The sequence below is a fragment of the Anser brachyrhynchus genome (genome assembly GCF_964034855.1).
Source record: "Anser brachyrhynchus genome assembly, chromosome: 6".
Lineage (NCBI taxonomy): Eukaryota > Metazoa > Chordata > Aves > Anseriformes > Anatidae > Anser > Anser brachyrhynchus.
In genome coordinates, this window is record NC_137700.1 from 13,468,587 (window position 1) to 13,677,532 (window position 208,946).

The 208,946-nt window shown below is 39.2% G+C and overlaps 1 protein-coding gene across 4 annotated transcripts; it reads left to right on the top strand.

Annotated features, from left to right (window-relative positions):
* The first annotated feature begins 1,989 nt into the window (after window positions 1–1,989).
* Window positions 1,990–172,251, top strand: LOC308197434 (uncharacterized protein). Of its 4 annotated transcripts, XM_080597879.1 has the most exons (6): window positions 71,538–72,060; window positions 104,275–104,421; window positions 169,082–169,146; window positions 170,111–170,158; window positions 170,510–170,591; window positions 170,949–172,251. In XM_080597879.1, exons 1-6 carry the CDS (start codon window positions 72,045–72,047, stop codon window positions 171,074–171,076), a joined length of 486 nt encoding a protein of 161 aa, XP_080454005.1. In that variant the 5' UTR covers window positions 71,538–72,044; the 3' UTR covers window positions 171,077–172,251. The 4 variants fall into 4 exon arrangements, 1 of the variants encoding a protein (XP_080454005.1); XR_013952931.1 differs by lacking the exons at window positions 71,538–72,060; window positions 169,082–169,146; window positions 170,111–170,158; window positions 170,510–170,591; window positions 170,949–172,251 and adding exons at window positions 1,990–2,480; window positions 112,253–112,432; window positions 153,688–156,739; XR_013952932.1 differs by lacking the exons at window positions 71,538–72,060; window positions 104,275–104,421; window positions 169,082–169,146; ... (1 more) ...; window positions 170,510–170,591; window positions 170,949–172,251 and adding exons at window positions 1,990–2,480; window positions 9,036–13,516.
* Window positions 172,252–208,946: the final 36,695 nt, after the last annotated feature.

The window sequence follows — 208,946 nt, forward strand, 5'->3', positions numbered from 1 at the left end:
CATATGAGTGAGCAAAGCTGAACAGCATCATTTTCCCACTTAGTGTCACAAATGAGTTCTATTGTGTGTGTTATTGAATTCAGCCCTTTTTTCTTACCAAAGCAGTGTTCTCCTACCATCACCAGTGATCACTTCTCTCCAAGCAGAATTTTTGCTTGAAAGAAAAGCCACAAAGAGGGACAAGACTAATCTGTCTGAAAATGAAAGCTTTCCTCACCTCAGCCTCGATGCTGGGAGGACTGGCTGGGATTTGCTGGAGTTGGAGACAGGGAGGCGCAAGGGTCTCTCACATGTGAGCACCCACAGGGCACATGCATGAAAAGCTCAGGTCTTCTGCTATTTAAGTCAATTTTTCCAGTCTCACCTACAAGCCTCTCAGTTTTAGGCACTCAGACTGAAGCAGGTAGAATGGCTGAAGTATCAAAACAACACATTGACAAGGGGAATCACCTGAGAAAGGAGGCAGAGACAGCAATCCCTTTAGTTCTGGACTGTGAGGGGAAAAAAAAGCATAAATTCTTTGCTAAATGACTTCCCATCTTAACACAATGAAACAGATCTAGGCAACGTCACTAATGTTTCTTACAGGAAAAAGAAAAGAGGGAGAACTTTAAAGCAACTTACATTTCAAAAGCAGAAGGTGAAGATCTCCAGCCAGGTCTGCAGAAGAGCAGCAGGAGTGGAACCACAAACTGTTCATCCCTCCTTGGTCAGCCAGCGCCTGGGACTCCAGGTTCAAACCTCCAGAAACTTCCCAAAATGGTGGCCAGCACTGTCCCCCTGGCTGAGGCATGCGGTGTCCCCACGGTGGCCATGGGGATGTGGCAAAATGTCAGTGTCACCCATCAAACCCAGATGGGTTACCATGCTGTGGTGGGTGGCACCTCCTGGGGTTCCATGTTTTGTGGACAGCTGCGTTTTGGGGTGGCATTTTCACACACAGCCCTGGCGGTATGGGCTGGACTGCTTGGTGCCAAGCATATTAACTGTCCAAAACCCAAAGGAACTTCATGACTTCCTCCAAAAACATCCCTCTGATAGCCCCAGGGCAAAGCCTGGAGCTGCCTTGATCCCTGCAGCTGCTGGCTCCCCTCACAATGCACTGAACACCCAAAATCCCACTGAGAGCCCATAGGAATCACAGAATCAGCAGGGTTGGAAGGGACCTCTGAAGATCATCGCGCTGAGCAAGATCACCTAGAGCACGTTGCGCAGGATGGCATCCAGGCAGGTTTTGAATATCTCCAGAGGAGACTGCACAACCTCTGGGTAACCTGTTCCAGTGCTCTGTCACCCTCACAGTAAAGAAGTGCCCTCTCATATAGAGCCAGAACCTCCTGTGCTTCAGTTTGTGCCCCTTGCCTCATCCTGTCACTGGGCACAACTGAAAAGAGACCAACTCCATCCCCTCAACACCCTCCCCTCAGATATTTATACATATTGATGAGGTCTCCCCTCAGTCTCCTCTTTTCCAGGCTAAACAGGCCCAGCTCTCTCAGCCTGTCCTTGTACAACAGGTGCTCCAGTCCTCTCATCATCTTTGTAGCCCTCCTCTGAGCTTGCTCCAGGATCTCCATGTCCCTCTTGTACTGGGGAGCCCAGAACTGGTCACAGTACTCCAGGCGTGGCCTCACCAGGGCTGAGTAGAGGGGCAGTTGAACTTCATGAGGTTCCTCTCGGCCTAGCCCTCCAGCCTGTCGAGGTCCCTCAGAATGGCAGCACAGCCCTCTGAGGTATCAGCCTCCCCTCCCAGCTTTGTGTCGTCAGAAGGGAGGGCCCAGGGTTGGGGACAGCGCACTGCAGGCCCGCCTGCCAGGGGGACACCAGGCCCCGTCACAGTTCTCTGCCACTCAGGCTTTCTTCGTGCCCCACTGCATAGCTCCCAGCCACTGCCTTGAAGAGCCCTGCTTTCCTAGCTAGCTCTTAGGCTTTTCCTTTTTTTAAAAAAATGTGTCTCAGTGTATCTGTCTGAATCTGTCACTTGGCCTCTTCTAATGCATGTTTTTTGCTTGAAATCTGTATTTAAGGGTGTTGGTTCAAGTGCTTTTGAACACACCAACTTACAAAACGGCAGGAAAATGCTCTGCTTGCAAAGTCCCATTTCCACAAGCAGAGGTGCTCTGAAGAGCATGATGTTGTAACCCATTGGTCTAATAACACTTTTTTCCTATGTCAGAGGGCTAAGGAGAGGGTTGGGGTGGGAAAATAACACTGCCCAAGGTAAAGATCCTACCCCAACACACATGCTTGGCCTGACAGAGAGGATAACTGTCACAGACAACCAATACCCTTCAGTAAGATGAAGCTGTTCACCTGGTTGTGCTGTCACAGCTGATGTCACTAAGGACACCCTTTATCTTCCCACCAGCAGCTACAAGTTCAGGTTTTTCCTTGTGTGCCTGTGTTGTAAGGTCTGTTTGCTGTGGCAGAGAGGGGCAGCTCTAAAGGTATCTTCTGGTGGCAGAAGGCTTGTTTCTGAAGTGAGTAATTTCTGATGTTTTTTGTTAGGAAAAAAAAACTTGTGGTTTTTATCTTTTTTTCCTCCCTTCAGTGAGTCCGGTTATCTTCCCTCTTTCTTTACAACCTTTTTTTTTTTCTTCCTACTCCTCCTTCTGTACTGGATATTTTCTCTAATAGTTATTTTACATGTTCTGTAGCATAGTAACTAGATTTATTACACTGAGCAGGGATTAAGGTGTTAGAGAACAACGGTCTTATAGCTTTATCTCTCACTATTCAGAGTGAAAGCCTTAGCTGATCATTTCAGAAATGTACCTACTTGGTAAGAGAGTCTCCTTTGTTTTCCTTTCACCCAAGGGTAAATTGCAAGTTTCTTGTCTGCTGCTTTCTAAAATTGAAAAATCTGAGGCTTATTTAGAGTATATGCCACAATAGGCACTGCAAGCAGTCAGGCCATCCAATAAAGCAGTCTACATCCAGAGAGTCTATACTAACTTTCAAGGGTGTAACTTAAATTGTAAGAAATATAAATGTAATAGGAGTGGCTCATAAAATTCCCATTAAGAGTCATGCATGATACTTGCTTAAAATTTCATATGATTATGGAATTCCATTTGCAGATGTTAAAGATGCATTAATTATGACTGCTTTCTGAAGCAAGGCTACAGCAAGTACTACACAGCTTCAGAAACTTCCCATGGCAATCTGCATCCTAATAATTCACACCACTCTACTTAGGTAGTCATCTGCAGAACAACAGCATTCTTCAAACAATTTTAAATCCTTTAATTCATACTCTTTGCAGATCCATAGCAAGCTGGTAAAAATGATGGCAATTACTTCTCAAGCGATGTTTACAGTTATAGCTACTGCTAATGTTAAACACTGCAGTTACTTGCCAGCAAAATGCTTCTAGAAACATCATTGGTACCATGTAAAATAAGAATGTTTTATTGTAAGTATCTTTTTCTGCCAGGACTTGGTAAGAGTATGCACACAGACCTCAAGTGAAGTGCTTGGTTACTTGAAAAATATGTCGTTGTTCCCCCCAACACAACTGTGGAAGCAAGGATAATTGTGAGCCTCCTTTGTTTCAGAGGTGGCACTTCTCCTTAAAATGAAGGTGTACTTACTTAGTAATATTTAAAATATCGTGTTTATGTCTCTGGATGCTTTCCTTGAGTGGAAGAGTTTGTCTTTCAGTGCATTGAGACAAATTATAGGTGGGCAGGCAGCAGCAGAACAACCAGTCATGAAACTCTGATTTTACTCTTTTCTGGTGAGCTCGTGGCTTTTTTGTCTTTCACTGTTGTTCACAAGCACTGTTACAGCGGGATTTACGCAGGCACAAAGACATGAGAAGGGCTGATGATTCAGGGGGCTCTCGCTGTTCACAGCAAAGGAACAGCAGAGGATGCCAAGGCCTGAGGGAAGTGCAGGCCTCACCTAAGCACACGACAGGCCTCAGGAGATCTGTGGGATGGGAATTAATAAGAACTTAAAGAGTAAACTCCTGGTAAACCCCCTACAGTATTCAGATGGAAATAAGCCAGTTAGATCCAGGTCAGTATGGGAGAATTGCTTGGAAAATGAGGTGAGGGAAATCTACTCTGAAAATAGGACTTTGTTTTCCTTCTTGGCAATCATCTGCCAGGGAAAACGTTGGCTATAAATAGAAACTTTGTGCAGCGTAATTACATGAAAACAAAAACAGAGAGGGGTTTGCAGAAAGAGCTGTGATGTGCAGGTCAGAACAGCTGGGCACCAAATGTGTAGCTCCTCACTAATCGGCCTGATGAGTGGTTTGGGCTAGGTGTGGTGGATTAAGTAGATTGACTACTCCATTTTAAATGTGGTGTTCTCCAGGAGAGCTGATTGCTTTGTAAGGAACCAGAGTGCCTAGAAGAGTTGTGAGGTTTGAGAGCTTTTAGCTGTCCTATTTTTTTCAGAAATCAGACTGGAGAAAGGTAAAGTGGGGTTAACAGTGAAAACCTAAAACTTTTTAGAACTAGTTTCCTACCGCCTGGTATGGTGGATAACCATGCCAATTAGATTTGGTATCACAGACGTGCATGTGCCTGTTTTGCTCTGATCCCTCTTGCTTGTAATGGTCTCTTCTGACTATTTCTCTTTTCATTCAGAAAATTCTCTGATACAGTGGACTTGGAGTGGGGCAGGAGGGGGGGTTGAGGGTAGAAGGAATAAAGCTTCTCTCCAGCAGCTAATATAACACCCTACTACTATTTCCCCATGCTTCCCTTTGGTATCTTATATAAAATCTCCAGCTGACCTTCTCAGAGTTTCTTCTGCCTCATGCTGTAGTTTTCTGTGTCACACTTGATAGCAGCAAACTATTCTTCTAAAAATAGTGTTGCTATTCTAGACTGTGACTTACACCAGGGATAACAAAAATGAGTTATTTAACACTCTTGTTTAAAAAAAAAAATAATGTTATGGTGTTGGCCAAGTCTCCAGGAACTGTGGAGAGCCTGAAGTTGGCCCTGCTCACGAGAAGACTGTGCTGTGTGGAGGTGTCTCTGCAGGGGTGACAGGAGCTTTGCAGGGACCTTCCACCTTCCTGGGAGATGCCAGGGCATGGGGACTTGCCTGCTGACTTTGTGAAGGCACTTGTTTGACCTTCAACAATAGGAACACTTTCTCCTTGAGCCGCTACTATTCAGGGAGCTGATGTTGTAGTAGTAATATACTAAGGGAAAATTTTATGGCAAACTGCAGTTTATGGATGTCAGTTGTCCTGCTTACAACCAGCAGTGTAAAGAATATGAAGCTGATGAAGAGCACAACAACTGACCAAGGTGGATGGGAACAGACTGGTTCAGGTGCCATACAAGCACTACATCTAGTGAGAAATGAGGGGAAGGAAGATCTTGCCTCTGTTTGATCTGTGCTTGCTCAGTGCTTTTTTTGAAAGCACTGCAGAGAGTAAGTGCTTTTTGGTTGCTGCTTTAAGTCTGTATTTTACCCATTGGGTATAACAGTTTCTTGACTGAACCTCCACAGGGTATGCCTTGCTTTGGGAGATTTCTATGTTTGAATTGAAGAGCATTTACGGATTTATTAGCGGTAACTTACATCTTTGGCTGGTCTACATTTACAGTAACTTTATTTCAAATCAAACGAACCTTTTATTCCTATCTAGTTAATTGAGCCAATATAGATTAAGTTCTCTAACACAGCTTTTCCCCTCTATGAATTTGATGAATTAGAAAGCTATCACTAATTATTATTACTATACTGGACTATTAATTTTGTTTCCTCAAGAAGTTACTATTTTTATGTGGCTACAATAGCCTGAAGTAATTACAACCTTAGTGTTACTTGAGGCCATGTGGTTTAATGCTCTACTGCTGAAATTTACTACTACTACTAATGTCTTCAAAATACTGGGAAGGAATAACAGTGTAGAAAGGCAATCTCAATAAGCACAATCAGGACAATAGCTGAGGATACCCTAATGCACCAGTATTTTTAACCTATATAATAACACCAAGGTAATTGCATGCCTATTGAAGAAGAAGAAGAAAGGGGTATGGTATAGGTTTCTTTCGATGCCAAAGATGATAAGCCATTTGCTTTATCTGGTTGATGAAAGAAAAATTAGATGATGGATGACTTAGTACAATTTTGAAATTAGTGGGACTGCCCAGAGTCCAAAATTCACAAAGTCGAAGGCTGACTTTTTCTTATTCCTATTAGAATGATAAGATGTTGAATCGCTATTGTGCGTAAGAAGTGGTGTTAGTGAAGGATGAGAACGGTCACAGAAATACTTGCCTATAGTCTAATAACTTAGGTGGATAAAAGTCTACCTCATGCCACATGAGTGGGGGAAATAGAAATCCCTTTCTCGGTTCTTCCTATCTGGGGAAGAAGATGCCATACCTGAAGCATTTTTTCATGAAAGATTATGGCATGAAGCCAAACAATAGAGAACTTCATGATTTATGGGTTAAATATCACTTTAATCAAGGAGATGCCTTAAGTAGCCAGTTTAATCATTGTCATCAACTTCATCAGGGTGATTGAAATCATCATTACTTTAGCAACTGATTATCGAGAGCTGGATGTGGTCTTTCCTCTAATGCTGAAACTGCTCATTAGAAAAGTGTCAGAGGTCTCTGACAGTACCTGTGCATAATCTGCCCTGGCATTTTTGCCAAGTTCTGCTGGAGCATGTGGATTTTTTCTTCGATCAAACTTTGCTTAGTGTAGTTCAAATTAATTATTATTTTGTATTACAAATACCTATCTATATATGCACAGAACTTCTGATAGAAGTATAGAAATCTGATTTCTTCTCAGGCTTTGTAACTGGTGGCAAAAACATTATTTAAACACAGTTGAAATACATGTTTATTTCACTTGTCTCCAGGGCAAGTCTCAAGCTGTAGTGGTGTTGAGAGTAAAAGGAGGTGGAAGATCAGGCCACTTGCTTTCCTTGTGTTTGTCTCTGAGTACAGAGTCTCACTTCCACTTGCAGATACTCAAATTTTGAGTAAAAGCTTGAAATCTTGCCCAAGAAGACCAAACTTTCTGTTGAAATTATCGGATTTTGAGGGACTGCTGCTTAACTGAAGTTCTTCTGGTAGAGGCAGCAAAGCACAGAACCCAAAATGCAGTAAGTGGCAAAGCTGAAAAACCTGTGTGCTTTCAGGAATGCAAAGATGCTGATTATAGTTTGGCAACTACACGATATCCTAGATTTAAAACAGATTTAAAAGGAAGAGATGGAAATTCCTGAATGAGAACAAAAACAAGACTTAAATCTAAACAAAGCCACATCCCAAAGCAATATATGCCTGAGTGGACAGGCTGATGATCGTTTGTGGTCAGACAGCAAACCAGTGTGCCATGAGATCAACAAAATGATGGTCAATGTGGAAGTTGTGTGTGAAGTTCCCCATCTGGTATAAGAAGATAAATTGATTAACATGATATACTGCTGGGTTATTTGAGGCAGATAACCGAAAGCTTCCTATTTTTTCGCCAAAGTAACTTGGAATGGACCATCAGATACAAATAAGAGCAGAGTTATAAGAAGATTTGAGAAGCATAAAAATGGGTTTGAGGAGCAACTAAGATAACCATAACCTATATAGCAAGTTAGCTGTAAAGATGATGAATCCAGACAGCCAGGGGCATTGGGGAGCTAGGGTTTCTGTAGAATGAAAGATACACAATTATGCCTGGTTAAGTGAAAAGGCTTCTCTTGCTCTGGCTTCATCTATTTTTTTTAAATATATGAAAAGTTCTGGGAGTCCTATTTTGGTTAACTTTAGGGTATGAACAAAGAATTGATGAAAGATGCAGGTACTGGAAGCCAGACTGGTAAACTGAAAGTCTGCTGAATCATCCAGGTTTTGCTTTGGGTTTTTGATGGAATTAGCTGTTCTGCCAAGAAAAACAAAACCCAAACAAGAATTGTCCGAAAATTTGCACGCGTAGAGGGAAATCAAGCAAAGCAGAACTTAGCTGTCTGTGAGAGAGGTTTGAAGATCTGTAATCCAAGCATGGTGACTTCTGGCACAAGTGATAAGCCTCGTCTGTCTTCAGATGGAGACTGGGGAAAGGAAGCCAAGGATGTTTTTGTCATTTTGTAGCAACCACCATGGGAAAGGCAATCGCTCCAGGCGGGAGCCTTCCCAAAGAAGAAGCAAATACAACTAATGAGAAGGGCCCCTAGCAATGCAGAAATAGTTACGCAGAGGGACCAGGGTTTTTAATTTAGTTTCAGAATGTATGGAGAAACATGAGTTTGAAACTAAAGAAAACATTTAATTATCTTTATGGTTTGCAAAGTGAATTTAATGTGTTGGACTGAGGAAAAATTGACACAGAAGAATTGACAAATGTGAGAGAAGCAAGGATAAAGGATTTAGAAGGGTTCCTGGACTAGGGAAAAAGAAATGTCTCCCTGCTTTACTTAACATACTGGAAAACATGTTTTGTTGTCTTTAAATACATGAGAGACTGCTTGGGACTTTAAGTGACGTGTACTGATTTAACAGCCTTAATCTCTTCTCATTTGGGGGTAGGAATATTGATGTCACTCCTGCTTTGCAAAGGATGCATGCAATGTGCTTTCTAAGGTTTGTGGTGCAAGCATTTCTCCTTGCCCTTCTTTATCCCTGCAAGATCACCCTGTAATGCTCCCCCTGCCCCATCCCTGCAAAGAGGGGGAAAAACAAAAACCACAAAATCCCCAAGGCTGTGTTGCAATGCCTGCTAGCACCCCTGTGAGGCTGTGCTGTGTGTACCTTGTACTTTGGTCCCAGGGTGACCCTGCTGCTACAACAGCTGCTTCTATGGCTGCCAGCAGCGCTGCTCTTGCAGTACACTACTGTGAATCAGGTTTCTTACTGCTCATGTGTAAGAGAGCTTGAACCAAGCTTCCATTTCATTCTTTGGGCAGATGATCTTCAGTGTAAGTGTTCCTGCTCTAGCTGCTCTTTAAAAATGCATGCTGAAATCTTATTTTTATTTTTCTGTATTAGCAACTGTGGTTTGTGGTGTTTTTTTTTTTTAAGACTTTACCTTTGCTTCTTACCCTGCAGGTGGTCTTCCTAACAGACACCTCCTTCCTTTCCCCTGTGATGTAGCTGCCTGTGCTGCTTAGAAGGAGCAAGTATCAAACCACCATGAGAGCGCAGACTGGGAGTGCCAAAAGTGGCAATGAAACATCTGACTGCTGCTGGTGGCATGTCAGCAGTTAATAATCCGGTGTGTGTTCTAATGGTCACTGCCAGCTCTGGCAGCGTGAGCTCTGCTACCACCCATGGTGGTGGTTGTGCGGCCATAGGATCAACACAGTGGTCATCCTAGATGATGTGGATGGGTACCCATGTCCTCCATGCATGTGCATTGCTGAAACAGGGACAACAAGGGATTTTACTATAGGTCTAAGAGGTTCACAGCTCTTAATTCTCTTTCAATTAGTAATATTACAATATGTTCCCAAATTAGTGGTCATGGACAGAATTGAGCAAGACAAATACAGGACAGGTCAGCTCACTTTTAAGTATGATATACAGCTTTCTAAGCAGACTGTGTGGGTACAAAAATACTACCTGTGCTTGTTCACATTTTCACAACACATTTCCTTCTAGACATCTTATTACTATTATCTGTTTTAGTTGATCTAATTTTGTGGTCAAAATGAGCCAGATGGAAAGGGATGTGCTATTCCCTAGCATGTTCTAAACTGCATCAGTCCAGTGTTAGTGTCAGCACAAATAGCTAAAGCTGGAATCATAAACACTTGCTGTATCTAACACAAATAGTACAGCTCAGCCTATTAATGGAGTGGGCACGTATTAACCTCCCACCAACATGGCAGAGTTTCAGAAAGTTCATGCATATGCTGCCTTGCTGACACTTTAAAATTAAGAGTATATACTTCTCTAGGTTGCTGCAGAAAGAAATGGTGCATTTTTTAAAATATTGTAGATGTTGATGACTGAAATGTCTGTACAGCAAAGATACTATTAATATGAATATTGTATTTATCTCCTCCTTCCTCCCAAAGAATTGGGGGTCCTGAAGGACCACATGAACAAACCTTACAACAAACATTGAAGTGATTAATTAAGCAACTGCTAAGATACAGAAGGCTAGGAAATGATCTGATTTTGGTCTTTTTTTTAACATCATTCATACTAAGTGGTTCCATCTTAGATGTGTAAATACCTTTTAAAATAAATTATGCTTTTCTCTAAGGAAAAGATAAGTCTATCCAGGAGTTTCAGAAAACAGGTATGAGAGGGGCAACCAGGAAGCCATAGTAACAACAACTCTTCTGTCACTTTGAATGGGTATTAAACTTTTCTTTAAAGCTCGTGTAATTTCCCCTGGGCAGCCTCTTCCATTCACTTCAAATTCTAATCCTGTCCTGCACTGCTGCAAGCGAAGAAAATTACTTCATTTGGTTTCTTCACTGTTAGCATGCAGAGTAGAGTGCTCTTTCCCGCTTTGCCTGCAGCTCTGTGAGTGTTTGAAGGCTTCTCCAAGTCTCATCTCTGCCCCCTCAGTCTGGGATGCCTCCATCTCCCCAGAGGTGTTGCTCTGGAGCTGTCTCATGGCTCCCTTTGGTCAAGGAAGACTTCTATGGTGACAGTCCTGTGTGTATCTTAAGAGCATATTGCCATAGATACCCAACAAAAGTTATTACAAACTACTCTATGTGGAATTCATATTTTCAATTAATGTCTCCTGTGGGAGTTTCAGTTCAGAAATGGTGGTATTCACCCCGTTTTTAATGTGGTCATTGCTGGTCAGCTTGTTCACGCTGATCAATTTGTTAGACATTTAAAATGCTTAAGGGTCTTCACAATCTTAGTATGATAAAATGGAGTTCTGAGAAACAATTATTCATCTCAGGTTACTTAATGTGTACTATAGGTTGAAGAAGACCTAGTAAATGCAAAAAACAAGGTTTTCTAGCTAAAGTAGCCTTAGGGAAAATCAGGAACAGCAACCATGACCATGAAAGACTTACAATTGACTTAGGAATAGTCTAAGCAGGCTTATGGTTCACCAGTGACATGTTATATATTTGAGATGTTACTCAATACATATATGTGCTTCCCTACTGGCAATTGGAAAGAAGACTGCTCATATTGTGACCACACCATGAATGGATATGAACATGCTAGCCTCCTTTGCCTCAGCAGGAAATCAATGAGTCATGCTGCTGAAAATCTTATGTCCAGTTAATGGTCAAAACAACAAAGGTAGTGTGCCCATCTGACACAAACTCTGCTGAAAAACTGAGACAAGCTTTGGGTTACTTATCCCAGCTGACACTGAAGTTTTCAATTTTCTCTGCAGTAGTTAATAGAAAGTTAACAGTTGCTAGTGGATTGTTCAAGGCTTTTAAATATCATCTTTTGGTCTCCACACAGAGCTGAGCACTTGTACGGCCTCAAATAGTTTGAGGTTTTTTCAAAGCATGAGCATATCATAGTGTCAGGGATGTTTTTACCCCATTAAATGTGTTAAATTTCTTGTCAGATATATACTGCTTTTGCTTCCCATTTTTATGTAGTTTGGTTGTATAGGTCTCTCCTGATTTCCTCTAAACACTTGCAGTAACCAAAAACTGATGAAGATGTTACTTTTTCCCAAGAAATACAAACCAGTGTTAGCTTTGCAGAATATATGGACTTCTCATAGGACTGCGAGGAGACATCATGCAGTGAAATACTGCAGCTCAGGTATAGAAGCAAACAAGTTATGTCTCAGACTGCAGGGGAGTTTTGCAGACAGAGTGATGAAGTTACTAAAACTGCCAGAGATCTACAGCTTTGGTTTGCACAGCTCAAGTTCCTCCCACCCCCATCTCTCCTTTTAGGAAGCTCTCTATCCAGAGGGTAGTGGTTAGTGCCTGCTGGGAAAATTGCACAAGAGGAGCTTGGATTGAAGAGAAGTAAAATCACGGGGGAGAAAAAGGGACATGGGGGGGAAAAAGAAGAGAGTAAACATCCATGCAAAAGTTTATACGCAGAAGAAAAAGTAGTCTATTTTCTGCAATAGTGAACTCATTTCAGCAGTTTGGCAGATGATAGTCACAAGTTTTCTTAGAGAATGTAGTAGGAAAGGGGTATTAGGAGTGGTTAGTAATGTTATAATTCTTAACTAAACCTTACTGCATTCTATTTCACTTTCAAATTTTCATCTCTTTAAGGGTGATTTGCCATTCAGACTTACTATTCATGCTTAAGTTGTCACTTATGCATATAATTTATATGGTTACTAACAGAAATTGAACTTGGAGACGATGTCATTATTTTTAAGAAAGCCCTGGTAAAAGGGTTTTTTGTTTTTTTTTTTTACATTCTCAAATACTGTTGACTGGGGTCAGAATTCAAGCTGGAATATCAGGTGTATTAGATAAAATTTTAGAGCCAAGCTCTTCTTTGGTGATTACAACGCTGTCAAGATACAGATATCTTGGTTGGTGTTTTTCCTCTGGACTGAAAGCTGAAGAAAACAAAAGGGGTAAATGGACTGCTAGATGTGCTTAAAGTCTTTTACATACCTGTGCGTAGTTATTTAGAGTCATTAATTAAACAGGGATATGTGAGAAGTGGACTAAATTCAAGCACAGTTTATTTCACTTCTATTTAGCTGTTGGTCATCACTCTTCTAAATATGAGTCTCTGCCTTTTGTCCTCATAGTGCTGAGATAAAATCTACAGCATTTTCTTTGGGGAGGGGAGGAATAGGAAATCAAATGTACGATTGTTAATTTTTGACATTCTAATATTTAATACTGGCAGGCTTCCACATGAAAGCAAGCTATAGGTTGAAGGGGTGTTTGTTTTTCAGTTTTAAGAAGTTTCTTAATTATCTTGCCAGCCCACCACTAGAATTTGTGCTTGACTGTAGCTTTCTGGTATGACTGCGTTTTCCTGTACCCATTCTTAACTAGGTTTTGCAAATCTACTACACTTGGAAGTACTTGGAAAGGTTTGATGCAATGTGCCCGAACACTGCTACAATTAGCCCAGTGTGTCCAGTTAAGCCAGAGTAAATAGAGCAAAACATTTTAGCTATGAATGATAAGGTGGGTGGGAAATTGGTTGGACTATTGAGCTTGAAGGGCCATGATCAGTGGCAGAAATTATTATACAAGTGGAAAAACAACTTTGATTTTGCTGGCTCAAAAAGAATGACCTGTATCACTCCAAGCGAGAGAATTGCTGTCAGTAGTGTAAGGCAAATGACAGATGAACAGTCTGAGCCTAGCCAGCCCGCGGTGGGGTGCCTGTACTGCCACTAGCTGTTGGTATGGATGTTGGTATAAAGCAGAGTTAAAAAGGATATCCTGAGAGAAGCTACTTAAGACAGCTGAAGGTATTTCATAATAGAGGCAAAGTATAGGGAACATCATATTTAAACTCTTATTTGCAACTGGATTAGCATAGTCTGAGTAATCTGCTGTGTCTAGGACTAAAGCAGACATGTACAAGAAAGGATGAATTGAAATGATACTCAGGTGGCCTCTTAGGCAAAGCTAATTCCATGTGATTTTTTTTCTGACTAATTCAGAACTGTGGACTTGAACGTGCTTCCCTCTGCCTTCAGTAATGTTTTTACAAAAAATGTATGTTGCAGTGTACTCCACAGAACTAAATCTAGAGGCAGTGAGACAGATCTGTTCAGTCAGTTCTGCATTGCTTTCTAATCACTGCACAAAGTTACACTTATAGGGAAAAACATTTTAAGGATTAAAGAACTTTGTTCTTTAGAGCTTTCTCCTCTGCACTGTCTCAGGAAATGCAGGATGCTGTTACTGTCCTACATCGTAATGCACTTCCCCAACAAGGTTTTCTGCTAAGCCATTATAAATATTTTGCGGAGCAGTTGACTTCACTGTCTCTTCTTTCCCCTGTGTATGTTTGTGTTTTATGGATTGTGTATAAATATGAGAAAGCATTAATAGTATTCTTCCTTTTTAAATTATATCTAACTTTGAAGACCAGTATTGTCTTTCAAACACTGCAGTAACAAAAATGCTGCTACTGGAGTTCCTGGCTAAACTGTGGCCGGCTGAGTTGGGGTGAAACAGTAAGGTGAGAATCGGGGGTTCTGCCTGCACACCACGCCATTGGAAGTGTACAATTTGGTGGAGTGAGAGCTCACAGCTTGACGAGTTGTCTCAAGGGGTCATAGATATATCTTACTGGCTGAACACAGCTAACCCTAGCGGCTTATGAATCTCTGAATCAGCGTTGTACACCAGTGTGGTGACAAACTTCCCCATTGATTTGCATACCGATAATAAGCGATATGCCTTGCCAGCTATCTCAGTGCAACTGGACTTCAATATACAGAATGATGTTTATTATGTTTACATTAATGGCTTGCTAAAAAAACAACTAAAACTATACTAGTGCCTCTCAGGGCTGATATTTTTCTGACTTTTTTTTTGTGAAAACAATGTTGTTTGGTATATATCAACTAAATGGAGAGGAAAAATCATCTGGGGAAACCTTGTCAGACTCTGGCTAGAGGCCAATTTCAAACATTTTATGAGTGCAAATTTGCTGCAGAGAATCAAAGAAACAGGAGGCAGAACATCCAGAAGCATAATAAATTAACCTATCTGAAATTCCATCAGGAGTGTCTGTATAGCAGGGGAAACAAAAAGACCAAGTTTGCTTTCCCTTAAAGCTTTTCTAGAGCATATCTTTCATGATGGGTAGCTGCAACTTCTGTACGTTCACTATGATCTTGAAAGATTCAGGATTTTGAAGGAGGAGAAGATTTTGCTAAACAAAACTAAGATCAGGGTGCTACTTGCACTGACAGTTGTCAGTAAATACTCCACTGGGACACAAATTAAAGCACTACTTAGTGTGAGTGACAAAGCTAGCATTGGAAAGTGGGGAAGAAAAATGATGCTTGTTCTCTGACTATGTAAAAAAAAAAAAAAAGTGCCAGACAGGGGAAAGGCAGAGTCCTTCCTCTCACAGCAAGCAGGGTGCCTGCACAGCAAATGCCGGGCTTAAAACACTTGCGTTTATAGAGAGAGGCTCTTAGGTTATATATATAATATATTTATGCAAGAAAAATGAATAGCTTGGTAAAAGCTCCCTTTTTTTTTCCCTCCTTGTAGCAAATGTGTTTAGCAATAGGCTGATTTTGACTTCTAAAGGAATTTCTGTCAAATAAAACTATCAGGGAATATTACAAGTGAGCAGGTATCAAAGCTGTGTTTGTAGAAATTGGGCTTCAGAGTACTTGAGGAGGGAAGATGTTTAGTTGAGTTTCTTTACGTGTCATTTCATGTTTCTTTTCTTTATGAATCTTCCAGCTGTGGTACTTGCTGTCTGTTTAAAAACAAGAATACTCCAGCAGTTTCTTTTCTAAAGAAGTCTATGGCAGCTGCATTGTACTTACTTTGTTTGCTTTTGTCTCTGGTTGAAAAGAAAGGCAGGAAAGTGAAACAAAGCACAGAAATGAATGTCTGTCAAACTGAAAACCTCTTAACATAATAAACTTTATTGACTAGATAATTCTCTTTGATACCCTTGCTTTTCATATTTGTAACTGTTCTCGCTTAAGACTGTTACCTAAATATGAGGAAATTTTGTCTTGATATTGTTAAACTGAAAGAACCATTACATTTGTGTTGACAATTGGGTTTGAAAGCATGTCAAAAATATTTTGAATGCAGTTAGAAAGCAAATGCATTTCTTTCAAGTGTCTGTAGACTTTAATTTCATGAATATTCAGGATAAGGCTGGGATGGCATCAAGAAATGCATGTTAATTTTCCTCTTTTTGCTTGGCATGTGTATCATGTTGAAGGTAGCCTTTCTGTTTATGACTTTGAGGACTTTGGTGTTATCTGTGGATCAAGTACTGACACTATTGCAGACAAGAATGTATTCTTACCTACACATGAACCATCACAATGATAACCTGAGCATTATTTTAAGTACAGGGAGGAAAAGATATGAAATAAATCCATTGCATCTCTTTGGCCTGCTCAGTAGCTCACAATTCAAACATGCACCACATAATCTAAAGAGAATTAAATGTCGTTGCTTGAATTCAAGAGGAGTGATCCACTGAATTCAAATTAATGAGGAACCCTGAAGAGCTTTCAGCTGTCCTCACAGGTGGTCACCATTCTTAATGATAAGTCAAGTGTACAGGTAGGTTGGCAGAGTGTGAGCAGAGAAGTGGATTGCATTTGCAGGAGATGAGGTGTTAATTGACAAAGGTACTTAATATCTTGTATGGAGATGTTCTGGCTGTGGCTCCAAAACATCTCCATTGTTGTCAGTGAAGTGCTGTTCAGATGATTTCAGGGAAGCCACATTGCCTTTACTTTAAGGCTGGAAGCTATGGAAGCAGGAGCTATGAGCTATTTGCGTTACTCTTCTATATGAAATTTCCCAGTGGAACAGCAAGTCACGCTGCTGTCATACCCCTACTGAGGTCTCTTAGGGACCTGCAGTGATGCCAGCAGGATCTGGCCGGGGTTGTGAGTGTGCAGAGGAAGGAGATGGACCTCCTCAGTGCAGGAGTGTCCTGGAAGCTCTCCATTACCAAAGCAGAGAGCAGAAGATTTCTCCAGTGATAACTTTTTATACTGAATTAATGTAAGACTTGCACAGAAAAGCTAAAAACCTTCAGTTGTATTCAACAGTTTATGAATTCTTTTTCTTTGGAGGGGGGGGAAAAAAAATCTCTGACCCTAAATGTCTGCATGCATCAAATCCTGTTGTACTCTAAAATTTAAGTGAGACTTGCTGAGGTTCAAAGCTGCAGCGGGATGACTCATTCCTCCACCAAGCAGAAATACCACTGTGTATTTCGTGGTGTCAGTACAGTGATGTAGTTGAAGAGGATACATGACAGAGCAGGAGGCAGGATCTATTGCTCACACTTCAAGATGTAAATCAGTCAAAGATAACTTCAGGTAAGAAAGAAACCTCTTCTCTGTGTATTTAATGCCTAGCTATAAATTTATGAGGACTCTAACTCTCTCTCATACAGCAATACTGTCTAATGTGTCTTTCCTATCTACAAGTGGGCATTTATCAGTTTCCTCTGCCCACAGTACACACATTCACCATCTTCATCACAGGCGAGGACTTCCCTGTCCTAAGATTTTTTCCAAGCATGGATTCACTTTAAAGGTTTCCAGAGGATGACAGAGCTGTGAAAACAGCTCTACTATATGGTGCCCCAGGCTACCACGGAGCAGTGTTTTTTGGAATCCAAAGTTATAGATTATTTCTTAAGAAAAACAAAATGTTTTTTTTTTTCCTGTCTCCTGACAGGTCATTATCATAGTTAATGTGATGAGGACTAATTTATAGTTAGAGCTGAGTTCAGGTCACTTCACTTCCTATGTAGTGCAACTGCTTTAAAAAAAAAAAAAATCCTGCTTATTTTTTAGGCTGTGAAGGAATGCTGTTCTGGAGGCCATGTAAACTATATGCAAAAGCTTGCGTGTTTCTTGAAAGGATCTGCTGTTTTAAGAGGGTGAGAAACTTTAGAAACCTCTAATTATAGCAGTGCAAATTACCAGTGCTTTTATATGGTACTGTACTAAAATATATTTTGTATTGGTTCACTCTCAAGGCAAGATAACCTCACAGGAAACTGGGCTTTTACATCAATTAATTTATGATTGATATGGCTCCACTGCAGCCTTGATAAGGAGGAATTCACCCCTCCTGCTTCCAGGCACTCAGTAAAACCTACCGTAGTAAGCAGAGGAAAGGCCAAATATCAGTCATCCTTGATGCCCTGCTGTTGTTCCTGCAGGTAGCTTGTAAAGAATACAAAGGCGATTTAATTTTGGTGTCTTGTAATAACTTTATAATAAGCTATCTGCTTCTGCAATAATTTACTGTTTTAATTCTATTAGCGTGTTCAGATACAAAAATCTTGCAGGCTTATTTCTCTTCGCATTTAGTATTTAGTTCTTCCAGGTCTGAAGGAACAGGGCAGGAGAGACACAAAAGTAATTACTGAACTAAAACCCATTGTCTGGCCTGAACTATGTGCCCAGAGGTGGGGAACTGGTGCAGCCACTATTTCTGAGCTCCTGTGCAAGACATGGAGTTAGACTCAAAGCCAAGGCAAGGTTGGTTAAAACTCAGGGGTGGGGGTCATATATGTTTTGCTTTTTCTCTGTGGGATTGGCCTTAACTGTGAAACAGTGAGAAACAGGTTCTCTGGGAAAAACATTGAGTTTCACAAATTCACATCCCTTTAACACCAAAATGCCTGATGTCCACCACAAGCACTAGGTTTGGAGCTTGGAATATTGAGGCGTGATTGTCTACCCACAGGTACAAAGCACCAGCAAATGCAGACCAAAGTGAGTTAAATATTAGGCACCACACATGGTACAAAAAATAACTTCCTACCATGTGTGGAAATTCTTACAGCACAAAGTGAAACAGTGATGTGAACTCTTGGTAGCAGGCTCTGGGAATGGGCTTTACTGTTCTGCAGCTGTAGCTTGGTAAGAAGCAGCGCTGTGGTTCAGGTCCCTCAGGGTGCGATGGGAGCAGGATGGCACTGTGCTAAGGATTAATGTACTGTTTGTTTTCTCAGCATATGGTTTTCTTGTGGACATCTGAGTCCTCATGCTCCTCCCAGTTTATCTGTGGGTGAAGTCGACAAGTGTGCAGTCTGGAGTGATGTGGCTCCTCCTGAAAGGCTTCATCCCTTCTGGGATGCAGCAGGATTTCTGAAAGCTACTGAACTCTCCTGCTGTTTATCCACAATCCATAAACTGTGAATTCATGATGGGGTGTTTGCTCACAGCATAGTAGAGCTGTAGGGAGAAAGTCGGTAATGAAAGAACATGCTACTTAGTTCACTGGTACAGCAGATTTAAAAAAAAGAAGCTAAGAAAGGATTCAGCTCTGACTGTAGAATTTACTGATTAACATATTGGTTAATCTCCAAATGCCTCGTACCTGACTTAAGTTATTTTTGTCCACCTGCTTCTTGCATGTCTAACTCGCAGAAATAAAGGCAAATTTTAATGAATTGGCAAGCCCTGGCAACATGCTGCTTCTTTGGCTAATGTACCTCTCTTCTAAAAGTGTAAAGATGACGGGGGCAAGGTCTAAGCAAATATGTGGAGTTATTCAGTAACAGGTACTGAAGTTGGGAAAGTCTCTGCTGACTGACCACACAAGATGTTTCCTTTGGAAACTGTTTTTGGAGAAATTCAAAGATAGCATTAAAGATAGCTTATTTGTAACTTTGCAGTAAGGGATTCATGTTCTCTCCAGTAAAAATATCCAAATCCTGCTTAACTCTTTGGTTGATGGAACTTCTGCATGTGCACAGCACTCGCTCATGCGGTCGAGTGGCTTCCCTGTGCTGGAGATGGCCCAAGCACGTCAGAACTTGGGAATTGTTCCCCGTGTCATTGGTTTCCTCTCCAAGAGCACGGGCCCTTCCAACAGGACCAGGTTTTGTTTGTGGATGGACTGGGGAGCACAAAGGTACAAGTGCTACCAGATCACAGAGCTGCTGAGTATTGTGGTAAGAAACTTAAGGAAGAAAAGATAATGAGATTAGGGTATTTGAAGTCAGGCCTCCTCTCTGAGGCTCTGTGAGAGAGAGGGCTCACAAGTGAACATCAAGCAGAGTAGAGCTGTAAGAGCTCCTTCTCCTTCAGGCCTCGGGTTCAGTGGCTCTTCTTGCTGACTTCTGCCCTGCCTGGGCCGGGCTGGGCCCTGCCTGGCAGTGCCTGCGTCCAGCCTCAGGCTGTCAAAGGCTGTTGCGACCTGAGGGGGAATCCAGCACAGCCAGTCAAAAGATTTGTACCAACTGTAGGAAGCACTTGATTATACTGTTAATTAGTCTACTGCTCTGGTTTGGGTCCATTTTGTTTTGGTCCTTCCCTTGTTCAATTCCTGTTGACTATGGGCCTTAGTAGGACCGTGAGCACAAATGTAGGAGACCATAATAAACCTGGGGCTCCACAGCATGTTTTTGCAACGGAAGCAACAATAAATGCTTATTTTCTTTCCAAGTAGCTCATTTGGGCTTATAGCTGTTGGAGAGATCGTGGGTGGGACAGCAAGGGCCCTGTTTCACAACAGGGCAGGGACGGGGTGGCTGGAGGGAGGAGACAGCTGATCAGCTGGGCCACAGCTATGGCACCAGGCCCTGCTGCATGTTCCCTAATAATTCCTCCTGCGTGTGCACCCCAGGTGCCTTCTCCGCTATGGCATAAACTGTTTATCAAGTTTTTGGAGCTTTCTTTTCAAGTTTATTGCTGTTTAGTCCCTGAGTGTGGGGGTATTGCAGAGGAGCCTGCTGCCTCGGCACAGAGCTCCGTCACCACAGGCTGGTCTGGTAGCAAAGCTCACAGCAGTGGGGAGGCCAAGGGTCACTATATTAGAGCCGAATGTAATAATGCATTTGGTCGGCAGGCTATTGTGATTTCCGTATAAATGCAGAGAATTGCGTTAGACTGGGCATATTTCAGGCATGTGAAATATTAATGGTAAAGTTACTTGTATGTAACAGTGTGTTTTGATTTAGCTATTTAACACATGGAATTCTTGCTATACCAATGTTGGAACAGAAATGATTTTCATTGTAACTAATGACTCAATAATACTTGTACAGGTCCTTGGATTTACATACTGGCAAGCTAGATCTTCTGACCCTGAGTTCATAACACATCAGATTTTTAAAATGTCCTCTATTGCAAGCTACTATGAATCTGCTTTAAGGTATAAAGGGTCTAACTTTTCTAATATATCCTCGGATTGGCCCACAGTTATACATTATGCCACTAAAATGACCTCTAACAAAAGTGATTTTGTTGGTGAGAATGTGCTGTCTGAGCCTGCTTTTTTTTTCAGTTTCTGAACTCCTTTTGCTCCTGGTGATCGCACAGACACCATCCAGGCTTTAGTTCTGGCAAGCTTTATCATAAAGATGATAAACTTCTGCTTTTCTTTTAAAAATTCTTACATTTGGTCATGTGTTATTAATGAGTATGGAGTGATGTCCTGGAAGATGGCATATTTACTATCTTACCATGTTCTTATTCCTTATAAGTGAGAAAGGAGTGTAGATCACTGGTTGCTGTGCACAGACATATGAACTACAACTCAGAAGGAAAACTCACGAGCTGTTGTGACTGCTCCTTCACAAGAGCATGGCTGCGATGGCAGGAGGCACTCAGGCCTCCACTGACCCCATCAGAGGAGGTGCAAGACCATGCACAGCACATGCCATGGGCAGTGCTTCTGTTGCAGCTGTGCATACTTATCACCAGCTGTTTTCTTAGTACAAATATAACTTGCAGGGAAAATGCACAGGAAGGCTTGCTTGTCAAGATGTGTGTCATCTGGTGTGTAAAGCAGTACCTTTCCCAGCTGACCATGTTGGCAGGACAGGGCTGCAAAGGCAGTGCTCAGCCTTAAATGATTTCCCACTACTGGTTCTTATCTCATGTTAGTGTCTTCTATTATCCTGTGTTTCTCCTCTGTATCAGAAGCAGCTGACTTTCCATAGATAGCACTGATGTGGGTAATGCATCTGCAGATGGGAGGTGCCTATGCTCTGAATGTCAAGCAGTCATTCCCCCTCCAGTGGAATGAAAGATGCAGCTTCATTGGGATGCTGTTTTGTGCGCTTGTCCCTATGCAGAAGAGCTGTCAAGGCAAGATTTATAGCTAGTGGGAAGTTTGCAGAAAATAAGCAAATCTCACCCTACCCTCTCTTTCCAGAGCATAAAGACTTCCAGGATATGTTCACTTGAGGAATATCAGCAAACAGTTTCCGAAATGAAATATGCTCCCAAGGCTCCAGAGCTGTGGAATTGAGCTTGCTGCCAGCTTCCCTGCTTTTCAAACTTACTTTTAATTTCATCAGTCCTGGTTCAGTTTATAGTTTTCTTTAAGCCAAAAGTCATATACACAGCATAACATTTTTTCTTATCGCTAAAATTCTTTCCCTACTAGCTTTTTCCAAGAAGACACTGCTGCTGTTGTGACTGCTAAATATACAGAATAGCCGTAGAGTTCAAATATGACTCGTGGTATGTTAACCTACTGATACAGTGAGCCTAAAAGTGAAGGAAAGAAAGATGATAGTTTTAATAGTGTTTTCAAATCGTTTGAAGTTGAATAATGCAAGCAACACACAGTTATAAATACATTAAAACTGGTTTTAATCAGAAAGCTACCTGCAACAAGGGAATCCAAACTTTTTAACAAACTTTTGCCATCACCTTTTCTGCTCCGTTCTGCCCAACTCTTTATTACTGAATTTGCAGTAGTTGGAATATCTATAATGGTTTAACAACCTTGATGGTTTCTAATTTAAACGGAAATTCAGCTTGTGCTATAGGAAAATGTTTTTCTCTTATGAGACTTACAAAATTTTTTTAAGAATATGAAAGCACTTCATTTTCTTGTAAAGAACATAAAGGGAGATACAAAATGGTGAAAAGGACACACTGAATTCCCAGTGCAAGTCCTGCTAGCATTAGCACCTGCCTTTATCACAGTATCGCTGTTGCAGACAATGAGATCCTGCCTCTAAGCAGTGAAAGGAGTTTTTGTTAGTTTTCAGTGTATGGATTCTTTTATTAAAAAAAAAAAAATTCTGCACATGTGAAAATATCATATAGTGTGCCTAGTCCTCTGCTCATTACCTGTATATGATTTTTGTAGCTGCCAGCCTCTTGTCTGCTGGATTTTTTTCCTAGGGATGTTTCAATGGCTCTTTTCATTTGCAGTGTGTCACTGGATAAAACTTACATTCGGTGGCTTCTTTCATCATTTCCAACTCCATAAGGCCCACTAGAAATGTGTGTGAGAATCATTAGAGGGATCATCTAGGACTATTCAGACAGAAGGATAAATCACACTAGGTCTTTTCCGGTTTTCAGCTCTATCAAGCATCAGCATCCTTCCCTTGGCTCCTTGTTAAGGGAGGTGGGCAGACCTGGTATGTTTGGCACCGTTCTACTGCTCTGGCTCATCTTTCCTAACGTCTTCTTGAATCGCTACTTGTCTTGCAAATAATAGAATTGCTTATATGAAAGGGTATATTTTCACATGAATACACCTACACTTGGACTGCTCAACAATGGTTCTGTGGCATTTTACACACTTTGCTTTCCGGTCAGAAGTTCAGGATGTTCCATTTCTAAATCTGATTTCCAGCTAAAATATAAATGCTTCTTGTTGGTATCCTTGAAAGCTTATATGCTTTTAAAGATGTGAATGATTAATGCTTCTGCTCTGCTTGACTATGAACCATTATATGATGCCCTGATTTTTCTTGCTAAATCTCTGTGGCTGTAGCAAATAAGGTGTTTGAGTGAGAGGGTAGGAGAAAGGGTAGAATATGACCTTGTTATTCGTTGCCTTTCTGATGGAATAATATTCCTGCAAGGACGTGTTTGTTTGCATTTATTCCTACCTTTCAAACTTTGACAAAGTACAGACCTATCACCTGCAGGCTTCTGTGAGCAAATGCAAACAAAAACCGTGAGTGATGCAACAGAGCAAGCTGTCAAGGTGTAGGTTTCAATACAATCCTAAAGTAGCTTCAGTATTTCTTCTCAAATTGGATAAAACGTTTTGGATGTATCCAAAAATCAGATAATGCACTGGGAAACGTGTTTATCCATTTCAGGTGTCCAATATCATTTAAAGAACTCCTGAACCTCTGTGGTCTCTTTCTCCATGGTGCACGGAGGTTCCTACCATAGGGACCCAAATCCTGTGCAGCCCTGGCACTTACTCTCTTCCAGGCATTTTCAGGGCATATGGTAATGTAATGTTTTAATGTAAGTTTCTCTTGTAAGTATCTCTGGTAGACTTCCCAGAGTAACAAAGGTTGTGAAGGACTGCAGTGAAGTCTACCAACAGGTATCTCAGTGTTGTGTTTTCTTTTCAACATACTGTGACCTTACATTGCTGCTCATTGCCACAGTCATGACATAGCATATGACCAGCTGTCAGTAATTGGTAGCTGTTCTCTTTATAAAATGATGAAATGCAAAACTTTGATAGTAACTCTGTACCTTGTTTCTTACTTTCTATACCTTATCTTGCAAGTATTTTATATCCAGATGGACTGTCTCTCTTTTTATAGTAGTGTTTTCCTCTCTCATTAGAGTTCAGTTCTTTATGATTTTACAGAACACTGCATAAGAAATATAATTGCTATAGGTATGTTTAAAAGTCATTTATGCACTTAGAGTAAAGTGTTTTATGGACAGCCTAGGTAATAAATTATTGATTGGTTAATCAAATTCTTTTTGTGTTCAGTTACTAACTGATACATTCTGGAAATGCATTGTTAAAGATAACTGGTTGTTCTGACATGTTCTTTTCCTAATAAACTGAGAACGGTGTTTTCAGTCACGTTCACCTATTTCCAGTTTGCATGCTTTCTCCCCACTTCCCATCTTTTTTGTTTTTGTAGACTAAACCTAGTAGGGTACCTACCTTTACTCAAAAATGTTTTACATGAGTGGAGTCATCAGGGTTTTTAGAGTGTCTGTTTTGAAACCACAGACATCAGTCAGATACTGACCACCAGGTATTTTGTTTTAAGCTGTTACATGGTGCTTAGCATATGTTTCTTATTGACCTTATTGAGTTCCCATGTCATTTTCTTGGCGTGCTAACCCCCGTTGCTTATTTCAGCTAAATAGAAGCGATCACATTTCCTAAGACTTTTATATTTTGTTCAGCTGTATGAAGATTAAAAATTTGGCAGTTGTCTTCCTTCTTGATTCAGACTTTTTTCCTTGAAATCTGAAATGTCAATTTGTTTCACATGAACTCCTAAAAACTTGGCCAAGCAGCTGGATTTGAAAATCTTGAGCTTGTCTTGTGTTGATGCAAAGTCCGAGAAGAGCTTGCACGCTTCTAGTACTACTTTGGGGACTAATTGCACACAGTAATTACTGAACCCTTCTCTCTCACAATGGTTGTTTTATAAATAATTCCCTGATTTAAAAGTTGAGCACATACACTTCCTTAAACAATTGTGCAGAGCAAATAATTTTCTAAAAGTCTCTTTCTGTCGCATGCTCCAGAAAGCAGAAGCTGTGGGCTGGTGTCCAGCAGCTGAGGAGCAGCATCCCCCAGGAGAGGCGGGCTGGCCCCGTGCACCATCCCATGGAGTACTGCTGTCTTGTCGATGGAGTGTGTTTTGGATGAAATTTGTTTGGGTGAAGGGGTTCTCGTCCATTTTAAAGCATGAATTGTGGAGTGACATGCCATTGCAGAGCTCTGATGCTCAGCAAACCTTCAATCTGCAGGTTCACTCTGGATGAAGGGGGGAAGCTGGGTTTCCGAAGGAAGGTGATAGAGCTGAAGAGATGTGTGCATGGCTCCATTAAGAATCCTTGCCTCAGGCTTTTTTTTGTGTCAGAAATTCAAAAGGATAAAGCAATCTGTTGGCTGTAAAGGGAACTACACAGGTAACTGCACAGATGTGGGGGAATGAGAATTTAAAACAGGCCATGTCCAATGGTTGTGTAAATGATAAAGTACGGATTGTGTTTTGCTAAATATATTAGCAAGATAGATGAAGCAGGCTTGACAGTGTTGTTAAAACCAACAATGGAGCAGTTGTATGGTGCAATCAATATCTCTCCTTGCTGCAGTTCCCTGTGTCAGCTGAAGAAAATGTTTTAATAGAAATTCAGTATGTCTCTGAGGTAGTAGAGGTATTTTGTATTTCGTACGGTTACAAATGTAATTTTCTCTTTGAAAGTATGTGTCAGGCGAATTTTTGCTTCTCCGTAGGAAATGGAAAGCTGACTGTAATAGTGGGAAGACCAGAGGGGTGGTAGGGCAGTTGTAAGTGAATCGGACACGAAGTGCAGCTGATTCCCTGGGGCAGGCGGGTGGCTGCCCTGCAGGCTGCGAAAATGTGAGCAGCTGGAAATGGGAGTGGCTTGGGTGGAGTAAGTGAGACATGGTGTTATAACCTGCCCACGGTGATTCATAATCTACCTACCTCCGACTACAGAGGGCAGAACTATTCTCGATTATGGTTCTGAAAGCTAGGACATCTTGTTTGTAAGTAAATATGTTCTAGCAAGCTGCATTTAAATATAGAGATGGAAGGCAGGACTGTTGATGGCTCTAACTAATGGTAGTTGCGACCATGATCTAATCACAAAAGAACAGGACCCTCTCCCCAGCCCAAAACTAAATATGGCTTTATTTAACCTCTAACTTTTGCATTTACTTTTACTTCAAAACACTTTCTAAAGTAATCTGAAAGGCCAAATTAATTAATGAAAGCTCAAAGCGGCTCATATTTTTCATGTCTATGTAGAAATAGCATGCCCTTGCTTGCAGACAGGGCTTTGTCTCACCACCCCAGACAGCACTGCCCGTCAGCTCCTCGCATTGGGCAGGCGATCCTGTCTCCAGAGAGCTCTGCAGGAGAAGTTGAGGCTTTTGCTTGAAGCTGCATTGATCCAACAGTGCCAAGCACATGAGAGAAATTATGGCAAATTCCTTCCCCAGACAGAACAATGCCATTTACTACAAGATGTGATCTTCAGAAATCAATCAATTTTATACTTTTCAGTAAATTCATGCTGCTTCAAATTAAATTGGAAAAGCTGACTGGCATGAAAGTAATTCTTCTAAGTAAATTTCTGCCTAGATCCCTGCGATAATATCAATGTAGATTTCATGAATATGTTTCATTAAAAGGATTTTCATTAGGAACGAGTGTCAAAATTTGCTAATATGTCAGACTCTGAGGACACCCTTAATTGCATGTGCAGCATTTGTAGATCTATCCTTTTTTCCTCTCTCTCTGCCTCTATTAATAAGCATTTCTAAACTGCCTCTTAGTGTACTAGTCTGGCACACTTTACATATTACAAAACCAATTTTGTTTTCTTTGTTTGTTCAGTCCCTTAATCTTCTTTTTCATTACTTCTAAGCATATTATCCTTCTGCTTTTTATAATAAAGGAGTGGGGTGAAGATGAAAGTCTAGCCACAGATGGTATCTAGATTTTGGACCCCAGCCATGGGATCTGCTGTGGTTTTGTTGTGCCACGCAGCATTTTTTGAGTGTTTTTACCTCTATTTTTTCATCCCGATTGCTGGTGGTCACCTGGCTGCCCCGTGGTCGTATAAAACCCAACCTGAGCTGTCACATCTGCTACTATGCCATATCATAACTCATCTTCAGACAAATGTGCCACAAGAAGTGTACATGTCTAGATCCCCATGCTGGAAGGACTCCCGAATTTTGTAGAAGGCAACTTTCCTGCAAGGGATCAGGGAGTTTGAAAGTGGTTGGTGGATAAATCTATTTAAGAGGAGGATTACACTGATGTTTAGTAGCTGCTGTAAACATTGGTGACGGAAATCGTTGATTTGTCTTGAGTGTCTTCCTGGGTTGTGTTACACTTTGTATGCTGGTCGGTTGCAGCCACTCTGTTGACTAAAAAGAAGGACCTCTGAGGCAGCAAGAGAAAGGAAAATGTGAAATTGTGGAAGTTTGAAAGTTGTTCTGGTGATGAAGAGAATTCTGAGAGAACCTGACCTAGGGTTAATGAGTGTATTTCTTGCCTTTAGGCTACTGCTTATTCTGGTTTTTGGCTCAAAACTGTGCACTAATGAACTAGTAAATATTCCAAGAAAAACCTTGGGTTTTGATGATTCTTTTCCATTTTCTCTTTACTGCCTAGTGCAGTCATTGTGTTCTTGTTTTTCTGAACTTCATGAGCTTGTTTGCCAGAGATGATCTTAACTAAGTTGTTGCCACTGAAAATGTTTATCTCCTGCTTAATAGCTATGGGCTAGGGAAGTCAAAGGGGGAATTAAGAACTAGTTATGGAGGGTTTATTTTCTTTTAAGGAAAATGGTAAAACTAGTTTAATTACATTTCTGGAATCACTTGTGCAGCTGTAACAGGTTGCTTTGTGGTGAAAAGAAAGGTATAAGTAGAGGTTCAATTCTTGTGGCCTAGGTAACCCAAGAATTGAAATGACATCCCTAGGAGTGCTAGAACATCTTCAGCTCTTCTAGAAGGTCTTGATGCTGCTCTTTGCAGATCGCTGTCTTTACAGTTTTCAGTCAGTGATGAGCACAGGTTGTGTTAATGTTTGCTCTGTCCTATATTACCTAAAATAAGACTGTATTGTATCAAAATAGAATTTGAGCTTGAATTACAGGTTTTGAAAAATAGGATCTGTAGAGGAGTGAAGAGGATAAATTTATATCCAAGAAGATATTTTTAAAGCCACTCTTCCTGTCACTTTCTTTGACGAAGCAAAGCATTTACCAGGTTTCCTTTAATCACTTTGATTGAGAATAAATGAGTAACATGAGCACAAGTCATGCATGTCTGAAAACAGACAAGAAATATCTCCTTAAATTAAAAGAAGGAAAACGTTTTATAAATAGAGGCTTGATGCAGGATATACTGTAATTTGCTCGTATTCATGTTCCATTTCATTGCAGAACAGTTTAAAAAAAAAAACACCTTGGTTATCAGTTCTGAATAAACTTCAGTCTTTGGGAAATAAAGTTAGAAAAATGTTTAAATGTGGAACTGAAACCTTGGACACATCTCTAATGTATCAATGCTTTACCTGGAGTGAGGTTTGGTTGCCTGATAAATAGTTTTTTTATGAACTAAAATATCACCTAACGCTTCATCCTGTGGAATGCAATACATATTAACACGAGCCCTAAATATTTTTCTTTATCAACTGTTTTGTTGGACATCTTCTTCTTTTGTTACTGCTTCTATGCAAACCTCATAAGGTATTTACCATTGTTTAACGTTTCCCATTTTTAGTTGGAAATGTAAATGACTTAAGAATTGTTCTGATAATTCTTTTGCATTTTCTTCTGGCTTCTTATCTTTTTTTTCTTTAACAGGAATTTGAAATCATTGTTTGAATTCTTGATTTCTGAAATGTTCTGCTTTTTACTTCTGCAGCATTTCTATCTCACTTTTAGTTTCAACTTAATTTTGCCCTTTGTCGTTTTCTGACCAAAGGAGTCAGTATTTAGGATTAAGGTAGATAAACGAGACTAACTCTGCATTTCTTTCTCCTGTTTTTGTGGTACGCTACTGTGGTAAAACTACAGATGAGTACTGCTTACAAATTTAATTTTCTGTCCATGGTGATCACAGTGATGATGGCTTTAGACTTTCACTCAAATAGACCAGTATCAGGACATTTTTTTTACCAAGATGTGAGACCTAGTTAAATTTTGATAGAAGCTTTGATAGAAAGGTAATATAAAAATGAGAAATAAAAGTAAAGTCTACAAAGTACAATTGAGGAATATTACTTCTGCTTAGCATTGGTTATTGAAAATGAGCCCTGTTTCACTTTACATAAGAATCCTCTACTGCTCTTTTATGGATCAGACTTAAGAACAATAGTGAATTTCAGCGCCACAATAAGGCGTTTAGATTGAAACTGAATGTTTACCTACACTTTAATTACACAAAACAGTTGTAATTAAATGCATTTCAAACAGTAGGCAACAATGAAATAAATTCCTCCTTATAGTAACATTTAAATAAATAGACAATATTCTTCTGTTTTCTCAGGGCCAGATAACAATGAACCAATTATTCTTTACGGCTTTCCAAGAGAGCTTCTCATCGTACAGAGAGGCTTAACATCTGGATCAATGCTTGCATGGTTTATAATGAAGTCCTTTAGCTCTTAGAAATTATTGAAAAAGCATCTCCTGTGGAAAACAAAGATTAGTTTAGCTGGATGCCATGCTGAGCAACGGATGTTTTTCTTGGCTGGCTCACCACAAAACTGCTTCCATTCTCCGTATCAAGTAAGGATCTGCAGGCTTTAGCCCAGTAAACAAATATTATTTTCTTGTAATTCAGTACACACTTGTAGCTTGTTGGTCATCTTTAAGAATGAGTAAATTAGGCCAAATTCTGGCTGTTGTAATTGCACTACTTCCATATAGAAGACAAACGTTCTCCTGGAGAAATCCCCCCCATATGTATGGCACAGAATTAACTAAGCAATCCTACATCTCTGTCCTGGAAACCGCCATGCATTAAGATTTGCCAGTATAAGGGTTAAGCTGTGTGAGAGGGCTGTTGGCAAAGCGCCAAAAGCATGTGCCTAAGTGCAAAGAACAGCAGTAAAGGCTGCCCTAGGGCATGGACCCACAGCGTTTTCCAAAATTACTGATGGGTACGCACTCATCCCAAAATTGAAAAGAGGGGGAAAGGTGTAGCTTTAAAAGTTTGAGATATTTTTGTGTTTCTCCCTTTGCTCCCTGCACTGCTCCTGGCAGAAGGCAGTTTGTGTGGCCAGCATCGGTGCTCATCCTCCGAGGGAGAGGCTGAGCTCCCGACACAGCCCCCAGGAGTGCCGCATGCAGGAGTGGTCGCAGCAGCATTTGCCGCATGCATCAGGCATGCGGCTACTTGGACAGTGCCCTCCATTACTCAAAAAACGTACCCAATATGGCTCCAAATGACCTTGTCAAATCATCTTGCAAACCCAGAAGAGCAACTTCTTGTTCCTCAGTAGAAAGCACGTGAGCAACCTGGCAATCTCAGATTTTATTCCCAAATCACTTTAGTTTGCTCAAGACTTTGGGAAGTCTTGGTGCTTTTGTCTACCCAGTGGTTGGCCACAGAGGCATCTATCTATACAAGGGTTTTCTGTGCTGTTGAGAGTGCTTGCTCCAACAATGGTCAGGCTCAATAAATCTGTCTGTGGATAACTTTGCTTTTATTTGAAAGGCTAAATGATATGAGAAAAGCAATCAATGCAATGTATTGTTCTGGGACAGTGAATCAATGCATGCTTAAATATGTCCCATTCTGGGACCTATATTTAATGGGATAACCCAGCGTATACAACAAGTGTTAAGCAATGAAATCTTTGCTTTCCCTCTGAATATGAGCAAGAGTTCTATGTCTGAATGATTTTTTTGTAACACTCTCATTTTAAATTAGTACATGTAAGTGGAGGTATACTGAAACAGGAACATTGGCTAATGGCTTCCTAGCAGTTATACCAATACTGACGAACAGCATGGCTCTGTGCTTCCTAATGGAGTTGCTGGGGAAGTGAAATTTCAACTAACAGGTTCATTTCTACATTACTATGGTTCTTGGCTAAAGAGGAAGTTTATTAAAAAGAGAAAAAAAAAAAACTAGGATATGAGGAGTTGTAGGTGTGTTTCTATGCTGGCATCCTGGCATTAATCTAATCTTGCCATTGATTACAAGAATATAAAAGAATTCTGTACCACCTCAATCTGTGTTTATAAACAAAAGCATTGATGTAATAGAATTGTTTGTGTTTATGAATTCATATGTTGAGTTGAGTGCAGCTGGGAAGTGATGGAAGAGAAAATATTTAGAAAGAAGCACCTGAGATGGTGTGCTTAAGTTGGTAAATCATTGGAATAAATACAGGTGCTCTGGAGAAAAAATGTTGGGCTAGTAAAGCATTAAGGTGTGATTATTCTCTACAGAAATGTAAATGTTTCTGACAGGCAAGTATGTGGAGGCAGACAGATGTGCATACAAGGACAAAAGCATCTACCTCGTATGGATGAGTAAGTTTAGAAGTATTGGGAGGGGTGGGAAGCACAGGTGATAAATGAAATATTCCACCTTAGTTTTGGTGTCCATCCTATTAGTTTTTCTGGTCAGTACTTTATAAGAATAGCTCTGAGGTTGTGGCATGGCTATCAGTTTTGTTAATTAGCCAAATTGACAAGGCGTATTGACTACTTAAGACATGAATTAGGACTTGCAGTGCAAATGCAGTTTGCATTATCTGTACTGTAATATTAAGTGTATGTGTCAAAATTCTGTCTCTATGTTTAGGGTGTAACTGAACTCAATACAAACATCTCTGTGTAAGAAATTCTGATCAGTTAAAAGATACTGTAAAAAAAAAATTACTAGCACATTGAAAAAGGATGAAGCTGCGGAAACAACAAAACAAGGGATCCATCACAATTAATAATCCAAATGTTTTTCTCTCTCAAACTACAAGGCCAGTCAATCTTTTAAATTACCTTTTCTGTTTTTTAGAGTTAGTCCTGTAGCAAGTATCTAAATGGAACTTGTTAATATTTCATGGACTGCACGTCTTCTAATCTGTTTTTATTTCATTTTTATGAAAATTACCCTTCAAATTAGTTTTCTTCACCAAGGAAGACCCATATCTTCTGCATTATAATTTTTTAATTATCTTGATTTATGTACAGCTATGACTAGAGAGAATTCCAGCTTGGATTTCCAAAACAGCTAGTGTGACATATCTGGGATCTAAATGATGCTCCATCTTTCAAAAAGCATTTGTGATGGTCTCTTGAAATGTTCTCAATAGGCAACTTGAAGATGATTTCAGTTTTTTTTCCAAATTAGCTCTAATTCTGCAGGAATAGTGGTTGCAAACAGTTAATGTTAATTGCCGCAGTGCCCTCCTCTCCTTTCCTTTGCCATTCCTGACCTCTTTCTCCAGAGCTCGTGTTTTCCTCAGGAAAACAAGTGGAATGGTTTCCTTTCATGGGGAAACTTGAGAAATGAGGCATGTGACACTGATTCATGGCGGGAAGTGGTGGAGACTTAAACACCTTTATTAAACATTTGTACAGAGTTTTGCTTCAAGCTGTGTCCCTGCAATGTTTTGACATCTAGCCATGGAGTCAGGCTACGGAGGCCAGCCTAAGGCTCTCCAGACCTGGCAGCCTTTTCTTACCACTTGTTTTAACGCTGGCCATTTTTCAATGATAGGGCTCAGGAAAGCAGATAAGGCTCCTCTGATTTCACGCTGTTGGAACCGTTATTGTAAGGGAACTGGAGATAGCCACGTTGGCTGTGATAGCTCAGACTGAGAAACCAGGGAAACCTCCAGACTGCAAGCAGGCACTTATTTATCATGAACTACTTGACAGTCTAACTGATAACAGCTAAAAAAAAAAAAGTGAGCACTAATCAAACAGCTTAGTCAAGTGACAATACTGAGCCTCTGGTGCTGTATTTCTGTCTCTAGTGGCTTCAGTCTTCGGTATTTCCCAGCCTCCAAGGTCAAGGCAGCCACTCTTGAGACTCCTTTGATGCGAAAAGCCAGGAGCAAGGTGGGAGCCTTCTGTCCTCCCCAGGCTGTGCTGTCTGTCGCTGGTGCTTCTATACCCTTTTCTGTTGGTCATCCCCATCTGGTGGAAGGACTTGGTACCTCTTCACAGGGGTCAGAGCCGTCTGTCCAGGTAGCCCAGGTGGTGTGAGTCCTCCCTTCTGTGTCCAGCTGAGCGTGGCCTGCCAGATCCTGGCTGTCCGACTGCTTCTAAGCACTGCAGACTGGAAGAGCTACCAGAATAAAATACCTCTATTTTTATGCATCCATGCCAAACAACACCAAGCATTTTGCTTTCTACCTTAATTTTAGCAGTCCTGTGGTATGCCTGGGGTGCAGGACAAGCAGGGTGTGTTTCACAGGGATTCGTGCTGTCAGTCTCAAAGGAGCCTCCAGTTTCTAGTCCTGATTATGTCCATCAAACAGGAAAGCTTGTACACATGCAGTTTGCAAACTAAATTACCCAGAGGGATGAAATCTGGAGCAAGAGTGAACCCTTGCACAGACCTGAGAGCTTCTCATGTAAGGGTAGGAGTACCAAGGCATGGGAAACAACATGGGGAGCTGAAGGTGAAGGCGGGTACCCCAGAAACGTAGGCTGACTCTCTCTCTCTCTCTCTAACAACGCTGACTGTAGCTGCTTTCTGCAGCTTTTGTCGTGTTTTGTCCAAATATGTCTTTCTCTGGGAGAAAGCTTTTTATACCTCTTCTAGCACGCATCAGTATGTGTTTTCTTAGTCTTATCTCCACTTGATTGAGACAATACTTTCCCCTGACTAGTCTTGCTCCTTCTGGTTCAGTTAGATGCTTCATTTCCCACACTGTGGCTCTGAATTATTTGAATTTTTTGTGTGCTCTGGAAACCTTGCAAAATCAGAGACTTTCAGATCAGGCATTCAGTTCCACCCAGGAGCTGGAAATATTCTGAATCTATTTGACAACTTTTAGTACTTTTTTCCTTCATCAACAACTTAGAAATACAGGGCTCTGTGAAAATGACTGAAAAGCTCTCCTTATGTAAAGCTGGTAGAGCTTTGCAGCACATTCAGGTCATGTTTGGAGCACAGATTAACATGAAGATGAGGTTTTCTTATTCTTCATCCCTCCTGCTCTTCCCTGTAATGGATTTTGATTTATTTGATGATGGGACCAGACTTTTCTCATCTGTATCTTCATCAGGAACCTCCACATGTGTTTCACTGAGGAAGGGGAGGGAATGGTAAGATTTGCATTATGTTTATTTGTGATTTTACTTCTGTTACAACTGAGACTTGAGAGTTGATGGCAAGAAGAATATTGTGCTTTTTTCTACATAAAGGTCCATAAACCAATGAGAATGTATAAATATGTATAAATGTACAGATAATTCTTATATAATGTGTTGTTAGTAGCTGGAGGTAACGCAAATTATTTTCTGTGTAAGAATATAAATGAGGCGAATTTTCCTAGCTGAGAAAGTTTCTACTATGCATTTTTGTTATTGTGTCCTTCTTGTCAGGAAAAAAGCTGCCAAGAATTTCAACGCACCCTGTATTCATTAGTAGTTGGTAATGAATCTGATTCTACAAAGTGCCTGCGAAACCCCCACAATCTCCGTATATATTTGTCTATTTTAATACTTCTTCCTATAGCTATCCTAGGTCAAATGCGTATTCATCACACATCTGTCTTTACTTCTTGCCATACTGAGCTAATAATATACGTGTTAGTCTGTGTTGTACTGAAGTTTTGGATGTGTGCAAGTATGTATGTATATTTCCCATTAAAAGGGGAAAAACACTTAAGCTTACAATAGCTCTTTCTAGTTAGCTTACTTATTTTTATTCTGCATGTATTTCATTACTAACAGTCTTTTATCAATGTTACCATGGAAATAGAAAATGCCAATTCCTGCAGCCATGCCAAAATGCATCTTCTATCCTAGCTACTTGCCCTGCTGCAAACACAACGCTTGCTAGGTATTGGTGAACAGTTCAGATCAGCTCCATTATTTGACCTGTTCATTTTTGTGTACATTATCCTTGTCTTTGAGCAAAACATTTCACATACTTTTGTGGAAGTTACTCTTGGGAAAGTAAGCTGAATTCTAAAGGCAAAAGCATCAATGAATTTCCAGAGGAGGGAAAATAATCCATGAATTTAAAGAAAAGAAAGGATGGGGGCCTAAAATTACCTTCACACACTGAGTAGTTCTTTTCTTTTGAATTTTTTTTTCTTACTAATCCATAAGCTGTGTTTCTCCAAACTGGTACATGTATGTTTTAGCAGAGCTCGGTAATCATTAGGCAGAAAGCATGTGCTGGGATACCTTTTAATGTTTCTCCTGAGAGCTCAGACTATCAATAGAACTTAAGACAATGCAGCTCTATCAGCTATAGCCATCTAGAACCTCACTAAGTCTCTTTACCATATCATTACAATTTATTTAATTTCAAAATTGTAATTAACTGGTAGAGGGGGGAGGGAATTCTAGCTTCACTTAACTACATTTGCAATGCAGAGATTAGTTAGAAAATTAACTCTGTTAATAATATATCAGCTTTCTATAATTCATATAGTTAGAGGACTCCTCAATGAATCTTGCGAGTTTGGAAATCATAATTAAAACAATGTTCTTTAATGTACTAGTTGAATCCAGTTAAAAATCAACATGTTCCTTCTGCTTTGTGTATCATTATCAGCTACTGCAAATGTCCAAGCATCAGAGCTCACCAGGTAAGTTTATGTAGCAGAAACTAGGAAACAACACAATTTAGTCGTCTACAGCAGTATTGACTGTTGTGCTGACAACCCTGTTCCTGCTTTATGGTACTGTATAATTGGAAAGAGACAAGCAAATCAGATGTGCAGTGGGGAAAAAAGTACAGATTTATTTAACCCCAAACATGCACGTTATGGCCATGAATAGGAGGAGTGAAGAATAAGAAAGGAAGAAATGGTTATTGAAAAGAGGGGTTCTGAATCTATCTCTTGGCATTTTGAACCAGAGGACTGATTTTTATAATGTAGTTAACACTGGGTGTTTTCCTCTAGTCAGTGTTTTCAGGATTGCTTACCTATCTTTTAATCACTTACCTCCTTAAAGACTGCTTAGTTCAAAAATCATCTCTGTAATAGTCTTTTGGCCTTAGATAGACCTTTTGCTTTCTTGTATGGCATATGCTGTAGATAGCAACAGTATCTAAGAGTGGAACATTAGCATGATATAGGTGGCAAATAACTGGTTTTGCTTCTACAATGAACTTCACAACTGACACATTTCTCCAAGAGAACTAAATCCAGTGTTTTTACATAAACAGAATGTAAAACTCAATTTGTAATAGCACCATCTGGAGACACAGTGATGCTACAGCCTCTAAATCTACACCACATGTTTGAGCATACAACCCGCGTAGTCCATTATTCAGTTGCAGGTCTTGTAGTAGTTACCTACATTATGTCCATAGTTCTGTACAGAGTTTGCATATGAAAAGCTGTCCCTAATGTCTTTTGTTACTTCTACCTCTGAACTTCATATACATCTCAGAGTATTAACCTTTCTTAAGACTACCTATCCTACAAAAAAATCTCATTGTGACAGTTCATCTTTAAACATCATGACTTGGGGGCTTCAGATATTTTCAGTTTTTCAAACCATTCTTGCCATGTAGTGTGTGGCTGCCTGTCTGTCCATGCAGCCTGCAGATGCTTACTTCAGTCAGCCCTGGCACTGGCGCTGCTGACTTTTTTCCTGTTGCAAAGAAAGATTTCTCATAAGCATAGTGTGAAGGCGGGTGAAGCCAGCAATCTGCATGATAACCATCCTGCAGCTGGGGTAAACAGGCACTGCCTCTAGAGTCAGGATATTTCAGCTGTGGTTTCCCTCTCCACTTGAAAAGGTTTTGATTTAAGGATGCCTGTTTAAAAAAAAAAAAAAAATCCTACTCCTCAGTACATGTATTGGTATTAAATCTTCCTCTTTATTCATGCTGTCTCTTCATAGGTCCTTCACTAAATTAAACAGGCAACTCAAACCAAAGTTTCAACTGAAAGCAAAACTCTTGATGCTCGTGAAATTGCAGTAAGATTGTTTTAATGCATATTGCTATTATTTCTCATGTACTAGTCATGGCTGCGTCACTTGCAAAATATTTTGAAAATGCATGTCAATCAAGGATTTAAGATGCATACCATAGATTTGACTGCCTTCATAGTGTCACTTATAAAATTGTTGGTATTGGCACAGTCCAGTATGTGCGTGTTCACACATGTACAGCTTTACACAGAAAGCTGCTGTCCCCTGGCAGTAACGTTGTTGTCTTTGAAACATAACAGCAGATGGGCTGGAGATTTAGCACCATTTGCAATGTTAGTCCACACAGTGACGGCTGGTATACCATGCTTGTCTCTGAACTCTGCTTCTAAGAACGGAATGGACTGGAGGTCTCTGTATCACTGATTTCTTGATTAATCTCACTTCACTACACCATGTCAATGCCAGGTAGCCATTGCCTGCTGAAAGTAGCCTATCTTCAGGTTTTTCACTCCTCTGCAATTTGCAGTGAGTAACTCTGGCTCTCCCTCCTTCCCCTTGGGGTGTTTATTGTCATTTTCCTCTCCTGTGGAGCACTGTATTCTTTTACTTCATTGACCTCCCACCAGATTTAGAGAAATGCACAGTCTGATGGGTCCCCACAGCTCTGCCCTTGCAGAATAACAGCCGATCGCTCTGCGTGGAGAATCCCTCTGCGCTCCTCCAGGAAACGTCGGAGCGCAAGCAACGGGCTGTATGAATGGATGATAAATTCTGGTGCACCTAGGGAGGGGGAAAGTGTTAATTGCTTTGTCTGCAGAAATGGACCACAGGGATTAGGATGCCTCAGTTTTTCTTCTTTTGTTTCTACACCAGTGCCAATTTTTAATCTCTATCTTTAGTGCTGTCTGTGAAGTGTTATCCTCTTGAAAGTGTGTGCATTTACTGGAATAATCACACTTTCTCTTCCTCTGTCACCTATTAATAGTGATAAATTTTAATTGCATATGTAAATAAAAACACTGTGTACTCATTAGTTTAAATATGTTTTTCATTAGGCAAATGAAATGCTCATTGCATATGATGCAAAGCTAAAAGCAGGAGAATGTTAACAGCATTGAGCAGTTTGGAAAGTACATTGACTCTTGATTTATTTATTATTAATGATAAAAATAAACCTTGTTTTTAGGAATTATTATGGGCAATGTTTTCAGTACTAGCATCTAGATTTTGGAACTGGAAAAGCCAAAATAAAGTGACAGAAACATAGGTATGGTGTCAAGGCCAATGCATTAAAACCTCTACTAAAGAGAGATGACAAATGTTTGTTACTACTTATAGCATTGGTTATTTTGGAGATGGTAACTGCAAAGTGGGGTAGATGTTTTCAGTTTCTGTATAGGAAAATCCTGACATCTCTCAAGTTTTGATAACTTGAAACATATTAGCCCTGAACTACATTGCTTCTTTATCATTAATTTTCAAACTCTTTGAACCCACCACTCCAAATACACTTTTTGCTATTTTTAGGGGCTATGCAATTATAGTCAAGATGATATAATTTTTCAGTTCAGTAATCCATACTTTCAAGGTTGGAGTATATTTATCTACCCACTAGGTCATAACTTGCTTCCTTTCTATCAACAACATACCCAGGATTTTGTAACTAGTTACTTGTAAAGTGTCTCCGCTATCTCTTTCCACTGTTCTGCTCACTGGAAAATGATAATCTTACTGGAGGCATTTAGTAAATCAATAGAATTTTATACGAAATCCTGGCTTCTTAACAATTCAGTCTTGCTGGAAAGATGCTCTGAAGGTGTGACTTTGTAAAGTTATGGTTCAAAATAGGTTAATGATAATCTGTTTTGGCATTGGAAAAGATCGCATTGCCAGTGCGGTTATCCACTAGGATCAGTTGTCATTATGAAGTAGATGTATATCAAAATATCCAAACATAATGTTTCCTGATTAATATGAGGATATAAAATATCTTTCCCTCCAAAGTTTACAAGAACAAACATGCTTTCTTCTCAATTACTTCCATAAGAGAGCTAAGATAAAAGCTATTTTTATTTTATAAAGATAAGCTTGACTATCTTTGTCTTGCCTGTACTTCCTCAGTTCAAATTCTATTAAACTTTTATATCAGAGCACAGTAAAATATTTATGTAGAAGATGAACTGAAAGAAATTAAAAGGCTGGCTAGAGGGCGGTCTCGGAATTAACACAGAGCCAAAGCCTCAGCAGGAAATTTTAAAAAAGTAATATATCAGTTTTCTAGTTTCTTCATTTGCCAAACTAAAATGTTGCTTGCAGGATCCATTGCTGAGAAAATAATGGCAGTTACCATTTTGTATGAAAAGCTATTGCACGTGTGCTGAAAACAGATTCATGGATTGTAGGCCAAGAGGGACTACTATGATACCAAATTGGACTTTACATGCAAGAGATACCAGAGGATTTCAGCTGCCAATGGCCTGATTAAGTTCATGGATTCTGGCTGATTTGGAGCAAAACTTTGAGGAACACTTTGAATCTGTTCCTGGTTGAAAGAGTTCAAGAAACAAAGAATCTCTTGCATGTTTGGCATCTTCTTGAAGCAAATATCCTAGGTGTTCTTAAACTTCTGTTTTTTTCTGGTCTGCTATGTTATAGACAGTATAGTGTATAAGTAATGTTCACTGGTGTTCATGTTTATGTGAAGTTAGTGATCCATTGCAATGCTAGCTCATTTTGGATCCATGCCCCAATGGACCTGTGCACTCTTTTCTCAAAGAACTTGAGTATAGCAGCCCCACATTTCCATTGTATACAGACTGGTGAGTCAGAAAGCAAGTACATCCTGACCTTCATTCTTGCTTTAAATATTGTCTTTACTATTCAGAGCAGTTCTTGTTCATCTATAATCCATGTGGTATTTCTCCAAAGTTGTCAGTATTCACAGAAAGTGGTTAGCTTTTATAAATGATTGCTCTGAGCTCCAGACCGACTTCTTTGATTCTCATCCATCATCAGATCCTCTTTAGTGATTTCTCATGAGGTTCCCCTCCCTCTTGCCACAGAATTTTTCTATGCAGGAGGAGATGCACTTCAAAGATGCATTGAGTCTTGTACATTGGTTTCTGTACATGCTGACCCAATTCACTGTAGCATTTGACAGCTCCTTCTTCAGGTTCTTCAAGAAACTTATGGCAGAGGTGAGAAATTGGAGGCTATATAATGCTTTAATCTGTAGTACGCTCTCAAATATTTAAATCGTAGATACACCCAGACTTGGAATGGTGAAACTTAACATGTTTAAGCTAGATGAGAAAACACAATTTCTGTATAACTTATCTAGAACTAGCATATCAAATTTTATCTACACACAAATTTCTTATCTGATGAAACTCAGAAACTCAGCTCTGTAGGAAATGGTAACATGTCCAGGAGACAACTAATATCAACGTGTTCCCTCTGCCTTTTTTCCTTTTATTTCTGTGCTTTTCAGTTCTGCTGTAACAGTGAAACTATTGACTGACTTCTCTCATAGTGTTGATTTGCTGAGGTCTTGAATGCTACTGGGATTTCTGGATTTGAATGGGATGAGCAGTGGAAACCTCTCTTCATTCATCAGTGTATCGTAGAGATCTGGATGGCCACTTCTGCGTCCTTTTTGGATTACTTTATCCAAACTGCAGATCCTTCTAAGCCTAAATGTTACAGAATGGTCCATTTTGTACAATGTGCAACATCAAAAGAAATATGCTTTTGAAGTACAGTCAGCTTTCCAAAATCAAATTTGCAACGAGGCAATTGGAGTGTTTTATAATAGGGAGAGTTAGAAACATAATTATAAGCTGCAGTAGACACTAAGGAATGGAGAGGGTGAGAGAGGTCTGTGATGCATACATTTGCATAACTGATAACTATCAGTTATAAAAAAAAAAGCCACCGTCACAAACTCTAGCACATTAGACAGTGCTATTTTACCTTTTCCCATTGTCAGCCTTAACGTCCTCACAAGGCACTAGTAGAAAGGCTACAAAGTGATTCTTAGGTGAGCTATGCAAAATGTAAAGTCTACATGAAGTTTGAAAATGGATTGCCTTTTGGCAAAAATGATAGCGACTCTGTTTTGCTTTTTGTTTTGTTTTCCAAGATTCCCAGTTACAATGTAAGTCTCTCACAAAGTGGTCTGGCTGATTTTTGCCTCTGTTGCCGGATAAATCAAACAATTTCAGGGTAATTTGCCTGCCTCCATTTTCTCTTCAAGTAAGTGATTATCTGTCATGCAACTGTTAGTATAAATTTCAAGCTATGAGGGGTCATTCACCAATAAATATAGAGAGTTGTGGGAGGTGAAACAGGAAAAAAGTAGGTTTCTGTGTGCAGACTGTTCCCTTAGCACAGTCTAAGACAAGCAACCAAATGATGTGATTTAGGATTTTGTGTTATGTAGTTAAAACAGTATCTTACCACATGTTCTACTGATCTGCATCACTTTTGACTTAAATTATCTATATTTTAATACCCCATATTGGCAGCAGTTGTAGTTCAAGTTCGAGTATACTCAGTCTACCATGAAAGAAACACTTATTTATATGGGTAACTGAGCAGCATGAAAATTGGGATGGTGGACTAACTTGAAGTTGGTAGCATCCACTGCAGAGGCCATTAATTAAAAAAAAAAAAAGTCTATCAAATCAGGCCTCAGTCTTGTTCCTGTGCTCCTCCCCTGCTTATGACAGATAAAGGAATTTGTCATGAAAATCAATGTGTGAGACAGAATTCCCCAGAGGGGGGGGAATCAATCCCAACACTTTGAGGTCAATGTCCTTCATGTTTTGGGAACTTCTATTGCCTTGGAGGAAACCTATCCATATGGACATAAAATCTGCCTTCCTGGGTGAGCCTGTTATCTATTTAGCCCAATATATGTGTGATTGCTAGACATGTGAATATAAATCTATGTCTGTAGAAATACAAACAACAAATTACCGAGCAACTTGTGCAAGATGCATGGTGATCTGTTGTCAGTTTTATGAACTCAATCTCAATTTGTTTTGAGCTCCATCTGGGATGAGCACAGCAGATATATGTAAGCCATGATTCAAAGCATATAGAATATTGCACGTGGATCATTAATGAATTTTTGAAGAGGCACTCTATGCTTTGCTTAACTGGGAGCGTACTGTGGTGCTGGTGAGATCTGACAAACCACTGAAGTGTTTTGCTGTGCCCTTGTGTTCAGGTCTTGACAAATTCAAGCAATGCACTGGCTCTGGCAGCCTTTTCTAGCGCTGTTGAAATACAGATTCATACAAAATGAAATGCAACGCAACTATGTCCACATAACCATTGAAGGGTTGGAATTTGGGGTTTTATAATCTTCTCATTCCATAATTTTACACTGGATATTTTTACTTTGGAGGTAAAGGAGCTCCCCAAAGCACCTATGGTTTGGGGGTTGAGGGGAAGGAAATGCAAACAGCAGAAATAAAATACCTTGCTACAGCTGTGGAGGGTACAGGTGCCACATGAGGTGGGGCAAACAGTAACTAGCAAATGGAGGACTTACTTGACTCCTTCATATCTAGCTCCAGTTATTAACTTATGAACACAATGCAATAATATACTGTGACTGGTGATGCGATTGGAAATGAAGACAAGTTATGAAAATAAGCATGTACACAGCACATCATTTCTGGCGCATTTCATTGTATTTAAGTGTAAAAATCTGATGTAAGGCTGATCTCAATTTGCAGAATGGCTGTTCAACATATTGAAAATCCTAGACGCTAGAAGACAGATTGCAAAATGGCCTCTAAGATGTACAGGTTTAGGTATCAAGGCAAATATTTACTGTAGGGAACTCTGTTTAAGAGAGCATCTCCAGGTAGTGCTGTGCAAAAGCAAACCACCTCTCCACCATGGCACTGTTAGTGCCATGATTTCTCCCACCCAGACTTTGATGCAGCAGAACTCTTAAGTAGCTGGTTATGTTTATTCCTAGCTGTGAATTTTTAACATTTAGTGATCCTTTGATTTCTGAGATCCATCATTATTGTTAAAAACATGTTTAAACACTAGATTACTAGGGTTTTCCTCCAAGGTCCACAGACCTTAGCAGGAAAAGTGGATTGCTTTGAGTGATTCTAAACAACGTGTATCACATTAAATGATGGCTGGGCATTTTTACTTGGAGTTATAGTTTGCAATCTAGTACTTCACAATAATGCATTCCTACTTAGGAAAGCATTTAAGCATGTTTATAATTCCTGTTGAACTTGATAATCTTGGAGCATATGTTTGAACTGATGCATTTTGGATAGGGAGGGATATACAGTACAGATCTGATGAATGCCTTTTTGAGTCTGTGCCCAAAGCGTATCATGAATGCTTCTATTTCCTCTGGATTGCTTCATTTTCTATATAGGTTGCCAGATCACATAGAGGAGAAACTTGCTAGCAAGCCTCATATATATTAGCCATTCATAATTAAAGTGCAGGAAAACCTTTGCAGTGCAGATACAGAACATCCATTGACCAATAGTGAAGCATGAAGACTGCTGCAATAACGTCCCAGCTATTTCCTTAGCCCATTTTGTGGGCAGAGGCATGCTAGAAGTACATTGTGTGTATGCACATAAAATGAAAACTCTCTGCTTACAAAACTTCTATAAACCTACTGTATTAAATAGTCAAGAGCTACCTTTTCACAAATCACACAGCAAATCTGGGGAAAAAAGAATCTGCTTATCTGTATGCTTTTTTGAACCAGCTTGCTTCCATTTTGTTAACGAACTTCTAACTTGAACTTTCCTAAACTTATTTGTCTCAGGTAAAACACTTAAGGACTTGTTGTACCTACAGAATAAGAAAACTGAGCTTTTATCCCAACCAATGGTATGTTATGACATCATCTACATCAAAATACTTAATGTCCTTAGAGAGCTTCTGTTGTTAAAGTCCTCTGAAATCTGATGAGCAGGAGCTTTTAACAATGGCTTTTACGCTAATTAATGTACAACAAGCCTGTCTTCAATCTACTTTTATTAAACAGAGCAAACAATCTGTGTTGCGCAATTTTATCAGCTCTTATAGTTGTATAGGTATCTCTGGAGAATCATTGCCATTAAAAATGATACCATTTCCTCTTCTAACTTTCTTAATAAGAGCATTTTGTTGCAAAACCTTTATAATCAGATTTGTCATTGCACAGCTGTATGCTCAATTCTTAATGAAAAACAGAAGTTAGAATTCCGGAATTGTGGTACCAAGTTAACAGAATATGATCCAAGAATTGTTTCCTATTGTGCTTAACTTAACTAGCCTTTTCTTGCTTTCTTCTAAATTGCTGGAGAATATAATCCAAATAAATTGGCTATAGTGCCTGGTGATGCATAATTTAATTATTTTAAAGTAGGTTATTGAAAGAGTATTATTAATATGTAAATTACCTGCAAAGGATGCATCCAAAGACCAGCTTGGATTCAACATAAAGGATAACTGAAGCCCACCTGGGTGAAGGTCAGAGATCCAGTTGGGAGTGCAAATCAGCCAACCAAAGATAAAATCTAAAAATGCCAAGTGCAAACATGTTGAGACAAGGGGTACAGTATCTTGACCTTACTACAAGAATGTGATACCTCAATGAATATTGACCAGAGGAAAATCTCAATAAAAATTGATGAAGTATCTTAGCAACAACAAAAGCGTAAGCAAATTTAAAAGGTAAAACATTCTACTAGCAGATTTTTAAGACAAATCTGATCCATGTTTGATTTATAAATGTGATATGGCCTGTGATATGGCTCAGGAATCAGCCTGCCTGAGTGTAAGCGTCTCAGTTTTCAAGGATGTCTCAGACTTTGTAGGACAAGAACTCTATATAAATATAGTATTTATGAATATAAGCCTTTTAAAGTGTGCTTTTTTGTTCCTGTGATTGGGACAGAAAATGCACTGGGAAAGGTAAATACACGTTTGACTCATTGTACAGCATAAAATGAAGTTAGGCAGCAGGCTTTGGGGCTTTTTTGCTTAGCTTCACTGGACTTTGTCTTTGCCTATTGGCTTCGCTTTAAAGTGCTAGCCAGCCTCTTCCTAAGAGTTCATCAAATTTAGTGGAGAAATAGTATCTGCTATCAGATCAACTGTTACAGGTGGGAAAACAAGCAGGCTTTTGGGCTTGGTGTTCCTTGCTGACCCCTTTTATTTTCCTTATATCCTTAGACTGTGTCACTGTTATGAGAACATAATACCTACTACTACAGGAAGAGGCTTTTTTATTGGATACTTTCTGCCTATACAAGTTACATTATCAAATCAGAAGATGTGATGCTCTATGAAATACGTGAACCAGTACACAGACTCGTGCCTGTTTTTTATACTGGATGTGAATGTATTTCAGTGGTCAGTTCATAGTACAGGACAAATCCAAAATAATTTATTATCAGAAAGAGCAAGAACTTTGCACGGACATGATATTGAGAGTAAAGAGAGTATCTCATACCATAAAAAAGGTAGTTTATACAATGCTTATAGACTCTGCCTTTCCATCAGTAATGCTCTATGATATGAACACTAGATCTTAGAAGTTAAACCACGCATTTCAAAACAAGACACCATTAAAACATTCATGAAAATTCACTCACCTGTGTAAGTACTTTTGAATATTACCAGTGTCAGTATGTGTGTGGTTTCGGGTAATGAGAAGTAAATTAACAGTCCAGCCTAGAAATGATTACAAAGTTTTGTTAATTATTAAATATGTGAGGATTAGAGAACTGCAAAAGTAGAAAGGAAAAAATAGAAAGAAAAAGAAAACGTGCTTCAGTGATCACAAACGCAAGCTGAGATGTTTGACAACAAATAATTTATTTTACAGCATCTTTAATGTCTAAATGCCTTCTTTGTTACAACGTGAATGTGCTTTCAGAAATGTCAAAGGGAAATGCCTGTGTATTTGTCTAAATTTGACCAGTTTAAATGAAGACACAAAAACTAGGTTTAAACCAGGAGTTTTGCCTTACAGCAATGGGCTCCAGCCTTAGGACATCTGGACTCTAAGAGCTAGTTTCTTTTGTCTCTGCCCCTGGTTACCACTTCTGAAAAAGCACTCTTTTTTTTTTGTTTGCTGTAGAAAATCCACAGCGTACTTCTGCAAGAATCCAAAGGTATAGCTTTTTCTCCTTGTGTTCAGGGTATAATTCATGGATGTTTAAGATGTCTCCTCTCCAGACAGAAGCAATGAATGTACAGAATTGTTTCAAATCCAGGCATACACCTAAGGTTTATAATCCTTTCCTCTCTTCCTCCTCTATTTCTCTACCACTCACATCACCCAAGAAACAAAGATGTATGCCAGGCAGACATTATAACTATCTTTGCTAACATCTGTTACAGGCCAATTTCAATGCTATTGCTACTTCCCTTCTCATTCTGTATGTATGAGTTGGTATTAATATCTCCAAGGAAAGTAAATGCATGAATCAATGTGCCTGAATTAAATAGGGCTGAACGGATGAAGCATATGTATGAAAGGACGCGCGTTGTGTTTGTACATTAAGGCTTTGTGCAGAGCACGGCAGGTGGTGTGGTTGCAGAACAGGTTGGCAGGGGAAGGTGGACTGGTCAGAGGAGATAGGGAGTCCTGCCTGTGGGTGACCACTGTCTCCCTTAAAAATAAAGCCAGGGGGAGACCCTGGGTGGGAGGCTTGTCATGCTCTGCTGCTATGCAGGTACTGGGGGGAAAGGACTGGGAAATGGCTGCCCTGTCAAGACAGAGCCCCTCAGGAGAAAAGCAGGAGGAGATAGAGGCCAGAGCTTGCTGGAGCATCAAAGACCTGAAGCTGCGGTGGCTGTGAGGTCGGTGTCCAGGGAAGGGACCGTTCCCCGAGTGAAGTCTCTTCAGAAGATGGAGGGCATCTGTCCTGTGAAGAAAACTGGGGGGAGAGAGTAGGTACTTCCAGAAGCCCTTTCTGAAAACTGCAGCTCATAGACATTGTTTATGTTGCAGCTGCCTTTTTAGCTGCCCACGTTTTTCTTGCAATAGCCCTTGCACAAGAGGTGTATGGCAGTGATGTCTCTTCCCTACTGCTGGGAGTGGGTGGGCAGATTCACCTGATGGTTGACTTGTGGTCAGCTTGCTTGGAGAAGCTTCCAGCTCTGTGTTTGTTCTGGCATGGGAGCGCCTACTGAGAAGACAGTGTTTATCCTCCGGCCCTCCCAGCCTGATTAACCCCTGCACCTTTAGAGCAGCCTGCCCTGTGTCAGTGAGTAGCAATCGCGGTCAAGGCTGCATCAGCACCTCCTGCAGCCCCAGCAGGGGCTCTCTGTTTGTCTGTCTTCTCGTAGTGCAAGTCAGACACTTCATGGTCAACCGCCTCCTGCTCTTCTGTCCTAGCAGGCACAGTCCATTAGGAGGTTTTTTTTGCAAAAAAAATCAGGGGAGATAGACACCCCATAGCTGGCTTGTAAGAGAAAAGGGTGCTTTGGCTGGCATGGGTGCAGACGATAGATACCTTTTTGTACTGCTCAGACTTGCATGTTGCACTGTAGTGCGTAGTGGTGGTTGAAAACTTTCTATCCATTCTTACTATCTTATTCCTTATATACATTTGCTGAGCACAAAAAGCGTATGGCCCAGTAGCTGGGTCTGCTTCATGCTATATAATGTTCTGAAGACTGGCGTCATTGATATTTTGCTTTGTGATAGCAATAGGCATTTTTGCAAGAGAAAAATATGTACAGGAAGCTCTCCAAGGTCAATATAACAGTGTAAATAGCCAGATGCTATTTCCATGTGAATTACAAGGTTGAGCAGCCAAACATCTCTTAGTCATGTAAATTATGAAAATTCTGAGAACTGCAGTGCAGACAAGAAAGCTATGGCTGCTGAATCATTTTCTCTGGTTCAAAAATGATCATATCCTTTTGTTCCAGATTTTATTTGCATCGAACGATTGTGTTTCTTCCTGTCAGATATAGGGATGGAGCTAAGATCTTAGCTCTAGGATATTGTTCTTTTATTATCAAAAAGGCGTTCAGCAGACTTGGAGAGATTCTTTTCAAGATGTGGGAAAAATAATACAAAACCGGTATTGAGCTATTTCTCTTAAACTATCTGCAGTTAAAGTGATTATTAAACCCCAGGACAGGTTTAAGGGTAATCCAGATGAATATTGTTTTCATCAGAGCAATAGGTCTTTGGTGAAGTCATCTGCTTTTTCACTGTTGCCTTAGGACTGACTTTAGAAAGGCATACCATCAAGTGAAATTGGAATTATTTTGCTCCAATTCCTTTAAAGTTCAATTTTTATCAGTTACTGCTTGTAGGTATCTGATGTAAGAAAGACTACTTGCTTTCTGAATAGTGTCACTGATAGCTTTTTCCAACTTGCACTTGGAAAGTTAGAAATACACTGTCTTCGTAGTGGAAAAAAGAAAACACAAGATGAAAATGCACTGTTTTTTCTAGTAGAATAAATAAGCGCCATGTACAAAACAACGTGACTTATTTGAAAAATGAGTGACAAAAATACTGTGAATGCTGAACGAATATGGGAATATCAGCGTGTGCTAATGTTACAGGCTTCAGCTTCTAAGAAATACGGAGAAATGTTTGTCATTGGCTACTTCTGGCCATCACTGATAGATACCAGGGCACAATTTAAGCATTGAGAATATAACAATTATTTTTAACTATGTCAGAAACACTGTCACTTGAGAAGCTCTGCTTCATCAAAGATAAAGTCAAATGACAGCAGACAGAGAAAGAGGTAGAGGGCAATATAGGGCATAACATTTCATGAAACAATTTATAATATCAGATCGTTCATGTCAGGACAAAATGAGTGGAAAATGGAACAAAATTAGAATAATTAGGGTTAATGTATCCTTTGCACTGGCATGAAAAATTATTTAATCCACAGGTCAGAATCAGTCTCTTTAGGTTCTTCTGCTATTTTTATACTTAACAAGTGTAAGAGGATAATAGCAGAAACAAACAGCACTGCATCTGTAGGAGTTCGTTGTCTAGAGAGACTTAATCATTTAAGCTAATTCTGCTCCATTCACACCGTTCTTTCAGCTTGGTGTCTGTTACATTGATCAGCCTATCTGCTTTCCTAGTGGAGACAGCGTTCCTATTTTTTCTACTTTTTCTGTTAATCATCTTTCTCGCTCTTACATGGCTTCCCTCAGTGATGCTGTCAGCAAGATGACGCCTAGTCCCAATTAGAAATTCAATCAATATTCACATAATGAGGGTTCTAGCAAAACCATGTCATTTAGTTCAAAGACATGGATATATTACTGTAGCTATTCAGGATTTGAGTAATTTAGGGCACCTCAGTGGGGGAAAAAAAAAAAGATAAAGCTGAAAGGCTTAGAGGTAGTTAATTGTTACTATGGCAACTTCCTAAATAAGCTTTAGATTCTAGTCGTTATTCAGTTTATTTGGAGGCAGAATAGATTCATTAAAGATAAAATTTAGTTAAAGCTCAAAACAGTTCAGGGAGCATATAGTTTCCTGCTGGTCCTTATAGAGTTACTTAAAGTTTGTCCGTTTCAGCTTTGAACTGTGTCCAAGAGCAAGATGCAGCCTGCACAGATTAAAAAATGGCAGCATGTTACATAGCAACGATCTAATTTTAATAACTTTGAAAATTGCATTTTTACATTTTTATATCCCAGTAGAACCCTTTTCAATGTATTGTGTGGGAAAGAAGTGGTCCTCAGTGAATAATGCTCTCATCTGTCCATAAAATGAAGTGATTAAGTTCTGGTATTCAAATCAGGCTCTGACTGTGAGCAAACCTCTGTCATGTCCCAACACCGGGTGCAGTCCCCCCAGAACCTTTCGGGAACTTGGCCCCTTTCACATGCTGGCTCTCAACATCGCTGTCACGTGAGGAATTTCAAATATGGATCTATGGAGTGTCATTAAGCTAACTGTAGCTTCCTTCCATGAAAATGCCATGTGCAGAAGAGCAGGGATAGGCTTTAGCGTGGTCCCTAGCCAGTACTGTAACAAATGTGATAATTAGGAGACGAGAGGAAGGTTGCCATATCAAAATCCTGCCATGCTGATTGTGTCCATTTGTATTCTAAATGAAAACGGGAGTGAACATATTCGGCCTGTGGAGCTGCCTCACTGGGGTGGATTTAAATAGCCTTGCTTCAACAAGCAGAGATAGGGACAGCAAGCTGTACAGACACAACAGAGCTGAGTAACTCTCAGCTGCTGCACCTTTGTTAGCTGAAGATCCCTAACAGTGTAAACCTTTTGCGTTTTCTCAGCAGCTGTAGCTCCCTTCCTTAACTGCTCCATAGTACATGATAAATCTGAAGAGATATTAAATAAAATGGAGTCTCCATAGGAGGCACTCCAAGGCTTCTCACAGAAGTCAATTCCTAGCTCAGACCAACTTTACCCCTATGTAGGCTGGAAACTTCTGAAGTCACTGCATGATAACTGACAAGTTGTTAGGGAATGATGCCTTAAAAGTGAAGATACCCCAGAGGTGAATGTATAAGCAGCACAGACTGAATTAACTATTTCTTCCCCAGAAAACAAGACCAGTTATCTAGCTGTAAGCTTGGTGTTCCTAACGGCAGCTGGTATGTACGCATCTCTAAAACTGCTCAAGCAGCTTAACTGTGCAGGAAAACTGGTATGTAGAAAACTGGTATGTAGGTGTCTCTAAAAAGGGCATAAAAGAAGCCTAGAAGAGCGATAGGCTGTTCTGTATTTGGCCAGGAGTCAATATGGCATTGTCATGAAATAACCACCTTCCCCACCACTCACAAGCCTGGCTAATGTCTGTCTTCCATGAGCTCATGGTTCTGGATGTGGGGAACCACACATCTTGCCTGGTTTGACAGCCTCAGGGTGACTGTAGACTTCCCCAATAGTTGGTGTAGGGAAACAGGTGTGCTACAAAGACACAATTCGTATCTAGTCCTAGGTATTAAATTGAAAGAGATCAGGGGAATTAGCCTGATTCTCTTCCCAGAGCTTAAATTTTGAAACAGAAGTCTTAAAGTTATCTTTCTTTCTTCTTCCAAATGAAATAGCCATGGTCTTATTTCAAAACAACTTTATTTTGAAATATAAGTTAAATAATGTAACTTCATGATATAAAGTAGTCATAATGGAAGCAAAGAGGTTCAGACTGGTTCAGGATACTTCAGATTTAATTCTGTTCATCTTTTTCCCCTTTTTTTTGCTCAGAGAACTCATCCATACTGCTGCCTTTTCTGTCTGTCTGTTTTAGCTGATATTTTAAAGAATATTTTTACTGTTCTATCTACATGATGAAAAAGGGATGTACAATAGAAACACTTATTTTCTCTCATATGAGTAGACCATACAAGGTGTAGGAATTCTGAATTACTTCTTACTTGCAGCATTCCTTTTCTATGGAAATCCAGTCTCCAGAGTTATAATGCAGAGAATTGTAAGGATTACATTTGTTTAATTTATAAGAGGAGGGGAAAAAAAAACCTTCTGAGGAAAAAACAAAGGAGAATATGGTCTGATCTCTCACTGTGTTGTTAAATCGGTCTGAGTATTATTTATTGTACTTTATTTTCTTCACTGTTATACAACCACTGCACCCATCTGTTTGCTGTATTGTAAAGGTAGCGTTTTCAAGGTTAGCACAGGAGTAATCAAACACTCAACGGTGGCATGAATATTCATATCAAGACACATTATGAGCAAGTAGATAGAGGCAAATACACAATTTAAATATAGACTGCAGCAGGAAATGGGACATGAAACAGTAATTAGATAGTGAAAATTACATGTTATTTACATAGGTAAATACACTGCAGGGGTTATACATGTGATCTTTTCTATTAGCATTTGTTTGTGATTTAACCCTGATTTAAAAAGAGGGTTTTTCAAAACATGAAAATGGGAAATGAGGAATGCTTGCTTTGTGCTAGAAAACGTGTATGTCTTGCAGGATCACTGATTTTGGTGCAAGCTAGGTTTCACAGCTAATGTAGATCAGAACAGGCCTGTACTGCAGAAATTAGAGGTGCTAGTTCTCTAGAAGACAAACTTTTCCCCAGCTTTGCTGATGCAATTCATGCCTGTTTGGACTACTGGAAGTCTGTGGATGCTGGCCATGAATGCCCAAGCTCCCACTACACAGATCAGGTGGAAACTGTAGTACGCTTTTGAATTTCTTCACATAAAGGGTAGCTAAAAGAGGACAAAAACATTGTTTTTCATTATCCAGGAAACCTCTAGATCTAGCTTAAGTTTCCTGCTTTTACTTTCAGAAATACAAATGTGGTTGTAGACTACTTAGATCAGCACTAGGGTGCCTTGTGAGCCTCCATGGCCATGATACCAGAGGCTGCAATACTCATAGTTCGGCTCTGAACCACCTCAAATGGCTGGATGCCCTCCACACATCACGTCCTCTTTCATTTCGTGCTTTCACCTACTTGTGGCCTTCTCCTTTCGGCAAGAGAAAGGCAAGAGACAAGGCTCAACTAGTGCCCCTCCTTTCCTCCCTTTGGCCAGCAGTATTCCTCCCTTTCCATGGCCAGCTGCCGTGGACATAGTTAGATGGTAGTTTGGGCTTCCCAGAGAAAGAGATTAGGGAAGAGGTAAAGACAGATGGAGACAGATATTCCTCTCCCAAAGACTCATTAATTCCTTGGCCTTCCTTCCTTGGGTCATTTTTGTTTGGGCACCTTTACTGTGCTCAAGAGTGTAAGCAAGAGAAATAACTTGAGTACATAGTGTTTGTTTATTGGTGCAGATGTGCAGTGGATAACTAGAACTACCAAGCTGCAGGGCTATGTGAATGTTCTCATGACTCAAGATGAGTCTGCCAAACAGGCAGTCATCAGACAGGTGAGGAAGGCTCTGCCTCTTGCACTTTGGTGCAGGCTGATCCTTTGATGTTGCTGATTTGCTGTCTTCCTTTTATTTGCTTTTCTCTTCCTAGGCTTTTCTCTTCTCATTTCAGTATTTTCCTCTTGAAACCCTGAGCTTTAACTAGCCCCACCTCAATAAACACTGAGTCTATTCTTTTGATTTCCTCCCCCTGCATGGATTTAGCTCATGGACTTTCTCATACCTTAACAAAGGTTTTCTATACAATGCTCTCACAGTGACGTAATTGTGTTGCACAAAACCAGGCCAGGGCTCATAGACAGCTGAACCCCTTAGCCAAAGGGTACAAGGAGTCACATTATCAAAACCAATTGAGAATAGCTGCCTCAATGGCATAAAGAATTGCAACGTAAATTTCAAAGAAAAAAAAATGTGAGACGAGTGAATGACAACACAGTACAGCAGTATTTTTGGGAAGTTTGTGTGTGTAGGCTCCTGAACTGGTACTTAGCAAATACCCAGAATCAAGAGAGAAGGTTCTGCACTGCTGGATGTGCTGTGCTTCACCAGAGAGAGAAATTAAGACTTCCAGCAGTGACTGGGTGGTTTCCCAAAGGGCGAGTGTCTCAAACATGGTATTCTGTGCAAATTCTAAGCTGGTCAATTGTGCTCTGACTATTTTAAAGTTCAGCTGACAGTGCAAGATATGGATTAATCTCTGTTCTTTCTAAAATCCAATTAAGACTTCAGTTTAGAAATCAGGATAATATAATTTGTGTCCTTTGTTATCTTTTGGTTCCTGTTTACTTTTCATTAGCAGACAAGTGCTTGTGGATTTAAAGAAAAAGCCTGAGAACTCTTCCTATCTTTTGTGCAGGATTTAATATGCAAAGAGTCTGTGTGTGTGTGTGTGTGTATATCTGTGCTCTGCAGAGTAGCTGTGTATTGCTAAGGATTTGCCACTTCTCCTTGTGGAGGTGGCAGCACATTGGTCCTTATGCTTCATAGAAAGTTTATTACTTTTCATGAAGTACCTTGAGACTTTGTGGAATAAAAGTGTGTGAGATAAAGAATATTTATTATTCATCACTCCAAATACATTTGTTCATACATTTTAAAGCTGGGAACGCTGTGTGATAAGAGACAGCTGTGTAGCTAAGACACTTACCACAAGCATGCAAATTATTTTTCAGATCTGAAAAGAGGTGGTGAGACCAAGTGTGTATTTTTTTCCCCAACCACGTCAGATGGCTAACGAAAGCTATTGCTTCTCTCCATAAAGCATAACACAGCAAGACCCTGCCCCCCAAAATGAATTAAAGCTGTTGATGGGGATCACACTATATATATAAATAGCACAAGCATATAAAAAAGAATGCAGAAGTGTCATAAAAAATCACCACAAAAATCACTGAATCTTTTGTGTGAGGAAGACCCCCTGCAAATGGGGCTACTGTAAGTACTCCTTATCGCGGTGTACTCAGCTCCTCCCATGAAAGTTACTTCAGGCAGCAAGAGGTAATTCAGCCAAAGAAATAAAAGCAAAAGTAGTCGTCTTGCAGAAACTAGACTTTTTCTAAAACCAAAGGGAGCAGAGAGAAGAGTAGATGTCTGTGATTGAAACAACCATGACAAGACAATCTCTTAGTATGTCAGAAGGAAGAAGTAACCACAGACTTTGCTGTGGAAACCTGATTGAAACTCATTCATATCAAGCCTCTGGGTTTTCTCAGGGAACGGAAATTAAGCTTGCAGTAACTCTTCTACACCTGTTCAAATACATTCCAGTTCTCCTTTTTTCCCCCCGTTAAGGAGGCAGAGGTGATTGAACATCTTTCTTTGCTTTTGGATCCAGTTTGGAATTGCTGAATATTTCACAGGAAGCAATTTTTAGGGGGAATAATGCCTCCAACTTGGGCTGAAATCGTTATCAGTGCCTGTGGCATTTGAGAACCAAAGAAGGCCAGGGTCCTACACAGCAAGCCACATTTACTGCAGTTGCTTGTATGGACTTTGAAACAAAAATATTTTATTCCACCTTACTGTTTGGAAGTTAATAGGAGCCTTTGGGGAAGGGAAAAGGTAATTTCTTTTTTTCCTGCTAACAGATTTTCCTCTGAAGTAGTCAGTTCTGTTCAGGATGAATTCCAAAGGATTATTTTCCTCCCTTTTCCCAGAATCTGAATCTCCATTCAGGATGGGAATTGTCAGAACAGCTGACTGGAAGGACTTATTTTTATATTAAGGATGTCTAAAAATGTCATCGATGGCTTGTCTCTGAAAACTGTAGGTGACTTTGAATAACAAACATAAACAAGACAAAACAGATCTGTTCGGTACCTTGCTGTGCTCAGCAATATGCAGTAGTTTGGTGGAGTCCATTTTCAATGAATGACTCCTAGGAAAGAAACAAAGCCTGAAGTGTCATGTGAAGAAATGAAGCTATTTTAGATAAAACATACGGGTAAATTTCAGATGCTTCTGAATTCAGGAGCAGACACTCATATATACTGTCTGTGACTACGAAATGCTCTTCAAAAGAGAGTGAAAAACCCCTTTCATGGTAAATAGGCATCAAATCAAATTTCCAAATTTAACAAACTTCATCACTCTACTGAAATCTAGCCATTCATTAATGTCATTGGCCAACTTCATCTTTAAGCATCCAAATACCTTAAAAAAAAAAAAAAATCATCTTTACTCCTTCCCTGACTAAATTCTAGCTTTCTTTTGCCTCTATGTTAAAACCTAAGACATTTGTACAAAAAGGCATAGAAGAGACTGTTGTAGTCTGTTATTTCTCAGCTCATTTTCTCTTACTTAAGATGTTCCATTTCCTTTCATTGATGATTTTTAGCTTTCAATAGTGACTAGCTATTTTCTTATATCAAGTAGCTTGTTTCCAGCCTGGATTAACCTCAGTGCAAAGGCTTCCACTCTATAAGGCATTCTCATGGCAGATATTGTAGTAAAAAAAAATCTTAAAATCCTTGGTGTGGCCAACTGATTTTACCATTTCTCTGCATGCTGCCCAGGATAGGTGCAGTGACTGTCTATAACTCCTGAATGCTCTTTCAAATGATTAATTCATGAGTCACACAAACGAACACACCAAATATCGTGATGAACCTTTGCCTACAGGAAAACAATATCTCTAGGTATTTGTGTTCAAGATTTGATTTATATAAATGACATTTCGTATGTACATATACAGCCAGACATTTCACTGCCTGCCAAGAGGCATTCAAGCTAAACACAGTGAAGCTCCACTTGATCTAAAATGTCACGTTCTCATGTGCACCTAGTGCAAAGGTTATCGTATGCATTAGAAAGTAAACAAAAATTATTTGGCAAATAATTAGTGCCTCACCAAATTCATGCCTTTTTCTTCCTGTGGTTAAAATAATTTATGCCAAGGAATCTGACTCCCCAGGAAGCGTCCATCAATGTTGGGTGCCTGACTTGAGGTGTTATGAAATTAATAATCCCCTCCTCTTCATCCCAAGCTCCCCTGGGAGTCAAGGCGTGCTCTGAGAATGTTAGTCCCTGGCTTAAAGGCTTCCAGGTAGTCCTGCCTGTATGGCTTCCTTGGGGTTTTATGAAGACCCAAGCACCTCACAGTCTCTTTTGAGTCTAGACTTGCACTCAGAGCCCTGTGTAGGTAAATAATTTCAACTGGAGATCGCTCTGGCTGAATGTATGTTGAGACCTGTGTTTCTTCAGGAAAAGCACGAGTAGAAAACATTACGGAGTCCCTCGTTTTCTTCCTCTGTTCAAATGAAGGATTCAGAACGTAGCCAGGCTTCTGATCTACAACTGGCAGATCTGATCTGTTATTTCAGTACGTGTCTACTGAATGTCTCTGATGTGTCCAGTCCACAATCGCAGAACTTCCCCAGGCCGCGGGGTGTTTCCCCAGTACTGAGACCGCAGAAGTAGCACCTCAGGCATTCCTCTTGGTATAGGCAATGAGTATCTCCTTACTGATTTGACAAGTTGTAGGTAAGCCTAGGGGGAATATGAATCCCTAGCTCTGAAAGAGAAATCTGAATCATGGTAATGCCTCCATTTGCAGAAGCCTGCAGTCACTGCCTCTGTTGCTGGGCAAAATTATTTCTTGTTCTGCTATATAGACGCAGACAATTCTCCGAATTTCAGTTAGATTTTTCACCTTTTTTTCTTCTTCTCTATTTAAATAATCGAAGTCTGAGTTATCGATCCCTCCTCTAGGAAAGCAACCCTGAGATCTGTATTTTGTCATGGGTGGAGAGAGAAACCACTGTCATGCAACAGCTATCCTACAGCGACATTGTCTTCAATTCAGAAGACGCTTGGTTTTCCTTCCTATATTGCCGAATGGGAAGCCAAAATGGGGCTTGCATCGTTTTAGCCTCTCTAATGTCAGATACTATGTGTGTAAATTATGTTTTGCTGTGTAAGAAATAAAGCAAAACACTGCAGCCTTCTAATGACATGCCCAAATTTCCAGCTGAGACCTCAGTCAAGGTTTCTTTTTCTTTACACATGCTATGCACAATGAGTCAAAGAAAAAGAAGACTGCAGTTTGTCTGAGGAAACTTATTTTTTTTGTCACTTTAAAACCTAGCAAGAAGAAAGGACTAAAATGCAGGGTTTGATTCTATGATTCCTTTTTTTTCCCTAGTACGTTGAACCTTTTTTTTTTTCTAAAATATCATAACAAAAAGGATGTAAAAGCAACATAAAAAGGAAATGATCTTTCATTTTCAATCACAACAAAATTGATGGTACATTTAACTGCAAGCGCAAAATTTCTTCTGCTTTAGACTCTGAAGGAAATTTTTCCAAAACCAAATAGCACATATATCTGCCATAAATTAGGGGGAGCTATAGAGCCGGCTATTGTTCAAACTGTGTCACTTTATTTTTCCATTGAGGTGCCTAAGCATCACTCTTCCTCTGTCCTTGAGTCCTGCCTGCGAGCTAAGTACCAACAACAGTACTTTATTTTCCCTCAGATATTTACTTCTAAGGCAAGGGCCCAGTGCTTATAAAAGGTAACCTCTCTGAGTAATATCTAAATGAAAATGGTCTTACGGTTTGAGCATACAGGAACATAACATAAGCTGTAGCCTAATGGCCTAAAAAGCTGAAGTTTTTCCCTTGAGCACAGATGCAAACCTCACATGAGTACACTCCATACACCACCAGCAAAGTGCCCAGAGAGGTCTGAGTGACCTACAATGTAGGGAAGGTGGCACAGGCATAGACAAAGAAGGGCAGCAGCTTGCAAACTACAGGAAACCAGCTATTTGATCCTGAAGAGCTGCGCAAGCCCCTAAATTGCTCCTGTGATGGATGCTGACAAGGCTGTCAGCTCTCACAGGTGGTGGCCCTTCCCAGGATTAGAGGAGTCCTCTGATATTTTGACCAGACCCAACCCCACTTCTTTCCTACTCCTGTTTCTCCTTGGGGAAGGAGACCCACAAGACTGGTGTCATCCCTACCAGGAGCAAAGAGAATGAGGTAGAAAATGCTGTAGCAGAGGAACATTTGTTTGGGATGAAGAAGGAGAGAAGGAATGGTAATCTCTTACAAAGGGTGAGTCAAATCTTAGAGCAGAAGAATCAGTCAGCTGCCTGCTTTGGTCCTTTAACCAAAGCCGCCTTCTAAATCTGAATGTTCCTCCCCTCCCTGACTTCCTTTCTTCCCTGTTCTGCCACCGCTGTGTAACCTAGCACCTGTAGGTTGGCGTTGGTCTCCAGGTTTGAAACAGGAAAGGTAGTGTGTAAAACTTCAATAGATGTTGCTGTCCCGCAAGTGTAAGTTAACGCTGCCCTTTTCAAGGGCTGCAGATGTATTGCTTCCTGGGATGCTGGCAGATACACAAGAAGAGTTCAGAGCCAAATCACCACTCGTGCTTATCACTCACCCTATGCATGGTAACCCCTGGCTTAAAACCAAGTTTGTGGCACTTGACTGTAGAAATGATGATGAGCTAAATTGCTTCCTGAGTGGCACCCACAAATAAATATTAGCACTGATCAAACAAAACCCAAGACTCTGAAGTAAGAGCAAAAACAGCAATTAGTTCAAATTTGTCATTGAAAACATGATTTTTTGGAAGCTGAAAATAGTTCAGTTACAGCGTTTTGCTGAAAGCCAAAAGAGGCTATGTAAGCTCTTTTCCAGAATCTAGCAAGGGAAGAGAAGATAAAACAGTGGAGGCCAGGAAATCATCAGTTCGTTAACTTGTGCACCCCAGGCCTCTGTTTTTGCTCTAGTCCCATCTTCCACCAGAACAGCAACAACACTTCAGCTTTCTGGATGATGTGGCATGAAAGAGCTGATGAGAGGCTGATCCCACCTGTTGGGATGTTCATTAGCTTCAGCTTCATCCTAAGGTACTTTCCCTCCCACAAGAACCAGGAACAGGGAGCAAGACCACGCTTGCAGACCAAACACTGTGGTCACCACCTCTACAAGAGCAGGGATGTCTTTGTCTCTAAGAGATGCTGCATTGAGTGAATGACTGTATGTAGGTGGCAAAAGCACAGAAAACTCATTGATATAGACAGGCGGGCTCTCTGGAGATGACGGCAAAGTGTACATTAAGCCCACTCATCTTTTGAGCTCTTATCTGTGATGAGAACTAGAATCAACTTTTTCATAGATGTTGTTGAGAGCATTTATGTAAACCTGGTATACTTGTGTTAAAATTTACATGCTTGGTTTTATGTACTTCCAGGCACGTTATGTGCTTGTGAGGCTGAGCTATGGACTGTATTTTGAGTGCAGGTACTTCAAATTGCTAACTGGTGCCAGGTCTTCTGAGCTCGCGCTTCCTAGTTCTTTCCTTGGATTTGTAGCTTCCCCCAGGATTATCCAGGAGAGATTCAGATTACCTGAGAGTAAACTGTTTTCTCTTTTAAGGGCCTCTATCCAGTTTTCCATACATCCCTAAGGGAATACAAATGCTAACCCGCTGTCTGTCAATGCTTTCGATCACCTGAGTCTGTGGAATTAAAGTTTTGCAATGTTCAAATACATTGCATCAAGTAACATACACAGAATACATTTCCATAAGTGAAACATGAGAGACTATGGACTTTGAACAATTATGCTCTCAGAATCAACTACTGAGTTGAGCTACCTCTTATTTTAACAGCATAGTTAGTGGTTTTCACATAATATTTAGGTGTGAAATCATTACCATGAATAATTCATCTGTGGTTTTGTAGCTTGTGTTCCCCCTCCTTCCCCCCAAGTCACACTCTCCATTAACAAAGAAAACCTGGTGAGTGGAGTGCTGCAAGAATACTAAATTCATGTGTTGATAAAATATATATGCTGAAGCATTTCTAAGAGGGATTTATTATTCTTGAAGTACAATATAATTACAGCATTTGTTGATTCTAACTTTGTTATTACACTTTCTTTGACCTATTTGTTAAAAACTGCTTGCATGAAATGTGTTTCTTGTACAAAGCAAATCTGTGTAACTCCTTCAGAAAATAGTACTGCGTATTATGATATAGCAGAGAAAAATAATATAAAGTTGAGTTTGTTCGGAAGCTAGGAAGTATCAAAATTGTCACTGTGTCCACTTAACTCACTGTTTAATTCATTTAGCTTTATTTTTCCACCAGATTTCTGCATCATTCCCTGCTCTTGGCTCATGACCTCTTTTCTGAATTCCTTCACTCACTGGCTGGCTAGCTGTTTAAAACTTTTTTTTTTTTTTTAATATATATAGATAGATATCTTTCTCATTCATTTTGCAGCCTTCTCAGTACCTTATTTACTGCACCATTCTGACTCTCTGTGGATGGAAGATTTACTAATGTCCTCAGAGGGTTTTATTTGTATTTTTTACAACAGGATGTGAGCACTTAACATACATTGATGTCTGTATCTTCACAATGCCTCTGTGAGGCATTCTTCTTCTTCTTCCCATTTTACATGTGAAGAATTTAAGCATAAGATAAAGATGAAACGCTAAAAGGTGCCAAGGTTTGTTTTTATTTTTATATTCAATTTATGAGACGTAAGTTAGCCATTTATACTAATGTGTATATGCAGTGAAGAGTTCTGAGTAGCTCTTTTGCAAGTAGCCTTTCTGCAAACCAGGCCCAGACACCTCTCGTACAAAGAATGAAATGCACTTTAATGATCACCTCTGAAAAGCACTGGTTTTCATTAATTGTCCAACAATGCACGTGGGTTTTCTGGCAGAGTTAAAATTCAGCTCTCCAGAGCAGCTGCTCTCCTTTTAAAGCACGAAACCATCTTCTCTTTTCTGCAGCTGTTTGTCTCAGTTTAAACGCTGACAATTTTTGCAGCAAATGCAACCTTAGTGATACAGATGCCATTACACCACTCTGACAACAATCCACAGTTCATGTGAACAAAATATGAGCAGGAAATGAAATAGTATCTCAAGGAACTCACAACAGGTCAGAACCAGAGGTGATATCAGGCTTGTTTTCATGTGTAAACAGCTTCCCTATCCTATAATGGGTCACAGAAATTTTAAGTCCATTTGCCAGACTACAGAGGTATTAAATTTCTCAATTAAAAAGATTTAAGATATTCTTTTTTCCAGATTAACCTATGAATTTTTCCCTCAATATTTTTCTTGTAAATACATAGGATTATTTTTTTTTTCCGAATTTATCTAAGCTTATGGGAAATTTGACTCTAAAATATAGCAAGGCCATAATTTACTGATAAATGGGTTTCCATAGCAGACAGTGATAGAGAATATCACCAGAATCCTGCTGGCTTCAGAGGTTCAAGTTAAGCAATAAACCCCAGGTAGAAAAAAAATAACCTTGGCATTGGAAATTTCCTAGTATATCCATCTTTGAAATATCCTTCCAAGATATGACAGATGATTTGAAGACTAGATGATTTAATCACGCAGGCCAATCTCTATATTTCTATCAGTTAGTCTATGTTTGGTTTTTTTTCCTGTGTGAAAGTTTAACGTTTAATTGTGCTTAAGTAAACTTGGAACTCAAACCTTTCTCATGATTTCATGCTGATTTAAAAACAAAAACACTACAGAGGGGCTTTTTCTTTCATAAATGTGATTATCAGCTGAGTATCGGCTTAAAAGTGAGGTGAAAAAATCCCCATTATTTATTTAGCTAATTTCATTCAGTTGCAAAGTACCACTTAACGTGCTTTTGAAAATATAACGACAAAGCCAATATTACAGTAACATTAGTTGGTGCAAACTAATTTTCTGTTTAATTAACGGGAGTAACTGTTTACAGCAAAAGGGGCATTCAGAAGTAGATTTAAAAAGAAAAATCATTTAAAAACCCTGATAAAATCTAGTAAAATGCCAGGCCTTCTCCTTCTGGGTGGTTAAATGTGTGTAAGCACTGCATCAACTGTGACTAGGGCAAACGTTTTGTTCTTTAAAAAATAAAAGTAAAAAATGAAAATTAGCAAGTCAGCTTTGTTTATGATCTTACATGGGTTTATGGTGTTTCATAACTGTTGCACTTAACACTTTCAAGGCTTGGGGTCCATACAGAGCTGGCTCATTTATGGAACTGGCAGGGTGCGAAGGTTTACCTTTGTTTCATGGCTGTTTTGCTAAGCGTAGTGCAAGTCTGTTGTATGCTATTTGTCTACTGCCTTCAACAAATGAAGGGCTTTTACTGTTGTTTCATCACTGTGCTGGAAAGGAATACGTCTGGTCTATTTTTAAGAGCTTCATGTCAGAGAAAGAGGTATCTGCTTTTCAAGGCTTTTCAAAATAGAGAGACCTTTGAAACGTACTTCGCTTTATCAGCTCACAGTGCTCACGCAAACAGAAACGAGACAAGGAAGAACAGGAAGGTCAAACTCGCATAAACACACTGTTGCACATGTTAACTGCCAGGAGAAAGAGCAACATGCATCTGAACTGAATACATTATGCAGAGAAGACAGGAGATGCTATTCTGCCAAAGTCAAATTTCTCTTTGGTGCAGGCTCCCATGTGATAAAACTTAGAAGTACTGTTTCCTTATAGTAATGTAAGAAGCATAAGTTAAAATGGATTATTATGAATCTGCCGTGCCGTGTTTAACAACAAAGGCAGAAGGAGCTTCACTATTTTTTGTTTGTTTTACCTTACAGCTTAATGAAATTAAACATTTTTTTCTACTTTTATCAGCAAATAAATAAATTTCCTATCACTATCATTCCAATAAAGCACAACTTCTTTTCAAGAATCCCATTTGCTACTGCTGACAGGAAATCCACCAGAACTTGACCTCTTTTTTTTCTTTTTCATAGGTAGTGAGTATCTAAATCTGACACTAAATGATTTTAGAAAGAAAAATTTCAAGTCAACCCATTTTCTTTGAAAAAGCTATTTGAAACCTCTGTGGGGGACAGATATTTTTAATGGGGTAAATATAGAAATGCAATTTTAAATTCCCTTTATATCCCCCAAATGATTGGGATTCATTTCAATAAATCCAGTATTTGGTACACATGAAAGATCTCTTTCTCTCTTAACACAAGCCCTGGACACTTCAGTCCATTCTTTGATTGTGCTGCTTCCTGTATCAGTGCTCCCTAATTCTCCTTGTGTAATTCAATTTCATGAAGGTAAAAACAAACTGGAGTGCTTCTTCATTTATGCAGATTAAGACTACTGTATACCTGTGGGAGAATTGCAATGAAGCAGCACCCCACAGCCCCATCTCAGGTTTCATCACTGATGTGTAATCTCAGCTTTGTTTGCAGGACTTCTCCATCTCTGCACTGACAATAGTCAAGGTCTGGGGGAGAAGTTATGCCGTCTGGCCCTATCTCTAGTGGAAAGAAGCATTTGCATTTGCAATGGAAAGAAGGCATGATTTTAGAACCTGATCTCTTTGACATCAAAGGTTGAAGAAGATTAGAAATGCTTAGATTTGCAGTTCATTAAAAAAAAAAAATCACCCTCTATTTCACCCTGTAAAAGAATTAGTTTTCTCAAAGTGTGTGCCTTGTTTCTCTTTTTAGTGTATATTTACATTTGTATCTTAGTGCATTTTGGTAGTTCTATGAACTATTTTTTTTTCCAATTAGTCCCTCTGGGACTATTCTATTAAAGTCTTTTTGGCAGTTAAAATATATAGATGATATCATTAATCTGATTAAAGCGTAGGTACAAGTTTATAAGATGAAATGTGATAACGTAGCACAAGATACAATTCCTAATCTAATTATTTTCATTATAAATACAATTACATTTTCAGTTGTTGCTCGTTTAACCTTTCTAAATTTTTCCCATCTCTGAGACAAATAGGTTTTTCATTAGATGTGATCTACTGTTGCAAGAGGCAGTTTTCTTTTTCTTTAGGAGTAATAAGTTATTGATGAATGAGGTGGACAGAGTTATTAGCAGAGAGATACATGCCTTTTACCTCTCTATGACTTGTCTGAATTCCAACAGGTAAAGACAGCTCAGTTAGTAGAGCTGTTCATTTTCCCAGGGGAATGAGCAGTTGAGGTCTCAGTTTATTTTCCAGTGGACAATAGTTTTACTGAAAAATCATGATAATCTATAGTGTTGTAAATGGTGCCAGGAAAAGGAGCCATGAAATACTATTTCATTGCTAGAAGAGCCGCAGGAATGATTTTAAAGACCTGCTCTGTTCTGCTTTACTGCCAGGCTACCATCACTGGCATCTTGTGACTACGCTAGAGTGGCTTTTGCATGGGAGCACAATGGGCAAAGAAATAAGCTGATGCCTTAAGAATTGCAAAGTGAAAATATTAAAAATAACGATGAGGAAGTGATTCAGGACAGGAATTCAGGGTGAAGAAAAGAGGTTTATTTTTGAGGGGAAAACAACAGCCTCCTGGGATTTTACATAGGCTCATTCTAGTCTGGTACAGTTCTCCAGGGAAGCTATTGTGTTTTGAATAGTAATTGGGCTGTATGTGATACCACTTCTCCTCTTGTCCACCCTGAGCGAGTGAGCATGGAGATATTGTGAGCTGCTGGAGACAGAACATAAGGGAAATGCTGGCTTTGAAACTCACTACCCCCCAGGAGTTCCTGTACCTCTGCTATGGCTGCGAATAATCAATAGATGATGGTTTTTCTCTGCATTTTCATGTTGCTTCCCAGACACCACTGACCTGAACTAATGCAAGCAGATGTAAATCTAGATCCCTCAGGGTAGTAATTCAAAGTAATTCAAAGTTGAATGTATTGACATAAATTAAGAAAGACTTCATTCATATGGCTTGTATCTGTACAAAGATTTGTACATATCTAACCCAGGGATTTCTTGATCTCTTGGTTGGAGGAGTGGGTCTGGAAACTAAAATTCTGCTCTTTCTAACACTGTCTGAGCACAATGTGTGTTGTTTTCCTTTGTGTTTGGTTCTAATAATTTACTTTCAGATCACTTTTAGATGCACTTTTATTTATTCTTCTTCAAAAACTCAACCCTACAGGCTAACTGGTTGAAAGGCTGAGATACAACACAGTATTAGATAAGCAATGTGGAAAAACATAGGGAACAATTTAAAGGTAATGATTAAAAGTTTGGCCTTCTTTTTTTTTCCCCTAAAAGAGCAGTAAAAAAAAAAAAAACACTCAGTATTAGAAAAGAGGACCATAGGGAATATCAGATTACAGCTGTGATATGAGTCCCGATCCAGCATTCAATGCTTATGCTGGGTAAAACCTCAGTGACTAATTTTGTAAAGATTAATAGATGGTATTAATTCTTCTAATGCTTAGGAAGCAACTTGAATGAGCCCCCCTCCTGCACAAAGCACTTATCCCAGAATAGTTGGCAAGATCTACAATTCAATCCTGACAAGACAATAGTTAGTGCATCACTGGGAGTTTTCTTTCTGGCATGCAGGACAATCACTGGCATCTGCTACTTCATGGGTTCCCTTGAGTACTGCTACTGTAGTGGACCCTGATTTTATTTTTTTATTTTTTTTCTCCTTCCTGAGCAAAAGGAGCATCTGCCAACGTATGCATACTTTCTGAACCTGGGGGCCCCTTTAGCTTGTCCATGGAGTGGCAATGGATAGATATGAAGCACCTAGAATGAAAGATGAGACACTGGCAGATATCCCTTTAGTTTTATAACTTGAAAGGTGTCTAATTAGGAAGAAAAATACAAAACAGAAGGAAGAATGAAGAGTTAACAATAATGAGAAGGGTGGAAAAAAGAAGCAGGTGTTCAGTGTCTCCTATGAAGAATAGAAATATGAAAGCAACCGTTCAGGAATAGTCAAACTCTTTTGCACCTTTTTTCACTGCCAGTATGCTATTGTAAATAGCTGAAGGGAAGGCTTTCTGAAAGAAACAAGTATGGAGTACAAGAGAACAAGAAGCAATATTCATGAAGCATTTAACGATAAAAATGATCAACAGGCTTCCTAACGAAATGTCTCATCCTAAATACTAGAAGTTGTTTGAAGTCTGATGGCTTCTGTTCTCTCTCTTCTTGCTCACTAAAAATGTGGTTGTCTAAAGATAGCACCTTATCCAACAGGAGTGAACTTCAAAAACTTTCAAATGTTTCCAGAGAGAGTTTGTTTTCTTTCAAGTTATGCCAATTAGTTTTGCTATTATAATTATTTTAAAAAGGGTCTATAGGTCCAAAATTACATCTTAGATTTTGTTGTGGTTCACAATATTTAGATCCTCAAATGTGGAGGAGTAAGGAATAGAAATTTATATGAGATGACACTGATATCAATCATCCTCTAGAAATACTAAAAATAAATAAATAAATCATTAGAAGTAATCCCTGACTATTAACTCGAGTAAAACATCTGTTAAATAATCTCATCCTGTGCACTGATTCATTCAGTTGTCAATCTGAGGTCATTCCTTATTAGTAGAAGGTGTAGTAGCTGAATGTTCTGAATACTTTGACCAAGCCCAAACTCAGAACACTGAAGTTTGAACACAATCTGCTAGAAGACGACACTATTTCCAGATAAAGAAATCTTAAGAAGTCTCAGCACGAATGCTGATAAACTCCATATATATATTAGAAATGTTTATTTATGTTTAGAAATATTTCAAAAGCTCTTGAAACAGCAGCCCTTCTTTCTAGATGAGAAATGTATGCTAAATAATAATCCTACCACAGAAAAAATTGTCACCCCAGGCTTTCAAGGCTAACTCCCTGGGTGCTTTCCTAAGCTGTGGTCAGACAAAAAAGTAGAGCAGCAAAAGTTTGGGTTTAAGCACTCTTCATGCTCAGTATTTCCGAAGATTGGTGCTTGTGTAAGGGTACAAGAAGACTTCAGGGCCAGTCTCCTTTACTGTGAGGGAGGTCAGGCTGGCTGTGCTACTAGACAGACTGGACCATGCTCAGAACTTCTTGAGGTATGATGATCCCAAAGATAGACTGATGCTTTTTATTTAGAGAGATGGCTTCCAGATAATTAAATAATGGCATCTGATTCCAACAGATACTTACAATTAAAACTAATTAATTTGAAAGATACAGAGTTAGTTCAAAGTAAAAATATGGAAGGGGTAGCACAAGAGTAAAGTTAGCAGTTTTTTCATGTAAACTTTGCCTTGTTCAAGAAAATCCATGTCATTATAGTCTTTCCTACTAATTTTTAGGTTTCTGCTGTGCTGACATATCTACAGAACCACGGTAAAAGGCTGAATCATAGTTTGTTTGCACAGTGTTAATCTCAGGCCTCCAGGTTTCTTCTGAGGTTCTCGTGAGAGACTGGGAAGAATTTTATTTTTTTGATCTTGATATACTGTATGGCTTTGGGGGTATTATTCCTACTATCCTCTGCAGCACTAGGATTTGGCTTCAGCTACAGGTAGGATTTTGGCAAGGTACACCATAATCTGCACTTGATGTATTATGTTTTCCACACAAGAGAAAATCTGACTTCTGTGGAGAACATGAGTTAGTAAGCTGACAGAAAGAGCAAAGAGCATGAAATTCAGATGTGTTTTGTTGGTGTTTTGCTAATCCACTTAGCATTAAAACCAGGCACAGATATGGAGCCAGGTGGGAATTTTCTCTGCATCAGATCATGAGCAGGTATTAAGGTTTGTTTTCTACCCTACTCTACAGAGAGAGTCATGATCCTTTAGCAGGCTCATGTGAGAGCTTTACTGAGGAAAGCTGCTGCTGTTATAGGGATGTTAGCCCCACTATTATTACCTTGCTATCTATCTGTGTGAAATGGCAGCATGTCTGAGTAAGCCTTTCTAATGGGCACCAGGATGTATTTTGTCTCTTCAGCTGTGTGACAGTGCCTGGCCCTGCCTACAACAGCCCTCGCTGGCATTTTTAACAAGTGGCTGGAGCCAGGATGCCACAGGCCACAGGCCCCATGCTCCTGCAGCAGCACAGGCCGCACACCTCTGAGCGCACCCAGCAGGCGCATGGGGCAGGCCGAAGCCTTTGCCTTGAGGCTGGCAGAGTTTCTGTGTGTAAAACAGACACTGAGTAGATCTTTGCCAACACATGCCTGGTGGCTGAGTGTACCAAGCAGCAAAACACAAAAGCCTGTGTGGTGTTGTGTGGAAACTTAGGAAGGAGCAAGACTACACAGGGAGAGTTGTGACAGAATGTTGACAGTAATGGCTGAATATAGAAAGGCCATAAAGGGGAACTCCTCCTGCACACAGCCTTAAGTGTTGTCCTCATAATACCAAGTATGTGCCATATGTTTTTGTTGTGAATGATTTATACTTTCATTTGAGAGAAGCAGTAAAGGAGGGAAGGACCGCACAGTCAGTGACAGTGAGCCCATTGTGCTCAGGCTGCCACCAGAATATAGGCTCAGGGACTGCATGGAGGCGAACTGTCTGCTTTCCAAGATAAAGCTCAACGTTGGATATGTCAGCTTTCACAGTCAGGTGCTTATTAATCACCACTCCTTCTCCAAGCTTTGCTTAATCTTTAGGTTGGCCATGTCAGCAAGACCCCTTTGGCTTCCAAAGGGCTTTGCCAGAGCGGCTCCGGTTCCTCTCCTTGGCACAAGCCAGTTCTACCAGCAGCTCGGCGATCAGGCTGCTGCCGCAGTAGGGCACATGGCACGGGCAGGCCATTTAAACCTGGCTGCGGCCACCCAAGCCTCTCCCTCAGCCAGGGGAGAGCAACCGAGTCATGCTGGGCTGCTACAGCCTCACGGTTTCACAGTGGTTTCATCTTGGAAACTCCAATGCATGAGGCCTCTTGGGAAGGGCTGGCAGTTCACAGAATTGTAGGGGATGGAAGGGACCTCTGGAGATCATCGAGGCTAACCCCTCTGCTAAAAGTAGGTTTCCCACAGTAGGTTAGGCAGGAAAGTGTCCAGGAAGGTCTTGAATATCTCCAGAGAGGGAGACTGGGCAGCTTGTTCCAGTGCTTTGTGACCCTCACTGTAAAGGAATTCCTACAGGAAATTCCACACAAACGTGTGTTCCAGTTTTTGGTCACTGCTTCTTGTCCTATCGCTGCACACCACTGAAAAGAGCCTGGCCACTTGCTTCCTGTACTTTAGTTATTTATAACCATTGATCAGATCACTTCTCAGTCTTCTCCAGGCTGAACAGACCCAGGTCGCTCAGCCTTTCCTCATATGGGAGATGCTCCAGGCCCTTAATCATCCTTGTGAGCCTCCTCTGGACTCTCCCTAGAAGATCCCTGTTGGAGTGGTGTGACTGGATTTAAGAAGCTGTCGCGTTTGGTGGCAGTAGGGCCCAGTTGTGGGCACCGCAGGCTGCTGGTGCTTTCAGCAGCGTTGTAAGGCTTTTGTTGCACCCTGCTCGTGTCTGAGGTGCTGCTGCTGCGAGTTGGCCTGTGCCAGTCAGTTAAATTAAAACCATTTTGATACTGAGGGTTTATTTTTCCTCCCGGATGTCTTGTCTGGGACTCCTCAAAGAATTGCTTATTGGGTCTTTTGCTGGTGTATTGCTTGTGCTGCACTGTCTAATCTGTCATAAAGGCCAAGCACGCTGGTAAAGCCCCTAAGCCTGACTGATCTGCTCCTCAGGCTTGGCTGCAACTATGGCCTTTGGCCTTTTCTTTGCTTGAGGCTGCTGTGTGTGTTTCACTGGCATTGTACGCAGTGGTGTCAGACGAAGAGTCTGGATGCTGCTGTGGAGTGGGACACAGATGAGGGCCAGAAATGGGAGAGCAGAGACTGCAGTACCTGGGCAGCCCCTTTGCATCCTCTGCTTCCTCAGTACAACTCAGTCTGCAGTCACAACTAGCTTCAGACACTCTAGCCAGCAAGATTCTTCCGTACTGCATAATTTCATTGTAAATGTTGCCCAGCATAAATTCCAAATACGGACTTCTTTGTTTTGTCAGGTGGTAGAAGGGATTTTTCTTTTTTTCCCCCTTTTTTTTTTCTGGCTTTATTTTGTGAGCTTTTATCTTAATGTGGGTCTACTTCAAAAAAGTCCTCAGATTTTGAATATGAAAGTAACATCTGGTTTGTTTTCAATTCTGTTGCAAGCAGCAAATGCAAATAAAGTTTTGTATTTTGACAAAGGACTCTTGGATTGTCATTCTAATGAAAGTTGCCTACATCCCAATTATCCTGATGTCAGGGATTTGCTGGATCTTGTTTCAGCTGAATAAAAAAAAAAAAAAAAAGGCAGAAAATTTGCTAAACATTTCAGCCTGAAACTTATCCCTCCATTTTTAGTAGCACTAGCTAATCTGCAACTTGCAGTTTCTTCACTTACATATTTAAAGTCTCCAGACAATGTATAAAATCTCTTTATAGGTCTCCAGCATAGATTGTATCAGACATGGACTATTACTGATATACTGACACCAACCTCTTCACATGTATGCTGAAAGGTTAATGAAAAGCTCTGAGGAAAAGTGGCATGAAAAGGAGCTGCTGACCTAAAGGTGCTAGAAGAATCTATGATGAGATCTATGGTGAGAAAATGGAGAACAAAGTTTTGGGATTTTGTTGTTGTTGTTGTTATGTCCCTTTATTTTAACTTTAGCAAATAATAAGGTTTTGATAGAGTTGTCTTCCTTAATTTGCGTGTGGCTTTGAGAATTCTACCTAGAAATTAGTCCTAGAAAAATACCTTTGTGGGAAGAGGTGCCGTTTTCTGAAGCAGATACAGAACTTCACAGAGAGATTTACTTATTGAGTTCCCGTATGCACAATTTTTCCCCAGTATTTTTAAGCAAAAATCTGAGATAAATAGTTCAATATGTAGGATAAGATCTGTTTCACAAATAAGTGATAACTCCCAATTGGAGTGGGATGTCTGAATAGCAATACATGATAGAACATGGCAGCAAGGCCAGACAGAGCTCCTGCTTTAAAATCTTGGAGGAGACTCGCTGTTTGGTTGAAAATGCTGACTAGAGCTGTTCAGAACTTCATTTTTCAACATTTTTCTCTGAGCTTTTTAATGGGGTAACTTTCTTGTGTTATCAAAGTGTCTATCATGTAGATTACCTGACATAAAAACAAAGCTGCCTTCACTGTAAAACTCTTATCTAAATGTGTCCATCTATGTGTTTATGAAAAGCTTCCCTTTTTTCCGTTGTATGGACAAAAGATTTTGTTCTTCAGAGATCAAATTTACTTTTTCTCCTTTACATTTATTTGCATTTTGAATCCTCTGGAGAAGAACAGCAAAAGTAAATGTGAGAAGGGTGATGGAATTGCCCAATGTCAGATGTGTTAATTCATTATACTATGATTCTATTATTCTATTTTAGGGTGTTTTGTGTCATTGCAGTATTGCTTTAAGAAATGTGATGACCATAAGTGTTGTAGTACTCAGGGGTGATGTAACAGATGCACTGCTATCAGCTTACTTTTTCTTTTGAATGACCTGACATGATATCATTTCTCTTTCCTGAATGAATAATTCTCCTAAAGAACCTAGTAAGAACTGTGAAAAGGGGCTTCACTGAAAAACATTAAAGGGAAGTACTCATGGGCTGCAACTGGCAAACAAGCAAGGGCAGAGGATCAATTTGCTGTAGCATTGGTGATTGCTTTCTTTCCATATTATGTTCCCTACAGCTGACACAAATTGATTAATATTTAATTTCTATATAAATACCACCTTTACAAATCAAGTTGAATGTGCTATAGCTATTGAAGTAGAGTGCAATGAACTGGTTAAATAATGAAAAGCTTTCCAGGTCAGTACAAAAAACAGGATGTTGTGATCTGATATCTGTGAACATGCTTGAAGGCGGTATAAATGACGTTCTCCACACATGGTCCTGACTACTTGGGAATCCGAGAGAAGGGATTACCATCCTGTTGCACGTAGAAGAGGTCTGCCTCTTTACACAGTTGGTCAGACAAAGCTTCTTACACTCATTATTTAATCATTTTGCTTATAAACAATGCTTACTATTTCTTACCCATGTGGTATCTGCAAACAAGCTGGGCTGTAGAGTTTTCCATAGCTTCCAGTTTTCTGAGTGCATTTGGTTGTGTGGATCCACGTGACACTTGTACGGGTTGTGTTTAGATTGTGAAGAACCAGAGCAATCAAAGCAAACACCCACTGAATTGTTGGTGTTACAGGACTAGTTACAGGATGGGGTGGGGGCTCAATATAGCCTGATATGGTTGGTCCATCCTGTTAATTTTCTTAAAGTCAAATTCTCTGTCTGTTTTACTTCATTTTTAAGTGTAATGCTTATGCTTTATATAGAAAATTTACCAAAAATGTCATTTTGGTCAAGGAAGTACAGAGTTATACAGTACAGTAAAAGAAGTACAGTAAAATATTTTGTACATTCAAATAAATGATGTGTTGCCCTTTAGCAATTGTTGCCACTACAAGTCAACATAATAGGAAGATTGGCTGATGAAAAAGTTTCATTGCAGTGGCATAAGAATTGTTCTTGGCCTCTGCTGCAAGAGATATAGCTATTTTAGCCAGAGAGCTCAAGCAAAAGACGTTGGCATGCACTTATGCCTGAAGCTCCACAAAGCCTTTTAAGAGATCTTGCTATTTTCAGTGATAGTCCTATAGTCTCTTCTCTACACAGCTCTGTCAGAAGTGTCTGTGTAGACAAGGGCAGTTAAAAGCCTGTCCAGCAGCATGCTTAAATGCATGAAGAACATGACTTAGGTTATGTTGTGCTAATTTAGCTGTCTGTCTTTTAACAGTGTGCCAAGTGAAACAATAAGAGGTAACTGGACCTAAAAAAGTACAGAGTTTGTTTGCTTTCTTCTCTAATAATCCAGCCAAACACTACAGTTGTGTTAAAGAGGACTTACCTAGAGCAATGCCCAGCATTGTTAACAGATGTTTGGCAGGCATGTGAGTTCTTCCAGCTTCCTTTTTCTTGCAATTTTCATATTGCTGTTGGACCACTCAGAAGTACTCTTTTTAATACTTTAAGGTTGATGGGAAAATACTGTTCATAAGCCTTTTTTTTTTTCTTCCTATTGTGTCAAAATATGAGATAGGCAACCCTCTTTTGCTGAATAATCATGAAAATACATTTGAATCTGAAAAACGGGGTTTGGAGATGAGCAAGAATAGCACCATCAAATGTCTATTTAGTGCATTTCATTTCTTTCCGAAAACTTTAATCCTGCATATTCCATTTTTCCCATATTAGTGAGTAATTCTGTATCCTTTTAATGCATCTTTCCAGAAATTCTAAGCTCTTTGGTTGTGCTCAGACACATTTGGTAAGACATGGGGAAGAATGACAGTAGGATGGATAGGTGTTGATGGAGCATAGCTGTGGCAGAGAAGGGCAGGTTTTACTGTTAGAATGAGAACAAAATACTTCGAAGCTCTTTGAAAATACTGACAAACATTCCACTAGTTGTGGAAGCCCAGGGTGAGAACAAAATTCACAGCCAAGTGTATAATATAAAATTTGAAGGTTTTTTTGCTACAAAATTTCGTATTGTTCTATGTAGCTCGTGGCCATACAGTGAACTTGCTGGAGGAGAATAATCTCTGCCATCATACAGCAAAGTCAATAACTCAGAATTGGCAGATGACATCAAAACAAAGGTGCTGTGCTCTTACTGAGTGCAAACAAGTTGTCTGGCTGACATTTGGGACACTTTTTTGCTGCTTTGAAGGACACAACAGAATTTCAGGTATGGAGTGGAATGACAGGTGTCAAGTGAGCTTTTCTTTCACTTAAAATATAAATATACCATCTGCACAGTGGTCTCCAGAGAGTTAGGCTCCAAAGGCTCTAGATTGATTTAGCTTTTGTGTGCTCACAGAGTAAGCTGAGCAGGCTTGAACGGTATACTTAGCAAGCTGCAGAAAGCCGACAGTATTTAGCTTCCACCCAGACTAAATCACCTCATGCCTGGAATTGTTCTGTACGTCCTCACTCCTGTCTACTAACCTGTCCTTTTAGCTTTCCTCCTTTTGCTCAACAACTTAAGGGTAATGCAGCTCAGCAGGAATGACCATTATCTTTGCTTAGCCCCATACCTTCACAGGGTGTTTTCTTATGGTAAATAGCTAATATCTGAAAGCAATCCCTGAACTCTTTAGTCAGACTTTTATTTCCTATGGTGCACTGTGCTGGCTTTCTTAGCAAGATCTGTTATCTTCTACGTAGCAAGAGTCTTTAATATGTGGCATACATGTATTTTAAAAATTCTGTTTACCTGTACACTCACCAGGATTTTGGGCTCCTTTTTGGTGATTTGAGATGTGCAGGCAGTAGACCTCAGCCTTATAGTAAGTGTGGTTTATAACAAATTGTGATCAGAAAAAAAAAAAAAAGTCTCTAGGCTGTATACCCTTGTCTTGGTTGTCCTGACCATGGAGCTCCATCTGCAAAAGAAGCAGGTGGGAAAATGGCAACCCTGAACCAGGAAACTGCAGCAAGTCAGTTATCTTTTCATGGTTCAGACACTAAAAATATACTGAACACCAGCTGCTTGCCTCCTGTAAATAGAGGCAAAAGATGAGATTAAAACTGGCCATCAATTCTAGTAAAGAAATATCGAAGCATCTGTCAAATATTTGACTCTTATGGAATCAAACTTTGTTCACTCTGGCGCTGCTGGAAGAGCATCTGGTAAAACAGAGCAGAGCCTGGAACAGCGTCAAGCAAAGCCTTGCTCCTGGAAGGGATCTGCTATGGCTGGCAACTGGCCCCCCGCAGCCTCACTCGGATCAATGCTCCTCTCCGTTAGACCAGCCAAAAGAGCAGCACGCAAGCCTGCAGCTCATGCAGACTCCCAGAGCAAGTTTAGTATTTACAGCAGTGAAGATATTCTGCTATTTTTTTCAGGTGGCTTACAAATCATTATATTCTTAGAAATTAGGTGTGTAGTACTAGAATGACTAAGGAGCACAGCTGTAAGCTGCGTGGCAGCTTCCATGGAAGTTGTCACTTTGGGAGTGAGTATTGTGATGAATACGTGGGAAACTTCGGTGGTTGTTTATTTCTGCTGTGTGAAAGGCCCAAACGTAGCCTAAGATTTGCATCATGATGTGAAAGTGTAAAATGGGGAGCCAATCAATCTTTTTATTTTCTGTTTTATTTATCTTACAAATTATAACACTTTTAGCATAGTCACATATTAAATCCTACCTCGTTGTATTGGCAGAAGATGAAAGCAGGAGTATACTCTTGTATTCACGGCTGGCTGAGCTCTAATCTTACTTCCAACAATGATGTTTCATGGGAGTATTGTTCACCTTCCCTGATGCACCTCCTCTTGTCTTTAAAAGGGAGATCAAATTTTTTGTCCCATAAAGTTGTACTGAAAATTAATTGCTTAATGTGCTATGTATGCACTGCTTTGAAAATAATGGCTTATAGGTGATGAACATTATTACCAGCTAAGTATTATTAATGTAATGAGTTCTAATTAAGGGAACTATGGGGAGACAAAAAGATGTAGTGTGTGATCCTCCATTTTGGTGGCATAAATGCTGCAGTCATAAACCTGAAATAGTATGGTGAAGAAGCAGCTGTAGGAATTGCTGGGTTTGTTGTTTCATGTGAGTTGTTTTGTTTTGTTTTTTAATGGTATCCCTTTCATCACTATAACCTAACGGTAAGCTGAGTAAATTTTAGCATCAACTCTGAGGGAGTTATACCTGTAAATAGAGCCAGACAGGCAGAGTTTGACATAAACAGAAATGAAGTAAGGATCATACACATCTCTGCACAGTGGTGTCAGGCAGCATTGTGAGCTGTATTCTGTGACCACAGAGGTAAATGGTGCTGAATTCTGTAGTGGTGTCTTTTGTCACAAACATGTCACAAATGTTTAACATGTTAAATTAATGGAATTTATTTAAAGATAAATATCTTGGTAACTGTGAATATGTGTGAACAGGTCCCTGTTTTAGGGTAGGAAATGCTCCGGCTGACGATCATATTCATATTCAGAGTTAGTACCCAGCCTGGCGATGAATGTTGTGATTTATGAAAGATGATGCTGTAAGACTAAATTTCTGTGGAATTGGAGAAGTTCTGTGAATTCACAATCTCAAAACTAGAGTAGCAGAATTGCTCAATCTGGGCATAAAAAAAAAGTGTGAGTGTTGAAAAGTTGGCTCGAACATCTGCCTTCCTCAAAGCTTTGCACTGAGTTTTCATTTGCTAAAAATTTCCTCCTCAGGAAACTGCAACCTGTTGTGCTGGGTTGCAGTCTGAAACTCTTCCAGAAATTTAAGACAGACCATCCTCTAAGCCATAAACATAGAAAATCTCATTTGCTGAAGCATTTTTGTCCTGGTGCCACGTTTTTAGTACTGTCTTTGACATGACACTTGGTGAAGACTACACTGAATATCACAGCCAGCTCCTGTAGTATTCAGTGATCAATGCAGTTTTTGCATTTATTGTAAATGACGTGTTGATAGCTCTATGGTACCTTGCTATTAAATTACCTCAATCCTCTTTTACTTTAGTGAAGTTCTGTTTTAAAACTCTGCATTGCTAAACTGAACTTCAGTGAAGTACATTCGTTGTCTGACTTCAGTTTGCGCAGCTCATGTTTTAATTGACTTTAAGCTTTCTTAGCATTGTTGGCTTTCTGGTGCACTGTGTGATTAATTTAGGGGTTTGTCTTGGAAGACGAGATGTGGATTAAAATTTTCTCAGCCAGAGGAGCAAATTTTGTTTGCCCAGTTTTCCTGCAAATGTGGTAGCTGAATTCAGTGTCTAACCTAGTCCTTTTGGCATGTGTAGGTATGCTCAGATAACAGTGATTCAAAAGAGTCCTTGGTCCTTAAACATACGAACTCTTGGTTTATGGATCTTAACAGAGCTTAGCTATCATGCTGCTCAGTCCGGCCAGCAGGTCTGGGCATCTCTACAGGCGTGGGGGCCTTTAAAGTAAGGAGGTATTTGATCTGAGGGAGTTCAGGTTAGAGACTGCCTGATTCGGGGAGGGTTGCCTAAATTTCAGATAAGACATTTTTAGATCTAGCCCAGAGAGACATGACTTCACTTAACTTCCCATAAATGTGGCTTGTTTCCATCATACTTATTGATATTGAGGTTGGAGGACTTATTGATCCGTAGTTCCCTGTTTTGCTGAAATAGTTTTTAACATGTCAGGGCAAGATTTTCTCTTCATCCACTCTTACCTACCACAAATAACTTAAACTACATTTGTTTCTTGAAACAAGACAGTGATTTGTGTTCTTTCATATCTCTAAAGAAAATCAATGATCTGTATACCATTTTTCATATCACCTGTATTTCTTCCGTTTATGAATACTCGAGGTCTGATTTTGTTGCTTGCCTTTGTGGTCCAACCTAGGCTGCTACATAGGACACAGGGATTCCTTTAGAATGAGAGGCTCTGGATCTTGTTCTAGCTTGCATCAATTGTTTTAAGTCTAAAACATTTTATACCTGCTCTTAAGTACTTCTGTGAGCTTTTTTCTTATTCATGGTCTGAATTCATAGTTACTTTTTGCTCTGCTAGCAGTAATGTTTTGGCCACGCTTTTGGTAAGAAGTGTCTTACATGCAGTTTCATGTAATTGAGGCTTCTTTGTTCAAAGAAGCTTTTACCAGAGTAGTCCAAATTTCATCAATCAATAAAGACCATGTGGTACAGCAGCAATTCCAAGTAGTATTCATTTTATAAACTATGATCTGCTATAAATGTTCCCTCAGTACTATGCCATTGAATGTTTTCCTGCAAATGTAGCACCGAGCTTTTCTCTGACATTACTGGATGTTTTGTTCAGGCTCTGAAATGCAGTATCGTGTGTCCATTGCAGTGATTGTAAGGGAGTACAAATTCTTTTGTTGCTTGTCTACTTTTAGCATGAAACTGTTGGATTCATACAAGGGAAAGAATAAAGCATAGTGAAATTATGTGAATGTAAGTGCATTTATATAATACCTATGAGGTCTGTCATGGTTATCAGCTAAACTGTTTTGATGAGTAACAGAACACTGAGTTTTAAAATACTTTTAAATAAACTTTTCTATCACAGTTAAGAAGTGGTCGTGGGTTACACGTGACTTCCATGAAACTTTTTTATTATTGTCACATCTTGATTAATTATAGCAATGCACTTTTTTCTGTCATGTTTTTCATATCAGGAATATTTAGCAGTTAGCTATTTTGTAATTCCTTCCCAGATCAATTACTGAAGCCTGGGGATCGAACAGAAAATTTAGAGATAATAAAGGCCTCAAGCATTGATATTTCTCAACTCTAACAGATTCTTTTTCTCTGGCAGAGATTTTTCTCTGAATAAAGCTTTTGTCTTGCAATGGTTGTATAAAGAGTGCTGTTCCTGATGACAGTGCTTGCGGTGTTATCCCTGACTAATTCAGGATTTATGTACTGATTTTTAAGGTTGTCTAAGTACAGTTCCTCCCGCAAGGGAATGAAATAGGCCAATGAGAGATTTCCTGACCTTAGCCCTTTCCTTCATATTTGTTATCAAGCAGCATTTCTAACCTGGAAGAATTTTCCACAGCATTTGAAAGCCAGGGATGAGTACACTTTGGAGCTCTGTGTAGGTGAATTGCTAGTGTTTTGACAACATGACTTATGTGCTCAGAAGAGATCTAATCAGTGTGCTCTTAAAGGCAAGCTGGAAGCTCACAAAAAACGTGTCTGGTATCACCATTGCTCTGGGACTTGACGTTCATTGGTAGTAAGAAACAGTTAAAATTATCTGCTGTGGATTGGGTGATTTAGTAATGTACTACAGTGCAGTTACATCTGCGAGACCATGAATTAACAGCTCCTTCAACCTGAATAGCGCTGCAATTAAGAAATAATGATAGCCTGTAAATACTGCGTCTGAGTGTCTTACCTAGTATGTGCCTACTGTCACAACAGCTAATGAAGAATTTGGTAATTCCATCTCTGGTTTTTGGGAATGTAATCAAATCCAAATCCCATGAGATGGAGGATTTAGGGGGACTGATGCATTAGGCCTTGTTGTTCACATCAAAAGACACCTTATAACACTGGTGGGTGTCAGGATACTGAAAAACAAGTGAGTAATTTTTTATTACCACCTCACACTCTATAAAGGAATCTGCAAATAGAAGGCAACTATTAAATGGCAATCTCAGAAGAGCTGAATGTGTGATGTGTCTCGCTGCTGTAAAAAGGGGCTGTGGAATCATGTCCCATGCTTCAGGGTAGCTCTAATTCATCACTGATCCGTCACTGTTTTCATGGTAAAATTGTGAGGCTATGATGCCCAGAGCTGAAATATTCTCATGAGCTCAGTGGAGTAATGAATATTGTTAAATATTCATTTATTGCACTGATTCTTGAATGATCTTGTAAGTGATCACACTAACCTAACAAAGTGATTAGATTCTTTTGGTAGGTTTGTGTTAGCCAATTATTTTGAAACAGCTTACTAAAAGATCTCATTTAACATGCAAGTTATTATATTTTATCACTTGATAAATGACAGCTTTCCTTCAAACAGCAGTTCTGTTCTTTCATCAGGTAGCTCATTATAAAGGTCTAATATTGAGCACAATATTTGCAAAAATGTTCTTTAGGATAACATTTACATGAAATTTATTCATATAGCCAAGCTATTTTGGCTGATTTCCATCTGAAACATTATCATACAAGTCACTTTTCTGTGATCACTCGCAAAATTCTTTTTTAATGGAATAATTTAAACTCGGTTTAATTTTATACATTTTTCATTCAGCATTTTTTGCAATATTTAGTTTCCTACCAATGTATTCTTTGACCACTGACAGTAGACAGCTGCATATTAGCTTAGACAGCAAGCTAAGAAGTCTGGGGTTTGGATATCAGATATCAAAATTTTGTCCAGTATTTTGGGGACTTTGTGCTCTATTTCTGTATGGCAGTTTAGTATTATCTTTAGTTAGTATTTAGCCCTAGTATTCATTCAGTTTGTTTATTTTTTTCTAGCTTCCAACGTTAAAGATATAACTGGCTTATGGAGTAGGCTGCAGGTACAAGCTGGACCTAGAAAAGGTACCTGATGAGAAAGACTTTAAAGAAAACCTTGGTCTTACTGAGATCCCACATAGGCTTTATCTTCCCTGTCTTATTATGTCAGACTGTGATAACATTTGAAATATAGGTGTATATCGAAGGACGATGATTCAAAAATGCCTTGTTTACATAATTCAGTACAGTAAAACATTGATAAAGGTCTGTATTTTCCCTTTTCTAATGCTCACTTTGGGAGTGACAGTTCCTTGTTAAATGATTGTATTTGTGGAAGGCAGATGCAGAAAAATCTGACAATGATAGTTGTTAACTTCTTGCTCTGTTTTGCTAAGCTTTACCAGGCCTAAAGCAGGCTTTAAAACACAAATGTAAGTGCCTGGGAACACTTCTTCCTTTGGCTTTCAATCTTACTTTCTAGGGATCTAGTTTCATAACAGATTGCAAAGAAGGACACAGCAAGACAACAAGGGACTAGCCAGCCTTGCCATTTCTGAGTATTTTCATTGGCTGCATCAAGTATTTACAATACGTGGTTACAAATCTTTGAAAGAGAATTTGACTCAGAAGTTTACTATGTCTGAAGACCTATTTCGTACTGCCATTGTTGACATGGGTCTCTGCTCTTTTATTCTTCCTTCGTGTTGCCTTTCTGCAGTTCTGTGGCCTCTTATTCTTTACTACGTGCAAGCTTCAAAAAAAAAGTTAATATTTAGTCTTTTGATTCAATATTGTGTTTAGGAAATACAAACAGCACGTTTGTAGATTGTATACAAATGCAATATAAATTTTCTTACAGTAGCCTGTAGAGGTCCCGACCAAGAGATGAAGTCTTTCTCTTGCAAGTCTTTTGCAAAGGATTGGTGCCTAATGTCCTACTAATCTAACCAAACAGTATGACTGTAATGATGCAGTGCAGTGATGGGGAAACACATTGGTTAGGGGACAAAGTTACAGCCAATGGAGGACAAATAATAATACTGTAGTAGAATGTCTCTTCCTTTCTGTGCCCTCTTACGTTGAATTGTGGAAGAAACTAAAAGGAACATGGGGAAAACGGCCATCAGCTGCTAGAGACCTTTCTGAAAGCTGAGTTGGATGTGACACGTTCTTTTCCATGGAGATATGATTATGGAATACATAAATAATTAGATATGGACTGTGAAGTCAGCATGCCTCAAAAGAAGTTTGGTATGTTTTCTCATGGATAAGACACCTTTGAAATCTTTTTGTTTCTCTTTCCATGTTACTTGGGGAAAAAAAATGCTGAAGAGCATTCGTAACGAAAATAAATTGTGGAGAAAGTGGGAACAGGACCAAGACCTAGTTTCAGACTGTTTTGACCTGAAAAGAATTACTCCTTGAAAATAGCTCAGTGAGAGCACTGTGAAAGTTTTAACTTAATTTTGTATTCATTTCCTAGACAACAAGAGAGGTGTTCAAGCCGTTCAGCTTATGCAGAACACGGGAACAATTCAAATTCCTCTTCAGCTGTGTCAGTCATCTCCAAAGTCGACACCTGCAGCTGTGTTAAATTATAAAGGAGCTCCGAAAATGAGAGGGGATGGACTTATCATTAATATCGTGCAGATTGTAAGACATAAATTTTATTGATTCACTAGTTCTATTTCTAATGGCAAACTGCCCAAAGCCAAAAATGTACTGATAAAAACTTTCTGTAATTCACTGAAACGCCAGCAGCCTGAGAGGACGTGCTGATCTGTACTGCGTAGTTCTGCTCCTGTTCAGTGCCATCTGCCAGGATGACCTCCTGTCTCCGATACGCTGGTCCTTCAGGACACGTGTGTCTTGTTGGACTCTAAAGCAAATGCAGATCTCACAATTTTGCAAAACTGTACTGAAAGTCAGGCATATAATACAAAAGTATTATTGCTTTAAAGGTAAGTTTAACTAAGCATCAAATTCCTGAAGTTCCAGGGCTCCCTCAAAGGGACATTTTAATTATGTTCTTGCTGAAGGAAGCTAGTAAAATTACATACTCTTAAATATCTTGTTTGCATTCTAGATAGTTATACCTAGTACTAAATTATTGTACCACATAAATGTGGCAGAACAATGTTGGCACTGGCATGGACCTGCTACTTGTGAGTTGTAGTTGTTGTAAGCTACAAATTGTCAAACATACTGGCACCACACACTTTCAGATAGGAAGGTGGCTGTCGGTGTGCTGCTGGAGCAGAGCCCCCAAAGCTGACACGGGGAGCTATTAGTCACTAGGAGTCATCTGCTTTTTCTCTAGGTTGTCCTTCAGAAAGTTACTGTTGTGTAAGCCTTCTTGCCAAGAGCTGCTGTGAACTGGTTAAAAACCAAAGTCTTAGCTCCTTAGCTTATGTAAATCAAAGGTGCTTTCAGAGTCATGTGGGATGGGTCCTTCCTGATGTTTTTAATGAAATAACAGCTCATCTAAAATCCTGCTCCCTGCTGCTTTGTAACGGCTGACTAATCTTTGATCTCACAGAAGCCACTATTCTTTTGCAGTTCCTCCAGTCCTATATGACTAAGAATTCAGAGATTCCTCTCCGTAACATTTCTAAGAAATAAAGGGTCTAGACTCCTGGACTTTTCCTCTCTGCAAAGAACAGTGTTCTTACTCCTCCATAGTCTTTCCCTCCTTTTTCTAGTAGATATGCCACTCCGTTATCCCTCTTGCTGGTCTCACCTGCTTTTCTGTCACTCTCACCTCTACCATTTCAGTAGTATTAAGCTGCCTCCCACATCTGGCCTGAAAAATACTTTTTACTCCATCTCGCTCACTATTTTATTCCTATTCTATTCATACTCATTATCATACCTGGACAGATTCTTCCAATTAGTTAAATTCTGTTTGCATAGTTGTTTTTTGTTTGTTTCTAAAAGAAATAAAATAGTCCTTTCTCATTCTCACTGGAAAGGGCTAATTCCCATGCCCTTTTATCCTTTGTTGTCCTAGGTTGTCATCTTCATCTTGAAGATGAATTGTCACTGCCTGCATGGCATCCTGCCAAGCAGATGATGATGCAGGTGGGATTAGCCACAAGTTTACTCACTGTGTGCTGGAACATGCACATGATACTCCAGGCAGGGTGGCTTATGATTGGAACGTTTTTACCCGATGAAGAGTCTGGGTGCTAAAGAGGTCTAAAGAGGTGTATGTATTCATTGTGATACATTTGTTCTGTGGAGTTGCACACAGATGAAAGCTTCAGAATCTCTGGTTGTTCTAGATAGGCTTAATAGGTGACACCAGTAGATTCATGTGTTTTCCAGACTAATGTTTAGGAGAAGTACTTTCAAGTGCTACACAATTGAAGAACAATTCAAGAGCTCCTAATGCTTTTGGGAGATAGACCTCCTTGTTCCTCAGAGCTTTCCACTACAGTATCAATATATCATAACTCAGGAAAAATGAGTCTCAAATATTTCTTTTACCTCAACTTGCTCAGCAGTTTAAGGGACTCGAAAGAAGATATTAAAAATGAAACAGTTTTGTAAGAAGGATTTCACATCACACAACCTGGGTGTTATATTAAAACATAAAACAAAACAACTGATGCGCAGAATGTGTAGTAGAAATACCTGCGTAGAAAATAAAGGGTTGTTAGTATAATCCTAAAAAAACAACCTCACACTCACTGAATAGATACCATTGCCTGTATTTTGAATCAAATGCTCAAGAAATGATATTATAGGAACATGCCTGTCATGGATTTTCTAAAGTAGCATGTGAATATAGCAAAAAAAAAAAATACTGTAGTGAAAACTGTTCTTTTTTTCTTGTTCTTTTTTTCTTTTTCTTTTTCTTCTTTTCTTATGTTTGTTTTTCTTTTCTTTCCTTGTGTTGGGGATGTTTTAACTTTGGAGAAGTGTCTGCTAATTATGTTGCTGTTATTTTTCAAGGTGAGGATAGAGGAAAGTTGTCTAGTAAGGAATGATTGTCAGCTAAGGATGTTATCTGTGAACCCTGTTCCTGTTGTGTTGGAATCATTCTTGCTCCAGAGGACCTGTGTTTACCAGAAAATAAAACTTTTAGGATGCAGAAAACATTGCAGTCTAGACAAATTCTGCTAGGTTATTCCTGATCAATTCTTCTGACCTGCTACTTGTCATGAGAACACATCAAAGTAGAGCTTCTTTCTGTTTGATGTAAACATTAAATGTAGTTGATAGTGGAAAATTTGTTAGTGCATGAGAAATAAAGCTGAGAAGAAACATGAAGGAAAGCAGTTCCTAAAATGAATGCAGAGCATCTTTCTGGGTCATCAGTCTGTTCTAGACAACAAAGTGACACAGTTTTAATTTTTGCGCTTCAGTACAAATTCACCAACATAATTTAAAGAAAATGCTCAAAAAGACTATTGGAAGACTAACAAAAGCTGTAAACAACATTATATTTTAAGAGAAATCTTGCTGCCTTCTGTTAATGTGAGCATTTAAAGCAAAATCTTCCATTATTTCATAGATTTTTATGAATGAAAGGCATCTGTTAACCTCTAGCTATCCTTTTGTAGGATATTGTCGATTATTGCACCATTGGCTCTGGTGCTCTGAAAGAGTTGCTGGTATAAACTCACTCTTGTGTTGCTTCTCATAAGCCATTTCAGGACAAGATGATGCTAAAAAGTGAGATCACATTTGTGTCCTAAGAGCTTCTTAATATCAGTATTCGTATCAAGAAACCAGTCACCAAGATGAGACTTTTAGTGAATTGAGTTTTAGTCAAGTCTGTACTCAATCACTCAGTGTACTGGGAACCGGGAGGCCACCTGTTACTCATTTCCTGAAACCCTGTGTGTCACTATTAATAGAGAGCAAATATGTAGGTGCTTCAAGAGAAGATACTGTTAGTGGAAAGAGTTTTGAAACTAACCATCAGACTATATATGATGAAGCCTCAGTGAATTTTTGCTAACTTCACAGTTAACACGTACTGCACTGTTTTCCCAGCTGTGTTAGCTCACTGCTTGGTAGGAACAAAAAAGCCACACTGCCAATGCTCTTTATACACTAGTGAGAGCTTCCCAAAGCCTCCTTGCTAGCATCTGAAAAAGGCATAGCATGTTAATTTAGTCTTCGGCCTCTGCAATGCAAAAGTACTTTTACACAGATGGTCTCAGAAGACATCTACAGAGGCAATACATTAGAACGCCATCGGTAATATACCTGTAGAACTATTCCGATATATTATTCTATTTTAAGAATTTGGAACTTGTGTTTGGGAAAATAAGGTTCACTGGTTTTGCTAAAAAATACATTGTTGGAACCTGTAAGGGCCATCAATCAGTGTCTATTGAATTATACTATGCTTTCATTAATTCTCTGGAAGTAGCATTGACTTCAGCAACATACTGGCTATTTAATATTTTTTAGAGAGGGAGATGTTAGTTAGAATAGCACCTACCTATCCATTATCAATAGCTATCCATTGTGATTAGGACATACTTGGCTTTTGCTATTTGAATAGACATTTTGTCACATTTGTCACAAAATAACTTCTATGGTTTATTTTATATTTTAGAGTATTTTATACTCTAATTAGATACACAGTTAAACAGAAATTATTGGATCTAACTAAACTTCAGAAGACTGCATTAAGGATGAAAAAGGTAAAGTGATAAGTGGATATTTTATGGAAAACTCTAAACAGAAGCACCTCTTCCTGGGGTGAAAAGATCAAAAATGACTTGAAACAGTCCATAAAAGCTATAAAGTCATGTAGAACATGTGGGAAGACAAGCTTATCAAGGTCTTGTCAGCCCTTTATCATAAAGTATACTCAATTTCAGTAAATGTAGGAACAATACTTCTTTTCAGAAGTCTTACATTGTAGATTACATATCCTAGAAGTTGCTACAGGATGATGTGCAAGCACTTTTCTGATTGGTATGCAGCAGTAGTACCTGGCAGTTTCAGAATGAAAGACATCAGAACCCAAATCAAAGTCAGTCTCTGGATCTTAGCTTCAGAATTGCCACGCTTGTAAATGCATTAGATCTGTTGAAATTTAACTAAGAACAGCTAAAAGGTTTTGCTACAAGATCTGTCATGAATGCAGAGAATGAATTCTAACATTCCTTTTTTTTTTCAAAATTTAAAAGAGTACCCTAATTCCTTATTGCCTGCAACTTCTGTATGTCAAAATATTACTCCCCCCCCAAAAAATCAAACATCCATATTAAGCTTGTACGAGTAGTCTATTGTCTTCTGTGAGGTTTACATATCTGTCAGTTCTGTACTGTTTAGACAAATTAAGAAAACTGAGCAAAACTGTTTTATTTTGTTAATACCCTCAAAGACAGAGTTGGGCACAGCCACCCAAAGATGTCTGTCCTAACACAATGCTGTCCTAGAGAAAAGAGTATGTGGCAAAGCTAGTGTCCTTCCTCTGTGAGGTTTTGACTTTCAGATGGTGCTGGCAAATAGAAAGTGCACTGAGCTCTGAACTAGGTGGTCAGGTCAGCTGCGTACAGATATGAAGAGCTCTCTGGGTACTCATCTTTACCCTGGATAAGTAACCTAATTTTGATATTCCTTCCCTTTTGCCATCTGTAGTATTTTCAAACTTTTTAATATAGGGGTGTTTCTTTGTTTTAAGATTTTGCAGCTATATATATATTTATTTTTATTTTTTATTCATTTTACTGTTAACATGGTTCTTGCTAAATGGTAATTCTGGAGTTTGCTTGGAAATAGTTTGGTTCCCATGGATGTGGTCAACCGTGAAGCCAGGATAGTTGAGCATAGCAGTTGTGCCCACAATCCCTGTGCAATTCTTTGGCTGTCTAACAATATTTGCTAAATTTATACTTGTCTGCACAGGCTACCCTGAGGATTTGTAGTGCAGTATCACTGGAGGAAGGGATTCCTTTGGGTTGGCTTCAGGCAGTAGGATAATGGATTGAGGACCTGAATTCCAGCTGTCCTTAAGCAGCTTGTAAGGAAGATATATGGAATCACCAGCTGCATCATGGAAAAAGAGGCTTAGAGCATGTGCTTCTGTTGAGAGAGCGCATTATTGGCAAAATTAATATTTGTGTTCTCACAAATTTTGGTCTGTTTTTAATAAAATCTCTTAAGCACTGTTAGAAGACAATAACTGATGGTACTGCAAAAGCACGCTGAAAATAAAACGTGCTGATAAGTATGATGGGGAGAAGCTGAGCCTACAGATATCCCCATGTAATTAAGGTCACCATAGCATTGCCATCAAGCTTATTTTAGAAGTTAGTAAAAACCTGTAGTATACTGCCATTGGTTTTTCTTTCTAATAAAACCTGTATTTGTTCTTGTAATATGTCTTCCATTTAGCATTGTCAGCAAAAAGTACTGTACGCAGTACAGTGGGAGTGCTGCCTTATCACTGGGTGAGGAGATAGTAAACAGGAATGATTAAGTGTTGTAGTGTTTTATTTTTTATCATTGGCATTTTCTTCAGTGGCTTTGTAGGGAACATCTACTGGATAGAGCTAGTACATAAAGACAGCAAGGAGCGAGAGAGCTTGTATATAGTGCCTTACTCAGCTCAGTGTTCAGGGACAGTCCAGTGGGTTAGCAAGCTGTATTCATTTTGGGGCTAACAAAAGTGTAAGAGAATGGAAACAGACTAAAACCTGTAACAACTTTGACCAGAGCCAATTCAGAATCTCTGGTAGATATTTAGCTCCTTCTTGCTCATACTTCAAAATGAATCCTACTGCTGAATGTACCAATGATTTGCTCCTTATTGGTACTTAGCAGACGTGCTGGCAGAGTTTCTTGATCTCGTAACAAGAAATAGCAAAGTATCCTGAAACAAATGATTGTCAGTAGAGCAATATCTGTTCTAAAAATTGATTTCATGGAGTTTTAGTAATCCTAAAGTTTGTGTAGTCTCATTTTTTCAATCCCTTGTAACTATATTTGCAATTCAGTAGTCCTAAGGCCTTTACAGCTTCACAGTTTGAGGTCAGCAGTTCTGTACTAGTTAATCTGTTTTATTTGATAGCACCTATATAAAACAATCTTAATAATTCTTCCTGGGTTTTGGTAGTCTTGTTCCATTTAATCTGTGATTGCTTTAAAGAATTGCTTGGAACCAGCAAGACACGTGTTGATAGTTTTTAGCTTTGTTTTTCAGAACCGATCAGTGTATCTGCCTTCTGCTGAGTTCTAGCCTCAAGGTGGTTGGGCTACTGGCTGTTTACATTTTAAAAACAAAGACAATCAAAAAAAAAAAAAAAAACACTTCATAACATGCATTAGGAAAACATGAAAAAGAATTACTTATTTCTGTTGCCTCTCAAGCGAAAAGGAATGGTTTAGCTTTCAATGTATCCCAAAAGAAAAATGTAAGTAATTATTCTGCAACTTTGTTTTTCTTGGAGGAAAACCTTACTGCTGAAGCTGAGAGATCTCACTGAACGTAATTAATTCAGAATGAGAAAAATGAACAAAGCAATCAGGGAAAAAATCCCAAACACACAGGCTGCTATGGCTGGATCTGGACTGAAACCAATCTCTGGTTTTCATGTCATAACTTACAGTACCTGTCCAGAAAACTTTGCAGTGAACTGCAGCTAAAGGACTTTGTGAAATGCAACTGCAGAGTTGCTTTCTGGCAGAAGAATGAAATAATCTGAAAGATGGATATGTTAAAAACAAGGCATATATACATAATAGAAATGATTATAAGCAATAAAAATATGTGAGCTATTCTAGCATCCATGTGGGAATGGTGAAGATGGCAAGAAGAGTGAAGTTGGATGTTTGAAAACATCAGAGCTTTGCTCCCTAATAGGTCACTCGGTATTTGGTTGACTTTGCTCCTCAAGGATTCCATTTTTCAAGGCTTAGGCCTGTTGGTGATGTCATTTTTTTTCTGTAGTTGTTCATTTAAATAAAGTGTTCACTCTGTCTTTAATTATCTGGATTTTTCAGGCCGAGAGGTACTAGTACTAGATGTGAATTTTATTGCTCTACTAAGTGATTATTAGGTGGTAGTGATAGATTCAAAAGCTAATTAATGACTTGAATTTAATTACTCTGGGATTCATTTGAATTTAGAAAATCCCTTTTTGACTGGGAAAAAATGGAGAAAAAATTTGGACAGTTATTTCTAGGACAGCGTCTTTGTTTTCTTTTGTTTTAATTAGTGTTGTGCTTAGTATTTCCCAGTGGGTTTCTTTGACGAGATCTGGAATATGTGGTTTTTTTGAAAGATAGGGATCTGAACGTGTTCTAAACTTTGAGAAGGTACCATCTGTCTCTAAGGGACTAATTATGAGCTTTGCTCTGTACATAAGCTAATACTGTCATGGAGAGAAGGGACATCAGTCAGGTAGGCTAGTGAAATTTCTCTCCATTGTGAGCTTGCATTTGAGTTCTTTTGACCTTTAGAAGACCAAATTGGTCTTGCATGTGCCATTGCTTACAACACTGCCCATTTTCTGTGGTTGTCACCCATTGTGTATTGCACAATACCGATAGTATAGTTTGTAGAGGAAGGACTGGTATAAAATTATACAAAACAGGGAATTGTCTGTCCAAGTGTGTTTCACATTCTCTTTGCTATTTATTTTTCACCCTCATTGGCAAAAGTGTTTTTTTCTGTAAGAGTGTACTAATTCAACCTGAAAGGAAGGTTTTGATAAAGAATGATCTAAACAAAGGGTTCCCTTCCTCCCCATATTTTTACCTGAAAAAATCTCTCACTCTGTGCCTCTTAAGTTGATATGAAAGCGCCTTTTGGATGCAGCTACAGGGGGAAACAGCCAAAATGTAGTAGGTCTTTGAATGTTGGATAAAGATTAAAGGGAAAGGGAAAAGCAGTTGTTCCTTTTTTTTTTTTTTTTTTTTCCTCCTTTCCAGAAGGAAGTCAATACTCTTCTGTTGGGGAAAGGTGAGACTAAATGAACTGGGAAAACAGACAACAGCTGTGTTTCTTCTTTCACTACTGGATAGCAGTTAAATGTTACAGAAATAAGAATGGTACAAGAACCTGTGTAAGAGTAAAAAGGTGTAACCACATCTTAATTGGAATAAGGGGAAAGGAAGAGGAGATTGAGACATCCCTCTTCCTTGTCGTAAGGTTTATTTTTAAATGCTGTTATGTAGACTGAGCAAGAATCATTTAGACATAAACTAGGAGATAGAATGCAGATGTGTGATTCTGCTGTGTAGCTAGGAACTATTTCTTGGAACACTACGGGGAAGCAAAAAATTATCTCAGTTTCCTGACAACTTAAAAGCAGTGATACAGCCCTGACCGAAAGTGATTTAGCAGAAGGATCACTGTGAGGACACTGTGAGGATCCCAGGGCTTCCTCACAGTTTAGTTCAGGTCTAGCGTGGTGCTAGCTCATGGATTATGGGTCACTGTTCACAAGTGGGAACACAGCCACGAATATAACTTAGTACTGGACAAATGTTTTGGAAGCCTCAGTATTTGAAATAAGAAGCCTAGATTGTGTTTCCCAAAGCATTAGTGTACAATTTGGAATAAAATGGCTCCTAAAGAACTGTTTTTGATGACTCTAGCTCAGGTGCTGCAGACTCATGGAATTGCTGTGCAGAAATGATATGGAATATATTTTTCCTCCGAGGTCTTCTCACACCTGCGTAATACTGGCTTAGAATAAGAATAACTCTTGTTGTATGCACATTTTTAGTTTGCACTTAATGTTCTATGTTCATCAGATGTATACATTTCATTGAGTTCTTATGAAGTAAGTGAATGACAGAGTAGCATTTAGCAAAGTTTGTATGCTGGTCTTATGATTTAAACCCTCTGTAAATTGCAGTTTTGTATTGGGGGAGGAAAGGGAATTGCTGAAATGTCAGCTGCTCTGCATGAAACTCCTGGGAGACAGGATTTACAATCCTGACCTGAATGCATGCAAACTCTTTGAATTCTGGACTGCCAAAATGCTGTGTTGTCAGTGTAAAATAGCACGGTGCTATCAGTATGCCAGCAGCAATGAAGATGTACTGCGTGCGTCTCATGAATACTAAATTCCCATGCACAGTTCAGATGGAAAGTTTCACATGCATCAGTCATGTTTGCTCTTGTAGCTATATCCTGGTTCCATGTGTAAACATTTCAAACTAAGCTTCTAATAGTCAAACTGTCGAAAAGAAGTTAACATCAGAGACAAACTTTATAGAAGTTAATGTGGTGTTCAGTGCAAACTCCCTTATTGATTGATTCCAAATGACAGAGATTGAGGATTCAGTAATTAAAGACCTACTCCACTATTTTATTCTAATTTACTTTTGTATTGCTCTCTCACCTGTCTCTCAATAAATGCCAAAGTAATTTAAAATGGCAGAATTGATGGTTTATACTAGTGGACTTATTGCTTACATCTGTCCAGACAAATGTGCCCTGGACCATTCTCAATTCTCAGTGAGGTCCACTGGTGTGGAAAAACCCATGCCTACATTATGAAACTGTTTTCCCTGCCAGCACAAGGGTTGGGTGGGCAGCATTCAAGCTGTCACATTTTTTCTAGGAATGATCCTTGTCATCTGCTGCCTCCAGAACCAGGGAGTTGTTCAGGGGAGTGTCATTTGCTACTTGCCAGAAGTGTTTGAAACTTGAAGATGTGTAGCAGCGTAGACAAGTACATTTCAGTATGCCATAACAGTATGGTCTCTCTTTCCTGGCACTGCTGAACTTGCTATATAAATGTACCTTTGGATAGGGTGCATTTCACCTCACTTAAATTAGGTTCTTAACTTTTATATAGTCTTAGATGCTAGGCTGCAGCTGGTAGAGAAATCACAAGATAATTCTTCCTAACCTAGGCTCTCTGTCTGAATTACCCACTGTGCATATAAACATGCATAAGGCAGAACTGTGCACGAGAAGGTGACATCAGCGCTTTTAATTATCTGCAATACCTTAAGGAGATGTCTGTACAGGAGGGCTAACTATTGGTTTGAAGAAATGTCTGAAGAAGAGTAATAGAACTGTGAGTTGTGGGTTTAGAAATGATGGTGAAAATGGTATGTATGAAAGGTCAGAGAAAAGCACAAAGGTAAAATAAAATAAGCATTGTTGTAAAGTACTGAAAGAGGAGACTTGAATGGAAAGAAAACTGACAGATCCCGAAGGAGAAACAATGGGAGAATATTAATGGGAGGTTGTAATAAATGTTGTTAAAGGAAGGCCAAAGTAAATGGAAGTGGGCAGACCAGAGTTCTAAACAAACAGCAAGTTTGGAGTAACCAAAGAGCTGTCTCGGAAAATTTAGTCACTTTAAAAAAATAAAATAAAAAAAATCTCCAATTTAAAAAAAAAAAAGGTATTTGGAACAATTTTGAAAAGGCATTCTCACCTGAGTCTCTACTATGTAGCAAGTACTTTGTAATTAAATTCTGGTGTGTTGGATTTATATTCTGACAGAGATCAGAATCCTTACCTGATCACATAATTAGACAGTCAAATAGAAATGTTCCTTTCTAATAGATACATAAAGCAATAAGGATATTTTAAAATCCCTGTCAAATCACTCAATGTAAATTATCTAATCAGATACCATCGCTACATAATGTAATGTTAAAAACAGCAGAATTATGCCATTACAGAAATCAGCTAGTCCTGTTCCAGATTACAGGGTTTATAATTACAGTGTTTCATCATCAACCCACTCAACTCCATGCTGTCACGTATCTTTGGAATTGTTACATACATTTATCTCTGTATATGTTTTCATCCTCTTAAAAAAAGTGTGTTTTTCAAATATTTTTTTCTTAGAAATTGTTTTCTGGTGAATGCCGATGCTGACATGTTGGTTATATAGTAGCTAGCGTAATGGCAAAACAGGATCTGTAGAGTGTTACTTGTTCAGAAAACCTCCTGCTCCATCCCCACCATATCTGTATGTGTAAGCTGATGACTCTGGGAAGTGAAGGTGGTCCCGAAAGGGGGACCATGACAACCTGACTGTTGAGAGCCCCTTCCTCACAGAGATGTTCTGAGGTCTTGACCTAAGCCATTGCTAAATGATGTAAGAATTGTGTGGTTATGCAAAATTTTAAAGGACATGAGATTAAATGTATCTACCAGCATGTTTCTCTTTAGATAGATGGGAATTTGGTAAAACTCCAACCATTGCAGTCCATTTAGATCTGATCCCAATCACGTCACAGAATCACAGAACTGAAGGGGTTGGAAGGGACCTCGAAAGATCATCGGGTCCAACCCCCCTGCCAAAGCAGGTTCCTTAGAGCAGGCTGCCCAGGTAGGCATCCAGACAGGCCTTGAATATCTCCAGAGAAGGAGACTCCACAATCTCCCTGGGCAGCCTGTTCCAGTGCTCCGTCACCCTCACTGTGATGAAGTTTTCGCATGTTGGTGCGGAACTTCCTGTGCTCTATCTTGTGGCCATTACCCCTTGTCCTATCCCCACAAACCACTGAAAAGAGGTTGGCCAAATCCCTCTGTCTCTCACACCTCAGGTATTTATACGCAGGTATGTACTGAGGTATTTATTATGTCAGTATCAGTGAGCAATGAACGTTAGTTCCCTTGAAGTAGGAACATCTTCTCCCTGATGTCAGAGTTCACCTCAAGGAAGAAATGATACAGAGCAAGATCCATTTTGTGCTTGTATATTGGGTTTACATGGCAAGGTTTTGGTAGCAGGGGGCCGCAGGGGTGGCCTCGTTGAGCAGAACCCATCAGCTTCCCCCTGTCAGATCAGAGCTGGCTCCAAAGGGACCCGCTGCTGGCCAGAGCTGGGCCATGACTGCCACTGGTTGGGCCTCTGGGAGAGCAGATTTAAAAAAAGGATAAAAAACTCTGTGCGACAGAACCTGGGAGAGAGGAGTGAGAAATTGTGAGAGAGAAGCAGCCCTGCAGACGCCCGGGTCAGTGCAGCAGGAGGGCAGGAGGTGCTCCAGGCACGCAGCAGCAGTTCCCCTGCGGCCTGTGCAGGGAGAGGCCCCTGGTGGAGCAGGCTGTCCCCCTGCAGCCCGTGGGTCCCACACGGAGCAGATCTCCACGCTGCAGCCCGTGGAGGAGCCCACATGGAGCAGATATGAATGTGGAACGTGTTTTTAAGCCACGTTCACTTAAATGTCTGTGGTGTTTTCCTTCAGGGGCTGACAGGAAGACAGGTCAGCCAGCTTCTGTCACTATCAGTCTCACATGAAGGCAAAACAGTAGAACTCCAGTTAAAAGCCAGGCCTCCATTTGTTGCTCAGGCCAACTACAGTGGTTTGTTGGTTTTTGTTGTGGTGGTGGTGTTTTTTTTGTTTGTTTTTGTTTTTCTTCTTCTTCTAGCATTCTTCTCTGGAAGTAGAAGGGAGACCTGTCAGAGTGCAATAGTCTCTGACCAAGTTCTTTTTAGATATTCCTCACAAGGAGGGTTTAATATTTAATATCAAGTTTGCTTACTTTACATACTCGGTGTTTCATGGATTTTGATATATCAGTGATACAGTAATATATTCAATGCCTGATATACGACATGAATGTGATTGCCATTACCAGTCCCTGTACACTCACTGCCACAATGCTGGGCATCCGCAGTCACTGGGAAGGAGTACTTGGGTCGAAGCCAGCTCAAGCCTGTTGTTTGTTCAGAGCTTATTTTATTAGTTGTCTGGTTTTTATAACTCCTATTAGTCTGAGACAAGTATTCACTTCCCGCCTCTGCCCCCAGCTGCTCAAGACAGCTCGGGAAGATATTATTCCCTATTAATTACCGCAGGGAACGCTGTTTATACAAACCGATGTGACCCACTGGTACAGCTGTGTATCTGAAAACATTTACCTCCTACTTCCCCTAGTATTGAGAGGAGTTTGGCTTTCTTTGTGATAGTTGATGGTTACTCTACTTTCAGTCTAGTAGAATTAAAGTTAGCAAGATGGATGTTACTGATTTGACAGTACTAGTATTTTTTTCTGTAGTGCCTTTTCTCTGGAGGCTATTGTAATGCCTGAAAACTCCAGTTACATTTCAAAGCTTTTGGCAACCCTGGTGATTGAAGACGTCTGATTAAAAAATTAAATAAATCTGGAAGCCCATAAAGTCATCTCATGGGCCTTTGGGATTAAGAAAACACTGGGTAAATGGCATGTTTGAAGGGCTTTATTTCTGCATAGCTCCTTTACCACTCCTTTACTCTTCAGTTTTATGCTCCTGTGGAGCAAGAACTGTTCTCAGTAACAAAGCACACTGGATAAGCCAAAGACCAGGGCTGCTCTGCAGCTCGTTCTGGTCCTTAGCATACGTTCCTGGTGTTTGTTCCCAGCTTTCCTTCCCTTCTGCCCAAAGAACCACTAAGCTGACACTTAAACCAGTTAATAGCAGCACAGAAGTCAAATAAGTCAAAGAAATGCTGGTCAGGAAAGGAATTAAATTGAAGAGTTGCTCAATTTCCAGCTTATTGGTTCCATTTTTCTGCAGTTTTTCTTTTGCTACTTTCAAGTTCCAGGCTCTACTCTTAGTTGGGAATGTTTTTTTTCTCTTTAAAGCTACATCTGAGCACAGCCCTTCTGTTCCTGTGCCACATAAAAAGGGTGATTCTGCAATAGGATGAGAGCCTGGAAGAAAGTACCAGGGAAGGCTGGCAGAAAAGCTATGACTGCTTCACTGGTGATGTGAGCATAACACCCAGACTGATAGAACAGCTAAGCACCAAAATAAATATGCCCTCTTCTGTGGAAAATGCGAGGGAGTAAAAGGGTACCTGGCCTGCAGACAGGAACTGAATCTGTTTATAAAATGCAATGCCAGTATCCTCATCTGAAGGTGACCTGGGGAAGATGACAATTCCTGCATCGCTGTCTGAGCCCGAATAAGGCTGACCAGGAAACTTCTCTTAAAACTATTTTCTTTATGGGAATATAGGAAAGCACCACCTCCATCCCAGTCCAGTCCTTCAAAGTAACAAATCAACGCACAACTTCATTGGAACTTGCTGGTTCACTGAAATCAAAACATTTTGCACGGACCATTTTCATTTCAGCAGAGCTCATGTAGGGCTCTGACAGATTCCTGCTGGGTTTCTGGCTGGCTCTCCTGCCTCAGCCTTTGGCAAGCTGCCTGGCAGGTTGACAAGCAATAGAGAGCATGACAAACTAGGGATTTCTGGTGCCTGTGTTCATCACTCCTTGGTAGGTCAAACTTGCAGCCTCTGATGCAGACTCGTGATTCCAACTGTGCTTAATAGGTGTACTGCCCCAGACCGAGGGCTTGCTTTTCCTTTTAAACGGTGGTGTAAGAATAAAGCCAGCATGAATGCAGATCACAGATTACATGTTTCTAAATAGCTTTGCAGAAAGGCAGGAAAAACTTGAGTCTATGAAGTTTTCCTAATGTGAAGGGGAAAATGTGACAAAATATTATATGTGGAAAGACTTTGTTTCTTAGAGAAAAAAAAAATATATATATGCTATTTTTATTGAATTAAATTATTTTAGTCAACATTGCTGTTGCCTAATAGCAAAGTCCAAAGTTAAAATTGCAATGTATTGCACAGTAATAAGACTTATCTTTGTGGTCTGTTTTTTTTTTTTTTTTTTTTTTGTCAGTAACTGAAAATTAGATATTCTAAATCTTGTTATCGTGTATGAATTGGAAAATTCGCATGAGGTAGATCAAATGAAATGTAGAAAGTTTGTTCTTTGATGCTTTCCATGTCTGATAGTTTTTATTACCAGGCTGTCCTGTTTTGGCAGGACGTGTTGAAGGGGAAAAAGTAACAAGCTGTGAAGGCTTGACAAACTACTCAATAATAAAATAATGTTAGTCTGACTTCAGAAGTAAAGCTGAGGCATCCTAGAATACTTCGTGTCACTGGTGAGAGATGAACCTAGGAAAAGTGACAAAATAATAACTGGGCTCCACTAATAGGGCTGTACCACCTAGTCTGATGAATACTAACATTTCTGATACCCAAGTGAAGTTAATTCAGAATTAGATATGGTCTGTTTGCAGTAAGACACACAATAACATTGTTCTGTGGCTGCACACAGGTCTTTACATTGCATTTCCAGTCTGAGCTCTCATCCCTGGTAAAGGCTGACAGAGAAGTCGGCATGTAAATTTTTTCCTTCAGACCTAGAAAATCCCAGCTTCTTCTTTCCCTTCTTGAGGTTGCAGTGGGCTTCCTCTTTTCCATTTCTCTCTTGAGTGATGGCTAGATTGAAATGTAAATGCTCCTGAGCATTTTTCTAAAAAGGATTTGATTCAGGCAGATTTCTCCGCTCAATTTTATATATTCCTGACATATTTGCTTTAAGAGAATGAAATAAATTTGCAGTGCCATCTTGTAAATATGTCTTCAAACCCTGTTAGCTTTCATCACGTTTTGATCAGCTACCTGCTATTTTGCTAAGCACATGATTTCTGTTCATTTCTTAATGTCAAGCAGGAAATGGCTATGAACACAGTCTTACAATATTGCTGGAAAAATGTTTCCTTTCAATACCATTCTGCAATTTTTATCTCATCTAAGATGCGCATCATGCAAACCCTTCTTGATGGCTCTTCTGATTTTTTTTTTTTCATTTTCCCCTCCTAAACATTTCCAAGTCTGGCTTCTTATCTTGTCCCAGAGCTCTCCTGTAATTTCCCGTAAAGTCCCAACCATAAATCTTTCAATTCAGCAGAGATCGGCAATGCTGCTGCAGTCAGCATGCATATTTCTTTCCTTTCTTCTGCCCTGGGCTCCTCTTCCTTCCAGAGTGCATTTCTGCACCCTTTTCTGTCTGTTGGAATCCAGCCTCTCCACAGACTTTGTTCTGGAAGTTAAGCAGTCCTGTCAGCTTCCAGATTAGACTAGGTCTCTCAGGCTGCAATTTACTTCACATTTCCTTAAATTCACATACTTGAGTTCCTCCCTTCTTGTTTATTATGTTTTTTTTACATTCTTCGAATGGAAAGGTCCCCATACGATGTGTCACTGTCTTCTAAGCAATCGTTCTTAATCCCATCTTTTTCACTTGAGACCCATGGCCTCATTATTTCTTTCTGGTTCAATAACAGTTATCCATCAGTGGCTTTTTTTCCTGAGTAACATAGGCCTCCTCCTTATCCTTTTAAACCCTTTTGTTTTATTTCAGATTGCATGTGTACAGTGTCTACTGCGTATAGCTAGTATGTCCTCTTTTATTGAAACTACTTCCCTTTTAAGTACATATTTCAATATAGAAGTTCAAAAGAAAAAAAAAAACTAAAAAAGACAAGCTGCATTTCCCACTGACATCTGTAGTTAATGTCCTTATGCTACTAGCCACATTATCCTCTAACAAAATGACAATTTTTATTAAAAATGCATTTTAATTGCCAATTCCTGCCTCCCAGCATATTAGCAGCATTTCTGTATTGTTGCTACAGAGAAACAGGAATTTAATTTCTATGCGAGGGGGAAAAAAAATGACCATGTTTTGTTCTATAGGATCATTTAAAAGGATTTGAAATAAAGCAAGAGTCGAAGGAGAACTTAAGCTTGGCTTCATCAAAAGCAGAAACAAATCAGTGAAATCATATGTGGTCAGACACAACAGCTGCCATAAGGTCAGTCTTCCTGTCCTGAATTAAATTTTTCCTCTGAAGTATGTCTTATGTTAACTTCAGTGATCCTGCAGGAATTGTGCACTTCAGGGAACGATGGACAAAAGCTGGTAGATAAGTTTTGTACTTAAAGAACAGAGTGGAGTATTCTACGTAGGCATGTCCCCATAAAGGCTCTGCTAAAAATAAGAAAGTAGCAGCCTCAAGCAGCATAATAAATTTATTTTCCCTTACCTGACATGACAACCATAAGCCTTCCCAGCTCTGCCCTGACAGGGATATCATAGAATCATTTAGGTTGGAAAAGACTGCTAAGATCATCTAGTCCAACCTTTAAACCTTTTCAGTCGTTTCCAACACAGCCAAGAGATCTGCAGGAAGTCAAGGATCTAACCCTCTTCTCTACTGTATTATCCTTGGATTAGTTTCTGCTCAGTGATTTTACTAATTTTCTGTCCCCTCCGGAACTAGTTCCTTGCATTAATGGTTGGTTAAAATTCTCTTGAGGGCCATGAGATCTGAAGGATCGCTTTCTGGATTAACTATGTCACTTGTTTCTGGACAGGCACTGCTATCTTTCTTTACATTTACCCTTACCAAAAAATGCATTCACCTTGATGCACAAAGCTTACCTTAGGGCATACCCAGTAGCCATCTATTCTGATTGCTAACATACATTGCACATGGAAGCTCTCACGGGCCCTATGAGATCATGATTCGCAATGGTAGAAATAACACAAATATTATTTCTGTGCTCTTTGTGTCACTCCACTGAAATGTGAATGCATCTTTTATTATTTTTTTTTCCTATACTGTCGCCTTTAGCAACCACTCCCTTCCTTGTCAAGAGAGGGGACAAATCTTGAAACAACGAATTACAAACACATCCTACCTGTGCAGCAAGGAGCAGTGAGCTTGTGAAGTTCAGTTTGACACAGCTGTAGGACATGAGCTGTCATACCTTAAAGTCATAGTTGGAGGGTTTTTTTTGTTTAGCTATTGGAGCTATACGAATATTTAATAAAATGTAGCATTTTAAAAAGATAATCTGAATGTGTTTTGTGGCAATTGCAACAGGTATCTCCTGGCTCCCTAACTTGATTTCTGCTGAAATGTTAGATAAAAGCATAATTGCATAATCTATATAATTGCTTGTTGCCCTCTCATATGCGTTCAGATCTGATTAAAATAATCTTTTCTGCCATCCTGTTTGTATATTTGTAAAGGTCAAACGAGTTATTAGGCTTGACTATTCAGCTGCAGGATATAGAAGACTTTACAGCATCTGTAATGTGATACACACAAAATGCCTTTCTGCTTACAAAATGACACCTACTGTTCTCAAGGGCTGCAGGCACACTTTTCTTATCTGCTTTGCTCAAAGTCATGGCGCCAGTTCTAGTCAAACCCGAGGGTAAAGCGGGGACCTGATTGGGAAGCCATAGCATTGGCTAGATGATGTTCAGTACTGAAATGCTGATAGTACTGAGAGTCAGTTATCTTTTTTTGATCTTTACTTTCATATTGTGTTCAGACCGCTTATTGCAGTAGTTATTTATGGGAAAGGATATACAATTCCCTTTATCTTTCCCCTCTCTTTGCTGAACAAGTAGAGTATGGTTCACAATGCATTAAGCACAGTGTACTTGAATTCTGTAGCTATTTTCTCTGGGCCCGTGGCCCAGCTATATCTGACTGGTACCCTGCCAGAATAGCACTTGGACACGTAAACCTGCCAGTACTCATACAGATTTCAGAACGCTGCATGTGAGGTGTGTTTTAAGTAATTTTGAAAAATACCTTTTATGTTCTAGAGAAGTCAGAAGGCCATATTTTACCTTTGGGAAAAGTGTGGTAGTGAATATATTCTGTGTATTTTGTGTGAACTTATGCATCTAGATATAAAGGAACAGTATTGATGGTGACCTTCCATTACCAAGTAATGGTAAATTCAGAATTTTACTCTAAGCCACGTTCCCAGTGTGGAAACTGCAGGAACTGAAAGTGTGCAGTCCTGCAGGATACTGAACATGTGAAGCAACAGAAGTTTGGGTTCAGAGCTGGGCCCAAGGAGATCTGAATTTTATTCCCGCACTGGTAACAGATTCCCTATGTAATATTAAACAAAGAATTTTGTCATTCAGTGCCAAGGTTGTCTTTCTGTAAAGTGGGAAAAACTGCAGTGCTGCTTGCAATGTTTTACAGTCTCCTCTAGCGCCCGTTCATGCTTTACTTTAAATCAGAAGTCTCTTTGGCACTGCTGCTCTTCGCGCCTTCTGAAAGGTCTGGTCAGAAGCTTCCCAAATTCAGTCAAGGTTGATTATTACTTTAGAAAGGTTATGAAATACTTAAGGAGACAACTGGGTTTTTTCCACTGAAGGTAAGCTTCTAAGGGACTCTTCTAGCCAGCTAACACAGATCCAAGGGTGCCCTTTAGAATTGTTCTGAATAGTCCATGTGAAATGAGTTAGCGTTTTCATTCTGTTTTCTCTGTCTTGCAGCTACCTTTCCCTTGTAAACAATAATATTGAGGTTGTTACCAGTATTTGGAAAGGCCAAGAGTACCACAATGTTAAAACTGTATGGGCAAGGTGATACAGACTGAGTGGTGGATTTACATAGGTATGAGGAAAACTTAAGTAATTGCTTTCCATTTTATTCCTGGGCAAGCTTTGGTTCGCTTGTACCTTTAAACACCTTTTTTGGTTATTCTGTGAATGAGTATACACAATTATTATTTTTTTTAATTTAATGAAAATTTTTCAATTAAAGTAGAATAGGTACACTGAGATAATACAATATAAAGGCAAGATGAGACCTTCCATTTCTTATTACTGAGTCCCCTTTTAGTCAGAATCCTGTGGTACTCTGGGGAGAAGAGTCCGGAGAGTGTGAAATAAAGTCAGACTGGTAGTTGCTTCCCCCATCCAAAACTCATCGGAACTAAACAGAATTCTTCAAAATGAAACAAACTTTCCTATTTGGACAGCGATTTGGATCCATTCCTCTCAATACAGCACCTTTTTACATCCTTCACCTGCTACATCTCACTACTTTAAAAATGAATGGAATTGGAAAATTGAGTGGGTTTCTGTTCTTTCACCCCTGTTGGCAGATAACCTCTTGCATGGCTGCACCAGTGACAAACCACAAGCTGCTCCTTCACAAACCTGTGAGTCCCACCTGAAGATATTCGCTCTCTGAAACTACACAGATGCCCATTAGTTAAAACCACATTTATGTTTCCAATGTATGAAAAAGTGAGATAAAGTTCTTTATTTTAGAAGCAACACAGATTGCACAGAAATAATGAAATACACTGGTCTTTAATGAAGCCTAAAGAGTATACACTCTTCAATGCCACCTACTGGTTTTAGAGGTATTAACTACCTATCTATGCCTATGTGGAGAAATCTTTACAGCCTATTCTTGGATCAAGATATACTGTGCAGGAGCTTTGTGATTGAACAAGAGCAGTCAGAGCTTTGCTATCTCTGCCTTCCCTGGTTCCTTTGTGTCTCTTTCCACCTCCTTTATCCCTTCCCAACCTCTCATTTTTAACCTTTACTAGCATGTTTTCCTAGATACAAAAGTTTAGATCGAATAGACTTGGATCTGACTGATTACAGTTAGTCAGTGCACTGGCATTACGCAGGTTGAAGTGCTACGTGTAGTCTCATTATGCAGGTCATGGGATGAAGTGGTGGAGGGTCAACAAACCAGAATATTGATGGGACGTTGTAGATAATGTGCACTAAATAAATAGTTGATGTCTACCCACAGGAGGATGTCAGGGTGAATGCAGTAGAATTTAAGTGTCTCTTCTTTTAAGAACAGTTAGGACTGTTTTTTGTTGTTTTTTTGTTTGTTTTATGTTGTCTGATTAATCATACACAGTAGCCTCTTCAATATGTAAGAATATTTCAAGCTACCTTAGCAAAAAAAAAAAAAAAAAAAGTTCAACCCTTTCCCATCTTGTAAGACAGACTCCTTAGAAAATCACTACTTGTTGTAGGCAGTCTGCAGTACCTGCTCCTTCTCACATCATGAAGGAAATATCCTGTCATGATGACTGCTCTCTTGCTTCCCATTGCTCTTTACAGGGACTGTATAGGCCCTCAACAAACTGTCATCAATCAGCAACTTTAGTGGATTCAATCTCAGTACATCAAGCCATGTAAACACATGAAATCATCAACTTTTGATTCCTGAATGCTTGTAGGTTGTATTGATTCTGTAGTTTTTGAGTAAAGTGATCATGGTCTCCTTTTGAAGCTTCCTTTTTTTTTGTTTTTTGTTTTCCCCTTGGGTTACTCTTTTTTTCTGGGGAGTTGTGTGGCTTTTGGTGAATCCTGGAAAGGAGTACATGGGCTATCCCAAACAACTGATCTTTCTCTTTACTGTTCTGCTCTGTGGGAGCAGCTGATTCATGTGGAGTATACAAAATTGAAACTGCAGTTATGAAGAACAGTTGTTAGTCTTTCTTATCTGCTCTCTCATGACTCTTCAAGATGTTACTTTAGCCTGGTTAGCCTTATAATTACCAAATTATTGTCTCTATCCCATTAAGATTCCCTCTTAGCACTCAGATTCTTTAGGAAATAAATGATGTGTTTTCTTGCTGTTTTTGAAAGAAACTTATCTGTCAAATGTTTAAGCTTTTGAACTTTTATATGTCAGTGCTGTGAGCAATTTTCTTACAAAAGCAAAGGCTTTTGTTTATTTTCCTGAGTACACAACGTTGAAAGAAATGAAGGGTTGATATATATAAGTTTCATCATGTCTGTGGATACAAATTGTAGCTGATAGAATAGGCTGTTTTGGTTCTGGATAATAATTTCCATGAAAACATAATATACAGAAATATACATTAAAAAAAAAAAAAAGAGTTTTAATAGCACAAAAATCCAGAGCTGACTTTATATGTGATTAAAAAAGGTAGAAGAGAGACCGAATTCTAGGCACAGATCACAGCACCTGCATATGTGGTGCAACACTTAAGCCTGGAGATTCTTCTGCAACCACCAATTGAAGCAAAAGCTTCCGTTTAGCTAGGAAAAGAAAACTTGATTACCATTTTGAAAACGTTTGAAACTTTGATGCAAGAATTTGACTGATACTATTCTCATTAACATAGCTTTTGAGCCCAGAACTTAGTCGGCCTCAATTACTGTCATACTATGCCAATCTAGTGGCAGTTTAAGCCAGAATAGTATACATTGTAATGAGAATGGATTTGAAAACCTGTTATTTTTTTAAACCCTTAAAATACATGGAGAGGTTTGCTTTAAAAAAAAAAAAAATCTTAATAATAAAATACTTAAAAAAAAAATTGTAATCCAAAATGTTGACCCGTAACTTATTGAAAGGACGTATTTAACTCAGAAATGTTCAGGGAAACAAAAGGTGATCATTCAAATGGTATGGCTGTGACAAGACTCTTGTTACCATTTTCTTACAGATGCTCTCTTCAAATGGGAGAAATGCCTGATGTTTAACAGCTGGACGAAGGAGATGTACGATCTCTGGACAACATTCTTCCACTACTGTAGGAGACAGTTTCCAGAAATCACTTCTAGAAAAGCAGTGGCTATTTTCAAAGGGAAAGGTAAGACTCTGTCATGTAAGACAGTAAGTGCCCCCCCCCCGGAAAACGTGAAATACAGTAAGAGCCTTAGAGGTATTTATCAGACTGTAGAAACATCGCCCTCTTCTGGTAACAGAAATACCTAGTAAATTGTTGAGGATGTTTTTCAAAAATGCAAACGAGGTGTGTTGAACTCTTGTATTTATGACTGTATTACTCTGAGACTGTTAAGAGTTTTAATTTTCTGGTTACCCCACCTGCTGTTTCGTTATTAAAATCTTAGGTCTGGTTAATCAAAAATGCACTCTGCAGTCAGATCACACAAGTTCTATAAAACTTGTATGCGTGAGTATACTGCAGAAGCTGTTCATGACTGAAATAATTTTTAAAATTTCTGATGTGTGTTTAAAAGTCTTATGAGAAAAGAGTATGGAAAAACAGGAGTGTTGCACTAGAATCAAAATGTGACACTGCCATAAGGAACTTCATTTCCTTTAATATTAAACACACACTTGTGCATAAACAAGCATTACATGCAGAGGCAGAATGCATCTGGTATTTTCTTGAACACTTAGAGATGTAGTATGCCAAAAGCACATGGCTGACAAAACATCAAAAATAATGGAAAACTTTGGTAAATTCAGCCCCCCTAAGTCATGTAGTTTAGTGCATGTGATTTCATGCCTTAAAGGGAAAATGTCTTAGAGCCACTTTTTTTTTTTTTAACACAACTGTTGCATGAAGAGGGTATTAATAGATCTTCACACTTCACCTAGCTGAACTTAGATGTAAAAAGGTTTACTGATCTTTCACTGGCTCTCAGTTTTGCTGAATGTTTTTCTAACAATGGAAAGTATGATGAGAACTTTCTCTTGCACTTAGTGTTTCTCTTGTGAGGGTCTTCATCTGATGACTGAATAGTGAACCCTTCACTCTTTCATGTAGTCTAGGGATAATTTAATTCCTCAGTCTATATTCCTCCTAACTTTTGCTGTGGAAATTAATTTTTCTTTCCCTGGTTTACATTTGTAAAGAATCTGGCACCAGAATGTGCTGCGTATCTGGACTTCTCTCTGTAGTTGTTTATAGCTTTTATGGGAGCTCAGGCAGGTAAGCTCCACTAGTCCCGTTATTTATTTTTCTGTACTAGTGCTGCCATATCCAGCAAATGTAATGGGGTAAAAAATGATGTCGGGTCTGCAACGAAGTTTGAGGAGAGTAGTACCCAGACTTGGGAGGGACAGAGGTGACAGCAGTAAGGTTCACAGTGAAATGGTGAAACAGGGGTCTGAGCTTAAACGCACCTCCTGAGCCAAGGAGAAGAGGCACCCCTACTGCCCCTTCCCCACCACAACGTTGCTTCTCACAGATATTTCTTGCACAGCTCTTTGTCGGAACTTAACAATTTTCACAACAGTCTGATCCAAGGTCACACTGCTGGTGCCAGAACAGAGGTGACCTCGAACAGAGGCAGATGACCAAAGCCCTGTGAGGCAGGTTTCAGAGCCTGTTGGTGCACTCAGGTTGCTGACCCACGCTAACAGCTCAATTGTCTTCCATAACTACCGGAGCATGTTAGAACCATTAATGAGACAGCTGTTAGGACTAGTCTTGTATCTTCTACTTACATACAGAAAATGGTTGGGTAGAAGTTGGACAATTGGAGGATTATTTGGTCTGAACGAGATTCTTCTCCACCCATTTCTAGCCTTGTAACCACTTTCATTTATGTATCAGTTAGTTCAAAGATGGAAAGAGCAATTTCTGGAACATGTGTGATTTAGGTAGTTACAGACTAATGCAAAGCTCCTGGAACATGTCATCTGGCTCCAGATGGTTAACCACATCTTTTAATGGGAGTATCATCAGAGGAAGATGTAGTGTGACAAAGTATCTGGCCTCTGACCACACTTCATGTCCTAGTGCTGTCTTTGGCAGAAAATGTGGCTGTCTGGAGCTCACCTTCAGGTATCAGAAGCCCAGTGCTGAGTATCAGCAACATCACACTCAGCATTTTCAGGGGAGACTAAAATAGATATTAAGCTCCTTGAGTTTTGTTGTACCAGTGGGTTATGTGCATCTCAGGCTGCTTTTTTCTCCCTTGCCCTCAGGAGATGGGCAGTTTCTCTAGAGAACTCTTACTGAAATAAAATTGAATATAGCCTATTTCAGCCTTTGAAACTCAAATTCAGCCTCCTCTCTTATACCCTGTGAATGTGATAAAAGAAGAGATTGAATCTGAGGCTTGTAGTAATAAGCTACTGAATCAGGCACCTTGGAAGGTTTTCATCTTTTAAATAGCATTTAAAAACATTCCAAGTAATAAAGAAGTACACCAGATTGTTTTCAGGGGATTGTGGCATGATACATACATGGTCTGCCTGTGCAGAAAAAGAGGGTGTTTCAGTGCAGTGCAGAAACATCACGCTTCTGTGGAAACCAAAGAATCTAGGGTTCAACCTAATGCTGTTCATTTCTGTCCTCTGCAAAAATCAGTTGTGAGAGAGCAAGAATGAGACATGTTTTTAAGAGTTTTGTTTGTTACCTCATGTGGTGTTTAAGGCTCTGAGCTTTGCTTGAGCAACTGTGTGCATCAGACCAGGCTTTTTTTTTTGTTAGTGAAGGGTTGCTTTCATTTAAACCCTTTTCAGGAAGATCACAGGGAACCTTTGCTATTCATGATGCTCAGTAATTTTTTTTTCCCAATAGCAGAGGTTGTAGACATCAGTAACAAGGTATTCCCTCCTGCAGACACTACTATTGTCCTTTTAAAGATCTAGAAAATAAGCAAGGTTATTTTAGCATTTAGCTAACTTGAGGTATAAAAACCTATTTGTGCTTGTATTTTCTAAAAAGTTTTTCTGTGAAGTGTCAGTTAAAACAAAAGCATGTTAAAAATCATCTAGACAATGTTATGCTAATTTTTCTGCAGAGCCATAGTGAACTTTGCACTCATCCACATATTAATCATTAGAGCTTTCAGTCTAAGACTCCCAGCTAGACTCTGGAGGGTTTGGGGATAATGTCATTTTGCTCCTTCCCTGCTCACCCCACTTCCTTATCTTGGAAAGAGTATTAGAAAGACAAAATCTTGGTTGAAGGTACCCATGGAAATATGTAGTCCAGCCTCCCGCTAGAAGTAGGAGTGTCACCAATACTCATCAAGGCAAATGTGGCTTTCTCTAGTTGCATTTTGAAGGCTCCAAACATGCAGCTTCCACAGCTTCTCTGGGTGAGCCCTTCCGGTGGGCTCCCCTCCCAGAAGAGGAAGTCTTTTCTTTTTTCACACTCTATGTATATTTTACAAGATCTTTGATGTAACCTGGAAATTATCATTTTGTATTCTTGGGTTCATTTGTATTTTAAACCTTTATGGAATTAATATCTACTTCCTTTAAGAAGTACCCTTCCTTTGTAATGCTTCATGTGGAGTTGAATAGACTTCTGCTAGCTGTCCTGATTTCCTGTGTTTAAGCTGTGAAAATTAAAGCAACACCAATGATCTTAATTTTGACAGTAGATCACTCCAGTAAAACAGATAAATTGAATTTTTATTTTATTTTTTTTGTCCTGGCTGTAACTAACAAATTTTGGGACAAATAGGAGGAACAACAGAAAGCTACTGGTGACAAGCCTGACATGAAATGAAAAGAGCAGGGAAGGAACTTCTCTACTGCACTGTAAGATGTAGTGTAGTTAGGAAACCACCGGAAACTTGACCGGTGAGGAACAGAGGAAGAGAAAGCAGAGAAAATACCATTAGGACTACCTGTTCTGTTTAATACTCCCTGAAAACAGACAAACAAAAAAATCCCCCCGCCCCCAACTGTCTTTACTTCATACGTCTAATGACTGCTTTAAAATGCAAAAACAACTGTAAACACAAGATCCATTTGAATTGAGAATGGTAATTTACTTTCTTGGAAACATAGATTAAGTATAAATACTTCTCTCTGTAATATAGAAAACAAAATCCCACCAAAACAACCTTCCCTGTTATTTTCAACAATATTAAAAGGGACAAGGAGAAACCTCCAAACTGAGCTTGAAAAGAAACACTGTTTTGCCAAGGGTAAGAATTCAGCAGAGAAGGAGTTTTGCTGAAGGCCAATCATTTATAATCTTTGGGATTATGGTGACGTACATCCACTAAGGTGTGCCTCAGAGGAAATCATTAGCTACATTACATGATTTCCCTGGACTGACATATTTTGAAAAGGTGTGGGATATTCTCTGTATCAAAAAGAAGGGGAAAAAGCTGAAACAAGGTGTGTGACGCAGAATTTTGTTGATAGTCTTTACGGTTTTAGATGGTTCTCTTTGAAATTGGTGTGACTAATGAAAAAAGGCAAGGACCTGACAGTTATTTTAGGTTCTCCTTTTTATGTTGCTTTAGAATCTCTGATTATCTTCTGATACCATGGAGAACATGATACAGGGAATGTTTTGTTTCAACAACAGTTTATCAGTATTCTCCACTGTAAAGACTTAAGTCCCTCTTTTTTACTAGTACAAAATGGTGCAGATTTATTTCATTGACATTAAGCAAATTTATACTGAGATATATCCTTTAATATTAATTAGAATATTGCATTAGAGCCTTTAAATATTTCATCCATGGAAGATGAGAGTAAATGGTATCAGAATGATGTGTTAAGTTTCTTTTAAAATTATAAATTTTTTAAATGCATGAGCATATTAGTAAATAGTGAGGTCTTTGTGATGCTAGAAAAAAAATCTTCTGAGGACATTTTTACTAAAAAGAGAAAATTCTATCAATAGAAAGTGTGGGAAGAATACAATACAAAATAAAAATTCTGTAAAGTTAATAAAGCTGTTCTGATAAGGTTTCCTCGTCTCTAAGGGAAGGAAATTCGAACCAATAAAAATGAATACAAACTGAATCAAAAATTACTGGGGGAAAAAATCTGATTCCATACTTTGAGAACAAAAAGCTTAAGATTAAGGGAATAAAATGGTAGAATTGTTAGTAAGTGCCCTAAAGGAGATAGAAAGCTCCAGAGTTTCAGTGAGCATACAAAGGGAAACAAGGGAGGCTTCACAGATCCCTGAAAGATTAGGACAAGTGTGGTTGTGGCTTACAAAAACCCTTTCATGTTGGATTCCAAGGAGGAAAAAAGTTCAACACTTATAATTAAAAAGTGGAAATAGTCCAGTTAATATAAGGAACTTGGATTTTCCATGCATCCCTGTGAAGTTAATGGTAATAAACAACGTATGTGTTTGGAGAAATTATGAACTAAGTAGCATGGCGTCTTTCAGCAGTTTGATCTTTAAATATAAGCTCAGCCGGGGATTCCTGATTAATTTTGACTCATCGCCATGCAGAAGTTGTCTTCTGGTTTAGTGGTGTTTTATCCAGGTTGCTAGTATTGCCTAGTTGCCGCTTACCTGTTTTCCCAATGCTGTTTTTTACCTGTTACCTGATGCTGTTCATTATTTACTACCACCATGCCAGAAAGCCCTTCTGTGCCTGGCATGGCGTAAAGCAGAACAGAGAGACGGTGTCTGTCCTGGCAAGTTTACAATTTGCATACCCAGAAGAGAGAAACCAGTGCTTTTAGGATATGTGGCTTACCATCCTGAAGTCCTTAATGGATCGTATTAAAAAGCCTGTTTAACCATGAAGAGACTCTGGAGCGCTGAGCTCTGCCATAGAGTTTGCACTACTATTAGTTAGGTGAGATAGATCTCCCCCAGTACATCCCAGTGACCGCCATGATAGGATGTCATGGCTCACTGGTGCTGGAACCTTGACAGTCTCATTTATGTGTGTGTATATATAATATGTAAATATATGTGTGTGTGACAGCCAAATAAATGTACGTGGCGCGTACATGTGTTTGAGGGAAGACAATGATAAGCAACTTGGCAGAGAATGATTAGAGGAAGAATAATAAAGATATTTAAAGTTGGTTTTTTTTTGTTTTTTTTTTTCTGAAAATGGAAGGCTGTGAGTGTGCCTTTCTATGCCTTCCCTGAGTAACTCTGAGCACCGAGATGAGCTCTAGGCAGGCTGTGTCAGACTGCCTTGCACCAGCCAGGGCTCTCTGTTGTGCTGCAGCCTATGTTTACATGCAGCGCAGTTCATACAGACGCTGGGACTTTTATTTATTTTCCTGCTAAGGAGCAGTCTTGGCAGAAAAGGTTCAATGATGTAGTAGAGAATATAGCAATAATAAATTGTAAAATTGTATGTTTCTCAGGGTCATTGTGGGGCAAGTGGCAGCCCGCTTATTAGCAGGAATAGATTTCCTTTTGATCAGAGGGAGATGCCTTGCTGATCATAAACACAGGCCCCCGCGTGCCTTGCCCCCGCTAAGGCAGGAGGTACTGGGTAGCACCACGGCGCAGAGGCAGGGCAATGGTCCGGTCAGGTCTACAAACACACACAGCCTGTGTGCAAACTGTGCTGCCTCCTAAGCGAAATGGCTAGAAAGGTGATACCTAACCCGTGGCCGTTAAAGTTGCATGAACACATGATAGATATATAAATATTTTATTTACAAACCAGTTTGGCTGCTCACGCTCTGGTGTCGTGCTCACTGCTTTCAGAGAGTTTCACTGATAGGCCTGTTCGCTGGTTAAGTGCATAAAGTTTCCTTGACTGATATGCATTAGCATGTATTAATTAAGGCATAGAACAGAAGTGCCCTTCCCTGTGAGCTAACTGATTAGCAACAAAGATTAGGATCTAATTGAATTAGGATCTAAACACAGACTTGCTCTAATCATGTCAGGTACTATATAGTTCATGAAGCAGTTTACCACAGGTAGGTGGAAGGGACACTTATTTCTCCATGACCTGTTGCTCCTTACATTCCTGATGCCTAGGGGGTGCCAAACCCAGGGGATTATTTCATTAGATCTGCAGTCTCAAAGCCCCCAGTGGAGGTGGAACAGCTGCAGCTGGGGCTCATTGCCAAAATCAGGTCCAGGCCTCTAGAATAAAAGGAAGGTGTATGGAAGAAAGGGGTTTGGCTTGGGGTGTTAGGTTTTCCTCCATGGCGTTCTGCAAAGAGCAGGGCTATAGACATGGGGGACTTTGTTCAGCTCACTTTTTTTTTTTTAAATAAGAGTTTTATGGGGTAGGGAACAGAGTTGATAAGGCCTACTGTGGATGGTTCATCTAAGCTTAGAAGAAACCTGGGTCTGCGGTAAAAAATACAACTTAGAGTATAAACAAACAGAGGGAGGCAAAAAGATTCAGTAGCATGGTGTGGTTATGGCACAGCGTAGTGCCGCCTGAAGGCTGGTGTTATGTGCATGCAACAGGGCTATAGGTGGCCCTGCTTGAGCGGGGAGGGGGGGTGGACAAGGCGACCTCCAGAGGCCCCATCCAACCATAACCTCTGTGAGGCTGAACTGAAAGCACTTGCTTACATATTAATTCTGAAATACCTGAATGGGAAGGACTGATAGGGTAGGTGGTATAAAAGCTTGTAATAGCTTTTTTTCCTTTAACTCTCTTTGTACTCTAGAATGATACATGCCCTAACTAGAATCTGACCACGTTCCTGCTGGCAAAATACATTTCAGTAAAATTTTAGTCATGGCTAGAAGTCTGAGGCTATGTGTGGTATAGGTAAGCCAAATGAAAAAGCAGCCACAAAATGCAGATCGAAGGGTGGAAATATGGAAGAGTTATAAAGGTAGCTAAAGAGAAAACCAGTAACACTGGTTCTGTTAACCATTTGCATGCAGGGGAGCAAATATACAGTGTTCCTGATAGCTTTTTTAAAGGAGAGTGTAGCTCAGACACCGGTGCTGATGATATAGCAGCTCTAAGGTTGGGCATGATCACTTTAATCAAACACTGCTTTGTTCCCAGGCAGAGTGCATCTGTGACATCATCTCTTCTGGCTGCGTTTTGCAAGCTGGGATGGAATTTTGCCAGTGACCCAATGCCACGCGGCAGTAGCCCTCGGCTGCCTGTGCCCGAGCACCAGAGCTACAGCAGCAGCCACTCTGCTCTACCAATTGCAGATGGATCACAGCAGTGGAAATACAGGCAAGAAACACACTTCCTGTATCTTTATCAGTCTTCAGCACATTATTTCATAGTGGACTTCTACTGAATGGGCTGTTGCCGTAGCAATGCTGGTGTAGAGAATGAAGTGGAACAAAATCTTGTAGAGAAGCAATTGGCAGCAGTCTGGTTTATACCTTCCACATGTAAGATAAGTAGCCTGATTGAAGCTGTCTGTCAAAATTTGGCTAGAGCTCTTAGTTTCACCTGGCGTATTCCACCACAAGTGTGTGTCATATTTTCATGTGGATTGTTTTTTAAAGCTGAAAGCAGGGAGGGATTTGCTTCTTTTACATTTTCTGTAGCTCTACCTAGAGAAACATAGGAAGTCAAGCTGGAAAACATCACGTAGAGGGATAAGCTGTCTGATAATTATATATTTTCATCTGTCACTTTCTCAGGCAATTGCCTGATAACCTAATGAATTTGTTTGGTTTCTCTACTGATAATTACAAAATGTTCAGGAGTTGTTAATATTTCTTATTTTTATTAGAGTTGAAGCTAGTTCTTTTGAAACGTGTTTGCTCAGTTGTAAACTGTAACTTTTGTTTGCCAAATCTTTTGACTACCAATGACCTTTGAATTCTGAAACCAGAGCGAATGTTCTAGGTCTTTCCTGTGAAATATCACAGTAAACTTGAAAAGGAAACATGCTATGAAGGATGGTGAGCCACATAACAATAGATGCGTTATGTGTTTATAGTCTCTTTCAAACAATGAGGTCTTTAGAATGTACTCTATATGGTGATTATAGAAGTACCTAAATATTATGATGTTCTGTATGGTTCTTGAGGCACATAACTTTGTATTAGCTTCTACAACAGAATACAACTAATATATTTAACATACTCTTTAGACCATAAGCTTAATTATTTCAAGAGCAATTTGTTATCTTATGGAATAGCCCTGTGTACAGTAGGGGCTGTGAGGTATTACAGTGACTGGTGTATCTGGAGTTAATTGAAAGATGGAGGGGAAAATAAGGTTGATTCAGTTAACTTTTGGCTTTGGAAAACCCACTTGTTCATACCTGTTAGTGGTAGGTGTAATAAGTGGTTCTCTGTCTGTTAATTGCAACATATCTCTGTTACTACAAGAGGTGCAAACTCTTTAGCTATAAGATTAATGTTTTTAGTGGACGATTTGGTAAGCTGAAGCCCATGGTGTGTGTTCTGATGAGCTACTAGTAGAAAAAAATGTACTTGACACTTTATTTGGAAAGCTGTTCTCTAGATTTAATTGTTTTCTAGCACTTTGGAAAATTTTGTCCAAGAAAAGCAGATGCCTGCCCTGCTTATATACAGCATAGTCACTTCATTGTATAATCAATTAACACTACTTCTCATTCAAAGAATAGACATAGAATGGATCATAGTTCTATTACCATTTATATTTCTCAAATAACTACTCATAGGAAGAAGTAAAAAATAATGTGTATACTGGCTGTGCATTTTGACTTTTGCTAAAGCAGGTATACTGTGAGCTGACGTAATAGGAAGGGTCCAAACTGGAAGTGGACCAGAGCATTTTGTCTAATTTTCGACCTAGCTAAACTTCACACATCTCTCCTGATTTACTGTTTTACTTATGAGAAGAGTGGCTGTGGGTTTTATTTTTAATAATAAGTGAAATAAAATGAAAAAGAACAGGAGATGTGGAAAAGAGGAAAAATCTTCTATTATCAAGATTAAAATCTTCAAATTCTTGTTCTTAATGAAGCTTTTCAGTTTATTCATATTAGTACTAGAATAGCATAGAAAAACTCTCCATAAAATGACTGTGTCCACCATCCCCTTTCTCAAGAGAGCACAGTCTAAAAATGAATAACTCCTATTGCCGTGGAAACTTCCGAAATCTTGTTTAGTTTTTGACAGTCACAATGATGCTTTCTGTAAAATGCGCTTCAGGATAGCTGGAACACCTTTCTTATGTCTTCACGAAGCCAATGCAACGATGCTTTGGTATATCTGGTACCCAGCAATGCTGACAGAAGCGCAAATCAAGCGTATAGTAATTGAGCCCTCAATCTATCAATCAGCCAACGGTAGAGATTGGGGGTAATTAATTGCTTTAACCACACACAGGAAATAATTGATGGACTAATACCTATGGCATCTGCACAGTATTGAACAAAATGTGGCTTGTTTCACCCTTTTCTTGAAGTGTGCACGTTATTAGTCAATACTGATGAAATCAGTGATGTGATTTCAAAGTTGGAGCTTTCCTATTTCTGTCCTATCTGATCTAGTATAATTAAACTGAGGTATGTGACCAGTTTAATTGTGTTTAGTTTTCCCTTACACTCCCCATTACTCTTCCCAAGGACTATATGCTCAGGTGAAAACTGGAAACACAAAGAAAAAGCGGGGTGGGGAGAGTGGAAGCATTCATATATATATATTTATAATTTATATAAACATGTATAATATAGACATAAAAATTGTTGGCAAGTACCTTCAGCAGCCAAAGAGCACACTCTAGCTCAAAACCTTCAGAGAGCCAGCAATTGAGTTTATATTCAGTTTGCATGATTCCTCTAGAAAGCTCTGAGTAACAGACAACATTTGTTGAATAAAATCCAGTTACAGAAATGGTTTTCCTGTGAGAGTTTTGAGACTGTCAAATTAGTTCTCATACAGCTTTTGATTTTCACATGCAGTATAATTATTCCTAATTTTCGACCACTACAGTTGGATAAAAAGATACAGGAAACGCACAAAATACTGTGATTCTTCAAGGCCAAAAAGGATAAGCTAACCAACCAAATAAAAAAGACTTGTACTATCTGTCACGGAAGGCAGAATAATATAGAAGAAATTTATGTTAATGAAGTTTCAGGATAGGCATAAGAATTATTCAGACACCAAAGGACTTGATAATAGACCAACATAAACAGAAGCATCTGTCTTTCTGAAGTGCTGACTGATTAAGAAAATTACTGCATGTGTTTAACTAAGCTTTTATACTAACCTTAGGTTAGTGGTGAGAATTAGAGACTTTGTGTGTTTTTGATGGAGAATTTTTAATTTCATCTTTGTAGATAGGCGCTTAAACAAACACTTTCATTTACATGTTGGGCTTGAATATGATTTGTAGAACTGGAAGCTGGAATGTGTAAATAGCTGTAACTAATACGGAGAAATGGTGGTACAAGAACTGTTGGAAGGCTCCTTTGCCACCTGCTGATCCACCTGCACAGAGAAGATGCTCTGAGCACCTAATTTGTTGGGTTTTAGTGTCACTTGGTGTTAGTGGAGCAGCCACTGCATTGTGCAGGGGCCAATTTTTTTCAGAAGATAAACTCCTCTTCTGCAGCTCCCACTGTTTTCAGGAGCGAGTACAGGTGTTTGGCAGCTCTCCTGGAAGCAAATGAAGTCACTAGGTCCTTGTAAGCTTTACACCACCACGAAAGAGAAAGCGTAAGTTCGTCAACTTTTCAGAAGCAAGTGCAACAATGAAAGTTCTGCGAGAGTAAAGACTTGCAACTGTACATGGGCACTAAAAGTTCCTTTCAGAACTAGACTGAGCAAAGTGCTATGAGGGTATAAGAAACGATCCCTATCCCAAAATACAGTTGCTGACACTGTCATAATGTGTTTACAAAGACGCCATGTGGCACGTACTACCGTATTGTTGAGAGCCCAGCAGTTCACCAGAGCAGTGCTCTGGGTGCTTACTTCTGGGGAAATGCACTGCTTGCTTCATGTGTGCTGCAGCACAGCGTACCAGAGGGAATAGCCCTAGAGACCCCAGCACGCTGCTGCTGTACAGCCTGCTGAAGGAACGTCACATTTCTCTGTTGTTGGTGCTGCAGTCCAGTAACTGAGAGCAGAAAAGAGCGGGTTGGCTGAATTCCAAATTTAAGCAAGCTACTCCCTTGGCATGGAATTGTCTGATGGGTGGGTAGGGGGAAAAAAACCTGCAGAAAAATTGCTGCTAGTGATTCCAGAATCTAATACGTAGAAAAGACCCTCAGAGTAACGTGATCTCTCACTAATATCATTCCATGTGTTTCTTGTGCTTATGAGACAAGGCAAGACAGCAGGTCCTGTGTAACGATGTTGTTGTCTTCTACACAACAGCTGTATCTGAATAGCCACCAAACAGTAGAGAATATGGCATATCCATTGAGTTGGAGGGCTGGAACATAACCAGGGACGTGCAATTCAGGAGTGCCATCAGAAGTGACTTCGCATTCTTTCTGCCTGCACCTGGCTGTTTCCCACAAAAAAATACAGTTCCTAAAATGAGACAGCTTAGTCCTGAAGACTGGCTTGAGCAAGCTCACGTCTTGAGAAATCCCTTTACCTAAATTTTAATAAGTTTACAAACTTTTCTCTCCTCTGTATTTTGTTAAAGAAATAGATTCATTAGGGAAAATCAGTTTAAGTTCCACAAAGCACATCTCCAGTACTGAATATTCTTCTGTTCTTTCAGGGCTTTACTTGCAAGCAGGCAAACAGATCAGTTAAAATGCAATGACAACTAAGCCTGGGGTGGATCCTTCCTAGGACAATGTTCAAGAGACAAAGAAGGTTGCTTTGTTCTGGAAGGTTGTTAGAATTCTTAGAATTTCCTCGCGTTCATTGTTCTCCTTTATAATTGCTGTTTTGCTTTGACAACAGTATTTTCTGTGGATCAATTTAACAGGCGAGAAGCTCCAACTCAGTATTGTCACCTCCTTAGCTGTTTAATGAACCAGTCCTTCCCTCCTGTAAATTTAATGGATTATTCTGCAACAAAATGAAACTCATCCACAAGGAGCAGTAGATAGAACAATTACTCATAATTTCATCAGCGAAAGTTTTCAGCTCATTTTGTCAATCTAGTGAGTTAAACTAGAGACATTTGTTATTTGATTTTAGAGGTATTACTCATTTACGTTTTATGTATGTGCCTTAATAGGTATCAGATTCACTTAAGAAAAACATACGCTCTTCAGGACAAGGCTTATTCTGTAGCCCCTGTGTTAAGAAAGGGGTAATAGACAATTTTAGTGTTTCAAAAGGAGCACCAGAGGACAAAAATCTTCCTGATTTCAACCAGATTCCCAGTTCTTCTAAGGGAACAGGAATTTACTGAAATTTTGGAGGTATATATATATAGATTTTTTCCTTTTATGGGAACCCATGAATAGTAGGAATTAGTTTTTGCCTGACCTTACGATTTGTGTAAAGTACCAGAGTTCCTGGGTAATACATCTACAGCACAGTCAAGGACAGATTTTCTAGTTAGTGCAACGGAATTTTCATGTGTACATGGTCGCTTGAGGCCAGAATACCTTCTTGCCTTAAATTTCAGTTACCTAAAATTCCCTTTTCCATTTGGGCAAACAGGTAACGGTTTGGTTCATAGATGGACAGCTGTTGTTACCTCTCAAAGTGAAAGTCATCAAAGCACGCCATCAGAAATATTTTCAGGGATGACTTAAATGAGAGAAGAGAGGGTCAAGTTCTGTCAGCAGTAATCAGTGCAAATACGTCAATGAATATTTGCAATGTCTTGTTTTAAAGAGTATGAAAAGGGCAATTTGAAAATATAAGTGAAGGGGGGGGGTGTCTTTCTGCATCTTCCCTGTATTTTTTTGTCATCTCTCTGTGTGCTATGCCTTTGTATATATCTGTATACATTTAAATATTAGTATGTTCTTATACACGTTGGTATACACACCCTTCACTTACAGCTATCAGCTTGTTTGCTGTGTGAAGATGTGTACAACTAAAGCCATTAACTGACTTTATATGGGAAATATTTTCCACTAAAGGGCCTTCACTTATAGGGAGATACCAATACTTCAAACAGTAGTGGTGATATTTTCAAGTGGAGTGTGTGTAGCTGCATTACAAGTGATAAGCATATGTATGATGTAAATATATCACACAGATAAACATATTAGCAACTTCACATTATTAGTTCAGACTAGGAATATACATACTTCATACCACTTGAAGCATTGGCTTCTTTTCAGAGAGCAAAAATTACAGGTTTTTATTCAGCCATTTCTGGGTGGCAGAATTAATTTAGAAATTTCAGGATCAATCTTACCTGAGCATAAATATTAATATCATCGTAGCAGCATTTTCAGAGGTACTTCCTTGACTTCAGTTCCAGCAATCATGTAATTATTAATGGAAACTAATTTTAAATAGTTTTCTGTTGTTTAAAGCATTAATAACTGCCACAAGCCAGATTTCCTGGTAGCTTGTGCCCCAGTTATATATCTTTCACTTTGTCTGAAACTCTGATGGCGTGGTGGTACCTACTGCCCAAACAATGCATGACACTGAATGATATCTTATTCCTTATGATAAAAACAGAATAGGACAAAAAATCAAAGTTTACAGTTGAGAAAATAAGAAGCACACAAGAATTTGAGAAAGGAAAAAAGCTTGATTTGGATTCCTTTATAGGTTTGTGGCATATTGTGTAAAAAATAAAAAATTGCCACTAAGCTGACGATCTTAGTTTATATGAATATTGATGCTTGTTCTACATGTGGTAGAAACTCTTGCTCTGTTTTAATTATGAGTTAATAACTGGTTTGGTTGGCAATGGATCAAGAACTCTTGTTTTCAGAGTGTCTTGGTAATCAATATGCTGCTCTTTGTGAGGCACTCTGGTTTTGTACTATATTTGCATGTTCTGTGGCCCATTTTAAGTGAATGCAGGATTTGGCTGATTAATTAAGGGGTGAAATTCTAATTTTACTATATTCAGTGTATTGTAATTTAGGATTGACTATACAGATGTGAAGGCCATTGCAGCCATATGGGACTAGAAAAAAGTGAAGCAACAATGCAGTTAGCGTATGTAATTGTGTATGTATGTGTGTATACACTTCTAATACAGAATATATAACTGAGTATATACATATACTTTTACGTACATAGATATAGGTTAAAAAAGTATACTCTTAACATGGTCATCCCAAGTCTTGTATGTCTTCCCCTATTAGATTTGTCCTTGAGTTTGGCTGCCTTTCTTTACTATTTATTCATTTGTTGCATCTTCCCTCTGTAAAAGTACTCCTTTCTTTCTGGAGCTCTACCTGGCTGGAACTCCTAGACATCGCTACTCAGAGCCACATGGTAAGCACTGCACAATGTGTGCAGTAATGAAGGTTTTTTTTTTAGGCAGTAAAACTATGGAATATTCTTTCACGTTGTAACAAATTTCAAATGACTATCCATAGTCATACAAAGAGAGAATTTCCGTACTAAGATAATCTTCTTTTATGTCTCCATGTTTTCTTTGTGAGCCATTATTGCTCTTTTTCATGTCTCAGCTTGTTTCCACCTTTCTAAAAGGCCTTCTTAATTTTTCTCTTCTTTTTCCTTAATCTTATGTGACATTCTGTACCTGAGCACTTCTGGCAATTCTTGAGCAAGCTTTCCCTGACTGCAGAGAGTCTGTTTTGGCTCATCCTACTTCCACAGTGCAGCTGGGCATGCTAGATTGAATTTTTTTTCGCTTCATACTTGCCAGCTGCCAGACCTTAATCTCTTTCTAAAACCAAGAATTATCAAACTCCTCAACTTTTTCTGTCATTACCGTAACTGAGGCCCATATGGCAGATTTACATAGGGAGACAAAACAAAGCAATTCTGCAATTATCCCCAAAGCAAAGGCTTCTGCACTGAATCAGACGGTCCCACTGCACAGATTTTGGTGGAGCAGTCTCATGTGTCTTTCTGTCAAAGTGGTAGACTAAATTGGGCACTGACTGAGAGCATTGAATTTTAATCTGGATTTCAATATTAACTGCCATTGTGTCCTATGGCTAGTAATTTCATCTTTTTCAGTTTAGACTGCAGGGCTGGCAGAATGGGGACTGTCTTTTCCTGTCTTCTTGTGTTTTGTACAATGCTGCTACAGTAGGCTCTAAACCATAAGCATTGCTGCATAAAAGTTTGCTTCAGTCACTGGCATCATATTCAGGATTTAGAAACAGTCTTAGCTGCTTCCATGTATTAGAGGACCTCAGAAATATTTTCAGCCCAGCTTCTGAATTTTCATTCACTAATTTTTACAGTGAAATGCTAAGGGGCAAGAAAGTCTTCAAACTGAAGCTATATGACTATACCCTGCCCTTTAGAAGGACATCATATCCTTGGTTTGAGGGAATGCTGCAGCTAACCAACAAGTTCTTCCACATCTGAGAGATGAGAGTTGACAGATACCACTTTAAATGCATATGTTGTTACACTAGACTGAGTTGAGGTAGCAAAGGTGACAGGAGAATAGAATAGTTGAATTCTAATCCAAATTTGGGGGGAAACGTTAATTATAAAAGTGTGTGACTTTGTCACTTCTTTAACGGTATGAAAATGTTGGTTTGGATGGCCTCATTGGCAGAACAAAATCAGAAATATGAAGGCATAACTGATTGTACGCTGTTAATACCAGTCTAATGTCCAAAAGCGTGTGTCTCAACTGCTGTCTCCCTGAAGCACTCAGGATAGATTAACTGATCGGGTCAAAGTACTGAATAATGTAATGGGTAAGATTTTCCCATGGATCCTCCTCAGTGTCATTGTAAATCTGAACTTGACAAGAATCATACAGATGATGCTGATGGAAGAGCCAGCAGAAAAGAATTGTCTTAGTGAAGCATATATTTTGCCATTTATATCAAACATTTGTCAAAGGGTACATGAGGTTAAAAAAAAAAATAGAAAAATTGAACTGAAAGTGAAATATACCACCGACGTATCACTTTTCTTCAAATGCTTTTTTTTCCCTTACTTTACTGTGCCATATGTCTGTTGCTCTTTTGATTGCTGAATTATACCCAAATATTTTTCTTTCAAAATCAGCAATACAGGCCATTAATCCTTAAACAAGGTTGTTTCCTAGTCTTCTAAGTCTGACTGTGGGTTCGTGTTCCTTTTGTTGAGAATAAGCAATCCATATTAAGCAAGGTATCGACCGTTGTGAACCTGGTGGGTGAGGGAGCCAGTGGGGGCTGTTGCTGCCCCTTCTGCTTTATAATTTTACCTGGAAGCCACTCAGCAGGTCTTCTCAAGTGCTCAGCTGCTCGTTTAAGGTAAATAATGGGAGACCATAACTGTAAATGACTGAATAGTACCTGGTGTTGAAATTGTGAAGTGATATATATGGCTGTTTTCATCTTGGCAAGCTTCCATTGTTTCAGCTGTAGATTGGATCCCAAAATGACTCTGAATGGGCATATGTGTTACATTAGTGACAGTAGCGTCGTACCTGCTGTGAAATCACTTCGAGCCATTGCTTCAGTTGGACAGACCGCCCTATTACTGGCTTGCAGTGGTAGGTAGCACGTTTTGCAATACACACTGCCTTATGCCAAGGGTGGATGTGATCTTGCAAAGCTGCTGAGGTTAAACCATACCACACTGAAAACAAACAAAAACTTGAGAAGTGATGTGTTATCCTGGAAGGGGTGTTATTAACTCATAATGGTACAGATTATCATCACTGTGAAATGTTAAATCCATGGAATGAAATGAATTCTCCCTGTTCAAGTGTCTGGTTCTTCTTAAGGGGTGGATAAAAAGCGACATTAAGTTAGAACTTAAAATCATGTCATGGCTTTGATAGAGAAACATACATGTTAATAGGAAGGAAAGAAGTTGCATGAGGGGGAGAGAGACTTTTTTCCCTGCTAGGTTGTTCAGGAGATAACTACAATATACCAGACATAAGATCCTGGGTAAGGTTCTGTCTCACTGAAAGCAGACTGCAGTTGCAGAATGCATAAGGAGCTGGCATCCAGAGCTCCAGTGCTACTTGGCTTTGCAGAGTCTTCTCAGGTGCGTTAGGACTTTCAGCCTGAGGCTACACTGATGCCAATGTTTTGTTCCAGAGCAGTAGTGCGATTTTGCAGATCACACCCTGCTTGTCTGCTAGTTGACTGCCTGTTGGTGCAGTTCAAAGATTTTGGTACATGTGAATTGCTTTCCTTTGGAGAAATAAGAATTAGAAGCTCCTGCCCTGGTGTGGACTACGTACTCCATGTGCCCACTGGGGTAAGGATGGTCTAAGCCAGTGAGTATGTCATACCAGGAAGTGCTCCAGCAGCACGTGTGAAGCATTCGCATGTCAGTAGGATGCTCTGGGGCTGTCAACAGCTCCCGTAACGTCCTAAAGAGCTGCTTGTGCTAGAAATAGCTAAATTCTTAATGTACCCTCATATTTACTGTCAGTCACCACCCCTCACTTGATTCTGCTTCTTTTTCCTCACCTGTTCTGGTTTGGTGTATTTTGTCTCTTTAATCCCAAGACAGTGATTTTTTGACTTTATTACTTGCTTCAGTAGAGTTTTCAGAATTAGTGAGACTGATAAAAAAAAAAAAAAAGCACTCCCTTTTGGTTGCACTCTAGTCATGCTCCTATTTTTTTCTTTCCTGCTTTGCAGCATAAGGTGGTGTGCTCATCTATATTTACAGGACTCCTAAGCAATTTTTAAATTTTTTTTGAGAAAAAGGTTATGACATTCTTTATAAAAATCCCTTATATGCTATAGCTAATTTTGATGCTCATGTGTGATTGGAAATAAAATTAAAAATACTGTGTATTAAGAATGTCACATTGCTTCACCTCAGTCCAAGCTGACCTTCAGTTTATATGAAGCAGCAGGCACTGTGTCCTTGTTTGCAAGTTATACAAGTTTTATGTGAGCTGTACTGTGAGCTCGCTAGCTAATAAAAATATGTATTTAAAAATAGATGGAAAAGTCCAAAAGGAGAAGGACCTTCAGAGTGGCAGTGCTATTTGAAATCACATGTCCTTCCCCCCCCAGATCTCCTTGTTCCCTACTCATCTGGTTGATGTACAATCTCAGTCGCTAGTCTCTTTGGTACAAAAAGGCTTATTTGTACCTATAGTTAAGGAATTTTTTTTTCTTACGGTCCTGCCTCAGGAGTCCCTGATATATTTCCGTGTCCCCCCAGTTCTCTTATTCCGTGAAATGTTGGGTAGAATCGTCTTCTGCAGGGCCTCGGGAGGAAGGTGAGCTCTTACGGTGGTGAGGGGCTGCTGCCAGACTCAGGTGCTGGGCTGCTGCCTCTCCTTCCCGCAGCCTTGGAGCACCTGGCAGAGGCAGCCCTGTAGGGACTGGCATGTCAGCTTGCCCTGTTGTCTGAGCAAGGTCTAAAATAGCTTGTTACTCGCTTTAGAGAGTGCTTACAGGGAGCTTGAAAGCTGAAGAGGGAGGCACATAGCAAGTTTTAGAGATCCAGAGAATTAAGCAAGGGTAGGGCAGGTAGTTTTTTCAAGTCAGGGTTCTGCAACTAATGGCCCAACTTGTCAAATAAAATTGTTTGTGCCTCCTGACTGTTGGTGGTGTGTTCTAGGAAAGGTCATCCCTAAAGCTGCAAATATCCTTTAAGACAAATCAAAGGGATCACAGTGATGTGGACCTAAAGTGGTGCTGGACCAGATGGACAGCAGACAGATAACACCTGTACAGAGTATGTCCCTGAATAGCTGCTTATGTGGCCGGTGCCTGTCGCTAGGATTACACTTAGCTCATAGCAGCTTATCAGGCTGTAGAGACAATAATAAGCAGGAAGGGGTTCCCTTAATTTCAAGGCATTGAAACACTCTAATAAGGGATGCAGCATAAAAAGATTATAGCAGTAGTCTAGATAAGGTTCAGTGCAGTGCCTAAAATGTGTCTTCTCTTGCTTGTAAACGCTGTAGCAATAATGCAATTTGATCCATTATAGAGGTTGGACTCTTTGGGTGGATGTGCTAGCTGACTTTGTGAACATTGGCCATTAGTCATACAGAGTGATAAACCTTGATCTGACTGCTCCTTTGCCACCCAAAAACCTTCTGACAATAGCAACAAGATGGCATCAGATGCCAAACAAGAACAGACATCACTCTAATAAGCTGAGGGAAGGATCCACAATTCACATCCAAGGTCTTGTAGTTTGCCGCTTTTTCTAACAAAGTGCAGGAGTCTGGCTACCGCTCCTGAATGTCAACTACAGCAAGACAGGGAAAAACTTCTCAAGCGCTTGTGTTGGGCTAAAGACTCTTTCTCCTCTCCCAAATAAATTAGCATGCAGTTCATTAAGGGCATCTGGAGACAAGTGTATATACCTATTGTCAGGAAAGAAACATCACCGTAACACAAATTACTGTACTTGAAATGTAGTACCAACTGAAATTTTGTTATTGGGTTGGGTATCATCAGGCTCATGAAGAAATCATCTTTGATGTTTTGATGTACCCACACACATGCACTTCAACCCCCACCAAACAACAACAAAAGCTACAGAGTCCGTAGAAGCAAATGGGCAGAGACTCCCATACTGTCATCTCTAGAGACTGATGTAAAAAAATAAAATAAAATCTGCAAAAGCTAGGGTGTCTTCTGTAGTGCTGGTCAGCGGTCTTCCATGAGGAAGTAGTTACTAGGATACTGCTCAGGTTTACAGCATAGAAGGTCTAACGTGATCCTAATGGAAGAATCCCTGCTTGCTACTCTGCAATAATAAACCTCTGTTTAATGTGGATGTTTTGAAGAGAGTAACGTATTGTCTTTAGATGAAAAAGGAATGGTTAGCATTTATATTTAAGGAAGATGAATCACCTTAACTACAGCTCTTCAGGTGAACTGAATTTGGGAGCATGTGCCCTAATATAGAAGACAGCATGGTAGAGCAGCCAGTAGGTTAATAGCCATATTAATAAAAGTAATATAAATGTAGAAAAAGAAATAAATGGAAGTATCTGAAATACTTTATCTTCAAGGTTTTTGTATTTCTGGAGTGCTTTTTCTGTCTTGGTTTAGATACATCTTCTTGAATCTGGAATTATTTTTTATACTTATGTGTAGTAACTGTTATTGTGTAGTAACTGGCATTTTAAATGAGCGTGCAGATTTTGTCTTGCTCCACTGGAATATCTAAACAAACATGGAGCTATAATTACCACATGCATATCCATTTATTATATTGTCAGCCCATTTGGAGTGGAAGCTACCTTGAGATTTTTTGTTATGTATTTATTCTATGATACATTTGTTTAAGAACTTTGCCTATTTCAAAAACTAAATTTTCTGTTCCACCCGTGCATTCAGAACGGAAGCTATAACAGTTTATCATCGAAGGATATGATGTGAAATTGTACTGGTATACTAACCTAGCTTGTGGGACTCTGACAGCTCAAGGCAACTAGTGTTATTCTTAAACTGTTTTTTATTTACATTAAAGCAAATCTATTTCTGGTATGCTGACACTTTCCACAGCAGCTCTTGGAATGCAAGTGCCAGGATGACCCGCTTGCTACTTTGTGTTCCGGGCTGCAGCGTGCCTCCTGCCTATACTTCTACTTGTGGTATTGCATTCTGCTTTCCAGTGATATTTTGCTCCATTTTTCTTTTCATCCTCTTTCATCACTTTTTTTCCAAGGACATCTGACCTTTTGCTTGGCATGGCCACTCCAGTTTTACATATTGTTAATTGCCCCATCTGGACGTATCAAGGTGAATCTAGCTCATTGTCTGCCTTTAAAGAGGAAGGTGTGATATTTCTATAAGTTTCCTCTGCATTTATTTTTTCTCTTCTGTGTCAAGTGTGATTTATTGATTGGTCAAGAGGCTATTTTAAGCACACAGAATACACATAATAGACGTTTGTACCAGAGGTTATTCTCACCGCTGTTGAGGTCACGGCCACAACAAGAAGAAAAAGCAGAGTGTGGCTATGACTCTAGGGCTTTTGTGCATTTGATTCAGTGTATGGGTTATAATGACCCAAAGGAGATGAACAAAGGGCTAGAAGCTAAACCAAGGTCTCCCAGCCAGCAGAACACTGATGCGCAATTAGGCTGTGCACCAACCAAACTGTCTCCCATACCTTGCAAAATGTCACAGTCATTAGAACAAATACACAGGATTAAGAGCAATAATAATGAGGCCTGTGCTCTGAACAGCTCAGTGTGCTGCCTTCCCATCTGTAGTGCTCAAGTTCTCTGCACAGAAAATATGCTGTGATCTGAAGAAAAACATGGAGAATTGACTGGTATAGACTGCCTGTATACGAATTTAATTGAAGTGAAAAAGCCACAACATTATTTGTGTACTCAAAAGCAAAGCAGTTTGCCTGGAGCAGGTGCTCTGAAATGGAATTCAACCCTGTAAAAAGTACCGTGAGCTGGAAAGTTTTCAACATGACCTAATCGGAACAGGAGGGTCTTGCCAGGCTTCTACAGGGTGTATACATGCATGTGTGAGACGGGCTACGCGTGCTTTCCCTTACTCAGGAAGGCGCTGAAGGGGAAGGCTGCTATGAAGCTTGTCTTTGGTGACCATTCTTTCAGTCAATTAGTTTCAAAGACATGATGTGATGAGAAAGCAGGACAGAGACTATATTTGTTATTCAGGAACAGGCTTGTCTAAATCAGATTGTCTTGAATTGATAATAATTAGACATTTTGGTATAACCTTATTTTTTTAATCAAAGAAATGTTTGAATCTTTCCTCCGTTCCAGGTGACTGAGAGAGAAGACAAGCTTTGAGTTTTGTGGTCAGGGAAAGAGTAATTGAATAACCATTCTCATTTTTCCTTTCAACTAGCTGGTGAGAAATAACCTAACTGGCATTTAGATTTTTCAATAAACAGTTTTTAAATCAGTGCATCACATTTTTGATATTCATTTAAAAGTTGACATAATTTTGTCATGTAGTTTTAGAAATTTCTGACATTTCTCTTTATTGGAGAAGGTTTGCTTCATATTAGATTTCTTTTGAAACAGTGGGTAAAATGGAGTATAGACTTGGCAAGCGTTTCTTTAAGCTGGCATATGTTAAGCAGTGGATGCCAAGGTACAACTACCCAGATTTATTAATGCTGCTCCCCACACTATTGGGAATATTTTGCAACCATCCTTTCTCTCTGCCTCTCATACAACCATCCACTGGTTCCAATCACCAGAAGACACTCGAACCTTTTCTTACAAAGCAAAGAAGAATGCGTAAGCAGAAAAATAAGGCAAGTTTGTCCCTGGAATTTTGCTTTCAGCATCAGCTTTTGAGGTGTATGAAACCAGTGAATGACAGTGCGAGTAGTCAGGTAGTCAAATCAATGCTTTGAAACTTTCCTGAGATGATACATGTCCGTGGCAAAAGTTCATTTTTAAGGTGTTGGAGAAACTGATTTCACTAGCAACTTTTTTTGGCCTCCTGAAACTTAGTGATGAGTTAATAACGAAATTATTGTTGGAATTTAATTTTATGTAAGATTCTTACGTAATAGGCAACTATGAATTCATCATCATTTATGCTTTTATTTACTTGAATGACATAGTCCAGGATGAAATTAGTGATGATGAGACAATTGGTAATGTAAGCTCTGCAGTGAGTTTTCTCTGCTGTAAAGCTTCAAAAGCGGCCCAATGTCACAACCCCAAGTTTTTGGTCTACAGTGTAGTTTTTCGCAGCAGCTACAAACAAATTACCCATTATGAGACCTTGTATTTGAAAGGAAGCAACTACTTTGGATTATGATAGTCTAATTTGTATTTTTTTTTTTAATTAGGGATAATCAGATGGGGGGGGAACTGACTTATTTGAAAACAAGTAATTAAAAACCTAGATTTTCAGGTGAAACTGAAGGCCAGATTTCCAGTTCTCTTCTCTGACTTTGTTTTTACCAATAGCAGCAGATTTTAGCAGTTTATTTTCCTGCAGATGCCTCAGTACTTCAACAAACCAAGTTCAAATGCTTTAATGTGCTATTAATTTTGCTTTTAATTATATTAAAGAAAAAGCTCAGATTCAATGTTTTTGCTATTAAATTTAAAAACTAGTTCTTCTGTTAGCTGAAATACTTTGCTAATTTATTTCAGCTCAAACTTTGCAAGTGAACTGCTTAACATGCTGATTTGATGCTCTCTGATCTGGTGCTTTCACTAGTAAGATCAAGATTAAGATTTTTCCATTCCTTTACTAAGGACTGTCATCAGATAATGAGTTTTAGTCATAGCTACTTAGAGATTAAAGACTTGCCATCCCATTTCTCAGCACTGAATGAATCAGTTTGCTGCTAGGTTTCTTTTCCCTTTCCTTTCTAGGCTTTAATTGTCACTATATCTAAAGGTATGCCGTGCCTGCTCTGCCTATGGAGCGAGTTCCTTTCACCCGAAGTTTACATGTAGCTATGCTTTGGATAGATGTGATGTTTCTGTAAGTTTATGCTGCTTTTGTTTGTGTCAGCGTACTCTTCTGTATGCCACAATGAAGATTAGGTTCCTTTGTTCGAGACAAAATGAAAAGTTAATATATTCCTCTAGACATTTTTCAAATTTGAGTTGACAAAACCTCCTCTCACTGACTCTCAATTAACCTCTACTCAGCCTTTTATTAGATTTGTCTTTGTGCTTTCAAGAGAGCTGTTAAATTTGGAGTTAAATGGGTTCACTTACGTGATGTGCTCTGTCAAATGTTGTGTCTTAATGTCACTGCTGTTCTTCTGCAGAGCAGAAGCTTTCTTGTGTGGCAGGTTCGTGAAGAAAGACACAGTAGAGGAAAGCACTTGTTGGTAGTGAGAGCTGTGAAACGCTTCTGTCTCAGAGCACATTGCAATCCTACAGCTTCTGTGCCTTAATGGCCAAGTTGTAACTCTTCCTACAAAGTCCAGCGAGAAATTGATACTGGATTCGGATGTGGATTATTATACAGATTTCTGGTGTTTGTACATGTTTGAGGTACCCTATATGAGTAGAACGAAGCAATTTGAGTTTTTGTTTTGTTATTTGGGCTTTGGGTTGTATGGTTGTGGTGTATTTTAAGTGGATGGATTGTTGCTGCTGGCTTTTCTTTTTTTTTTTTTTTGAGATCTGAAGCTCACTCAGCCCAGTATGCTACCACTAACTCCAGAGCAGATTATCACAGAATCATTAAGGTTGGAAAAAACCTTCAAGATCATCTAGTCCAGCCTTCCCCCTACCACCAATATTACCCACTAAGCCAAGGACCACATCCAGTACCTGAAGGCATTCTGCCTTCCTGACTGCTTCTTCCCTTTTTTGTTGTCTGGGTTAACAGTTTTCATCTTGACACATTATCACACTGAGCAAACGTGCAGATTTAACATGCAAAGCCTGAGCTTCCAGCTGATAATCTTCCTCTGCTTTCAGAGCAAGTAGTAATAGGAAGAAAAACTACATCAATAGCTTCTGTTTTCCAACTTCCCCTTCAGCTCTAATATCTTTTAGACTGAGTCTTCTAGGCTGTGGTAAGTGAATACTGATCTCATAATAAATTTAGGAAGCTGTGAATCTTCGGAATTAGGTTTATATGACTAATTCAGGATTTAGTTCTCTCACACTGATTCTGGTCAGGCATAATCTCGTATCTCCCTAGGTTTTTTCCCAACTGATTCTGTGATTCAAAATAATAATCTTGTGGTAAGAGGCCCACGAGTGCCTAATTAGACTGTATGCCAAAAGCGTGTTCTGTGGATAATTAAATATGCCAGCTTAATGCTGTAGGAGTGACTTAAACATGTTAAGCCACTGGGAAGTCATTTATGAACCGCCTGCTGCACAGGAAAGACGCAGACAAATCTTTCTTATGGACCATTAAAATCCTTTCTGGCTGTTATTTGTGATTTGCAGTAAAATCTTTAAATTTGAAAATCCTTGATCTTCCATCAAACATATATTCCTGTCGCTACATCAGCAGTACTTGAGATCAACAGCCAAGTGCTGTTCTTTTGTGCTAGCTGCAGGTTTAAGGTTTGATCTGTTTCTGTAAATTCATTCTTATGCAACAGAGGACGCAAATATCTGAACTTGATGAATTTCCCAGAAACATGGGATCACTCTAGAGATGTGATCACATGCGGCTTTGATTCCAGTGATGCTTCCTGACCTTCTTTCTAGAAAATGAGTGAAGCGAATATCTAGTGCACAGTAAAGTGGCCGTGGTCCAATACAGACCCAGAGGAAATAATGTATAATTTCCCTAAGGGAAATATCAGGATAAATCACATACCAAAAAAGTAGAGTGAATAAAAAGATGCCTGTTCTGTATCAAGTTTTGAGTATCTCCAAGGATTCTGCATAGGTCAGTCTGTTTCCTTCAGCATTGCTGGTTTTTAGGGGCAGATTTTCTCTGTACAATTAAACCTGCAGAGGGAAGAGAGCTCCAGCCATGCTCAGTGCCCTGTGCCAAGTCCATCCAAGTGTAACCCATTAGGAAAATAGTTTCTCTTTAGAAATGAGGCTGCTGTTGCAGTGTGTTTTACTTCTGGGCATCCAGGGTTTGGCAACTGAAAAGTTACTCCTGGAGGCTTTTTTGGTGGCTAAGGAAAAAGGCTTTAGTCACATAGACATGTGCTAATGTCCCACGAGGAGCACCATCAGCACCTTGTTTCGCCGGCTCAGCAGCAGGCAGTGGGCGCTGCTGGGCCACATCCACTTCTGAATCCTGGCAGGAAGGCTGGCTTCTTTCATAACCTCCTTGTATCCAGTCTTTCACATTTGGACATTACCAAGTTTACACCTCATGTTGCAGTCACACTACCTATAGTGCAATTTAGATGACAAAAAGCTATCCCATACTATGGCAAATTTAATTGATGATATAACAAGTACTTGATTTAAACAGACAAAATCGGTTGCTTTTTTCCTGTTTTTCTGGCGCATGGATACATGATTTTAGCTGCCTCCAGGTTTGTCTCAGTGTGGCTCATTTTCACCTCCTGAACCTGCATTGCTTTCTATTTGTGACATCAAAATTAGTTGCCATGGAAATGATTGCAGCATTAGGAAAGGAGAGGGCTAGGCGGCAGCAGCAGGAGCAGAACACTTCTTAAATGGGAGAAAAAAAGGATTGTGTATGTATGTGGATGGGCTCAGTGATAAACAGGGAAGAAAGATTACCTGAAATCCGAGGTGTGAGGAGCATGGTTGTTGACAAAGGTCTGTATTTTCATTTGGATACCAGCATCTTAAACTCTTGACAGTTGCCCGGAGCACTGCATGCGTGTAGCTGCTTACCTGACACCCTGATTTATATGGGAGTGTGCCCTCAGCATCCATGGGGGCTGAGCTCTAGTGAGACATGGTAGAATGAGCTGCAGCAGGTGAGGAAAGGCTCCTCTGTGAAACAGATGCAAGAAGGAGGGTTCAGAGGGTTCCTTTGCTGGGCCAAAAAATGGCGTGGCCCGTATTTCCCAAATGCTGTGCAACAACATCTATCTGACAAGTGCAGTGACAATAGCCTGGAGGGCTGGTTCTGCTTAGCTGTACGTGCAATTTTTTTTTTCTTGGTCCGAGAAGGATCTGACCTGGGATATGTTAAGGCTTGTTCTTCTGATTAGGATAAGAACAGAATAAAATCTGTGGTGGGATTGGCAGGCTTAGGCAGGGCAGGCTTTCAGTCACAACATTGATTTTTTTTTTCTCGAAAGGATCTAGGAGTATCTTTGTGTCAAATGCAGTTTTTATGTATGATTACAGTCTTTCTAGCTGCATGTCTGTATCCATACTGATGGGAAGCTGACAGTCTCTTTGCACGTGGTGTTAGGGAGAATGCGTTGATTCAGCTATGTGGCTGGTGATGAGGAAATTTCCAGGACAAAGTAAACTACACATAATGTAGGGGAAACAATTTAGCTTAGTAATTGCTTTTTCTCAAACATAACACAAATCTGGAAGTTAACTGTGTGTTCATATATGCCTATTTTCTCACTGTATACATTAAAAAAAAAAAAAAGGAATTAGAATGCTATTAAACCGTAGAAATACTGAAAAAGGATAAAGGAAGAAATAGGTCCAATCTGATTTCCTCTTATTTCTCTTTTGAAAGTAAATGGTTCTAATAGTTGCAGTAAAATTAGACTATACTGTACAGGAAAGGGAATAATTTAATGTCTTTTATCTCTTTGCAAATGGTCTGGTGCACGCTATCTTTTGGCACAAGCTTTAAGGTTGTTGATACAGGGGCAATACTTGAAAAATTTGGGTTGAACAGGATTCATATTAGGAAAATCTCAGGATGTCTGTCAAAGTTTTAACTTTAAAGAGCATGTGCTGGTTCATATAACCTTTGCTACATGTTGGTTATTGCAAGAACTTAAGATTTTTATCTATCATGATGTGTATAAGACTGATGATGCTTCATGTTTCTTTAAAAAAAATACAAAAAAAGTCAAGGATGACTGAAGGGCTAGAACTTGCTGTCCTCTGTGCCTAAACAGTTGTGATAACTGTGATTATATTTGCATGTGCACTTTTACTGATTGAGATTTGAAAGACTATTGCATTGTGCTTGTTTCTCTCCCATCAGAGTCAATTTTCAAACAGAAGTAGTTCCTTTAAGTAGCAGCCTTAGAAAAAAGGATAAGCAGCAAGAAAAAGCAGAGGATTTTCCTTACAGGCAATTTGTTTATAGAATATTCCTGTAGTGTTTATAATGGTGTTTGAATAGGCTTTGGATCTTAAAACACTAAATGAAAGCTATCCTGGGCATGATTCTTAAAACATGCAGATTCCTTTAAAAATCATAAAACTTTTGCTTATGTGTAAGAAGCATGGAAACATTTTCTGTGGTTTTCTAGAAGCCCAAGCAAACAAGATGCAATAGTATTCACCTATTCAACATATTCATGCCTCTTGCTGTGAGACAATTCCTACCTTTTTACCGAAGGTCTTCACTTGGTTTGCACAGCACTGGTTCTTCAGCATTGCCAGCTGTATTTTGGAAAGTGATGATAAAAGGAATTGCCGTCTCACACCATTTGCATGGCAGGGTTTTGCCCAGCCTGACTGAAGTGAAACTAGAAAGAAGCTTACAAGTTGCACTAGAGAAAAACATATAGCCAGATGGAGAACACAGGCTACTATCAAAATGACTTGTGTGATATACTGCCAAGCACTTGCTGAAGTAGCCAGACACTTCCCATCAGCAAAGAGCCACTGTGTACCTAGCTGTGTACCTAGTTTAGCCACCTATATTCAGTAAGGTTTAGTCTTTTCTATCTCACAGTTAAATTTTCAAGGTGTCCAGCATCCTTCATGCAAACTTTCCTAATGGTCACCTGTTGGTTTGCCTGTTCTTATTTGCCTTTGCCACGGAGAGATGAGAAGCACTTGCTCAGAGTGGCTGAAAGGCATTTTAAGTTGTTCCCTGCTGTTTTCTGCTGAGAGTTACTGTTTCTGAGCTGAACACGTGCCTGATTGTACATTGGCTTGAACCCGCTCTGACAGTAATGATGTCGCTAGGCTGAAGAACTGGACTTGGGGATTAAACATGTATTAGGATCACTGCTTGAATGAGAAGCAATAATGTTACCAAACTAAGCAAACCTAAGTCTGTTGCAAGCATAATGTAAATCTGGCAGACATGAAAATCTACACACAATATTTTTTTTTTTGAAGGGACACAGTGTGGAGTGAGTTTACATGGAGTGAATGTATGTAAAACTTCTGCCTTTTTCTCAAAATAAGGCAGGAAATGGCTTTGTATTTATGTTCTCTGTGTGATTACATTCAGTAGTATTGAGCAAGCATTTTATGGCATACTTTCATGCACAAGGTTTGGAATTTTAATGAGGAGAAAAGCAAAGCTGAAGAGCTCACCAGAAAGCAGTAAGTTCCTGTACTGAAGTATAGTATTCTCAAGCATTAAGCATGAAAGACTCAATGTACCAGTGAAGCCCATCTCTGTTATCACATAGCAGATAGATAAAGCAGAGCTGCGCTTAAAGGTGTTCTACAGCCAGCAAATAAGCAATGTAACTCTGATACTGTGCATTGCAAAACAGAATTAAAATTTAGACTAAAAGCCCAGTAGTGTGTTGATTTTAAATGATTTTGACAACAAAAATATAGTTGCTGACTATAGGTAGTTGGTGTTCATAACACCTAGTGTTTTCATTTGGTTTATATTTTGTTTATATTTCACAAGCCTGCATGCATTTGTGAGATTTAGGAATCAGGCTGCTAAATCACAAAAGCGAGGGAACGTATTATTTTAAGTAATAATAATAAAAAAAAAGCCTAAACAGAACTGTGCTTTGACGTGTTAAAACCTTGTGTCTTGATGTTTCAGTCCTGCAAACCGAGGTAGGAGTGTGGTCTCCCTGCTCTGTGAAATGGAGGGGCATCCGTCCTGCTTCAAAACCTAGTGGGATCAAAACGTGACTCAGCGAGGTTCGTGAGGCTGGGCCTGTGCTTGCTGCCTGTCCAGAACAAAACCGCCATTTAAATAATGAATAACAAGTGTTATGGCTGACAGGATATTTCACCTCTAGGACTTCACAGTGTATGAAAAGAGGACTGGAAGTTAAACTGTGAAATTGGCACTGGCTAATCCAACTGGAGGGGAGGGTACGGGGAAGGGAGCACAGGCAGCTCAGCAGCCAGCAGGAGCCAGGGGCAAGCACAGGTGCAGGGGGCTGGGCTTTGTGCGTTGTTCTTCGCATGATGCAGGTGGTGTTGCCACAGTTGTGTGAGATGATGGCTTCTCTAAATTCCTGCAGAAAACCCTCCTACAAACACAGCTGCTTATGTGAAAAGTGGTGTATGCCTCTGCCACGCTGCTCCCTGTACCTCACCCAGCAGAACACCTTGGGTTTTGTGTAACAAGTTGTAAGGAAGTCAACAGGCTGGCGTTTTTGTGAGGAAAGGAAAAGCATTCTGATTGTTTTCCTGTTTGGTGTGTGTAGCCCTGCCACTTCAGCTGTGATAGCGACCCTGACCCGCCATCCATGTGCAGAAGAAACGCCTCCGTAGGGCTGTCTGTCCCTCACCCTGGGACAGCCGATCCGCAGGGTGAGAAAGCGATTCATTCTCTGTTCCTATTCTGACTGGCCAAAGCTCTTGAAAAGATGTTAGTGCCTACTGCAATAGCAGGTCTTCGCCTTTCTGTGATTTGAATACCTTACTTGGAACAGGGCCCTGGGCTTCTTGAAATAACTTCACATGGGAAGTTATTTTTACTGAGGTTTTGAGACCAATCAGTAAACTACATTGGCTTTGAAATACAGCCTTTTATTCTGTTACCTCTCGTCAATGCGAGCTGTGGTGTCCTTGTATCTCTGCTACTGTTCAGCTTTATTGTAGGTTTGCTTCAGTGCTTTCACAGGGCAGATAAAGCCTTAGCTCTGCCTGTGACAGTGAACACTAAATTTCGTGTTTACCCAGTCCAGCTTGCTCCCATGAACACTTTCATTCCTTTGAGGCTCATAAGCTATATTCTGTCTGCTTTTTAATATCATCCTTAACAGTAAAGATGTTGCAGGCTGAAGTCTTAAAAATAATTTGAATCAGAATCCAGCTTGATATCCAAAGCTTGAAAAAAATCCTCATTTATAGACAGTAATAAAAAACTTGAGTCCATGAAGTTCTATAGCATGACATAAAAGGCATGGTGTATCTACTACTACCTACAAATTTTTATGGAAAGTCAGAAAATTAGTATGCTCTAGGACAAGCTCTTTGAGCAAGCAGCTGAAGAGCTGGAGAGGACACTAATACCTCCTGTGCTTTCAGATGAGGATACCAGTAGTCTGTACAGTATGCTGATTTAAAACAACTTTTGTTCTTCTTCTTTACTCCTACAGGCTGCTATGGTGAAACCTAACATTTTGAACTTTTACCAGATTTCAGTGGTTCTAGTGGGGGTTTCTTCCTTTCTGCAGCCATGGATCACGAGGGAATAAGAAATCCAAGTACCTGCTCTGCTCTTCTTGGATGGCAGCTGTGCAAGAGTTGTCATCATCAGGCTTTTTCTCATTAGGTATTTCCTTGCTCAACTCTATGAGCAGAGAAGCTACAAGGCTTCAAATTTAATAATGTCAAATTTAATAATATTATTAATTTGTACTTTCAGCTTTAAAACCATTCCAGAAAAGTCTAAGGGAGTACAGCTGGGGAAAAATTGCTGCAAACATATCAGTGTTTAAAAAGATGATGGTGATTTCATGGACCACTTACTGTATTCGAAGTCTTCACACATAACATGAGGAAGTTCTCAAAGTATCTGAAGTTGCAGTATGATCTATAGCCTCTAATGCATTATGCTACACTAACATAATGTGTGCTTGGGGATATGACTGTAAATAACATATTTCCTGTGTTCTTAAAATGAACAGGGTAGGCCTTACTGAGGATACTACCTGCAACAGCCTGGGTCCTTGCCATTGCTCAGCTGGGTTTCCCCAGCACTGCTTGGCTGGACTGCACTGTGAGTAGATGAATTAAGGAGATTAAAAAGAAAATGAGGTGATTCACTTTAAGCTCTCAATCATTTAGGAAAGCATGGGAAGGAAGGCCTGTTGGTTGTGTCTCTTAACTGCAGCAGAAACACATTCTTTTCCTTAGACACTCCAGTGACTTCACGTCTGCAGGCAGAAATGTCTTCTACTCTAAATATTTTTTTGTTTCCATTCTAAACGTATTATGCAAATAAATCACCTCATAAAAACATAGCAAACGTTTGTGTAGATTTTTTTAAACAGCCACAGACATGATAGTTCAGGAAGCCAGTGTAATTTTAAGAGCATAAGAAGCAGCAGCTACAGTATAATGGGATCTGGGTTTTATGCAAATAAAACCGTTATGCCCATTACTGGAGCATAACAAAGCAGGAAGACCTCTGCACTTATGGGTACTATGACAAGTGCTTTATTTATTATAACTCTTAGAATTTTCTCCTACATTTTCTTACAGTATCATGTGATCTCCAAAGGGCAGGTTTTTATATTGCCGAGAAGAGCCCTCAATGTATTAGTAAGATGCTGAACAAATTACTCGTGCAAAACAGATGTTCTTCCGAGACTGTTTTTTTTTTGCCTTGTAGCTCTCCAGCAGTTCAATATAGTCTTGACATTATAAAGGATTGCACTACAATATATACAGTTAATATAATATCAACATGGAAGATGGGAAAGTTCTTTTTATGATTAAACTGATCTTAAACTTGACAAGTAGAATGTGTCTATAGTCAAATAAAAATACCTTGCCCTGGGTCAAATTGTGGGGGCCACCAGTCATTCTCCTACTGCAATGGGCAAGGGAGTATCTGAATTTTCTAAAGGCCCCACACCGTATACTTCTAACCTATCAAAAGCAGTTGTGTTCTTAATGTTTTTACTAAGATGACCTGAACACCTTGTTCTTCAAGTGTATTTCTCATCATAGCAGACAGGTGTTTGCATTCTACAGCCAGGGGTCTATGGCATAGGAAACCAATAGTGTTTCTTTTGAAAATCTGCAAAAGAGCAGGTATGATCCTTGGCCCTGTAAAGCAAAGGGAATATCTTGGCTTTTATCCTTTTTTTTCCAAGGAAGTCTGGGTTATAAGCTTGTGTGTTCAGTGTTACCATGCTTTTGATGATTCAGTTCCTTCTGAGTACGCTAAAGAAAATACAAAATACAATCTGTGCCTGAAGTTTAACCACAAAAGGCTGCATAATACTGAGTCAGAAGACCAAAATATGCAACCAGATTTGTAGAGAACTTACCTAAAATTCATTCCTAGGTCTACTCACTCAGCAGTCAATCCAAATGACCAAACTAAGTTGGAGTGCCACCCAGCATTCACATGGGCAGAATTTTTGTATTCACATTTCTCTGCCATGGTTTTGGTTTATGTTCTGATTTTAAACAATTATTTTTGTTAATTTCATAACTTGTAACTTAGCAAAGCACTAAGAAACAGATGAAATATCTTTGATTTGAATAAATACTGGAAATTTCAGATTAAAACCAGTGATCAAATGTTTCTTACTATCACACTAATTTTCCTATACGTATGTACACCCATATACAAAGTTCAGTTAAGCGCTCATTAAAAGCATCCCATAAGAATTAAACATCTAAGCAGTATTTTTTACATTTTCTGAAAAAAAAAAAAAAAAAGTAGATTGGCTCATTACCATGACCAAATTCAATCGACACAATTAGCGGAGTAAAAATCTATACTATTGCTCTGTGAACTTGGATATATATAATTTGCTCTGTCCTATACCATTGCCACGCTATTTTGTCTCAATAGGCATGAGTTTCAATGTATTTGCATTGCAGTGACCAATACAGGGACTGCTTTGTGTCACTGCAGCTTTTAAAGCTTTTGTCATAAAGATGATTATTAATCTGTTTTGTGGAAAGTAACACATCAATCCACCCAAATTGTTGGAAGCTTTTGGCACATGATGAGAAATCCAGTAGCTAAAGATGGCTTATTTTTATGGTGATGTTGGTGTGTCAAAGCACACACCAAAACTTCATGGCTTTTGTTATCATATTTGCTCTATTAGAAATTCTAGGCAAATGTATTTTCTCATGCTTCCCACTCTTACCAGTTAAGTCCCACTCACTACAACCAAGAGCAGAAGGAGAAAATTGTGAAATGTTCTATCAGAACAAGAATAAATAATGTGTTCCTACACTTTTCTAGGATATTTTGTACCAAAATATTATATAAAAAAAGTCCAACTGTGCTTCTGTCAACACAGAAGAAATAACAGTTTTCATATTTGAACACATTATGATCATTTCTATTATGAATCTAATTGTTCTTGGCTTTCTTCAATCTGTTCAAGTTAAAGCTTATTCTCCTCCCCACTCAGAGGTTAGTGCCAGGGTTGCTATGAGAGCTGTTCTTAAATGGGGCTGTCTAGAAGGGTAGGTAAACATGCTTTTTAAAAATGTAGTGACCATTCGGACAGTGATTTTATAGCACTAAACACCTGTTGGGTGAAACTTTCCTACCTGAAATAAATCCTCATTAAACTTAGCCAGCTGTTAAGACTACAGTGTGGTTTACTTTAGGGTGCAATAAATATAATATATATATATATATATATATTTAATTTTATAATATATAAGATATAATTATATTATATTATTTATTATATATAATGTATACTTATAATATATAATATATATATAATATCTATATATGATGCCAGCTCCTTGACTAGTAGCTGACCTTTATTCTACCTCTTTGTCCTTATTTGCCAGTGGGAGGAACTTGTTAGCAGAGCCCTCATAAATAGCTTGGAAAATCCAAATCCATCTGATATTACTTGTGCTGACCTAAGTAAGGTCAGCTGTAGAAATTTATGGACAAAGGGGATGTGGTCAGCAAACCACCATCCTTTATGTGTATGGTTTGATATCCCATACCCAGTGGGTCACATCAGGTGGTCTTCATGCAAATATGTGAATGCCACTAAACGGCCCTTGTGAGCTCAAAGTTTTCCTCAGTGAAAAATGCTCTAAAGAAAAGTGCTTAGATTCACCTTTATGACTGCAGTAAGTAGAAAACCGGATATTGTGTGCAATTAAATAGAGAGAGCTAGGTTAATGAAAAGCACAGCTTCTACTAGCAAGTGTTCAGGATATGTAAGGTGGGGTTTTGTGGTATTCTGTGTGACATGATAGGGCATGGCAAACAAGCCTGGCTTCATAGCGCAGGTTATGAAAAAAGGGAGGGGGAAAAAAACTATTTGTAATCAAGTTTATTTGAACTTATTTCTGGAACTACTGGCTTTTGAGAGAAACTCCATTTCTCCACACAGGTCAAGGCACTTGTATTGAGAAGAACTAAATCCAGAATGTCTAAAGTCTGTTAAATACTTGTGCAAGGTTTTGTTTTGGTTGGTTGGTTAGTTTTTTTGTTTGTTTGTTTTGTTTTGTTTTTTACAGGTTTCAGTAATTCAGTTTAACACTTGCACAAACAATGAATTGTGGCAGAGGAAATTTGCCTTTTAAGTCACACATTCATTTATAAGGTTGCATGTGATTGCCACCCAGAGGCTCTTTGACTTTTGTGGGTTAAATTGTGTCTCTCCAGATGAGAAAACTCTCACAAGTAGTCATGTCCTGTGGGGAGGGTAAGTCCTGCTGATGGCCAGCCTGAACCTGTGCTGTGTCTAGAAGGTCTTTCCTTATATCCATATTTCTAGTCTCAACACCAGACTTCAAAGTGGTGATCTTGGCACTTTTGTAGGGGCAAACCCAGGGAATAGTGAAAATAGCAGTAAGAGTGAGTCTTTAATAATGATCCGATGAAGTACTTTAGCATCTGGTCCATTTAGATGGCATAAACTTATTTTTACAGACCCACGAGTACTACTTGTTCTGTAAATTAAGAACATTAGGACCAGTTTGTTGGAAATTATGTTGCTTTACATTACTTTCTTCAAAACATCGTCTGACTGGTATAATGAACATGCATTGTGGGAAAAGATATTGCAAAATTGCCTTGGCATAATCAGTATGAGTTATTTCCTTAAAACCATTTTCTAACCAAGAGCTCCACATGTATTTGGGAAATGTTTTCCACTACTAAGAGATGAACTAAAATGGGGTGACAGATTGATGCCTGACAGTAAGTGGAGTATTACAAGGGTGATGGAACTACTCACAGAATTGTTTGAATCATTTAAGTGATAAAGGGTTATAGGATTGAGACTGTAGATTTAGTTATTCAACATATGCATATTTTAGCATATGCAGAACCAGAATAGTCTTATTAGCTCAAGTGAGTGTCCTATCAAATCATAAATCCTGTCACTTACAGTAACTTGGAACTATGCTGGATTCAGGTGCGTGTGGTACTGTGATGGGACTGGGATAACCTGCCAGTAGAAATGCCTGCTGGAGATGGGAGGGCCTGACTCCTTGCAGAACTGTCATGTAATTCTTATTAATACGGCTGTGAAAATATACACCGGGGATTAATCATTCAGAAGTTTAAAACTTGGGAGAGGAAAGCAAATACTGTAAAACAGATATAACACAGACAGGACTCTGAGAATGAAAAGTCAAAGAAGGGTTCATTTCTGTTTACTTATATATCTCTTATCTAGCAACAGGTAGGTGTAAATATACGAAGATAACCCTTTGTTCCTAGTTAGTATGAAAATAGTGTCTAAGCTTACGTTATTGAACCATCATTTTTTCTAGAAAAGATCTCATGTAAGCCGGAATATTCTACTTCTTCACAATGAAAAATACTGTTGTTTTTGATAGAAAAGGGCATCATTAGTATAGATTGTTAATATAGATCTAGTTTTGTGTTGAATTTTCTCAAAACTACAAGAAAAACAAAATACATTTAAAGCAGCCTCTTCACATTTTCTGTTGCTGAGAGATTATATGCTTAACTAGTCTGGCCTGGGTTACCGTGTCTTGGTGCCGTAGTTCCTGTCTTTGCTAATGGTGTTACCTAAAACCGAAGGATCTGCTTGAACAAAATATGATTTTTTTATAAATACTATAAAGATATATATTATTCTACAATATAAATGGCTGGTTGTGATTAACATTCTTACTATGCTTCTTAACACAACATATGTATAGGCAAATCTGGTAAAATTCCCTCGTACATGCAGCTCTCAAGTATTTCCCTGTATGAGATATGATGGGTTTAGTTGTGTTTAGACCTTCAGCATACAGTTTGGCAACAACTGTATTAGGGATAATCCGCAGCCTAAATTTCTGGGCTAATTTAAATAAAAATTATTCAGCTGTACTGCTTAAATAAGATAGGATGAAATACATTCTTGTGCTATATTATTTCTTACAACTGATTAATTGATAATCCGTAGTGTTTTGGAACAGAATGATAATTTGGCAGAAGGCTTGCCTACTATCAGGGCTATGCCTGCCTTTGGCCTGATGACAAGAGCTAAAACCAACATCTTACATACACTCAGCCGAGCCCATTGGAGTTTGATGGCCAAGTTCTCCGAGGAAGTTCCCTTTCCTGTGGGCTGCTGGGGCTTTTCCAAGCGCCCCTGTAAGTGCTGCTCCTTCCAGCCGGGCTGCTGTGGGCCAGGCACTGGGATGGAGAGGCAATCGAGGGGCAGTGATGGCAATTCAGCCTGGAGTGGCCGGAGGGCAGGCAGCGCGTGTTGGGTGAGAGCTCATCTGGGTACTGGCCAAGCAGAAACTGGTGCACTGAGGTTGGGAAGGGAGCAACAGCAGAGGAGCTGGGAGGAGAGCTACAGGAAACAAAACTTTTCTGTCTTCCTCTTTAATTTCTATCCACATGAAGGGTACACATCTCTCACTGCTATAAATTGCCCCATTACCTAAAGACATGCTTTTGATTTAAAAATATCATCTCAGAGTGACTAATGTGTACTTGAACATAGTTTCCCCTGATGACATCGGTCTTTTTCCACTTGGGGGAACAAACTAGGGAAATTAACCTCTTTTGGGTTTATGCATTTGAGGCCATCTTTACTATTATTATGCTTGTCTACTGGTCTTATGATGGCAGCCTGATTCATTGCAGCTGCATCCTTTTGCTCTGAAGTGGTGTTACAGTGACAGCGGTACTACTGTGGACCAACAGTGGAAGCAGATTTTTATTTTTGTTGTTGTTTTTGCAGCATATAGCAAAGGGAAGATGAAAAAGTTTTGATAAAATAGCCGGTTTTGTGGGTTTTGACTAAGGTAGTACAACAACAATGCAAGACTGATGACAAGTAAATAACAGTTGTCTTAAATAAGAGCAATTACAACGTACTCTCCCTCCTTTGAGCAGACCTAGTGTTGTGTCTGTAATTAGCAGTTTCTGGAAATGGCAGTTCATGTTTGCAGTAAACATGCATTAATCAACCCAGCTGAATGATTTTTGGGTGCTCATTATTATAACTATTTCTGGGATAGATTGTCAGACTAGCTGGCTTTTTGTAGCCATAATTTTGAGGACGTCCAGATTCTCCAGCAGTTGGAAATCCTGTATTATAATGTTTCTGTATCTGTAGGGAGAACCCTTTAGCACTTTTATATCCAGTTCCTCAAGGTGTACAGCTAACATTTCAGGTGGATGCCCACATGTTTAGTGCTACTCAGAGCTAGAATGTTTCTATTTCCCTAAAGAGCTTGCTTATTTTAGTCATTAAGATACAGCCCCATGAAAGCACTGGGTCTGAAAGGAAAAGGTGAATTATTTCAGAGGTCAGGTCATTTAAAGCTGTTTTTGTTTTGTTTTGTTTTGGGCTTTTTGTTGGTGTTTTTTTGTTTTGTTTTGTTTTTGTTTGGTCTTACTGTGAGGGAGGGGGAAAAAAGATCCTAGAGTTGCAAATGATGCATGAACTGACAGATCCTTGCATTCTGCTGTGCTTGCATTTGTAATACAATATTCAGTCCATAAGCAGCCATCAAAACACTAGAAAGTCAGTCAAAAGCTCTGTAAAGCATTGTGGTTTTTTTTCCATTTGTCTGTTAGTTTGTCCTTATCTACACAAAGCTTAAGAACTAATTACATAATTTGAGAAGAAACAAATAATCACATATAATTCCTGCTACCAAATATATTATTTATTATTTTTAATAACACCTTAGCAGAACCATTTTATTAAAATACGGGTTTCACTGATCTTACCTCTTACAGCCTTAAAGCTGGGGGGGGGTTGTGTCTGAAAATGTCTGCAGATGAATGGAAAGCTTCTGGGCAAAGAAACATCTTTGATCAACACTAAGGAGCGCAACAGTGGTGCTGCCTAGGTGTAGACGTTTACTGTCTATTCATCACCTGTGACTGTAGATGTGCATTCTGCAAGGTTTCTGAGCCTAACCTGAGATATTTTAAAGTGGGTTTTCATAGTGTGATGCTCTGTCCCAGTTTAAAATAAATAAATAGAATAATGTGTCTTTTTAAATGTATTCAGGAGACCCCTGAAAATCGCATGAACTTTTAAAATTGCTTGTGTCCATGACCATAATAACTGAAGTAATGTTAAGGTAGTTCCCTATTAGAGCTGTGCGCTAGCATTGATCTAGAAGTACGCAGCAGGCAGAGCTGTATACCCTCCTCTGACAAAACTATCTTCTAAGAGCAGATTCTGGTAACCCTACTCACGTCAGGGATATCCGTTGTCTTTAAAAAAAAAAAAAACTGTAGAGATCATATGCTATGAATTCATTTCTAGTTCAAATTTGTCCCAGATCTCAGTTGTTTTGTTTTCTGAAGTTCTGAGGTTTCTATGTAAAAAATATTAATGTTCATGTTATGGTGCATCAAGGCTGGATTGCGCCTATGATTTGACATGCAGCTACTCTATTGTAGCAACATTTCCAGTGAAAAAACCTGTGGGAGAAGTAATGCTGATCCCAGGTATAAAATTCTGATCCTTTGTAAGCCTCCATATGTGAGTTTTCTATAATCTTTGCATTCCTCTAAACCAGTTTTAATTATAATACTGCTTTTCTCAACACAGTGTGAAATTTGTGTTGCTGAAATCAAATGACTTGGCTCCTGATAAATAAATTGAATAGCTTAGGAGATGGTATGCACCGCTGATGCCACCTATGTTTCCAGACGGGCTTTTCAAGCTCTTAGTGCAACCTCTTTTAATAGACTGATTTCAATTAAAAAGGAGTACGCTATATTCCTAGTTTTGGTATGACTGGAACATCTGCGAGACTTCAGAGTGACTGCGAAGGTTTGATAAGCAAAACATTCACAATTTAGCAAGTCCTGTGGATTGTTTAGATGTATTTGTGGTGAGTTTTGCTTTAGCCTGTGGAGAAAAATAGCCTGCAAAAGCAGTGGAGTAGAGAGTTAACTTGGGATTCATGGAAAATGAGGTAGATAGCTGGGATTAGCTTGCTGGTATGTACACGTGAAGCTTGAAAATTAGGGTTCCAGCTGACTAGTCAGGTTACTATACATGTAAATAGTGTTCAACCACTGTGCTGAAAACTTTACGTATTGAAACTTTCTTTACTGCCACCAAAGCTGTAGAGAAATTGCAATTGTAAGGTAGTGAAGTTGTAATTAATTTGTAATTTAATAGTCTGAGATTCAAGAATTTCTAATTACCTCTTTGACAAGATTTTCTTTGGTGAATGGATAAGAGGTTTCCATCCTTTACTGATGAGGATTTCCCCACAGAGCTCTCAAAAGCATAGTACTGGGGGACTACTTTGGGAAGGCAAGTGTTTGTTGCAAAAGAGATGTCTAATGAGGTCCTCAGTGGCTCAGAGTCAAGTTACAGAATTTTCAGATCAAAGAGAAATCTTGGCAATGAGGAGGACTGCTCTTATATTTGAATTCTATTTAGAGGGCAACCTTCAAGGGCACGTATCACCAGGAAAACTCCTGTGCATGTTGATGGCATTATTCTAGGAGGAGATACTAGCACTATCGTGGAATTTAGGATTTACTGTAAAGCACAGACAAGCGTGGCTGGGGGAATACCGCGCCTGGCATCGGTTAATACCAAAGAGCTTTGATTTGCAGTACAGCCTTCTCTTACTTCCCTGTATATCACAATTGCATAGTAAGATTGTATGAACAAAGTGATTGGGAAGCACTATTTTCGTACAATCTTTTGATGGCAGAGGTTCTGCATTTTGGGGTGTGGGGGATGGTGGGGAGTTGAGGAAGGGACAGTATTCTCAAAATTCACAGCAAATGGGCAGCATTACAGAAAGCAGGGCGTTGGCAAGTTCTAATGTGAGGGGTCTGTCCTTTTGTGGATCTTGAAATGTAGCTGAAAAGTATAAACAGTACTTTGCTCCTGAAAAGTAATACTTCTGAGCTTTTAGTCTTTGGCAAATAAGTAGTTTTATGAGAAATTGTTACAGCCTGTTTTAGATAATATCAACGTTTCATACGAATGTACGCTGGTAATTGTTTAAAGCCCTTTCACTTGAGCTGCCAGTACAAGCGTGTATTATGCTGACTACCATTGTAACTGAGTTCCCCCTACCAAACTAATCAGAATTTTTTTATGATTTACTGGACATGAATTTTATTGGTTTAGTTCTTCCTTCCCCAGAATCCTAAATGTTAATTTGAAATGAACGCCATTCAAAGCGTACATTTAAGAAGGGAGGTAATCAATAGCAGAATTCCACTGCAGGAGAGGCTCTGACTACGTCCAGGAGTTTCTCATTTTTATGTCAATAGAAACCCTGTGAAGTAACCTTTTTTCCCCCTCTAGGAACATACATTAGTTTAACTGAGATCTATAAAATCTCAGTTACTGCTGACCCAGCAAATTTACCCTATACATCACTACCTGTGGCATTTATATTTCCATAATGTTGTTCCTGCAGTTTTGCAGAACACTGTGTTAACTGAGAATTCAGCAATGGCCTCTCTATACAGTTGTACAAACGTTGTTCTAGAAATCTGTACTTGCTGTACTTCATCATCTACTCATTGTAGTAGGTAGTCTTATTAAGCTTAAGCAAAGATGAGTCAGTTCGCTGAGAGAGTGGATTAAAGTTAGCTTGGATGATTTTCCAGTTGTCCATAGCGTTTGGCACTCTGTCTGTCTCGGATGCTCAGTGATTTGCGGAGGGAAAAATGCTGTTAGCTGACAATAAACTGGATCTTTTGCATACAGAGTTGTCAAGATGTCTTGAATCTGTTCGGGAATAACACTTTCTGGAGGAATGTTTCATTTGCAGTTTTAGTGATCTGCATTTGATATAGTCCTGATTCTCCATCCTCATTTGCTGTACTTGCACACCAGCACTTCATTCTCTCCCTTTCTCAAATTCAGTTTTCCCCACACTTTTCAGCTTAAATACAAATCTGTTCTTCCTCTCCTCCCCTTGTCATTGATATTTCTCACAGCCATTTCTTTATTATTTTTGTCTATATTTTCTGCTTGCATTTATGTGACTCTATGCTTCATATATGAAATAACCTTCTAGGTGATGCATACTGCAGTGTTATTTAAACAGCATATAAAGCCTTTCTTATTCTATTAAACTTTCAGGCTATAATGGTCATACCCCACACTGCTTTTTTGGTCTTACATGCTTTTATTTAAGATGTGCAATGAGACAGTGGTGCTGTAGTTTCAGTACTCTATTGCTTATGGGGCAAACATTGTGAATACTTACAACACTATAACAAAGAATTTGGGTTTGTTTGCTGAAAGTCAAAGACATGGATCTTGTATCAATTATAACGTGGGTATTTTTCCAATGGGATTTGGATTTAGGTATATATGGCTTTTTTCACTCTAAGTTATATGTGGACAGAAAGACTTAGTCTTTGATAGGTATTTTAGTGCCATAAAATTCTTTAGCTAAGGCGAGCTCTTGGGAGGAAAGCAACAGGCAATTAATTCGTAACCCTAAGTGGTAGTGTCTGGGAAAACTAAAGACTAATTGAGGTAAGCTATCACTTGACTGTTTATTTTCATAACCTAATTGTTCATTTCTCAACGGCTGTAGGCAATGTGATTAATATAAGCTGTAAGAGCAATCAAGCTGAAAGAAGATGGTAATGGACTACATGAGGGTATTCTTGTTCTCCATCCACTTATTTTGCTGTAGTTTGAAAAGCTCTTCAACCGAGCTGTGGAATGAACTGAAATTACTTTGGTAGCCAACAGGTATATCAAGGTCAATCTATCAACAGGCATATTGCCATTGCTGGTATTGTTTAAAGCAATAAAACACCTAAACAGATTTTGCTTTTTTGTTTGTTCTTTGCTTCTTTCCCCTGTATCATCCTGTCTCATCTTCAGACCTAGCCAATATATAAATGCTTCTTTTGCCATTTGCAGGTCAGGTCGCATTCTTCAGACAGAGAGACTCCTTCCCAGAAGACTCTCTCTTGCTTATTATTTCAGCTTTGTGATATATCAACCAAGCCATTCACAATCCATTACTGCTCCATTTTCCCCTTTTCAAAAGGCATAAAAGCCCTTTGTTGTTAGCTTTCTTTCCTGTGTGTCTTTAAAGCAATGTGATGCTTTCCTGTATATGAACAAGGTGAGGCTGATTGAATGAGAAATTCTTTCATGTACTTGCCTGCATTAGACTTTCAAATTGCAGGGCAGAATTAAACCAGATATGCAGTGATGCTCTTATAAGATATTTAAAGTCCAGTTCTGCTGGCAGCTGACCTAGATAGTCACAGTATTAGATTGCTTCAGCAAACTGAAAAAGCATGACCTTGACATCTTTGCTTCTGTTAGTTCAAAATAAAGGTGGTACCAGTCACTTGCAAGTGGAAAAAATACATTACAATGCTACATGGGATTAACACAGAATGACTTTTGGAGCCTAGATCAGCTTTTATTGGAAAAGCTGGACCTACAAAATCTCCAGAGGAAAAGGCATTTTCTCTTGTTTCGTTTCCTATTTGTGAGCATTGTATGCTGAGCAATTCTGCTTATAATCAGCTTCACACATTTGATTTATTTTTTAATTATTTTCTACCTAAAAATAAGCCAAAGGCTGCATAAGTATATTTAGTATGTGCCACTCAAAATACAAAACAAGTGCATAGCAATAAAGCTTGGTTCACTCGCATGAAGATAAATAGTCCACGTGCAGCAGCAGAAGAAAGCTGTATCACCATTAACTGGTATTTCACTTACACACGTACAGGGGCTGTGGGGTTTCACTCTGTTATATCAGGATAAGCCAATATATGGATGTGCCTTGGCCACAGTGAGTAAATCCATGCCTCTGAAACCCTTCCTTTGAAAGCATTTTTACATGTAGCTCAAATAATAAGCTCCTCATGGTGTGATGGATAAATGTAACCCCACACTTGGTCTTCACATTCTAATAATAGTCTGAAGTGGATTCCTAAATGACGTGTGTGGTGTTTGTACTGCATCGTGGTTGTTTTTCCTGATTTGCGGTTTCTGTGATGCATTGATGCAAACACTCAAAAACACTGACTGAAGGTAAGGTTTCAAAATCTTGTGTTCTAGGTGATAAATTTGTCTTGATGGGGTCTGCAATGTTTATTAATTGCACCATCAGGAAAGGAATGTCAAAGATGACACTATGAATTTTAGAGTGGCTAATGAATTAATTTCTACTCTTCTTCTCACAAAACAGTTTATACGAGAGATCCAAATCCTCTACCCTTTACTCATGAAAATGTAGCAAAGTTCAACGTTGCAAAATATCTGTTCACGAATCACTAGCAGAGGTTGTTGATACAGATTACTCTAATTAAAAGGTGTCGGTATTGATACTTCCGGTGAATCTAGTGCAATTTCTTCAAGTGTAATCAGTAACAGAGAGCCCTTGTCTAAGTAAGGTCCTACTGATAAATATCATATCAGCGATCTGAACGCCATCTCTCCAAGGTCTGGAGAGGAAAAGCAAGCCATCCTATTCAGGAATAGGAAAGCTTCTTCCTGAGAGCTTTTCCTGACTTTTTTGACGATGTCAAATAAAAAAATGTATTTCATTTGTATGGTGCCATTTATCCCAAGAATGCTCTGAACAGACTATCAAAAACCCTTGGCTAGAACAGCCTACCTGAACAGATGGACCAGACTGTTGAAGCTGATCCTACATTCCCCATCCTGACTTCTTACAACCTTGCCTAACAGCGAAGCAGTACCAGAATGCTCAGACTTTGCTACCGTCCAGGCAGTAACACCAGTAGTTGGGGCTGAAGATGTGGTCTAGAGCCTTCCTGAGGTTGTTCTACTTTGCTACACCTTACCCTACTTCTTTCTTTCATTCATTTCCACCGAAGATGAGTTAAGGCTGAATGTTTTCTTTTCACTGGAGTTGACGCAGACATGTCGCAGCCAGCAAAAATTGTGAATGTGAGAAGAAAGAATTGTTTCAATTCCCCCCAAATTAATAAATTTACAATCTACAGCAATGGAAATACTGACCTTCTCATCAACATCAGAAATGTGATTTGATTTCAAATGTAAAGCAGCATTTTTCCTGCCCAAGGATTTTTTTTCTAGTTTTCTACTTTCCTTGATTATTTTTTATCTTAAAAAATAATAATAATATAAAAAATAATATGCTTACTCATAGGCAGCCAGTGTTAAAACCAAGACCTGTTGATAAGAACTTAGAACGTAATGGGAAAGAGGAAACCAAACAGATTTGTCTGTCTTATATTGCTTTAGGGTTGTCTTGTATGGGATATCCATCTTAGCTTAAAATGCAGTCTAGTTCATTCCCTACATCTGCAGTTGGATAGTGGATTAAATATTTCACAGCTGAATGGAAGAAGTCATTAGGTCCACACTGTATTTCTGTGACTCTTTCGTGCCACCAAGTTCTCTGTAATTAGTGGCCCTTGTACTCCAATTATCAGTAAGGAACTACATGCAGACGTGCTCACCTCTGCTATTAACTCGACAGGTCTATGCATGCATTATGTCAGAAAAGCAGGGTGAAAAACACTCTTAAGGCAACATTCATGCCTCCTTGTTATTAACTCTGACTTCTCTATAAAATTGTGGCTTTAGTTCTGGATATAATGCAGATGGGCAGAAATGACATTCTATTTGATATCCAGTGTTAACTCTGTAGGAACTTCATGTCTTCCGAGCTGCGCAAAGGTTGAAAGAGCTGCATAGAGACCACAGGCTAATCACGAAAGCCCTAAGGCACATCTTTCATCTTTACTCCTACTGCCTCCTCCTCTTTGCCTTCCTTGGGTCACTCTCATCTGTAAGCGTGGGTTGGTGTTTTGTTTTGTTGCTTTTGTTTGTTTTTCTCTTTTTTGGGGGGAGCACTTAAGCATTTATCTTTGCTGCTTTATCACTTTTTAAGAGATGATTTGTGTGACTCTCCTGATTTTTTGTTCTGCTAGGAAGTCTTCCCTTCGAAGTCAGTAACTGAGTACTCCACTGGCACTGGGCTGTCCACATGCCCTGTCCTCATCTGTCCTCCGTGTTTGCAAAACGGTCCCTGTACTCATCCTGTCTTTTTGTAGAACAGCATGTGAAAACTGCATTTTACTGTGCAGCATACTCTCTGGCCAGTAGTAATAACATGTAGTAAGATGCTCTAAAAGTGTTTTGAATTCTTGTGCAGACAATTTAATCACTACTGTTGATGGGGGCAGTGGGAAAGATAGACTTACACTTATCTCACTTTTTTTTTTTTAGGCTTTTGGTTTTGGAGTTTCCTTGACATTTCTTTTGGTACCCAGCAGTGGTTCCTTTATCTTTCTTGTTCTGTTTGTCTCCAGTTTTACCACAAAATAATGACATATGAATTATTTTTTGAAATATAAAAACTATAGACAAGACTGTATACAGGAGAGAATAAATGATTTGGATTAACTATCCTTAAACAGAGCTGAAATCTGTGTCATCTGTGTATGACTGGGGCTAAATGTCTTTTGTTATGCCCTGGGTGTTTTCACCAAGGACTTGCTTTGGAGTGCAGGAGCTGACTAACATGCATGCTGTGGTGTAATCAGGGAAGTAGGACTGGCATGAAAATGGAGAGTAAACCTACTTTTTTATAACAATGTGTTAAGTCTCGGCCATCTGTTTAGCATAGTCACAGTTCTGGGGATTCTGAACAACTTTCAGGCAGAAGGAAGGGGGAGACTAAGGAGAAGAAAAGGTGAACAGGTATCCTCAGCCTTTCACTCTTATGAGAAACAAAACAAAAGATGAGGAGATGATGAGATACCATGGTTTAACAGAAATGATTAAAAATGGAAATAGGTCCACTCTGAGCAGTACAAATTAGAAATGGGCTAGGAGTTTTCTTTGAGATTATTCTGAATAGCTCTGAAAGCAGTCAATAACAACAACAACAATTTCCTGTTCTACTTATTTATGAGATTAAATGGTGCACTTATCACTTTTTAATCCAATCTGTTTATGGACTATACATACATACATATTCTTTCCAATGAGGACTTCTGTTTGGGAAGCACCTTTAAGGGAATCATTTGTCTGTGGGGGAAGGTTTAACAAAAATGATAATTACAGGCTGCTAGATCACAGTCCAAAGTCTGTTAGCAACAGTTCTTTTTGTGCAGGTTGTTTCCATAAATAACTGGGTTGGAAATTCTGAACTGATAAATGTTTAGACATTTTGTGAAAGAAACTGCCTGACATTTGCAGAAAGAAACACTATGTTGTTCTGGAGAAAAAAATGAACAACTGGAGGTTGTCCTTAGTTGCCTTGCAGTTTCTCTACTGGTTAATGGTGAGAGAATTCTTTGTCGAATCCAGGAACGCAGGTAATGCCACACATCCAGAAAGAGGGCATCTTGTTTCAGTAGTTGGTGCCTTGCCTTTTCAAAACTCTCCTAAGAAGGTCTTGAAATTGATACGGGGACAGTACTAGCCTTTGTTGTTACTCTTGTTTTTTATGTTTATAGAAAACAGTTCTGATACCATTGTGCAAAGTAATTAAGACAAATTCCAAGGTATTTACTTCCTCTGATATTTCTGCTGCTGTTTAAAGATATAAGTCTCTTTTGTGTTTGCATCTGACAACATGTGATACTGCTTTTATCAGATTCCTCTATCAAAAAAATGTGCTTTCAGCTCTTCCCTCCCCTTTTACACTGCCACTGGCTAGCAGCTTGTAGAGGCAACAGAAATCTCACCTTTGTTGAAAATGTCTTACTGTCCACACGTTATTTCTGTATGAAGTGATCTCAGACAAGATTGAGAAATGTATGTTGCATGAATTCGTCCCTGACCTGGAACTCCCTGGAGATAGTGCCAATGTTGTTTTAGTAAGTTTAAACTCGGTCACTGAAAGCCCTTCGGTGTCACTGGAAAGATCCCCGGTCGAGATGACAGACTTTGGAACAAGCTGTTCATTATTTCCCAACAAAATTAGGCTGTTGAGTGCAGGATAAAATGAATTGCATTGAAACCAAAGACTTTGTCTAAGAAGGCTTATGGGTTACGGTATAACAGATGACTGGGTTATTGGTGTCTGAAGGAATGGTTTGATGTTTTCTCCTACTCATTCCAGCTGTGTGCAATGCCCACAGCCACCCTGAAAGCTGTTTTGCAAAGTCCCAAAGCACAGATAAAAATTGGCCTTTCCAGAGATAACTAAGGGAGTCTATTCATAAATTAAGGTACCTGTTTTCTGTTCACTGCTACTATGTAAAACTAGATGAGACAATTTGGTCAAAAGGCATGCATCTCTGCATGGATTTGTTTTTCCTCTTCTGCTTGCTTAGGCTGGTCTGTAGATGTGTGGATGCCTTATGTAGCCTCGCAGTCTTCCTACTTTCACTGTCAGTTAAACCTTAACATGTTTTAGCGTGGAACGCTTGACCAAATGCTTGTGAATAGAAAGCAGATGCTGAAACAGTGGATGCAGACCCTTGGGCTGTCAGGCCAACGCCTTCAGGATGAATGGTGGATGTGTGTATGTATGGCTTTCTTGCTGAGCCCTATGTATATTACAGCTGCGTATCTCTGAGAACTGTAGCTTTCTGAAAGTGGTAGCAAGCTTTTGTCCATCACTTTGGGCTTGTTGGCTTTAAAGGCAAGAAATCATCAGGCCTTAACACAGACCTTTTCCTCCCTGCTCAGGCAATGAGGCCAGCCAGCTGTGCATCTTCCAGCACCTGTCATTACAGCAAGTGCTTGCTTTCCTGCAGAATGTCATTAAACGTCCCAAAAGGAAACCTCAGAATTGTGGCTGAGAGAGTTATTGCTGCAAGTTGGTGATTTCCAAGGCTCTCTGTAGTTTTCAGCTGAGGAAATGAAATGGTGAAAAACAACCACAAAAAATAGCTGTCAGAACACCACACATCTACTGTGATATTTTGTTACACTTTATTGAAATGAACTGGTTAGAGAAGAATTTTTTTACCTCAATATTTATTTCTTCAACTGCCATAAAATGAGACTGTATGTGCTTTGATAAATGATTAGGAAAGGTGTCTGGTTTGATTTCTCTGATGATTGTTAAATAATCTGTGCTTTGTTGAACTCCTGCATTGTAACGTACACTGGTATCCTCCAGAGAATCAAAATGTTCTGTCATCTGGAGGAGCAGCAGTTTTTGCAGGACTAATTGTCCTTGTTCCTCAGAAATGGAACAATGCCCAGCAACACAAAATTATAGTTAAGTTCTGGTCCTTTGTCACACTGAGAAATGCTGTGGTTAAGAAAATATCTCTGCAAGTGATCTGTTTAAACATAGAGAATTGTGCAGAGAAGAGAGTTTCTCTTATCTTAGCTTAAAAACAGAGGCAGGCTCCAGGGCCACAGACAGATATTAGTGCAATGTATTGCAAATACAGCAATCAAAGTTGCAGTTCTTAGTCATAGCCCATGAAATGCAATAACTAGAGGCCATGTTGAACAAATTCCGAAGAGAGTCTCTTCTGCCTTGTGTGACATTATTGATCAACCTGTCACTCCTCCACACTGGACAAGAGCTGCAGTTCTGCAGCAAGTGTATCTTTCATACTTGGGAATGAGTTGAGGCAATAGTTTTGCTCTTCAAAATCACTCGATATTAGCTTGAAACTTTCTGTTAGTACTGGAAGCCTTTGTATCAGAATGAGCCAGACTATACTTCGGTGAAATTCCTACTTTGCTCTGTTGTTTGAGATAGTTGGAACATGTAACTCTAGCTTTTCAGGGAAAAAAAAAAAAAAAAGTCTTATCCAGGCAACATGAAGAGTTGGCTACTTTTCATAATAATTATTCAGATGTCAAGTGATTTGAATTAGAGATGTTAGGAAATTAATTTAGACTGTGTGTAGCTCTTTTCAGTTAAGAAATCACAGAATCTCAGAATGGTTTTGAGGTTGGGAGAAACCTCTAGAGGTCATCTAGTCCAACCCCCCTGTTCAAGCAGGGTCACGTAGAGCATGTTACACAGGATCGCATCCAGGTGGGTTTTAATATCTCTAAATAAGGAGACTTCACAACCTCTCTGAGCAGCCTGTTTCAGTGCTCTGTCACCCAAACTGTAAAGAAGTTCTTTCTCAAATGGCAATGAAACCACCTGTGATTCAATTTATACCCATTATCCCTTGTCCTATCACTGGCCACCGCTGAGAAGAGTTTGGCCCCATCCACTTTACATTGTCCCCTCAGGTATTTATAGAGGTTGATAAGATCCCCTCTCAATCTCCTCTTCTTTAGGCTAAACAGACCCGTCCCTCTTAGTGTTTCCTCATAGGACAGATGTCCCAATACCTTAATCATCTTCGTGGCAATGCGCTGGACCCTCTCTAGAAGTTCTACGTCCGTTTTGTACTGGGGAGCCCAGAACTGCACACAGTACTCCAGGTGTGGCCTCACCAGTGCTGAGAAGAGGATCACTTCTCTCAACCTACTGCCCACACTCCTCTTGATGCAGGCTAGGAATGTATGGTCACTTGTGTGGAAACTATTTCCCCACTACCTTGTGCTGAACTTACTTATGACACTGCAACCCTTAGGACAGAAAGGAACCCAAAATATCAGTTGTGGCTTCTGCAGTGATGCTGAATACAGAGCTCATAGCACCTGACACTAGAAAGGTCGTATAAGAAGACTGGAAATGAAAGAGACTGACAGGTAATGATAACAAAAATAATAGGAAGAAAGGTCACTGATGTCTCATTCTTATTCTGGTGTGCTTTTGTGGAAACATCTGTAGAAAAGCAAGTGAACGGAGAAGCCGCAGATGTGGGGCTGCCATTAGTTCTGAGAGCTGATCACGCTGAAGTGCTGCGTCCTCTGCCAGGCCGGTTCCCAACACTTAGTCAGAATCACATTAGCTGACTTTGGTGCTTTCAAGATTCACACACACAGACAGACACACACACACACACACACACACACAGAGTTTGTGTGCTTTAAGGAGGGTTTGCCAAGGCTTGAGGAGGCCCTAGGCCTTTCTGCTCTGTTGTTAGGGGCCAAGGAGCTCCACACAGCTCAGGGCGTTGGGCCCTGTAGGGCCTTGGGGCCTGTGGAGCCGTGGGGCCGAGGCGTCTTCGTGCTGCTGAGCTGGGACCTGAAGGGGAGCAAATCGCTGCTGTGGGGAGCTTTATTTCACACATGGAGGTTCTGGTGTGCTCTAAACAGCCTGCTGCTGTCCCTCAGCAGTGCCATAAGCCAAGGAGGTAAATGCTGGTTGTTCTGGCTCTGCCTGTGTCCTGGTATCTTACACAGCTGCATTTTTTGTTCAGGCTTGTGTTGCCTTAGGCAATGCATACCCAAGAGGAGTGGGATTACATAGATGTCTGTAGGATGTAAAACTTCTTCAAAATTCGGAAATCATTTTAAAAATGCATTTGTCAGGAGTAGCAACGAGCAGTGGGGAAAAACAATACATGAAAGATTTAGGAAAGAAGCTGAAAGTGAGATCTTCAGTCAGTGCAAAATGTGTTGCTGCACAGAAGTCTGATTGACCCCAGCTGTAAGAGAAGCCTACAAAGAAGACCTGAGGAAATGAGAAGATGTCTGATGCGCGCTATGCTTTATGTGCGCTGTATGACATGTAATTCTTAGAGGAATGGAAGGAATGGTGTAAAATCAAACTGCAGTCTACCTTCTTTTCTCTCTTGTCTTTTGAAAATTTGCTTTGGAAAATGGTAGCCAATTTTTACATATTTCAATTAGCAATCCTAGCAGTAAAAGAAAGGTGTAGTGGATAAAGCATATGTATGTGTATATATTCAGTATTAGAGTCCCAACCCATCAAAGTAGAGGCTTTGAAAAATGTTTGTTGTACATGGATATACATAATGAGCAACTTCTTCCAGAAGGCTTAAATGGCATGTAGCAGCAACTTCCTTTAAGGCTACTGGCGCTGGTGGTACTAAGACTTGCTTGTATGAACTCGTTAGACTCCTACTGTACAGTAGGAGTCTACAGTGCTGTACTAAAATACTTTATTTTTAAAATGATCATATGTAGACAACTTTTAGCATACTGCCCTGCTTGAACATTTGAAAGTTATCATTTATATTTTAAAATTGGAAGAGAGAGGCCCTTAACTAAATTCATTATCCAGGTCTAGAGATGCTTGGCATAAGGTTTGAATTTGACAATTTTGTTCCAACCTTTGGTGTTGAGTATTTTTAATGCTGTGACCTATCCTTAAATGTTTTCCCTTACTGAAGACTATGTAGCAAAAGTTTAGGAAAGCTATAAAGAAAGGCATTATAATTCTTTGAAACCAAAGTAGTATCCCGGTCCACTTAATCCTGTGACATTTTCCAGTAGCTGAATGTAGAGGAAGGTACATTTTACTTTTTAATTAGAATCTGACATCTTAAAATGCTTCTCTTGCTCAGGGAAGACTGAAATTCAGGTTGCATACACAAACCATATGTCAAAGATCCTGTTTACTATCTGGAATATTCTAAAATGTGTGAAGGTGATGTTCATAACCGTGTGTCTCTAAAGCTATGGATTGTTGCATACATCTTCAAACTGCAGCAGCTGTTTAAACATTTATGTAACAGTATTGCAAAATGTATGTCTACACAGGCAGTCTTTTTAGCTTGGAGATATAATTAAACAGGCAGATGAGTACATGAATTCTTCAAGTGCTCATTTATAAGTTCTTAAAAGACTTTTTCTAAAAGTGATAAAGCAGTACTAGTACTGGATACTCTGAGTATGGAAGAAAGGGCAGTGACCTTTTGTATGGTGGGAAGACTTTTTTATTGTATATTTGGGAACGCACCGAAGTACATAGAAACTTTATTTCTGAAAGTACTGTGAAATTGGGAACTTCTGTATGCTGAAACTCATCAAGCAGCAGAGTCATTTGAGTTGTGGCTGTATACAAGATAGCCCCTGCCCCAGTCATTCAGGTATAAGTTGGTAGTAGGCTGACTTCTGCATTCATGCAGTATTATAATATTAAAAGCTAGTGAGAGGTTGCAACTGTAATGGAAGTTTTTATTTTCTTGGTCTGAATTATTTAACACAATGACATCTATTTAATACTACCTAGGAGCTTAGCTATGTGACACTGCTAGTGTCAGAAAGGTAGGAATCGTAACAGCAGCACTGGAATTTCTACATCATCAGTATCCTTGTAGCTATTTCAGTCATCTCTATTCCTAGTCCTACAATAATGCATCAAAAATAGAATTCCCAGCTGACATTCAGTTCTGAATCTCACTAAAGATTAAGACAACTGTTGAATCAAGAGTGAATTCACAGGGTATCATATTTTATAGCTTTATTCCTCCGAGGATCAAGCTAAGGGATGTTGGGGCCAGTGTATACAGTGGTAGGCACCTTTCAATTTTCCTTAGATTAGCTGTTTACTTGAAGAGCTCCCCCTCCCCGCCCCCCCAAAGTACAAGTACAGAGATGAAAACAAAAAGCCAGTGATGATCTGGAGTGTGATGGTATATGGGCTCTTCTGCAGAGCTCATTTCATGCGCCAAAAAGGGGACATTTCAGACTGCTTGATTTTGAGGCTAGATTGTGTTTAACAATCTCAGCAATCTTGACATCACAAAGTGTGCTGGGCAAGACTGACCGGATGTGCACAAGCTTCTATCCGTTAGAGTGTCTGAAAATGAAACTCTGTGTAAAGGCATTAAGGTCATGCAGTATTTGCTTGCTCACTGCAATGAGGATTGGTGTTGAGATGTATGCTGCGGACATTTTACATAACGATGACTTTGGGTTCTAGGTCTGTTAACGTATCAGCTTTAATATGTGCTGAACTGATGAAAAATTAAAATTGAGCAATGTAAATATTCATTACCTGTGATGAAGGTAAAGCTCTATTTTAAAAACATTGTTTATTTGTTCCTGAATAAACCAATGGGCTGCAGTGCTGCTGCTAGCAGCTCTTCGTGTCATTTGTTACATCTCCTAAATCTGACAGAAGGATAAAATGATGCCTATCAGCCTTCATTTCAGATGACAGTCTAAGTATGCTTTGGGCAGATCACCTTAACAATTTATTAATTTCCGTTCATAATCGCATAACCACAGAACGCTCTTTGCAGATAACATAAAAGTATGTTTCTGCTGAACTGTGTAGAGCAGCAAGCCCTGTGATTAACAGTTTTTCTTTTTCTTTTTTTTTCTACCCATTCCCACATGGAGCCCAATGGGCAAATCAAAAAGGGTTTTAGGTAGATGTTCTCAGTTTAAGGCCTTCAATTCACAGGGAATCCTCTACACTCTTTGGTGAATAATTCCAATAGTTAATTCATTTGCCACCTGGGCAAATTAAAAAAAGAAAAAAGTCCTCAAAGTGTAGTTGTCTTCCTGTAGCAGCATTCTCCAGTCCATTGAATTTGGTTATCCTTTCTGTCTGCCAACTCCTAGAGTCAGAGACTTTCTCCATATACAAGTAACTAGAAAACTTGAAAAGTCATTATCCTATAACTTTTGATAAGACGAGAAGACAAAACTCATGTAAAATGTTTTGTAGCTACGGAGTATTTTGTAAGGTGGCTTCATGAGCCCTCTTCAGTTTTTTAATTACTTTGCAGAAGTATAAACACAGAAAACATGATGTGGTCGTTCACTACCGAGAATAAGGGCAAAAAGTATATAGTCTGTATTCTTGGAAATAGTACTGGTGAAACTCAGAAAGGACTAAGTAGGTTTTGCTGCAGTCCTGGCAGTTTAGTGAATCCTCTGCCCTGGAAGTTGCTGACTGCAAAGCAGGATGCAACAAGCAAGAGAGGTTTTTTGCAAACCTTTGTCTCATCTGTCTCAGTCGGTAGATCCATGTTTTCTCTACTTAGCATTTATTTTGTTCTCATCAAATATTTCTGTGTTCAAGTATGACAGTTTTGTGTCATGAGGCAATAGCTGTCTGTTTGGGGTTCCAGGCAGGAGCCCCTTCCTGTTTAGGACCACCTTTCGTTTATTAAATTGACCGAAAGGTTTGTAATGGCCTTGAAGGAAAATACAATATTCTGTGGATAGAATTGGTCTTCTATTGGACTTTTCTATGTAGATGAGGATAACAGCAACTTTGTTTCCTACCCATACTGGACAGCATCTATTTTTCATATTTGTTTTACTGTTTTGCACATCTGCTTTAAAGTTTCATGATAAGGATGGGGAGGGGGGCAGGGGGGAGGAGAATCAGGAAACAGTGCAGGCTTTTAGCTACCCATCCAGATAGTCTAGGGAAAAGAAAAATCCTGCCTTGTAAGGACACAGTGGTTGAACAGAAGATGATCTCCTTATTAACCTTTTTTTTTTTTTCCTTTCTGTCTCGCTGACTGACTTTTGAGGGTTTGTTTTTGCTTTAAACGTCACCTCTTCTTTCCTGCTGAAATAAAACTGCCTTCTAGTTTAAAATCCCTTTGGTCTTTTGGGAGATACCGCTACAAATGCAGTCGCGGTCTCAGGCTAAGTGGAGCTTCCTGTCATATACCACCTTTGGCCGATAGTAGGTAAAATAAGTTGGGCTGCTGTTCCTGTCTCTTTCCCTGCACATCTGGACACTCTTTTAGTCTGAGTTACAAGTAACATGGTAGAGCTCTTTCTGCAAAAGAGAGACTTCCAGCCTCTCTGAATGTCTTGCCCAAATGGCTGCAGCTCTCTTCCAAGAACAAAACAAAGCGTATTTGAGTATCCCTGAGCAATGCAGGTTTAGATGCCATTCTTTCAGAAGTATGTGTACAAAATCCTGCGCTTCCTGAAGCTCAAATCATGAGATAAGTGACTGTCAGGTGAATCCTTGAAATCATAGCAGATGGCTGTATCTAGCTTGATATAATTTCATCTTATCAGTGATTTTTGAATTATCTCAAATGTCATAATCTATGGTAAATTATATATTACATCTGTTCTGCAGGAACAAGTGAGATCAGGACTGAAATGGTATTAAGTACTCTCCCATCTGCCTAAACCAAGGGGTGCATTTAATGAGGTTTCTTTTCTTCTGTGCTTCCATTGTGCCAAATGGAATTGAGGATGGCACAGAGAATTTAGATTTTTTTTCAGGAGGTGATGTAAATTTGGAACAGTTGGGCAATAATGATGGTTTTTGCTGCATGTCTTTAAAAAAAAAAAAAAAAAAAGACCCCAAAAGATGAATCTTCTTTTCACTGCAGTTTTTGGAGTTCCTTTTGTTTCATTTTTACATTAATCTACAATGTAGAATATTGCATAGGAATTCTCTTATTGTCAAATAGACAATATGCTTATCTATCTATAGATAGATACTTCTGTAGATATTTAATTTTAAATTGCTTAATTAATGTATAAGCAAACAGAAAATTCAGTGGTTCAAAACAGAAAACTTGAAATGCATAATGTTTTTTATGACTTAATAATACTGTATAAGATATTGTACATGGATTCATGAAACAACAAGGGTTGTTAGGCATTGGAATGGGCTGCACAGGGAAGTGGTTGAATCACCATCCCTGGAGGTCTTTAAAAGACATTTAGCTGTAGAGCTTAGTGATATGGTTTAGTGGAGGACTTGTTAGTGTTAGGTCAGAGGTTGGACTGGGTGATCTTGGAGGTCTCTTCCAACCTAGACGATTCTGTGATTCTGTGAAATAACACACATCCCCACAGTACGTTAGGCTCTGTCAACATAAAATGTGGTATTGGAGTGCTAAGAAGGCTAAACTAAATATGAAATGGTATTTATTTGGAGGATATTTTTCATTTTATTATTACAAATGGAAGGTAGACTAAACTGGAAGTTTCATTGTTGTATGTAACAACTTATTCTCTAAAGCTTTCCTAAAAAGCGTAAATAATTCAAGCCTACCCTTATACCTTTTCCTGCCGTAGATGTATTTATTGTATGTGGGCTTCAGAAATAAGAGAGTACGCATTTTCTCATATTCTTTAGACAGACATTTTTTTCCCAGTGCTGTCAGATATTGTTGGTAGAGCTCCCCTATTCAATTAAGTGGTCATTTAATCAGTCCTCAGGCAGTAGTTTTGCATTTTGGAGGACCTTGTCAGGAAAAGGCTAAGCGCTCCTTTCAGGCTGTGAGGTAGCTTTCCTTACCACTGTTCAGTCTTGTTACAGCAAACTGTTGCAACCAGTTCCTAAACCTCCTGATAAAAGTCAAGCACTTCACAGACTGCGTTAAATATTCTCCTTTGTGAAGAATTGTAGTCTGGAAGAGAAAGAGTTGCTCTTAGCTTGGTGTGGCTTTGGACCAAGGAGTTAAATAGACAAGAACAGTTCAGTGGGAAGGGACCTTCAGAGGTCACCGAGCCCAACTGCCTCACCACTTTGGGGCTCACCAATGGTACTGAGGGCAGTGTCCTAATGCCCCTTGAACACGGGGGCACCAACCACCTCGCTGGGCAGCCTGCTCTAGCCTTTGGCCGTCCTCATGGGAAAGCAATGCTCCTGGTGCCGCTGGTGCCCAGGGAGCAGAGCCCGGCACCTGCCTCTGCGTGAAGTCGCCTCTTGGCCTCCTCTCCTCTAGGCTGGGCAGCCCAAGCCTCCTCAGCTTCTTCTCACAGCACATGCTCTCCTGCCCTAGGCCAGTTTGTTGACCTCCTCTGGGTGCTTTCAAGGACCTTAACATCCTTTTTGTTCTGTGAAGCCCAGAGCTGCACGCAGTATTCGAGGTGATGACTGATTCTTTCTGCTCAGAACTGAATTACTTGAGATTTTGCTTTGAACTAGAGCTTGGGGATTTTGTAAAGGAACTTGTATAGTTGATTGCTCTGGTAACATGAGGAAGCTTTTCAATTTTTCCACTGAATACCGAAATTGAGTTGCTGGTATTGCTCTGTACTCAGGATATTGTTCCATAAATAGGATAACCTATTATCTGATGATAACTAAGTAATAATTGCACAATTTCATTGATGAACTCTTACAAATAACAAAGTAAGAGGTTTTTAACTAAATCTGGAGTGGAGCAGCATTAAAAGGGTATTCCTGTCACATCAAAATATAGCTGTCGTACATCCCGGTTCACGTTGCAGACGTGGTGCTTCTATGCAAGAAGGAGCAGAATGAGAAGCGACTGTTAATTTCTCAGAGATGGTGGTGGCACCAGGCACCAAGAGACAGTTGTTCTGCACGCTGAAAAATGCTGGGATGGCAGTGTAACCCCTCTGTGTTTCTGGCACGAGTAACGGGTAGGTCACCTGCAAATGTGTGGCTTGGGCCTAGACAGACAGTTGACAGATGTATTTAGTTGGCACATAGGTCTCCAAGCCCCCAGAATGAACCAGTTTTTTTAAGTGGTGGTCCCATTACAACACAATTTTTATGAAGGCAATAATATGCTTCTGGAATATGAAATGCTCTTGGGATTTAGGGATGTTTTCCCAGTTTAATGGTACTCGAGCTGTTTCCAGGCTCCGGTGGAGCATGGTAAAAATGCATAATGGGTACAAGGAGACCTGAGAAGGATGGATCCATCTCTAGTTCAGATGCTGGTACTGGTTATGCAGGCTTCCCTCCCTCCGTCCCGCAGTCAGGAGAGATACCTGTGGTAGCTATTTGAAATTTCCAGGTATCTGCCTTACCTTTAGCGCTGTGCTAGACTCACAGTCTGAGAGTCATGGCTAATGCATTGACACTTGATAGGTGGAACTTCCTAATAAAATAAGAATTGCATCTACAAAATAATTGCCTCTTGGTAAGCAGTTTGCAGTCATCTTCATATTTCTTCACAGAGGAAAAACAGAGGCAGAGTCTGTTATGTAGCATTAACCTTGTACCTCACATAAACAATGTAATGCATTTCTTAATGCCGTCAGAAAATGAATGATAGCAATAGTGTTTATCATACCATTCCATATGAATAATAAATTTTGCAATGTGACAGTAATAATGGATTTCATAAGTGTCAGACCTCCAGGAGGGACGTTACTCCCTGTTTTGTTTGAGTCTCTCCCTAATAGTCTAACGCTCTTCAATGTACCGGTAGACGGAGAGTGGCTCAGTTAAGCCGTGTATATTGAACTGTCATATATACATAATATACACAAAGCAGGATTATGGTAGGGAGAAAGGAGAACTTTGTCCTCAATTGTCTAGAAAATCTGAAGAATTTTGAGACTTCTTTTTTTTCTTTCTTGATTTTTTTCTCTTGAAATGAGTGGTATAGTTGGTTCTTCGTGTTCTCCATTTCCCCAAAATACCCATATTTAATGATAGACATATTCTGTTCTCCAACCCCCTTATCATTCAGCTTTTTTGAGAGAGCACAGATGTATTCTGGATGATTTTGTTGGCAACATCAGCCTCTCATATTTGTCAGTCAGAAGAAAGATGTCAGATATTTTTGATTAGTGGTCAGGGAGAACTTTTCAATGCTCATGAGGGAAAGCTCCAGCACCATCACTCCGATATTTTTATGTATGAAAGGCTCTTCCCTATGGCGTTAATAGCACTGCAGAGGTTGAATCACTTGCTGTATAATTGAGGCAAGATTTATAATTATTTAAAAGCAATAGTTTTGTACCTGGAAGACTGACTCATTTGTGCTTTAGAGATGCTGTTGTGGGTTTTCGCTTTTTGAAAGATTAAATTGGCTTTACATTATCCTGTGTTTCCAGTATGTTTTCTAACTCTGTGACAGATGTTAGCTTACAGCATCAACTAATACAGGTAGGAAGAGGAATGCTTTGTATTTCCTTCTGCATCCTTAATCTGGTACTATTTTGTGTTTTCATTAATAACTCGGATAATGAAATAAAGAGTGCACTTAATACATCTGCAAATGGTAATAAGCTTCAGGGAAAGGCCTTGAGCACTCTGAAAGTGCACAAGATAATCTTGAGCAATTGGTGGAATCACCTGAAATAAACAGGATTGCAAAGGGCTGAATGCGAAATTCAGTACTTCAGTACAAGGAACCAACCACACAAACAGGGAACAGACCAGGCAAAAGCTCTGCAGACAGGATCTGAACACAAGACAGTGGGCTGATATTGTTACCAAAACCCACTGACCCCAAATATTGTGGGATATAACACCTTGTGCCCTATTAAAATCAAGTGTGAGATATTAAAAAAATAATAATAATCAAATCCTGGGTATATTACTCAGCTGTGAGAATATTTCAGCTCAAGTACTATGCCTAGTTTTGAGTACTACATTGTTTTGTTTTGAGGTTCTTAGCTCATATTTTTATCAGTTTATTATTTAGTACTTGCAAACTTCACATCTTCCCAGTGCAGTGTAAACATAAAGGGGAAGTTATTACCTGGTTCCTTTCATGTGGGAATTTGTAATGATTGTTGTTCAATATCTGGTATACACAGAAGGAATGGATATGTATATTACTTTAAAGCATGAGAGGTATCTTCAGATAAATGTTAATTACATTATTGTTCAGCCACTTTGCATAGTAAAACTCCATTACAAAGTGAGTTCCTGTTCACTGTAAGAGAAGCAGCTAGTAACTGTGATTTACAAAGCTATCAGAACTCTGGAAATGTTCACTTTAATCAGAACTGTAATTATGAGGAAATTTGCTGCAGGAAAATTTACTCACAGAATAAAGATTAAAAAGATCTGAATGTTGTCTATCAAAGTGCAACAATTAAATTTTCTTTCCAAGCCTGAGAGATCTTTGTGGAAGGGGGAAGAAAAAAAAGGGGAAAAAAAAAAAGCAAAATCCTGTCTTTTCATTCTAGTGGAGAAAATAAACTGCAACTGTTACTGTAATTTCCTCAGATAACGGTAAGCAAGTGTCTATGAACGTACACACACATGCAATGACTGGATTTATTCTGCTCTCTGAGGCTGGAATTTCCTATCAATACTGATACCTGTGATTAACTCTCTCATATTAAATAATTCTTTTGGCTTGAACATAACAAAATCACTGATCTGAAAAGGTGTTTTTCTCGTTCCCGGGGCTTCTGTATCCCCCGCAGCTGCCATGTGGATGCTTGTAATATTTCATGTACTCATCGTTCTGACAATTGCTATGCAGCCTTCTCCTCCTCTCGTCTCAGGAGATAAAGCTGAGATGTTGTCATCCCATTGTGAGCAACCTGGCAGAGCTGGCTGTTCAATGAAAAAGCATAGCATGTATAAAGTGAACTATGGGACCTGAAATCCATTGAGGAAAAACAAAATAATAATAAAAAAAAAAAATCTCAAATGGAAAGACTGACTTTTCAAATAGCAATTTCCTGCCAATATTTTCCTCACTGCCTTATATGAGTCTATGGTAAATATGCATATCAAAGTCCAAGGGGAACAATGGGAACACAAATGTACCTTGTATAAACCAATTACTGCAGTGTAGTCAATAGTACTTTGACAGTTTAAACTTGCTTAATTGTTTTAATACTGGAGGGTCATAAGAGTTCCACTAAACCAGGAACTGAATGTTGTTGTTCTTGACTCTGGACCAGAATAATATGACATGTTTGTAATTTTTTTACAAGCTTGGAAAATAATAGTGACCTTGGAGAAGATGAGAGTATTAATTCAATTATTAAGATGTGGTTATAACGCAATTTTCCAGAACTGCAATTTATTGATACTTGATATCTGATGAATATGTGTATGTATTGCTCCGAGGCGTCTGCACAAATCTGATGTCCTGGAAGTAACTGGAGATGAGCTAGGGAAGTCTGTGCATTCCTCTGTGTTGCAATGCAGTGCTATGTTAGAGAGAGATCAGAAATCAGGTTGCTTGCATCTTATTTATAAGGCAGAGTATCAGACATACGACCAGTTCAGATTTGCAAGAACACTTGCATCAGCCACATGATATGCCTGAGAGAGCTGATCCAGTCGTTTCCAGTTCATGAATAGGACTGCACTAAAAGCTACCTTACAGATCTGATTTGCACTGTACTGAACAGTATGGAAACCTTTATAACCATATTGCTTCCTCACCAGTGCTCTCATGGGAGTTAGCACTGAGCATGACCATTGTCCTTCTGGCCTGACTCGGCACAATGGAGAGTTCTGCAAATACATACGTGTGTTGTGGTAATTTTTCCTCCTTTATGTACAGTGAGAATAGAGAAAGAGGAATCTAACATAAGCAAGCCCGAAGTCAGACACAGGATCAGAATACTAGACCCAGAAATATTGTATAGTTACCCTGTCAGTAGGAAGAAGGAATGATCCTATGAGGCAAAATTAATCACTTTTGGAACCTTAAGAAATTGCATTCGCACACTTGCTGATGCAGCTGAATCACAAGGGCACGTGTGAATGGCACAATGCAGAATAGTCACTGTGTTAGCTGGAGGCTTAGTCTGATCTAATTAACCCTGCTCAGAGGCAAGGTTAATGAGTCTGGGTACGGTCCGGCACAAGAGGTTTTTTTCAGCTTGCTTGGAGCTACCCTAAGGCTCTGCCGTAGGAGTGCGGTATAGACACGCAAGTCATTAAAATGCAAACATGTGACGTCAGGATTCTTGCATGGTTTCATGCAGCACCTCACAATAATGCATATCATAATGAAAGGGCACTTGTGCTCTTCCTGGCTGAGTGACTATCTTAGAGCTACAGCTGTGAGCAGCGCTTCACTAGCGGATGGGAGCAAGGAACACCTGCCCATAGGGGAAGTGACCCATAAATACCAAAGAAAAGGTATAGCGATGAACTGGTGGTATGTGGAGGTTAGAGAAAGATCAGCTTTCTTGCTGTTTTACCAAAGGCTATGCTGGATGCTGATTTCACTACAAAACTTCTGTACAAGTTGCTAAGGTATCCTTTCCTATCCAGAAACCAAGCTTCTGATAGGAAACCAAGTCAGCCTATAACAGTTTTATGACTCGAGACAAGAGCATGAGCTCCACGATCCAAGAGGTTTCTTTTGGCATTTTCTGTGCAATCACAGACACTTCCGTAGCACCTGTGTTCCAGAAACATCCACACATCACACATTTCTGGTCATAATACACAAATTATTTTCCAAAAATCAGGCAACCTACTATAGAGACCCAAAGTATAAATCATATTAATGATAAAGTGTAACGTTCAACAGGTTGTCTACTCCCAGTGAAAGCTTTCTTCTTTCCCGCTTTCCCCACTGCCCAGCATTCCAACAAATTGGGGTTATTAATGAACTATCTAACTATTTTTATTTCTAATTCCAAATAGTTAAAGGAGAAAAACTTTTTTCTTTTTTTCTCATATAGGTGCATTTAATGAAAATCATAATAATTACGCAGACAACATAGGTGCAAATATTTATAATGAAATAATACTACTTCTGCTATAAGTAGGATAAATTAGATCTTCCTTCTCAAGTGATTGTGACTGTTATCTTGAGAGTGGTTTATTCAAAAGGAATGTAGTCTATTTCACGTTAATTGGGACATGCAACTAATTAACACAGGTCTGGGAAATTAACTGTTTCTTCTTAGGTTGCTGTCTTTCACACCAGTGAAAAATGTCATATAACAGTTTAGCCATGAAGTTTGAGTGAATAATTTAAATGATTAATTTCTGTCTTTTTGTTCGTGTTGGGGGGATTTTCCATGCTTGCTTTACTGAAATTACACAGGAATGGTAAATAATTTATGGACTTCCTCCTTTCCCATTCCCATGCCCGAACACTGACCATTCTTTCTTATCAAATTACTTACACACATCTCATGATCCCAAGTTTCTCACCTCTGGTTGATTGTCTTACATCAATTTGCTGTAATGGGATGTTTTTCACTTCACTTTACAATTTGATACTCAGAGTTGTTGAACATATAAACTTAAAATTCATGTGTTATACATGTTTGATCTAATAAAATAGTTATTGAAATGCTTGCTGAAAGTAAATATAAAAATTGATGCTGATTTGTCCAAATATAATTTCCAGTCTGTATATTTGATATCAATTTGTTCCACCACATGCTTTCATCTATGTCATGTACTTCTCAGATTAAATGTTTTAGTAAAAATTTGTTATAAAATTAGTTTGCTGCTGAAATGTCATCTCAACCTCATTTTTGGCTTTAGCTATATTGGAAACTGAGAGTAGTGGTAATAATACTTAATGAAATGTCATCTGAAAAGCTAAGTGATCTGGAGGAGCTTGGCAAAGAGAATAGATACCATTAATTTCATTTGCAGATTGGAGGAAACTGAGGCCTAAGAAGATGGAAAAAACTTGCCCAAAGTCATTCAGGACTCCAGAAGTAAAGTCAGACTTAGAATAAATGTCCTTCCAGTTCCATTTTTCAGCTTACTATGCTAGGATCCAATATTCAGTAATCAAGTTTAGTAAGCCAAAATGCTGTAGTTCCAAGTAACTCTTTAATAAAGAGAAAGGAATTATCATTGTAATAATGTTTCCAACAGTGAAAACATTCCTGTAGATATACCAATTTTAGTGCTACTGAAATCTTTCCTACTTTCAATAAATTTGTCAACATTTAAATGTATCCACTAAGTATGATTTTAATGTCTAAGTGGAAAAAAAAAGAAATAAACATTCAAGGCTTCTTAATCACAAGAAAATTAAAAAATATTAATTTCAGGTGTCTGATAGATATATAGTATCTGTACTCCTACGTGTTTTTCTTGTGATGCTTAAGGTACTCCAGAGGGACAGCACTTTGGTTCCCTCTGACATTAGTCTGTATTTGTTACTGAAAGAAGTGAAGGTTTATTTTTGAACCTGCATGGTAACCTGTGTAAGCTGCAGTTATCAGATTAACTTGTTTGAGTTCTGTTGTCTTTCTGAGGCTGCCTTCTCATCAGTGCTGCGCTTGTATAGCTCTGGAGTAACATCAGTATGGCCTGCATATTTAGAGGGACAGGAAAATATCCTCCTCCATGTACAAGTTTTTGTATGGAAGAGCCCACTTCTAATTCCCTGGATACAAGTACTACAAGTACTAACAACTTTGGTGTTCTGGGTATAACCTGCCACGCAGAGCAGTCTCATTGCCATTTGCACAAGAGCCTGCGCAGCACGCAGATGTTGAGTGCAGCCCTCTAAGCTTAGTTAGTGGTTCCCCCCATTTATCACATGAGATGACTCCTTTGATTTTATCTTGCATGTTTTTTCTTTCTCAAATCAGTAGTACTCTCTGTAGGAAGTCTTATTGCTTCTGTTTCTGATTTCTTCACATTTTGATGCTCCTTGTATTTTCTCAGATCAGTTTAAATTCTTTCTTCTCGAGAGTCAGTGAAAAGATGTTTCAGGTACAGATTTTTATTTTTTTTTTAAACTTAAGTGGAGAAAGAATTGTGTTTCTACTTCCACTGGGGGGTAAAAGAAAAGTAGAGTTGTTGCAAAAGCCTTTTGTTTTGTTCGATATTATGTGTGTTTTGTATTCTTTAAAACTACAGTGGAAGCTTTAGATGAAAGAGGTACATGCATAAGTTCAAAGCCTCTCCTGCTTGATCAGTATTCCCACAAGAAACATGGATGAGAAAAGGTGGATGGGGAAAGCCTGACTGGACTCATCTCGTCAGCTTGGCTAGAGGGAACTAATGAAAAAAAATCTTTTAATTTTTGTTTGTTTACTTGCTTTCATTTTTATTCCCCTCTAGGCACAAAACAAGCAAACTGAGCTCTATTTAAAAACAGTGTGCTTTCGCTCCCACACACCATCTTTTCATAATCAGAATCTTGGTAATTTTGTGTTAGAAGTTTTCTATGAGCTTTTTCAAGGAGAAGAAAAAATGCTGAAAGAGCACCCGGGGGAAAACTCTACAGTCTCACAAAAGATAATTTTCTACCTGATTGCATAAATAAGAGCAAAAATTGGTGTGTTGAACTTTGTGTTTGTTAGTATTTAGGCCATGATTCAGATAATTGTTTTTCCTTGGGGTCAGGCTTGTGTCTGAGCTCTTCAAAGTACTTCATCCCTGTGTGTGCATTTGTTATAGTCTTACAAAATGACATCTAAAAGGAATTGGAATAAATGGCAGTCAGGTTCTCCAAAGACTTCAGGATCTAACAATATCATCTAGGTTGTATCCTTTGCAGCTCTCTTCAGACAGTGCGGTTGTTTAATGAAGCTGTTGAAATTTGAAAGGCAGGTACGTTTTTCTTGTGTCTTATCAGACAGAACAATCTCTGGCAAAGACATGGGGAAGAAACTTACCACTACTTAATCTGAAATTGCCTACCTCAGGTTTTCTAGAGGCAGTTCTGATGCCAGCCTGGTGGAGATACAGTAGCAGACTAAACAGGTCAATTGCTGTCTTTTAAGTGGCTCTGGGTGTTTTGTTTTTATTTTTTTAACTTTGTTTGTTTCAGTAAATTTTCATAAATAAATGTAATTAGCATTTGTTTCAACTCTGGGTGATTCAGTATACCTACCACAGGAGCACACCACACAGTCTTAACAATAGAAGGATAGAAAAGGAACCCTATCAGAAAATGGTTCAATGCTTGTAACAACAACTGTATGATGAGCCTTTCATTGTTTATGGAGCTATAATCTAATTCCCTCTAATATAATTTCTATTCCCTTTCAGTACAACAAAGAACATGGTATCATACCGGTTCTATCATTTGTCACTATTAAATCTTTTAGAGGTATGCTAGCAGCTGTGAGTGAGAATTGATAATTGAGATTGATGAAGTGATTCAAATAAATCAGCAGTTCATAACTGAGAAACTCTCTGATGTACAGACAGGTTTTTAACTATATTTGGTCTTAATATTTTTTGAGTTTCAAAGGAAGAAGATGAGAGCTAAGATCTTTTTCCTCTAGCAGCATGGTAGATTACATAAACAACTTTGTGAAATTTGCCAATTGCTAGCTCAAAATATCTGCATCTCTCATACTTTGTGAGAATCACCACATCTTTTTTGCCACCTCTTTTTGGAAAGATAAGGAATTACTAGTTGACTTTACCAAAGCTTAGAGCATAAGTGGAGTTGGCATGATGGCTAATGCATCTTGCACTTGTGTGTCTATGAAAAGCAGTAGCATACGACTGCTCAGATTATTTAGTGTCCCAATGACCAGCTATTGGCCGTTTAAACAGAAAAGGTTTTCAGGCCAGCCCTTTGGGAAAAGTCTATCCTATTCTGGCGTTTCCAGTTGGGAATCAAACTTCTATAACCAATGTTAAGAGTCCCTACCAACAGCACATGCTTATTGGCTCAAAACTTCAGTACAGAGGAATTTTGATTTGGAAATACGCAGCCAATAGTTAAATAGTTCTTGTTCTCTGAGACACCTCCTCAGGAGGCTTGGGGGGTTTCTCTCTGATGCTGTCTTCATTATGGAAACTCAGACCAGATGGATAAAATTGAGATAACTGATACATTTTGAATGACATCTCATATTATTAAAAGCATATTATTATTATTATCATCATATTACTATTAAATGTTTAGTGAATACGGAAGGGATGCTTTCAGTGGTGAAAGAGGGTGAGAGGCTTATGGTTATGCAGAAATTTCATGTTCAGCCCTGCCAATCAGGAAGAGTTTCCTGGAATCTGCCCTATTGCAGATCAGTGTGAGGCAGTGTGATCCACACACAAGCACTTCTTTTCTGAATCATTAACTCAGATTTCAGACCAGATATGGATGTTATGACACAATTTACATTTCATGAAAAATGTTTGTAAAATTTTGTACAGTGGATTTGTCCTGTGAGATGGTGCTTCCAACGCCATTCTGGAAGCTGTTCTCCAGACAGATCTTGTGCCTGATGCAAATTCATGCATCTTCTTTGTGTTCATGGACGCATAAGGCTGAAACAGTCTTTGTCTCTGCCAGAATAAAACTGTGTATAGCTGTATGGCGGAGTTGTTAAACCAATGATTGTCTGAATCTTAGTGCTTGGATGAAGATCTGAAAGTAGTGCTGCTGCTTGTGGGCAAACATCTATATCATAGAAGATAAAGCCAAACACAAGATAGCTTTCTACTCTGCATGCTCTCCACATCAATGTGATTATGTACACCTAATGCAAAGTCTGGTGTAAAGTTCTGAGTAGTCTTACTAGAGAAGGTAATTGGAAGTTTGTAAGACTGACAATTTAAAGTGTTGTTTGTTTTTACTGTGGAAAGTTTCTTAAGCCAGAAATGTTGTGAATAAGCCTAATTGAAAAGCTAAGGCTTGCGTGGTAGTTTCAGTTTCAAATGACCTATTTTAAGGGAGGAGAGAGGGTTGTGACACAGTTATTAAAAACTTGGGTCCATGTTGTGTCTTCAGTTTTTAAGTAGAATTTTCTTTTGAAATCAATGGCACTAGGTGACACTTGGGTTTTGATCAGTGCATAACAAGTTACTGAAGTTAGAGGAAAATTCACTTTGGTAGATGTCCTGGCATCCTATGCAGAAGGAGAAATTTGTTTATAATTTTCCCCCCCCTGTATATAAATTAGGATGTCCATCTTTGTCAGGCTGGTCTGGTATGGCTGTGAAATACAGTATACTGAGATACTAGGGAGGGAGCACTAATTCAGGCACTGACAAAAGGCAAGAAGATGCTGATGAAATGTTGTGTATGAGATGCAGATCTGAGTACTACATTGTTCTGACCTGCACAGATTTACAGTCATTATTGTCAAAAACATCAGCATCTCACAGAAAAACAAGAATGAAGGACAGCTTCCATAAACAGAAAAGTAAACATGAAAGCCAAATATTTTGCCTCATTAGTCCTCATTAGGATTAGGGAGACAGGTAATATGTCAATGGGACTGAATAATTAGGACATAATGAATCTTCTTAATTCATGCTTCTCAATCAGGCAAGGACCACTGAGAAGAGTCTGGCTCAGTCTGTAACTCCAGTCTCCTGTTTCTTTATTTCTATGGAAGTATTTTCTAACATTGAATGTGGACCAAAAATTTCAGAAAATGTGCACAAGTTGGTGGACTAAAGTGACTGAAGTCTTTAGGAGGGAATAGTTTACCCAATACTGTATGTAAACAAAACAAATGGTTTTTCAGTGGCTGCATCTTTCTTTTCACTGCTTGGTCTGCATCTGTTGATCAACATATTTATTGATCTCTTTCAATGCAGAAATGGCCACGGCTGTGAAAAACAGGTCCCAGCTAGTAACACGGTGGTATTGAATTTAGTCCACAGCATTTGCATGCACCTCTGTCCAGGTCTGTAGCATCCTTGCATTTCCTAAACTAAGCTTATAACAGTTCATTGGGCCAGTCTGGGTAGGGATCTGGCAAATGCTGATGAGAACTCAAGTTTTGTTGAAATTAGGATTTGAACTAACGTTTCCAGAGTTTAACGTGGTGTGCAGCTGAGCTCTCTCGAGATATGTGTGGCTTACAAATGCTATCATGTACATGACCGCAGTAGGATATGTCATGAATTAGATTAATGCTTGTTCTTGTGGAGCTGCACAGAAAACAGTGTCATTTTGCTCATTTTAGCAGTCTGGATTATAGTCTCTCTCCAGTGGGGGAGAGATTTATGAAAGGAGACCATACATAGCATCTATGACTGTCTTCTGCTTTTTAGTAGTTGTTTTCATTAATAAAATATTATGCTTATCTAATTATCCTCTTAATTTTATTGACAAATAAGCTTAATTTGGAAACTGTACTTTCTAATGTCCTTGCCTTGTTTGGGGGTTAGGGGAAGAAGAACATCTTAGTGTTCTGTAGGACTTGTGTGATGTTAATACACCTAAGGCATCTGAATTCTGTAATTGGTTTGGTAGGAATATGGGCCTTGGGAGCCCTACAGAACAGCGCAGTGAGATTTCCATTTGCATATTCCTCGAGAAACAGATGCCTAATGTATTGACCATTTTGTGATGAAAATCTTGCTTAGCGATGCCTTTTTCCAATCTGTCAAGACCTTTGGGGCAATAGACCCTCTTTTGTACACTGTGGCTGTAACACAGTGTTCTCCTGAAACAAAGGAGCATGTATTTGGTATGTACTCAGATTTTTTTTCATGAGTTTGATTTCCTAATCTATCAGAAAGGACTTTGTACAAAGTTCTCCTTTTTGGAGTACTTAAAGCCTGGCACAATTAGGTGTGATCCAATCCAAGGTCTTTTGTGTAGGTTCCAAGTTAGCGGTGCTTAGCAGTGCTTTGTGAAAGGTTGCAATTCCTCATTATGAATAAGTTGCTTTTGTTGTGTAAAGCTATTCTATCTGTCTGGGCACGATTCACTGTACCTGAAGCTCCACCAGTTTGTAAGTAGTAGCTGCACAATTTGTATAGATGGCTTCAGAGTACAATCGGTCATGAAACTTTAGTTCAGCTTTGGCTGTTTGTTATCTTTGGATATGCTGAAGTCAAACAGCATGATTCTTCTCTGTTGTATATAACAAATAGCTGGTAGTTTGCATTCAGCTTCTATTTGTTGCATAAAATTCTGGTTTTATGCTGTAGTAAGAGCAGCGTCGCTGCAAAAGAGACTAGTTTATGGGGAGGAAAGAGAATAAGAGGTGAAAGGATAGTTCAAGTCAGTATTCATGAATGGTGGCCCTTGTCCCAAATACAAAGGTATTTTCTTCAGATGAAAAATAGATCTGCTTTTAATACTGTGTCAGTTCTGCACAGCTAGCAGTTCCAGTTCCAAATCTAAATCACTGGGTCACTTTGGGCTCACAGTTATCAGGGCCTCCTTTTCAGCTTTGACGTGTTTTCTCTAGGATAAAAACAGCCATACTTTATTTGTTATACTGACCTGTGAAACATCAGTGGGACAATATATGGACCAAGTTCAAACACTGGATTTATTGCCAAAGTATGCGTCTTCCATGTAGAGAAATAAAAGTTGTGTGTATATCCCTCACAGGGGAAAATTCCTCTCTTGAGGCAAGCAACAGAGGAGGTCTTATTTCACCAGTGTATTGTGTTGGATTTTTTACGCCCCCCCCAAGAAATTGCTTGATTACATTTTGTATGAAAATTGTGTTGAATTTTGAGGCAGCAACATCACAGATCATGAACTGCTCAGAGGCAGCTGCATAGGGCATGGGGAATTTTTTGCTGCCAGCAACTCTAAAGGAATGAAGTCGTATTTGAGAGGCTTTGTGTGACAATGTGTTCAGCTGTAGAAAAGGCACTTCTTGTAGAGACTAGTGCTAGTTTTCACAGAGGGAAATCAGGAATTTGTGTGAGCAGCCAATCTCACCATAAACACTAGTAGGTTTCACAGTGCTAATTAGAGTATTAAGCTTGTTTTGTTGAACCATATGCAACAGATTAAATTTACCTCAGGTTTTCCACGTGTGACAGACAGACCACGTGTGACAGACAGACAGCAAAGTACGTGCAAGCATAGTCTGGTGTTTAACTTGATTGAAGTCGATGATAAACTCTACAATGCCGTGCAGCGATGACAGAGTGTCTCTATTTGGAGACCACGACAAATAATTAGTTACAGAAATAACTACAACTTGGGCAAGCTCATCTTTTGTATTCAGGGGTTACAAAATGCATTTGCTGGTGTGGTCTGTGAGTGAGCAAGCTTGGGGCATAGACATTGCCTTGAAGGACTTGTAGACACATGTGGACATCTGTTCCTAGCCACTGGTTACTTATGTCATCCAAAATTTTTGGTCAACTTGACATACTGGGCTTCTAAGTCAGAGTAAGGGTGTCTTCTATTTCTTTGCTTAAGCTGTACTTTACTATTGTAAAGTGATACAATTTACTGCTCAAGTTTCATCACCAAGAAAACTACTTGCACATGGATGTAAAGGCTCCCCTGAAGGCTGGGGAGTGAAAAAGAAACAGAAAAATGCTGACATGCTGATTCTTGACTGCATGCTATTAATAAAGCAAGCTGCATTGCTCCAGCAGCCATGTGGCTAACACAAAGTTTGCCTGGAATCACATGCTAAAAAGTGCTTTTGATGATAAATTTGCTCTGCTGCCCTCAGCACTTTTTGGTCTCTCAGGTACACTTCCCATCTCTGCTGAAATTGAAATTCAGTGCCATTGGGGTTGTTCTATGCCCGGAGAAGGCTGGCTGAAAGGAATGGATGTTGTGGTTTCCTAACAGTATGTTAAGAAAGGAAATCACCAGGCTCTGAAACAGCAGTGGTACCCTTCCAGGGTTCCTAAAATATTTATTAAATGGATATCTAACACCTTCAACCAGAAATATGCCAGTGTAGCATGAAATTCTTTGAGATAAAACATGTTGGCCTAATGCAGTCCCCTGTGAAATACCAGACGATAGAGTCAAGTGATGTTTAAATTGTAAAGAAAACAAATAAGCTGCTAGTGCAAAGGGCAAAGTTTCTGTTAGGAAGTGTAGTGTAGCAAGTGCGCGTTGCAGATGCTAAGCTTTGCCCTGGAAGTGAAGGTAAAAAAATCTGCTCAAATAGCAGGTACTTTCCTGATGTTTCCAAAATGTGAAAAGTATTGGAGCACACGCAATATCTGGTGGGTGGCCAAAGTTATTTCAGATTAATCTGTTTTGAATAATGGCATATATCTATTTACTTCCTAATGATCATGTTTTCTTACTTAGTTTTTCAGGTAACCATCTTTAAATGTTTTTTTTTGGAAATAATTATGGATGCGTATTCAGGTTTCGTTACTTTACATATTGTTCTCCGCTCTTGACTGGTTATTTAATTTACCACGTGCATTTATGAGCCTGTGGTTCTTTATGTTTTGGTAGATAGCGGATGATCTGAACAAGCTACAACACAACCATGAGCAAAAATAATGGCTGTATTTATTCAGTGAAGGGGCATAAAGGCTAAGGACCCAGCCGGCTCTGTGTTCAAATGCTGCCTCTGTATTTACTGACTGGCCTTCTATTATGGGGAGATTATTACAGGGAGAGCTCTGCTGCTGCCCCAGCCTGGCATGCCTCTTGCACAAACACCATCCCATGCTGACGCAAGAGAACTGCAGAGATAAGGGCCTAGCTCCAGAGAGAAGTACTCACAGAGGGCATTTCCTGGGTTAAGGAAAATATATGCTGAGCAAATGGAGGCAATTTATGCCCCCTTCATCCCACATAGTTTCTAAGTACTGCTGAGCAATCTTATCTGAAACAGAGCAATAGCAGATTATTAAAGCCAGAAGCTAATGAGTGCGCCCAAATGTTTAGCTTTGCACATTTTAGTCTGCATATGAAATAATGAGTTACCTTTGCAATAGGAATAAATGTAGAGCATATCACTGATATTCAAGTCTAATTAATTATATTCAACCAGATCACAAGACAAAGCATGAGATTGTATTATATCCACCCCAAATTCATGTTTCTCAAAATCTCAAACAAATAAATGCTATCTGACATCATGTCAGCAAACCCAAGGTGTCCCAGACTAAAGCATTTACAGGGATAACAAATAACCCTTAATCTCCTGCAGCTTTATTTTGTAGTGTAAATAAACAACCTTCTACCATTATATGATTTTTTCCTAATACACAGCTGAACATCATGGCTTCAGTGTCTAAGGGCATTAAATTATCTCCATCCTCCTCCCCCTTGGAGGACAAACCACTGGCTTCTGTCAACTGTTGTACTCCGATAGCTCCTCATACTGGAAGACTTCCTTTTCCTTAAAAGTGCTTTCTAAAAACAGTGCTTAGAAAATAGATATTTTGAAACGTATATGCGCTATCTGCAGCTATGCAGTTGCTGGGAATTAGCTCTTTGAGGAGGGAGAAAAAAAGTAATGCAGTGAGCCAGCTGAAAGCTGAGATATGGGTTGTACGTAGCTCTCTTCTTTCTCCGATGTAGAAAGCTCTTTTAACTATGGTTTCTCTATCTTTTAATTATCTGTACAGCTAAGTGTCAGTTTTGGTGTGAAGGAGATACTCAGGACTCAAATGGCAGTGTGTGGTTGTCCATTCCATGCTTTAATTGCACTCGATATATAAAAATGTCTTGCACGTTCTCTTAACATGCAGTTATTAGTTTGGAGAACACTTCTTGTAGCTTCTTAAACAGTCTTATGGGATCCACCTATTATTTAATCCACATGAATTTAATATGTGGTATTCCTCAGTTATGCGGTTGTGCTGTGTTTTGTGCAACCGACAACAAAGCCAGCACATTCAGTAGGGAGTGTGAGGGGGAGAGAAGACAAATGGTTCTTGACCAGCAGAGCGGTGATGTCTGGGAGCTGCTCCACAGCTCAGAGGATTTGTGCCAACATTTAATGATTCCTGCAGCAGGGTCTGGAAGCTACAGAGGAGATTAGGTTGCTGCTGTGCTTGCACTCTGCTGGTCCATCACTAGTGACTCTTTCTGGCCCAAAGACTTTACTCACACAGTACAGGAGAAGGCTAGGAGGAGGGCACGCTGGTTACCTCAGTTAAATAGACAAAGAAAAGTAGACACTGCAGGGTGACAGGATTTGTTCAGGCTCTAAAGAAGCCAAAGGTAACATTGGGCAGCTGTTTGAGCTAGATTTACATCCCCCTTTCCCTGAAATGTGACCTGCGTTACAGGTTTAAAAAAAAAAAAAGTCACTTGATGTTGCTACAAATCTGAGGTCCTGCTAATGCTTTGCAGTGTTTTCTGTAGCAGTGTTTTGGCCATGTTATTGAGAGCATGTGGAGGGAAGAAATGGAAGGAATATATGCCTATGTCTCATCTCTGGTTCTAGCCTGTATCAATCCAGTTTAAAGGAAAAAAAAAAAGGAAACAAAAAACAGTTGCAGCAAATGTGTACACAGATAAATAGTATGGGACCAAGATGTTAAGGCAGTCTTGGCTTTGCCCTTGAGCATGATTTGGTTTGGGCATGGATTTTTGTGCAATCCAATTATTAAGCCTGGCCTAATTATTAAGCCTGTGTTTTACAAGGAGACTTCAGGGAGTTAATCACAAAGAAAGCCTAACCCTCTCTTTTCCAGGGACTTTTTACCTTTTCTATTAGAAAATCCAGCCTTTTTGTTTCACTTCTCATTTGTAATTGTACCTGCAGTCTCATTCTTTGTCTCCCCTACCTAACTAAGTAGAAAGCCCTTCAGAAGAGGGAGAGTCTGGCATTAGAAGTGTGGAGGACTGTAAAGAGTAGAAAGCTAACTTTAGCTTGGATGTCTAAGGACTGCTCAGCTTCATATAACCATGCTAGAAATAAACAAGAATGCAAGACCTCCTGGGTTTTGTAATAAAACACAACCATTTAACATTTAATCCTTAAAAAAAAAAAAAGTACAAGTTTCCGCAGATTTTGAGAGGCATCAGCAGCTTCCTTTCTTTTGGCATCCTAAATAAGACGAATGCTCACTGATAGCAGTGGGAGGTTAACAATCACCCGCTTCAATCAAAAAACTTTACATTTCAAATGCAATCTAAGCTGGGGACAGCTTTCATAAAGCTGTGATGTTGAACAAAATGGCTGTAGCTTAGATGGCATAATTGGGTATTTTGAGTTTTATTATAACTGCTCTTTTATAACATTTTGGTTTTTATATCATAACTGGATCATCTATAGATACTTTTGATAAAATGGGGGGAGAATGTATTTAAAACTTCTGCTTTAATTGCTTTAACTCATTAAGATTGCGCATCCTTCTTTTAGCTACTTTACCTTATAGTAAGCTGTTACATGTCAGAGTCACCTTCTGTCTGTCTATAGTACCTCCATTCTTGACCACGTGTATTCAGAAAATCTTCTCGTAGTACTTTTTAGAATAGAACCCTTTTATTTCATCTGTTGATTCAAAATTTGCCAAATGTTGTTATTTTTATAGCGTCTTGAACATCTTGGTTTACAATGGTTCCCTGAGTTTTAAATGAAGGCAAATGGAGCATCAGTGGAATAATTTGCTAAAGAGCTCCTGAGTTTACATTTCTCTATTTTTTGTGGCTTGTGGACTTACACCTCTTGCCTCTGAAGTTGGCATGAATTTTGCTACTGACTTTGGAAGTCCTCATAGCTTTGCTCTGAGCTTGGTGTTTCCAAATTGCATTACTCAGTTTCTCACAAGAGGTCCTTGGTTTCTTCCAGAATTTGGCTCTCTGGTAGGTTATTTGGTCCCTGCCTATAAAAAATGCACTTGTCTTTGAAAATCAATACTCTTCATCAGGTGGTTAGTCCTGGCTTCATGCCACTAAAAAAGGCCAAGGATTTAGAAAATCCATCTATACCACTGCATTATAATTGTTCCTGCATTACTGTGAATAATCTTCTATTGACAAACATCAAAGATCTGTAACATCATCCTTATGATTTATTTTCCTAGAATGAATCTGCCTGCAAATTGCATACTCTGCTTGACAAAGTAAAGATCATTTTGTAACTTTCCCTCGTCCTTCCCTTCTTACAACCTTTCTAGAACACCATCACCACAGTGCGATGTGTAATGGGAGCAAGTTCCCACGTTACACTCATTTCTGTTAATACTTGTTCAGAGTAAGGCTGGCTGTTAAGGATAACCACATTCCTTGAGATAAAGGGCAGAGTAGCAGAACAGGCTGTTGCTTTGAGGAGTCTGCTCCATTTGTGCTGTTGACAAACAAATACCAAAGGAATTTATCTCCCATCATATTGTCACACTGGGATATTTTCATTAGTATCATGATCGCTGGTGGTTTAATGTCATAACCATCAGTGATTGTCTCTGGGTGAAAAAGATCATTTAAAACAAAAATGAATTAGAATTAGGTTAATTTCATTTTGGGTTGCGTGCTTGCAGCCAAAGGGCTCCTCTCTGGATTTTTTTTGCCATTGCTATACTGTCTTTGTGATTACTCTGAAGACACCTACACTTAGTTGTGTGGTTTAATTATATTTTCCTGTAGATCTGGCTGTTGAACTATAACCAATGCTCAATCTTCCCTTGTTGATTTAACATAGATTATTTCCTTTTTTATCCTTTTATGTCTACAACGTCCTGAAAGATACAGGATGCCTTTTCTGTTGTTGTTGTTAATCTAACAGTTCAGGTGTGGATACAGCTATTTGTCTGATTTCTCCTATTGAAGTTTTATATGTTGGCTGTCTTTGGGGAAGACTTACACCTTCCGTGTAAAGCAAGTGAGCAAAAAAATCTGAGAGTTTGTCAGCAAATGTTCATCATCTGTTGCTTTCATTCTAAAGACTACTGGAGTGAGAGAGACAGATTGTTAGCGTCTAAACATCATTGCCCAACAGTTAACATCAGAGATCAAATTCAGCTCCATGATTTGCAACATACTGTCTTTTGGGGATAGTGTGTTTGGCAAAGTGAATTTGCTGAACAGCACCAGTGTCACTTAAAAAAAAAAAAAAAAGGCAGCTGAACACACTCTGCTTTTAAGTACTTTCTGCTGGTAGTGACTTTACAAAGCTTAAGGATGCTTGAGTATAATTCTTGAAACAATAAAGCCACTCTCACTTGTTGTGAGCAGCACCACTGATTTCAAGTATCCTCATTGATTACAGTGGAATTATTCACAGAGAGAGGGTCACAGAGTCTGTCCTGTATCATTGTATTTTTATCTTTCATCAGTCTCCCACTGTCTGATAAATACATAATCATAGGATAGCTGAGGTTGGAAGGCACATCTGGAGCTTGCCTAGTCCAAGCCCACAGCTCAAAGCAGGGTCAGCTGCAGCAGGTTACTCAGGATTGTGTCCGTCAGGTTCTGAATATCTCCAAGGATGCAGACTCCTCAACCTCTCTGGGCAACCTGTTAGAGTTTTTGTTTTTCTTTGCTTTGTTTACCAGGTCTGGCTTTGTCTTTACACATTCTCATCATATATTTATAGGCCCATTTCCCCCAGCCTCTTTTCATACGACTGGTATTTCAAGCCCTTGTCACCTTATAGCCACTTGCTGGACTCGCTCCTTTAAGTCAGTGTCCTTGTAGTGGGGAGCCCAGAGCTGCATGCAGCACTACAGATGTGGCTGCACCAGTGCTGAGCACAGGGTAAGGTGACTTGATGGCAGCACTCCATCTACCTAATGCAGCCCAGGATGCCACTGGCTGCTTTTGTCACAGGGACACGTTGCTGGTTCATGTTCAGCTTGGTGTCCACCAGGACTCGCAGTCTGCAAATCTGCTTTACAGCTTGTCTGCCCCAGCCGGTGCTGGTGAAAGGGGTTTTTCCTCCACTGGCACAGGACTTTGCATTTCCTTTTGTTTTGTCATGACATCCCCTCAGCCACTGAGCCAATCATCTCATAGAAAGCTTTCTTATAGAAAGCTATCATGTCAACCAAGCATTACATTTTCTTCTTTATAAATCCATGGTAACTACTGCAAATCACCTTCTTGTTCTTAACATATTTGCAGATAGTTTGCAGCATTATCTGCTCCATCTCCTTTCCAGCGATTGGGGATGACCAGTCTGTAGTTCCCCAGGTCCTCCTCCTTGCCCTTCTTGAAGATTGGAAGAAATCAAATGTCACTCCTATCCTCAGGAGCCTCCCTTGACCATGACCTTTCAAAGCTACGTGAAAGTGCCCTTGCAATGACACGTTCCACCACCTTCAGCACTTGGGGATGCATCTCATCAGATCCCAAATATCTCCTACCATTTTCACGTTCTTATCCACAAGCTGCGAGTATCAACAATTATTTAAACGTTGATTTGTATAAAAATGGCAACAACCATTTCACAACTATCGTTTTCTGATTAAAGACTTTCTGATTAAAGTTACTTGATCTGCTTGTCCCCTGAGTTCTTGCCAAGTGGTATACTATCAGATGTATGGTTTAAAGTCTTTGATAAATGTAACAGGAAGTCAACCATTTCTCTCACAGTGAGGAGGGAGGGAAGGTTGAGTTTCTAATGTTACAGTGATAATTATCCTACTGTCATTATTCTGTCTCATGCTTCGGCACAGATTTATAAAGCTGATATGATATGCCTCCTAGGCTGGCTCTCTGAGAAGCAGATAAAATTCTGTCTTTTTACAAGCCTGCAGGGAAGAGCTAATTCAACCAGGTTACTCGTGATTTATGGGTCTTTATCCTAATCAGCTTTTCTGACATGCCTCTCATTAGGATACCACTAGATTTGGAAGCAGACACAAAAAAAAAAAATCTAGTTTTGCTTCTCACTGTGAGATGTGCAGAACTTTTCAATGCAGAGACTGCTGTCTGAGTACCTAGGCAAAGCTCACTCAAACCGTACCTGCTTTGGAAAGGTAGATATCTTTTTCTAACAGCCACCAGGACCGCCAAGTGTAGTGTACAGCTCAACTCTGACTAATACTAGGGATGCTATTGAGCATTCAGAAGATCCTTCACATTTTTTAGTGAATATTGATCACTCTAATCTTTATTCTAATTCTGAATACAATCTGCTGTGGTAATTACTTCTTTGTAAGAAAATGGAGACAAAAAGGAGTAGTCTGATAACACACTAAAATCAAAGATAAATTAGCAGAATTTGGTGCTGCTTGACCTTTTTTTTTCCCTGTTTCCTTTCAAGCAAACAAAAAAAAATCCATCATTGCACACTGAAAGGTTGCTGATTTTGGGGATTCTTGGGAACTGTTTCACAGTAGAAGTATATGAAGTGCTTCCACAGTGATCTGAATGGTGATTTGCCACTGCACCTAATGATGGTTTTTAATGCTTGATGTCAATGAGGCATATTATCTACTGTGATATTTTTTCTGGTTACTCCAAGAGTGACATTTAGAAGGATGTAAACATTTGTTAAAAGGAAGATGTAGGTCTGATGTGCCTACATATTTTTAGAGTGCACTGGACTTCCCTTGTCTGGGAGGTTCATGAGGTACAGAGCAAATTTCAGTCACACCCCCGCCTCTTCTAATATGCTAATATACAGTACATCCTATTTACTATCTTTTTTTTAGGATTCAGCTTTTAATATCTACTTTAAAAAAAAGAGATAGAAGAAGGTTAATTACAAACTTCAAATGTAAATCAGGAGGACACAAGCATGCATCTGATATTTTGAACTAAGGGATCTAGCGAGCTTAAGGAATTTGGCAGTATGTTTTATACTATCTGACAAACTACACTTCTCCTCAGATGTATTTGGAATCTAAACTGGAGAAGATGAGTTCAGTCTGAAGGGTAATTCATTCATAATTTTCCTTTAGTTCTGAGTATTTCATGTGGAAACCATGACATTTATGTGAACACGAAGCAATAGTTCATCTCAGGAACGAAGGACATCATTCATATTCTGAAGAATGGTAGAGATTCTTTTGTGTCAGAGTTCTGCAAGCCTTTGGAAATGAAGCACAGTCCCAGCAAGTTTTTCTCTTCAACTTGTGCTTCATAGAGAAAAGACTGGAATCTTCACTGTCCGAGAAAGCACGATTTTTTATTACTTTTAATCACACCTTCATATTGATGTTGTCTAAAGCTTGAATACCAAGCAGAGTATCTGGAATTTAGGTATTTGGAAAGAGGCCAACCAAACCCATATTTCTAGAGCAGCAGAAATATCATCCCTTCAAACTTCTCTAGTTGATGCTTGTAGCTTCACTTATTTCAAAATTAGCTATACCTTTTCCTTTCATCTGCATCTGAGAGCTTAGTTACTTAATAAAGATCTTGATTAATAAAAGAAAAGCTTTTACTAGATGCAACAACTTTCAAAACAACGAAAAATATCCTCTTACCTGTCAAGAAAGCTGGTAAGCTCCTACTGTCAAATGAATTAAAAAAAGCAAAAAGAATAATGCAGTATGCATGGCCACATTTGCAGAAAGCGTATACAGCGTAGTTTCCCTTGAAGCGATGTCCCTAATATTATTTGAATTGCCAGAGGATTTGTTAATTGAGACCCCCCCTTTTTCACCCCTTCATTTTCCATTCTTATCCTGCGATGGTATTTCATTTGTTTTCTGAAGAGCATAATTGCTTTTTGGTGTTTGAGTAAAACTCTAAAAACACTCTAAAAATGTTTTGCAGAAACTGATGACTCCCACTCACAGCTCAGGCAAGAGTGAAATATTTGGATTGATATCTTCTTGCTTAGTACAACATGCACTTCTTTGGCTTCTTGGGTACAGCAATAAAAGCGTTCCAAGTTTTACTAGCTTATGCAGGTGGATAGGTCTTACATCTCAAAAGTGCAATTAACAGAAAACAGAAGAGAATTAGTCTTGGGCAGCTATGTCCAAGCTAATTCCAATTTCAGAATGTGGACTTATTTCAGTAATACCTTTTGTATATGAAATTTTCATTTACATTCAGAACTAGCTCCCACTCACCCCTGCCCACTGTCCTACAAATAATTGGTGCCTTATGGAAAATTGATTTTTTTCTACCTTGTAAGCCATATAAGCAAACATTTGTTACTGGCAAAAGCTCATATTTGCCCAGATGGGAAACCTTTTTCTCCACTGTTCTCCACAGATAGGAGCTTTCTTTTAGAAACAGATAACAAAGCAGCACACTACAGTCCAAGGGCTGCCTCAGGGCAATTTAAATATTCATTCACAAGAAGAAAGAAAAGAAATTAGAGACTGGCAGGTATTCAGAATATAGCTAATTTCCCAAACATAAATTTGCAGCTCAAGAAAAATTAGTGTCTTGTATTATAAAAATATTGATGTGAATTTTTAATATCCCAAAGGTCAGGGCTGTTCAATGCCAGAATTGTGGTTCAGCCTATCATAAATAGAAGAATCATTTGGAAATTGTGGTGACAGATTCATGCTCAGAATATTTATACCATGATCATGAGTGATGCTTGAATTTAGACAGATCAGTTTGTAGACTTGCCAATGCCGTTTCTCCATGATCAGCTTTGGGTTCACGTTCATTATCACAGAGCTCGAGGTGTCGTGAGGTGCGTCTCCAAGACGTTCTGTTAGCAGGTGTATTTGAGAAATTGGCTACAAATTATTAGCGATCTTATCAACACCTTTTATTCTCACTTGAAGTACTTTTAAGAAAAGTTACGGAGGAAGCCTGCCTCCAGGTAGGAATAAATGAACTAGGTGTAGGGCCTGCAGCCGAGCAGTTCTGAATGAGCTCAGTGAGCAGCCAGCGAGCGACACCGCAGGCACCAAGCACGAAGGCAGCGGAGCGATGCCGCCTGGCGCGCTGCTGACGCTCTGTCTCACGCAGTCATGGGGTTGCACGCTGATTAATTATGTGCTTTGAATGAAATCCTGCCTCTGCTGAAGTCAGTGGCAAAATTCCCATTGATTTATGTGGAAAGAAGTAGCCTTGTTTCCTACACGCAGCCTAGCCGTTCCCTCTGTGAATCTACTGTTGGATTACTCAGGTTATCCTAATGTTTCAGCTGTGCGTGCACACATAATGAATGTAAGTGGCTGTTTTTGAGATTGCTGAGACAGCATGGAAGCCTTAAAGAATGGTACTTTTGAATTTTGCTATGGCACTCTGAGTAAATCTGATCATGGTCACAAAATGTTCTAGCTTGCAGGTGAGGAAAAAGCTCTTGTGGTTGCTTGACCTAAAGATCACCAAAGGCTTTTGAACTTCACATTATCTCTTAATAACCCACTGATCTGATATTTTGTGCTTCCATGATCTTTACAAATCTTCTCCAGAATGCAAATTAAATTCTCTGTAAAACACTTGAGAAATGTCATGTTAAATCACATGCAGTGGTCCTATAATTATGAAACCACACACTGAAAGAAAAATAAATGAAGAGAGCTTTCTCTGCCATACATGGCAGAGAAACTGTTTATCACTTGTGGCTGTAAATGCCTTGATCAAGGAATGCCTTACATTTAAAACAGTCCTACAATCAGAGTTCTTCTGAAGAATTTATATGTTGAGGTGAAGATGTATTTTTTCTGGTATGAGACAGAAACTGTGCCTAAGTTAACTCTTGCCTGCAGAATGTCTCTGATCTAATGGTACAAAGAAAATAGAATGTTTATATATATATATATATTTATACATATATATATATATATATATATTCCTATGGTGTCAGTTTCCTATGGCACCTTATCACTGTTTGCCCCAGACCAGTCAGGGAAGGTGCCTTTGGTGAGACTTCAAGTGTAGTGCCACTAAGCTGTGTTCAGGCTGGTGTAACTGTGAATTGAATGAAGCTTTTGTTGTGTGTTCATGTAATGCTGGCGTAGCTGGAGCATGGCTGAAGTGTTGTGGTGGGACAGAGGAGGCATTTGTCAAAACCCGATACAGTGCTTCAGTGGGATTTTTTTTCTCCACATTTTCTATCATTGCTTAGATGGTGAAGTTACTCTGAAAAGTGACTACAAAAAAACATCAGCGGGACACCCTGCAATCAGGCGAGCTCTGCTTTTACAGTACAGGCCCTGCAAATTCAACCTGGCACCTGCATGGCCAAGGGACTCTTACTTGGCTCAGGCATTTACATCATTAACATCTGTAAAGATTTTGGGGTCTGTCTGTGATACTGTTATATTTTCATTGTTTTTCAGACTAGAATAGGCTCAAGGTTTGTTTCTGCCCCCCCCCCATTAGAGAGGCATACACTTCACTTGACCCACTTCTTAAAAAATAGATTAGAAGCTTGTCTAAGTTGAAAGGGAACTGAATTTTAGCTGCATGGTTCCATGCTGATATTCAAGGGTATCTGAACAAAGGATTGGAAGTCTGTGAGTTTACCAACTTTTTAGCTTTACAGGGGTCATCATTATCCCTGTTTATTTATATCACTCAAACCCTGAGCTGAATTGCTCTGTTCTTCAGAAAATGGCTCCTGTCCTGGAAGCAGACCTGCCTGTACAGACAATAGCCCCAAATGTAATTTTGTGGTCCTCTCTGGATGTATAACCTGCAGTGAGCCCCCAGGAACGAGTTCCTTAGTGTGATAGGTACAATAGGCAATAAAAGGCAAACACACAAAAAAGCTTACAGCTTTATGAGACAGCTTCAAGTGCAATATTTATGTAACCCAGAGAAACGAGTCGAAGGCTATCAGGAGCACAGAAGGGCATTTGCAATGGCAGCCAAACTGGAAAAGACAAACAACCCAAGTAAGGCTTTTGGTCTATTAAAGGAAAGTCTCATGAAGAACAGGTTAACAAAACATATTTTGTCTCCTTTCCTTTTAGCATTGAAAAAGACAAAAAAATGTATAGATGTCTCACAAGTATTTCTTTCTTCATAGGAACATACTCCATTAAATACTTCTAAAGCTGGTTTAGTTAAAGCACTGCTATTGTGTTTTTTTGTTTTGTTTAGTTTGTTTTTTTGGGGGGATTGTTTTGGTTTAAACTGCCTGTTCCTTGACTTTCTGGGACACTTTTTTTTTCTTTAACAGAAGGTAAACCTACATGAATTTAGCTTTACATTAATAATTGTGACAATCAAAAGTTAACAGTTAAACCAAAACAAAATACAAATGTGCAATGGTATTTATTAAATGCACATAGCAGGACAGCTGTCCCCTTTCTAGGGAGACAGCTTCTGGAAGACAACTCTGTCTGGTAGCTATTAATAAGTATTCCCTACAAAACACCAAGGACTGGGAGAGTTAGGGATGAGGTAAAAAAGCAGTGACTGAGCTCTAAGTGTGGGAGGAAAATATGCGCTGTATTATTTATAAATGAAATATTTTTTAGAAATAGTGCTTATTTCATCCTTCCCATCCTTTTTTAATTTTTACTTTTGTTTTATAATGTATATAACATTAGTCAGTAGCGCCTGTATATTATTTATATATAAATATTTCCTTAGGGATCGCATGCTCAAATTTTTTAAGGAAAAAATGATGGGGGTGTACAATCAATCAAAGAAGCTTGGAGACCACTTAGCTAGAGAACAGTTACCGACGTGACAGTTCCACGCTAGATATTATTAGTGATCATGCTATCAACTGGTGCTGCTGGTCATGCAAGGTTGCATGAGAGAAGGGTACAAATGGAATTGAACCAGACCCAAAGCCTGTAGAGTTTACAGAAAGACTCCTGTTGACTTTTAGAAGATACGATTACAGGTATTAGAGATGGTGATAGAAAGGTTAGGATGCCAGAAAGTGGTAATCAACTCAGAAAAATGAAGCAAGACCATTTTAGAAAAAAATAATCCAAATAATCAACAATCACATTGGAGAGGCCTGTAAGCTAGCTGTGCAGATGGGGAGTTATTACACAAGGGAGGGTGGATTGAAAGTTGAAACAAATCTGTGTGATGAAGCAGCACAAATGGCCAGAGAGATTTTGAGTAGTACTATTGATGCATGTATTTTGGAGTAGGAATTAATCTTTCATGTTGACTTGGCTCCAGTATGGCAGTGTCTGGAAAATTGCACTAAGTTCAGGATATTGCTTTATCAGAAAGATATGAACACCAAAATGGAAGAGTTTAGGGTAAGTAAACTACTATGAGAAACACCAAACGTACGAGATTCCTTTATAAAAAGGCATATAAAAGGAATGAGAGTTATTAAAATGCAACATATTTGGTTGCATATACAGAGAAAGGGGGGCTGCGACATGGGAGAGTGGGTGACATGGCTTTAAAAATTCTGAGTGTCTCAGTGAAGGGAAGGAGAAATGGGAGAACATTAAGCAAATAAAAATATTGCTTCTGTGTAAAATTCTTGATGATGACATAGTAATGATAAATTACTTAGATTTTGGTAAAGTTCATGGTGCTATGTGTTTTCTAAGCACATAAAAAAAAGATCTTTCAGAGTTTGATATCATAAAGACAAACAATAGCTGAAAATGTGCAGGTGTCCAAGATAATAAAGCAGTCAGAATAGGTCACAGAGGTATAAATGGTTACACAGTATCTGGCCTCCTCCCAAGGCATTTCGGTCTGATTAAGTTCTTCGGGTTTTATTGCTTGTTTGTTTGTTTGTTTTTCCTTTGTATTTTTTTTCTTTTTCTTTTTAAATACCTAGTTGCATCTCTTATTTTATGGGAAAGTTAAGGATTTTTGAAGGCAGACTTGTGCTGACACTGGATCATTTTACAATCTTGTTTATGGTGTTCTAGGAAAAAAAAAATATGAAAAATAAACAGTCAAGTTAGTTAAATTATGATTTTGTGACATGCAAAGGTGACACAAAGCCACCAGCTCTTTCTTATAAGCATGCAGATGTATTGTTGTGTTGGGTTGTGACAGTCTGTAGGTACTGAGACAGCCTGTAAACACTTCTTCATAGTGAGGCCAAGAGGTGGTCATCCGAAGACTCATTACCAAAAAAAAAAAAAAAAAAGTGAAAACACTTGCGTAACTGTTTGGCAGAACTGACACTTATTTTTTTTTTTCTAGGACATTGCATTCCTACTATCTTGACATTCAGATCAAAGGTCTTTTATAAAATGTCAATGTCCGCCTTTCCTTACTTACCCTTGAGAAATTCATTGTTGTTTTTGAAGAAAAGTTGATTCCTGATTTTTTTTTCAGAATGGAGTATAATTATCGTATAAAATGAAGAACCCTAAGTCAAACATCTTTATAAAATGATTGTTTTTCTAGTGCATTTAAGTCATACAATTTCTGACTGTCATGTTAGTTTTTACAGAGCTTTGCGAGAACAGTCATATATGGGTTGAAGGCCTTCTGGCTTTTCTCATGTACTAGACAAATTCAGATAATAGTCAAATCTAATTTGTTTCTGTCAGCAGTTGCTTTTCATCCCTCAAAATGCTGCCTACACTAAGGACTGCTATATACCACAAACCAAATAAGTTTATCTTCTGTGGTTCCTGGGCCAACCCACTAAAGACATGTAGCAAAGTATGTCTCAAAAAAATGGTACCGTAATTCTAGTGGTCCCAAGATGTCAGTCATGTGTCGTTATATTGCAAGTGTTACCTGTGACTTTTCAGGCTATACAGTGACAAGAATCAGAGTAACATGATTCGGATCTTAGTATACAGATAATTGAATACAAGAAACGGTGTTTAAGCATAAGATTTTTTTTTTCCTGTAAGGTTGATCAAATACTGGAACACCTTGCTCAGATATGTTGCGGGGTCTCCATCATTGGAGATGCTCAAAGCCTGACTGGACACAGTCCTGAGCTACCTGCTGTAGGAGACCATGCTTTGGGAGGAGACGGTTGGCCTCGATGATCTCCAGAGGTCCCTGCCAACCTCATCTGGTCTGTGATTCTGTGAAAAAGCCAAGCATTTCTAGCAACTAGACATTCTGCTATACCAGTCACAGTACTTGTAGTTTCTGTACACACTCTGGTATAGGTTCCTATATCCATTTAACTTAAATCTGTTTGCTCACTGTACTATCTGAAGACCTGACTTGGTGTTGAAAGTGGTGAATTCCTGTACTTACCGTAGATGACTGCTCTTAGGCTTCTATCTTTGGCAGTGACTTCACAGAAGGGAAGAGTCACAATTATTAATGCTACAGGTCAGATGATAAGCAACAGCATTTAGAAGATAACGTAAGAAATTGTTTTGGTAGTTGAAGGCACATAATGAATGGAACCACAGATATTTTAGATGTTTTAACCTTCATTGAGATGATGACAGCTATGTCTGATTGTTAGAGTTAGTTCAAATAAGGGAAGAAGTAGATGAAAAAATAAGTCTCCATTAGGGTTTCCACTCAACCCTTTTTCAGGTTCTGAACGTTGTCTTTGAATAAAATGGTGGTCTTAAGAAATTTTTCAAAAAAAAAATCCAGCTAAGAAAAGGAAGGGAAGCCAAAGCACACTAAGACTTGTCAAGTGGTCAGAGAATGGGAACACCTAATTCTAACCAATTCTCCCCTCCTTTTTCTTTTCCTTATATTGTTGGATCTCACCTGCACTTGGTTTCCGTTGCATTTATTTCAGTGAATATAGAGGGTTTCAGCTGGTTGAGAGAATCAATGCAGGCCAGCCTTATTCCTGTCATTTCTAATGTCTCAAGGAATAATAGATTTCTCTCTGGCTCATTAATGATTTCATTCAGTGAAATCCATTTTAATGCGTGTCTCAGCACCACCTTACGAGAACTGTTCCAGAGAGAAGCAGCTTGTGATGAAAGAGCCCCTCGTAAACTGTGCAGACTTCTTTCATGCTTTTTTTAACCCTGTTTTCTTAGCTGTCACTAACTTGCCCACCCTGTAGACTCAGTGAATATCAGATTAATTTGTCTTCTGTCAGTTTAAGTGGTGATACTTTGAGGTAACACTAACGTTGATCTTCTGCTTACATTACCTTCAAAAGATAACGACATCAGTGTGGGAATCTTGTACTTTAACTAACTGAATTCTTAAAGAAAACATCGACTGCTAGTTGAATACACATCTTGGACCCCGATATTTCAAACTTCCAATTTTTAAAAATATGGGACCTAGCATATCACTTTTGCAAGAATACGTTAGACCATAGGTGTAACCTATTGCAAGAATAGGTTAGTCCATAAGGGAGGGGCTGTTCTAATTTGTTACTGCATTGCAAATTACTAAATCAGAAGAAATGTTAATCTGTGGGCTGGCTCCACTGAAGTAATGTTTGCACTGCAAAGGGCCCAAAATGAGCAAGGCTGATCTCTGCTGACAGAAGTCCGTGCATCTGGCCTGTACATGCTCGCCTCACAGGAACTTCTCAAGCATGAGGCAGTTGCAGCTAAACTTGAAAGAGAGCAGAAGTTGTAGATACACGTGTTCCTACAGCTTTTGTTAAAAATGGAAGCAGGGTAGAGCAGAAAAGTATACATGACTGTTTACTAAGGGGCAAGTTGGCAGAACTGATCTGTTGTACATGGGAGCAGCTGGTGTGCCAGTCAGGAGGGAGGCACTGGCTGGCCAACTGGTACTTGAGCTAGACATTGAACATGCTGGGTTTTGACTGGCACAGATGTCATGGAGATGCAGGAAGAAGCTGGATTGCCTGTAGCAGGTTATGGAAAGGAAGAAAAAAATACAGGCTTTATTAGTCCTGCTGTGGATGGAATAGCTTGCCTAATGCATTTATCTTGATTTCATCCTGAGAAATAAGGAATGATACTCCCATTTCACAGGTTGGAAATGCAGGCACAGTTGGATAAAGTCACCTCATCAGACTTCACTGGTTGTGTTACAAAACAGGAGACTTAACCCCAGTCTCTGCAGTCCCAGATTACTGTCAGAACCGCTTAACAGAGCTCTAAATATTTCTTATGGAAACAAACTCTCAGCTACAGGCTAGAGTCTCAGCTGCATAATTTCCTCTAATTCTACTCAAGCCCTATGTTTTTTTAATTCCACATAAGTATAATGTTTTTGCAGCAGTATCATTCAGATCTGGGCTGATCAAAAACATTGCTCAAAATTATTTTTCTGGAAGCCGGTTGCATTTTTAACTGGGATCTGTTAATTCCTTCTAAAGGATGAGTTTGTCCACTTAACCTATTGCTCGTACACTATGGGTACTCCATTGTCTGCTGGAGACATACGAGTAAGGTAATGGAAAAGGTCAGTCAGCACTTATTAACATTCAAATCTCATTTAGATCTGCTGGTCCCCTGGAGGGTGCTTTGGTGCTCACAGTGCACTGGGTTTTATACAGCTTTTCATTGCTTGGAACCAGGGGTGTTTCATTGCTCCTTTTGAAAGCTGGCAGCAGCACTAAAGGAATGAGTTAGGTGTCATGGTGCATGTAGATCATTGCTGCTACATCTGAACTGCTGCTGAACCTCACACCATACTCTTCTCATGCTCTTTTAACTCGTAGCAAGTCTCTAAAATGTAGAAGAGCTAGGAAATATAAAGGCTTTTGGTGTGGCTGCAGCACAATTTTGCTTCTTGCCCACCTTCCAAACAGACAGAGCTCCATCAGGAACAGCCTTCAGATACCCTACATGACAGTCCTGGCAGTCAACCGTCAAGCTAGCCAACAAAGGGTCAGATATGGAAATCTGGTCTGGATTGTGCTATCAGCAGACAGTAGGGACATAGCCTTTAGAAGATGTAATTATAGTATTGCTTGTTTGCTTGCTTGTTTTTTAGTTTGTTTTAAGACGATTACAAAGATCTAGAGAAATAATGGTGGGACTTAGTTGTGAACTCTTGGGTTAATTAAGTGTGCAAGTTAGACTGAAGGCAATACTGGCTCTGTTCCCATTTCATACATATTTAGGTGGTCTGTATAGCTGAAGAAATGCTTGAAGAGGAGTTTTTAATCATGCAAGCATGTTATCTTACTGGTCCTGTTCATTCATAATTTCTGTGTACCTAAAAGATTATACTTCCTCTCTGTAACCAGAGATTCTTTGTGTATTCCTAACAGATAGGTATATAACATAAACTATCTGCTTGCTACTTAGCTGACCTTACTTGCCATTACAGATCACTGAATCCCAGGCAGAGATTTCTGTGTCACCTTTCTCAGGTTATGAATGAGCAATTCTATTTTAGCCTGGTGTAACCTACTTAGGCATGTAAATATTGCACTCAACACTGTAAAATATCTTCTCAAAGAACACAGTACAGCCACTAAGTGTAGTGACCATGCTATATCTCTATCTGCTAATTGTTTTTTGTCCACTCATCATTTCTTCACACATGTAGACGAGGTCAACATTGTTGTAGTAGATTCCAGAATTTCTTCTTTGCTTAAATATATTCTATTACAAAAGTGAGGTTAAAATTCCCTTCTTCTGAGCATTAAAGGTCATGAAGTTTGTAATGTTAGTCCCCTCTCTTGAAATGTCCCCAGGAAAGCCCTGACTCCTATGCTGATGAGTCAGTCTCTGGTGAAGAAGCGTGTTGCCAGTAATACCTGTGCCCAGCACGCTCAGTCGGATGCTGCATCCTCTACCTGAAAGCTGCAGAAGCATTTTAGATTGCTGAGCCTAGGCCATCAAATGAGCTGAAGCTACGGACCCCAGCGGGTGTTGAGGTGATGGCGTTTCCAATGCGAAGTCAGGCTCACAGCAACCTGTTTCCAGAGAGATGTGGCACACTGGTCTGTAACAGCTGGTGTTTTATAAGGGATCACCCCCACAGGCTGCACTGCATTGTGGACATTGCATTGGCAGCGTATTTTCACTTCTGCTCCTGAATGAGTTTCTCATATTAATGGTCTCTTGAAGGTTCGGTGTGGAAGACTTAAGCTTGTCTGACACTGTGGATTAATAATAGCATAGTGATATAGTTAACTAGGCAACTTCTTGGAATGAAGGGCTTTGTTACTTGACCAGAATATCACAGACCAGAATGATTAAAAAATAATGTAAGCCTCCATTACATTTCCAGTAGAGGAGAAACTTTTGGTTTTAGCTTTTTTCTTCTGCCACAGGGAAGAAAAATAAAGAGGATCTAGAGTTTTAAATCTCTAATAAACCATTAGAGAGAGCATGACTATCTTGTCTGATAAGCATGTTCACTTTTGATATTTTCCTCTCTTTTTCTTTGCATTTCTCTGAATGGCTAAATCAGTGTTGTTTTCTCAGCAATCCTGATACTGTCTTCTTTGAGTCCAGTAACCTCTCAAACTGCATGCCATAATACTGCCCACTCAAGAATTTATGCATAATACCCAAGCTTAATAATGCAGAATTGTAGTTCCATGTTTCTCGTTCTTACTGATTTGTTATAATATTCTGTTGCATACAGAGAAACAGACTAGAAACTGATAGACCTTGTCTGTGCACCTCTACAAAGTGTTGCACTGTTTTTAAAAAAATAAAATAAAATCTTGTGTGCCATAAATATACATATATTGAAAATAATCCAAAAGAAGGATAAAAGATGCATCCTATTTTCCTATTTTAGGCCAATAAAACAAAATAAAGCCTTTAACCTGATATATGTATCAGGCCATGTCTCATTTCCTTTCAAGCATGTTCCACAAACCACTTCTAATCATACAGAATCTAAAAGCAAAGTGATGAAAGGTAAATCTTTGATTTTTTTTCCATACTTTGTTTTTTATGAGTACTTTGATTTATTTCCACGGGAGAAATTAGGGTCTTAATCACAATTAGCATACTTGAGAATGTTGTGTTAAATGTGAATTTGAGGGTTGTCTTTTTGTATATTTTAAGAAATAAAACCCAGAGAGCTGTGTGATAAGACTAGGTACAATTTCTGGAGTTTGCTTTGCTAAAATTATAGGTTAACGTTATCTGAATTTGCAATTTGATTTGAATTTGAGCTGTGTGAAATGTTTGCAATGGAACTTGAAGCTGAAAATATATCTGGTTTGAGTATTCGAAAGAAATGCTTAGTCTGTGTGCACACATTTCAAATGAACCTGAGCTGAATTATGCATTTGCATTGAAATTACTTGAAGAGTTTACCTGCAGCTTAAAATGAAAGCAAGTTCAGCCACATTTAATAAATTTCACTTTCGCGCTTCAAGACAGTTTTGAAACTAATCCAGGAAAAAAATCTCAGCTGGTTTAAACTGGTTGTGTTCCACCGAAGTACCCCCATATAGATACTGTTTGCACTGAAAGACTGGGACTCTACTGAGCTGTACCAGCTGAGAAACCTGCCCAGCATATTGAAAACTGCAGTCATGAAAATACATGTGAACACGTGTTTGCATGTAAATGTTTGAACAGATTCCCTCCATGTTTATTCTGAAATTTGAACCATTGAAAAATTTTTCATTTTCTTCACTGCAAAAGTTTAAACAGCTTTAAGGAATTATGTATTTATTTTCCATTTGAGGCTTGTGGTCATTAGAAGAAATATTCTTCCAAAGATACCGTAGTACAAATTGAACTTTACAGCCTAAAGAAACATCTTCAGTTGGGCCAGGGGGAATAATCAGCAGCTAAAGGAGAGAGGAAGTCAGATCAGTTTTCATTGAAAGGTTGTCATGACACACGACAGGTAATGCGGCACCGTGCTGCTGCACTATTAGCAATAGGAGGTGGGACACAGCTTCTGTTCCTTCAGCAGATGTAGGCAATATATTTCACTCCATTTATTTCGAGAAACACAACACTTAATAAGTTGTTTCTTTACGGAGTCATTCAAATAATTCACAAAAGGCAAGAAATAAAATCCTTAATTAAGATTAAATAACAATTTGTATTAAGGGACCATTTGCATATGGTAATTTAGGAGTTAATAAATGGTAAATAGATGTTACAAACTTATTATAGATGGTTACAAGGAACATGAGTAAACCCATTTTGTGGATTGTTATAAATACTGCTAACCAAGCTTGGGAGGTTTTGTGATTGAGCTTGTGGAGATTTTTTGCTTGAGTTTTGTCAGTGTGCTTGAACATTACTTTTGAACATTACATTCAGTTAGTTCCAAAATGAAGCAAATGGTCTAAGCTAATAGCTAATAAAAGCTATTCCGAAAAGAGAAAAGAGTCACTCAGAGGGCTCTAACATGAGTTTAACACACAAAAAGCTGGAGCATCTAAAAGCTTTTGGCCAAGCAGCTGCGTGCAGCTCTGTCATGGGGCCTGCTGACTTGCAAAATGTTGAGTCCTTGGCAAGTACCAACACTCCCAGTGTTGCTATTCTTTCTAGGTCCTCTTTGCAGTGTGGTAACAGCACCCCCCCAGCAGCGGAGGTCAGAGCTCTGGCAAAGGACAGCCTGGCGTGCCCTGTACCTCCCAGGCTTGGCCACTCATGGCACTGGTCACCTCCTCCCTGGAGACTCGCTTACACTGCCCATGACATGGAGTGGGTAAGCAGAGGTGCTGCTAAGTGCCACTGCTAACATAGCAAACTCTCGAAAGGGAAAAGCAGGTGGAGACAATAGCCAACAGGCCAGCTATGCTAACAGCTGAACCACCTGAAGATCATCCTTCCTTTATGTACAACATGAATTACACCCTGCTGCACCTTCTCAGCATCTACTTGTACTGACACTTTCCAGAATAGCAGGAGCAGAATAAAAGGCCTCGTTTCTGCGCTGCACCATACATTCCCTTCATTCTTTTTCTTTCTTCTGTGGGTGTGTGTGGCATTTCTGGGGTTCTGAATGAATCTGCCTGATCTGCTAGTGTATGGAAATAGCTATCTGGACAGCTATAAATGACCATATGATTGGATTGGATTGCAGATTTGAAAAGATCTTTTGTTGTTTTGTTTGCTTGCTTATTATGATGCCGCAGATCAATTTCATTATCATATTAAGACACTCCAGGCTGTACTTTGTTGCCTCATAACCAAATCTTTGTGCAGCTGACGACTCTTATGTATCTGCATTGTGTCTCTCACTCCAGCCCAGACATGCGATTGTGACCAAACAGCAAGCCCCTTAGTGTCCAAATTATCCATGCCTTATTATACTTGTCCTCAAACTTCTTTGGGAGCACCTACAAACTTTGTTAATGTACGAAACAAAAAACAAATTGTAGTGGTCATATCATTCTCATTAGTCTGTGTCCCAAAATAATTCAGGGTACTAACAGAAATGTAGACAGCTCAAATTGATAAGGTTTAATGTGGGTAATCTTTGAATTTCTTTCCTAGCAAACAGGACTGAAATAAGCTGGGACTGGTTCCTTCCATCTGAATGACTATGATATTCTTTGTAGGATGGTTTTGACTTTTGAGCAGTTCTGTCCCTAATTTATACATCAGTCTCCAACAACGAGCATTGGGCCAAAATTGACAATTGCATTTGTTTTCAACTGTCACTTTTCTATCAAGCAGCCAAATTGGCTTGGTTGACTTCATTTGCAATCCTGACAGGATCTCAGGCCTTAAGTTTCAGAGGAGTCGCTGAAGATTCCTGCCAGTATTGTAAAGTAACATTTGTTGAATGCTGCCTGAATCTGTACCTCCATCTGCTAAGGTTTGCTTTTATTTTTAATTCATGTGAAGTGAATTCACATTTCTCTGCAGAAGTGTCTGACCTTAAACTAGGCTGAAGTGGGACTGTGAAGCACTGATGGATATCTGCTGTTGAGTTACAGTTTTCAAGTGCAAGGACAATATCTGCTTTCAGAATCACTTGATCGCTGAGGTTTCTACTCAGCTGTGTATTCTCTGGAAAGGTGTATCGCTACCACCAAAATACAGAATACCTTTGTTGCAAATGACACCTGACTCAGGACTGCTAAAATATATGGGCTGAAACTGCCACTGCGTATTGTAAACGGCGTTCTTCCTTTCAGTGAATTAGAAGAATGGCTACTTTGAGTAGATTCCTTAAAAAGTAATAATAATAATCCTTGCAATATTTGTTGTATCCTAAAAGGCATTTGTGCTGACTTTGAACTTCTTGTAACTCATATAAATCCAACCTGCCCTTGATGCTGGCAAGGGGATTCAGTTTAAAAATCTCTCTTTTTATCATTCCAACCGTAGAAGATTGAATTAACATCACAAGTCTGGCAAAGCTTCTTAGGCTGAAATAACTAAGGTAAATATTTTTATCAATTTGTTTTGGAAAATGGAAACGCTAATTATTTATGGGGTTGTGCACTATTTCATGACATGCAATTTCATTTCCAACAGGTCACATAACTATACTACAGGGGATGGGATACACAAATCCAGGGTACAAACCCAAGCCCGTTCATACCAGAAAGCTTGGATGGTTCTTAAGGATAAACTTCGCTTTTTCAGATTCTGAGCCCTTCTCTCGCCAGTTTTGATGAATTGTAGATGTGTTCATGCATGTGTGCAAGTGTAGGAGAGTGTATGTTTTCTTCAGCCATTTTCATCATGACTTTCATTTAAATGACCTCTACGATAGAGATTTTCAAAGGGAGTAAAACAGAGCCAACTTTCTGTGGGTCTGTTAGAAAGGTGTGGTCTTTCTAGCTTAAGCTGCTTCTCTTTTCTCCAGGCAAAATACTTTGAACAACATTGAAGAAAAAAAAGGGGGGGGGGGGGGGGGAAGAAATTAAAAACAACCCTGCCCTGAAAAGTCGTTATTGTTTTTATTTTTACACAATCTTTTTTTCCATTTCAAGTATTCTGACTTCAGCTGGAGTTTCTACCTTCCTTCTAATATCAAATTATTCTTTTTTGGAAAGATACTATTGGTTAGATGTAAAATCAGCGTGTGAAAATGATATTTAGTAATTAAAACAGAAGATTACAGAACACTACACTGCTGAACATTGAAGAAACAATTTCATATAACTGTATTTTTTCTTACATGAAATTATAGCTGATATGATTTAAATGAATCTATCTTTTCTTCTACTTGTATTGTGACCTGACTTAACTTATGCAGTATCTTGTCCCAAGGTAAAAACAAAAAAAAACATAGAGTGAGAATGTTATCTTTCTAAAGGTCATGTCTCTCATGATTAATGTGTTGTTTTGAACACAAATATCACTTAGCAATTATAATGTGAACACAACTACCAAAGTTTTAAGAGAGAAAGCGCTTGCTTATGTATTTATTTAGAGATATGCTACCCAAAGCCATTTGGAAAATGAATGTCTCCCATAGGTATCCACACTTCATTCACAAATCAGACCAAAAAATTGTAAAGGCCAGGAGTTCTTTTATATTTCCATGCTGCAACCTGTGATTTCAACCTGACATTTCCAGTCTGCCTTAGATGAGTGGCTTCAGCGTTAGTTTTTATTCCATTCTTAAATACATCGTTAATAATGTGGAAGGTGAAGGGTGCAGGGGGAATGCTCATAGAATATGGATGAAGGCAGAAGGAACTTTGTGTCTTTGGTGATCATAATTACTTTCTTTTTTTTCCTCTTTTCTTCCCCATGTACAACCAGGAAGTGCCGCACAGACTGTTCTGAAATGCCAACTGTCTGTCAATGTCATCCATCAAGGGCAGATCAAGGATTCACTCTGACAGACATATATGGCTTCAAAGTAACGTGTCTTACATTTCATAAACAGAATTAAACACTTGTTATAAAGTGAGACACTTAAGACCAATGTGGAATGTAAGGTAACCACTGTTTTGCTTCCTACTTATTTTATGGTTACTTTATTTACTCTATCTATTGTATATACTGATGAAATGAATGAATCTGCTTGCCCTTTGCAGACCATGTAAATTGCCTGTGCTGGTATTAGAGTGGGCGTCACCAGGCATGATAGCAGACTGCAATGATGTAAATGTTACTGATATTACTAGTCAAAGGAGCACAAGCTTTAAACTCGGGCATCATGGCTGTCTCTGCCTCTGGGTGACCTTAAATAAATTGTTTGTTTGCTCTCTTCCTCAGTGTCCCCTAACTGGAGCAGAGATGCAGTGTGCACCCAGTTAGCTGGAGCAGAGATTCTGTATGTCATTTGGAGACCTGTGGTTTAGAAGCTGGGTTTTGTTAATCTTTTCTAGTTTCACTATTATAAAACAGTGGTTTTTTTCAGTCATACATTTAAAAATTATAGTAACCAAAATTGAGATGGAAGGATAAAGGATAAATATGTTTTCTGTAATACTATCATTGTAGTACTTAGAATTATGCACTGGATTTTTCCATAAAGGCTAGATATGAAATGAAATTCTCTGTTTTCTTATCTATATGATTAAAGGAAGCCCATTTATCAGGAAGGTTCTCATGAGGTTTAGCAGCTTTCCTACATGTTTACTGTTCTATGTCCATTAGAGTGATTTTTTTAAAAAATCTATATAAACTATCTCATTACTAACCTATGGAGGGGAAAATAGTGTGCGTTTGATGTTTTTTTTTTTTTTTTTAACTTCCATACCCATGGAGTTTCTAATACCTATTAAAACACCAAAATACCTATGGAGTTTCTAGCTTGTATTATCTGCAGATACAGCCAAGCATTTTTAGTCTCTGTGAGAAGTTGTGAAGCTGTGCCTTTTCCTCTAGATGATTTTGAACATGTGATAATAGTCTCCTTCCTCAGGATGCTTAGCATAGAAACCTACAGGGCCTGTCTGTGTATATCCAACTGCAGACTTCATTTTGAGATTGCTTTCTTAACTTATTGAACTATCTCAATAATTATGAGATTCTCTATTTGTAGTGGGCCTTGCATATTATACAGCTCTCTGTGAGCAAGAATGCAGTCCAAATTCATGCTGACGGACCATACTGCTAAACAAACCGCCTCTGCTTAACTTCAGTGTCAGAGGTGTGGCTCAGCTTCCATTTGTGCTTTCCTTTCTGAGAGATGGGTACTATACAAAGTACTGAGTTTGTCAGTAAAAATCCTAATAAGTAGAAAGTAAATGAACACAAATCTAACAAAGCAATCTAGCAAGCTAACTTTCACATTGCAATGGTTGATAAAGCTGCTGTTCTTAAAAACTGAAGTTCCATATTCATGCGTTTGTTTGTAAATACTCAATATTGTTATGCTTGATTTCTCAATCGGGAACACCCAGGATGATTTTTAAAGCACTCAGAAATACCAAGGATGACTTCATAATCACCAGGTGGGCTGGTGCAAGGTACCTGGAGCATCTACTTAACAACTGGCTGAGAAAGTGTTAACACTCTCCTATGCACTGAGACCTCAGCTGCACTCACTGATTGCTGAGGTTGTCAGCCCAGCAGCCCTGGTAACTTGGGAAATGTCTTCTATGTTGTAAGGAGAAACTCTTCAGCTAGAAAGGTTTGCTACTATGTAAATGTGAATCTTTAGAGCTGATCAGGAAAAGAATGAAAATAGCTTTTTCTGCTACTCTTTCAGAGTTTATTTCAGATGTAGCCTTAGCTGTCTGTAGCTTTTCTGAACTCTGTTGCTTTGCTGAAGGTAGCTGCTTTGTTAGTTTGGTAAGACTCCTAAAACTGCTGAAGGAGAGGAAACTTTCAGCTGTGAGTATAATTCAAATTCTGTTAGTGTCTTGACTCTCCTTTAACTCTGCTTTAACTTCCTCAGAATGAAATTTGAGGCAGTGGTAGAGAATGTGACCTCATATTCTCTGCCTTGTTCTCTTATCCACTTTGAAACTCTACTGGCCTGTGAGGAAAAACGGAAGGAGATGGATTTTAGCCCAAAGAAAAGACAGTTGATTCTTTAAATATTTTAAAAGTTTCTGCAAAGAGGAAGGGGAACAAACTGTTCTCCTGTCCAAGTTGTGATACAAAAAGTAACATGCTTAAATTGGAACAAAACCAGATTTAAGAGGAACTTCGCAGAAAGAATGCTCTAATGACAAAGATAGTTAAGGACTAGACTAGATCACATATAGAGGCAGGGGAAGTTTACTCACTGGAGGTTTTTAAAGAGTGGTTAAAGAGCCTTCTGCCAGAAATGCTGTAGTTGAAAAAGTGTAGCACTGAGTGGTCCATTCAAGTCTTCCTTTGCCCTTTTGAGGATTTAGCAGTAATAACCAAATGAAGGGGAATGCTTACGCCAAGTATCTGCAGCAGGGTGACCCTAGTTTCAGATTGGGTGATTCATTTATCCAAGTATAGTTCCCGTGTCATGGCAGTAATGGAGGGCTCCAAGAGTACTTAGCATAAATAATGTGTGTGCGTTCTCTCAGCCATGGGCAGTCGTGTGTTCCAGCTAAAGAAAACTTGCACAATATTAGCCCAGGACTGGACTCCAGAGAAACAGAACATAAGGTATCAAAATGTACCCACCAGCACTTTTCACACAACATACCTTGGGAAAGTAGTTGGTGCAAGATATTAAGGAAAAGTGGCTTATGAATGATCAGGCTCTGTGTTTCATCAGGGCTAGCTTATCCAAAAGGGCAAGATGGAATAGCTATGTTTGGAAGCAGTGAGTTGTATTCCCCAAGGAATATGTGAAGGGGATGGTCAGGTGTTGAATGTACAGTTTTAATTAAAAGCTTTCTCACATGCCACACAGCTCTAGCCAAGCAGGCCGAGTATTCTCTGCCACCTTCCCATCAGACACTTGCAGTGGATATTAGCTGATTGCTCGATCATTGGCTTAAAAATAACAAGGATTTTTTTAGAGTGTTTGTTGGAGAGATGTGTATGTTTTTGACTTATAATAAAGTATTACCACTTTGAAAAGGATTGGAATGATGCACATCTGTATTCAGCTGTGGACTGGGATGAAAACTCAGATCACGTGGCTTTTTTTTTAGTATTTGATTAACAAAATTATCTGACAGGGTAGAGGGTTAATCTAGTTTGTTCTTCCTATGAGTAGCAAACAGATTGTAACTGGAGGTGAAGGGGTTAGTCTGTAGAATCTGCATAAGTCACACAATGTTAATTTAATAAGTTAATTTAGTTCATTTCAGTAGCAAATATTCTGCCTCCAGGAATTATCCTTTCTGTGAAAACAGTTCTGTTTTCTATTGTCTATTAACATGACGCTTTGAGGATATTTTTTGTGGGAATGTTCAGACTTAGAGCTGTGCCCACCTGCAACGATATAACTAGCAAAGCAAATTGCATTATCCTCTCAGTAAGCATTTTAGTTCTTTATTGTTTTAACCTGAGTTCCTGTAAATCAGCCAGAGCAATCAGTTTTAATGACTCCTCTAAGAGAAAAACAAACAGCAATGGAAAAGCTCTGGGGTTTTTTCAGCTTAATCCAGAGAAAAAGAGAAGAGAGACTGCGTTTTCCCTCATCAAAACTCCTGGTGCATAACAAATTCTCATTGCTTGCCCTACGCTGGAGGTTATGAACTTCCTGAGTGTATACCAAAGTGGAGAGGTTTTTTCAATGTTTGATGTGAATGACAGTCATGCAACAATCTGCTCAAAGAACTGCACCGTCAGTAGGGAACAAGATGCCCGTGGTCATCAGTATTCTGATTCTGGTCATCGCATAGTTAGTGATCCCCAAATAAGTTTGTATTAATAAAGTGCTGAGCTTGTGTGTAGTGAAATCCAGTACATGATTTCTCAGCTTATCTCAATTGAGCCATCCTTTCTGCCAACCACCCCTACAAAAACAAATTTCTGTGAGATGCTTTGGTTTCAAAAAGAGAGACAAATTGGAAAACCCCAAGGACTGGATGTAAAAGCAAGATGAGTAACTGACTTCTTTCTTACTGCCAGGCTTCTGTTTCTTCCAGTGCTGGGGAAATCCCTCAATAGTAGTGTTCATGGTCCTAAACAGAAACGGCAAAACCAATGATTTGTTTAGGTCTGCCAGCATTCATTCTTTTCTCAGCAGACAGAATGTCTCAGTTCTTGGATTATAAAGATTATATGTTACAACCATAGAATCGTAAAACAGTTGAAGCTGGAAGGGACCACAGAAGTCCCTATATATGTATTGTAGATCTTCTAAAAGTAATGGGTAAAAGTAATTGGATTCTAAATCTGGTCATTTATTTAGCTGTTAGATGACTAGAAGACATTTTTGGAGGCTCCAGGCCAGAAGCCCTGTTTCTAGGAATGGGAGAAAAAGTAAATTGACAGCTTAAAAATCGAAAACAATGTTAAGAAAGGAAGAAAACGGTAAGAAAGGGGAAAAGGCTTTAAAGACCTTCTTCCACCTGAGAAGTAATAAGGTCTGAGGAAAATGGACTATTCTTTTTTCCAATTCTTTCCAGTTTCTCTATTAACACAGAACATCCTTCCATGAACTGTACCTTCCCTCCATCCTGAGGCGGTTGTGTTATAATTACTGCCTCAAAGACAGGGTTCTTAATGAACCAAATTTCTCAAATGAAAAACACATTAACACTTAGATATAGCATAAGGTTAGCAGCCTTATTCAGTAACAGCAGTTGGTGTATGCTGTTGTTACTCAGAAGAAACAATCTTGCAGCCTGTTTAATTTCAGATTTTTCCATCTCTACCTCTTAATCCTTCTCCCCAACCACAATACTCCAAACACCACCAGAGAGACAGCAGTTCTGCAGCTGGTCCTAATGGATGTGTGTGTTAATTGGCTAGCTGATGTCTGCCAAGTAAACTCTGAGGACCAAAGCAAGCCTGCCTCGCCCTCATCTGGGGCACTGCTTTGAATCTCTTAGCTGTTCATTTATGGGTCTTCAGAAAATCCGTAAGAACAGCAATAGCAAGGCAGAGATGATAGACAAGTGACTGAATAAGCTTTGTTTCCAAAGGACATCTGAGTAAAACGTTTTTAAGAACAGCATTTCCTCCTAAAACTTCAGTGTCAGCGGTGGATCACGGCTGCTGTGCAAAATCCATGTTCCCTACCAATATGGTGTTTGGGATTCTGAAACAATTCTACTGGTGGTGGACATTTCAGTGCTCAGACAGACTAGTTTTGAATAATAATGTATATATATGTCACATCTATATCTTTGCTTAATTAAGATGTAAAGAAGCTAAATCAAGTTCTGAGGGACCAGCAGTGGTCTGAGGAAGAAGAAAAGTAACTGCCGTGACACACTGTTGTCTTATATGCACTGTTCATCTGTGCAGTTTAATCTCTCCAGGAATACACAGGAGCACAACACTTTACACTGAGAACAGTGGCAAATACAGTAGAAGAATTTGAGGTCCGATAATTAGCTAATTGATTAAGTTTCTTTCCTGTCACACCTCTCTATGTGAGTTGGCTATTAGCAAGGAATAAAGTACCAGTCCACAAAGAACTGTAGTATCTTCAGTTTCTGTACTTTCTGACTGACTGATGTATCTTAATGAGCTTTAGTGATTTAAAGAATTAAAATTGTTTCAAACTAATTAAATTATATAGAAATTTAAAAGAACTTCTGAGTTGAGGAGAAATGTGGAAAAAGATAAGGAAAAATGTATTCAACAAACGTTTCTTCCGTATCATGATGCTTGATATGTATTTTATTTATTTTGATGTTCTTCAGAAAAGAAATAACTGTGTGAAGAGGGATTCCGTGGAGAGGAAGGGAGACACTTCTGCTCTTGGAGCTATTGTACGTGCCACTGGGAGAGAAGTTTCCAGAGCACAAGGGCAGACACGAAGGGGAGCCAAGCGACAGGAGAGTTTGCAGCACAGTGGAGATCACTGAGAATGGGGGACAGACAACCTGCCAAAAGTGCAAGCTGACAAAGAGGCTTTTCCTGGTGCTTGGAAGACCATGCAGTCTGCCAAAACCCAGAAAGTGACTGAGTTGGATTTAAGCCAAGCCCTCCAAAAAAGATTTATCCACCAAGAACACGGTAAGATCTTCATTTACAAGTTCTCTTATTTTTATTGTTTGCTCTTCATTTTAGAAGTTAGCCTTTCTGTTTGTATTTTGAAAAGTAGCTTTTGCTTTTGAAAGCCTTTTGAGCATTTTTGGGCTGTTCAGAATGATGTAGTGATGATACTTTATAAGTTTGACTTTGATATGTTGACATTGTGCGTCTTCTCAAATTGGTCTGTGCAAATAATTGGTAAGTTCTTCAAAAATTTTTTTTTTTTATTATCGTCCCTGAAAGGATGGTCTTCTGACAAGTAGGCTTGGCATCTACTGTCTGCAAATGCTAAAGCAGTACATACACTTATACTGAGGTCGCACAAGACATGCTGTTGAATTAAGGTATTAATTTTGTTTTCTCCGTTGGATGGGAGTCATTTTGCTCTCCTTATGCAGTGCTTGGAATTATCACCTTTTATTAATAATACTGTCATGTTTTTGTGACACGGTGACAGATTTGGGTCCTTTTCTTCTTTAAGCTATTTGCTGCTTTTTTCTTTTTTTTTTTTTTAAGTCACTTTAATGATGTAATTGCAGACAAACTTCAAGACCATCCAAGGTAGATTAAGACTAAAAACAGTTTCATGAATTGTCCAGTTTTCACTATTGTTATACTTTTAAATGGACACCTGGGAAACCTTAATGTTCTGTATATGGATGTATTAATTTGTTAATGCCTTTGGAACAGCCAAAGCTGCCAAAAAGCCTCAAAAAGTTTACATGAAAATGTAGTAGTTATCTCAGATGAGCAATACATTCTAGCCTACCCCAATAAAAGCTACTGGCAAAATACCATAATTATAGCAAAGACAATTGCTGACAGGTAACTGATGCTTAGTAATTTGCAACTTATATTGTTTCATCTTTAGAGGATAGGAACCTGCTCTATTCAACTGGCTTTTTTTAAGAATGCTTGATCAGCAAAGTGATATAGTAAAATGCAAGTAAAAACTATTGGAAGGGACTGAAAAGACAGCTTGCTTTTTGAGAAAAGCTTTTGTTTTTACTGTGCTGGGGCCCATTTAGATTCAATTTGCACTGTTTCCTTCAGATTTTATGGAGCTTTTGCTTTCATGACTCTGAACAGCATCTCTGTCAAAATCCACATCATAGAATTAGGCCTGTGGAGGCATTTTATGGCACCTTCCCCTGGATAGCTGTAAAAAGAGGAGTGTGTCCACAGTATAACTTCAGATCAGCTAGACAGCTTTCCGTTATTAAAGTAGTCATGCCACTATACATAAAGGGATCCAGCGTTTTCCTCAAAGCTCTCTGTCGAAAGTGAAGACTTCCCTGATTGTTCTATTGGATGTTCTCTATTT

Excerpts from the sequence above, each read along its gene's own strand:
- LOC308197434 (XM_080597879.1), top strand. Across the intron at positions 104,422-169,081 it reads GGCTATTTTCAAAGGGAAAG|ATTGGAGGAAACTGAGGCCT; the intron begins GTAAGACTCTGT and ends TTTCATTTGCAG. Across the intron at positions 170,592-170,948 it reads TTTTCATAATCAGAATCTTG|CTCTCTTCAGACAGTGCGGT; the intron begins GTAATTTTGTGT and ends TATCCTTTGCAG.